The sequence below is a fragment of the Hyperoodon ampullatus genome, assembly GCF_949752795.1.
Source record: "Hyperoodon ampullatus genome assembly, chromosome: 10".
In the NCBI taxonomy this organism is placed as follows: Eukaryota; Metazoa; Chordata; class Mammalia; order Artiodactyla; family Ziphiidae; genus Hyperoodon; species Hyperoodon ampullatus.
This window is the reverse complement of record NC_136923.1, coordinates 36829453-37117146: the sequence shown is the minus strand read 5'-3', so window position 1 is coordinate 37117146 and position 287694 is coordinate 36829453. Positions and strand designations below refer to the sequence as shown.

The window sequence follows — 287694 nt, the reverse complement described above, 5'->3', positions numbered from 1 at the left end:
CAGACCCACCGTCCCCTTGAAGGCCTGGGCTGAAAGTATGTGGGTCCTCTCCTGGGTCCCCACCACCTCCTCGGGGTGACCTTGCACCCCATCCCGAGCTGAATGAGCCCCCAGTGGGCCAACCCACCCCAGCCCTGCCCAGACCCATCCCTCACCGCAGCCTTGTAGATGTCATCCATACTGGCGGCTCACAGGGCAGGCTGCTGGGGTTGCCAGCAGCCCTGGGCTTAAATAGCCCTGCCCCATCTCATTCCCCGCCCAGCCCACCCCTGCCTGCAGTATCCTCCACTCCCTCCCCCCCGGCTCTGGTGATCTCACACTGGCCTGAGTCCTGTGTCCTCTGCCCAGGGCAAGGAGCCGATGAAGGGCTACAAGGACCAGGTCTCTTTTCCTCTGTCCCCCATTCCCCCAGGGGACTCTCTGGAAAGGTTTTAATGAGTGAAAACGTGAGCCCAGGACAGGACAGGAGCTGCAATGTAGTGGGCCTCAGGTCAGGCCCCTATACACATTAGCTCAACTCCTATCCAACCAGGGAGGTGGGTGAGGCTCCTGGGGGGTTGGCGACTTGCTCAAGGTCTGTCTGACTTGGTAGCTCCTGCCTTAAGTTAAACCTCTCTGGAGTAGGGGCAGCAGTATGCAAGAAGAGGCTGGGAGTGTAGGACCGTTCCAAGAGAAGCCTCGAATGCCAAGCTCAGAGTATGGTGCTGTGGAACTGGTGGAGAAGGAAGGCACTGACTTACCTCAGAAGAGTGTGGTCTGGAGCCCTTCTGCCAAGGGTGCCAGAGGAGCCATGCCCAAGACCTCTCATCTCCCCAGGGAGAAAAGTACTAGCTCTAGGCTTGACTGCACTCAATCAGTCATTCAACAAATACTGATACACTAACAGATGCTCCATCTGTGTAAGACTCTCCCCCTCCAGTTCCATTACCACCTCTCTTTTCTAGACCTGGGTCTTCCCCTGAGTTAGGGCTGCTTCTCTGTGCTTCCTCTTTCCAGTGCTGTAGTTCCTGGGTCCAGGACCAGGCTGTTGCCCCCTCATTTTGAGCTCTGGTAGGACACCATCTGGGGGTCTTGTGCCAGATGGCCAGCACATATCCCTTCCTTCCACCTAACCCTTCACCTCCTTCACACAGAGCCTACACCAGTTCCCTGCCCTGCCTGACAGGCATTGCATGGATTAACCCACTCAATTCTCTAGAAACCCATGTGACAGAGATCTCCGAGTCTCGGAGAGGTTAAGAAATAGCCCAGAGTTCTTCTGTCCTGCTCGGGCTCCAGGCACAGATCCGATCTTCCTTCTCTCTCAACCCTCTCGTGGTCTCCAGGGAATGAGCCCAAGAGCCAGGTGAGATGTGGTTACTGTTTCTTATCTGGAGAGGGAAACTGAGGCCAGGTGTGGCAATGACTTGCTTCGGGTAGCCTGGAAGGTGCGGGGCCATCGCACCTCCCTTCCTGGGCACCTAGCGGCAGTGCCCAGAGCAGTCCCCGTATAGGCCCTCAGTTTCTCCCACGCTGCAAAGAGCGCGGCAGGCGGTGCCACGCAGGTACCGGTTACGCAAGAGGACAGTCCCCGGCGTCCTGCGCACGCGCGCCGCTGGCAGCTGCTGTCAATTACGCGCGAAGGGGGGAGTGGGGCGGGGGCGCGAGAAGGCGGCGGGGCCAAGATGGCTGCACGGCGCGCGGCGGGGGCGGGGGGCGGCGGGGGCCTGGGGGCGGTGGGACGCTGACCCCGCCCCCTGCTGCTGCCAGTCTGCGCCGGGCGGCGGCGGCGACCGAACCCGGAACATGGCGGCGGCGGCGGCGCGCAGCTTTGGTCCCGAGCGGGAGGCCGAGCCGGCCAAGGAGGCGCGCGTCGTGGGCTCTGAGCTCGTGGACACGTATACGGTGTGCTGGGGGCTCGGGCGCCCGAACTGGGGGTGGCGGCTGGAACCCGGAGTCTGAGTCGGGGGTGTTGGGGAGGGCGTCTGAGCCCCGCAACTGGGGAGCTGGGGGTAGGCGGGCTGCGATTTTGAGGAGGGGGCCTGGGATGGCGGAATCTGGGGAAGGCCTGGGCCGCGCAGCTCCGGAAAGAGGGTCTTGGGGTGGGGCCCAGGGAGGGGGCTTGGGAAGGGTACGCGTTTAGAAAAGGAGGCTAGGGTTGAGGAGAATCAGGGGATAAAGGGGGTCTGCGGAAGAGGGGAGTCAGGTTGAGGCGGAGGCCCCTCTAGATTCTCTAGGCTTGGAGGGGCGCCGGCCTGGGAGGACGTGACAGGGTGTCCTGGAGGAGGGGGATTAAGGAGTGGGGGCTTTGATGGATGGAATCAGGGGAAAGGGTCAGGGCGCTGCAGGTTGTGAAGAAGGAGAGGGGGCGGGGCCTTGATTTGGGGGGGCCTAGGGGTTGCAGTTGAGATTTGCTCAAAAAGTGAAGGAGGGATCTGGGGCCTTCGCGCTGAGGCAGAGACAAGAATGGGGGAGGGGTGGGGCGCAGACACCGGGAACTGAGGTGGGGTGGCTCAGGCCTGAAAAGCAGAGACCCAGGAACCTTAGGGCTCTTCGTGGCTTTAGAGTGTGCGGGAGAGTTGGGGCAGCGTACCGCCCACGCCCGCTTCAAGGCTGTGGGGGAGATGGACAGAAAAGGGGGGCAGTTGCGGACTGTGAAGGAGTTGGAGGCCCTCCGGGGTCTGGATGGGGTTGGGCACCAGGCCTGTGGGCCTCGGAGGCTGCCTAGCAGGGACTGGCCCCAAGGTGCGGGCATCCTGAGCACCTCCCAGCCTCCTGTCCTTTGTTCTCGGAGGGTGGGGGGGGTGGGGGCTTTGGCCCTGCCTTCACCCCACCCCCTTGGCCCTCATCCTAACCCTCCTCCTGAGGGTCATTTTTCTGGCTCTTTCTCTTTTCCTGGGCGGGAAGAGGGGGAGGGAAGCTGCCCGGCTGTGGAGAGGGGCTGGGGGCGGATCCTGGAGCAACAGGCCGGCCCTGGAGAAATGGCTGCTCCTCCTGGGAGGCTTCAGCAGAGTTGATTATTTTCTCCTCCCCCTTCCCTGCGTCCTGCAGAGAGGGGCGGGACCTTAGGACCAGGGGGCCTCATCCAGGTGAGGGTTGAGGTCTCTGAGCTGTTGGGTGGTTGGCCGTCACGCGTGCACTGCATGCAGCTGGAGGGTTAGCTCCAAAAAGCCTCCTCATTGCACAGGACTGAGTCCCTCCTCTGAATGGGTTTCGGGGGAGGTGGTGATCCAGGCGGACTGGACAGTACCGTTTCGTGTCCTTTTGTCCGGGTATGCTGATTTGAGTATTATCAACACACCTACCTTTGGTTGAACGCTTGCTACATGTCAGGCCCTTTACAAGGCATTTTGCGTGCATTACCTTTGATTCTTAAACCTAGCAGATTTTAAGCTGGAGGAACTGAGGCTCAGACAACTTAAGGCTCCCAGTCACTTATATAAGTGACATAAATAACCCATAGCCAGGAAATGGCAGAACCAGATTTTGAACACAGGTCTTCCTTGACTCTACGGCCTGTTCCGTTCTGATAGGGCTTAATTGTCCATCACTGCTTCCCCCTGCCCCCCCATCAGCTTCTTAGTGCCTTGACTCCTGGCTCAGCAGCAGAAATCACAGCCCTGAAGCAGCTGAAAGCATTGGAAAAGGACTTGATTCTAGGATACAGTCAGGGCACCTGGGAAAGAATTACAGCAGAAAAGCTGGTCCTGCCAAACCTGACCCTGTTTTGCCTCTCTTAGAAGGAATGGCCTTCCTTTCCTGCAGCTCAGGTTGGATTGGGCTTTGACTTACATGAGGCTGGAGTTAAAAAACTAAAGAGATGGCTTGATATGATAGCCACCTTTTCTGTTTCTCACTGTTGGATAGAGCTCAGACTTATCCCATGTGCCTGCCAGGTCCAGTGCTAGGGCCATGGAGGAGAGAGGGCCTTGCTGCTCGTAAGGGTCAGATGCAGAAGCTGGTGGGCAAGAGCAGCTTAACTTTGGCTTGGGGGTGGGGGGTGGGGTCTGGGTGTGCTACAGCTATCGTTAAGGGTAGGATGACACTTTCCTTACTGCCGGCTGGGCAAGGGCTATCGGTTTTTCCTTTTAGGTTTACATCATCCAGGTTACTGATGGCAGCCATGAGTGGACAGTCAAGCACCGCTACAGCGATTTCCATGACCTACATGAAAAGGTAACCCTTGAGAGCTGGGCTCCTGTGTCTCAGGGCTTGGGGGCTTTTAGGCCAAGCTCCCATTGTGCCTGTTTTAGGGCAAAACAGGCTCTGTGCCAGTTACATTAATAAACTGGTTTATTAATGTAACTGGCAAAAAAACTGGTGGATTCTGGGAGTTCAACCAGAATAAGATAGTGTGCAAGGAGCATATCTGAACTTTAGTTTTAAGATTGTCAGTTGTAGCTTGGATGTGAGATGCTGGGACAGTTTCCCGCGGAGGGAACAGGCTTGAACTTGTTCCATCTGACTATACCTATTCCAGAACCTATGCTTTAATATCTGACTGTGATTCCATTTCTTCCTTTGCGTTTGGAGAGAGCTGCCTTTCTCTGGGTCATTTGCAGCACATGTATTTTGTTCTGGTTTGGAGAAGATGGTGGTTTTAGGGGCCTTGAGGTATTATTTTCCTAAATGTCTCCAAAGCCTCCAGATGGAACTCCTCATCTGGAATTGTATTGGTATTTCTCGTGCTAATTAAACTTGAGGCCAAATCCCAGGTGCAGCAGTTTGATCATTAATTCTGGTACTACTGCCAGGAGGGGCTGTGGAAGTCATAATAAGCACCTGCCCTCAGGCTGGTTGCCTTGGCCTTGCACATTTACAGAACCTCTTGGTCTGTGGTTGACATTATGTTTGCTTACAGCTCGTCACAGAGAGGAAGATCGATAAAAGTTTGCTTCCGCCCAAAAAGATAATTGGGAAAAACTCCAGGAGCTTGGTGGAAAAGAGGGAGAAGGATCTGGAGGTCTACCTGCAGACACTCCTGGCCACCTTCCCTGACGTGGCCCCCAGAGTGCTGGCCCACTTCTTGAATTTTCACTTCTACGTAAGTTTCTCTTGGGTTTTCTCCTTTGCCTACAAACCCACAGCCACCAAAACTCCAGGCAGCAAACCCTTGTAAACCTCAGCTTTGAGGAGAGGTGGGCTGGAGCTGGAGCCTGAGGTTAGAAGATGGAGGAGCGTCCTGGTGGGGTTGGGGTACGGACAGAAGCATGTTCATCAACGGATTTGCCTTAAATTAGACTATTGGCTGTGGAGCCGTTTTCCTCCACCACAAGGTGTTCTGTTTAGCATAAATGGCCTTTGGGTTTTTGAGCTACGTTCCATCCAAATGGATGGGGTTAGATCAGAAACAGCTGACACTCGGCATCGACTGTTGTTGAGTTGTTGGTTCCCAGCTCAAAACTAATTAAGGGATCAGTCTGTGTTGGCAGAATATTGCCATCTTAGGGCATCGTCAGGGTCCAGGGTGCCGAGTGAGAGTAGATGGCTTCCTCCAGTGGGACTGTATGTCTCAGAGCAGCTCTGTACCCCCTTCTGGATGGAGGAACAACTGTCATGGGCTGCTGGTGACAGGATGAGTTGTCAAAATTCAAGGAGGGAAGTTTGGTGCAGTATGAAAACAAAATGTTAAAAAGCCAGCAATTTCATTTCTGAGAATTTATTCTAAGGGAAAAAACTGGGTGACTGAGAAAAGGATATGGGTACAAAGGTAGTCATTCCGGGATTATAAGGAGATATTGAAGACAGTCAAAAGTCCAACAGAAGGCTACTTAAAAAAAAAAAAATTAAAGGGTACAACCATGTAATTGGATATTATGCTGCTAGAAAAATGACGGTGTAGCTGTGGATTTGTAGGAAAACAAATATATTACTGTATGAAAAGAGGCCAGAAAACAGTATTAGGGTATGGTCCCATTTTCATTAAAAAAAAAAAAAAAAAAAAGCTTGTATGAATATATTTGTCTAGGAAAATTCTAGAAGGTTATATATCAAAATACTAAGAGTCTTTGGGTGATAGATATTTGGATAATTTACATTTAATTGTTTTCTCTTTGTGTTATGAAGATAGGGGGAAAAAAACTCCCTTTTCCTTTTCAGGCTTGCCTTTTAGGAAGGGACCTGTGGGTTGTGGTCTTAAAGGCCCAAACTTATTTAAACAATAACTGTCTTGAGCTATTTTCAGAGTAAGACAGCTGAACCTTTCTTGAAGTGTTAGATAGAGCTTGGGAATTTGGTGATAGCACTGGCAATGGGCCTCTCAGCTTGGAGGGGCCATGTGGAAAAAAGGGTGGCATTTATAGATGGGAGATATATATGTATATATATCTTTGGATTTTGTTTGGCATATACCAGTAATGTATGTGGTTAGCAGTAGTTTCCTGTTGTAGCCTTTTTTTTTTTTTTTGGCATTTTCTTTCCTTATGTGAAAAGAAATGTCCATTCCTTATGCGAGTCTTTCACATAAACTTAACTGGTTATTATTTTAAGAAATGCTGTAATTTAAGAAAGCTTTGTTTGGCTATTTAGGTTTAAAACTTAATCAGCCGCCTTTGAAAGTATAATTCATTGCTTAAGACCTGGGCCTTTGAGGAGGTCTCCTGGATACCTCTGACCATGGAAAGGCCTGGACTGCTCTTTTGAGATAGGTTTGCCTGAGATAGGCCTGGGACCTGCCCTACATCTGTGGTTCTGGTTTGAGGCATGCTCTACTGCTTGGAGCAGTTCGAACATATTTGAAATAACTGTTATCAAAAGGGCCACTTGGTTATATAAACCCAAGGTTTTAAAAAGTGATTGACCCATCATTAAACTGAATCAAGGTTTCTCAGCTGTGGCACTGTTGACATTTTGGGCTGGACGATTGTTGTGGCAGCTCCTCTGTGCATTGTTGAGCAGCATCTCTGGCCTCTGCCCACTAGATGCCAGTAGCGTCCCCTCCCCCCACCCACCAAGTTGTAACAACCAAAAATGTCTCCACTGGTTGCCAAATACTGCCTGAGGGGCAAATTGCACCTGATTGAGAATCACTAGATTAGATCTTCAAATGACTTTGAACAAACAGGGTCCAAAAGATTTGTCAGCCTTTTTTACAGGCTGGAAGCCCTTAGGGAGTGTTTCTGATAATCTTTGCCCCATCAGTGTCCTCTCTGAAATTGTTCCCAATGTGCTCCACCTCTTGTGGGGCTGACAGTGGACAGGGTGGACCCAGGGAACCCTGTTTGGCTGAGGTGTGGATTTAAAAATTTGAGATATAATTCACATACCATAAAATTCACTCTTTTAAAGTGTTCAAGTCCCTGGTTCTTAGTATATTAACAAAGTTGTGCATCTATCACTACTATCTAATTGCAGAACATTGATCACCCCAAAAAGAAACCATGTACCCATCAGCAATCACTAATGTACTTTCGTAATGTATGGATTTGCATATTCTGGACGTTTCATATAAATGGAATCATACAATATGTGACTTTGTGACTGGCTTCTTTCACTTAGCATAGTGTTCTCAAGGTCCATTCATATTGTAGCATAAATCAGTACATCAGTCCTTTTATGGCTGAGTAATATTCTGTTGCTTGGAGACACCACATTTTGTCCATTTATCAGTTAATGGACATTTAGCTGGTTTCCACTTTTTACCTTTTGTGAATCAGGCTGCTATGAACATTCATATATGCTTTTGTATAGACCTATATTTTTATTTTTCTTGGGTATATACTAGGAGTAGAATTGTTGGGTTATATGGTAACTGTTTAACTGTTTGAGGAACTGCCAAATTTTCTTCCATAGGGGCTGCACCATTTTACATTTCCACCAGCAATGTGTACGTTCTTATGTCCCCACACCCCTGCCAACACTTGTTACTGTCCACTTTTTTGGTAGCCATCCTCATGGGTGTAAAGTGGTATCTCATGGTGGTTTTGATTTGCATTTGGCTAATAACTAATAATATTGAGCTTCTTTTCATATGCTTTTTGGTTATTTGCATATCTCCTTTGGAGAAATGTATTTAAATTCTTTGCACTTCAAAAAATTAGGTTATTTTTGTTGTTGAGTTGTAGGAATTCTTTTTTTTTTTTTTTTTTTTTTGCGGTACGCAGGCCTCTCACTGTGTGGCCTCTCCCGTTGCGGAGCACAGGCTCCGGACGCGCAGGCTCAGTGGCCATGGCTCACGGGCCTAGCCGCTCTGCGGCATGTGAGATCTTCCCGGACCGGGGTACGAACCTGTGTCCCCTGCATCGGCAGGTGGACTCTCAACCACTGCGCCACCAGGGAAGCCCGAGTTGTAGGAATTCTTTACGTATTCTGGGTGGATATTAGACCCTTATCAGAAATATGATATGCAAATATTTCCTCTCATTGTGTGGTTTGTCTTCATTTTCCTGATAGTATTCTTTGAAACACAAAAGTCTTAGATTTTGATGAAGTTTATCCATTTTTCCCCTCTGGTCGCTTGTGTTTTTGGAATCATTCCAAAGAAACCATTGCCTAATCCAAGGTCACAAAGAGTTACAACTGTGTTTTTCTTCTAAGAGTTTTATCGTTTTAGCTCTTGTATTTAGGTCTTTTAACCATTTTGAGTGAATTTTTGTACATGCTGTGAGGTTGGGGTGTGGTGTGAGGTTGGTATTGTGAATTTTAATGTCAAGGAAGGAAAGCACCACTTCTCTCCCCAGCCAACTGAGATGGGGTGTCCAGAGGCCAGTGTAGCCCTGTGTTGCAGTGAGAGGGCACACCTCAGCCCTGGCCTACTGCTGGGCTCTCTCCCTCCAGATAACTCTGCCCTAGTGTTCCTGCACGCTCAGGGACGGACCTCATCCCAGAGCCCCTAGAGCAGAGGGCTTCAGATTCAGTAAAGTGGAATCCCACGGAGAATTTCAGCACACACCGCTTTGGGGCAGGATGTCTGACAGGCAGGCAGAGTTGAGTTTGTCTCCCAGCCCTGCTGCTTCCTGACAGTTTATTCCAAGGCAGTCATTTTAACCCCTGTGTCCCAGTTCCTCTTGTGAGCTGGAGAGTGATGATCCCGGGCTCTTGAGGATTGCAGGAGACCATGAGGTGAAGGTGAATGACCGAGAAGAGTGATGGGCCCGTGGCAGGGGCTCACCGGGTCCCAGCCAGTGCCAGCTCTCCTAGTTAGGAAAGGCACTCACTTCTTGTCAACGGTGGTATTTATATCATTTTCTTACTTTAAAACCAGTTGGCTAGAACAAAGCCACTTTTTGAAATTTGAAATCAGGAGATAGGGTAGAACTGTTACCATCTTAAAGGCAGCCTTTGGTGACAAAACACAGAGGCTGTAAGTGATAACAGATATCTTTGCAACTTAGTTACAGTCTTGGAACTCTCCTCAGCCAAAGCTTAGGCTTGAATCTATCCATCAGGAATTTTTACGCACCTAATATACCTGACTTTTGCTAGCGTGCCTCACAGGCGTGAAATAAATTATAAAAGGACTCCCAGCCCTTAGTGTGTGTGTGTAAACCACACAGTGATGTGTAATTGAGTCCCCTGTTAATGTCCCACTGACACGCACTCTGTGCTCCAGCCTGTGTCAGGTAGGAGTGTCGGGCTGGACTGGGGTTATTCATTGAGTAGGGTCTGCGCTTCGGGGGGCAGTGGGTCGCGGGGTTCCGCGTGCACAGACATGCTCAGTCAGAGCGGTAGTCGCCGAGTAGCAGCCTAATAGTCCATGGTGCGTTTGTGTGCAGCTCACACCGTTGCCCAAGGCTGCAAACCAGCACGTGACCTGGCAGGTGGCTGATTAATTGGTCTGTAACACGTTTGGAGGTGGGTATTATAGTTTTTAAACATAGCTAATTTTTTTTAATTGAAAAAAAATTTGAAGTATAAAGAATGTCCTGGGGCTTCCCTGGTGGCGCAGTGGTTGAGAGTCCGCCTGCTGATGCAGGGGACGCGGGTTCGTGCCCCGGTCTGGGAAGATCCCACATGCCGCGGAGCGGCTGGGCCCGTGAGCCATGGCCGCTGAGCCTGCGCGTCCGGAGCCTGTGCTCTGCAACGGGAGAGGCCACGGCAGTGGGAAGTCCGCGTACCGCAAAAAAAAAAAAAAAAAAAAGAATGTCCTTTTTTTTTAAAAATGCATTTCAGTTCAGACATTTGTGGGACCCTGAAACACTTCGTCCCTTCAGCAGGATTGGGTGGGGTGTGGGTGGGGTTACCTGTTCCCACAGGTGACCTCTGAGCAGAATCTACAGGAGCTTAGACTGGGGCCCACTGTCCCCCCCCGCATTTCCTCCTGGCAAGGGGCTGCTCGCCTTTGCACAGAAGGCCACAGTTCAGCCAGAGCACCCTGAGGAGACAGAGAACATGCTTCTCTGAAGAGACCTGTGCTCTAGATTTGTGGGCTGAGGCATTTCTTTGTTCCTCTTTGATTAAGGGTCTCCCAAGGTGAAGAAGATCGGCCTGGGAAACTAAGTAGATAGTGTTGCCACAGGGCACACTTCCTGTGGCCCAAGAGCAGGGAAAGAAATTGTTACATAGTCTGCTTTTTAGATTGTTCAGAAGTGGAAACATTCTCTTTGCTTAGCATGAGCCCTTGGCTCTCACTGTCTCTCGGCTTTCTGTGTCTTCTGGAAATCCCAGCCCTGTCTCCTTAGCAGGGCTGGTGTTGACGGCAGCTGCCTGGAGAAGTGTAACTTTGAGGATGAGGGTTGTTGGGCACTAAGGGTGGACGGGGAACCCTTTTCCCATGGGAGACCTTCTAGGAGCCCAGTGTCAATAAGGGTCTGGAGAGGCTGGGCAGCTGCTCTTGGGGATTGGAGGTGGGTGCGGATCAGGCCTCTGGGAGCCGCTCAGGAATCTGTATCTTTTTTTTTTTTTTTTTGCGGTACACAGGCCTCTCACTGTTGTGGCCTCTCCCGTTGCGGAGCACAGGCTCCGGGCGCTCAGGCTCAGTGGCCATGGCTCACGGGCCCAGCCGCTCCGCGGCATGTGGGATCTTCCCGGACCAGGGCACGAACCCATGTCCCCTGCATCAGCAGGCGGACTCTCAACCACTGCGCCACCAGGGAGGCCCAGGAATCTGTATCTTTTAAGGCTGTCCAGGCGTTCTGACTACAGGCAGGATGGGGAGGTGCTGATCTGAAGACAGGGCTTGGTTCTCAAAGGTAGAAGTAGAGAAATGAGCCTTTGGGTTGTTCGTAGGTCTTACTGATCTTCGGTTCTTCACAGCAGCCAAGGAAAAGGTAACTGAGTTGTTGAGAGAGAGTGAAGTTGAACTTCGGAGTGCACTGATGCCCCCTCCTCTCACTGGCTGGAGCCTCTCCTGCTCAGAGCCTACTCTGCCCCTCTGGTGGCCATTTTACATTTGACCCTGTGTCTTGCCAGACTCTGAGCCCCTTAACGCTGGAGCTGTGTTTGCTCATTTTTCTCCCTTTGGCTTTTTGTTTATGTGTGAGAATAAGGGGAAGTTATTCTCATATTATATATAAATTAAATTTCAAGCAGATGAAATAAACACATTTTATTTTTAACAAATACCTTAAAATACTAAAAGGAGAAATTAGGGGAATGTTTTATAATCTTGAGGTGGGGGGAGAGGTTCCAGAAATGACAAAGGAAAAGAAGCACAGGTTTAAAAACATGAACTTGACAAACCTCTCTCTGTCAGGAGAAACAGGGTGAGTATAGGTAAAAGGCATACACAGACAGGAAGAAGATATTTGCAGCACATAAACAACATGTAAAGTATCCCATATGTATAAAAGGAAAGGAAGAGATGAGCAACCAAGAGAAAAACAGGAAAAGGACACCGTGTCTCCTGCAACCTGGTACCTTTTGAGTCCGGTAAACACGTGAATTGCTTGTCCTGGTGGCAGAGGTGTTCCTGTGAGTTACAAAGGCGATTGTGCAGCCTCCATCTGGACCTGTTTATGAAAGTCTGTTTGGCTGCCATCTGTCAATTAGTTACAGTTCTTACCTGCAGGATGTGGGGCTGCGGGCCCCAGGGCCCTGCCAACCCCACGGCTACACCATTGAAATGCTGAGGCAATTGGTTGTGAACAGAGAGGATTCAAGACCAAGTGCTTGGGAGTGGGGCTTTGCTAGTTTCTAGCCATGTAAAATTGAGAACTACAGCACCTGTCCATCTCAGTTTGCTTACCTTATTTTGAAACAGGATTCAAAATAAGGGCCTCCTGGCCTAGGGCATTGGGAGGACTGAGGAAACCGCTGGGTGGGGAGTGCTCAGGCCATCGTCCGGTGTGAATTAGGACCCCAGCATGTTAGCTGTTTACTATGACTGAAGGCTTGTCCTTGTCGTGCCTCCTCTATCCCATCACTCTAAAAGGAAATCCTTCCATGCCTCTTTCTCATGACCCTGGGCTGAGTGGTGCTGTTGCAGGGCTTGAAGGGATGGGCACAGGAAGAGAGCGGGCACTTGCTCTTTCCTAAGGTACCTGTGGGACATGAATGTCAGTAGAAATGGTCCCTCTCAGGTAGGGTTAGCTCTGGGAGGCCCTTTTTCCCAGCAGGGTGATGGGAGCCTCTCTTCGAAAAGAAACAGGACTGTCTCTCTACCATGCGTCTCCTAAGAATCTCCCAGGGCCAGTCTGGGGAGCTGCTGGCTTCCCAGGCAGCTCTTGACATGGCCAAGCTTTGCAGCCTCCCGGGCCTGGTGTTCTCAGCCAGTGCCTGAGTGGCCTTGGAGTTGCAGTGTTAGTCTATTTGGTTCTCCTTTGGAGGAGACATTTCAAATGTCCCTTTAGCTGGAAATATTGTTTACCTTTCTGAGCTCCTTGATTCATTTTAGTTTATTCTCTCCATTTTTTTTTTTTTTTTTTTTTCTTTTTCTTTTTTTCTTTTTTTTCTTTTTTTTTTTCTTTTTTTTTCTTTTTTTTTTTCTTTTTTTTTTCTTTTTTTTTTTCTTTTTTTTTTTTTTCTTTTTTTTTTCTTTTTTTTTTTTTCTTTTTTTTTTTTTTTTCAGAAATATCTACTATTATTATTTCAATCACACTGGCACCATCATTTTAAAAGCAGCTGAAAGTATTTTAGCTCGATCATTTTCCCAGAGCAAGTGGAGTTAAAATGTTCCAATTATCAGGGCACTGCAGGGCTGAGTGACCAGCCAGGGAAGAGAGGTACTCAGTTTGCTTTCTGTCCAGTCACCATTACATCTTGAGCAAGCATGAGGTTCCCTCCGTCTCAAAGCGACTGGTCCTTAGCCTTCCATGACAATGGAGATTTGTTGCTGGGGCCCGTGTCTTGTCTCCACCACCTAAAACAATGCCCAGATTCTGGCAGAGGTGTCGCGACATCAGACGCTAGCTTTTCTGCTTCCCCAAAACAATTCTTAGGAGTAGGAAGTCCAGAGCGGTCCATGCAGGAGGAAGAGAGGAAGGTCCTCAAGGCAAAAAGGGCCTCGGCAGTTGCTAGGGTGGTCCCTCTTCCTCTGTCTATTCCCACCTCAGAGTTCCAGCTACCAGGATGGCAGATGGGGTATGACTGGGGGTTTGGCCTCCAGGCAAGGGTCCCAGGTGATCTGGCCTCTAGGGACAGCCACCCCCCACCGGACCGTCCCCGAGGTGGTCCCTTGCTGATCACCAAAATTGTTACCGAAAGCTTGGCCTCTCTGTACACCGGTGCCAAATCTAATCTCAGGAGACAGAGTTTTGGGTGAAGTAGAAAAGGATAGCTCTATTACTTTGCCAGGCAAAGGAGGAGACAGTGGGCTCCTGCCCTCAAAAACTGTCCCTATTCTCTCCATTTTGGTTTACCTTCTGGAGAGCTGTCATTGCAACAGCAGAGGGGGTCAATAGCAGGGAATGTGCAAGTCCCAGTGACTGGGAGCAGGTGGATTTCCTGACTGTGGGTTTTGTTTTCTCTGCAGGAGATTAATGGCATCACTGCAGCACTGGCCGAGGAGCTCTTTGAAAAAGGTATATGGCCAGGGGTCCTTGAAATACTGGTGCAACTTGCCCAGCCCTGTTAGGCAGCCAGGGGCCCTGGGTGGCACAGAACTCCATCAGTTGCTCTGTGCCAAGTGAGTCCTAACCAGGGCCCACCTCCCTGGGGTTGCCCAAATCCCTGGACCTCGTCCTCAGCCAGGCCTGCCCACCTACCTGTTCTGCAGGTCTGAGGAGCTGTATTCTTCACCTTAGGGCCCCCGGGTCCCTGTGTCGGGGGCCAATCCCAGGCTCAGGATCTATTCCAGGGCCTTATGGTGGAGTTCTGGAAGGTGGGTGGCCTGCTGCCCTTTGCACCGGGTCTGTCCTTACCTAAAAATATTCCGATGGCAAACAGAAGCTGACTTAAGGTCGTGGCCCTGCCAGAGAGCACAGTAACGGTAGCTAAGATGTAAAGAGTGCTTGTGGTCTAGCCTTGTGTTTGTATCTTACTGCCTCCCCCCAGGAGGGCCAGAGAAGGACATTGAGGATAAGAGGCCCAGTTACCTGCCTGAAGGCAGGTAACATGGTTGGAAGGTACATGGTTGGAAGGAGCAAGACGAGGACCAAATGCCAGTCTGTCTGGCTTGGCTCAGAACCCCCTCCTGCTCTCAGGCCCTGTACTGTGCTGGCACCTTAGGCCTCACCTAACCTTAAGACGTCTGCATCTTGGAGGTTGCAGCGTGGACCCGATGCCCACAATGCTACCTGCATCAGCTTTCTCCTGGTCCAGTGCCTCAGATTTTTAACTCATCCTCACCTCAGGGAGGTTCCCCAGCTGCAAATTCCCGTGGCTCTTCCCTTCTTTGTAATCACATGTCCTGGGTCTCCCCTGCGTGCAGTCAGCTCAGGAGGGGGGCCACTTCTGCATTCTCAGGACCATGGCTTCCTCCTGACTTGGTGCATCTAATGGGTGCTGGCCAAGTGCTTGTCCACTGTTGGCCAGGTGTGCCAGTGCCTTGGCCGCACAATGGGGATGGGACTGGGGCTCAGTGCTCACCCCACGGGCTATGGCTGTTGCAGGAGAACAGCTCCTGGGGGCCGGCGAGGTCTTTGCCATCAGGCCCCTACAGCTGTACGCAGTCACCGAGCAGCTGCAGCAGGGAAAGCCCACGTGCGCCAGCAGGGATGCCAAGACTGACCTGGGGCACATCCTGGACTTCACCTGTCGCCTTAAGTACCTTAAGGTAAAGATGGGGCAGCTTGGTCGGGGAGAGCTACTCAGTCGTGGGCACGCACCTCCTAGCCTGGCAGTATGTGTGTGTGGAGACTCCGCGGGCCCTGAGGGAAGAAGGCTGCATTTGGTGATCTTGGCACTGTGCTTTCAGCTGTGAGCACCAGGGGGCAGTCGTGAACCAATGGCCCCTCACTTTAACCCTCGGCTTTAGCCTGCTTTGTTGACCGTGGAAGTGGTGAGTGGGAGTACATGCCCAGCCTGCCTCTCACAGCCAGGCGAAGCTTCGAGTGCGGTTTGGTAGTTGCTGTAGCACCGCCCTGTGAACATGGATGGGAAGTGGTTGTTACAGCAGCATCTCTAATTCAAGCCATTTATTTGGCTGTAGGTTTCTGGCACAGAAGGACCTTTTGGGACCAGCAACATTCAGGAGCAGCTCCTGCCTTTTGATCTGTCAATATTCAAGTCTCTTCATCAGGTGGAGGTAAGGCTCAGGGCCCCTGGAACGCAGGCGGGGCTGAGCCCTGTGCAGGATGGTCTTGCACTCTGACCATCCTATCTTTGGCTAGGGAGTGTTCCCAATGTTGGGTGTCTGGATTTAATTGTAAGGCACTGTTGCTTTTGTGTTTGTCAGTATGTGGCAGATTCCATTTAGTTAAGTTAGGCCCATCTGAAGGCAGAGAAAGAGGGGCTTCTGCTACTCTTGGCTGGTCTGCATGTCCCCACCCCTGCAGCATTTGGACAGGATGGAGCACCAGTGCCCAGCTCCTCTGGGCTTCCTCATTGTGCGAGTTGAGGTGCTGGGAAGCCATCCTGAGGGTCAGGCAGAGCCAGTTCCAAGTCTTTGTCTCCCAAGGCAGATCAGCAGAGGGTTTGGAGGGTCCTCTGCTCTCTGGCATGCCTACACCTAACAAGAAATACTTTGCATTACTCACTGCTAAACTCCTGGGTTCACAATGCCAATTTTGTTACCACTTTTTAAATAAATGAGAGGGGACTCAGTAATGAATAATAAAAAATTTCTCATCTCGGCAATGAGAAATCAATGCTTTTGTGTTCTGCCCCATGTCTGATGTTCACTCCTTGATGGAATCTTCTCAACCATGTGAAGTGGGCACTTGTCTTCCCATTTTACAGTTGAGGAGACTGAGGCTTAGGGAGGTAAGGAAGTTTGGCCAGGATCACACAGTTAACGAGGGGGAAGCTGGGATCTGAGTTCAGCTGAGTCTGACTCTGCAATGTGCTGGAATTGTCTCAGAGACCTTGAGGGACATTCCCTTGATGGACATTTGTGCCTCGATCAGCACAGGTGAGTGGGGCTGGGAAGTGAGAGGAGTGCCTGGCTGGGCAGGCTGAGGCTCCGCCGGGCGGGGTGTGTAGCACTTGGGCAGGTGGCTTGAGGGAGGGTGCTTTGGCCTGTACCCCTCCCTTCTCCTGCAGGGCCGCTGAGGCCAGTGAAGTGAGGCCAGTGAAGTCATCGGCTCTCCAGCTCTGGTGTCCCTGGCCCTCACTTTGTGTCCAGTTGCCAAGCCCCAAGCGCCCTTCAGAGAAAATGGAGTTCATGGTTCATTGTCTCATAAGCTACTTCAGAGAATGTTTAGTTAGCACTAAAAATTGGGGAAAGGAGAGACTTAGGGTTTAAGTCACCGCCTGTCTTGAAGGATTCGGGGTCACTGATGGTTGTGCTCCTTTTGTGTGTGGGTGATGAACACCCACTTCCCGGGACTTCTGGTGGAGCAGTGATGCCGTTTCTGAGATGTAGCTGTTCTTGTTCCAGATAAGTCACTGTGATGCCAAGTGCATCCGGGGGCTGGTCGCGTCCAAGCCCACCTTGGCCACGATGAGTGTCCGCTTCTCAGCAACTTCGATGAAGGTAAGCGCAACCTGTTACCGCCCAGGGTGCTGTCTGAGGGGCAGAGGGTCCTGCGCTGCGGTCTCCCCACGGAGGATCATGCCGACTTTGCTGCCATCTGTCAGGAACCAGAAGCCAGACTTCCTCTGGGCAGCCGCACACTCATGTGGGACCTCCCAGTGCTCGACAGTCCCTGGGACGCTTCAGTCCAAAATCAACACTGTTAAACGAGAGATTTTAAGGAACTGCGTAACCCCTCCCCATGGAAAAAGCCACTGTTTTTTTAAATAACCAAATTGTTTAGCAGCGGCAAGTGTCACAACATTTATTAGGTAGACTGATAGAAATGTTTCTCTAAACATAAAAAGCCTTGGTGTGGCACTCGTTCATATCTTGTTCTCAGTGGACTTGAGTAGACAGGCTAAGTTGTGTATGCTGGGCCCTGTTGTTTGTATGTGAGTGACACAGATACGCAAACTGAGAGTGTAAGAGACCTCTTCTCTCTCTTTATGGGTTGCATCTTAGTAATGTTAGAATTTTTCTAGCAAGAAACATTGTGGCACTTTTAGAACTTAGAGTGTCTGATCAAGATTTGGCTTTGGTGAAAAGTCTTTGTTTTGAGGCTACTGGCTGAAAGGAGGAGGCTTGTGTTAGTCAGCCTTGCCCTTCTGGGAGGCACTCCCTGCTGCCTGGCTCAAGGAGCCCAAGATGATCCATTGAAAGAGGAGGGGTCTTATCAAAGGGCATCAGAAATCGAAACGAGGAGGCCTGCCTGCCTCCCTCCCTCCCCTTGGATGGTGCCCCTGTGCTCTGTGCTGCTCCCCTGTCTCAGGACTGCTGGATTTTACCTTGTGAAGTAATGGTTAAAGGGCCTACTGTCCACCATGGGGACCACAGTGCCAGCTTGTAAAGCACAGTTGCCTGGGAACACTGCAAATTCTGACATTCAGTCTCTGAGATTTAAGCCAGAAAAGGCATCACCGTATAACGAGGCTCTTGGGAGCTGGAAAAGCATTTGCTCAGGTAGGGCCAGAACATATTCCAAGTGGCTGTTATGTTTCTGAACTCTTCAGTTATTTCACAATCATTTCAAGGCATATGAACCAAAAGCCCCATTTTAATGCAAGTTCACTTCCACATACTAAATATGCTCCAGCCCTTCCTGAAATTTTGCAATGATTGTGTTCCCAGTCAGTGTTGCATGAGGGCCCACGTGTGGTGCTCACCAGATGTTCTTACACAGGAAGTCCTCGTTCCTGAAGCCTCAGAATTTGATGAGTGGGAGCCAGCAGGCGCAGCCCTGGAGGGCACTGTGACTGCCGTCATCCCCACGTGGCAGGCGCTGACCACTCTGGACTTGAGTCACAACAGCATTTCTGAGATCGATGAGTCTGTGGTAAGCTCTCCACGGCCTGACCAGACACTGGGGTTGGGTATTCAACCTGGCTTTTTCTAGAAGGACCTGTACCCAGTGCTCTGTACATTGCCTGTAATTTTTAAGTTAATTTCAAAATGAGGTTATTTAAACGAGGTGAGGAATGCTTAGAACCAAATGAAGTGTATTAATTGCATGTACATTTGATAGAACAGAAACACAGTAAGTAGTGAAATTTATTCCCAAGGAGTGTAGCAGAAAAATCAGTCTATAGGTTCCAGGGACTTCCCTGGTGGTCCAGTGGTTAAGACTCTGCACTTCCACTGCAGGGAGCACGGGTTTGATCCCTGGTCGGGGAACTAAGATCCCGCATGCCACATGGCACGGCCAAAAAAAAGAAAGGTTCTAGATGTGCCCATGTAAGAGTGACATCCAGATGGTACTTGGGCAGTAGGACCGTGATTCCTGTACTTGTGCCTCTCAGTGGGTGTGGGTAGAGTTGAAGGACACACCTCCTTCTGTCTGCAGCCCTGCCATTTGTCTTTTTTGTGTGTGTGTGTGTGTGTGTGGTATGCGGGCCTCTCACTGTTGTGGCCTCTCCCGTTGCGGAGCACAGGCTCCGGATGCACAGGCTCAGCGGCCATGGCTCACAGACCCAGCTGCTCCGCGGCATGTGGGATCTTCCCGGACCAGGGCACGAACCCGTGTCCCCTGCATCAGCAGGCAGACTCTCAACCACTGCGCCAGCAGGGAAGCCCCATTTGTCATTTTTACAAGCCAAGTGTTCCGTAAAAACAGTGGGTCATGCTCAGCACTGGAGTCCCTGTGTTATGTGTTCCTGAGGACGTGCTTCTGGGTGGGCACTGGGAGGTGTCACGTCAGGGGCCCTGCACAGATGGCTAGCCCAGGAGTCTGTGGTCAGGAGGAAGCCTCCCAGGTTGTCTGTCCACCATGTCCAGGGGCCATGTGGGGTCCAGCTACCTAGGATAACGTCATGTGTTATCTTTTCTTTCACAAGAAACTGATTCCAAAGATTGAGTTCCTGGACCTGAGTCACAATGGAGTGCTGGTCGTGGACAATCTGCAGGTAATTTGTGTCTTTGGAGACCATCATTGCCTGCAGGCTTCTCACAAGGTCCCATTCTCCTGAGATGCAGCCTTGGGAGTTTGGCCGTACTCTGGGGTTTCTCTCATGGGCACTCGAAAGGTGTCTGCGTGCACCAGAGGTTTGTAAAGGCAGGGGCTGCTGCCCTTCCCTTTGGGTCCCAATGATGCACACTGAGCATTTGTTGCTCTCGTTCCCCCAAATTAGAAAAGATGTGTAAATACAAATCGAGCATGATGAAGATGATGTGCCTCCGTTGTGAAGATGGACAGCCTCATTTTCAAAGCCCGTGCCTACCCTGTGGGCCATGCTGCCCCTGCGGGGGATGCAGCTGGGCTGTAACCTGTGCAGGGAAGAGGGATTTCCCTTCGGAATAACTGTCAGAGGAACTGGTCATTTTAGGTTGGAAGGCCCATCACACCTTTAATGTCAGTCCCCTTTCTTTGGAGCCTTGACCTTAACCACTTTACTCTGTTCTCAATGCTGCCGCAGCACCTGTACAACCTCGTGCACCTGGACCTTTCCTACAACAAGCTCTCCTTCCTGGAAGGGGTTCACACCAAATTGGGGAACATCAAGACCCTGAACCTGGCAGGCAACCTCCTGGGGAGTCTGAGTGGCCTGCACAAGCTCTACTCCCTGGTCAACCTGGATCTCAGCGACAACAGAATCGAACAGGTGAGCCATGCCCCAGGAGGGTCTTGGGGTTCTGGAGTGGCTGTGCCTTGGCGTTGATCACTTTAGCGAGAATGGTGGGCTTCCTTTCTTTGACTGTCAAGTGTGTGGTCACCTTGCTGAAGTGTTAAAGAAGGGACACGGGAATGCCTTGCAGATGGAGGAGGTCAGGAGCATCGGCAGCCTCCCGTGTCTGGAGCATGTGACTCTGCTCAACAACCCTCTGAGCATCATCCCTGACTACCGGACCAAGGTGCTGGCTCAGTTCGGAGAGCGGGCCTCGGAGGTAAGCTGCTCGGGGAGGGGTCAGCTGGAGGTGACATCCGCTTACGTATACTTGCCTGATTCAGAAGGACGTCCTGACCCTGAGGGGCCTTTCATATCTGGGAAGTCCGCTGCCTCCCCAGGAAAAGGTTCCCTCATGCATCTCTTCTTGAGGGCCACCGGCTGCCGTGCTTCTTCAGTGGGCTTCCCCTCACCTCTATCAGAGCTTCAGGTCGGGGTGCTCCCCAGGAATCAGTAGGCACAGCCTGAGTGTGGAGGGACTGCTTCAATTTGTTAAAAAGTAATGTTTATTGTAGACAAGGGTCAGGAATAAGATATCTGAAATAATTATATTTCCTGGACAACCTCTGGCCATAAAGTCTGACCATAAACCTGAAGGGTTTGCCCACCTTGGCCAGTGTCACCCAGCCCAGTATCTGCTGTCTGCCCAGTGGCCGCCTGCTGCCCCGCCAGCCCAACAGGTCCGCCTCCAGGTTCACCTGTCTCCTCAGCCTCAAGCAGGCTCCCTCCACTCTCCCCAAATCCCAGGCTGGAAGATACCTGGGAGTCTGTTTGCATCCTCCCCCCAACCCCTCCCATCTCTTTTCAGCCCCAAGTGCACCTTTCTCCACACTGTCACCAAGACAACATTCACAAGATGTCACCTCCTCCCCTCCCTGGCCCTTGCGACCTTCCCTCATTTGACCACACTGCTGCTCCCCAGTGCCTGCCGGCCCACAGCTCCCTCCTGCACTTGCAGGTGGCGTCCCTGCCCTTCTCCCTGCTTCCCATGCCTTTGCCCTCCCAGTTCCCCAGCCCAGAAGGCCCTCCCCTTGCTCTTTGCAGATCTGAGTTCCGCCATAATTGGAGGCTTAGTTCAAGGCACCAGCTTCCCCCCTCTCCCAGCCACCCCAGAGGCCTTCGCAGTGGCCCCTGCAGCCCTTCCTTCCCTTCCTGGAGAGGGACTCCCAGAACTGGGCTAGGCAGTGTGGGACCTCCCTGGGCCACTCCAAGGAGCTCCCAGGTCGCTTCCACGGGTGGCGAGGAGCTCACCTCCCAGCAGGCTGAGCCTCCGCAGCCTCCTGTGTCCTCACGGGGCCTGGCTCACCCCTCGGTGGGACCCTGCCATTCTGCTCCCTCCATGCTTGCCAGCACCTATGCTGATAGCTATTTTCTGGACACTGTAGGTCTGTCTGGACAACACAGTGACCACAGAGAAGGAGTTGGACACGGTGGAAGTGCTAAAAGCGATTCAGAAAGCCAAGGAGGTCAAGTCCAAATTAAGCAACCCTGAGAAGAAGGTGGGTCTTTGTGTGGGAGGTGGGAGGAGGGGTGGTGAGGAGCCAGCCGGGGAAGGAGCTGGCTGGCAGTGGAACTGGGCCAGGGAGCATTCCGGGCCATGGAGTCCTGGCTGCACCCCCTCCCCCCAGGCTGCATGACCCTGGGCTTTCACGGCCCCTCTGTTCTTGTCTGTGAGACGGGGGTCGCGATAGGACTTGCCGCATGGGGCTGCTGAGGGTTAGTTAAGATCTCTTTCCCTGTCACTGATGTTTCTCAGAGCCATGAGCTTCTCACATCTCAGGCTCTGCCAGGTTCTGTTCTCTTCTGCATCTGTCTCCTCTCCTCGACTGACTCAGCACTTCTCCTCAGGTCAGTGAGGATTCTAGGCTCTCTGCTGCCCCGTGCGTCAGGCCCAGCAGCTCCCCTCCCACCGTGGCTCCCACCTCTGCCTCCCTGCCCCAGCCCATCCTCTCCAACCAAGGTAATCGCGTGTGTATCTTTCTCCCTGGCAGAGCTGCACGTGCCCTGCCTGGGCCCCCAGCTGGGCTGGCGTTGGGGGAGAGATGCCGGCACCTGTTCCCTACACGGTTCAGATGCAGGGAGGGCGTGGTGCTGTCTCCACACCAGCCCCTCTCGGGGTGGCGCATGGCTGGGGGGGTGCCTGGCTGAGGTTTGCTTAGTGAGGACTCCCAATTGCTCTGACACACACATCCAGATCCTCTAGGGTACCACGGGGTGTGCTCTTTGAACTGGCTGCTGGCCCATAAGGACCCCACTGGCCCATAGGCAGTGGAGGCAGAGTGGCTCCTTGTTCATGGGAACCCAGGCCTGCTTACTTCCCTAAGTCGGGCACCCCAATACCTGCGTGGGGAGCGTGCCTCACTGCCATGGCCCTGGTGGTATGACCCAGCCCCAAACGCTGTGTTGGTGGGGCCAAGATGGGCTGTCTGTGAACCCATGGAAGACCAATCCCTTTCATCCACCCACTGTCTTAGCGTTTTCAAAGGGCTTTCACCTCTGAACCCAGGCATCCTCGGAGATGAGTGAGTGAAGCAGGTCCCATGAGTGTCTGCTGGCCCGGCCCCCACGGAAGAGGGGAGGGTGTGCCGTCCCGAGTGGAGCCGAGGCTCGGGACACACAGGAAAGAACGCCGCCCACCCGGGCTCCTGGAGACGGAGAACTTGGTGTGAGGTCTTGGGAAAACAGTTTGACCCTATGTTTCAAGAGCCAGAAAAACGTTCCCACCCCTTGACCTGGTAACCCCGCTGGTGGGGATTTTATCTTAGCGGGATAAGATAACAGGGAAGTGGGAGGTGAGATGCTCACCGAAGCACTGTTTATGCTAGCTAAACATGGGCCGTGATGGACGTCAGAGAGTGAGAGGGAGATTAAGCTGTGGTCCAGAATACCCTGCAGCCATCACAGCCGAGAGGGGAAGGCTGGATAAGAAAGGAGAAGTGCTGGGTTGAGTCAGAGAGCCTGCGCAGGGCAGCGCACCGAGGTCACAGCCGTGGACGTGAGCCAGAGAGTGTATGGGGACGTTGGTGCTGGAGCAGTCGTCTGTTTGCTTTTGTAACACTCTTGACTGAGAAATTTCGGTTTTATTTTTTTACGTAAAAGGGGAAGGGGTTTGTATCACTGTGAAGATGCTTCCCTGACCGTGTCTCCTGCCAAGGGGCCAGAGCCCTCCTCAGGCCCCCCGCCCTGCGCTGCCTGTCACAGCCCTGGGTGCCTGTGGGGGGACTGCCTGGCTAGGCTCTGGGGCCAGGGGCCAGGGCCCAGCCTGTTCTCAGTCAGCGTTGGTTGAGTCGGGGAATGAGTGAGCCGCAGGCGGGCGAGGAAGGCGTCTGCCCCTACAGCCGTAGCTGTGGGCAGCGCCCCCTTTGGTGGCAAAGCCTCTGCACCAGCCAGGCCCAGGCCTCAGCCCCTTTCTTCGCTGCCCCCGCTCCTGGGGACACGCCATGCAGTGGCTCACTGTAGTCTTCCCCCTTCCCACTACTGGACCTTTAGACGTTGTCTCCAGATCTGCACCTCTTATAAATAAAACTGCAGTGGATGTCTCTGTGTGCACATCTCTTTCCTTTTGGTGAGAAACAACAAAGGTTGGGCCCCGTCTAAGCATTCTAATGTCCCCTGTCCCATTCTCTGAGTGGCCCTTTCTGACCACTTGTTTGTACAGACCACAGTCCAGGAAGGAAGCAGAAAGACTGTCCCTATCCACATTTCCTCAGTTCCAAACAGGGCTTGGGTGGGTAGTGACAGGAAAATGTTCTTTTTCTTGCTAACGTGGAGGAATCTGCAGAAGTTTGTGTTCAGCCACGTGCTATTGGACTTTGCCTGCATGGGTGAGGATTTCTCCCTAGGTGGGGGAGCAGCTTTGTTCCCAGCCCAGTTCTGTAGAAGTGAACATACTTGTGAATCAACTGGGCCCCCGGGGGCCTGCCTGGAGGGGCGCTGTCCAGTAAACACCAGGCCTCTGGTCATCTCAGGAGCTGTTAGCCAGCTTGTTGGAGCCATGGAGGGTTGTGGCCACAGGGACTGATGTGCAAAATGACCGAGTTGATTCTCCAGCCAGGTCCAGGGGCTGAGAGGAGGCCGCAGAGAAGGGGTTAGGAGCAGACACCTGGGCTGGGTCACCTGAGTTTGCATCCCAGCTTTCTGGCTGTGGTCCCTCAAGCAACTTGTTGCCTCCTGAAGCTCTGTTTTCTCTACCCTACTTCATCGATTCTAAGATGCACACATTTCCACCTTGTGACTTCTCTGAAATTGAGATGCATCTTTCAGTCAGTGGCGTCTCATAGTTGCTGTCAGCCAGCTGGTATTCGTGATGGAGTTGTGTGAAAACCTTCCGTGGACACCTGCTGAGACCAAGATGGCGCCACATCTACGCATCTTAGATTTGATGAGCTGTGGTAAATAACGGGAGGTGTGCGTGAGCTAATGCTGGGGAAACACTTAGCACTGCTTCTGGTCCATCAGAAGGGGTCAGTAAGGGCTTCCTGCCTGCATCCTTTTTGGAGGGTTTCAAGATGACCAGGACAATGCCCCTGAGGAACTTGGAGCCTCTTGGGAAGATGAGCTGTACCCCCAAGGGAGAACAGGGCAGAGTGATTTGGGTCATTTGTGGAAGACAGAAGTCTGTCTAGAGCAGAGAGGACTTTGCAGTGGAGTTGTATGTGAGGTGAATGTCAAAGGATGGTAGGATCTGAGCATGTGAGGGAGGAGGGGGTGGATTCTAGGAGAGAACAGCTTCATGCCTGGCTGTGTGCCTGCTGCCCTTCCTGCCTGTGCACAGCCCCTGCTGCTTTGCCCTGGGGGGTGTCTGGGCTTGGGCCATCTGCCTGCCTAGCCCATGGCCAGAGGACCTGGGCCATTGGGAGTTGTCCTGAGCCCAGCCAGCAGCTGAGCTGGACGAGGGCCTGTGACCTCTGGGGCTCTTGAGTTCTCTGAGGCATTTTGTTGGGCCGTGGTGACTGGTGGTAAACCCGGGCTATGGAGGCAAGCCCTGGGCTCCTCCAGGTTTCTGCAAAACTTGGAGTTGATGCCCAGCATTCATCCAATCAGCTGCATTTAGGAGGAAGTTAAAAAAGATTTTACCCTCAACCAATGTGGAAAATGTCTGGAGTGAAGTAATGGGCCCAGACAAGCTGTAATAATAATACAACAGCGTCAGCAGGCTTCAGAAGCAGCCCAAGTGAGTCAGAGCGTGCTGCTGTCCACGGGCGGTGGCCCAGGGGAGGATCAGTGGGATGTGTCCTGTGGGAAGGTGGGCATCGGTTGTCCTTGCCAGCCCTGGAGGAAACCTGAGCCTGCAAGAACGCCTGGCCTTCTGATGAGGGGTCTTGTGCCCCTGTGTCTGCAAAACTCCGCAGGGATGCTGGAGTGGCGGGTAGGGGGACTTGAACCATTTCCCCAAGAAGACGCTCTAGGAGCAAACACGTTTAAGGCTCTTGGTGGACATATTGCCAAACTGCTCTCCACATGGGTGGGGCAGCTTGCACCCCAGTGCCTGCCTCTGCCAGTTAGGCCAAACAGCCTGACCTTTTGCCAAAGTGAGAGGCCAAACTTGCCCTTCTTTGATGGCTCGCAAGGGTGAGCTTGTATCTTGTGTTACGCCTGTTGGCCGTTGTTTTGTGGAATGTCTGTTCATTCTTTGCAGTCTCCTAATGGGATTTCTAATTTTCTCCCCCCATTTTTTGTTATCTGTAAGAGCGTTTTATAGATTAAAGATACAAGCCTTTGACAAATGTTGTGAGCACTTTTTTCTCGTTTCGTTTAGGTTTCTTTTTTTACTTACAGAAGTTTAGCTTTTATGCAGTCACGCCTCAATTTCTTCCTTTGGATTTAGGCTCAGAAAGTCTCTCCCTACCGTGAGATTAGATAAGCAGTCATTTGTTCTTCTAGTTATTTTAAGATTTCAGTTTCAACATTTTCTTCTATAATCCATGTGGCTAGGTTTGGGGTCTGATTAGCCCCCAGCCATGCCAGTAGCCCGAGGGTCCAGCCCCATTTGTTGAATGGCTGCTCTCCCTGCCCCGCCTGCCCCACCCGCCTGCCCCTGGTCTCTCCAGGAATCATGTTTGTGCAAGAAGAGGCCCTGGCCAGCAGCCTGTCATCCACCGACAGTCTGACTCCTGAGGACCGGCCCATTGCGCGGGGATGCTCTGATTCCTTGGAGTCCATCCCTGCAGGACAGGTAACATCCTCCTCCTGCTTCTGGGGGTTGGTTACCTCTGCGGCCAGCTCTTCTGCCTGAAGCTGTCTGGAAGTAGGAGGTGGCCTGGCTGGAGTTGTAGCAGATGCTGCCAGTGCTTGGTGTGCTCTGCTTTGTGGTTAAGGGTCTGTTCAGTTAGCGTCTGTCGTCTGTCTGTCTTTTTCTTTGGACTGATGGGAATAGACAGTTTTCTCTTACTGGACCCTGGGGGGCAAAGCCACATAACCCTTACAGCATGTGAGCAGACTCCCTGGGGAAAGTTCAGAAGGCCCTGATCAGGGGTGGCTTGTTTGGGCTCCACACCCATCAGGAAGTTTCTCCCCCTGCTGTCTGGCACCCCTGGGCCATTTTGCCTGTTTCTGCACATCACCCACCCTGGTAATCTGGGACACGCTGTGACTCTGTTACTTCTTCCGTGGCTGCTCCTGAGGGTCTCTGAGCTGCTTCCTGTGTCTTGGAAAGAAAGAGGACGGCAGGTGTGGTGCGAGGGGCTCGTTTGCTGTGTGCGTGGGGAGTGTGCTTGGTAACTGGACCTGCCCAGCCCTGTCTCTTTTCACCAACACAGTGTCACGGCCATGTGGCACTGGGGCAGTGGGCAGAGTCCTCGCTCCGTCCCGGCACTCCACTGCATTCTCCCTTCACCCTCCCCAGGGTCACAGCAGGAGGCTCCTGAGCCCTAGGTCTTCCCCGCTTCCCAGAGACCACTGGGAGGGTCTTGCCAGGCACTGCACAGCCTCTGCTCACCATGTTCTCTGCTGGCCCGGTACCAAGTTGCTAGATGGTCCACATGGACCCTGTGGGATGGCACAGGGAACATTCAGATGCCAGACCCAGAGGCACAATCTGAGCTTGCGGAAGGCAAGAGGCTTTGGCCCAGGGGTTGGGAGTGTGGGCTGGGGTCAGACTGACACGGTTGGGAATCTTAGCTCTGCTGTGCACTGGCAGGATGACTGAGTGAGGCCCTCTGCCTCTCTGGGCCCCAGGATCCACCGTAGGGTGGAGTGTGGGGATAGCAAGGAGCCTCCTGCTGCGCCACGAAGGAGTGCTCGGGGCCTGGCGCCCGGTGAATGCCAGGGCATGGCTGCGGCAGGTGGGGGCTGACTGCGTTTCCTTTCCTGGCAGGCACCTTCTGATGATTTAAGAGACGTGCCGGGAGCTGTTGGCGGTGCAAGGTAAGAAAGAGGCTATCGTGGAAGGCATTCTGGGCCTTCTGCACACGCTCTGTGGGCCAGTAGTAACCAAGATTTTCTTAAAAGTCTGTTTGCACAAGTCGTATAGGACTATTTCTTCCTTTAAATATATAAACACAGCTGAAATGGGCTCTGATCTGTTTCCAAGTTCTAATCCCTAAACTTTGCATTGACACATGTTATCCTACGCTAGGGGTCAGCAGGTCAAAGGCAATTTAGTACACTGCCTGTTTTGTACAGTCTGTGAGCTAAAAATGATTGTTCCATTCTTAAGGAGCTGTTTTTTAAAAAAAACGATGTGGGTGTTTACTGTCTTTACAGAAGAGGCTCCCCAACCCCATTCTACATACCCTTTTTCACCAGGGCCAGTAGAGGCCAAGAGGCGCTTGAATTTATTTTTTTAAATTTTTATTGGAGTATAGTTGATTTCAATGTTGTGTTAGTTTCAGGTGTACAGCAAAGTGAATCAGTTATGCATATATCCACTCTTTTTAAGGTCTTTTCCCATATAGATCATTACAGAGTGTTGTGTAGAGTTCCCTGTGCTATACAGTAGGTCCTTATTAGTTATCTATTTTATATATAGTAGTGTATACATACGAATCACAATCTCCCATTTTATTCCTCCTCCACTTCCCCCCAGTAACCATAAGCTTGTTTTCTACATCTGTGAATCTATTTCTGTTTTGTAAATAAGTTTATTTGTACCACTTTTTTTGGATTCTACATATAAGCAATATCATATGATATTTGTCTTTGTCTAACTTCACTCAGTATGACAATTCCTAGGTCCATCCATGTTGCTGCAAATGACATTATTTCATTCTTTTTTATGGCTGAGTAGTATTCCATTGTATATGTGTACCAGATCTTCTTTATTCATTCATCTGTTGATGGACATTTAGGTTGCTTCCATGTCTTGGCTATTGTAAACAGTGCTGCAGTGAACATTGGGGTGTATGTAGCTTTTCGAATTACGGTTTTCTCCAGATATATGGCCAGGAGTGGGATTGCTAGATCATATGGTAGTTCTATATTTAGTTTTTTAAGGAACCTCCATACCGTTCTCCATAATGGTTGTACCGATTTACATTCCCACCAGCAGTGCAAGAGGGTTCCTTTTTCTCCACACCGTCTCCAGCATTTACTATTTGTAGATTTTTTGATGATGGCCATTCTGACCAGTGTGAGGTGAAACCTCAGTGTAGTTTTGATTTGCTTTTCTCTAATAATTAATGATGTTGAGCATCTTTTCATGTGCTTTTTGGCCATCTACATGCCTTCTTTGGAGAAATGTCTATTTAGATCTTCCACTCATTTTTTGACTGGGATGTTTGTTTTTTTGATATTGAGCTGCATGAACTGTTTGTGTATTTTGGAGATTAATCCCTTGTTGGTCGCTTCGTTTGCAAATACTTCCTTCCATTCTGTGGGTTGTCTTCATTTTTTTTTTTTAACATCTTTATTGGAGTATAATTGCTTTACACTGGTGTGTTAGTTTCTGTAGGTTCTTATTAGTTATCTGTTTTATACATATTGGTGTATATACGTCAATCCCAATCTCGCAATTCATCCCACCACCACCACCACCCCCCGTTGCTTTCCCCCCTTGGTGTCCATACGTTTGTTCTCTACATCTGTGTTTCTATTTCTGCCCTGAAGACCGGTTCACCTGTACCATTTTTCTAGGTCCCACATATATGCGTTAATATATGGTATTTGTTTTTCTCTTTCTGACTTCACCCTGTAGGACAGTCTCTAGATCCATCTCCATCTCTACAAATGACCCAATTTCGTTCTTTTTTTATGGCTGAGTAATATTCCATTTTATATACGTGACACATCTTCTTTATCCATTTGTCTGTCGATGGGCATTTAGGTTGCTTCCATGACGTGGCTATTGTAAATAGTGCTGCAATGAACATTGGGGTGCATGTGTCTTTCTGAGTTATGGTTTTCTCTGGGTATATGCCCAGTAGTGGGATTGCTGGGTTATACGGTAATTCTATTTTTAGTTTTTTAAGGAACCTCCATACTGTTCTCCATAGTGGCTGTATCAATTTACATTCCCACCAACAGTGCAAGAGGGTTCCCTTTTCTCCACATGTGGGTTGTCTTTTCATTTTGTTTATGGTTTCCTTTGCTGTGCAAAACCTTTTAAGTTAAGTTAGGTCCCATTTGTTTATTTTTGTTTTTATTTTCATTACTCTAGGAGGTGGATCAAAAAAGATATTGCTGCGAGTTATGTCAGCAATATATGTATATATGTATACATATATTTATATACATATGCAGTGTATATGTATACAGTGTATACATATACAATATGTATATTTATATGCATATACAATATATATACATATACAATATATGTATATATATACATATATTTTAGTTTGCTTGTTTTTCCTTTAATTGAAGTATAGTTGATGTGCAATATTATACAGGTGTACAATATAGTGATTCAATTTTTAAAGGTTATAATCCAGTTATAGTTATTATAAAATATTGACTGTATTCCCTGTGTTGTACTATATATCCTTGTAGCGTTTTTTATACATAATAGTTCATACTTTTTTTTTTTTTTTTGCGGTACGTGGGCCTCTCACTGTTGTGGCCTCTCCCGTTGCGGAGCACAGGCTCCGGACGCGCAGGCTCAGTGGCCATAGCTCACGGGCCCAGCCGCTCTGCGGCACGTGGGATCTTCCTGGACTGGGGCACGAACCCGTGTCCCCTGCATCGGCAGGCGGACTCTCAACCACTGCTGCACCACCAGGGAAGCCTTAGTTCATACTTCTTAATCCTGTACCCCTATCTGGCCCATTCTTCCTTCCCTCTCCCCATTGATAAACACTAGTTCTCTATATCTTTTTTGTTATAGTCACCAGTTTGTTTTATTTTTTAGATTCCACATAAAAGTGATATCATACAATATTTGTCTGTTTGACTTATTTCACTTATCATAATACCCTCCAAGTCCATCCATGTTGTTTCAAATGGCAAAATTTCATTATTTTTATGGCTGAGTGGTATTCCATTGTACATATGTACCACATCTTCTTTATCCAGTCATCTGTTGATGGACACTTAGGTTGCTTCTATATCTTGGCAATTGTAAATAATGCTGCTATGAACATTGGGGCATATCTGTCTATTTGAATTAGTGTTTTGGTTTTCTTGGGGTATATACCCAGGAATGGAATTGCTGGGTCATATGGTAGTTCTATTTTTTTTTTTTTTTTTTTTTTGCGGTACACGGGCCTCTCACTGTTGTGGCTTCTCCCGTCGTGGAGCACAGGCTCTGGACATGCAGGCTCAGCGGCCATGGCTCACGGGCCCAGCCGCTCCGCGGCACGTGGGATCTTCCCGGACCGGAGCACGAACCCGTGTCCCCTGCATCGGCAGGCGGACTCTCAACCACTGCGCCACCAGGGAAGCCCTATTTTTAGCTTTTTGAGAAACCTCCATGCTGTTTTCCACAGTGGCTGCACCAAGTTATATTGCCACCAACAGTATATAAGAATTCCCTTTTCTCCACATCCTTGCCAACATTATTTGCATTCTTTTTGGTGATAGCCGTTCTGACATGTGTGAGGTGATAGCTCATTGTGGTTTTGGTTTGCATTTCCCTGATGATTAGTGATATTGAGCATCTTTTTATGTGCCTGTTGAGTGCTGCCTATATTTTCCTCTAAGAGTTGTATAGTATCCAGCCTTACATTTAGGTCTTTAATCCATTTTGAGCTTATTTTTGTGTATGGTGTTAGGGAGTGTTCTAATTTCACTTTTTCACATGTAGCTGTCCAGTTTTCCCAGCACCACTTATTGAAGAGACTGTCTTGTCTGCATTGTATATTCTTGCCTCTTTTGTCATAGATTAGTTGACCATAGACGTGTGGGTTTATCTCTGGGCTTTCTCTCCTGTTCCATTGATCTATATTTCTGTTTTTATGCCATTACCAACCTGTTTTGATTACTGTAGCTTTGTAGTATAGTCTGAAGTCAGGGAGGCTGATGCCTCCAGCTCCGTTTTTCTTTCTCAAAATTGCTTTGGCTATTCAAAGCAATTTGTCTTTTGTGTTACCATACAAATTGTAAAAGTTTTTGTTGTAATTCTGTGAAAAATGCAATTAGTGGGACTTCCCTGGTGGTGCAGTGGTTGAGAGTCCTCCTGCCAATGCAGGGGACACGGGTTTGAGCCCTGGTCCGGGAAGATCCCACATGCCGTGGAGCAAATAAGCCCGTGTGCCACAACTACTAAGCCTGCGCTCTAGAGCCAGTGAGCCACAACTACTGAGCCCGTGTGCTGCAACTACTGAAGCCCTCGCGCCTAAAGCCTGTGCTCCCCAACAAGAGATGCCACCGCAACGAGAAGCCCACGTACCACAAGGAAGAGGAGCCCCCACTCGCCACAAATAGAGAAAGCCCAGGCACAGCAACAAAGACCCAACGCAGCCAAAAAAAAAAAAAAAAAATGCAATTAGTAATTTGATAGGGATTGCATTGCATCTGTAGATTGCTTTGGGTAGTATAGTCATTTTGACAATATTGATTCTTCCAATCCAGGAACATAGTACATCTCTCCATCTGTTTGTGTCATCTTTGATTTCTTTCATCAGCATCTTATAGTTTTCTGAGTACAGGTCTTTTGCCTCCTTAGGTAGGTTTATTCCTAGGTATTTTATTCTTTTTTTTTTTTTTTTTTTTTTTTTGCGATACGCGGGCCTCTCACTGTTGTGGCCTCTCCCGTTGCGGAGCGCAGGCTCTGGACGTGCAGGCTCAGCGGCCATGGCTTATGGGCCCAGCTGCTCCGCAGCATGTGGGATCTTCCCGGACCAGGGCACGAACCCGTGTCCCCTGCATCGGCAGGCGGACTCTCAACCACTGCGCCACCAGGGAAGCCTGGTATTTTATTCTTTTTGTTGCAGTGGTAAATGGGAGTGTTTCCTTAATTTCTCTTTCTGATCTTTTGTTGTTAGTATATAGGAATGCAAGAGATTTCTGTGTATTAATTTTGTATCCTGCAAATTCACTGATGAGCTCTAGTAGTTTTCTGATAGTGTCTTTAGGATTCTCTGTGTATAGTATCATGTCATCTGCAAACAGTGACAGTTTTACTTCTTCTTTTCCAATTCGGATTCTTTTTATTTCTTCTCTGATTGCCGTGGCTAGAAATTCCAAAACTGTGTTGAATAAAAGTGGCAAGAGTGGACATCCTTGTCTTGTTCCTGATCTTAGAGGAAATGCTTTCAGTTTTTCACCATTGAGAATGATGTTGGCTGTGGGTTTGTTGTATATGGCCTTTATTATGTTGAGGTAGGTTCCTTCTGTGCCTGCTCTCTAGAGAGTTTTTATCATAAATGGGTGTTGGATTTTGTCAAAAGCTTTTTCTGCATCTATTGAGATGATCATATATTTTTTATTCTTCAGTTTGTTAATGTGGTGTATCACGTTGACTGATTTGCATATATTGAAGAATCCTTGCATCCCTGGGATAAATTCCACTTGATCATGGTGTATGATCCTTTTAAGGTGTTGTTAGATTCTGGTTGCTAGTATTTTTTTTTTAACGTCTTTATTAGAGTATAATTGCTTTACGATGGTGTGTTAGTTTCTGCTTTATAACAAAATGAATCCGCTATACATATATCCCCATATCTCCTCCCTCTTGTGTCTCCCTCCCACTCTCCCTATCCCACCCCTCTAGGTGGTCACAAAGCACCGAGCTGATCTCCCTGCGCTATGCAGCTGCTTCCCACTAGCTATCTATTTTACATTTGGTAGTGTATATATGTCCATGCCACTCTCTCACTTCGTCCCAGCTTACCCTTCCTCCTCCCTGTGTCCTCAAGTCCATTCTCTACATCTGCATCTTTATTCCTGTCCTGCCCCTAGGTTCTTCAGAACCTTTTTTTTTTTTTTTTTAGATTCCATATATATGTTAGCGTATGGTATTTGTTTTTCTCTTTCTGACTTACTTCACTCTGTATGACAGACTCTAGTTCCATCCACCTCACTACAGATAACTCAATTTTGTTTCTTTTTATGGCCGAGTAATATTCCATTGTATATATTTGCCACATTTTCTTTATCATATTCCATTGTATATATGTGCCACATCTTCTTTATCCATTCATCTGTCGATGGACACGTAGGTTGCTTCCATGTCCTGGCTATTGTAAATAAGCTGCAATGAACATTGGGGTACATGACTCTTTCTGAATTACAGTTTTCTCAGGGTATATGCCCAGTAGTGGGATTGCTGGGTTGTATGGTAGTTCTTTTTTTAGTTTTTTAAGGAACCTCCATACTGTTCTCTATAGTGGCTGTATCAAGTTACATTCCACCAACAGTGCAAGAGGGTTCCCTTTTCTCCACACCCTCTCCAGCATTTATTGTGTGTAGATTTTTTGATGATGGTCATTCTGACTGGTGTGAGGTGATACCTCATTGTAGTTTTGATTTGCATTTCTCTAATGATTAATGATGTTGAGCATCCTTTCACGTGTTTGTTGGCAATCTGTATATCATCTCTGGAGAAATGTCTGTTTAGATCTTCTGCCCATTTTTGGATTGTTTGTTTTTTTGATAATGAGCTGCATGAGCTGCTTGTAAATTTTGGAGATTAATCCTCTGTCAGTTGCTTCGTTTACAAATATTTTCTCCCATTCTGAGGGTCGTCTTTTCGTCTTGTTTATGTTTTCCTTTGCTGTGTAAAAGCTTTTGAGTTTCATTAGGTCCCATTTGTTTATTTTTGTCTTTATTTCCATTTGTCTAGGAGGTGGGTCAAAAAAGATCTTGCTGTGATTTATGTCATGGAGTGTTCTGCCTGTGTTTTCCTATAAAAGTTTTATAGTGTCTGGTCTTACATTTAGGTCTTTAATCCATTTTGAATTTACTTTGTGTATGGTGTTAGGGAGTGTTCTAATTTCATTCTTTTACATGTAGCTGTCCAGTTTTCCCAGCACCACTTATTGAAGAGGCTGTCTTTTCTCCATTGTATATTATTGCCCCCTTTATCAAAAAAAATGGTGACCATATGTGAGTGGGGTTATCTCTCGGCATTCTGTCCTGTTCCATTGATCTATATTTCTGTTTTTGTGCTGGTACAATACTATCTTGATTACTGTAGCTTTGTAGTGTAGTCTGAAGTTGGGGAGCCTGATTCCTCCAGCTCCGTTTTTCTTTCTCAAGATTGCTTTGGCTATTTGGGGTCTTTTGTGTTTCCATACAAATTGTGAAATTTTTTGTTCTACTTCTGTGAAAAATGCCATTGGTAGTTTGATAAGGATTGCATTGGATCTGTAGATTGCTTTGGGTAGTATAGTCATTTTCACAGTGTTGATTCTTCCAATCCAAGAACATGGTATATCTCTCCATCTGTTTGTGTCACCTTTGATTTATTTCATCAGTGTCTTATAGTTTTCTGCATACAGGTCTTTGTCTCCCTAGGTAGGTTTATTCCTAGGTATTTTATTCTTTTTGTTGCAGTGGTAAATGGGAGTGTTTCCTTAATTTCTCTTTCAGATTTTTCATCATTAATGTATAGGAATGCAAGAGATTTCTGTGCATTAATTTTGTATCCTGCTACTTTACCAAATTAATTGATGAGCTCTAGTAGTTTTCTGGTAGGATCTTTAGGATTCTCTATGTATAGTATCATGTCATCTGCAAACAGTCACAGCTTTACTTCTTCTTTCCACTTTGGATTCCTTTTATTTCTTTTTCTTCTCTGATTGCTGTGGCTAAAACTTCCATAACTATGTTGAATAATAGTGGTGAGAGTGGACAACCTTGTCTTCTTCCTGATCTTAGAGGAAATGGTTTCAGTTTTTCACCATTAAGAACGATGTTGGCTGTGGGTTTTTCATATATGGCCTTTATTATGTTGAGGTAAGTTTCCTCTATGCCTACTTTCTGGAGGGTTTTTATCATAAATGGGTGTTGAATTTTATCGAAAGCTTTTTCTGCATCTATTGAGATGATCATATGGTTTTCCTCCTTCAGTTTGTTAATATGGTTTATCACATTGATTTGCATATATTGAAGAATCCTTGCATTCCTGGGATAAACCCCACTTGATCATGGTGTATGATCCTTTTAATGTGCTGTTGGATTGTGTTTGCTAGTATTTTGGTGAGAATTTTTGTGTCTGTGTTCATCAGTGATATTGGCCTATAATTTTCTTTTTGTGTGGTATCTTTGTCTGGTTTTGGTATCCGGGTGACAGTGGCCTCATAGAATGAGCTTGGGAGTGTTCCTTCCTCTGCAACTTTTTGGGAGAGTTTGAGAAGGAGAGGTGTTAACTCTTCTCTAAATGTTTGGTAGAATTCACCTGTGAAGTCATCTGGTCCTGGACTTTTGTTTGTTGAAAGTTTTTAAATCACAGTTTCAATTTCAGTACTTGTGATTGGTCTGTTCCTATTTTCTATTTCTTCCTAGTTCAGCCTTGGAAGGTTGTACCTTTCTAAGAATTTGTCCATTTCTTCCAGGTTGTCCATTTTATTGGTGTAGAGTTGCTTGTAATAGTCTCTTATTATCCTTCGTACTTCTGTGGTGTCATTTGTTACTTACCTTTTTCATGTCTAATTTCATTGATTTGAGTCCTCTCCCTTTTTTTCCTGATGAATCTCTAGCTAAAGGTTTATCAGTTTTGTTTATCTTTTCAAAGAACCAGCTTTTCGTTTCATTGATCTTTTTTTATTGTTTTCTTTGTCTCTATTTCATTTATTTCTGCTCTGATCTTTATGATTTCTTCTACTCACTTCGGGTTTTGTTTGTTCTTCTTTCTCTAGTTCCTTTAGGTCTAAGGTTAGGTTGTTTATTTGAGATTTTTCTTGTTTCCTGAGGTAAGATTGTATTGCTGTAAACTTCCCTCTTAGAACTGCCTTTGCTGCATCCCATGGGTTTTGGATCGTCATGTTTTTGTCATTTGTCTCTAGGTATTTTTTGATTTCCTCTTTGATTTCTTCAGTGATGCATTGGTTGTTTAGTAATATATTGTTTAGCCTCCATGTGTTTGTGTTTTTTTTCCTGTAATTGATTTCTAATCTCATAGCATTGTGGTCGGAAAGGATGCTTGATATGATTTCAGTTTTCTTAAATTTACCAAGGCTTGATTTGTGTCCCAAGATGTGATCTGTCCTGGAGAATGTTCAGTGTGCACTTGTGAAGAAAGTATATTCTGCTGTTTTCGGATGGAATGCCCTATAAATATCAGTTAAATCCATCTGCTCTGATGTATTATTTAAAGCTTGTGTTTCCCTATTGATCTTCTGTCTGGATGATCTGTCCATTGGTGTAAGTGGGGTGTTAAAGTCCCCCACTGTTACTGTGTTACCGTCGATTTCCCCTTTTATGGCTGTTGGCATTTGCTTTATATATTGAGGTGCTACTATGTTGGGTGCATATATATTTACAATTGTTATATCTTCTTGGATTGATCCCTTGATCATTATGTAGTGTCCTTATCTCTTGTAACAGTCTATTTTGTCTGATACAAGTATTGCTGCTCCAGCTTTCTTTTGATTTCCATCGCTTGGAATCTCTTTTTCCATCCCCTCACTTTCAGCCTATATATGTCCCTAGGTCTGAAGTGGGTCTCCTGTAGACAGCATATATACTGGTCTTGTTTTTGTATCCATTCAGCCAGTCTGCGTCTTTTGGTTGGAGCATTTAATCCATTTACATTTAAGGTAATTATCGATATGTTTGTTCCTATTGCCATTTTTTTAATTGTTTTGGATTTGTTTTTGTTGTTCTTCTTGCTTCCCTTTTTCTTTTGTTCTCTTCTCTTATGGTTTGATGACTATCTTTAGTGTTGTGTTTGGGTTGCTTTTTCTTTTTTGTGTGTGTATCTATTTTAGTTTTTTGGTTTGCAGTTCCCATGAGGTTTTGATATAGCAGTCTACATACAAGGTTGTTTTTAAGTTGCTGGTCTCTTGATTTCAAATGCAGTTCCCATATTCTGCATTTGTAGTCTCCTCATGGTTGCTGGTTTTGACATCATATTTGTGTATGGGTGATTTCCTACTTAATTACTTTATGTTTGCATTTACCAGTGAGCTTTCCCATTTGTGATTTTCTTATTTCTAGTTGTGGCCTCTTTTTTTACCCCCCTTCCTAGAGAAGTTCCTTTAGCATTTGTTGTAAGGCTAATTTGGTGATGCTGAATTCTCTTAGCTTTTGCTTGTCTGTAAAGCTTTTGATTTCTCCGTTGAATCTGAATGAGAGCCTTGCTTGTTAGAGTATTCTTGGTTGTAGGTTTTTCCCTTTCATCACCTATACTCCAATAAAGATGTTTAAAAGACATACATATATATATATATATATGTATATCTTGTGCCACTCTCTTTTGGCCTTCAAGAGTTTCTGCTGAAAAATCAGCTGATGACCTTATAGGGATTCCCTTGTATGTTATTTGTTGCTTTTCCCTTATTGCTTTTAATATTTTTTCTTTGTATTTAATTTTTGTCAGTTTGATTAATATGTGTCTCGGTGTGTTCCTCCTTGGGTTTATCCTGTATGGGACTCTGTGCTTTCTGGACTTGGGTGACTATTTCCTTTCCCATGTTAGGGAACTTTTCAGCTATAATCTCTTCAAATACTTTCTCAGGCCCTTTCCCTTTCTCTTCTTCTTCTGGGACCCCTATAATGTGAATGTTGGTGCATTTAATGTCCCAGAAGTCTCTGAGACTGTCCTCATTTCTTTTCATTCTTTTTTCTTTATTCTATTCTGTGGCAGTGATTTCCACCACTCTGTCTTCCAGCTCACTTATTCGTTCTTCTGCCTCAGTTATTCTGCTACTGATTCCTTATGGTGTGTTTTTCATTTCACTTACTGTGTTGTTCATCTCTGTTCTTTAAATCTTTCGTCTCTTTGTTAAACATTTCTTGTATCTTCTTGGTCTGTGCCTACATTCTTTTTCTGAGGTTTTGAGTCATCATTACTCTGAATTCTTTTTCAGGTAGATTACCTATCTCTAAAGGAGCTTGAATTTAAATGTGAAGGTTCTAAGACCCTCAGCCCACTCCCCACGCCTCTCACCTGTGAAGGCGACTGGGTGCCCCTGCAGGGGACTGTTGTCAAGTTAGTCCATGCCCATGAGCACTCATTGCTCTTGGGGCTTGTGGCCAGCGTCTGAAGGACTGAGAAGTCTTCATGATGTGCGCAGGATTGTGTTGGATGCCTGTGGTCTGGGCCCTGGGAGTGTGGTGGCCCCAGCCTTCCAGCACCTCGGCTCCCCGCCAGGGTGCTTGCTAGGACCAAGCTCAGCTGTTTAGGAGGCTTGGGAGACCCATGTGTTACTTCTTCAGGGCCAGGGGACAGCAGCAGGACTGGACGTGGGAGGTGGGGGCATCCCAGCCCAGCATGTCACTGACCTGGTTTCTCCCCACACAGCCCAGAGCACGCGGAGCCAGAGGTCCAGGTGGTGCCCGGGTCCGGCCAGATCATCTTCCTGCCCTTCACCTGCATTGGCTACACCGCCACCAACCAGGACTTCATCCAGCGCCTGAGCACGCTCATCCGGCAGGCCATTGAGCGGCAGCTACCTGCTTGGATCGAGGCTGCCAACCAGCGAGAGGAGGGCCAGGGCGAGCAGGGCGAGGATGATGATGAGGAGGAGGAGGATGTTACTGAGAACCGCTACTTTGAAATGGGGCCCCCGGATGTGGAGGAAGAGGAAGAGGGTGGGCCAGGAGAGGAAGAGGAAGAAGAGGAGGAAGAAGAGGAGGAGGAGGAGGGCGAGGAGGAGCGCCTGGCTCTGGAGTGGGCCCTGGGTGCAGATGAGGACTTCCTGCTGGAGCACATCCGCATCCTCAAGGTGCTCTGGTGCTTCTTGATCCACGTGCAGGGCAGCATCCGCCAGTTCGCTGCCTGCCTCGTGCTCACAGACTTCGGCATTGCCGTTTTTGAGATCCCGCACCAGGAGTCGCGGGGCAGCAGCCAGCACATCCTCTCCTCCCTGCGCTTTGTGTTCTGCTTCCCGCACGGCGACCTCACCGAGTTTGGCTTCCTCATGCCGGAGCTGTGCCTGGTGCTCAAGGTGCGGCACAGTGAGAACACGCTCTTCATCATCTCAGACGCCGCCAACCTGCACGAGTTCCACGCTGACCTGCGCTCTTGCTTCGCCCCGCAGCACATGGCCATGCTGTGCAGCCCCGTGCTCTACGGCAGCCACACCAGCCTGCAGGAGTTCCTGCGCCAGCTGCTCACCTTCTACAAGGTGGCGGGCGGCTGCCAGGAGCGCAGCCAGGGCTGCTTCCCCGTGTACCTGGTCTACAGTGACAAACGCATGGTGCAGACAGCCGCCGGGGACTACTCGGGCAACATCGAGTGGGCCAGCTGCACGCTGTGCTCCGCTGTGCGGCGCTCCTGCTGTGCACCCTCCGAGGCTGTCAAGTCTGCTGCCATCCCCTACTGGCTGCTGCTCACACCCCAGCACCTCAATGTCATCAAGGCCGACTTCAACCCCATGCCCAATCGTGGCACCCACAACTGCCGCAACCGCAACAGCTTCAAGCTTAGCCGTGTGCCGCTCTCCACTGTGCTTCTGGACCCCACACGCAGCTGCACTCAGCCGAGGGGCGCCTTCGCAGACGGCCACGTGCTTGAGCTGCTTGTGGGCTACCGCTTTGTCACCGCCATCTTCGTGCTGCCCCATGAGAAGTTCCACTTCCTGCGCATCTACAACCAGCTGCGGGCCTCACTGCAGGACCTGAAGACTGTAGTCATTGCCAAGACCCCTGCAACCGGGGACAGGCCTCAGAGCCCTCCTGTGGATGGCCAGCCTGCCGAGGACGGAGCCCGGTAAGACCAAGCATGGGCTTTTTGGGGCCAGGGGGCGGGAGGCCGGCTGAGACCACTCACCTCACCCAGATCTCCAGCACCCCCTCAGCATTGCCTTTGGCTCTCTCGGGCTTGGTGCTGGGCTGCTCCTTATCTCCCAAGGCTTCAGAAGAGGCCCAGGAAAGCTGTCCTTCCACAAAGCCAGGCTGGCCCAGTTCTCTGCCACGTAGAGTCCTGTGTGGCTGGGTCCCCAGGCTCCTGCTCCCACCTTGCCTGGCCCTCTCCACTGGGTCCAAGCATGGCCTCTAGGCATCACCCACGCCTCCTCGCCTCCAGGCTCACAGTCCCGTGGCTGGCTCTGTGAGCTAGGGGGCTGCTTCAGGCACCACCTGCCTCTGACCCCCAGCTCCAAGCCCGTACCCTTTGGTGAGCCACACATGCCTTCTCAGGAAGACCTGGGTTGCTCAGGGGCCCTCTCTGTGTGTAATTTTGTGAGTCTGTTCCAAAGGAGGCTGTTGGCTGAGAGCAGCAAGGTCTGAGTGTGTGAGCTGGGTGGTCACTTTGTGCAAAGCTCCTTTTCTTCTGGGGGGAGAGTGAAGTGCAGAGAGGGGAGGAGTTGGCAGCCCTGTCCTCTTCTTTTTTTTCTTTTTTAATTTCTTTTTGGCTGCATTGGGTCTTCGTTGTTGCGTGTGGGCTTTTTCTAGTTGCGGTGAGTGGGGGCTACTCCTCATTGCGGTGCGCAGGCTTCTCATTGTGGTGGCTTCTCTTGTTGCGGAGCACGGGCTCTAGGCGCGCGGGCTTCAGTAGTTGTGGCACGCGGGCTTCAGTAGTTGTGGCTCGTGGGCTCTAGAGCGCAGGCTCAGTAGTTGTGGCTCACAGGCTTAGTTGCTCTGCGGCATGTGGGATCTTCCCAGACCAGGGCTCAAACCCGTGTCCCCTGCATTGGCAGGCGGATTCTTAACCACTGCGCCACCAGGGAAGCCCAGCCCTGTCCTCTTCTTCCTTACTCTCCTTCCCCTGCTCCTGCCCCCGAGCCTGGCTTCTCTCAGGGCCACTTGGGGTTGGCATATAATGGCTTGTGGGGGGCCATGGTCACACCCACAGGTTCACCTGTGCCTGGGGCTCAAGAGGCGCCCTGTGCCCTTCAGGGTGCCCCTTTCTCCTATTACTGCTCCCAACTTCATGTATGCTGGGGCTTCCCTACCTGGGCAAGAAAGCCCTTTGTTTGTTGGCCTTCCTCTCCCATGAGACATGGTGTAGCTCACTTTCTCTTCCATCCTGGTGGACAGTGGAGACCCTGCCCTCACCCCAGCATCTCACAGGGCATGCCTTCTCTCTCCAACCCAGCCCCTCAACTGATGCTCCCAAAGATCATCCAGCATCTTCCTGGCTGAATCAGGGACCCCTCTTATGCCCAGCTCAAGTCCTATGCTCTCCATAGAGACCCTTGATGCCTCCAGGTACTGGAGAGCCCCTTAGGCCAGAGGCAGCCTTGCATGGCCATCTCTCCGTCTCCCTGCCCCTATGATGAAGCTTCAGATGGTGACACTTTGTCTCAGTTTCCCTGCCACCCCCAAGCCTGGCTGGACCCTGCCCACAGTAGGGACTGCATGCAGAAAGCAGGCGTTCTGCTTCACCCCAGCAGATGCATCTCTGCCCCAAGACAGCAGGAGGACAGCCCAGAGGGCTTGGGGGCATTTGGCCCAGTGCAAGATCAGGGCCCCAGGGATCTCTTTCAACAGCTGGACTGTCCAGTTGAGAGGATGACATCCAGGACTCCCCACCAACATGAGCTTGGGCATGCAGGCTGGTGGCAGGGAGCTCCAAACCTCTGTGAGTGTTCTTTCTGAGCATTGTTTGATCTCATGCTTGGAACAGACTAGAGAAAACCCAGTGTGGCCACATGCAGTGGTGGCCGAGTGGGGTGAGATCCCGGGCCACCTGAGGAGGCCTCAAAGGCAAACTGAGGAGCAGTTTGAGTATTTGGTTCTCAACTCCATGTTCCCCAAGGTCCCAGCCCTGGGCACCTTGGTCCGTGCTCTGGACTCTGTAGTGGCATTTCTGACACCTTTACCACCTTCTCAAAATGATTTTTCAGCCCACGAGCCACATCTGTCTTTCTCAGCCCTGCCCTATCTTCCCATCTCCCCCCGAAGAGAAAGGGCCCAGACACTTTCTCTCTCCTCTTTGGTCTTCCCATAAGGAACCAAGATGAAATCCCCAGATGACCCCAGAGGTGGTGTGTGGTACATGCGTTTCCCTCACACTGAGGTTTCACGTGGGATGTGAATCTGCATTTGGGACTCACGTGTTAATATGGTTTTTCTTGGGGAATTGGGAGATGCAGCAATGAGCAGCATCTCCAGGAGGTCCCAGCAGAGGCTCCAGCCCCAGCCCCAGCGGAGGTCCCAGCTCTAACCCCGGCAAAGACCCCAGCTCCAGCAGAGCCCTCAGTGCCAGCTTTGGTCCCAGCGGAGGCCCCAGCCTCAGCAGAGACCCCTTCAGAGGCCTCAGTGGGGGCCTCGGCCCTGGCAGCAGAGGCCCCCGCACAAGTGGAGGCCCCTGCCCAGTACCCAAGCGAGCGCTTGCTCCGGTCCACGTCAGAGGAGAACCAGATCCCCTCGCACCTGCCCGCCTGCCCGTCGCTCCGGCACGTCGCCAGCCTGCGGGGGAGCGCCATCGTTGAATTCTTCCACAGCAGCGTTGCCGAGGTAGGGCCAGCGCGCCTGTGGAGGAAGGTGGCACTGTTGTCCTGGGGCCCCGGCAGGCTCGCCTTGGGGTCAGCCTCAGGTTCCCAGACTTATGTGTGCTGGCTTTTCCCCCAGCTTCAGCTTTTCACAGCTTTGAGGACCTGAGTAGGGAGAACCTGGGGTGCCCTCCCCTGGCCAGTTGTTCCCTCCATCACCGCCTCCTCCTATGGCCATTCCTAGCCTCGGGCCCCGGGCAGGCCCCGCGGCACACCATCTCCCATCCCTCACCTCCTCTGCTTCGGAGTTTGTAAATACGTTGACGAGACACAGTAGAGGTCCCATGCCTCCCCATCCAAGGCTGTGGGCCCGTCCCTGGGACGGCAGGTCACTGGGTAGTGGGACTGGCAGAGGCCACCCTCCACAGAGGCCTGGAGGAAGAGCTGTGTGCCCTGGCCGCCCTGCTCTCCTGCAGGCCCCAACCCGGCCCCTCTGTGTCCAGGTGGAAAATGAGGAGCTGCGGCACCTCCTGTGGTCGTCGGTGGTGTTCTACCAGACGCCGGGGCTAGAGGTGACCGCCTGCGTGCTGCTCTCCACCAAGGCTGTGTACTTTGTGCTGCATGATGGCCTCCGCCGCTACTTCTCGGAGCCGCTACAGGGTGGGCACTGGGGCCTGAGGGGATGGGCGGGGTCCTGTCTCTAGAGCCCCTGTGCCACGTCAGGCAGACATGATTTGGCTGCACTGGGCCGAGAATCTCTTTTCTGAGGAAGGGGGGTGATGACAGCACTTTCCTCCTGGAGCTGTCACGTGGGATGCGAGGCCAGGCGTGAAAGCGCCCAGTAAGGCCCCGTGAGTGCCCGGGACCCAGGTGTGCTGGGGGGGTGTTGGGCAGCCTCTGCCCCTTGGGACCTTGGTGGGCGCCTTAGCCAGTGCCCTGTCCTAGGGCTCCTGGTGTCTCCAGCGCACCAGGCAAGGCTCAGACTGTAGAACACGTTTCCCCGAGGCCATGTGTGCTCAGAGGTGGCGGGGGCTCCTCGCCAGGCCTCAGTGGGCCAGGCCATCGTGGGGGCCCGTTTCTGCTCCAGGCAGCTGCACACCTGGGAACCTTGTGCTCACCCAGCACGGTCACCACCACGTTCGCTCCCTTTCTGTCTACCACAGACTTCTGGCATCAGAAAAACGCCGACTACAACAACAGTCCCTTCCACATCTCTCAGTGCTTTGTTTTAAAACTCAGCGACCTGCATGTAGTCAATGTTGGACTCTTTGACCAGTATTTCCGGCTGACGGGTGAGTGGCCACTGTGCTTTTGTCCTATTTTGGGTGAAGGCCAGTGTCACCAGTGGGCTCCCACCTTCATATGTGGGTGCATTATCGCAGGCAGAGTTTATCTGCTCACAAGCCAGTTCACCGGAGCGGGAGGAAGCAGCTTCAGGAACTGCTGAGAGGGCAGAACTCACCCCCCAGGACTTGGAGCGAGAGGCTGGGGACAGAGGCGGCAAAGTGCTGGGTGGGCGGGCAGAGTGGGCCCTGGGCTCACGGGCAGGATGTTTCTGACTCATACTTCCTGAAGAGAGAAAGCTAAGCTCTTTCCCTAATGCCTCTGTATCCCCTTCCAGAAAAATGTTACAGCCCTTCCGGCCTGAGAAATGGCCGTCTCCCCCAGGCCCCGTGATGCTTCCTCAAGTGGGTCCTCCTGGCCCTGGCTCTGTGGTCCTCAGGTCCAGGCTAACCTGCTAGAGACTAGAGATGGCTCCAGGGGTGGGGCTGGGGCTGGGGGTAGTAGCGGCCTGCAACCGTGCCCGGCCCCTTCTCCCGCAGGCTCCTCTCCGGCGCAGGTGGTTACATGCTTGACACGGGACAGCTACCTGACACACTGCTTCCTCCAACACCTCATGGCCGTGCTCTCCTTGCTGGAACGCACGCCCTCACCTGAGCCTGTCGACAAAGACTTCTACTCCGAGTTTGGAAACAAGACCACAGGTATCCCCACCCAGCTCGGGTCTCCTCGCCAACCCCAAGGGCTGCAGCAGGCCCCGGAGCAACCCCTCTGCTTCTAGCTCTCGCTCACTCGCGCGCGCTCTCTCTCTGTCCCTCTTTCTCTTTCTCTCTTTTCCTGCTTAGTCAGCTAGGGTTTTCCATGGCAGAGTTTCTGGCTCGGCAAATCCACAACCGTTCAGCATCTCAGTGTTTGCTCTTCTCTGAGCTGCTGGCCTGAGGGTCTCTGCCTGAGGGTGGGGGCTTGGAGCGCTCTCTCCCACTTCTGACAGACACGTGACTCATGCTGCCGTCTCTGGGTGGCTTGGGGCTGCTGGTGAACCACCACAGGCCAGTTCCAGGCTGCAGCCCTGGTGGCATCTCTCTCTGCAGGGAAGATGGAGAATTATGAGTTGATCCACTCAAGCCGTGTCAAGTTCACCTACCCCAGTGAGGAGGAGGTCGGGGACCTGACATTCACTGTGGCCCAGAAGGTGGCTGACCCAGAGAAGGCGCCATCCCTCAGCATCCTGCTGTACGTGCAGGCCTTCCAGGTGGGCACACCACTATCTGGGCGCTGCAGGGGCATGTTGCGCCCCAAAACGCTCCTGCTCACCAGCGCCGAGATCTTCCTCCTGGACGAGGACTTCGTCCACTACCCGCTGCCTGAGTTCGCCAAAGAGCCGCCACAGAGGGACCGGTACCGGCTGGACGACGGCCGCCGCATCCGGGACCTGGACCGCGTGCTCATGGGCTACCAGACATACCCACAGGCCCTCACCCTGGTCTTTGACGATGTGCAGGGCCACGACCTCATGGGCAGCGTCACCCTGGACCACTTTGGGGAGGTGCCAGGTGGCCCGGCTAGAGGCGGCCAGGGCCGTGAGGTCCAGTGGCAGGTGTTTGTCCCCAGTGCTGAGAGCCGAGAGAAGCTTATCTCGCTGTTGGCCCGCCAGTGGGAGGCCCTCTGTGGCCGGGAGCTGCCCGTGGAGCTCACTGGCTAGCCCGGGTTGTAGCTGGCCCTTGCTACCCGCCGTGTCTGGCCTGGTGTCCCCTCAGGGCCGCTAAGCAGGCTTTCTTTGCTTTTTTAAAATGTTTTCTCTTTTCGGTACCTTTGTTTGATTGTCCTCCCAGAGAATGTGAACATGTGTGTTCAGTTGGTTCTCAGCCTCCCGCAGATCTGCTGCCTGCCCCTGGTGCCGCGTGGCCAGGCACACCAGTTTCGTGTCTTCTTTCGTGGGACCGTTGTTAACATGTGGCGCCGTGGGTCTGGTTTACTCTTTTACGCGTCCTTTCCCGAGATGTTAAGTTCAGTCTTGTTGCTGTTGCTGTCATTGTGGGCACTTGCTGCTAATTATGAAGCTGGCAGAGAAATGCACATTGAAAGCTCCCGCCCCATGCAGTTTTCCAAAGGGGAGGCCTCTCCTGGTCCAGGCAAGTGGGAGAGCCCCATGGGGGCAGGAGTCCCCCAGGCCTTGGGGCTGAGAGGGCTGGGAGCAGGGGACCTAGAGCTGCCAGCACCAAGTGTGATTCCTGTCGCCTATTTTCTCTATTCCAGTAAAGCCAAGTTTGACACAGTCTGGGTCTTTTATTTCAAGGGCCACTGGGGTCCCAGCAGGGCATTGGTCCAGGGTGTGATTGGCCTGAGGGGGAGAGGGTGCCTAGAGATGCAAGAAGGTCTTGGGGGAAAGGAAGAGGGGAGGAGCCTGTGAAGGGCAAAGGGAGCTGCTCTCCCAGGGCCAGATGCTGGATAGGTGTCTGTGGAGCCTGGGACAGGGGAGGTGTGAGGGGATCTTTGGACAGTGCCGTGCTGGGCTGTGGCTCAACCAGCAGCCTCAGGGCAAATGAGAGGAATGAAGCTCCTCAGGTGCCCCTGGCATACCGGCTGCTGCCCTGCCACCCTCAGATCAGCAATGTCACACCCGACCTGTTGTGAGGGTTAGGCCTGGAGTCTGGGACGGCTTACTCTGTGGGGTCTAGGGGTCTCACCAGCATGGCCTGCAGAGGAGGTGGCCCCAGCGGTGGATAGTGGGGAGGAGGGCTCTGTGCCGTCCGTGTCTGGGTTCATGTCCTGAGAGATGGTTGCTTCAGGGAGCTCTGCTGAGGTAGGATGTGGGATTTCTTTGGGAGCCAGCCCCTGTGCCCAGTCCCTCCTCAACCCATTTCTACCCCATAGCAGGGCCCCTGAGGCCCACTTACTTTCTCTCATCCTGGCCAGTCAGGAGCCTTCGGCCCTAAGGTGCAGGACCGTTTCAGCCCAGCAGTATTGGGGATGGGGGAGGGGGCAGCCGGGTTCCCAGGGTTGCTTCTCCTCATTTTTCCCTTCGTGCCAGCAGAGTGGGGATCCTCGCCTGGAGGACCCATCACCATCAGGAAGGCTGTGGTGGATGGGAGGAGCCACCAAGGGGAGGGGAGGGTCTCCGCATTCACCTCCCCCAGGCTGGATCTCAAAGACCAGCCCCATGGCCCCTCAGCTGACGGGGGAGGGGCTGCCCCCGACCAGACCTTTATCGAAGGACCATACAAATGGCCACCTGCCTGTCTCCATCTGTTATGTCATACATAAATGGGGATTTATAGACCAGAGGCAGGGTTCACCACGCATAGGCCTTACCGCCTGGACTGCTGTTCCCAGGTCCCACAGCCCAACAGTTAGCAGCCGACCCCAGCCTGGGTCCGTGAGGACAGGACCTAATGGGGGGAGTCCGTGCAATGTAGTGGGGGGAAGGGTGCCCCGCAGGCAGCAGACCTGGGGTTGGATCTTCACCCTGGTTAGCTGAGTGATCTTAAACAAAGTCCCTAGCCCCTTTGAGCGTCCGTTTCCCCACCAGTAACAGGATAATGAAAGTGCCTGCATTCATTCAGCCCACAAATCTGAAGTGAGCATCCATGCGTGAACCAGCCCGGCCCCTTCCCTGCTCTCCCATAGCTGACATTCCAGCGGGGGACAGAAAATAAACAAACTAGTGTCAGCTGGTGGCCAGTGCTACGAGGAGGTGAAGGCTGGAGACCTTTGACCTGAGGCTGAACGTTGTGGTGAGTCTGTGAGGATCTGGGGTAACGGCAGCACCCAGGGAGCTCGCTCTGTGGTTATGGAGTAGAAAAGCCTGTGGTGGAACAGAGTGGGGGGTGTGGAGAGCAGGCAGCCAGGTCAGAGAGGCCGGCCTGGTGTGGAGAGGGATCCGGGGCACAGGGGGCAAGCCTCAGGGCTGAGTGGAGAATGGATTGGGAAGGGAGGGCTACTGGCAGCAGGGAGGCCCCTCCGGGCGAGAAGGGCGGCGCAGGGACACATAGGGGATGGGGATCCTGGGCGGTGGAGGCCGAGCAGGGCAGGTGAGGGGGAGCAGCCTGATGACTGTCCACTTAGCAGGGAGTCGGAGGCCTGCACGTGCCCTCAGCAGCTGGAAAGGTAGAGGCAGACAGACCTGATTCAGAGGCTGCCCTCTCCCCCAAGCACCAGAACCCCCAGAGCTTCCGAATGCAACATGCTGGGCTTTCAGGCACGCGGGGTGGGGAGTTGTTGCAGCTGCTCCTGCATGTGCTTCACAGCCTCTGAAACACCCCAGGCTTGTGGCTAATGGTGGGCTTGGAGGCTGACGCCAGGAGGAGGGTCCCGGGCCAGGAAGCCCCAAGCTGGGCCCAGGCGTCCATGCAGGGGTCAGTGGCCAGCACCTTCCCTTCCGCCTGCAGGCTGCTGATACGCAGGAGGAAATCCTGGCGGGTTCCTGTGGGGGTGAGCTGGCGGGGCCTCCCGGCTGCTTTTAAAGCGCCCGCCCGCCCGCCCTGTCCTGCCTGCCTGCCCGCCCTGTGCCTGCCTCCTAGAGCTCGTTCTCCACGCTGGCTGCCCCAGTTCTGTCCTGGACAGCGTGCCCGCCAGCCACCACCAGCCATGGCAGGGCCCCGGGACCACCTCCTGCTCTGCCTCCTGGCCCTCTGCCTGGCAGGCTTCAGCTTCATCGGGGGGCAGAAGGTGAGTGAGCCGGTCGCGGGGGACATGACATCCAGGCCCTCCCAGCCAGTGTTAGGAGCAGGGAGGGAACGCTCACGGATCAGGCACGGGGCTGGGGACTCACAGGGCAGCTGGTTCTTGTCTGACCTTCTCTGACCTTCTCTGAGCTGGACAGAGGACTGGGCTCTTGTGCCCACCTCCCCAGGCTGAGGTCTGTGTCTCGCTGCTTGGGGTGGCAGGGATGTGTCAGCCTGCCCTCCTCTGTGTCCGGCTAGCCAGCCGGGGGGTGTGGGCAGCCGTCCCAGGTCTCCTCAGCCTGAGGGTGGGGTATACAGAGCCAGGCCCATCCCCCTGCCCGGACTGAGGCCCGCTGTCTCTGTGGCCCTGGCTTGGGGATGGGAGATGTGATCACCCCCAACCCTCGCAGGGCTGACAAACTGAGAGGCTTATGTGGACCATGTGTAGGAGTGCTGGGTGTGTGTGCATGTGTGTGTGCCCAGAGGCAGAATGAGGTCTACTCACCCCCAGTCCCCCTGGGCAAACAGCAGCCAACAATAACGCCCTCAAGCCTAAGAGCTGCTGTTCAGGTGCACAGCCCTGGGCACACCCAGCATCATCCCTTCAAGCCACCCCAGCCCCTGAGAAGTGGGCCCTGTTGTTCTGCACTTGAGGAAGCCAAAACCCAAGGATGATAGAGACAGGTTGGTCCAACTCCAGAGCCACGCTCCAGACCGCCATCTGCGGTTCCCCATCCGGCCACGAGGGAGGAGCCGACGGTCCCAGTGTGTGGCTGTCAGGTCCACATGCGCAAGCCCCCTTTGGGATGCCTGTCTGCAGATCCACCCAAGCCCCATAGTAGGGACATTGTCCCAACTGGAGTTTCTGTAAGAGCCTTCCACCCTAGGCATGGAGACAGAGTCAACCTGGCTGGGGCCTGCCTCCAGGTGAAGGACCCTCTCCTGTGAGGCCAAGTTCTCTTGGGGCAGCTGCTAGTGTCCCCAAATCACTAACAGGCAGACAGGTCCTGAGAGGAAAAGGACTTGCCCAGGATCCCACTGCCAGGCAGATCCAGGACAGGGACCCAGGCCCTGTGCTGCCCTGGGGCTCGCTCTCGGCCTTGTGGTCTGGTGAGAGGCCTCACCAGCTTCAGGACCAAGTCAGGGTTGGGGATGGGCAGATCTGAGGTTGAAAAAGTGACAGTGATGGTGGAAGAGCCAAGGGTTTCAGGCTGTGCTGAGCCCTGCAGGTGGTTCCTGCTCCCTCCCTGCCTCGGTTTCCCCATGTGTACAATGCAAGGGAATTTCGAAGGCCACCTCATGTTCTTGTGACAGGGGTCAATGAGGGGCCTCAGCCTGGGAGTTTTTCCTTGTCACAGACCACCTCTAAGTCTGCCTTCTGGGGCTGGGGCTCAGACATCCTGGCCCAGGGAAGAGGGCCCTGGGGGTTCTTGTCAGGGACGCAGCAACGCTGGCCTCTCACGCGCCCTCAGTCCCTCAGCACTACCGACTACCAGCACCTTGTATAGCATGAGATCCACTGTAAACCTTAGGAAACCGAGGCTGTGAGGGCAAGGGATGACTTCTGGGTCACACAGCTAGTGAGGAGCAGAACTCAAACACAGGAAGGTTCAGGCAGTAGAGGCAGAGAAGTCTTCCTGGAGGAGGGGGCTTAGCACCTGTCTATTCAAGTCTTTCACCAAGTGCCTCCTCTGCTAGGTGTATGCTGGTGCAGGTGAAGCCTGTGGTCTCAAGCTGGGGTTTGAAGGGAGAGGAGCATTGATCTTGGGCAAGGGGAAGTGGTTTGAGAGGTCCCTTCCCACCTGAGGGAGTTTGGGTTCTGGGCCCTGGACCCCAGCTTGCGGGAATTTCTTCCACCTTCTCACAACAGGCTAACACCTCGTGTCTCCTCAACTTGCCCAGCAGTGTCTCTATGGGATGCAGACATTGCAAAATCAATTCTGGATTAGGACAGGGAGGGGAGCAGCACCCGCCCGGCTCAGACGGGTCCCGAGGTGCCCTAGGGAAGAAGGGAATCTGATTCAGCACTCGGCTGGAATCCAGCCTCACTCCTCCCAACGGGACCAGTGGCGAGATTGTCGGCTGGGGCTGATGCTCCTTCCACGCCACCAGGCAGAGGGGGCCTGAATGCCCACTTCCGGTGGGGTCCCAGTGAGAAGTGTGACTTGTCCGCTGGTTTATCCATCCATCACACATTTACAGATGCAACATCTCGTGAATGAGTGTCCACCCCACCACCGGCCACAAGGCTCCAGCTTCCTCCTGTGCTGGTGACTCACCCCCCACTTGACAGGACCGCCCCCTCTGCCCAAGAGTGAGGACAGTGCTCTCTCACTGCCCCTGAGCCCTTATCCAGGGCTGCTCTGAAAACTGGTCCCTGGGCCATTGGCGCTGACGCTGGCAGCTGTGTCTGGCTGGCCAGGTGGCCCTCAGGGGAGCCCACCACCTGCAGAGCGTTTGCCCTGAGCCAGCAGCTGCCTGGCCCTGAAATTACCCAACTTCCTAGTCGCTCCCTGGCTCAGCAAAGACCGAGCCTCAGGGTGGGGAATGAGACCACAACATCCAGCCCCACAGCTCGGGCTGAGGCCGCCCGCAGCAACTTCCCTCTTCGCAGACCACAGAGGCAGGAGCGGAAAAAACCAAATCACAGCAGCTGGGAGAGGCCCTGGGACCTTCATGTACACCAGAAAGTATTGAGGCACTATTTCTCCTTTTCTCTGGCTTTGAGAGCCACACATCTGTGATGTGTTCTAGGAAAGAGATGTTCTGGGTTTACTCCCTTTTGAAGCACAGTGTGTTCAGCACTTTTTAAGATGAGAACTTCTCAGCTTCTCCAGGCCATGCCCCAAGCCCCTGAAAACTCTCCTCATCAAAATGCACCTTGCTGTGGTCTTTTCTCCCACTGACAACCAAGAGTTTAGCTTCCATTCCTCCAGGGTCAGTGCTGTAGGTTATTGGGACTTTGTTGCCGTAATGGTAGCCCCATTGATGGTGGACTTGGGGGAGCTTTGACAGGCTAGCGAGTGGACTGCAGGCTTAGGGCTTTCTTGGCTCTCAGGTGACCATCTCTTCTCCTGCCCCCACCTCTGTTCTCCATGCAGCAGCCAGAGGGCCCATTTAAAACATAAACGAGTCCTGGGTCTGCTCCGGACTCCACCTCCCCTCGCTGGCCTGGTCTGGCCCCAGCCCCTCTCCAGCCTCCTCTCTGCCTGTCTCTGCATGTCTCTGCCTCATCACACGTGGCCGTTTGCTTGTTCCTACTTCGTGACTTTTGCCTCTCCTGTCCCCTCTGCTAGGAGCAATGACCCTGACCAATTTTCATGCATCCTTCAGGTCCCAACTCAATTGTCACCTCCCCAGGAAGCCACCTGGGCCTCCAGCCTGGGTCTTCTCAGCTCTCTCACTCCCAGCACTGCCCATCCAGTGATGGGCAGTGGACCCCTGGGTCCCAGCTGGCGTGTGGGGCTGTGGGCCAGGCCTGGACCAGGGCTCAGGGAATGTGACTGCTTGGCCCAAACTCAGACCCCCTCCCACACGCCTGCTCACATGGGCTGGCCTCGGGCATGGGGCTGGCTGCTGGGTCTCTGACTGCGGGGCACCAGAGAGGGCCCTGGGCTGGCCGAGGGGGTCATTTGGGAGCAAGGTGGGGATGTGCTCAGAGCAGAGTGACAACTGGAGGGCCAGCCCCATGGTGCGTGGCTGAAGCTCTCATCCTGCCTGTGCCCAAGGGATGGAGGATGGCGTCACCGTGTTCTCCTCCCGAACAGTGTCAGCCTTCCACTTAGTGTTTATGTTTAAATGAAAGGGGTGAATGAGCACTAGCTTGAGAGTCTAGGTCAAAGTCCCTGGGTGGCTACAGGCGAGGGCCACCCTCCTAGGGTTCAGTTGCCTCCTTTGAATCACCCAGGGTGGAACGAGAGGGCCAGATGCTCTGTGTCAGAAGGCAGAGATTCTGAGGCTTCTGGGCATGCCTCCAGGCCCCCAGGCAGAGGTGTGTGGCTGTGGACATAGAGACACACTGTGGCAGGGACAGCCTGTGACAGGCCAGTTTCCCCAGACTCAGGGCCTTCCCTGTTCTCACTGCCTCCCCAATGAACAGATGGGCCTGGAGAGGGGTGCTAGGCCTCGCTGCGATCAAAGGTCAGGGCTGTGTGCAGGGTTCAGGTCCCTCACTCCAAACCCTGTCCATGCCCAGGTACAGTCCAGACGCTGCGACATGAAGACCAAGTTTGTCACTCACATACCCTGCACCCCGTGCCCTGCCATCAAGAAGCGGGTGTGTCCCTCGGGCTGGCTTCGGGAGTTCCCGGAGAAGATCTCACAGGACTGCCGGTGCGGACCCCCACTCCACCCTTGCTTGCTTCCAGGGGTATCTCATGGGATGGCAGGGGACCAGGAGGGCCTGGCAGGCCTGGGGAGCGAGGGCAGGGACTCACTCATCCACATGTCTGTTGGCCCCTCCAGTGGGACAGAGATAGGCAGGGAGGAAGGAGTAAGAATGCAGGGCAAGTGCTGTTTATTGAGCATCTACTATGGACCAGGCCCTGTGTTCAGCTCAGGGCCAGGCGGGAAGGGGTCGGGGGACCAAGAGTAACAGAACCCAGAGTGGGGAAGCTGGGCTGGAGGCTGCTAGGGGAGCTCCTCCCATCACCCTGCCCATCCTTGGTCCCCAGATACGAGGTCCAGCTGGGGGACTCTTTGTTGTCTGTGAGCGGCTGCAGCCTGGAGTGCTGGAAGGACGTGGTGCAGAAGGCCTGCTGCCCTGGCTACTGGGGGTCCCAGTGCTATGGTATGGGGGAGGGTCCCAGCCTTGCTCCTCATGCCTCAACCCGCCTGCATTCCCCTTCAACTGGCTCATTTAATGGGCAGCTGGGCCTCTTGGCTCTGGCTGCCCCAGGGGAGGGACCAAGCCTGGGGCTGCCCAGAGCTGTTGGGGTCAGGTAAATTGAGAGTTCTTGGGGCAGAGCTGAGTTCTAGGCGGGGGGGTCCACAGAGTGCCCTGGGGGTGCTGAGACCCCATGCAACAGCCACGGGACCTGCCTGGATGGCATAGACAGGAACGGGACCTGCGTGTGCCAGGTAAGGGCCCGGTGGGGCTGGGGTCGGGGGCAGTGGAGGGGCTGCACTGACTTGGGGCATCCCTCTGCCAGGAAAACTTCAGTGGCTCAGCCTGCCAGGAGTGTAGAGACCCCAACCGGTTCGGCCCTGACTGCCAGTCAGGTGAGTGCTGGCCAGGCAGGAGGGCGGGGCCGATGTCCACTTGGGGGCCAGTGGGGACCTAGTCCCTACAGCCAGTCCCTACCAGACTCCCTCCCGGCTGCTCAGCCTTACACATCCCTTCTAGGGACATGAGCTTTGCTTTATCACACCTCTAGCCCCTGCACATGCTGTTCTTGGAGGCCTCCTCCAGGAAGCCTTCCTTGAATCTCCTGGCTAGCGCAGGTGCCTGCCCTGGGCTCCCACCACCTCTCTGGTCCTGCACCACAATTCTGTATTCTTGAGGTTGTGCCTGCTGGAGCTGAGTTCTGGAGATGCAGAGGGCAGGGACTCGACGTCCCTGTGTGCCCCTGGTGAGGCTGGGGTCCCACCTGTCCCTGCGTGTCCCTCCCAGTCTGCAGCTGTGTGCATGGCGTGTGCCGCCATGGGCCACTCGGGGATGGAAGCTGCCTGTGCTTTGCTGGATTCACTGGACCCCACTGTGACCAAGGTGAGCAGCTGCTGGGGTAGCCAGTCTTTAGTGGCCAGAGCAGGAAGGCTGACTGGGTGAAGGATGGGGCCTGAGCCTCAGCAGGACCTCTGCCTGCAGCCTCCCTTGGGGGAGGGGGTGTCATCTGAAACCTTCACTGCCCAGAGGCCCAGAGAGGATGGGGCCCTGGCCAGGGTCACACGGCAAATTAGGCATAGCATCTTCGCTCCTGTGTTCCTTCCCAGCCTGGGACTTGGAGCTGCCGTGATACTCTTCTTTCTCCACTCAGAGCTCCCCACCTGCCAGGCCCTGAACTGTCCTCAGAACTCCCAGTGCTCTGCAGAGGCCCCTACCTGCCGCTGCCTGCCTGGCCACACCCAGCAGGGCAGCGAATGCCTAGGTAAGTCTGGGATCTAGAGGCCAGGAGCCCCAGCTCAGGGTGAGCATCCTTTTAAACCAGCAAGTATGATCTGGCCTTTTACAGGGAGGGAGAAGTGTCCCTGAGGGAGGGAAATAGGGTCTGTCCCCAAGGTCTAGATCAGCCTGTTCACCCCATCCCTGGGCCAACCTGGATAGAGGCTGTGGAGGAGATGGGCCTCCTGCGTGCTCGTCTCACTTGGGCTCTTTCCACTGCCCCGGCAGCCCCTGACCCCTGCCAGCTGTCACCCTGCTCCCCAGTTGCCCAGTGCTCCGTGAGCCCCAGGGGGCAGGCACAGTGTCGCTGCCCTGAGAACTACCATGGGGACGGAACGGTGTGTCTGCCCCAGGACCCATGCACCATCAACAACGGCGGCTGCCCCAGCAACTCCACCTTATGTCTGTACAAGAGGCCAGGCCAGGTGAGCTGGGGCCCTGGGCTGGGCCTGCCCTGCGGTCCCCCAGCTCACATGGGCTGTGGGACAATCGCGGGCCTCCTAGGAGCCTAAGCTGCCCCATTTGTTAAATGGGAAGAGAATGACAGCCTGCTTCTGGGCGGGTGGCTGTGAGGACCCAGCAGAGCTCTGTGGGTGTGGCAGATGCCACGGTTCTCACGGACGTGGTGTCATCCTCCCTCTCCTCCCGGGTGGGCCAGGCCTCCTGCTCATGTAAGCCAGGCCTGGTCAGCACCAACCACAATGCCTCCGCGGGCTGCTTCGCCTACTGCTTCCCCCACTCCTGTGACCGGTCAGCCACCTGCCAGGTGACCCCTGATGGAAAGACCAGGTGAGCACAGGTGCCTTGGGCTGGGCACCAGGGGCAGAGCAGAGCGGGTGGGCTTGGCAGGGACAAGTTAGTGCCCATGTGCACCTCAAGGGCCCTGTGGGGATGGGGGCTGAGGGCCAGGAGGGGGACCTGGCCACGCCCCCGCCCTGACCAGTTCTACCCACACCCCCAGCTGTGTGTGCAAGGACGGCGAGGTGGGAGATGGGCGTGCCTGCTACGGACACCTGCTCCATGAGGTGCAGAAGGCCAGCCAGACGAACATGTTACTGCGGCTGAGAGTCGCCTTTGCCATGCTGGGTGTGTGACCCCCGCCACTCGCCTGAGACCCCGCCCCTCGCACCCAGCATCCTTGGCAGACTCTCCAGAGATGCCTTATTTCTCTGCCCAAGAGCTGTGGAAGCAGAGAATGGACTGTGGTGGGGTGCATGATGGAGGTGGGAGCTACTCCCCCAGATCCTGATGTCCCCATTTACCCTAGATCTTGACCCAACGCCACCCCCCCCGCCACCTCAACTCTCCAAAACCCAGGACTGATGGCTGACGGCCTCCCAGACCCATTCTGATACACCCTCTCCTGTCCCCAGACCAGGGCTGCCGGGAGATCCTCAGCACGTCAGGCCCATTCACCGTGCTGGCACCGTCCATATCCTCCAGGACCATGAACGTGAGCCCCTGCCTATCGAGGAGTGGGCCTCCTCCCTGGACCCTCCCCTAGGCTTCAGGGCCCTGGGAGGCCTCCTGTCCCCTCCGTTGCTTGGGCAACGGTCCCTGAAGAGGACTGCCTGCCCTGGGCCCACTCGGCACCCCCGTCCCCTTGTGCCCACAGGCATCCCTTGCCCAGCAGCTCTGCAGACAGCACATCATCGCAGGGCAGCACATGCTGGAGGAGTCAGGGACCCAGCCTACACACAGGTGGTGGACGCTGGCTGGACAGGAGGTCACCGTCACTTTCAGCCGCTTCAGGGTAAGCAGGGACCTCAGCCTGGGGACTAGAGGAGTCATAGGTGGGAAACACAGCCCAGAAAAAGGTGTGGAGGTGGGACAGAGCCTCAGGACAAGGGGTGGGTGTTTGGAGTCTGAGCCAGAGGTCTCATGTCCCAGCAGAAATACACCTACAAGTACAAAGACCAGCCCCAGCAGACATTCACCATCCACAAGGCCAACTACCCAGCAGCCAATGGCATCTTCCACGTGGTCACTGCCCTGCGGTGGCAGCTCCCACCAGAGCTCCCTGAGGACCCCAAGGTAAGCTAGTGCCTTCCCCTCCCCCCACCCTGTGCCCCTGCGTGGCCTCTGACCCGCACTGAGTTCGGAGAGGGGGGCGGGGCAGTTCTGGGCAGGGCTGGAGCAGAGCTCCTTCCCCTCTGGGGCCCTCATGCTCAGCCCTTCCTACAGAGGACCATCGGCCAGATCCTTGCCTCCACCGAGGCCTTCACCCGGTTTGAAACCATCCTGGAGGTGAGTCTGGGCAAAAGGTCCTAGCCCATTTGATCTTTTGTCCCAGGACCCCTCACTACCCAGAATCTGCCCCACAGTGATCTGGGCTTCTGGAGTAGGACGGGCCTTTGCCCACACCCCCATCCTGGAACCTGCCCATTAGAATCCCGAGGCTCTGTGGTAGCATGAACCCATTGCCAATGTCACCCGCTTACTTTTGGTGGGCGTTTCCTGCAGACCAAGGGCAGCAGGGCCCAGGCAGGACTTAGAGGTAAGGGTTGGCCACGGAACCACCTGAGCCTCCTTCTCACCACCACAGAACTGTGGGCTGCCCTCCTTCCTGGATGGCCCTGGGCCCTTCACAGTCTTTGCCCCCAGCAATGAGGCAGTGGATGGCTTGCGGGACGGCCGCCTGGTCTACCTCTTCACAGCGGTAAGCTTGTCGGGGAGAAGGGGCCAGAGATACAGGCTCAGAGCCTCTAGCAGCCAAGCCCTCTCTCTCCTGCCAGGGTCTCTCCAAACTGCAGGAGCTGGTGAGGTACCATGTCTATAGCCACGGCCAGGTGAGAGGTCCTCTGGGAGGTTGGCTGGCTTACACCTGCCAATGGGCTGTCAGAGGGTTTGTCTGCAGATTCCAGTCTTCCAGGGGGCCCCTTCTCCTCTCCCCACCCATCTGGACTCTACAGGACAGAGGAGAGCCTGGGGACCAAGGTGGTAGCTGCGAGTCACCTGGGCAGGACTGGGTGTGGCCCCAAGGTGTGGCTAGTGCCCGGCCTAAGGCCACTCTCTTCTCCACCCCAGCTGACTGTTGAGAAGCTCATCTCCAAGGGCCGGGTCCTCACCATGGCAAACCAGGTCCTGGCTGTGAATATCTCGGAGGAGGTGAGCTCCATGAGCACCAGGGATGGACTAGTGGAGGGGCTGGTGATGACCAGCCAGGTGTCAAGCGTCTTTCGGACCCGGCTTCGTGCTCCGAGCCCTGCAGAGGGCATGCCCTGGTGGAGGGTCATGTGGGAGCAGGCACAGATCAAATCCCTCTCCTGGGGCCCAACAAGCTGGGAGGGCTCCAAAGAGGAGGAGGGTGAGCACGTGGGCAGGGGGAGGGGCTCCACATGACAGAAACCATGTGGGTCAGGGTGCAGAGGCTGGAGCGGTTCTGCCAGAGCAAGAGATGTTGCCAGGGAGTGGGTGAAGAGGTGGCTGGCAGGCTGGGCCTCTGACAGTGTGCTGAGCGCAGGGGCGGGGACTGGGCCGAGGATGCATGCTGGGCTCTGCCACAGGGGCGCATCCTGCTGGGACCTGAGGGGGTCCCCCTACGGAGAGTGGACGTGCTGGCTGCCAACGGCGTCATCCACATGCTGGAGGGCATCCTGCTGCCCCCGACCATCCTGCCCATCCTGCCCAAGCTCTGCAACGAAGAGCAGCACAAGGTCGTGGCGGTAAGCGCACGGGACCCCAGCGCTGCTTGTGTCGGGGTCATCTTCCCAGGGAGAGGTGCCGTTTTCTAGTTCTCCTCAAATGAGTGGGTGGCTCTGGGGCTCGGGCGCAGGCCCCAGTTTCACCTGGACGCCCCACACCCAGCCCTCAGCAGTCCTCCTGATGGTCCCTTTGCCATCACTCATGCATCTACAGCCCTGTTCCCAGCCTCCCTGCCCAGACCTGTGATGCTCTCACACTGAGCTCTCCCACCGCGGGGCCTTTGCCCTTGCTCTTCCCTCTGCCTGGAACACCGTCCTCTGGCCCTCCTGTGGTGACTCTTTCTCATACCTCAGGCCTTGGCTGAGTGCCTCTTTCTTAGGGTTTGCTAAATAAATAAACCATGACTAACCCTTCTCCCTTCCTCCCCCTACCCTGCCCAGGGCTCCTGTGTGGACTGCCAAGCCCTGAACACCAGCGTGTGCCCCCCCAACAGCGTGAAACTGGTGAGCATCCCTTGGCCCAGCTCTCAGGGCTGACTTCTGACTGCCCTGCAAGGTTTCTGCCCTGGGTCAGGGTGGGGAAGTGAGGCTGGGAGGCTCAGCTGGACCTGGAGGCTCAGCCCCACTGACAGGGGAGGTGCCAGGCCCAGGGGGCCAAGGTCCCTTGACCAGGGCTGCCTGGTGAAGGGGGCCGGCCCAAGACCCCTGCCTGCTGACCAGCCTGGCACGGCCCACCCAGGACATCTTCCCTGAGGAGTGTGTCTACATCCATGACCCTACTGGGCTGAACGTCCTGAAGAAGGGCTGCGCCCACTACTGCAACCAGACCATCCTGGTGAGCCTGGGCATGGGGCACTTGCTCCCTAGGGATCTGGGGCACTTGCTTCTCCTCTGGAGCCCCCAGGCTGGGGCTGGGTGGGCTGCCATCCTCAGAGAGCTGTGCTGCATCCTAATGGTGGAAAAGGTGTCACAGAGGAGCCTCGCCCACCCCCTTGCTCTAGACATGGCACCAGGGAGCAGAAGCAACCTGGGCTGGGGGGTCGACATGGCTCCCGACGGACCCTCAGATGTGTTCTTTCTTACAGAAACCTGGCTGCTGCAAAGGGTTTTTTGGGCCTGACTGTGTGCAGTGTCCTGGGGGCTTCTCCAACCCCTGCTATGGCAAAGGCAACGTGAGTCCCCTCCTGCCCTGGAGTGAGGGATGGGGGAGATAGGGGCTCCTTTCTGAGTTGGCCGGTGACTGGCTGTATGTCTGAGCAAAGCCTGCCTCTCTCTGGTATTGGGTTCTTCACATCGAGGCAGTGGAAGTTGGACCAAATTATGTTTATTTTAATTAGAATCAATTAATTAGATTGTTACATCTATTTTCATAAGGGCTATTTGTCAATAGTTTTTTTGTGTGTGTTGTATTTTTGCCATTTTGTAATATCGCAGTTGCTTTAGCACCTGGCTATGGAGGAGCACAGGAGTCGTGTGTTTCTAGATTAAGCAGAAGTCACCCATGAAGCTACCAGGGCCAGGTGCCTTTTAGGGGCTAGTTCTTTGGCAGCATCAGTGAGTTGGAAGGTCTCTTCCAGCAGGAGGTCTTCTAGGGGGAGCAGGAGCTCACAGCCTGTGGAGAGAAGGGATGTTAGGGAAGAGAATGTGGATAATCCCCTCCCCGTGACTGCTCTTGCCTCCTGCCCACCCCCAGTGCAGTGATGGGGTCCAGGGCAGTGGGGCCTGCCTCTGCTTCCCAGACTACAAGGGCATCGCCTGCCACATCTGCTCCAACCCAAACAAGCATGGAGACCAGTGCCAGGAAGGTGGGTGATCCTGGCCTAGGCCACCTGCCAGGGAGAAAAAGGGTCGCTTGGAAGTGGGGCTGGGGACTCCCAAGAAGGGAAATAGAACCCCAGGAAGAAGGGTTCAGTCCAGAGGTTATGGAGAAGGTTTTGGAAACACAAGAGTAGATGTCTCTTTTATCCATGCAGGGAAGAGAGCCACAGTTTAACCTAAAGCACGCAGGATTTAGGTCAGACATACAGAAGAACTTTCCGATGGTGGTGTTGGGAGCAGGGCAGCTAGAATAGGGTGACTGAAAGCAATGAGTGCCCCCCTCTCATTTCTTCCTCCCTCCCGAGTCTGGGATGACCTGATTTTGACCCTGCAGTCAAATCTATTCTGGCTGTCCCATTCCCAGCATTGCCCAAGCATCCTGGCTCCCAGCCAGCCCTGCCTCAGCCTCAGTTTCCCTGCTCCGTCTCCTCCCTGCAGACTGCGGCTGTGTCCACGGTCTGTGTGACAACCGTCCGGGCAGTGGGGGTGTGTGCCAGCGTGGCACATGTGCCCCAGGCTTCAGTGGCCGCTTCTGCAACGAGTCCACAGGGAACTGTGGGCCCACAGAACAGGCCCAGCAGTGCCACCCGCATGCCCGCTGCATTAACCAGGGGGATATTGCCAGGTGAGGACGTGCACTTCCTCTCTGCTGCGTCTGTGACTGCACTTGTCAGTTTGCTCACAGCTTCCAGAGGCTTACTGGAGGCTCCTCATTCACCACCCCCCACCCCCAGGTGTCTCTGTCTCGATGGCTTTGAGGGTGACGGCTTCTCCTGCACACCCAGCAACCCCTGCTCTCGCCCAGACCGTGGCGGATGCTCAGAGAATGTGAGTCTGGCCCCTTCCTTGAAGTCCTGACCCACGAGCTCGAGGTGGGACTCCCTTGCCCTCAGCCTGCCGCCCTGCAGCCCTGAGTCATTTATCCGTGGCTCTCACAGGCTGAGTGTGTCCCTGGGGCCCCAGGCACCCACCACTGCACGTGCCACAAGGGCTGGAGCGGGGACGGTCGTGTCTGTGTGGCCATCGACGAGTGTGAGCTGGATGTACGAGGCGGCTGCCACGCTGACGCCCTCTGCAGCTATGTGGGACCCGGGCAGGTGAGGCTCGGCCGGCCTCGAGAGAGCACGTGGGGGTCTCCATCCTGGGGGACTCTTCCCCCTAGCCCATCTGACTCTAGCAACGTCTAAGAACTCAAGCTCAGGGTCTCAAACCTCAGACACAAATGAGAATCCAGTTCTGAAATGTTGAGTCGTACAATCTGGAAGCAGTAGATGGGTGCTGGAAGCAATGCGAAGGTTGCAGTAGTTTTAAAGGAAGGTGTGTTGGAGTGCCAGTCTAAGGCAGCATTTTTTCCAAGTCAGAAGACTGTGACTCCTGTGTCTCAGGGATGAGGACTCTCATAACCGAGAATCAATGAGTTCTCTGCTCTTACGGGCCACTGGGGCCATTGCCTTCTGACAATTAGCTCATTCACCCACTCACTGGTTTCCCACATGTCACCAGGCACTTGTTACATGCTAGTTGCTGTTCTAGATTTAGGAATTCAGTATTGAGCAAAGCAAGAAGAGACACCTGCCCATGGAGAGTGACATCCCCAAATTTTTAGACTCATGGAAATCCAGCTCTTGGAATTTTGGAGTCTCAGACTCCAGTCACAGGATCTCAGAATCTGGAACCTTCCACATGAAGCACGTCAGGCCTGGTGAGCCCGAGGACTGGCTGGCATTGAAGAATCTAATATGCAAGTTGGGAAGCCAGGTCTGGCTGCTTCAGGGTCAGCCTCTGTGTGGCCCAGGCTTATGCAGGGATCCCTGGGGCTCCCTGCCTCCTGCCCCATGATTGTCTGGACCACCAGCCGTGGGACCTCAGCAGTGACACTCAGATGGGCCTGAGAGCTGGAGCTGCGAACTCCATCAGGAGCTTTAAAGTTCAGAACTGGGGGTGGAATAAGCAGTTGCAGATGCCCCCATCGTGCAAAGAAGGGCAACTGAGATCCGGGGAGTCTCACTAGTCACTCACCTGAGGTGTGGATAACCCCAGCAAGGACACTGGCATTTAGCAGGAAGGATCAGAGCAGCCAAGCAGAGTGGCGGGGTTGGAGGGGGGGATCCGAGCAGCCATCCCTGGGGCTGGTCTTGGCAAAACCTGCCCACTCATCACACAGTGCAGACCTCAACAGCCTGGCTGGGCCCAGGCCTGAGAGCAAAGAGGCCCCGAGGCTCCTGGATGCCCCCCTGCCAATGCCATCACTTCCTCAGACTCTTCCTGAGAGCCAGTCTCCCCTCAGGGCCTCAACCTCTGCATCTAGAACATGGAACTCCAAGGGTGGGGCTGGGAAAAGCTCCTCTGGGGTCTGAGCAGACCACCCCAAGGGAGAGTGCCCGTCGGGAGCTGAACTGTGGAGGAGGAAAGGGTTTCATGCTTCTGGTGAGATGAGGCTCTCTGCTCCCCAACCTCTCCAGAGCCAGTGCACCTGCAAGCTGGGATTCGCAGGGGACGGCTACGTGTGCAGTCCCATTGACCCCTGCCGGGCAGGCAACGGTGGCTGCCATGATCTGGTGAGGGGGTGAGAGGGCTCCAGGCCCAGGGGAGGCTTCAGGGGTAGGCCTTGGCCGCAGCAGTGTCCCTGTCTCTGGTCAGGATTGGGATCTTTCTCAACCTGAAATCCAAACCCTGTCACCTGCTTGCCCACAGGACAGAGCTTTCACCCTCCTTATAAAGATCCCAGCCCCTGCCCTTGTTCCGTGCTCCCAGTGCCACACCTTCGGCCTGGCTAGCTCCTCCTGCCCTCAGCTCAGGCCTCGCCTGGAGGTCCGGGGCCTCCTGGATGCTCCCACAGCCCTGGACTTCCCTGACCCATCTGCCAGGTTGGGTTGGGGTAGCTCACGTCACATGCTCACTGGTCTTGGAGAGCAGGCCCAAGACCTGCACACCAAAGGAGCAGCTTGAATACAGACTGGATAGAGGGAGAGACAGATGGTAGGGATGGGTAGCTGGACAGGAGGACAGCAGGAGGATGGGCCAGAGTGAACGGAGAGATGGAGGATGGGTGCTGTCCAGCTTGCCCTGTGGGTGCTGAACGGAGGCCATGTCTCTCTGCCCCGCAACCCCAGGCCACCTGCCGGGCAGTGGGAGGAGGTCAGCGGGTCTGCACATGCCCTCCTGGCTATGGGGGTGATGGCTTCAGCTGCTACGGAGACATCTTCCAGGTGAGTGGTTTCCTGTGCTCGGGGAGGAGTCCTCTTGTGGAATCCGGGGGTGGGGCCACACTCAGGGTCATGGAGGGAGGGGGCTCAAGTCTGTCCCTAGACTGGTGACTTCAGCTTTTTCCCTCCCCTCAGGAGCTGGAGGCAAATGCCCACTTCTCCATCTTCTACCAGTGGATCAAGGTAGGATCGGATAGAATGCTGGGCTTGGGGACTCAGATCCAGGAGGCCACATAACAGCTCTAAGAGCTGGAGGTGGGGGGCAGGCCTGGAGGCTGGGGGAAGTGATCTCAAGGTGGTGGCTGCCTTCATCACTCCTCCTGTCCTCCCCCACACCATGTGCACAGGGGGCCGGCATCACTCTTCCTGCTGACAGCCGAGTCACAGCCCTGGTGCCCTCGGAGTCTGCCATCCGTAGGCTGAGCCCTGAGGACCAGGCCTTCTGGCTGCAGCCGAGGATGCTACCGCAACTGGTCAGGTGGGCTGCCACGGCTGGGCTCTGGGAGGGGGCTTTTGTGGGAGACCCAGCCCCTCCCCAGAGGTCCTCAACCTGGCATGTGTCCACCCTTTGGGGTGGAGCCCAGTTCCAGGGGTCTCTGTAGGTTACACTAACCCGGTTCCATGGCCCCCCTAAACTGTGTCCTCTCAGGGCCCATTTTCTCCAGGGCGCCCTGTCTGAGGAGGAGCTGGCCCGGCTGGACGGGCAGAGTGTAGCCACCCTGAGCCCCACTGCACGCTGGGAGATTCACAACATCAGTGGGGTACGTGGTGAACTTTGGGCAGAAGAGGGGACCATACAGGGAAGGGGGGGCTCTAGTGGCTATAGGCTTCCCAGCCCAGGGTCCCCAGTGATGTGATGGGGTCCCCCTGCCCGGCCCAGGGCTGAGCTCAGAGGATGTGCTCAGAACACATTTGCTGCTGGGCGGTGTCTTTGGGCCAGAGTGACTGTCCTGCCAGGGCTTGTCTGTCCATCTTTGTCTGCATGTGCACACCTGGCCCCCTCATGCATGGGCCCTAGTGAGGGTCTGTGTGCCCATCTGGTAGGTCCTGAGTCTGAGGATGTCCAGGCCAGGTTGTCTGTCCATCTTTGTCTGCATGTGCACACCTGGCCCCCTCATGCATGGGCCCTAGTGAGGGTCTGTGTGCCCATCTGGTAGGTCCTGAGTCTGAGGGTGTCCAGGCCAGGTTGGGTGCCTTGTGCCCAGCAGCCTCTCTGTTGGTGCCACACGCACTCTTAAGTGTCTACCTGTGTCTCCCTGAGCTCTGTCTGCTGCCTTCCAGAGGGTCTGGGTGCAGAATGCTAGTGTGGACGTGGCTGACCTCCTTGCCACCAATGGTGTCCTACATGTCCTCAGTCAGGTATGGCTGGAGGGGTGTGTGTGCAGGGAACCTTCTAGGCAGGCCAATAGGCAAGGATGTACTGACCAGCCCCCATGCTCCGTGCCAGGTCTTACTGCCTCCGAGAGGGGATGTGCTGCGGGGGCAGGGGTTGCTGCAGCAGCTGGACTCAGTGCCTGCCTTCCGACTCTTCCGGGAGCTGCTGCAGGTAAGGGCAGGAGGAGGGAGGAGTCCTGGATGGGGGCGCCCTCCCCCAGGTGCAGGCAGAGCTGCTGGCTCCCAGGGTCAGGACTGAGGGCAAGAAAGCCCACCCCTGACGCTTGCGCCCGCCCCTAGCGCCACAGGCTGGTACCCCAGATTGAGGCTGCCACCGCCTACACCATCTTCGTGCCAACCAACCACTCTCTGGAGGCCCAGGCCAACAGCAGCGGCCTGGTGAGATCAGCGGGATGGGCCACTGAGGGGGGTGGGTGAGCCTCCCATCCCACAACAAGGACACAGCGGGCGGGACGCGCCGTCCCAGGCACTCGGGAGTCCTGGAGCCCCTGAGCCTCTCCTTCCCTCTCCAGGACTTGGACGTAGTGCGACACCATGTGATCCTGGGGGAGGCGCTTTCCACAGAGGCCCTGCGCAGGGGCGGACACCGCAACTCCCTCCTGGGCCCCGCACACTGGCTTGTCTTCTACAACCATAGCGGCCAGGTTGGTGGTGGGGTGGGGGAGCACAGGCGGCCCTGCCCCTGGCACCCTGCTCTTGGACACCCCTTTTCTTTGGCGTTCCCCCACCTGGGCACCTCAGCCTCTGGTCCAGAGACTTCCCATCCTGGGAGACCCCTAGTCCACAGAGATACCCCAGCCCTGGAGTGCCTCCCTGGCCTGCAGCCCCTGAGGGGAGGGTGGGGATGGGGTGGGGGGTGTTCAGCCTCCTGCCCTAACCCCCAGCCCGAGGTGAACCATGTGCCGCTGGAAGGCCCTGTGCTGGAGGCCCCTGGCCGCTCACTGTTTGGCCTGTCCGGGGTCCTGACGGTGGGCTCAAGCCGCTGCCTGCACAGCCACGCAGAGGCCCTGCGGGTAAGAGGCTGGGGCCTGGGGAGCGCAGAGGGGCGGTCAAGAGCCGGAGGCTCTGGCTGGCCTGGCCGGCGGGAGGGACACTTGGTCAGGGGTGGGAGAGCTGTTAGCCCGCCCCAGAGGAGGGAAGGTGGGTTTGGAGCCCCCGCCTCGGGACTGCCTGACACTCTGCCCTCCTTCCCTTCAGGAGAAATGTGTAAATTGCACCCGGAAATTCCGCTGCACTCAAGGCTACCAGCTGGAGGTGAGGCAGGGCCCAGCACATCCCGTCCCTGCTTCACCTGCTCTTACTGTGCTCAAGGTGTCCGAGCTCCCCGGGCCCAGCTCTGCTCACCCAGGCATGGGAACCTGGAGCAGCGTGGGCCGCTTGGCTCTCCTGCCAGAGGCCAGGAGGCCTGGGTCCAGGTCTGCCCAGAGGAGGCCTCACTCAGACTGGCGACCTGAGGCCAGTGACCCTCGGGCTGCTAGTCCTGCCTACCTTCTCCTCCTCAGGTCTTCTGTCGTGGTCCTTCCTTGACCCTTTTGCTATCCTGCTTACCTGTCTCACCCACTGACACCTGTAATCTGTCTGTCTGTCTCCCCATTCACTGCCTTGCCCCTACCTAAGCCACTGGCTGAGTCCTCCTGCCTGTCCCCATTTCCAGGACACCCCCAAGAAGAGCTGTGTCTACCGGTCTGGCTACTCCTTCTCCTGGGGCTGTTCTTACACGTGTGCCAAGAAGATCCAGGTTTGCCCTGAAGCAACCCCCAGCCCCAAGCCTTTGACCAGAGAGGAGGAGGTGGGAGTGGGGGCCCAGGGCAGGAGCCGGGATTAGGCTTCAAAGGCAGAGGCAGGGCTAGGACTCTGACGAAGCCAGGGAAGCAAAGGCCTGGCGGAAGGGGAAGGGAGAGAGGTCTGAGGTCAGAGGGGCCATTGTTTGTCCCTGTGGCCGTGCCTCCAGGGAGTGGGGATGGGGAGAGAGAGAAAGGGGCTCAGCCTGGAACTGACACCAGCAACCAAGCCCTGGGGCCAGCGCGAGTTCTGCCCCTCTCCATGGAGTCCTGTATGGCCTTTCCCTCCTTGAGTCCGTTTCCTCACCCCTGCCATGGAGAGGCTTGTAGAAGGCAGTCTCCATTTCTCTGGGTCTGACTTGCTTTGTTCTATGGCTCTGTGGCCCCAAGATGCCCTTCCCCCGCCCCCCGCCGTTTCCCTGCCCCCTGACCTCTGTCCTGGCCTGTGCCGGGCCTCTCCTTGTGCCCCATCCCGCAGGTGCCTGACTGCTGCCCTGGCTTCTTCGGCACACTGTGTGAGCCGTGCCCGGGGGGTCTGGGTGGTGTGTGCTCGGGCCACGGGCAGTGTCAGGACAGGCTCCTGGGCAGTGGGGAGTGCCGCTGCCACGAGGGCTTCCACGGAACGGCCTGTGAGATGTGTGAGCTGGGCCGCTACGGGCCCAACTGCACTGGAGGTGAGGCCCTGGGGGCGGGCAGGAATGGTGGGAAAGCTGGCCAAGGACAGCGGTCATGGAGACACTGCAGCAGGGACAGAACAGGCACTGGGTAACTTCTGTCCTACCTCGTTCCGCTCCCAGTGTGTGACTGTGCCCACGGGCTGTGCCAGGAGGGGCTCCGAGGGGACGGAAGCTGTGTCTGTAACGTGGGTTGGCAGGGCCTCCGCTGTGACCAGAGTGAGGAGTGGCCCCAAGGGGGAGAGGCGGGTTACTCCTGGGGAGGCGGTTCCTGGGTCAGCATGATCAGAACCATCCTCCTACCCCCCAGAAATCACTGGCCCTCAGTGCCCACAGAAGTGTGACCCCAATGCCAAGTGAGTGAGCTCAGCCTGGGGCAGGTGGGCAAGTGGGGGGGTGGCTAGGGTCAGGGCAGGGGCTGGGCAGACATAGACTAAGCTGTTGCTGTCCCTCCCAGCTGCGTCCAGGACTCGGCTGCAGCCCCTGCCTGCGTCTGTGCCGCGGGGTACTCGGGCGACGGCATCTACTGTGCAGGTCCAGGCACACCAATGCCCCGAGGCCCCTGAAATTGGGGGGTGGATTTCCCCACAGAGCCCTTTCCTTGCCCTTTAGGTCCAGTCTCTATCCCTGTCACCTCTTGGGTCTGACCCCTCCCTCCGACCTTTTCCTTTCTCTCATGCCCTCCTCCCCTGTCCCCACTCTGTCCCATGCCCACTGCTCACAACTCTCTGGGATCATCTACCCCTAGTGGTGGACCCTTGTGCCCATGACCACGGGGGCTGCTCCCCCCACGCCAACTGCACCAATGTGGCACCTGGTCAGCGGACATGCACCTGCCTGGATGGCTACACGGGTGATGGGGAGCTGTGCCAGGGTGAGGCTGGGGTCCGCCACCAGGGGTCTGGCTTCAGTGGCATGAGTGAGACTAGGAAGGGCTGAGGGGCACACAGGGGTGTGAGCCTGAGGGTGCTGAGAGAGTAGGGGATGAGCACCTCAACAGGCAGATGAATGGAGGGGCTGCCTAGGGCCAGCCCTCATCCCAATGTCTTTTCCCCCAGAAGTTAACAGCTGTCTCATCCACCACGGGGGCTGCCACATGCACGCCGAATGTATCCCCACAGGCCCCCAGCAGGTCAGCACAACAGAGCTGGACACTGGGGCTGTGCCATTCCCTCATAGGGTGTGGCCCTCCTCAGACCAGGCCCAGGGAGGGGTGCTCCTTCTGTCCAGGGCGCTGGCCCACTCTAGGGTACCAGCAGCCCCACTGATTGGGACTTGGGACAGGTCTCCTGCAGCTGCCGCGAGGGTTACAGTGGGGACGGCATCCGGACTTGTGTGCTCTTGGACCCCTGCTCCCAGGTCAGGCCCCCAAGTCGCACCCAGTTCCACAGGGGGAAGGGACTGGGGTGGGAACCAGACTTCCTTACAACCCCAGCAGGGTCCTGAGTGCTTCTGAAGGGTGAGCCACCTGTGCCACAAGGTCAAGTCTGACTGATTAGTAGGAAACAGGGCTTTGAGTGTTGGCCAGGGAACTTCATGGCCCCTTCCCCAGAGCTGGTTGGGGCAGCAGTCCTGGGAGTCACTGATGCCTCTCTTTCCTGTCCCTGCCTCAGAACAATGGAGGCTGCAGCCCCTATGCTGTGTGCAAAAGCACAGGGGATGGCCAGAGGATGTGTACCTGCGATGCAGTCCACACTGTGGGTGATGGCTTCACCTGCCGTGCCCGAGTCGGCCTGGTAATGATGCCCAAGTAGGACCCCTGACCGAGCCTTGGCAATGCCCCCCATGGGCCTGACCCGTGATACTGGTTAAGACCCCAGATTTGATCCTGATCCTGGCCCTGACCAGGACTTGAGCCTGACCCCTGACTCCACCTAGGCCTGACCCAGTTACGATCCATGAAACCAATCCTGATCCCAGCACAGACCACCCTGGCTTTCCTTTCCTCATCTCTACCTTGGCCAGACCTTGGGCTCTAGGTGCTGGGACAGGCACCAGCCCTGAATGGAGGCCAACCACAATCTGAGCTGATCCTTGTCTCCCCTGATCCAGGAGCTCCTTCGGGACAAGCATGCTTCATTCTTCAGCCTCCATCTCCTGGTGAGTAACCAGCTGGCCTGCACATCCTTGGTCCAGCCTGGGTCTCTCTGACCTGCAAGTCCCACCTGTCTCTGGGCCATGATATTCTCATTTGGTCAGAGGGCTGGCTGGTTTGGTTTCTGAGTCTGTGTCTCTCCCAGAAAATCAGTGGAAACCTCGAGTTGGTCCCAGGTCACCCTTCTTCCACCCAACCTATTTCCCTCTCCCCCCAGGAATACAAGGAGCTCAAGGGGGATGGGCCTTTCACAATCTTTGTGCCACATGCAGATCTAATGACCAACCTGTCGCAGGTAACTCAGCCCCTGGAGCAAGGCTGGGGATTCTGGGGGGTGGGCACTGCCTGGGCAGAGGCGAAAGTCAGGGCACCCTTGTGCCCTCGTGACTCCCACTCCAGGATGAGCTGGCCCGGATTCGTGCCAATCGCCAGCTTGTGTTCCGCTATCACGTGGCTGGTTGCCGGCAGCTGCGAAGCCAGGAGCTGCTAGAGGAGGGCTATGCCACCACACTCTCTGGGCACCCGCTGCGCTTCAGTGAGAGGGAGGTGAGCCCAGGCCCTGGTCCCCGACGTGGACTGTCCACAGACCAAGGACTCAGCTGCTTTCAAGGCCTGCACCTATGCCCTGTCCCCATGCCTTTAAGACCCTCTCACCTTCCCAGGGCCAGGGAGGCTTTAATGAGAGAGAGATGAGTCTGTCCCCGGACCCCACCCACTACCAGGGGCCAGTCCTGGGCTCAGGACTTCTGAGCTTGGCCCTGTGTCTGTACCGCTCCCACCAGCCAAGTCCGGTGGCTGTTTCCCTGGGTGGCTGTTTCCCTGGGCTGGAGGCAAGACCCACCCTCTGCCTTGACCCCGCCCACTTCCTGCCCCAAGACTCACCCAACCCAGGCTCTGCTCCCACCTCAGGCCCCACCCACAGCTCCCTGAGCACCCCACTAATTGGCTTTATTCAATCCCGGCCCCACCCCCAGGGCAGCATATACATCAATGACTTTGCGCGCATGGTGAGCAGCGACCATGAGGCTGTGAACGGTGTCTTGCATTTCATCGACCGTGTCCTGCTGCCACCTGAAGTGCTGCACTGGGAGCCTGACGCTGCCCCAGTTCCGCGGGTATGACCTGGGTGTGGGCGGGGAGCTGGAAAGCAGGCGGCTAGGGTCCTGGGATCCTCCCTCCCCTCTTGACCTCACTGTTCACTGAGCGCCTGTCCCCAGAGAAACTTCACCGCCGCCGCGGAGAGCTTCGGTTACAAGATCTTCAGTGGCCTTGTGACGGTACTGCTCCTGTGTGTGAGCCTTTCAGTGTGTGCATATGTGCACGTTTAAGTGTGTATATGCAGGTGACTGTCAACGTGTGTGTTCACCTTTCTGTGCACAGGCCATATTTGTGGGCATGAGTGTCCCAGTGAGCACAAGGGTGTGCTTATTTGTGCCCACATACCTGACAACTTGCATGTATGTCCATGTCTACTGGCCTGGGATGGCTATAGAGGAATGTGGCTGGTGGGAAGGTCACCTGGGTCCCTGGAGCCCCTCCACCTGCCCACCATCCTCTGACGGGACCGACTGTCACACCTCTATCCTACTAGATGGCTGGCCTGCTGCCCCTGCTTCGAGATTCATTCCATAGGCCCTTCACAATGCTGTGGCCCACAGACTCCGCCCTGCAAGCCTTGCCTCCCGATCGCCAGGTCTGGCTATACCATAAAGACCACCGTGACAAGCTGGCAGCCATTGTGCGGGGCCACGTGATCCGCAACGTCGAGGTGGGTGCACTCCCAGACCTTGGTCCCCACTGCCTGCCACTGAGCCTGCCCTCCCAGCTCCAACTGTGGCTCCATCTGCTCAGGCCTTGGCATCTGACCTGCCCAACCTGGGCCCACTGCGCACCATGCATGGGACCCCCATCTCCTTCTCTTGCAGCCGTGCCCGGCCGGTGAGTCTGGGGAGAAAGTTTGAACGAGGGAAGCAGGAGGCAGGGGCCCTGGCACTGGGGGGGCTGCAGTACACCTGTGACCCCCCACATACTACACATCCTCCACCTGCAGGGTGAGCTCACGGTGGGAGAGGAGGATGCCCGGATTGTGCAGCGACACCTGCCCTTTGAGGGGGGCCTGGCCTACGGCATTGACCAGCTGCTGGAGCCACCTGGCCTTGGTGCCCGGTGTGACCGCTTTGAGACTCGGCCTCTGTGGCTGGTGAGGGAGGCCACAGGCCAGAGGTGGATAGGCAGGGGCCTAAGCCCACCTGTCCTGTCCACTCACTTGAGCTTGCTGTTGGCCTCCCTTCCTTGCAGAAGGTTTGCAGCATTTGTGGGCTGGAACCACCCTGTCCTGAGGGCTCACAGGAGCAGGTAAGGGGTTGGGAGCCGGGTGGGGGTGGGGGTGGGGGCAGGGCCCAGGGCCTACCAAGGTAAGGTTTGCAGCCTGATTCCTCTTGGCCCAGGGCAGCCCTGAGGCCTGCTGGCGCTACTTCTCAAAGTTCTGGACGTCTCCTCCGCTGCACTCCTTGGCACTGCGCAGTGTTTGGGCCCGGCCCAGCCACTGGGGTCAGCCCCAAGGCCTGGGCAGGGGCTGCTACCGCAACTGTGTCACCACCACCTGGAAGCCCAGCTGCTGCCCTGGTCACTATGGCAGTGAGTGCCGAGGTGAGTGTCCTAAGGCTGTGGATGCTGCTGGCTGGCTCCTCCAGCTCCCAAGGTGGCCAAGGACATAGTTCTGGCCGTTGTGCCTCAGGGTGTCAGGGTGGTCGGGCTGGGGGCGGGGAGTGGATCTTACCAGGTGAGAATGCTCTAAGAGCTAGGGTGGGTGTGTAGATGGTACAGGACCTGGTGGGGTGTACTGGGGTCTGGGTGTTCTCCAGGGCGTGGGGACTTGGGTGGATTGCTGCTTCTGCAAGAGCCTCTGCTGCCACTGGGTGGCGGATGGACCGTGTGGCTAGGCTAGGCTGGGGATGCGTGTGTGCGGTTCCTGATGAGCGTCCCTGGCCCCACCTCTCTTCTCCCACCCTAACCCCTAGCTTGCCCTGGGGGTGCCAGCAGCCCCTGTAATGGCCATGGCACGTGCATGGACGGCATGAGCGGCAGCGGGAACTGTAGGTGCCGTTCGAGGTTTGCCGGGACGGCGTGTGAACTCTGTGCCCCGGGTGCCTTTGGGCCCCTTTGCCAAGGTAGGCTGTCCTGCCCGACCCTGCTTTATCCTGCTCCCTAATCCCCATGGCCCATGTGCCAACACCATCCTGCCTGTCCCTCTCCCCAGCCTGCAACTGTACCTCCCATGGCCACTGCGATGAGGGCCTGGGGGGCTCTGGCTCCTGCTTCTGTGATGAGGGTTGGACTGGGCCACACTGTGAGGTGCAGCTGGGTGAGTGGGCCCTGTGCTTGTGCCCACCCTGCACACTTGTATACACCTGCACACACCAGTGCATGCCCCAACTGCACACTGAGGTGGAAGGGGGTCTAGGAGGGCAGCCACTAACCTGGATGTGTGGGGTGGGCCCCGGGGGACAGAGCTGCAGCCTGTGTGTGCTCCACCCTGCGCACCCCAGGCCGTGTGCCGCGCTGGCCACAGCTGTGAGTGCAGCCTGGGCTACGAAGGGGATGGCCGCACGTGCACAGGTGAGCAGGAATGTGAGGTGGGAGGCCCCACTCCCCTCCCCTCCTGTCGCCTGGTCCAACCACCCTCTCGCTGCCTCCAGTGGTAGACCTGTGCCAGGATGGGCGTGGCGGCTGCAGTGAATATGCCAACTGCAGCCAGGTAGGCACAGTGGTCACCTGCACCTGCCTGCCCGACTACGAGGGTGACGGCTGGAGCTGCCGGGCCCGCAACCCCTGTGAGGATGGCCACCGCGGGGGCTGCAGCGAGCACGCTGACTGCCTGAACACTGGACCGGTGAGCAGGCGGGCAGCCAAGCAGCTGGGCGGGGGTGCCCCAATGAGCGGCTGCCCCAGTCCCTGAAGGGCGCCTACCTGCTCTGCTGTCCAGAACACACGGCGCTGTGCGTGCCACGCCGGCTACGTGGGCGATGGACTGCAGTGTCTGGAGGAGCCTGAGCCGCCCGTGGACCGCTGCCTGGACCAGCCACCACCCTGTCACGTGGACGCTGTGTGCACTGACCTGCACTTCCAGGGTGTGCTTCCCTGCCCTCTCCCAGCACCCCGGCTTTACCTTGGTGCCGGCCCTCTGACCATGCATCCCTGCCTTCCACAGAAAAACGAGCCGGTGTCTTCCACCTGCAGGCCCCCAGTGGCCCCTACAGCCTGAATTTCTCACAGGCCGAGGCAGCCTGTGGGGCCCAAGGAGCTGTGCTTGCTTCTCTCCCTCAGCTCTCTGCTGCTCAGCAGGTGCGCGGGGCCCAGGAGTCTGGAGCCAAGCCTGTGGGGGCCCCCTGAGTTGGGCCTTGGGTCTCAGCATCTGTTTGTGCCCCTACAGCTGGGCCTCCACCTCTGCCTTGTGGGCTGGCTGGCCAATGGCTCGGCTGCCCATCCCGTCGTTTTCCCGGCAGCAGACTGTGGCGATGGTCAGGTGGGCGTGGTCAGTCTGGGTGCGCGGGAGAACCTGTCGGAGCGCTGGGATGCCTACTGCTACCGCATGCAAGGTACAGTCACCCACCACACCCCATTCTCTGCCCTGCCTTTTCCCACTGACCCACTAACTCACTGCCTCTCCTGCAGACGTGGCCTGCCAATGCCGCGATGGCTTCGTGGGTGATGGGGCCAGCGTGTGCAATGGGAAGCTGCTTGATGTACTGGCCACCACTGCCAACTTCTCCACCTTCTACGGGGTGTGCAGGGGCCCAGGCTCAGGACCAGGGGGGTGGTACACCTGGGATCCCTGTGGAGAGAGCCTACCCACAACCCTGTCCCCACCATCTCAGATGCTACTGGGCTATGCCAATGCCACCCCGAGGGGTCTCGACTTCCTGGACTTCCTGGACGACGAGCTCACCTACAAGACACTCTTCGTCCCCGTCAACGAAGGCTTTATGGACAACCTGGTAAGTAGCAGGGGATGTGGGGAGAGCAGGGCCCAACTCTGCCCCCTCTAGCTGGCCCAAGCCAACAGGCCCTGCTTTGCCCACAGACACTGAGCGGCCCAGACCTGGAGCTACACGCCTCCAATACCACCTTCCTGAGCACCAACGCCAGCCAGGGCACCTTGCTTCCCGCCCACTCGGGCCTCAGCCTCATCATCAGTGACATGGGCCCTGACAACAGTTCTCGGGCCCCTGTGGTGAGTCTGGAGGCTGCCCCTCCCCTGCTGGCCCCAGCCCTCACTCACCCACTGGGCCTGACCCTGGTCTCCCTACAGGTCCCAGGGGCAGTTGTGGTTAGCCACGTCATCGTGTGGGACATCGTGGCCTTCAACGGCATCATCCACACTCTGGCCAGCCCCCTCCTCGCACCCCTGCGGCCCGTGAGTTGGCCAGGGGCGGGCAGAGTGGCAAGGGGTGGGGGGACCGCTCTCTGGCCAGGTCTCTGATGCTCTCCTCGTTGGCAGCGGGCAGTGGTGGCCCCAGAGGCCCCACCTGTGGCAGCAGGCGCGGGGGCGGTGGTAGCTGCTGGAGCGCTCCTTGGCCTCGCGGCCGGAGCCCTCTACCTTCGTGCCCGAAGCAGGTCCGCAGGCTTTGGCTTCTCTGCCTTCCAGGTAGGCTGGGCTGGAGACGGATGGGGTTGGTGGGGTCTGGGCTCACTGAGCTTGCTTGAGGCCTCTCACTACTCGCGTCCCTTCCCAGGCGGAAGATGACGCTGCTGATGACTTCTCCCCATGGCAGGAAGGGACGAGCCCAACCCTGGTCTCTGTCCCCAACCCGGTCTTTGGTAGCCATGATGCCTTTTGTGAGCCCTTTGACGTGAGTGCAGGGGCTGGAGGCTTGGGAAAGGGGACCCAGGGCCTGGTCTCAGCCCAGCCACTAACAAACAAACAGTCCTCCCCGCAGGACTCACTCCTGGAAGACGACTTCCCTGACACCCAGAGGATCCTCGAGGTCAAGTGACGCAGCGGGTGCTGAAGCAGAGGCATGAGCAGGAGGGAGGCAGCTTTTATTGCCCAGAGTGGGTGGGACAGCAGGGGCTGGACCTGGTCCAGACAATAAAGGTACCCTCAGCGGATGTGGGCCATATCACCAAGGAAGGGTGTCTTCATGCATCCGGTGCAGAGCTGGTCCATCCAGAGCGGTGCCTCGTGCTGCAGGGGCGTGCGGCGGGGGTAGAAGGTGAAGTCCACGCGGTAGTTGAGCAGACAGCTGAGGGAGGCCATGTAGAGGTCGGAGAAGCGCACCAGGCGCCGCGAGAAGTAGGTGGGGTTGTGGAAGGTGCGAAAGATGCTCCCGAACTGCGCGTTGAACAGGGCCTTGGTGATGCACCTGGGGAGGGAGATGTGGGCACTCACGGGGGGGGGCTCCTGAGGGGGCTGGGCTGGGGCTCCTGCCCAGGCCCCACCACTCACCTCAGCTCCTGCCGCTCCTTCATCCAGGCGGCCAGCACCTGCCGAGACTCGGCATCCTGGTAGGTCTGGGGGAGACAGACAAGGGGTGCTCTGGGTGTGTGCGGCCAGGCAGCAGCCCCCCACCTCCCCGCAGACGTCCAGCTGCCCCCGCACCTGCATACGCTCCAGCAGCCCCGTGAGTGCCTGCTGCCATGTCAGCGAGTGCATGTACTGCTCCGTGTTGATGATGCGGATCTCTCGCTCCAGCTCAGGGATAATGGCACCTGTGCGCCAGCCGTGACGTAGCATGAGATCCTGGGGGGCAGGGCAGGCAGGGCTCAGCGCCGGCCAGGAGGTCCCCCTCCCCTCCCCACTGCGACCCATCCCTGCCTCCCGCCCTCACCGCCAGGTCACTGTAGAGGTGGTCTCCGAAGTAGAGCACACGGGGGCCTCGCCATTCCGTCAGACGCAGGAAGTCAAACAGGTTTCCCTGGGAAGAGATGGGGGGGCGGGGCTAAGCCCAGTGTGCTGAGGGGGCTCCCCCAGGGCTATTCTCCACCAGTCTTCCCAAATCCCCAGAGGCAGCAAGGCCCCTCTAGCCGGATGCTGGGCTGCCCTTTCCCGTGGCCTCGCTGTTCCCTCCAGGCTCCGGAAGGGGGTCTGCCTGGGGCAGGAAGGTCTCCTATAGGCCTGGCCTGGTGCCCTGGGCCTCCCCTCCCTGTGCCCTCACACCCACCCAAGCTAGAGTCCACTCTTTGTGGGAAACAAACTGCAGCAGTGACCCCCTGGCCCTGAAGCAAGCAGGCCACCTCAGCCTGAGCCCAGAGGGACCCAGCAGACCAATGGCAGTCCTCACTGTGAGGCCGCCTGCCCCTCCTGCGCCAAAGCTGGAAAGAAGATGAAGAGCCAGGCTCAAGCACAGCAGAGGAAGCTGGCAGGGGAGCAGGAACGGGGGCAGGGGTTGCGGCGGGGGCGGGCCACAGAGCAGGAGGTACAGCAGCCTCCACAGGGCAGGCGCCCACAGCCCAGAAGTGAGAAGACTATACACCCAGCAAAACGGAGTTACTAGAAGCAGTCTGTGGGTGTGAGAGGCCTAGGGGAGGTGACAGCCATGAGGGAAACAGGTAGCTGCGAAGGGCTTAATGGTTAAATAAGCTCAAGCAGAGAAGGTGAGGAGCAGGGGGCCCGGAGCAAGAGGGAAGTACGAGCGGGTGGGGTGCTGAGGATGTGCCAAGTCGGGCAGGAGGGAACCTGAGGTCCAGCAACAGGAGACGGGGAGAGCAAAGACGACGAGAACCACGCACACAATGAAATTTCAGAACATCAGGCATACAGAAGTCTAAAGCCTGCCAGAGAAGAAAAATCACTGCTCCCCACAAAGATGCATGACCCTCCTCAGGCTCAGCCAGGATGCCATGACAACAGGGAGCATCAGCCTCAGAGCCGAGGGGTAAAGCTGGTGCCCAAGGGGGCCACCGACAGTTGGGGGCCAGCAGGGTGGAAGGCTGACCAGTCGGCAGGGGTGAAGGGCTGGCACCTTGGCACCGGGCGGCCCGAGGCTGCTCCCTGTGGCTGTCACTGGCCCGACTGCTGGATTCCTCCCTGCCCCCAGCTTCTGGAACCTCCATCTCCAAGAAACCCAGCTCAGCCAGGATTTCTGCATTCCATCCAGAGCCAAATGCCTTAATCACCTCCTGCTCACAGCCACCTGACACTTCCCCACCAAGCACAAGGCCCCTCCCCATCTTCCTAGCCAGCCAGGAAAGGGGTCTCCTCACCCCCAGCCCAGCTCAGGGGCCCCAACCAGGCTCATCTGGCTGCAGCAGAGTGCTCAGCCCCAAGCGAAACCAGGGCCGTTTATTGGGCACTTGGCGAATGCCCGGACACCTGAGAGCTTTACACCACCACTCAAGTAGAGTATTCTATACCTCTTTTACAGACGAGGAAAGCACAGCACACAGAGGCCGAGCAATTGGGCCAGGCCCTGGGAGCCACTTCCTGTGAGGGGACAGAGCCACAACAGAGGTGTGGTGGCTGGTCAGGGCCCGAGAGGCCACGCGGCAGCCCCGCCACAGCCTGGGGCCGTGGCTGGGCCCTGGGGTCCCTACCAGGTGCAACTCCCACCTAGATGCCCCTCACCTGCCGATAGATCTTGCCCTTTTCCAGGCGGGTGATACGGTCCCAATGCAGTGAGCCCTTCTCATCAAGTTTTCTGAAAGGCCTAGGGTGGGGTGAAAGGCCTAGAGTGGGGTTAAAGGGCCTGATTTCCAGTCTGTGGCAGGACCACAGGCTGGACACCTCCCACTCTGCAAAGGCCCACCTGCTCACCTGCCCATCAGCAAGGGGGTGCCCCCACCCCAGGCACACAGGGTGGCAAGCAGAGGCCAGTCCCCGCTCCCTGGGCCCATCGCCCCTGCCAGGCCCATACTTGCGCCGGTCGGTGAAGAAGCTGGGCTTGTCTGCCTGGACGATGACCACGTCGAAGAGTTGGCGCCAGTCGGCACCCACCATGTGCCGCATCCCCTTGTCCCTGGGCAAGGGTGGGACAGAGTGGGACAGGTGGCAGGTGTCTGAGGGAGGCTCCAGGCCTGCCCACCCCAACTCAGGCCCCTGCCCTGCTCCCTCCTCTCACGGGTTGGGGGGCACGGGGGTGCTCACACGAAGCTGAAAGGACTGTTGGTGATGAGGAACAGCTGTTTCCCGTGCGCCACCAGGCGGCTCAGGACGGCGAATGTCTCATCCCCTCGCAGGATGTACTTCTCTAAGGGGGGGAGATGGGAGCTTGTGAGGGCCAGCCCTGCACCCTGCCCAGGCAGGCCGCAGCAGGGCAACCATCCCCCCTTACCCATGTCCCGCTCGATCCACTGGTACATAAGGCCCTTCACGTGCACATCTCGGATGGCGTCCTGGGGGCAGTGGAGGACAGTGAGGCCACAGTGGAGCCCAGGAGGACCTGCCCTGCTGTGGCTGGACTTCACCTTCCCTGCCACACTGGGAGGCAGGCCTAGCGCCCTCACCGTCACATCCTTATAGAGGTGTGCTTGGTCAAACTCCAGGCCATGGCCCAGGAAGTGGTCCACCACGCAGGAGAGCAGTGCCATCTCTGGCAGCGAGAAGATGTCCATGAACTGCTTGATGGAAGGACCCTGAGGAAAGACCACTGACTCAGCAAGCCCCAGCTCCGGAGACCCAAGAGCTCCAAATCTGTCTTGGGACACTGGTGGAGGGGCACAGCCTGTGGGTCAGGGCTGGCCCACCAGGGTGTGGGCACTGCCTCCCAGGGAGCCAGCACCCACCGTGAGGTCATGGAGCTGGCTGCCCTGGGCAGTGGCAGACAGAGTGAGTACCTTGCCATAGAAGCCACTCATCTGGTACAGTGGGATGTGCTGGGTGCCCCCATATAGGTTGATCACCTCTTCGTCTGGTACAGGCTGAAGGCCCCTGGGTGGATGCAGAGATCACCAGTTTGAAGTGGTCCTGAGCCCGGGCCACGGTGTAGGGTGGGGGACAGTGGGGTGATGCAGGACAGTGTGGACCTGGAGCAGCAGGCTGGGGTGGGGTCAGGGCAAGGTCAGCACTGACCTGTAGGCTGTCCCCAGTTGCACATAATGGAAGGCATCAATCTTCATCAGAAGACTCTGAGGGCACCAAGGGAGTAAGATGGGCAATGAAGGAGTTTGCCATTAGCTCTGAGCCAGCCTTTGCTAGCCCCCATGCCGAAGCCCCAGATGGATGGTACCAAGGGTATCATGTGCACGCCAAGAGGAAGCTACAGCTTTGAGGCCAACGAGTAGAAAGATGAGCACCGCCCCTGCCCGCATAGCACACGGGAGGCTAAGGAAGTAGTTCTGATATACATCCAGTCAGAAGGGGCCAGGGAGTCAGTGGTCTAGCCACTCACCTTCTGAATATCATAGTGGAGGCCACGGATGGCAAAGCTGGGGTTGTAGTCATACTTTCGAATCCCCTCCGGGTACTGTCAGGGGAAATCAGGTCAGGCCTGAGCCAGCAGTACTGACAGACCTGCTGGCTGGGCAGCTGCCTCAGGGGATCAATTCAGCCACCCATCCAGGGGCGCCCCATGATCCGGCCTGGGACCCCTACCTGTTTGACCTCACCTTGTAGTGCTCAATCAGAATGTCACGGGCGGCAGTGAAGATCTCTGGGTGCAGTGTGTCCGCATACTGGGCCAGTGTGTAGTCATAGTCGAAGCCGTAGACCTCGACATCGCGCAGGCTGATCTCGTTGTTGGCATAGATGGCCGCTGGGTTCAGGAGACTGCAGACCTCAGGAGGCAGGAGGTCTAGAGGAAGGAGGTGTAAGTATAATGAGAATAATCAGGAAACACCCTAAAATGGTACTCTTAGCTCAATGCAGCATTAGGTCAAACTGAGGCTCAGAGAAAAGTCACTCACCCAGGGTCACATGGGTGGGGTAAGGACCCTATGGGTCCTGGATTATACCACCCCCTGCTGCCTACCAGTTGCTCTGAGCCATGCCTCGTCCAGATTCTCATAAGCCCCATGGGACACTTGGCTATGCTCTGACACTTTCCACCTTGCCTGAAGCTGGGGTTGGGACTTAGGAACATTATCAAGGTGAGGGGTACTGGGTAGCTCCGCTGCTGCTCAGGGCCCCAGCTCTGTGCACCTGCCGCAGGTCTCACAGTGAGGCCCCTCTAATCGGATTTCAGCTGCCCACCGGCCCACGTAATGACATTCACTGCCCCTGGGACTGAGCAGGACCCTGTGGGGCTCCTGGGTACAGAAGCCTTTCTGTTCCCTGTTTCTTGTTTATAGGGAACAGACTACAGCCTCCATGACCTTCCCCTGGTTCCAAAGGGCAGATTTGAACAGCTGCTAGTAGGGAAGGGAAAGGATGGGGAGACAAGTGAGGAGCAGCCAAGAAACAACCTGAGGCAAGGTTTGAGGAACCAGAGAAGCTCATCAAGATTAGGAGACCAGGGCTTCCCTGGTGGCGCAGTGGTTAAGAATCCACCTGCCATGCAGGGGATATGGGTTTGAGCCCTGGTCCAGGAAGATCCCACATGCCACGGAGCAACTAAGCCCGTGTGCCACAACTACTGAGCCCGCATGCTGCAACTACTGAAGCCCATGTGCCTAGAGCCTGTGCTCCACAACAAGAGAAGCCACTGCAACGAGAAGCCTGCGCACCACAACGAAGAGCAGCCCCTGCTCACCGCAACTAAAGAAAGCCCGTGCGCAGCAATGAAGACCCAGTGCAGCCAAAAATAAATAAATTAAAATAAATTAAAAAAAGAAAAAAAAAGATTAGGAGACCACCTGAGACAAGATTAAAGGAGTGCAGACCCTGCACACACCCTCATCTTATCAGCAACCCCACCCTTGAACGATTGCTATAAAAACTCCTCACCAATTCCTCCCCGGCTGGGAGATAGTTTTTTGGCACAGGAGCCTGCTGTGTCCCCCTTTGCCCGCCAAAGCAATAAAGCTATCCTCTTCTACTTCACCCAAAACTCTGTCTCTGAGATTCGATTCGGCACTGGTGCAGGGAGGCTGAGTTTTTAGCATCAAATTTGGCACCCAACATGGCGCTGACTCGCAGACAGTCCTGGTGGGGGGGGATTCCCTTGCTTGACTGGACGCTCCAAGATTTTCTCCATGACAGCCTCATTCAAGAGTGGCTGAAGAATTCCTTTAGAGGCCAGATCACCTGAGACCCTTGCCTGGGAAGGCTGAGCCCCAGTCATACCCCATCGGCCATCCTGGCAGCTGAAACTCGAGGCAAGACTAGACAGTGGAAGAGTGGTCCCGCTAGGGACCACCCTAGCGGCTGCCAAGGCCATCTTTGCCTTGAGGACGTTCCTCTCTTCCTCCTGCCTGGACCACCCTGGACTTCCAACTCCAAGGAATTATTTTGGGGAAGCATAAAAGTAGCATTTGGGATGTCACGACACCTCGGCTAGCATTTGGGGAAGTCCCCCAGGGTGTACTCCGTGGGCACTTTGACCCTGTCTGTTTGGGGGAACCTTGGTTTCCATTTGGGGGATTCTCCATTCCAGGAAATCCCATCTGGGAGGCGTGCCGCTTGGGCAGAGGTCACGGGCTAAGTGGGACTAGGAAGCCCATTTGGTTTTGGTTTCTGTTTGGGTTTTTGGTTTCTTTGGTTTGAGGCTTCTGTTGCTGGCTAGGATTTTGGTTTGTTCTTGGTCTGAGCGCGAGTGTTCTTTCAATCAAACATGGGAAGTGCTTCTTCTTCAATTCCATCTGATAGTCCCCTGGGGAAAATTCTGGCAGACTGGTCAACCTATAGCTATCAACCTATGACTAAAAAGAATGAGATTCTAGTGTAATTCTGTTTGGCCAATGAACATTCTTAAAAGTAATGAGAGGTGGCCTTTGTGTGGTAGCCTAAGTTATTATTCTATTCTTCAGCTAGAATCGTTTTGTCACAGGAACGGAAAGGCTGGGAATTCTCTCCACTCCATCTGGGCTAGCCACTCCGGGCTCTCCAAGAGCCAACTCTGGGTTGGTTCTTTTTCAACAACTGAGCCAATCTGTTTGGAAACCTTTGTCTGGGAGTTCAGGCAGAATTTTTAAACTACACCTCCTCTAATTTTCTGTGTGGCCATAGCTTATCTGTCGTTTGTGCTTTTGTGTGTATTGTTTTGGGGTGAGCCACTCTGGCTTGCGCAGGGTGGGAAAATTCTACCTGCTCATTGTGAGCCACTTTGAATTCTGTCTGGGAGTGGAAATGGAATCTTTGGGCTACACCATGTCTGATCTTTTGTTTGTGGGACCATGTTTGTTGTTTGTATGTGTGTGTGTCAGTACTTGCACTGACCGGTTGAGACATCTTTCGTGAATAACAGAGCTCACGTGTGACAACATCAGTGTATCCTTCCCTATTGCGTGGGGCTTTGCCTGTGGAGGAATGTTGGTTGGGATTTTCCCTTTTGGACTAGCCTTGTTATAGGTGACCAGAGCTCTGTTCAATCTCTGTACACCCCCTAGGGTATTTTTACAAAACTGGGAGCTCTTCAGCTATGCTCCCATGAAAAGGAATTGGTATTTCTTTCCCCCTGTGCCTAGGTTCTCAGGAACACATGTTATCTAGACCATCTCTAGTTCCTGAGACGGAAGAAAAAGGGCAGGGGAAAGAAGGCCTTATTAAACTCAAGTGGAAAAACTGAGAGATCTCTGGTTCTGTCTTTATGTAGAAGTTAACTTGTAAATGAGCTCTGTTTAATTGACTTAAAAGTAAGAGCTTACAAGTTAAATCTAAATGTCTAAAAAATTGGCCAATATAAATTCTGGACCACACGATCTGGGAAATATTCAATACTGAATTGATATCTGTTACTGAAGGTAGCTTAAGCTTGTTGGTTTAATTAATATAGACATGTCTATTCTTAGAATCATCAGTGTTAAATAAAGCAAACGAGGTTAAGAGTTTTTGGGTAGACTTCCGGGGAAGATGGCGGAAGAGTAAGACGCAGAGATCACCTTCCTCCCCACAGATACACCAGAAATACAGCTACACATGGAACAACTCCTACAGAACACCTACTGAACGCTGGCAGAAGACCTCAGACCTCCCAAAAGACATCCTCTGGCGACCTACACGCAGAGGTGGGGCCAAATCCAAAGCTGAGACCCGGGAGCTGTGAGAACAAAGAAGAGAAAGGGAAATCTCTCCCAGCAGCCTCAGAAGCAGCGGATTAAAGCTCCACAATCAACTTGATGTACCCTGCATCTGTGGAATACATGAATAGACAACGAATCATCCCAAATTGAGGAGCCGTGTGGATGAAAGGTTCTTGGTGCTGCAGCCAGGAGTCAGTGCTGTGCCTCTGAGGTGGGAGAGCCAACTTCAGGACACTGGTCCACAAGAGACCTCCCAGCTCCACATAATATCAAATGGCGAAAATCTTCCAGAGATCTCCATCTCAACACCAGCACCCAGCTTCACTCAATGACCAGCAAGCTACAGTGCTGCACACCCTATGCCAAACAACTAGCAAGACAGGAACACAATGCCACCCATTAGCAGAGAGGGTGCCTAAAATCATAAAAAGTCCACAGACACCCCAAAACACACCACCAGACGTGGACCTGCCCACCAGAAAGACAAGATCCAGCCTCATCCACCAGAACACAGGCACTAGTCCCCTCCACCAGGAAGCCTACACAACCCACTGAACCAACCTTAGCCACTGGGGACAGACACCAAAAACAACAGGAACTACGAACCTGCAGCCTGCAAAAAGGAGACCCCAAACACAGTAAGATAAGCAAAATGAGAAGACAGAAAAACACACAGCAGGAGAAGGAGCAAGATAAAACCCCACCAGACCTAACAAATGAAGAGGAAATAGGCAGTCTCCCTGAAAAAGAATTCAGAATAATGATAGTAAAGATGATCCAAAATCTTGGAAATAGAATAGACAAAATGCAAGAAACAGTTAACAAGGACCTAGAAGAACTAAAGATGAATCAAGCAACGATTAGAAACACAATAAATAAAATTAAAAATACTCTAGATGGGATCAATAGCAGAATAACTGAGGCAGAACAACAAATAAGTGACGTGGAAGATAAAACAGTGGAAATAACTACTGCAGAGCAGAAGAAAGAAAAAAGAATGAAAAAGAACTGAGGACAGTCTCAGAGACCTCTGGGACAACATTAAACGCACCAACATTTGAATTATAGGGGTTCCAGAAGAAGAAGAGAAAAAGAAAGGGACTGAGAAAATATTTGAAGAGATTATAGTTGAAAACTTCCCTAATATGGGAAAGGAAATAGTTAATCAAGTCCAGGAGGCACAGAGAGTCCCATACAGGATAAATCCAAGGAGAAATACGCGAAGACACATATTAATCAAACTGTCAAAAATTAAATACAAAGAAAACATATTAAAAGCAGCAAGGGAAAAACAACAAATAACACACAAGGGAATCCCCATAAGGTTAACAGCTGATCTTTCAGCAGAAACTCTGCAAGCCAGAAGGAACTGGCAGGACATATTTAAAGTGATGAAGGAGAAAAACCTGCAACCAAGATTACTCTACCCAGCAAGGATCTCATTCAGATTTGATGGAGAAATTAAAACGTTTACAGACAAGCAAAAGCTGAGAGAGTTCAGCACCACCAAACCAGCTTTACAACAAATGCTAAAGGAACTTCTCTAGGCAAGAAACACAAGAGAAGGAAAAGACCTACAATAACAAACCCAAAACAATTAAGAAAATGGGAATAGGAACATACATATCGATAATTACCTTAAATGTAAATGGACTAAATGCTCCCACCAAAAGACACAGATTGGCTGAATGGATACAAAAACAAGACCCATATATATGCTGTCTACCAGAGACCCACTTCAGACCTAGAGACACATACAGACTGAAAGTGAGGGGATGGAAAAAGATATTCCATGCAAATGGAAAGCAAAAGAAAGCTGGAGTAGCAATTCTCATATCAGACAAAATAGACTTTAAAATAAAGACTACTAGAAGAGACAAAGAAGGACACTATATAATGATCAAGGGATCGATCCAAGAAGAAGATATAACAATTGTAAATATTTATGCACCCAACATAGGAGCACCTCAATACATAAGGCAAATACTAACAGCCATAAAAGGGGAAATCGACAGTAACACATTCGTAGTAGGGGACTTTAACACCCCACTTTCACCAATGGACAGATCATCCAAAATGAAAATAAATAAGGAAACACAAGCTTTAAATGATACATTAAACAAGATGGATTTAATTGAAATTTATAGGACACTCCATCCCAAAACAACAGAATACACATTTTTCTCAAGTGCTCATGGAACATTCTCCAGCATAGATCATATCTTGGGTCACAAATCAAGCCTTGGTAAATTTAAGAAAATTGAAATTGTATCAAGTATCTTTTCCAATCACAATGCTATGAGACTAGATATCAATTACAGGAAAAGATCTGTAAAAAATACAAACACATGGGGCTTCCCTGGTGGCACAGTGGTTGAGAGTCTGCTTGCCGATGCAGGGGACACGGGTTCGTGTCCCGGTCCGGGAAGATCCCGCATGCCGCAGAGCGGCTGGGCCCGTGAGCCATGGCCGCTGAGCCTGCGCGTCTGTGCTCCGCAGCGGGAGGGGCCACAACAGTAAGGGGCCCGCGTACCGCAAAAAAAACAAACAAACAAAAAAACAAACACATGGAGGCTAAACAATACACTACTTAATAATGAAGTGATCATTGAAGAAATCAAAGAGGAAATCAAAAAATACCTAGAAACAAATGACAATGGAGACACGACAACCCAAAACCTATGGGATGCAGCAAAAGCAGTTCTAAGAGGGAAGTTTATAGCAATACAATCCCACCTTAAGAAACAGGAAACATCTCGAATAAACAACCTGACCTTGCACCTAAAGCAATTAGAGAAAGAAGAATAAAAACACCCCAAAGTTAGCAGAAGGAAAGAAATCATAAAAATCAGATCAGAAATAAATGAAAAAGAAATGAAGGAAACGATAGCAAAGATCAATAAAACTAAAAGCTGGTTCTTTGAGAAGATAAAATTGATAAACCATTAGCCAGACTCATCAAGAAAAAAGGGGAGAAGACTCAAATCAATAGAATTAGAAATGAAAAAGGAGAAGTAACTGACACTGCAGAAATACAAAAGATCATGAGAGATTACTACAAGCAACTCTATGCCAATAAAATGGACAACCTGGAAGAAATGGACAAAGTCTTAGAAATGCATAACCTGCCAAGACTGAATCAGGAAGAAATAGAAAATATGAACAGACCAATCACAAGCACTGAAATTGAAACTGTGATAAAAAAATCTTCCAACAAACAAAAGCCCAGGACCAGATGGCTTCACAGGCAAATTCTATCAAACATTTAGAGAAGAGCTAACACCTATCCTTCTCAAGCTCTTCCAAAATATAGCAGAGGGAGGAACACTCCCAAACTCATTCTACGAGGCCACCATCACTCTGATGCCAAAACCAGACAACGATGTCACAAAGAGAGAAAACTAGAGGCCAATATTGCTGATGAACATAGATGCAAAAATCCTCAACAAAATACTAGCAAACAGAATCCAACAGCACATTAAAAGGATCATACAGCATGATCAAGTGGGGTTTATTCCAGGAATGCAAGGATTCTTCAATATACACAAATCAATCAACGTGATACACCATATTAACAAATTGAAGGAGAAAAACCATATGATCATCTCAATAGATGCAGACAATGCTTTTGACATAATTCAACACCCATTTATGATAAAAACCCTGCAGAAAGTAGGCATAGAGGGAACTTTCCTCAACATAATAAAGGCCATATATGAAAAACCCACAGCCAACATCGTCCTCAATGGTGAAAAACTGAAACCATTTCCTCTAAGATCAGGAACAAGACAAGGTTGCCCACTCTCACCACTCTTATTCAACATAGTTTTGGAAGTTTTAGCCACAGCAATCAGAAGAAAAGGAAATAAAAGGAATCCAAATCGGAAAAGAAGAAGTAAAGCTGTCACTGTTTGCAGATGACGTGATACTATACATAGAGAATCCTAAAGATTCTACCAGAAAACTACTAGAGCTAATCAATGAATTTGGTAAAGTAGCAGGATACAAAATTAATGCACAGAAATCTCTGGCATTCCTATATACTAATGATGAAAAATCTGAAAGTGAAATCAAGAAAACACTCCCATTTACCACTGCAACAAAAAGAATAAAATATCTAGGAATAAACCTGCCTAAGGAGACAAAAGACCTGTATGCAGAAAATTATAAGACATTGATGAAAGAAATTAAAGATGATACAAATAGATGGAGAGATATACCATGTTCTTGGATTGGAAGAATCAACATTGTGAAAATGACTCTAATACCCAAAGCAATCTACAGATTCAATGCAATCCCTATCAAACTACCACTGGCATTTTTCACAGAACTAGAACAAAAAATTTCACAATTTGTATGGAAACACAAAAGACCCCGAATAGCCAAAGCAATCTTGAGAACAAGAAACGGAGCTGGAGGAATCAGGCTCCCTGACTTCAGACTATACTACAAAGCTACAGTAATCAAGACAGTATGGTACTGGCACAAAAACAGAAAGATAGATCAATGGAACAGGATAGAAAGCCCAGAGATAAACCCACGCACATATGGTCACCTTATCTTTGATAAAGGAGGCAGGAATGTACAGTGGAGAAAGGACAGCCTCTTCAATAAGTGGTGCTGGGAAAACTGGACAGGGACATGTAAAAGTATGAGATTAGATCACTCCCTAACACCATACACAAAAATAAGCTCAAAATGGATTAAAGACCTAAATGTAAGGCCAGACACTATCAAACTCTTAGAGGAAAACATAGGCAGAACACTCTATGACATAAATCACAGCAAGATCCTTTTTGACCCACCTCCTAGAGAAATGGAAATAAAGACAAAAATAAACACATGGGACCTAATGAAACTTAAAAGCTTTTGCACAGCAAAGGAAACCATAAACAAGACCAAAAGACAACCCTCAGAATGAGAGAAAATATTTGCAAATGAAGAAACTGACAAAGGATTAATCTCCAGAATTTATAAGCAGCTCATGCAGCTCAATAACAAAAAAACAAACAACCCAATCCAAAAATGGGCAGAAGGCCTAAATAGACATTTCTCCACAGAAGATATACAGACTGCCAACAAACACATGAAAGAATGCTCAACATCTTTAATCATTAGAGAAATGCAAATCAAAACTACAATGAGATATCATCTCACACCAGTCAGAATGGCTATCATCAAAAAATCTAGAAACAATAAATGCTGGAGAGGGTGTGGAAAAAAGGGAACACTCTTGCACTGCTGGTGGGAATGTGAATTGGTACAGCCACTATGGAGAACAGTATGGAGGTTCCTTAAAAAAGTACAAATAGAACTACCATATGACCCAGCAATCCCACTACTGGGCATATACCCTGAGAAAACCATAATTCAAAAAGAGTCATGTACCAAAATGTTCATTGCAGCTCTATTTACAATAGCCAGGAGATGGAAACAACCTAAGTGTTCATCATCGGATGAATGGATAAAGAAGATGTGGCACATATATACAATGGAATATTACTCAGCCATAAAAAGAAACGAAATTGAGCTATTTGTAATGAGGTGGATGGACTTAGAGTCTGTCATACAGAGTGAAGTAAGTCAGAAAGAGAAAGACAAATACCGTATGCTAACACATATATATGGAATTTAAGAAGAAAAAAGAATGTCATGAAGAACCTAGGGGTAAGACAGGAATAAAGATGCAGACCTAGTAGAGAATGGACTTGAGGATATGGGGAGGGGGAAGGGTAAGCTGTGACAAAGTGGAAGACCGCACGGACATATATACACTACCAAACGTAAGGTAGATAGCTAGTGGGAAGCAGCCGCATAGCACAGGGAGATCAGCTCAGTGCTTTGTGACCGCCTGGAGGGGTGGGATAGGGAGGGTGGGAGGGAGACGCAAGAGGGAGGGGATATGGGAACATATGTATATGTATAACTGATTCATTTTGTTATAAAGCAGAAACTAACACACCATTGTTAAGCAATTATACTCCAATAAAGATGTAAAAAAAAAAAGAGTTTTTGGGTAAACTCTTTATGAATAAGTATTTTAGGAATGTCTACTTAAGAATAATCTCTCCTGATGCTTGGTAACTTAAAATTGTAGAGTTGTGCTAAATTAAGTTAAATGATGGAAGTTTATTGAATAGGTAGGCCATTTCCAAGTAAAATAAGGTACTGAAACATTAATTACTGAATACTGGCTTCCTTTGCAGAGAGACTAAAGGTATTTAGGAACTAAAGGTATTTGGTGTCACCCTGTGATTCTGTAGAAGAAAGCACATGTCTGGGACTTCCCTGGTGGTCCAGTGGTTAAGAGTCTACCTTCCAATGCAGGAGATGCGGGTTTGATCCCTGGTTGGGGAACTAAGATCCCACATGCTGTGGGGCAACCAAATAAGCCCACACGCTCTGGAGCCTGCGTGCCACAACTAGAGAGAAGCCCCGCACGCCACAAAGAAGAGCACGCATGCCACAACTAAGACCCGACACAGCCATAAATAAATAAATAAATATTAAAAAAAAAAGAAAGCACGTGTCTTTAGACATTATTGGTATTTATGTTTATAAATCTACAGAGTGCTGAAGACAATTCACGGTTGCTTAAGGAAAGTAGGTTGTGTGTTTTGAACAAAAGATGGTATGAGGAATGGCACTGCATTTTCCTAAGGAAAAAAAAAAGTGATTTTTGCCCTAGAGCTGGTTGATTTTGAATGGAAAAGGGGCAAAATGTTTACAGAAAGTTGTAGAAGATCTGCGGAAAAGGAAAAGGAAATTTAGTTGGGTAAATGAATTTTGTTGGGAGTGGGCTGGGACAAGACGATTTGGTTTCTTCCTCTAAAGTTTTCTTGAAATACTGCTTTTGATAACAGCTGTGAGTTCCTTTGCCTTTAAGTGATCTGTATTCACCTTTAAGATCTTTTCACTTTGGTTAAGTAAATAGCATTGTTTGGCAGTTTCTAAAAGTTCTCTTGACCTCCAGCTAACTTTGAGATGCTTCAGAGGGCCCCTGAGGCATCTCAGAGAGAGACATTTAATTAAGATTTGGTACAAATCAAATGTAATCAGTTGTAATTCTGGTTATTGTAACCAAGTTTCTTTATCGATTACATTGTAATCAGATGTTTAACTGCATCCTTTAAGTCCTTCTGTCATTTATAGACAGTTATTGTACTCTGATGCTTTTGCAGAAGTGCTTCATCTTCAAGATTTATGTGAAGGACCTTCTGACAAATATTAAGTCTCTCATAAATTTCATATCATACCACTGAGCTGGGTCTACTGCTTAAGGCACATGTACAATGCTTGTGTGACAATTGGGTATAAATGATAAAATGTATGTCCTATAAAATGTTTCCTCATTAACATACCTCTGAGCTTGTTCAGGATACCTGATCAGTTTTCCCCCAGTGTGGATTAACTAGGCAAATATAAAGGAGGCCTAGTATGGAGGGACATGATCTACAACCAGGTCAAACAGCTGTTATCACCCCGGCATTGGGGGACAGCTATTTTGATTATCAATGCTTTCTACTGAAAGATTTGCAATCAGAGGGAAAATGATGAAAAAAATCTGCATGTATTGAGGTGTGGGGAAGTCACTGGCTTATACATGGTTTAACTTTAAAAAAAGGCCTGTTTTGTGGCCTTTCAGACACGCATTGTACATCTGCTTTGACAATGAGGAGGGGAGTGCATTTGAAAGTCAAAATGGAGTAACTATGGTAAAACTAATTGACCATTGTATATGTGATTTCGGACATATTCCTGTATTGCTGCGAACTTGAATTTTCTGAGCTACATCAGACTTGGGATGCCACAGGGATTTAAAAATTCCCCCACCCTCTTCAACGAGATTTTGGCTAAAGATTTACAAGGACTGCACGTGGATCAAGGTTGAGTAGAGGCCTTCCCAGCCAGAACAGAAAAAGTATCAGAAGTGACAAAAGCTCTTCTTAAGGACATTATTCCTAGGTACAGCCTTCCCTCTACTATTCAGAGTGACCATGGATCTGCTTTCATAGCAGAAATAACACAACCAGTAAACAAAGCTTTAGGTATATAATGGAAACTTCACTCAGCATGGAGACGCCAATCTATGAGAAAGGCTAAGAAGATGAATCACACCCTGAAGAACTTTTGCTAAGCTATGCCAGGAAACTCATCTAAAATAGAACAAGGGCTTGCCAGTTGCTCTCCTCCATATGTGGGTGGCCCCTAGAAGCAGGCGAGGATTGAGCCCTTAAGAAATTATGTACAGGAGACCATTCTTGGCTCCTAAGAGTAAAGAAAGAAAAACAGTTCATGGTGCTGGGAAAGTTGGACAGCTGCATGTAAATCAATGAAGTCAGAACACACCCTCATACCATGCACAAAAATAAACTAAAAATGGCTTAAAGACTGAAACGTTAAGACATGACACCATAAAACTCCTAGAAGAGAGCACAGGCAAAACATTCTCTGACATAAATCATACCAATGTTTTCTTAGGTCAGTCTCCCAAAACAAAAATAAACAAATGGGACCTAATGAAACTTACAAGTTTTTGCACAGCAAAGGAAACCACTCAAAAAATAAAAAGACAACCTACGGAATGGGAGAAAATATTTGCAAATGATGCGACAGACAAGAGTTAATCTCCAAAATATACAAACAGCTCATACAACAACAAAAAAACAAACAACCCAGGGAATTCCCTGGAGGTCTAGTGGTTAGGACTCTGCACTTTCACTGCTGAGGGTGCAGATTTCATCCCTGGTTGAGGAACTAAGATCCTGCAAGCTGCACAGTGCGGCCAAAAAACAAAAAACCAAAAAAAAGAAAAAAAAAAAACACCAATCAAAAAACAGGCAGAAGACCATAATAGACATTTCTCCAAAGAAAACATTTAGATGGCCAGTAGGCACATGAAAAGATGCTCAACATCACTAATTATTAGAGAAATGCAAATCAAAACTACAATGAGGTACCACTTCACACCGGTCAGAATCCCCATCATTAAAAAGTCTACAAATAACAAATGCTGGAGAGGGTGTGGAGAAAAGGGAATTCCACTCTTGGTGGGAATGCAAGTTGGTGCAGCCACTATGGAAAACAGTGTGGAGGTTCCTCAGAAAACTAAAAATACAACTACTATATGATCCAGGAATCCCGATCCTGGGCATATACCCAGACAAAACTATAATTCAAAAAGATACATGGGGCTTCCCTGGTGGCGCAGTGGATGAGAGACCGCCTGCCAATGCAGGGGACACGGGTTCGTGCCCCAGTCTGGGAAGATCCCACATGCCGCGGAGCGGCTGGGTCTGTGGGCCATGGCTGCTGGGCCTGCACGTCCGGAGCCTGTGCTCCACAACGGGAGAGGCCACAGCAGTGAGAGGCCCGTGTACCGCCAAAAAAAAAAAAAAAAAAAAAAACCCAAAAAACAACAACAACAAAAAAGATACATGCACCCCTATGTTCACAGCAGGACTATTCACAATAGCCAAGACATGGAAACAACCTAAATGTTCAACAGATGAATGGATAAAGAAGATGTGGTACACATATACAATGGAATACTACTCAGCCATAAAAAAAGAATGAAATAATGCCATTTGCAGCAAACATGGATGCAACTAGAGATTATCATACTAAGTGAACTAAGTCCGAAAGACAAATACCATATATATCACTTATATGTGGAATCTAAAATAGGGCACAAATGAACCTATCTACAAAACAGATTCGCAGACATAGAGAACAGACTTTTGGTTGCCAGGGGGGAGGTGGGGAGGTGGGGAGGCAGAGGGATGGACCAGGAGTTTGGGGTTACTGGATGCAACTGTTACATTTAGAATGGATGAACAGGGACTTCCCTGGCAGTCCAGTGGTTAAGACTTTGTCTTTCAGTGCAGAGGGTGTGGGTTTGATCCCTGGTCAGGGAGCTAAGATCCCACATGCCTCGTGGCCAAAAACCAAAACATAAAACAGAAGCAATACTGTAACAAATTCAATAAAGACTTAAAAAAAGAAATGGTCCATTATAAAAAAAAAATCTTAAAAAAAAAAGAATGGATAAACAACAAGGTCCTACTATATAGCACAAGGAACTATATCCAATCTCCTGGGATAAACCATAATGGAAAAGACTATAAAAAAATAATGTAGGGCTTCCCTGGTGGCGCCGTGGTTAAGAATCCGCCTGCCAATGCAGGGGACACGGGTTTGAGCCCTGGTCCAGAAAGATCCCACATGCCACGGAGCAACTAAGCCCGTGCACCACAACTACTGAGCCTGCACTCTAGAGCCCATGAGCCACAACTACTGAAGCGCACACGCCTAGAGCCCGTGCTCCGCAACAAGAGAAGTCACCACAATGAGAAGCCTGCGTGCCACAACAAAGAGTAGCCCCCGCTCGCTGCAACTAGAGAAAGACCGCGCACAGCAGCGAAGACCCAAAGCAGCTTAAAAAAAAAAAGTATGTATGTGTATAACTGAGTCACTTTGCTGTATAACAGAAATTAGCACATTGTAAATCAACTATACTTCAAATAAATAAATTAAGCAGGATGTACAACAGATTGGTCAATTGTTAACCGCTATGCATGAGTTTGTGTCTCACAGGTCTCCCCCTCGCCTGGAAGCTCCCTTTCATCCCTTCAAAGCAGGAGACAGGGTGCTGCTGAAAGTGTGGAAAGAACAAGAACCTGAGCAGCAGCTTGCAGAGAAATGGAAGGGAGCCTGTAATGTTCTTACCACTCATACTTCTCTGAAATTGGATGGAGTAAAACCGTGGGTACATCACACTAGAGAGTAAGATGATCACCAGAGACTGACCAGCCACGCCTGCCTACAGCCAGCGAACAAGACCCCTAAGAAGTGGACATCTCACCCTTTGGGAAAACCTTAAGTGTTTGTTCCGACAAGTGGAATGAAGTTTTGTTTTCTTATTCTTTCTCATACCTTTTACTTTTCCCCACAAAACTATAGATTCATATGCTGATTCTCTTGATAATTCTTAACTGCTGGATATGTGGTGAGCTTCCTATTTCCGGGTCTTCAGGATTGACTTGGTGAGTTTTCTCCCTTACAGGGAATTGTTTGGAAACAACTAGCTACAACAGCCCAGTTCCAGACTGGGTTTCTGATTTATTCTCCTGAATTTCTAAGGAAGTGAGATCTACACCATCTACTAAAGATCCAGTTGTCACTCGTTTTACCTTTAACTTGGGTCTGTTGCACCAAAATGGCGGACTAAGGGATTGAGATCTTAATCATACAGGACTCCTCGGATCCAGGACTAGGAATTCAAGTATTTCTAATATTTCTTTCTTTTTCTTTAATAAATGTATTTATTTATTTTTGGCTGTGTTGGGTCTTCGTTGCTGTGTGCGGGCGTTCTCTCCTTGCAGCGAGCGGGGGCTACTCTTCATTGCAATGCACAGGCTTCTCATTGTGTTGGCTTCTCTTGTTGCGGAGCATGGGCTCTAGGCGTATGGGCTTCAGTAGTTGTGGCATGCAGGCTCAGTAGTTGTGGTGCATGGGCTTAGTTGCTCTGTGGCATCTTCCCGGACCAGGGCTTGAACCTGTGTCCCCTGCATTGGCAGGCGGATTCTTAACCACTGCACCATCAGGGAAACCCTCTAATATTTCTAATTTGGTATCTATGACCCGTTTCAGCAGGAAATAGCCTGAGTGGCCATCACCCTGTTCCCTGAAAGATTTGGGGAAAGATAAAATTGAAGTGGGATTACAACCGAGTCCCTCTGCCAAGTTTATGATTAACATTTCTATCCAAAACGATTATTCCTTATCTTGTCCAACATCTGTTTTCCTCAAGACTGAGGAGTATCAAAGAAAAGGGGGGAGTGAAACCAAGCAGGACCCTGTGGGGCTCCTGGGCACAGAAGCCTTTCTGTCCCTCATTTCTTGTTTGTAGGGAACAGACTCCAGCCTCCATGACCTTCCCTGGGTTCCAAAGGGCAGATTTGAACAGTTGTTAGTCGGGAAGGGAAAGGATGCAGAGGCAAGGGAGGAGCAGCCAAGAAACCACCTGAGGCAAGGTTTGAGGAACCAGAGAAGCTCATCAAGACTAGGAGACCACCTGAGATGAGATTAAAGGAGTGCAGACCCTGCTCACACCCTAATCTTCTCAGCAACCCCACCCTTGAACCATTGCTGGAAAAACTTACCAACTCCTCCTGGGTTGGGAGATAGTGTTTTGGGGCAGGAGCCTGCTGCGTCCCCCTTTGCCTGGCAAAGCAGTAAAGCTATTCTCTTCTACTTCACCTAAAACTCTGTCTCCGAGACTTGATTCAGCACTGGTGCACAGAGGCCGAGTTTTCAGCATCACCTCTAGGCAGGGAACATTGCTAATTATGACAGGTGGGACATGTGGTGGGTTCTGGGTCATTACCCAGGCTGCTCTCCTCTGAGGATACAGTCATAGCCACCCCCAATCCCCTGGCTGCTCCCTAGGGGGCTGAGGGTTCCCAGGCTTATCTGCCTTGGTTTCCCCATCTGTGCAGTGGGGGAGGTGGATGGGGAAAGGGCACGGGCTTTGAGGTCAGAGAGAGCAGACTGAGCCCTCCCTCGCATGGCTGTGACCTCAGGAAAATTACCACACCTTACCTTTTGGGGCTCAGTTTCCTTGTCTCTAAAGGGGGAATAAAAATTGTACCAACCTACAAAATTAAAAAGAGGGTCATACAGAACGTGCTCTGGGCAGCATTCCCACCTGGACCCGTGGCAAATGTAGGACTAAATGGGCAATGCACCTCTGGAGCCCATGTTTCCCTGTCCCCCGTTTCCCTCAAGGAAACGGGTTGCAGGGAATCAGAGGGGAGCAGGCAGGACCAGGTGCACACACAGCACACTGCCTTGCAGGGGCTCCAGGTAGCCCCGTTCTTGAGACCTCTAGCCTGTGGCTGAGGCCCAAACAGCCCAAGCCTCCAGGGAATTAATTTTTGTCTCAGACACAAGTTGTGGTCTTGAAGCAGAAGCCCTTGGCCATGGAGCAGACATTTGCCTCAGAGGTCCCTTTGGGACACAGGCTCCACACCCATCCCCTTTCCTTTGGAGACAAGTACAGAGTGTGGGTGGGGGAACAGGTGTAGCTGGTTCCTCTGGTGGCCCTTAGGCCTGGAAGAGCAGCTGCTTCAGATTCATGGGTGCAGATGGAACACTCCTCACCTGGGTGCACATGAAACACAGCTGACATCAGCTATGAAGCTGCTTCTGAGATGTCCCTTCCCACGGTCCTGAGTTCCTGGGTGCCATCTGTGACTCTCAGCACAAAGCCCAGTAGTTCCCCAGGAGGGCAGGGGTCTGCTTGGCTGTGCAGCCCCTTCCTGGCACTGAGTTCTGGCCAAATCCAGGCTTTCGCCTCTGCCCTTGAGGATATTCCCAGGGATGGACCACCCTCCCAGGAACAAAGCAGGATCGGGAAGCAGCCCACAGGTCTGGCCTCCTGACCCAGCTTCTAGACTGAGAAAACCATAGCTCTGGGGAACAGAAGGCCCCGGTTTCTTCCATAGGGCTGTGGTGGTGCATGGGGCCAGGTGAGGAGATACGCCCCCCACCTGCAACAGTCTCCCAGATTCACTGGTCTCACTGTCCAGCCCCCACCTTCCAGGCCAACTCCTCTCAATGGCAGCCATGAGACTCACTTGTGGGGGCCATCCTCCCAGCTGCTGCTGGTGCCTTAGAGCTCACTCCAGTCCCATGAGGTGATCACACTTATTCCTCCATCATCCAGAGGAAGAAACTGGAGTGCAGCGAGGTAAAGTCACTTGCTTCAAACCATCTAGCAATAGGCCATGGAGCCGAGATTTGAATTCAGGTCACCCTACCTGCCTCAATCACTTTGCCCCTCCACCTAGCCTTCCAGTGTCACCACACTGAGGCTGGGGGGGAGGGGCTGGCCTGGGGCCTGGCTCCCCAGCAAATTTTGCCCACAGGCATCAGCATGCCTCAATGTCCAGAATCTCCCCCAAGAAAACCCAGCCAGAAGGGGATAGTTAGGACCCAGGGGTGCAAGGCTGGTCCATCCCGGCACTCATTATGGCATCTTGGAAATGACCTTGCCCTTATCACATCAAGAGGAATTTGGGGGGGTCTCTGTGAAGATCTGAAGATCCAAGTGGGCCCTGAGTGATAAAGCCCACTAGACTTCCCTATGTCTCTCCCCCACACCTACAATGCAGGCTTCTCAGGCTGCTCTACAGAGGGTCTGCTCGAGGCCCAGAGCAAAGACAGCTCCTTAAACGGCACCCCATGTATGCCCTGTCCACTGGGTGGCGGGGGGAGGCAGGGATGGTCCTGATAGAGGCCCAAGGGCTTCAAAACCACCATTCCTCAGGGCTTATTCTGCCTTCAGCTCCTCAAAATGTGAGTCCTGTCCACCCACACTACTCCCAGGTCTCTCTCTACTCAGCTGGAGTGGAAGCCCTCGTTCAGGCAGATGGAATCTTCCAGACAGGACCACTTTGTCTTATCAGATGACAAAAGCTATGCCACTCGCGGAGGGGCTCCTCCTGAAGTTGCCCCGTCCATTCCTGGACTCTTTCCGAGTCAGCACCACAACCCTGTGACAGAGGCCCCAGGACTGTTTTCCGATGTAAGACACTGAGGGTCCGAAAGGAAGAGGCTTGCTGAGTGCCACCCAGCTGGTCAGTGATAGGGCCAAGCCCCAACCACATCTGTCTGCTAAAGAGGCAGGGCCCCAGAGACCAGAACAAATATCCAGCCCTCTGGCCTCACCAGGGTGCCCTGGGGCCTCATCTGCCCGTTTTGCAGAGGGAGAGAGGATAGAGGAGTAAGTGCCCTGGCCAAGGAAGCAGCAGCCCTTCTGGATTCCAGGGGACTTGGGCGACTTGGTGTCGTTTCTCCAAACAACGCCTTCCCCTCCTGGGCTGAGAGCGCGAGACTCCAGGGCGGAATCTAGAAGCGTCCGAAAAGTCTAGTCGGCATCTTTTGAGTCGGGAGTCTCTAGGAGCCCGCTCCGGCCAGCGCCGCCGGCTGGCTGGCTTTGTCCCCAGTACTCCCGCCCCAACTAAAGGCCCCGAAGAGAACAAGGGGTTGGGGGCGTTTCCGCTTCGGCCTCCCAACAGGCGGGACCCTGAGGAAAGACGGCGGGGCCCGCCTTCCAGCGGCCGCTACAGGAACCCCGAGCTCCTGAACACTGAGCGGAGGAACAAACCGCGCACCCGCCCGCCTCCGGGCGTCCCCAGAAGCCCCCAGGACCCTCCGCCGGAGTCCCTCCCGAAGGGCTGCCCGGCCTTAGGGCTCTGGGGCCCTGGCGAGCCCCACCACGGTGCTCCCCGCGAGGAGCGGCGCCCGGGACGACTCGGGAGTGGTGCCCTGGAACTCGGTCCGTCGGTCCGTCGCCCAGGCTCGCGTGTGCCGCCGAGAGGGCTACACGCCCGGCGCTCCTCCCGCTCGGGCTAACCTACCGTGCACCAGTCTCCGCATGTCCTGGTATCGAGCCCACAGGTGTGCGCTGGGCTCGGCGCCGCCGGCGGGCGCCGAGCGCGGGGCGCCGGGGCAGTGGGCGCCGGGACCCGGGGGGCCGCAACCAGGGCAGGAGGGCGAGGACGAGGCGGCTCGCGGCCCGCCGTGGTCTCGGCGCGGCAGGCAGCGCCGAGCGGCCGCCCGCAGCCCCACACCCGACATGCCCGCTGCGCGCCGCCCGCGCTGCCCTCAGCCCTCCGGCCCGTTCGCCGTCCTCCTACTGCGCGCCCGCCACCGTGGCCGCGTGCTCCTCACAGCGGCCGGCCAATGGGCGCGGCGCGCGGAGCCCGACCGCCAATGGGAGCGTCCCTATGCCCGGGGGGCGGGAGGTCCCGGACGGGGCGGGGCGGGGCGGGATCCCCGACCCCCTCCCCCTGTCTCCGGAGCGGCCCAGGAGGACTCTGCGCCCCCCTTCGGAATCTACGGCGGCGATGGCGGCTCCTTCTTTCCTCCCCTAGGGAGGCTGGCGGGCCTAAGAAAGGCCGTCCCCGCGAGGCGCCGGACGGCCAGGGCTCGGAGGGGAGAGGGCCAGAGCGCGGCGGGTCCACCCCGGCCCCCCGGTCCTCTGTCTCCCCCTCTGCTCCCGGGTCCTCCCGCCCCTTCCCCCACCTCCTGTCCTTCTGACCTCAGATCCTCTGCCCCTCCCCCCAGTCCTGCAGCGGGGGTACTCTTCCCCGCCCCTCGCCCCTGACGGTTCTGCCCGCGGACCAGAGACCGGTCCGTTTCACTCACGTCTCTGGCGGATAAAGAGTCCTTCCCGCGCGCTCCCCGCTGCCAGCCCCACGCTGGGTGAGACCGCGGGACTGTAGCGCAGCCGACGTCCGCTGAAGCAGACGTCGCTCCCTCTCTGTGCCTTACACAGATGACCTCTGTTAACTTGGAGCGAGGCGTTGGGCCAGGGGTCACTGTGCTTGCCTGGTTCCTACCTCAGCAAATGGCCGCACCGAACCGCTCCATTCCTCGCTTCCCCACGCAGGACTCTCTAGCTCTTCTAGCAATATCACCAGGATTTCCAACGAAATTCCTCTTTCCTGCTGGGAACCACTCTGCACCCGCGTGTATTCCACACAGATCCGTTTTCTGAGTCCACATGCGCATGTGCCCTGGGCCTTGAGCAGGCCGACCCTGCACCCGTGGGCCTTGTCGGTGGAGAGCTGGCTAGTTAGACACTGTTTCCGTGGGATGCTCCCCGCGGTGTCCTCGCCGGGTCTAAGGGTGTACATTCCAATATTCACTGCACCTTGGCTGAGGACCTACAGTGTGCCAGCCCTTGGGCCAAGTGCTGGCGCAGGATGGAGGCCATAGGTGGGCCCGTGGGTGGGCGGCTGCCCTTCCCACTCCCAGGGCCCCAGTGAGCTAAGTGTGCGCTGGGGGCTTGGCCATATGTAAGCCTCGTCTGGGCGGGAGATGGGTGCTCCGTGGTGTCCAGCCCGCAGAGCCACCAAGAGAAACCAGAGTGAGCACCAAGCCAGTTGTGTGTGCGTGGTTGGGTGGGGTTGGCTCCGGGAGAAGACAGGTTATCCAGGCAGCAGCTTGGGCCTGGCAGCTCAGTGGCGGACCCTACTACCCTTTTCAGAGGCGCTGCTTGATCTCTCTTCTCTCTTTTTGTACATTTTGTGTCCACGTTACCAAACTCTCTTATTGGTTCTAAGTTTTCATTTGACTTTCTTAGGTTGTCTGATAGTCCGGGAATAATGGAAAGTGCCCCATACAGGATAGCTTTTCTTAATTTTATGGTTGTTTGTCTCAGATGCTTACTTAGACTTCTCTTGTGATAATGATAGTTAGCTTTCAACAATGCACCTCAAATCCTGTTATTTTTAGAAGCCTAGGCATCAGTCTCGATCTAGAAATAAATGAAAGGCGTTGTGTAATTGCATTTTAGAGCATCGTGCACCACCCGTTTAGTAGTCCATCATAGAGGGTCATCACTTCTACTAGGACTTTAAGAAAAAAGATGGCGGTGGCAGAGTAGGGGGCGCGGCAGCCAACTCCGAATACCAGCTTGCACAGGGGAGGCCGGGAGGCGGGGCCGGACCAACGCCACGTGGGAGGCCCCGCCCCTTGGTCAGCCCTGCCCCTGGAGCGGAGGAGTCTGCGCCAGCTAGTCTAGGCCTCACAGAGCACGCGCACTCCGCCGCATTCTGATTGGCGGACCCACGCAACCCACATTCTGGGTCCCGAGCTCAGCGCTGCTCCTTACCAGTTCCACTCCTCACCTCCTTGAAGGTGGCCCAGGGCCGGGATCGTACGGCCACCTGGCCGCCGGACTCAGCAAGGACGGGCAGGACGGCTTCGGCTTCATCCGGGAGCTCCAGTCCAGGGGCTGGGACAGCTCCCGTCGCTCTTCGTTCCGCCGTACCCTTCTCCACGACAGCGGTCCGGCATGTTTTCCAGGGCCCAGGTGAGGCGGGTTCTGCAGCGGGTGCCCGGGAAGCAGCGACTCGGCGTCTACAGGTTCCTGCCCTTCTTTTTTGTCCTGGGAGGAACGATGGAGTGGATCATGATTAAAGTGCGCGTGGGCCAGGAGACCTTCTGTAAGTGGGGGGCAGCAGCCTCTGTTTCATTTCAGGCAGGCGGGAGGCGGCGAGGGAGCCGTTTTCCTGGGGGCTATTCTCAGCTTGTAGACCTCTCATTCCGCTCAGCGCTGAGCTGCTTTTACCCTGGTCAGAAGGGCGAGTGCGGTTCCCTTCGTTGGGCGGTGGAGATCCGCCTGGGCTCTCCTGTAAGCGGGGCGACAAAGGCACATTGGTATCCAATCTTGAGACCTTCCCTGCACTTTGAGAGGAGGGCACGTGACTCCACTCAGGACGCCCTCCTTTCAAGCCTGCCCTTCGGCCATGCCGGTGACACTGTTCGGGCCTGAGGAAGACTTCTCACAGCACCTAGAAGCGGGTGGGATCCTCAGGATTCATGGAAGTTCCTAACTGGCCAGTCCAAACCCTAGAGGGAACTGGTTGGCCCGGCTTAGCTAAATACTACTGTCTTTACTGGCCAGAGTCATTGGTACCAATGCCCAGCGCTACAAAAAGTGTATCTGGCATTGCTTTGCTGAGCACTAGCCTGGACAGGCTAGTTCCTCTTCCAGGAAGACTTCCCTAACCCCTAGGCCCTTTCTGCTTTCTCCCTCTCCAGAAACACAATCACTTGTGAATCACCAACCCTCATTTAAAAAAAAAAAAAAAAAGTGCTTTCTAAAGATATTTAATCCTTCTGTGTTCACCCATTCCTTCATATTTAATGAGCACTGATGAGAGGATATAAGGCGGAGGGCCCCCACACCAGAAGAGCACTAATGGGAGAGACAGGTCATACAGTTACTATTAAGTGTGATCACTGCTGTGGGGGGAAAAGTTGGGGGAGCATGGGAGTCCTGGGTGGGGCACCTGAATTGGACTAGGTGGTGCAGGGAAGACTTCCTGGAGGAGTTACCATATCAGGTAGGATCCGAAGATTGAGTAGGTGTCAGCCAGATGAGGGAAACGTTTATGGACTTGAAAGTGTCTTCTGCCAGTGGTAAGAGCAAACCTTGGGGCCTTGGTGTGGAAGTATGCTGCTGTGTTTGAGGGACTGAAGCAGGTGAGCAGAGTGAGGGATGACGTGGTTAGAAAGGTGCCTGGGCAGGGCCACAAAGGGACTGGAGAACCAACAGTGTATCCCAAAGGGCTGAAGAGTTTTAAGCAGCAGCTGGTGAATGCTTTCTTGTGGAGGGCGGATTGACAGGAGCACTTAGGCTGTGTGGTTGTCCAGGTTTGAGATGGTGGCCTGGACTAGGGTGAGATGCCAAGAAGTGGGTGGAGTTGAGAGACACCCCAGAGGTAGTACTGACAAGGGCTTGGTGATTGAGTGGACTCAGGAAATGAGGAGTGGAGGCTTCTGGTAGGGCAGCTGGGGCTGGGGGAACACAGGCAGGACACTCCTGGGCTCCACTTTGGACATGATGAAGGGGGAGATGGTTATACAGAACTGAAGCTCAGAAGGCAGATCTGGGCCTCAGATCTAGGTTTGTGGGTCATTCACAAGCTGATTGTGATGAAAGTCAGAGTTTAAACCCCAACATTTTAAGGGTGACTGAGAGTGACCAGAGAGGCAAGAAGGGAAACAAGAAGGGCTTGTTATCACAGAAGACAGGAGGTTCAGGAAGTTCAACTAAGTGAATGGGAGCTAAGCCCCCTCTCCCCTACCAGGAGAGACTTGAAATATGCAAATACTGATCAGGAAGGAGAGGGTGGAGAGAGGCTGGAGATACCTTGGCCCTTGAGAAGGTGGGAGAGGATGGGACCAGAGCAGGGCAAGGAGTAGCCCTTGGAAGTCAGCTGGAAGAGTTCTTTACTGATGACTTTTCTCTGCGAAAAAAGAGTTCTTGGCCATTTCGGGGTAGGTGAAGTAGGGTCAGGGCCGCGGCTGAAGAAACAGGACTGCCAGGCATCACAGTGGGCCCAGTTAGATGCAACATTTGGGCCCACAGTGCAAAGCAAGCAGAGTGAGGCATGGAGAAGGAAGTAAGTTGGATTAATCTGTAGTTTGGGTTTTTTTTTTTTTTTTTTTTTTGTGGTACGCGGGCCTCTCACTGCTGTGGCCTCTCCCGTTGCGGAGCACAGGCTCCGGATGCGCAGGCTCAGCAGCCATGGCTCACGGGCCCAGCCGCTCCGCGGCATATGGGATCCTCCCAGACCGGGGCACGAACCCGTATCCCCTGCATCGGCAGGCGGACTCTCAACCACCGCGCCACCAGGGAGGCCCTGTAGTTTGGGTTTTGAAGGTATATCAAGAAGTTGATATTGATGAGAGGGAATTTCAGCTGATCTGGGCAGGAAGAGAGAACAAGGGCCCGAGGAAGCTGGTGGAGGTCCAAGGACAGAAAGGTAGTAGAGGTTGTGGTCAGAGCAGAATGAACTTATTGCTTCAGAGGAACACTGCAAGCAGATAGCAGAAGTTGAGAAGGAAGGAAGATGAAGGGGGCTGGTGCTTCATCTCTGTTGGGGGTGGTGTTGCCTGGGAAGATGGCACAGGACAGGGTCAAGGAACCTGAGCTAGTTGCCAGCATTTTCAGAGACTGAAGGGGAGTGATGGACAGCAGATGCCAGTGCAGAGAAGATGGTGGCAAATGGCACAGGCCCCAGAGGAAGAAGGTGGAGAATCAGGAGTAGTCTGGAAAAGCAGCAGCTGAGAACAAGGAGACTGCCCTCATCTCCCAGCCCTCAGTTCCTGGGTGTGGCAGAGGGAGCAGCAGAGAGCTATAGGGCCAGAAGTGCCTGTGCGGGGCCAGTTAAGAAGGATGATTTCAGAGAGAAGTGAAATTGCTAAGGGCTGTGCTGGGACATGACACTATCTTTGAAGACACTGACTCTGACCCTGCTATTGATATTGAGAGCTCCTTTAACATAGTGCTCATTTAAATCAAATCTCGTTTTAAGTTTATTCTGGCATTGAGTTAAGCCTTAATGTTGAGATTCAGGTGACAGAACTAGACTATTGGTTAAATTACTCAGATATGTATTTCTAAGTCCTTAGTCTCTTGAAAATCTAAATAAAATCTTTGTTTGATACAGACGATGTCTACCGTAGAAAAGCCTCAGAAAGGCAGTATCAGAGAAGGCTGGAAGATGCATCAGAGACTGAACTTCAGCAGTCAATAAAGTGAATATGAAACTTTACTACTGGTTTCAACTCCTTTAAAAATGTACTTTTCAGGTCTCTTGTTCTTACATAGAACTGCCTTTACAAAGAATTTTTATAGTTTTCCTGTCTATGCTTGAATACTTCCCAAGTCACTGATGGACAGCACTTGTGGGAAAATTATTTCCTACTAAAACACACCTACCCATTGAATCTAGTCCATGAAATATTTCTAAACAATTCAAGGATCAATCAGGATGCTTTTCAGGGTAGCCTGAATTGTTTGTGAAGTCCTTTTTTTTAGGCAACAAGGGATAACCTTATTTAGTTTTTTTGCAGAATTCAGACTTACTATGAATAAAAGTTAGTTATCTACTGTAGGATCATTTAAACGAGGATTATTATGCAGACTGCATTTCTGCTAGCTACCAATTTGTAAACATTTTGTTAGAATGTGACCATACGTCGTTAGTCATGTTAAGTGCTCTTGTGAACAGAGACAACCCCCTTTCCTTGCTTGGCTCCACTAACATACAAGGGCTGGACCTCCATGAAGACTGAGGAGCAACACGTTTCACTCCCCTCTGAGATGAAGATGTTGCTTTCATCCAGCTGCTAAAGATAAAGACACTGCTCCTTCCCAAAGAAAGTGAATCTTCACAGCATAAAGCAACCGTAGACTTGAGCTAAATCAGAGGCTGTCTATAGGGAGAGATTTTCCAATCTGACCCAGAATAAGTTTGGATCAGTTGGTAGAAAAAGCAAAGGCATCTTTCCATGTTTGGATAACCATATCCAACATCTTTTCAAACAAGAAAATATATACATATTAAGACTAAGTTTCAAAATAGTTTCTAACTATTGCTCGTGAATAAAGAAGCAGATGCTTAAGGCCACAGGTTATCCTCAAGTTAATGATATCTGCCACAAATAAATTGTTCTAAGGGATTTTTTTTTTCTAATTTAAGTCAGTCCATTTACGTTAGAACCAATCCAGTATAAATAAGGAGCCACTACTTAGATCTCATTAAAGCACTAATGAGTCACTGCTCAGAGGTGGCTTGAGTATAAAGACCAGTGATGACCAACAGCACCAGGGAGAGGAAGGTAGTTCTCATGTGCGCTTTTGTTACCTCAAGCATTCCCGATGACCCTAAACCTCATAGTTACTTTTAGTGACTAGACTGCTGCATAATGAATTTAAATTGTGGCCTTAATTCCCACTTGTTCCCCCAACCCCAGTTTTAGAAATTTAATATTTTGTACATATGTAAAGACCTTTTACAAAGAATAATTGTAAATGCTAATAAAACCATCAGCTAACTTCTGTGTCTGCTGTGGTTTCCTTCCCTGGCCTATCCCGCTGTCTCCATCCCAGGGAGAATCTCTAGTCTAATATTTGTGCTAAACTTCCCTAGAGTTTTCTTCATCTTTCTAAAATATATGTATTGGAGTGCCAATTTATTTAAGACAACGAAGCTTTGAATACGACAACAATGTCTGACTTCAAGGCAAGTAGACTAGCAAAGCAATTGTATTAAATTGAAGATACTTTCAAAGCATATTAATTTGGATGCTACAGAACTAATTTTTGTTAACCAAGGTGCAAGCTTTTTAACTTTGCCTCAATTTTTTTTTTTTTTTTTGGCGGTACGCGGGCCTCTCACTGTTGTGGCCTCTCCCGTTGCGGAGCAAAGGCTCCGGACGCGCAGGCTCAGTGGCCATGGCCCACAGGCCCAGCTGCTCTGCAGCACGTGGGATCCTCCCGGACCGGGGCACAAACCCGTGTCCCCTGCATCGGCAGGCGGGCTCCCAACCACTGCGCCACCAGGGAAGCCCTGCCTCAAGGTTTTAGCAGTTCTACTAAGGAATATGGCTCTATCCCACTTATCAGACACTAGGATTATTTAAGGGAACTTCAATAATTTAAAGAGCAACGCTCTCATATGCTGCTTACAGAACTGCAGTGCCCCCTACTCTGAACTACAAGGCAAACAATGACTTGCATTTCAAAACCCACAATACTTCAGAATGACAAAAATCTAATTAGCATTTATTGCTAGAAGTCTACCTCCACTGGGGTGTTAGACAAAGAACGTGGGCTTTGGAGCTTCATTTTATCATCTGAATGGATAGGGAAAGTGTCGGGTTGACCAAAAAGTTCATTCGGTTTTTCCCGTAAGATGGCTCTAGTAGTGCTTAGCTGTCTTTAACTTCATTCGAAACAATTTTGTTAGACTGTATTGTGGCAGGTCTCATATCAGCGTGCATTAAAAAAAAATCAAAATTGGTGAATTTTTGTGCAGCCATTTTAATATTGAAGATGGAAGCAACATTTTCCACGTATTATGCTTTATTATTTTTTATATAAATTTTATTTATTTTTGGCTGCGTTGGGTCTTTGTTGCTGCGCATGGGCTTTCTCTAGCTGTGGACAGTGGGGGCTACTCTTCGTTGCGATGTGAGGGCTTCTCCTTGCAGTGGCTTCTCGTTGCAGAGCACAGGCTCTAGGCGCGTGGACTTCAGTTAGTTGTGGCTCATGGGCTGTAGAGCGCAGTCTCAGTAGTTGTGGTGCATGGGCTTAGTTGCCCCGAGGCATGTGGGATCTTCCCGGAGCAGGGATAGAACCCGTGTCCCCTGCATTGGCAGGTGGATTCCCAACCACTGCGCCACCAGGGAAGTCCCTGTGCTTTATTATTTCAAGAAAGGTAAAAACGCAACTGAAACACATAAAAAGATTTGTGCAGTGTATGGAGAAGGTGCTGTGACTGATCGAACATGTCAAAAGAGGTTAGTGAAGTTTTGTGCTGGAGATTTCCCGCTGGACAATGCTCCACGGCCAGGTAGACCTACTGAAGTTGATAGTGATCAAATCGAGACACTGAGAACAATCAACATTATACCATGCGTGAGAGAGCCGTTATGTTAATTGCTTTGATGTTTGGGTTCCATAATTTAAGTGAAAAAAGCCTTCTTGACTGTATTTCCGCATGCAGTTCTCTACTTAAACGTAACGAGAACGTTCTATTTTTAAAACAAATTGTGACAGGCGATGAAAAGTGGATACTGTACAATAATGTGGAACGGAAGAGATCGTGGGGCAAGATAAATGAACCATCACTAACCAACCAAAGGCCGGTCTTCATCCAAAGAAGGTGATGTTGTATATATGGTGGGATTGGGAGGGAGTCCTCTATTATGAGCTCCTTCCAGAAAACAAAACGATTAATTCCAACAAGTACTGCCCCCAGTTAGACCAACTGAAAGCAGCACTCGACGAAAAGCATCCGGAATTAGTCAACAGAAAACGCATAATCTTCCATCAGGATAACGCAAGACCGCACGTTTCAATGACCAGGCAAAAAACTGTTACAGCTTGGCTGGGAAATTCTAATTCATCCGTTGTATTCACCAGATATTGCACCTGCGTATTTCCATTTATTTCGGTCTTTACAAAATTCTCTTCATGGAAATAATGTTAATTCTCTGGAAGACTGTAAAAGGCACCTGGAACAGTTCTTTGCTCAAAAAGATAAAAAGTTTTGGGAAGATGGAATTATGAAGTTGCCTGAAAAATGGCAGAATGTGAATATGTTGTTCAATAAAGTTCTTGGTGAAAATGAAAAATGTCTTTTATTTTTACTTAAAAACTCAAGGAACTTTTTGGCCAACCCAATACCTAAGCACAGAGTAAATACTCAATAAGGGAGGGCTATCTTTGTTCATCTAGTAGTCCTCTTTTGGAAATCTTGCCTACATCTCTGAAGTTATAACTCAGTCAAATTAATCTCTTTTAGAAGTTTGGCTCTTTTACACTGAGTTACTTCTCTTACAAAAAAATATACACTTGGACCATGGTGTTTTCCAAAACAACTTCTCTCCTAGTAAAGCAGCATCAGTTCTTAGTTTTCACACACGATTAAATTTGGAATTTCTTGCCACATTTATATGTATAATCCACAAGATGTGCATTCCACATCTATTTGGGGGATAGAAATAGTCTATTAATTTGTTCAGGTATGAACTTTCATTCAGCTGACCTCACACACTTCCAAATGCAAAAGGAACAGAGTAATACTTAGCACTATTGCTCAGAGTGTTCAGCTGGAATGTTTAACTATACATCAACGATCATTCAAAATATGTTTATGAGCAGAGATGGCAGTACAGCCCTAAACTCTTAGGAGAACAGAACCACAGGGATTTGCAAAGTGATATTAGAGGAAAACAGTTGGTTGATTTTACCAACACCTTCTATTAAAAGTGTAGTCATGTTTTAAGAGATTATAAGCATGATAAAAACATACCCGGGCCACTTCTCTCTTCTGGCCACACACAGCTATTTGAAATGGATTACACTGATTTATGATATAGGACATGCTTGCCTTACCTTCCACCATCAGTAACAACTCCCTCTGCAATTTTAACTTCAACCTGCATTTCTGCCCATGCTGAGGACATGTTAGGAATCCCTGACTGCCAGTCTGAGAGGCTTGGCATGGGCATGTCAGGCTGCAGTGTGACTACATTCGGCTTCTGTGTTAATGCAGCCTAAGCCTTGGATCAGTGTCTGGACACTGACTTTTGCCTCTGCCCAAGGAGCTCTCTTCCTTTAAATTGGCAGCCATATCGCTGTCAACATAAAATCAAGGCTTGCAGGAATTAAACCTACTTGAAACTAACATCTGACACAAGCTTTAACAAAACAACCAAAACTGGTTAATCCAAATCACTTTGCAAACTCCATTTTTATTTGGATTAAAAAGCTTTAGATGAACAAACATATGATACATACATATTATAAGACTAGTTATCACTTAAACCTCTTTTGATACAGAAATTAGAATAAACCAAGTTTTAATCAAGTCTGAAAATGTTTAAGTTCAAAAATCAACAACACCAATTTGGAGATTTTACACAAAGAAGAGTCCCCTCTTAATTCTTCCTCATAGGAAGAAAAGGGTGGGTTCAAAAACAAAGTAATTCAAGGCCTTTTAAATCAGTTGGCTGACATACTATTTTAAACCTATAGGTCTTTTTCCGCACATAAACAAAACTCTTTTCCACATGAACTTACATTTTGAAAACATTTAGGCCATTATACTTTCTAAGCCATATCACTACAGTTCCTAAAGCTCATGAAAAAAAAGATGTATAGTTCACATGTACCTTTTAAAGTCAGGGCTTTTTTTTTTTTTTTCTTTTTCTTTTCTTTTTTGGAAGATGGCTGACCTCAAATCTTATATCCTAAAATATTGACATTCTCCAAGTTAATATACAGAAAGACATGATTCTAAAATAAATACATAGAGCTTTTTTTTTTTTAAACTTAATTGGGGCCTGCCTAATGGCCCCCTGGCCCGGCTCTGCACTGCCTTAGGGAAGCCCCTGGCTGGATCTATGGTTCCTACAGCACCTCCAGACACTGAGAAGGAGCCTGGAGGAGGAGTGCTCTGGCTTCTAATGCCCCACATAGACCACAGTGAAGAGTTTTTAGAGTCTTCCCAAAGAAGTCTCTTCCAGACCTTAAAAAGGGAAATAAGACGGGTGCATGAAATAAATAAATAACTTAACCAAAATTAAATTTCAGGTTCTTTGGTGTAATTCAAGGATGTCTAGAAATAAAATAATCTGATTGTATTATACAGTCCATGATGATTCAATGGCCCAAATAACCAAGAACTGAAGATTTCTTTATCTGGTTCAGTTTAACAATAAGGTACTGACATACTACTGCAAAACATTTTTTAAAATTCAGAACTGTTTAAAATACTTGATGCAAATTGAGATCCAGTGGTTGACTTATAGGCAATTAAGTTATAAGGACCTCCTGTAATTAAAGTATCTAGATACAAGAGGCTTTTTTCCATTCTAAACTCTTCTGTCCCCATAATTTAGTAAGAATGGTAATTAAATATCCAGGTATTGATTCATACCAGATTAAAAGAAAAAAAGTATCCTCTGAGAGTCACTCTCAATTTACAAACAGCAGTGGAAGCTCCACCACAATGGCAACCACCTCGTTACAATAAAGCAGGTTTCAAAAACGCTGAGTGAAATACTGTTCCATGTTTGATGCTTTCCACCTGTCTGAGCATTATATACTGCCTCCAAATGTTTTTTTCCAGAGTCATATAAGAGAGACAGGGTCATCAAACCTAAGTGTTTGGGATCTGTAATGGTCTTTTTAGTGAGCATTTTCTTAAATTATGATTTCCTTCTCCTGAAATTCAAAAGCACAAGCTGAATTTTAAAATTATTTTATAAAGTCTTAAATTTCTGGTTGAGAATTACAACCCTGAAACTTAGGAGAAAAAGAAAAAAAAAAGCCAGATCTGATGAGGAAATAAAGAATACTAAAACATACTTGCATATGCAGGCAATCCAGCCTTTTACAATTATGCTTCTGACACAGCCCATATCTGGTTAATGCACTCCCTTCCCTAAGTTAGGTTAGGTGTTATGTTTAAAAATAAATCACCTCCAGCACACCTCAATACTTTCTTCAAGATGAACTTCAATAATTTGCAATGTAAGAGATTTAAAGTTTTAAATCACTTAACATGTATAGGCATAAATTGTGAATTCATTACAAAAAGATCAAAAGTACCCTTAAACTTACCTGCCAAGACTAAATATAATTCAGGGTTGTGCACATGTTCTGCAAAAATAACTGACACCATAGATGTCTAACTCAGCACAAGAAAAAGTGCTTTCTCCTTCCAGGTGTCCGGGAGCTGCATTAGCTGCAGAAGAGTGCACAGTGCTGACTTCAGATTTCTGAGTTACTAGAGCAAATGTGCCATGTCTGCCAAACATCTACAATCCAACTAACAACCTTTCACTCTACCTGGAAGAAACAGTTCTTGCAAAAGTGGCTTAAGATATTTAGGCACGTGAAACAGACACAAGTACACTCCCCTCTCTAAGATGTAAACTAGGGCCAACTTCACATTTCATTGACAACTTAAACTAATCTGTAAACTCTTTTGTGGTTTTTTTTTGTTTTTTTGTTATTTAAAAAAAACAAAAACAAAAAACCAACCAAAAAAAACAAGGAACAAAAACCCCAAGCCAAGACAAAAAACCTTTGATGGTTTCAGCTCTATGGCAACAAGTAAAAAGATAAAACTCCAAGTCTAAATACAACCAATTATGAAACTGGTTTTAAACGAAGGAAACATATGCAAAAAAAAAATCTTTGTGTATTTGATAAAGTCAACTTAATATAACAAAAACAAATTGAAATAGCTTATTAAAAGTGTCCTTATATAAAAATGGCCTTGTGATGTACAATAAAATGCAATAAAAATTATCATCCTTTGTTCCTCCCCCCACCCCCAGTAACTAAAATGGCTACTGTTCCACAAAACTCTTTATGCTTCTATAAAAGAATCGTAATTGATGTGATTAAAGGTTTTCTAGATTGTATGCTTGGCGAATATTGAGGGTGTCTCGGAGCATCAGATCCCGAAGGCGCCAGAGGGCGTCTGCCATGGTGGTGTGGGCCCCTTTACTTTTCAGCCAGTGAGAGGGGAGTCGGCTCTCCTGTTCTTTTGACAAATGGACATCGCGTCTTCGAGCTGAAAATTAAAGTGCAGACAGAGAAATACAAATATCAGTCCTAAGGTCTGACAGATTTATTAAAACATGAAACATTATTTATTGAATATTATGAATTTTAACTCTGCAGAATACTTCAAGCAAATTTCTTATATTGTTTTATTAGGCATCTTGGTTTTTAGAAAACTATTTTACTTAGGTATGAGACTACCTAGCCAAGGATGTCTCGTTTTACACGATGAAGTTTAGAAATTAGGTAATGTCTTTTTAAAAATTAATTAATTAATGTATTTATTTTTGGCTGCATTGGGTCTTCGTTGCTGTGTGTGGGCTTTCTCTAGTTGCGGTGAGCGGGGGCTACTCTTCGTTGCGGTGCGCGTGCTTCTCATTGCGGTGGCTTCTCTTGTTGTGGAGCATGGGCTCTAGGCACACGGGCTTCGGTAGTTGTGGCTCGCAGGCTCAGTAGTTGTGGCTCGCGGGCTCAGTAGTTGTGGCTCACGGACTCTGGAGCACAGGCTCAGTAGTTGTGGCGCGTGGGCTTAGCTGCTCTGCGGCATGTGGGATCTTCCCAGATCAGCGCTCGAACCCATGTTCCCTGCATTGGCAGGCGGATTCTTAACCACTGTGCCACCAGGGAAGTCCTAGAAATTATCTAATTTCTAACAATTACTTCACAAAACAGCTGCACAAGATAACATAATTACTAGAATGGGAATATAAAAGTTGTACGAACACCTAAAAGATCTGATCATTAATATTTAATAGTTACTCCAATATTAACAAAAATTCCTAAAAAGGTAAATGTGAAGAAAGGGAAAACCACCCACTACTCTTAAAGGAATCAAATGATCAAATTTGGCTTAGAAATGAAAAATGAACAGAAACTTGCAAAGTTCTTTCCAGAAACTAGGCAAGTTATTTTAGTAAGTACTGGAAATATGCTGAGCCTGCTGAACTAAATGAATAAACTTGATAGATTAATAGAAACATGTCTTCCAATATTATTTTTCTTTCTTAAAAATTGAGGTGAAATTTTTTTTTTTTTTTTTTTTTTTTGCGGTACACGGGCCTCTCACTGCTGTGGCGTCTCCCGTTGCAGAGCACAGGCTCCGGACGCGCAGGCCCAGCGGCCATGGCTCACCGGCCCAGCCGCTCCGCGGCATGTGGGATCTTCCCAGACCGGGGCACGAACCCGTGTCCCCTGCATCGGCAGGCGGATTCTCAACCACTGTGCCACCAGGGAAGCCCTGAAATAATTTTTAATTTACCCAAATCCATCTATGCTATGCCCAAATGCCTGAAAAATAACTGAAAAAAATCAGAATATACTTAAGAAGATGGCATAGATATTTCTGACAAAACTAAGCTTTGAAACTCAGCAAAAAAACATTTTCAGTATGTAATGTCAATATACAAAGAAGCTCCAAACACTTCTAAATATACAATTTATTTTACTTATAAAGGCATACTTCAGGTTTGGTTCCAGATCACCACAATAAAGTGAGTTGCATGAATTTTTTGGTTATGTTTACACTATATTGTAGTCTATTAAGTATGCAATATAGCATCATGTCTAAAAGAACAATGTAAGTACCTTAATTAAAAAAGACTACACTGCTAAAAAAATATTAACCATCATCTGAACCCTCAGCAAGTCGTAATCTTTTTATAATGGTAATATCAAAGACTGTTGATCACAGATCACCAAAACAAATATAATAATAATGAAAAAGTTGGAAATATTGTGAAAATTACCAAAATGTGACACGGAAACACGAAGTGAGCACATACTATTGTAAAAACGGTGCTGAAAGACTTGCTCGACACATTGCCACAAACCTTCAATTTATAAAAAGTGCTGTATCTGAGAAGAGTAACAAAGCGAAATGCAATAAAACAAGGTATGCCTGTATAAGAATAATGGATATTTATCCTATGATATAATAGGTCAATAGCAGCGAGAGGACTTTGATAAAAGCATGGATTTCAAAAAAGCTTCTTGAGAAGGACTCTCCTTACCTGCTAGGGTCTGGTCCCACTTGCTAATGCTGTTGGACTCAGCACTGAGTCCTTCAATATATTTTAGGTAGGCCTCTGAGTGGAGAAGCCGTTGAGTCTTCGGTGGGGGAGCCACAAACATGGGTGTTGTTGGCTGCTGTATGACAGGGGGGCCAGGTGGATGTGGGCCAGGATATGGAGGTGGTGCCTGCTGCCCTGGAGGCCCCAAAACACCTACCTGAAAGAGCACAGACACATGGTGAGGGAAAAAAAATACTCAGCGCATGCTCTGAGAAAGAGGGTAACTTGAATTCTGTTGAGTCCTAGAAGATCCAACTTGGAGGCTCACCTGCTGTCCATATGGACTTCCACCTGGTGCTGGAGTCCCTACCATAGGGGCCACTCCTTGGTTCATCACACCTATAATTCAGAATTACAGGCACAATTAGAGGCTCTGGGTTGAGAAGACTGAAAAACTACTGTCTGATAAGAAAGGCCATTTATAATGCAAGCCTATGATCTCTGCCCTGAGTCTTTGTGGATAGGAACCCTAAGCACCCAAAACAGGATGTAGCATTCATATAGAAAATGCATGTTCTTTTGTTTTCTAGGTACTTTAAATACAAAGCTAGGACAATTTGTCAGATGTACATTAATTATTCATGGCTTAGAAATAATTTGAACCCTGCATAAAATTCTAGTATTTCCCTTGGTAAGCTACAGTCAGAATACAACTATATTTTCAAGGTATTTTTCTTTTGACAGCACAGTTTCCTGCAACTGAAGCCTGTGTTTAATTTCAGCAGTAATGGCATTGCAACCAGGCTCAGCTGTATGCAATGTGTTAGGACAGCAGAGACTTAAGGGAAGAGGTTTGTGCAAGTGCACATTAAATGACCTTTGTGGAGGCTGGAGGCACATTCTTGCTGTCCTCTCACAGGCCACCAGCACCTCTGGTTCTAACTGGAGTCACTAATGTTGGCAGAGAGGGGACACTGCCATTTGATAGACCAGCACTCTGAAAAGGAATCATCTGGAAACAGAGCAGCCTTGGTGCTATCACTTCAAATGCAAAATGACAAAGGGAAAGAGAAAGATTCCATGGTCCTACTATATTTGGACTTTGTATAAACTTCCCTTGGTGACTCCTCACAAGCAATTTCTGTCACACAAGCAAGTTCTGTCTCATAAGTCCTAGTTGATAATAACATGTCTTAAATTTAGCATCTGGGGCTATTTTAATCTCAGGACCATCCATTTCCTAGTCTCATAAAACAGAGCAATAGGTAAGGGACCCAGTTCATTAAAAACTAACAAACTACAATCAAAACCCTGGTGAGCTACTGCTTAAACCTTAAACAAGTCCAGCTGGCTGCACAGAAGGATCAACAGGAGCTAACTTCATATTCTATAGTTTCTCTGCATTCAAAATGTTGGTATTTTAACCAGGCAGAACCAACCCACTATTCTAAGGTTCAGAATTGCTAAATACCACTTCCAAGAAGTATTAGACGTTTGTAAGAGAGAACACACTAAGTGAAAACAAGCTTTCTGTTTACAAAGCAGGGATTTTTATATTCCAAGAACCCAGAAGGGTACCTGAATCACAAGAATAGGATCTTAGTGATTATTTGTGAGTGAGTGAAGAGGTTGCAGTGGGTAAGTTGCTGCTCCGGCAACATATTATTAACCCCTGTCCCCCTAGGTCACTCACCCACCTTAGATTTCACAACACAGTGGGCCTCCCTGAGCTGCCTGTATTAATCTCTGCAGGGCAGCACAAAAACATCAGCAACCAACCCCTTATGTGCCCTCTGTTTACAAATGTCATGCCAGGGGGCAGCTGGTGAGAATGCGGGCTGAGTCACCAGAGGAGCTCACTGAATCTCCCTCTCCTCAAAGCCTGATCAGATGTGCGTGTGTAGACACTGAGGGGTTCTTCCCTGTCTCCTTATCATCAGGTGTGTTGTGCTTCCTTCAAATGCATTTAGAATCTGAAAAAGGGGCAAAGGGAGACATCTGCCCCTCAATACCCACCAAAAGACCAGCTACCTAGACCGTACTGGCCTTCGGTGTGACTCCCGCTGAGTAGCACACGCACCTGGGAGTTAACTCCAGCTTAGTCTCACTTCTCAGTCAGATACTCTTGCCAAGGGGAGAGGGCACAGAATTAAGGACAACTCCACCTGCCACAGGAACACACCCATTTTATGACTGACACTTGCTGCAACAGCAACTCACACATAGTCCACCACTTCAATAATGAAGCACCCACGCCCACGAACATTTCCTCCTCTGGGTATGTCTGGATCAAACACTTCTGTGGAGGTATGGCCATTCTCTAAGCAACACTCACATCACAAAGAGTGCTACTGAAGGCTCTAGGCCAAGCCACCAGGTTAGCTCAACCTACACACTGCTGGGCACACCCTCTGAAGCTTTGTTTGGAACTCGTTATAGCCACGGAATCGGTAGATCCAATGCTGTTGTAAGCAAATCTAAGGGTTTCTACATTTTGTCATCTGGGCCAGGCCTTTAGCTAATATTTTGGATAATGGATCAAATACTATTCCAAGTCATCTTAAGGTCACATTCCCTCCAAATAGATACCTAAGGGTCAGTTTTTTTGCATATGATGGCAATTAATACGGGAACTTGTGATTTTCCTTTCATAATAATCTTTCAAATTTGCTAATTGTAGAGGAAAACTGTACCTATTTCTGGGCTCCATTTATATGTTTCTATATGACATAACTTCTGAGCTTCTGTTGACAGACAAACCAGTGTCTCCAGGTAGCAGGGTGGGCTATGCTGTTCTTTAAATGTTATGTCATGCTTCTTCAGGGACTCAGATATAGAAAACTTGTTCAGGGCAAATTCGTTCTCTCCCTCTTTTCTGTTCCCAAAAGGACTGACTGAAGGATTTCTAAAGAGTTCTACATTAGCGACTCTGTAATTCCCTTAGAGGGGAGGGGCTGTTTGAAAGGCAAAAGATGGAGCAGGGACTCTACACAGAAGACCCTTTGAGATAAGAATTGAACCAGAAGAAGAAATGTACTCAGGAGCAAAAAATGCTTTTTATATCAACTGGCAATTAGGGAAACCTCATTCACTGATAAAGAGAGCACAGCATGACCTCCTAGGCTGTGTTTGGCTTTCTGAGCACATGTCAAATTGTTTGAGTGATTTTAGAGTACGCCTCCTGCCCCTTGATCTAGTTTCTGTCATGTGTCCTGTGCTGCTGCTAGGCAGCCAGGTGCTCAAGGGCACAGGTGCTGAGCCACCTGCTCAACACACAGGACAGGTCCTGCTGCTGATATCCCTGGGATTCTCAGTGAGGGAAGGCCTGCCCACATGGACAGCAGGTACCTCCTGGAACAAATGGCTGAAGGAGGAAAAAGAGAATATGAAGATGAGATTAATGAGTGAATGAGGATGAAGTTCTTACCCGGTGGTGGTATGCCCGGGAGGCCGGGCACACCTGGCGGAAGATGGTGGGGTGGAGGCCCCCCGGGGTGAAGTGGCTGCATGCTGCCCATGCTAACAAGGCCATCAACTGGGCCCTGCAAAGGTGGAAGGCCTGGCGGATAGCCACCCATCATGCCTTGAAGGACACAACAAATTTCAGACATGCATCATTAACATGCAACATGAACTAAGTAATAACAACCCCCCCCCATGCACTACTAATGAATAAAGCACCCTTAGTATTGCATGATATAACAGCAATTAGTGCAATTATTTTGTTGCAATAATGAACAAAATATAAAGTTACAAATATGAAATATATTTCTGGATGAATTAGTACTTAGTACATTATTATTTGTAGTTATTTTCCCTGTGATAAATACGCTGCATGTTTTCAGTTAAATAATAATAAAGAGGAGTTCCAGTAACAGCCTTCCCAAGGTCATGATTATTGCAAGGTGTTCAGACACCCGTTCTGCCTATTGCGATTCTACTGAAGAGTATAAACCCCATCATTCCACTATGCCCACACTCATATGCCTATCACGGGTACACATGAGGGGAAACTGGAATGGAGGAAAATGAGGCGCACAGCCCTGATCACAAAGCATGGTTCTCCAGCATGGGGGAGGTGGCAAGACTTTTTTAAGACTTCTATGTCCATTCCTCCTCCCTTGTAGCCCCACCACTGCTGGTAAGAATGGATCATGCTTGAGCTTGAGCTGGGGAACAGCTAAGAGTCATCACAATGAATGATGTTTCATCTTTAGATCTCAAAACATGATAAAATAAAGATAAAACCTAACTCCCCAACCCCACCCCGGCCGCCAGCCAACCTAAGCCCAGGTCACTCAGTAGCCTGCACGCAGATCTTAGGAGGAATGGCTGGAGAATCAGGCTCTGTTGACATGAGAAAAGGCCAATTGTCATCATTGTCCCCAAGCACACAAATGTCCTCACAAAGACCTTCAGTTAACAGGGAATATTTTAAATGAGGTAGAGAATTTCTGTGAACAGAGGTTTTTATTCCTTTATTTTCAAAGTGCATCTTCACAACAGAAAATACTTCCTGCTGGCTAGGGAAGAATTTCAAAAAACAAGTATTTTTGGCAAAAAGAGTGAAAGGAAGAAGATAATTTCAGAATGTCAAAGACTCATCTATCAAAAGAACTTTAAAGCCATATAACATTTTTTTAAGCAAGGAAAACAACTTGATTTTTCTGGGGTTTGAAATGATCACAATGAACAAAACACAAGGCTCCCCAAGAAATGCAATCACCTTTGGTCACAGCTTCTTGCACAAAGGGAGGGGTTGAGGAATTGGTGCAAAACCTCATTTTTATATAATACTCTTTGTAGAGGGGTTCTGGAAACAGTGGAAGACTCCCGGTTCTAAGAATTTTACTCTTTGACTTTCCCTGAAGAATTGTTTGAAAGGTATTTATTTATAGAAGTTTAGTCTTTTGAAGCTATAAAATTACTGAAAGTTCTGAGATTGATTCAGCTTGCCTCACTGGTCATATCTAAGCTGACTAAGAAACTTACAATTACACAAACCAATAAAACAAATTTTAAATAATAATCACCTCTGTACATAAAATAGGATTATCAGTTTCATTTTCTTAAAATGAGAGTTCAGAGATAAAAACTACTTTTGAACAGACACCATCATCTTAAACATGAGGAGATCCAATGCTACCAAACTGTCTTTTAACCATACCACCAGACAGAGCTTTTAGGGATAAGTAGGTGGGAATTCAAGAATGTTAGGAGGCTTTGCTTTCAATTACAAAAGCCCATCTGAACGCAGCCTGCACGGGCTGTGGTTGAAGAAATTATTAAGAATCGAAAGACATGACACTTGTCTTCATTAAACTGTACTTTGGCATTTATTATCCCAGTCACATGTGTTCAAATGAGCTTCAATGCTTGTAAGCAAAGCTGGTCTCAGACAGCAACAAGGCTAAGACTTAGGCCCTATGCAACCTGTAAACCCGTAAGAAATCACCCTCTTAAGCTGCAAAGTCCCCATTGTGGACCAAAGACTGGTTACTGTAGAGAATGCTTGCCCTGCACTCCCACAGCCCAGAAGTCTGGGCAGCAAAAGGTTTAATAATGGAGCAGGGGCTTTCTGGAAGGGGGCCACCCTCCTCACCCATCAGAGCTCTGTGATGTTATTCCCCAACAGGGAGCTAAAATGCTGCAGCTGCTGTTTTTCAACGTTTTTAGCTGTTTGAATTCGTTTTGTTAATGTGTCCCTGGGCTTTTTAGTCAAGGGCACAGTGCTATAATATCACACATCAAATAGAACAAAAGAGAATGTCAATGAGGGAATTCTAACTTTCAAAGTCCCCATGTTCAAGGTCTGATTTCTAAAAACCTCTGGCACCCCATTAACCAAAATGGGCCATGGAATAGAGCAGGCGATTATGAGATTTGTTAGATCAACATCAGTTACACTGAAAGTACTGAAAGCCATGATTCAGATGTGCTTTGGCGAGTGCAACTGCTGAGTTCAGCGATAGTGCATTTGAGAACTTGCCATCACAAAAGGTAGGAGCAACAATGGAAAAGTTATCCTATGCTACTCTGCCTTAAAAAGCAAAAAAAAAAAAAAAAAAAAAGCGAAAACAAAAACAGCATCCCAATGAGCCTGTCTTGAGCAACACTATCTTGGACTCCCTGAAAAAAGAGGTCAGACTGCTTGCTTAAGAAGAAACACAGCTTGAATGGACCTCACCAGGCTTAGAAAGATCACGAAGGAGGGACCCGAGAAGTGGTCTGCAGGCTTCTCATTTGAGACACATCAGACAAGAATATTCAAGAATAGCCAAATTTGCTATGGCTACCAGAACCAGAGACAACACACACAAGCAAACCACATTCATCTTTTCTTTTCTTTTTTTAAAAATATGTGACTGGGATACTAACAGAAAATGCAGTTTAATGTAATTAAATAGAAAAGCATTACAGAGTGGGCACAATGAATTGATTAAGGACTTTGTATTCTACTTAGCAGTCATGCACATTGGTGACCAAGAAAGGATTTACAATTCATTGTCAAAAATCCTTTTAAATGGTCAGTCTTTTAAGGATGGCTGCAGCAGAACAAGGCAAACTGAATACTGGAATGAGATGGGAGAATCATCACCACCTAAAGACTAGTTTTGTGTTTTCTCTTGGGAGTCCCTCCAGAACAGAATTCAGGGTCTGTTTATATTTTCTGCTGTAGAACTCTATCAAGAGCAGTCTGCAGTGGAGAATATCGCCAGACCATGCCCACAGCCAGGGAAGAGCTGCTCCCTACCAATTCCCAGGATTGGGTCCAGGGCCCATTTCTGGGGCAGAGGGGAGGCATTGCCCATAAGGGAAAGGCGATATAAGGACAACATGGATGACTTCAAACTTTGAATCTGTCATGAGAAAAGCCTAGAGACTGTGGCTTACTCCTTGTTGGAGGAAAAAAAAAAATGAAGGAATTTCTTAAAGTGGAAAAAAATGGTCTTAGCTCCTGTTTTTACCTGCAACAGGTGTCAACTGCTGATTGAGCATCCCCATTGGTGTTGGTGGTGGCACCACCCCCATGAGAGCCCCCACAGGGGTGCCTGCTCGGGGAGAAGCACTCGGCTGCTGTTGCTGTGCTGCTCGCTCTCTCTCCTGCTGCTCAGCAACTTTAGCTGCCCGCTCTGTAAAGGCATTTCAGATTTTCAATTCTGTTTTTAACCCAGGAATTCAAAATACCATCCATTGCATTCAACAGGACTAGTAAAAACACAGGCAACAGTTCTGTCTCAATGGAAGGAACAGTAGATGACTAGTCTCAACACAGGAGGAGTCGGGCCGATTTCACTTGGTAACCTAGAGTCCAGCTTTCCTATCCCATCTTGAGAACTGGTCTGCAAAGATTTCAAGAATGTTAAGACTGCAACACACATTCAGAAAGCACAGATTTATTTAAAAACGTCACCAGCATAACCAACGTGGTTAATCTCACAAGGCACCCTGAAGATGAGAAGCGCTACCATTATTCTAGTATTAATAGCATTACAAATTATTTATAATTTCAACATGAAGCAATTCCATGGCCCATTGTAATTTTTGGCACAACTGTTACTTACTATATTTTCCTGATTCCTGGCACCCAATTTTACTAAGATTTGAGGACTCTTGTCATTAGTCTCATGAGGTTTAGCAGCTGAAGAAAATTAACTCTGTAAGGGAAAAGTAGCTTACTGCCTCCTCCACAAGGTTTTAGGGAAAATAAACGCTAATTTGTACATTCTAATGAAGCAAAGAGGTCATGTTTAATAAACCCCAAGGGAAAAAAATGCATGATACTCCAGGCTACAGTCATCAGAAGCAGGGAATAATATATATACACATATGAAGCACTGGACAATGTACTGACAGAACCAGGTTTCCTGAAGCTGAGTTCAATACTGACCATAAATCATACTAAATCAGCAAAAGTTCCAGAATTCATACTTATTTCATCCAAAATGCAAGAGGAGCATTAGCTTGTGCCAGTTCTGGGCTGTGGAACATCCCTGCTACACCCCTCACTCCTTTGAGCTACTCTTTCTGCTTTTCCATAGCCAGTGGCCCCAACAATCACATTCCCAGTCTTTTTGGGAGCTAGCAGGCTGGACCCTTACTAGAGAACTCTAGAAATGTGCATTCCCAAAGCTCCCACAATACAGGGTTTATTTTGCTTCACCGTTCATAAATAGGAACTCCTCTCCACTCTTCACATGGGCAAACTGAGACTGGAGACAGGTAGTGACTTGTCCAAGGATACAGAGAGAACCAGCAATCTGCGGCCCTGATTCCTGGTATCAAACTCCAACTGCCACACATTAACCCTCCAACAAGGAATTCAAAAGGCTACTGCTGGCTGATCTAAGGAAGGGGAAAACAGCTCAAGGTCACATGGCTTTAAAGAGCATCGAGAAGCAACGGCTCCAGTCCTCCTTTGTGTGAGAATGTGAAAGTCAACCAAGTCAAAGCTTCCTCGGCTGCGACAGTGTTACCTGCAGAGACTTGTCATCACTCACTACACTGTCCCAGTTTACAGATCCTCTGTACAATGAGCGTGAGGGACAAAGGCCATTTTAACAACCTATTTCCTTGAACTAGCAGTAAAAAAAAACCACTGATGACCTAGACCCCCACATTAAGTTCTCATATTTTCATTACACAAATGACACAGTAAAATGGGAGAGCAAAAAAATGAAGTTGAAAAAAGAAAATTTCAGGCCTGTGGATGGAATACTGGACTGGCTACCTGTTGGTTCTTTGTGGGCTGTCTTAGAAAAGAGAATTATTAAATGAAGTCAGCCAAACTCCAAACTTTGGGTTTTGAATTCAATGGGTCTGAACACCAAAAGTTCAGATTTTGCGTCTCAGGGAGACACTGCTGAGTCATATAGCTCCTCTAAGTTCTCACTGAAATTTCAGATTCCCCTTTGAATTTGGAAGAATTTCTCAGAAGCCATCATTTCTCCTTCTCTTCAGTTCTGCTCCAGCATTTTTACTTTTACATCATCTCCAGACACATTTCTCGCTCTTGTTCACACTCTGAATAACCAGCCATGCAGTACTGGCTTCATTTGTCCTGGACCAGGCTTTACAGCCATGTGAGCTTCATTTCTAACACTTCTCCAAGTGAGTGATATAGCTGGTCTTAACTTCCACTAAGGTTAGAAATACCAAAGCTCTCCAAAGTTCTAGCTCCTTATAGAACTGACTATGGTTTCTCAAAGAATGTTCTGTGAAATATTAGTTCTTTGGGATACTGGCAGGTATTACATGAATACCTGATCAAGTTTCAGAAAACGCCAGGTGAAAAAAGTAGGTTATTTACTATAGGTTTAAAGACTTTCATATGGCAATATGCACTGTTAAGTTTCTAAGAGAGAAAGTTTTTGGAGTGCTTCTTAAACTGGTTTTGCCACAAATGTTTTCTGAATGAACATCTTGTAGGACTAGGGTTCTGCAGAAGATCCTTGAGGAAGCCTGTCAGATAATTTTATAATAATAAATCAACTATAATAAATGAAAGGAATAAACTATTTTTTTAAAAAAAGGAGTTTCTTTGGAAACTCCATAAACTGTAATAAAGGAGGCAGCCTTGATAACTAATTTGTTTATGCTTGCTGGATTTGGACCTGGCCAAGAAGAGTAATGGTGATCACTATGGTCAATCAAGAGAGGGCTTTAAACTGGCAAAGTGAAGCATTATATACAATTCCAAATGGAAAAAAATACAGCTCTAAGGGCAACAGTCCTGCCTAATCTAATGTTTATTACTCATTTCTTTATTAAAGTCATGCCTGATATTAAAAAACCAAAAACCAAAAATCTCTCTTAAGTATTTGTCCTTAATGGCTAAGAACCACCAAATCCTTGAATGATAGCTCATAGCCCCAAATGATTTAATTATGGAGTAAAAGGAAAATGAAGGCAGTTGAGCTTTATCAAAGAGAACCCAAGTACCTTAAAAGTAGCTATGAATGCAGCACAGGCCAGGACTGGCCTAGGAAACCAAGCGCTTCAGCCAAGCCTCAGCCTGGAGTTTATACACATGGCTTATCGAGAGCCGTAATAGAAGATCACTGATTTTGAAAGCCCCATTTCAGACGAATTTTAACCAAAATTATATTTAACATCCTTGTACAATCATTCCCCAGCTGAACACATGTGTGCTTACAGGACTTAATGAAAGAAAAAAAATCATGCAATTTTTAATAGCTAAATATTTGTTTGAGAAATTTGGGGGAAAAAAAAAACCACACCAGGATCAGAGGCCAAGTCAGAGGCAGCATTTCCTCAGTCAGGACAAGGCTGACACTTAAACTGCTGGATGGGAGCCATTTGAGACAGTCCCCAACACAAAGTTCACGTGCAAGTGGTAAGAACAAGAGATTCAACCTGTCTATGCACGTGCATTGCTGAAAACACCCACTTGCTTAGAAAGCTCAGACAGTTGTGCCTACGCTCTATTTACCTTCATATTCTGCTTTCTTGGCTGTCTCAAGGTTTCTCCATTCTGTCCCCACCAGTCGGCTGAGCTCCCCAAAAGAGTAGTCTGGGTGCTGGGCCTTAATCACAGCTCTCATCTCACTGCTGAACAGGATGTAGCCACTCATGTTGATTTTCCGTTTGGAGCCTTCCTTCTTTGCACTGCCTTTGGCAGACTTTGGGGTAGACTGTAAGACAGAAAGCTCTTATAGTGCATCAGAACATTGCATCTGGTCAATTGATAAAGGTTTCTGGAAGCCAGAAACATGCGACTCAACAGCTACTGTTTTATAGACATGTTCAGTTTATAGCTGGCCATTTTCGTGTTCAAAACACAGCTCTTCCTTGCCTCTTACCATATAAGAAAAATCAAAGTTTCACTGAATTCCATGACTGCAGTCTATAATAGTGACCTCACAATCAAGTCTTCAGAAAATTCTAAATGAAAAAAAAATACCAATAGGGATCACCTTAACCGAAAGATGAGGTCCTAAAGAAAGAGAGACTAAAAAGGTATAAGCAATAAAAGATAGAGTAACAGACTGATGCAGTTCCTCATTGCTTTCCTTCAATACAAGGCAAGAAGAGCTTTCTAACTAAACCTGCCACTAAAACCAGCTGTCTATGAAATTTAAAAAAAAGTTATTAAATTTTAAGTTATTAGTGGCATCGAGAAAAAAAAAAACAACCTGTTCCTTCCTGTAGCATTCTAGGTTGAAGCTCCCAAAATATAGGGGCTGGATGTCTCCTCCCTTTTGGGTTTGAATTTGCTGCAAACCAGACCTGGAAATAAGACAAGTAACAGGAACTTGTCACCTTCACCTGTGGGGGTGTGTAGGGCATGAGATCCAGCTCACTGGCCAGGGGAGTCTGAAGTTGAGGTAGAGAAGGAGGCTCAATGACCTCACTATCCTCTTCTCCCATCTCTTCAATATCATCATCTCCACCTTCTAACTCAGCAAATTTAGCTTCTAGCAACTGGATCTTCTTTTCCAATAAAGGTGAGGGCTCCTTCTGAGGAACAGTCGGTTTTCTAAAAGAAGTGACATAAAAACAAATAAATAAAATGAAATCACCTAACACTACTCCAGGATTGATCAGAAAGCAATGTTCTGCCTTAGTATCTAGAAGCAACGTCCTGCAATCTGCAATGTCTATTCTAAGTCAGCAAGGGAAAGAATTAAAACATATATTTATAGTCACACCTACTTACAGATGCTTGTTTTTAAGGGATTCTGCTGAATACCCACAAAAGCACTAGGTGCAAAGTTGAGATCTAGTTGCCAATATATAGTGAAAAGAATTTTCGTAGTCTACAGAACTGTGCAACCTCTTAATAGACAGGCTATGAACCAGAACCAAAGATTTCTGCCTCCATATTATAATTACTGAAGTCTACGCCAAGAGGACTGTTATGCCAGTTATCACATCTCAGCAGATTATGAGGATTTTCCTTTAATTGAATGAATTAATATTTTCTATTTGAAATGTCGACTGCTCTGGTTTTAGACCTAATAAAAAACACAACCAAAAAACCCACCCTGGACTATGCTATTATGATATCAGTTTTACTATTAGGAGCTGAAGTGATCTTTCTTCCTTAGTTTTTCAAGTTTACCTGAAGTAATAAATTTCATCATCTACCACTTTAGCAGAGAGTGAAAACCTCTTCAGTCCCTTGAATTTCTTCATCTGCTTGTCACTTTCATTGTAGCGGCTCTCACAAAGCAGAATGTCATTTTCTGGAATTTCAGTTGGCCTGCAGGAGAGGAAGTCCTTGAATGACAATACAGCACACTTTCCTGAAAGAGAAAATTGGAGAGAAATTAAAGGACTAAACTGTGGTCATAGCTAACAGTTATTTTAACTTTGTATTATTTTTGAATTAATATATCCACATGATTCAAGTTAGAAGATTTAAAGGGTATACACAGGTGTAAGAATAGATATGTAGGTCAATGGAACAGAATTAAAAGTCTAAAAATAAACCCATACAACTGAGTTTTTACGGGTAACTGATTTTCGACAAGGGTGCCAAGACAATTCAATGGGGAAAGAATAGTCTCTTTAACAAGTAGTGCTGGAACAACTGGATTTCCACATGCAAAAGAATGGAGCTGGAAGCCTACCATATACCATATACACAAATTAATTCAAAATGGATCAAAGACCTTAATGTAAGAGCTACAACTATAAAACTCTTAGAGGAAAAACATAGGTGTAAATCTTTGTGACCCTCTATTAGGCGATGGTCTCATAAATGTGACAACAAAATCACAAACAACCAAAGAAAATAAAGATAAACTGGACTTCACCAAATTTAAAAACTTCTGTTTTTCAAAGGACACAAAGTGGAAGGACAACACATAGAACAGCAGAATATATTTGCAAATTATATCTCTGGTAAGAATCTAATATCCAGAATATATAAAGAACTCCTACAACTCAGCAATAACAAGACAACTCAAAAAATAGGCAAAGGATCTGAACAGACATTTCCCCAAAGAAGATACACAGATGGCCAATAAGCTCATGAAAAGATGCTCACATCATTACTCACTAGGGAAATACAAATCAAAACTGAAATGAAATACCACTTCACATTCATTGGGATGGCTATTATAAAGGGAAAAAAGCCAAACAAACTAACAAAACCTCCAGAAAGTAACAAGTGTTGGTAAAGATGTGGAGAAATTGGAATCCTTGTATATCACTGGTGGTAATGTAAAATGGTACAGCTGCTGTGGAAAACAGTTTGGCAGTTTCTCAAAAAGTTAAACAGAGTTGATCCAGCAATTCTACTTCTAGGTAAATATCCAAAAGAACTGAAAGCAGGGACTCAAACAGATACTCATACACCAATGTTCATAGCAGCATTATACACAATTGGCCAAAAGGTAGAAACCACCCGAATGTCCATCAACAGATGAATGAATAAATAAAATGTTATATATACATATAATAAAATACTATTCAGCCTTAAAAAGGAATAAAATTCTGATACATGCTACACTATGGATGAAACTTGAGAATTTTTTACTTATGCTAAGTAATATAAGTCAGACACAAAAGGACAAATTTTGCATGATTCCACTTATACAAGGTACCCAGAATAGGCAAAATTCATAGAGAAATAAAGTAAAACAGTGCTTACCAGGGGCTGGGAGAGGCGGAAATGGGTAGTTATTGCTTAATGGGTACACAGTTTCTATTTGGGGTGATGAAAAGTTCTAGATGTGTTCTAGTGATGGTTGTACAATACTGTCAATGGATTTAATGTCACTGAATTGTCCAGTTAAAAATGGTTAAAATGTTGCACGTTATGTTACGTATATTTTACCACACATACAAACTTACAAATGGTAGCATATCACTTATATTGTTTTACACCTAAATTTTGCTCCAAAATAATATATCTTGAGGATCACTGCTGGTATTAATATATTTATTCAACTAGCTCCCTACTGATGGATATTTAGGTTGTTTCCAAATTTTTGCTCTCCTACTGAAGCAAAACAATGTTGACATAAATAATTTAAGACATATATCGGACTTCCCTGGTGGTGCAGTGGTTAGGAATCTGCCTGCCAATGCTGGGGACACGGGTTCGAGCCCTGGTCCAGGAAGATCCCACGTACCGCAGAGGAATTAAGCCTGTGTGCCACAACTACTGAGCCTGTGCTCTAGAGCCCACGAGCCACAACTACTGATCCTGCGTGCCACAACTACTGAAGCCCACGCGCCTAGAGCCTGTACTCCGCAACAAGAGAAGCCACTGCAATGAGAAGCCCGCGCACCACAACGAAGAGTAGCCCCCACCCGATGCAACTCGAGAAAGACCACACGCAGCAACGAAGACCCAACGCAGCCTCCCCCCCAAAAAAAGACACATATCAATTTGCACATGGATGAATACATTTGAGGAATAAATTTCTAGAAGTACAAAACCTGGGTCAAAGGGTATGTACACTTTAATTTTTATAGGTATTACCAAATTACCTTCCACAGAGGTTATGCTAATTCATAAACCCACCACAAAGTGGGCAAATGCCACTTCCCTGTATTCTTGTTTGTTTGTTTGTTTTTGCGGTATGTGGGCCTCTCACTGTTGTGGCCTCTCCCGTTGTGGAGCACAGGCTCCAGACACACAGGCTCAGCGGCCATGGTTCACGGGCCCAGCCGCTCCGCAGCACGTGGGATCTTCCCAGACCGGGGCACGAACCCGTGTCCCCTGCACTGGCAGGCGGACTCTCAACCACTGCGCCACCAGGGAAGCCCCACTTCTCTGTATTCTTATCAACTAGTAAACATATGAATTCTTGACAATTTGATAGGTAATTTAAAAAAAAAAGCAGCATCTGGGTAATTTTAATTTGCATTTCTCTACTGGCTTAAGTTCGTATTTTTTTTTAAGAACCACTGATAAACTTCTCTCTGCTCTCTCTTAATCTTTGCCCATTTTCCTATTGGATACTGATCTTTTTTTCTAATTGTTTATAGGAACTCTTCATATATGAGGGAAATTTGACCTTTTTCTATGATATACATTGCAAACATCTTCCCAAAGTTGTCATCTGTCTTTACTTCTGCCAAACATTTTAAACTTTTATATAGTTGGATTTATCCATCTTTCTTATATGAGTTCTGGGTTTTATGTCAAAGGTTATAAAAATTTCTTTCCCATCACTTCTGTTGGTATCTTTGCTACTTCATTTTAGGTTCATTTAAGCCTGTGATTTATCTGGGAATTTATTCTGAAGTTGACATGGGAGATGGATACAATTTTACTTTTTCCAAATAGCTACCTAATTTCCAAATATTACTTAGAGAAAAATCCATCTTTTCCCACTTACCTGGGATGTCACTTTTATCACAAATTAAATTATATTTGAGTCTACTGCTAAAGTTTCTATTCTGTTCAAATAATGTTTATTCATATAAATAATTTAAATTATTATAGTGTTATGATGTTTTAGTATCTGTAAGGATAGACACTCTCCCCTTCACCATGCTTTTCAGAATTTTCCTGATTTTTGTTTCTTTTTTGACATGATGTTAAAAAATCAGTTTTTTTAGTCCCAACTTTCTCACAGAAAATTCCCATTGGTATGTCTTTTGGGATCACATTAAAGATTAATTCAGGGAGAATGAACATCTCTATGATGTTGAAAATTCTTATTCAAGCACATGTTATGCTCTGAAATTTGTTCAAGCATTCCACTGATTGACTGATTGATTGATTGATTGGGTGTGTTGGGTCTTTGATGCTGCGCGCGGGCTTCCTCTAGTTGCGGTGAGCAGGGGCTACTCTTCGTTGCAGTGTGCAGGCTTCTCATTGCGGTGGCTTCTCTTATTGTGGAGCACAGGATCTAGGTGCACAGGCTTCAGTAGTTGTGGCTCACGGGCTCTAGAACGCAGGCTCAGTATTTGTGGTGCATGGCTTTAGTTGCTCTGCGGCATGTGGGATCTCCCTGGACCAGGGCTCGAACCCGTGTCCCCTGCATTGGCAGGCGGATTCTTAACCACTGTGTCACCAGGGAAGCCCAAGCATTCCCTTTTAAATGCATTAAAAGTAGCACTAAAAAACTTTCTTTATACAACTGTGGCAATACCTTGTTAAATTTATCCTAAGGTAATTCTATCTTTTTTTTTTTTTTTTTTTTTGCGTTACGCGGGCCTCTCACTGTTGTGGCCTCTCCCGTTGCGGAGCACAGGCTCTGGACGTGCAGGCTCAGCGGCCATGGCTCACGGGCCCAGCCGCTCCGCGGCATGTGGGATCCTCCCAGACCGGGGCACGAACTGGCGTCCCCTGCATCGGCAGGCGGACTCTCAACCACTGCGCCACCAGGGAGGCCCAATTCTATCTTTTTGTTATTATTTAATCTTCTTTTTTACAGTGCATTTTAAAAAATTAATTAATTAATATTTTGGCTGCCTTGGGTCTTTGTTGCTGCGCGCGGGCTTTCTCTAGTTGCAGCAAGTGGGGGCTACTCTTTGTTGCGGTGCACGGGCTTCTCATTGAGGTGGCTTCTCTTGTTAAAGAGCACGGGTTCTAGGCACGTGGGTTTCAGTAGTTGTGGCACGTGGGCTCAGTAGCTGTGGCTCACGGGCTCTAGAGCACAGGCTCAGTAGTTGTGTCATACGGGCTTAGCTGCTCTGCGGCATGTGGGATCTTCCTGGACCAGAGCTCGAACCCGTGTCCCCTGCATTGGCAGGCGGATTCCTAACCACTGCACCACTAGGGAAGTCCTATTATTTAATCTTTTAAGGCAATTAGTTTGTTATTAATTTTATATTCAACCATCTTACTTCTCTTATTATGTGCCATGGCTTCTTGGTTGAGTCTCTTGAATTTTCATCTCCTTAATTTCCTTATTTGAAATGTCTGTTTCTTATTTCTATCTGCACTGGCTAGTACCTTCAGAACAACGTTAAACATGAGTGACAAGAACATTCCTATTTTGCTCTTGACCTTAACAGGAGTGTTCATAGCTAACAACTTACTAAACATTTACAAGCAAAACATGTAAAAACAGGTCAGAAACACTTTATAACTCTTTTTTTTTTTTTTTTTTTGTGGTACGCGGGCCTCTCACTGTTGTGGCCTCTCCCGTTGCGGAGCACAGGCTCCGGACGCGCAGGCTCAGCGGCCATGGCTCACGGGCCCAGCCGCTCCGCAGCATGTGGGATCTTCCTGGACCAGGGCACAAACCCGCATCCCTTGCATTGGCAGGCGGACTCTCAACCACTGCGCCACCAGGGAAGCCCATAACTCTTTTTTTTTTGGCCGCACTGTGGCTTACAGGATCTTAGTTCCCTGACCAGGGATCAAACCAGTGCCCCTGTAGTAGAAGCGTGGCGTCTTAACCGCTGAAGCACCAGGGAAGTCCCCATATTACAAGCTTAAAATAGTTATAATTATTATCACTGCCTTGGATTTACACAGCACTTTACTTACATAATCCAAAGGCTTTTCAATTCGGAGAAGGTACAGTTAGTATTTTCCATACTTCAGAGAGTAAAAATAGAGATTTGGAAAAGGTAAAAATTCTGCTCACAGCTAAAGAGTAAAAATGACTGGTGGCCTTGGAATGGATATGTTGTCCCTGTCCTGACTTGGGGTTCCCACCAGGCCCTCAAAAGATAGGGAAAAGACAAGAGTTTAGGAAGTTTCATTTACTAATGGATAAAAAATCTGTAAAAACCTGCTGGATTTCGACTGGAACTGCAATGAATCTATACATCAATTTGGGAAGAACTGACATCTTTATAATACTGAGTCCTTCAGCTATAAACATGACGGATCACTTCATTTATTTAGGTCTTCTTTAATTTCTCTTGATAATTTCCTGACGGTTTTTTTTTTTAGCATGTGTATGTGTGAGTCTTATATATCTTTTAAAAGATTTATTCCTAGATATTTAATGTAAATTGAATATTTAAAAATTTTAGTTTTCTAACTGCTCAGTGACGGTAAATAGAAATAGAGATGATGTTGATATTTTCACTAATTCTAACAACTTATCTGAACATTTCTTGGATTTTCTTTGTACCTTTGGAAAAATTGATAATTTTATTTTTCCTTTCTAATTTTTAAAACCTTTTTATTTTTTTTGCCTTACTAAGAATAGTTTTTCAATTAAGGAATCATTAAAAAAAATCTACTCTGAAGAAAACAGAACTTGCAATAAATTAGGAACTGGCATGTTTGAGGAGCTGAGGTTCCTGGAGATTTTATCACTCAAGTGGCCTAAGGGTAAAGGTACTCTCTGCCAGGTGAGGCCATGTTCATTCCCAAAAGCAACTTCTTGGTGGCCATTTGATTACCATTCAAGTTAGTGAGGACAACTCTTAACAGAAACTGAACAAATAACATATATATAATAGTTAGGAAAACAGTACTATTTCCTAAGTGAAATAGGCCCACTAGGTCTATATCGTAGAAGATGAAAAAATTACACCTAATTATCCTTAAAACTTTTGTTTCAGAGAGACAAAAATGAGATTTACATTCAACAGTGTGTATACTAAACACAATGAAATTATAAATCCTCTAGGCTTAAGTTTAAACACTTTAAATTATTAGTCTACAAAAACAAATTAATTTAAAAAAAGATCTGCCTCCTTGCATTTAAGTCAATATAAAATATAATGAAGAAACACTTTTCTCCCATGCGGAGGGTGGATACTGAAATCCACAAGCTGGGATGAAAAGCCAGTTTGTGACCACTAGATGCATTTTCTTTAGGGGTTTATCTCAAGATGAACATCTCACTGTTGTCCTGTTGTCCTGCCTAGTATTATTGGCACCCCCTTTCACTCTCAAAAGTGTCCCAGTTGGCTGTAAACCAACCAACAATCCAAACACCAGTACAGAAGTATAAACGAGAAGACCTAAGTTTCAGTTCTGGTCCATTTCTTGGACAGTAACATGACCTTTCTGAGAATATCAGCATCTTTTACACAGGGTTATGGTTTGAAATAAATGAAATCCTAGATTTTTAAAAAAACTAGTTTATAAACTACAGAATGCAACACATTCTAACAGGCAACTGTAAAAAGGAATTACTTCAAGTGATGTCAGTGAAAATGGCAGTTGGGGAATCCACGTGTTCCTTCACAGAAACACTAAGAAAAGCTAGCAAAAACTGTGAGAATCAACATTATTGGAATCCTGGAAAACAGCTAAAAGTTTACAGCAACCAAATGAATCCTTACTTAAGGAAAAAAGTGACTGAAAGCCAGCAGGAGAGCGTTGTGGCATTTTAATCTACCTCATCCATCCCCCCCACCCCCCCAACTCTTATTCTTTGGGGAATAAGAGTTTTGAAAAGCTTCCACATAGTCCTGAAAATCTAGAAAGCCATGCACATGCCATGGGCAGGGTGCATGCTCAGCAAAGACCTGAGAAGGCCCTAAGCTCTCACCTTTAGCTGACTATCAAGCCCTGCACGAGCAGGTAGTAAAGGCAAAGGCAGAGTTGTACACTTTTGCACTGAGTTTTGTGCTCCAACAAAGATGCAGTATGCTTGCAAAGACAAACTTTTGTGCTCCAACAAAGATGCAGTATGCAATTGCAAAGACTGGGAATTTTTTGGGTTTTTTTTTTTTTTTTTTTTTTTGCGGTACGCGGGCCTCTCACTGTTGCGGCCTCTCCCGTTGCGGAGCACAGGCTCCGGACGCACAGGCCCAGCGGCCATGGCTCACGGGCCCAGCCACTCCGCGGCATGTGGGATCTTCCTGGACCGGGGCACGAACCCGCATCCCCTGCATCGGCAGGCGGACTCTCAACCACTGCGCCACCAGGGAAGCCCTTTTGGGTTTTTTTGATCCAAACATTTAAGAAAATCCTGTTAAGTCACTAGCTGACCACAAAGCTAGCAGAACAGAGACTTCAGTGATAGCATAAAGAACACAGTCTTTAAACTAGCTTAGAAAAGTCACTAAACAAGCAACGACAACCCACAATAAGCAATAACAACAAAACTTGAGGAGGGGGGAGAATGTGATTTCTAGAGTTATCACATCATAGTATTCAAAATATAGTTTCAACATCCAGTTTTCAACAAAAAAATTATGAGGCATGCATGAGACAAGTAAGCGTGGCTTATTCACAGGATTAGAAAGAAATGAACAGAAACTGTCCCTGAGGAAGCTCAGACACTGAACTTACTAGACAAAGAATTTAAATCAACTGTCTTCAATATACCCAAAGAGCTAAAGGAAACCATGGACAAAGAACTAAAAGAAACCAGAATGATGTCTCACCAAATAGAGAATATCAATAGACAGAAAATGTAAACACTAAATAGATATTCTGAAGCTGAAAAGTATAATAACTGAATTGAAAAATTCATTAGAGGAACTTCCCCAGTGGTCCAGTGGCTACGACTCTGTGCTCCCAATGCAGAGGGCCCGGGCTCAATCTCTAGTCAGGGAACTGGATCCCACCTGCTGCAACTAGGAGTTCACATGCCACAACTAAGAGTTTGCATGCCACAACTAAAGATCCTGCATGCTGCAACTAAGGATCCTGCAGGCCTCAACTGAAGATCCCACATGCTGCAACTAAGACCCATCACAGACAAATAAATAAATAAATATGGAAAAAAAAGAAAAATTCATTAGAAGGGTTCAACAGATGATCTGAACACACAGAAGAATCAATGAACTTGAAGACAGGTCGATTAAAATGAAAAGGCTGAGGAAAAGAAAGAAAAAAGAATACAGAAAAATGAACAATATCTTAGAGACCTGTGGCACACCATTAAGCATAACCAACATAGGCATAATAGGAGTCCTGGAAGGAGAAGAGAAAGAGAAAGGGGCAGAAAAAATATGTGAAGAAACAGTGGCCAAAAACTTCCCAAATTTGATGAAAGACATGAAAGAAAAAACTGCCAATGGAGGATTCTATATCCAGCAAAAGTAGCCTTCAAAAATGGAGGAATCAAGACATTTCCAGATAAACAAAAGATGAGGGAGATTGTTGCTACCCGACCTGTCCTACAAGAAATGCTAAAGGTTCTTTAGGCTGAAATGAAAGGACATTAGACAATAACTTGAAGTCATACAAAGAAATAAAAACCACTAGTAAAGGTAACTACATAGGTAAATATAAAAGACAATATTATATTTTTGGTTTGTAAATCCTCTTTTTCACCTATATGATTTTAAAGACAAATACACAAAGCAATAATTATCAATCTATGATAATGGGCACACAAAGTATAAAGAGGTAATTTCTTACAATAATACAAAGGGGGAGGGATAGAGCTATAGAGGAACAGAGTTTTTTTGTATAGCATATGAAACCAGATGGTCATAAATTTAAGATGTAATCCCCAGGGTAACCACGAAGAAAATAACTAAAAAAGAATCAATGATACAGTTTTCCTAACCAAAGAAGACTTCAGTCTCACTTTTGTTATGTTCCCTTTGAGTCTCTCAACTAGGTTTACACTAGGGAGTAAAGCTCTAGGGCACAAGTTAAAAGGAAGACTTTCTCTGCTGCAGAAACTCAAGAAGGATTTAGTAACTTCACTAGATTTTGTTGCCTCTCCCTAGAGGGAAAGAGGAAAATGTACTGAATTATTGGCCATTCAGACATTTTTACCATATCCAATTCTGAAAAAATTCAAAGCACCAAAAACAATGTAGGTAAACCGTAAAGTGACCAAAGTCTAAGTGTAAAATACTTTTTAATCTGCAAATTTCCTTTTGGTCGTAAGCATGGTGGCTCCTTCAACTTTATAACCATATGTAATCAATATAAAGCTTGTGACTAGTAACCTTTTGGAAAACCACTCCAAAAGATGTAAACAGTAGTTGGTGTAAGTAAGCTAATGAGTTAATTCAGGGCCAGAATAAATACAACAGCTGAAAACAATAACAGTATATGGTGCATATAACTAGATCTGAGAAGCAGAATGCCCCTGTGAACACTCAGTAGGATGACACAACAGAAACCAAAACAAGAGTCCTTCACATTTTTGGAATGGGAACGATAACACTACTAGGGTTAATCCAACAGTGACTGTAAAAGTTTTTTAATTGCTCTCCCTGCTTCCTACCTTATTCTTACAACACATCCTCCAAACTGCAGCCACAGTGATTCCTCTAATGCATATACATCGGCTCACATGGCCTCTCTGCTCAGACTCCTCACAGGACCTCTCATCTGTTCCAGATCAATCCGTGCACTGTCTGTAAGACCTACCATGACCGAGTGCCCAGCCACCTAGAGGGCTCATTCCCTACCACACCCCCTGGCTGATCCAGCCACCTGGCTTTCTTATTGTGACTCAAACATGCCCAGATACTCTGCCTCAAGGTCTTTGAGTTTGGTGTTTGCTGTGCCTATAAGGAGTAAAATCTCAGTTTTCAATGGTTTTCTTCCTCACTTCCTTCAGGGCTCTACTCTCATGTCACCTATCAGAGGGGCTTTTGTTGACCACATTACCTGAAATAGGACCTCCCCTCAACATTACTCTCTATCCTCTTCCTCTGCTTTATTCTCATTCATAGCCCTAATTACTACCTGATGTTCTATATATTTAATTTTAATTTATTTACTGACTCCCCAGCCTCTGCCCCACTGTAAGTCTCTGAGACAGCTGAGATTTTGGTTTTTTTATTGCTGTATACCTAGCACCTAGAAGAGTACCCAGGACAGAAGAACTATTCAACCAACTGTGGAATGAATAAGATTAAATTAAAAGCATGAATACCTACAATTAAAAGCATGAATACCTACCTAGAATACATGTCATGGGGCAGGTTTCTTCCAGATTACTCAGAAACACTTCTTTCTTGTAGAACATTTTTGTGGGCTCGTGTTCCGTCTCTTCTGGGTGAATGAAGATGGGGCCGTAAAAATATGCAGCTCCATCTCGGACCCATACCTTTTCAATTCTTGGGAGAAAAAAATGGAGAAATTCCATTAAAATAGAGTTCTTACAGGTTTCATTCCTAAAGCCTTAGTCTAACAAAACTTCTGTTAACCAAAAACTTAATGATATGCACTATTTAGAGGAGTTTCATTGGCTGTTTTGATAATAAGACAATTTCCTTGATTTTTTTCCCCTTTAAGCATGTGAAAAGATACTTGGAAAAAAGAGAAGTGAACATTTGGCTACTCATCTCAGGGGGAAAATTTTTTTTTAACATAATACTAAGGCATACAACTTAATAGTTTAAGCTGCCTCTCAGGTTTTCTTCCTGAGATGCTAAGCATCTATCATTGGATTTGTGAGCTGAATAAACACACAGATCATCAATATTTGGGGTCAGATCACATTAGTGGCACATATTCCTTTAAGGCCATGGTTCATGACCTTTTTGAAGGTCAAGATCTAATACCCCTTTACCGCATGAGAATCTGATGAAAGTCACAGGCCATCTCCCTAGAAAAAAATAAAAATTAACATCTGACTGTTCAGTGCAGATACTGTACCATTCCTCACAACCACACCATAAAGTTGCTATTATTATTATTGTCCCAATAGCCTCACGGTTCCAGACATGAAGCAGCATCCTCATTGCAGTTAATGGTAACTCTACCCTTCCAGTTCCTCAGGCCAAAATGCAGGGGTCACCCTTGATCCTCTCTCGGACACTACATTCTCTTAACTCAATCTTTCAAAACAGGATCTGACTAATTTACAGAATTGGATCTGACTAATGGCCTGAACCACCCTCATTCTTGCCTGGATTATTGCAATAGCCTCCTAGCAGATCTCACTGTTCTACCTTTGACTCTTTACAGTCTATTCTTAACAATCAGTAGACAGAGCAATCCTGCTAAGACCTAAGTCAGATGTCAGTTCTGGGGACTTCCCTGGTGGTCCAGTGGTTAAGACTCTGTGCTTCCACTGCAGGGGACGCGGGTTCGATCCCTGGTCGGGGAACTAAGATCCTGCATGCCTCGCAGTGTCGCCCCAAAAAAAGTCACTTTTGTGCTGAAAATAATCTGTGATATTTCATTTAATTCAGTAAAGGCCCAAGTCCCTACAATGGTTTCTGAGTCCCACAAGATTTGCACTATATCCCTTGGCTCTCATATCTCCTATCTAACTTATGTACAGCTCACTCCGCCTGTAACAAACTCTGATGATTTGAACAGGCCAGGAATGCCTCTCTTCCAGTCTTTACACAGGCTGTTCTCTGTCCCTGGAAAGCTTTCTCCCTGGATATTCACATTACTCACTTCCTTGGTTTCTTCAAGTGTTGGCTCAACTGTCAGCTCTCAGTGAGGCTTTACGTACCATCCTATTTAAAGTTTTGAACACCCTAACTTTGACCATCGCACTCCTGATTCCCCATACCCAGCTCTATTTTTGTCCACAGCACATATCATAATGTAATGCACTATACACTTTACTTATTCATGATGTTTCTAGTTTGTCTTCCCACTAGAAAAAAGATCCGCGGGACTAAGGATACTTGTTTGTTTTATTCACTAATGTATCTACAGAGCCTGGCAAATAGTAGGTGTATAATAAACAACTACCGAATGATGAACAAATACAATGAGGAAACAAGCTCAGAGAGTTAAGTCATTTGCCTATGGACATTAAACTAGCAGGGCTGGGACTTAAACCAAGATCTCTTGGAACCAGCTACTTTCCTTAACTACTATCCTCTACTGCCCAGCCCTGCACCCTGACTCCTTTAATGCTATTCTATGCCACCCAACCATACTTCCATCCATTTACTTGTTCATCAAATATCTGAGCCTCATGCACTATGCTTGGAGCAGGGGATATAAAGGTATATATATCGCTTTTTTGCTCAAAAAGAGAGGGTCTCTAACTCTCAGGGCATTTGCAGTCTGGTATGGAAGCCTGATATAAATGATATGTGCTCTGAGAAGAAGAAAATAAACGGTGCTCTGAGAATGTGTAATAGGGAGACCTAACCTAATCTGGAGGAGACAGGAAAGGCTTCCTTAAGGAAGAGCCATTTCAAATTTAAGCTAAAGGAGTTCACCATATGAAGCTGGCAGGGAGATTTCTGGGTTGAGAGTTCAGTAAACGGTAGGAGAAGAAAAAGCAAAAAAAAAAAAAAGGGATTCATGGAAGCAATTTAAAGAAGGAAGTGTGGCTAGAGGCGTAAACAGGGAGAGTGTGGTGTGAGAGGAAGCTGGAAAAGTTGCCAAGGGAGGGACTTTAGCCTTCATCCTAAGCAGTGATGAATTTCTACTGGCTCCGAATCTCTCAAACCAAACCTCGTCCTCTCTACCTCAAAAATGCTCACCTGCCCACACGAGGGCGCACCAGGCCATGGGACTTGATGAAGACACAGTCGCCAACCTTCAGCCACATGTCATTATACCGGAGCTGCTCAAAGTAGTGGCAACCTGGTTCACCGTTAGACATTTCCACAGGGACATCTTCTTTCTCCTGTGGTAAAGGAAACTGGTTGAAGACAGGCCGCTGACAATCAAGGAGTTGGCAGAGAAGGTAAGAAGGGAAAGCAGATTTCCTTCATTTTAACTTAAAAGAAAAAATAACCATAAACAGAAGCTCTGATAAAGATAGGAAACCAAAGGAATAGGTTGCTGAAATCAAACTAAGTCTTACCAAATATTGTATCTATTTTAAATTTCTAGTTAATTTTCATAAAATAATGTTACTCCAAGACTGTTTTATTCCCCTCTCCTTTCTTCCCCCATTCTCACAGACTTCAGCAAAAAAAAGCAATGGAGAAGACTTATCAGCATACAGAAAACAGCTTCACGCAACTGTTAAAAAGGAGCAAATTCTACACAAGCTTCCTCTTCACCACATTTCTTCATATTAACAATTGACTGATTTAAAAATTTTATCATTTTGGGGGCTTCCCTGGTGGCGCGGTGGTTGGGAGTCCGCCTGCCGGTGCAGGGGAGACGGGTTCGTGCCCCGGTCGGGGAGGATCCCACGTGCCGCGGAGCGGCTGGGCCGGTGAGCCATGGCCGCTGGGCCTGCACGTCCGGAGCCTGTGCTCCGCAACGGGAGAGGCCGCGGCAGTGAGAGGCCCGCGTACCGCAAAAAAAAAAAAAAAAAAAAAAAAAAAATTTTATCATTTTGATTTATTCCAACATGGAAAGGAACAGCATAGCCTCTGTGACATAAATACACATACTCTGTTTTTGAATAAATTACAGGGTCTGTCACCTACTGGCTGCTGTGACATGGGTAAATTACTTGACCTCTTATGCCTTAGGTTCATCATCTGTAAAGTGAAGATACTGTGCCCATCAGGTGGGGCTGTTAGGAAGCTTAAATGACACAATTCACGTTACGTACACAAAATAATGCCTGACTCAGAAGAAAAATAAAAGATAATTCTGACTAATGAAAATAAGAAACATAATTTACTGAGAACCTAGCAGATACTAGCACAGCACTAGGTGTTTTAAATATAAAAGCTCTAAAACACATAAAAGCTGAGGAAACTGCAGAACATCCCCCAAATTTTCTACTGCATCTCCCTGAGAATGTCTGAAACTTCAAACTTAAGGAAAAAAAAATCTCCTTTAGACTGTCCAAAATAATTTAATGTTTTGATCTTCATGATTTCAAATGTGGTACTGAAATGGACTTCCTGGAAAATCCTTAAGAATGAGAAAGGTCCCACATATATGCTGGGTGAGGGGCACCTGAAGGAATGGAAGCTATGAAAAAGAAGGCCTTGAGGTTAAGAATACATTTTTATTTCAGGAGTGGGTTCTGTTCTAGTTATTCATCTAAAAAGTTCTTAGCAGGACATGTTTTGGCCATGCAATATTAAAATAAATATATGAGACTAAAAAAAGTAACTCATACATAGAGAGGACACTGGGGACTTATGAATTCTAATGACAATAATAATAACAAATTTAAGTTACTTCCCACATTGACTTCCACTGACATTTCTTCTTTTAAAATTAATGTCTCTATGATTCCCAGACATACTGGTAAAATGTAAAAAATATCATGTTTTTTCCCAAGCTCCTTTCTTTTCTCTTTCACTGTAAGGACACTAAAATGGATATTTTTTCCAGGACACTAAAAATTCATTTTTTTCAGTTTTTACATTAACAATTTAAAATCTTTATTTTTCTTCTTTATATAAAAAGTATATTTGTTGGAAATAATTCAAACATTAGAGTATGTAAAATTTAAAAAACAAGTCTTGGGGCTTCCCTGGTGGCGCAGTGGTTGAGAATCTGCCTGCTAATGCAGGGGACACGGGTTCGAGCCCTGGTCTGGGAAGATCCCACATGCCACGGAGCAACTAGGCCCGTGAGCCACAGCTACTGAGCCTGCGCGTCTGGAGCCTGTGCTCCGCAACAAGAGAGGCCGCGATAGTGAGAGGCCCGCGCACCGCGATGAAGAGTGGCCCCCGCTTGCCACAACTAGAGAAAGCCCTCGCACAGAAACGAAGACCCAACACAGCAAAAATAAATTACTAAACTCCTACCCCCAACATCATCTTTAAAAAAACAAAAAAAAACCAAAAAAAAACCAAGTCTTTTGTGATCTAACCCTAGAGATAATCATCCAGTTTAGTTTATAGTTTACCATGTTGTTTACACATACGTATATGTAAACATACATTTTGACTTTTCTGAGTAATGATGGAACCACATCCCATTGTGCTACCTGTTAATTCCTTTTGCTGGCTGCACAGTTTGCATTATATGAATGGATGTATAACAACTTAATTCCCATTCACAGGCATTTGGGTTTGGCCTAGGGTTTTGCTTTTACAAACAACACTTATGTCACCCTTTGGCGTACCTAGCTGAGTACTATGTTGGAACACATTCCCTGCCATCAAACAGCAGGGCCAAAGGGAATGCCACTGATGGGAGATGAGAGTGTGTTACCCCACACCGACACCAGGCTGCATGTATTATCAGGCTTCAGATCTCTTGCCAATTTGCTGGGCATTTTAAAAGCTATTAGATTAATACGTTTTCTTTTTTTTTTTTTTTTTTTTTTTTTTTTTTTTGTGGTATGCGGGCCTCTCACTGTTGTGGCCTCTCCCGTTGCGGAGCACAGGCTCCGGATGCGCAGGCTCAGCAGCCATGGCTCACGGGCCCAGCCGCTCCGCGGCATATGGGATCCTCCCAGACCGGGGCACGAACCCGTATCCCCTGCATCGGCAGGCGGACTCTCAACCACTGCGCCACCAGGGAGGCCCTAATACGTTTTCTTACATTTTTGAATGACCTTCTATAAATGATCTGTTTGGTCCTTTGCCCATTTTTCCAGTATTATTTTTTCCCTAGACTTCAAAGAGCTCTTTGTACATTAGAAACAGCAGTCCTTAGACTGTTTCATTAAACTAACTGATATTGTCAATTGCATCAAGAAAATGATCTTTTTTTTTCTTTTATGGCTACTGGGTTTTATATCATGTATATAAAAGGATCCATTCCAAGCTTATAAATGAATAAAAGATTACAGGTAAATAATAGTAAATGTACTTACGTTAGCAACTTATGTTTCTTTTTTAATGTTTATATCTTATTTTAGAATATGAAATGAGGTAGAGTTCAGGTGGGGTTTTTTTTTCTTCTTTTTTTCAAATGGCTACCAGTTTTTCCAGTATCATTTGATTCCATCCTCTCTTGCTGATTTGAAATACTACCTTTATACAAACTTTCAGTTATAAAATAAATGAATCACAGGTATGAAATGTACAGCGTGAGGAATAAGTACGTAATATCTTTGTATGGTGACAAATGATGACTAGACTCACCATGGTGATCATTTTGAAATGTATAGAAATACTGAATCAGGAACTAACATAGTATTGTAGGTCAATTATACTTCAAAAACACAAACTCAGAAAACGAGATCAGATTTGTGGTTACCAGAGGCAGGGGATAGGGGGAGAGGGGGATTGGATGAAGGTGGTCAAAAAGTACAAACTTCCAGTTATAAGATAAATAAGTATTAAGGATGTAATGTACAACATGATAAATATAATTAACACTGCTGTACGTTATATACGAAAGATGTTAAGAGAGTAAATTCTAACAGTACTCATCACAAGGAAAAAAAATTTTTTTTTCTATTTCTTTTATGTTGTATCTATATTGAGATGATGGATGTTCACTAAACTTACTGTGGTAATCATTTCATGATATATGTAAGTCAAATCATTATGCTGTACACCTTAAACTTATACAGTGCTATATGTCAATTATATCTCAATAAAACTAGAAGGAAAAAAGGCGACTGTGGGACAAAAGGGAAAGTATGAATCAAGTCTCTAGATTAGTAAATAGTATTAAAGTTAATTTTCTGGTTTAGATCCTTGTACCATGCTTTACAAGGTGTTAACATTAGCAGAAGCTGAATGAAGAGTATAAGGAATGTCTTTCTACTATCTTTGTTAAGCACTTGGCACATTTGTTAAGTCTAAAATCACTTCAAAATAAAAGTTAAAATATATAAAATATATAAAACTAGGGACTTCCCTGGTGGCGCAGTGGTTAAGAACCTGCCTGCCAATGCAGGGGACACGGGTTCAATCCCTGGTCCAGGAAGATCCCACATGCCAGAGAGCAACTAAACCCATGCGCCACAACTACTGAGCCTGCGCTCTAGAGCCCACAAGCCACAACTACTGAGCCCGTGTGCCAACTACTGAAGCCCACATGCCTAGAGCCTGTGCTCTTTAACAAGAAAAGCCACCGCAACGAGAAGCCTGCTCACCACAACGAAGGGTAGCCCCCGCTTGCCGCAACTAGAGAGAAAGCCTACGTGCAGCAACAAAGACCTGACAGAGCCAAAAAATAAATTACTTAAAAATATATATATATATATAAACTAAAATGAATGAATGAATATCTTTATATTCTGGATTTAATTGTGAAAAGCCTATTCCCTCCACTGACCAACCTTGAGCTAATATCTTAATATTTTTTTAATGTATTTTTGTAAAATGTAATATTTGGCAGGGTAAAGCACTCTTGACTACTCTTTCAGTTTTCCTTTTTCTGGTGACTGTCATGTATTTATTCTTTCCTAAGAATGCTAGAATTAAAAAAAAAAAAAAAAAAAAGGATGCTTGAATAATTTTGTCAAGTTCCAAAACAACCTATTCAAGTCTTTAATGTCCTGCAGTAGACTATTTTTCTTCCCATAGGTTCCATATACTCCTTTTAAGATAATTTCTTAATGTATGTTTTTTGTTCATATGAATTGGATATTTTCTTCCATATGATTTTTCTAACAGTTGTTAAAGTGTATTCAACATTTTCATTTTACTTTCAAAAGTCTTATGAATTATTGTTCTGTTTATATAAGAAAGCTAATGACTTGTATATAGATTTTGAAATTTCTACTTGTTGAATTGTTTTCAAAAACTTTTCAGTTAATTCCTCCCCATTATCTGCAAAAAAATAATTTTGCCTCTTATTGTCAATATTTTTACTACTTTTGTTTGTCTTACTACATTGGCTACTCTCAGAAAAATATAGATAATGGTACAGAAAGCACCTCTGTCACGTGTATAACTTTAAAAGGAATTTCTTTTACTCTAGGCTTGAGATACGAAGACAATTTTTAAAAATCACTTTGAGGAAATATCCATCTGAAGAATTCAATCAAGATGGGTACTATACCTTATCAGATAATTTCTCCTTTTATCTACTAATTATAATGACATATATTACTGAATTTTCCTAATTTTGAACAATCCTTGCATTCCTAGAATGAACTCCCGCCTACTTGGTCATGTTGTTCTCAAACAACTAACTTGATTTCACTTGTAACAATACTTTTTTCCCAAGTATTGTTTGTATCAATATTCATAAAGTAAGACTGAACTGCAGTTTTCTGTTTTTACTTTGTCAGACTTTGGAATCAAGATTATTCCGGCTTGGTAAAACAAACTGGGAAGTTTTCTTTGCTCTCCATGCTCTGCAATAATTTTTTTTCATTTGGCCGCCCCGCACGGCATGCGGGATCTTAGTTCCCCAACGAGGGATCAAACCCATGCCCCCTGCAGTAGAAGCGCAGTCTTAACCACTGGACCACCAGGGAAGTCCTTCAATAATTTAAAGGGTTAAAAGAATTTACCTATGGAATTATCTGACCTGAGTACTCTTTGAAGTGAGCTCTTTGACATTAAAAAAATTTCTTCACATTGTTGTCCACTTACATGTGTTATCTCTTCTTGATTCCACTTTACTAATTGGTATTACCCTAGAAAATTATTCACTTCATTCAGGTTTTTAAAATTATTTTTTGTTTTGTTTTATTTATTTATTTTTTGGCCACACCATGCGGCTTGTGGGATCTTAGTTCCCTGACCAGGGATCTAACCCAGGCCCTTGGCAGTGAAAGCGTGGAGTCCTAACCACTGGACTGCCAGGGAATTCCCTGATTCAGGTTTTCAAATTTATTAACAGAAATGTACAAGTCTTTAAACTTCCTCTACATTTTGTATGTTGAGTTTAATTCCCTTCTTTTTCCTTTATTAGGATAGTTGGTAGTTTATCTCATTGAACTTGTCGAAGTCTCCTTTTTAATTCTGCTGCTATTTATTTATTCATTTATTCATTTATTTATTTATTTATTTATGGCTGTGTTGGGTCTTCGTTGCTGCACGCGGGCTTTCTCTAGTTGCAGTGAGCGGGGGCTACTTTTCGTTGCAGTGCACATGCTCCTCACTGCGATGGCTTCTCCTGTTGCAGAGCACGGGTTCTAGGCGTGCGGGCCTCAGTAGTTGTGGCACACGGGCTCAGTAGTTGTGGCTCGCAGGATCTAGAGCACAGGCTCAGTAGTTGTGGCGCATGGGCTTAGTTGCTCTGCGGCATGTGGGATCTTCCCGGACCAGGGCTCAAACCCGTGTCCCCTGCATTGGCAGGCAGATTCTTAACCACTGCGCCACCAGGGAAGCCCTGCTGCTCTGTTTCTTAAGTATTAATTTCTTTCTTTCCTTTATAGTTCCTTCTTTCTATTAGGCTGTTTTTTTTTTTTAATTTAATTTAATTTTTTTTTTTGGCTGCGTTTGGTCTTTGTTGCTGCATGTGGGCTTTAGTTGCGGTCAGCAGGGGTTACTCTTCGTTGCGGTGCACAGGCTCTAGGCACGCAGGCTTCAGTAGCTGTGGCACACAGGCTCAGTAGTTGTGGCTCACAGGCTTAGCTGCTCCGCAGCATGTGGGATCTTCCTGGACCAGGGATCGAACCCATGTCCCCTGCAATGGCAGGCAGATTCTTAACCACTGCGCCACCAGGGAAGTCCCTAGGCTAAGGTTTTATATTGTTGCTCTTTTTCTAATTCTGAATTTGAGTACTTTATTCATTTATTTTTGAGACTAGGTATTCTGAAATGTAAAATTCTTTTCTATGTGGCTATTATCTACATACCTTTTCCAAGTTAAAACTGTCTTCAGTTCGACTGTCCTCTGAGATGTCTGTGTTCTTCTCATCATCCCCTTTATCTGCATTTGCAAATACAGAGGCCACTCGGACCACAGGCAAGGGCACATCTCGAGGGACAAATCTAACTGAGCTGATGGGCATGGTCCATAGTTTAATTTTCTTAAAAGATTTGGTTTTGGCAGAATACCGTGATTCACAGACAAAAACATCCTCATCTCGAAAGTTTTCTGGGCATAATTTAAAGTATTCCTGGTGGATATAAGAATAAAATCAATTAGGTGAATTTTCTGAAAACCAATCAACCAAAAAACAAATAGAATCACCAAACAAGCAAAGAAATAAAAGCTAAAGTATTAAGACTTTTTGACAGTGAACAACAAATGGTAAATGGCTAGAGATCTAGGAATATTTCCTTATACTGAATGGCCTTACTCACCACATACTGTTTAGCTTATTTAGCTTACCAACTGCTCCTCTGACAGTATATTAGTATTTCATACAGCTATTATATTCCTTAAAGCTGTGGGCATGTGCCTATACTACACAGACAAACAAAAAGTGCACCTTATTACCTAAAACCACACTAACAATTTATAATGATCCTTCAGAAAATGTCACTCTTAAAAATTTGTCTGCTGATATAAAAAAATTTAAGCTAACTGCATATAGCTATATAGTGTAGGCAGCAAATAGTCTTTCACCATCATGTTCAGGTTAATTTCTCCCCAAATCTTTACAGAAGCTAGAGACACAGCTTAAAAAAATTCAACAGTTTAAAACAGAGCTATCAATTTTGTAAAGATCAATTTTTTGTGTTTGTGAATTTTATTCCCATGGAATAATTTATTGTTTGGGGACTAATGAGTTTCTTACCTTAACAAACATGACCACACATTTTCCTAGAATTTTACTAACAGGAACTTTATTGTAATAGTCACTCTTAAAAACTTCTTTTTCTAGAAATTTTCGTGTAGCCAAATGGAATGTTTCATTTGGCCGATAAAACCAACAGCCATACAACCATTTTTCACCTCAAAAACAAAGAGAGAGAGAAAGAAAGAGAATTACCATTAACAAAAATAGCATATTCTTTGTAAAATGAGCAACTACTCCATCCATTCTGCCATGGCCTAAACCTAGCAATGTGCTTTTAGGCCACGGTTCCTTAATACAATTATCTTAGAAGAAACAATACTTTAAAATAGTGAAATGTAATGAGGCCGAAAAAATGCTACTTTCCCCCTCCTATTAAAAGATGTATAATAAATAGAATAAGGAAGGTGATAAGACCTACTCTACTCTGCTGGGTCAGGACACACCTAAAGCTGTGTGCTTTTATAAGGATGTAACATATACTAAAAGACATATTTAGCTCTTGGGTGAAGGAATACAAAGGTATTTTACATGATGAACAGCTGAAAGAATTGGATTGCCTGGATCACACTTCTGCTTGCTCTTGGTTTCATTAACTCCTATTCATTCTCTATGTCTCAAGTTAAAGGCAATTGTTCTAGGAAGCCTTTTTGAAATCAAATTCTAAGCTAAGGCACATGTCTGTCTATAACAATTTCTTCTTTATTTGTGATTTGTACCAGAGTGGTTTTGCCAGGGGCAAAACACAGGCCTTTTGTTCTTCTGAATCTCTGCCATCCTACAGAGTTTGGCTCACGGTATGTTTTTAATAAATGTCAGTTGAATGAATGAATCTAGACTTCAGAAAGTTGTATTTCTTTCGACTCAGCTGTGCCACTGCCCAACAGTGCTTGATCCTATGTTTCTCATATAGTGGGTACTTAACTGCATTTACTGACAGTGTAGAACTATTGTTGGAACACATAAAATGTCTGAGTTACAATTTCCTTCCTTGAGAACCAAGGAGGAGTACAATAGTCACATCTCACCAATCTGCCCTCCAATTTAAAACGAACTTACCAGCAGAATCTTCCCACAGTCTCTCAATACAGACTATATGAGGTTGTAGATTGGCCTCTGCAGGCTCCACATAGACATAATCTCCAACATGGTACATACTGTTCTTAAAGCTGCAGTCCTGGCTGTATGTGCGATGTAAGCCTGAGAGGCCTGCAGCTCCAGAGGAATCTTCACTCTTTTCAGCTTCTTAGGTAAAAAAGAGAAAAATGTTTTCATGAAAGGGATGTTGGAACAGAGGCAGGATTCAAACAACACATACTAATACATTTACTTCTTTTCTAGATACTCAAAGGCAGGATTCAGGACAAATAGTATGACATCCACATTCCCAATAGCCTCTACTCAAAATTGTCTTTTTGAATTACAACCAATTGCCATTAATTTAAATAAATACATAAATAAAGCATCTACAGAATAAAAATAATCACCTTAATAATATATGCTCACTAGAGTCATTCTGGATGATACAGAAACATATAAAGAAGAAAACAGGTCACTTGTAAATCATGTAATCCTAGAGATAATCTCATTATGTACTTTCTCTCCATCTTAACACACCTGAAATTTTTTCCTCTGACAGTTATTACATGGTTATGTCACAATGAATGGAATCTTAGAATCGAGGAGATATGGAATATGTATTTCATACAATATACTGTAAATATATATGCATACACTTAATATATCATGAACATTTCCCTTGAGATTAAATGCTTTTCAACAAGATTTTTATTTTTGTCAAACAAAACTTTTAAAAATTATTTATTTATTTGGCTGTGTTGGGTCTTAGTTGCGGCACGTGGGATCTTTAGTTGCAGCAAAAGTTGCAGCATGTGGGACCCTTTAGTTGCAGCATGCAGAACCGTTAGTTGGGGCATCCTTTTAGTTGCAGCATGTGGGATCTTTTAGTTGCGGCATGCGAACTCTTAGTTGTGGCATGTGGGATCTAGTTCTCTGACTAGGGAACCCAGGCTCCCTGCATTCGGAGTGCAGAGTCTTAGCCACTGGACCTGGACCAGGGAAGTCTCTAAACAAAACTTTTTAATGGCTCCCATATAAGCCATTATTTGCAAACACCGTAGGTTTTTTTCAGGAAAAAGCTTTGCCCACTTCTTTGATTACTTCCTTAGGATAATTTTCCATAAATGGAAGAGGTGGAAATAAGCATGTTAAACGTTTTTAAAATGCATATTCCAAACTGACCCCCAAAAGTCTATACCAACTTAAGTCCTTCACTCTTTGGCTACAAGGCGGGGGGTCTGTTTCTCCATTCCCTCTCCAATACTGGTATTATATATATTTTTTTTAAGTTTTGCCATTTTTGGTGGAAAATGTTATCTAGCAGTTGATTAATCAAATGAATCCCAGTGACATAGGAAGCATATTCACAAGGTTCTTGAGAATTTTATACCAGTAGGAACACTGTCAACAGGCCTGAAACGGAGAAAGAGTACAAAATGAAAGAAGGCTGTTAAACCCCCCAAATTCTAGAGACAGGAAACAGGCTGATAAAACAACTCAGCTGCAAACATGTGTTACCTTGCATGAAAAAAGATGATTCAGAGGGCAAAGTGTGGAGCCACAGAGAACTAATTCCATGCCCTGAAGCCTAATGCAGTCTGCTTGCCCGGATCTTGAAACTGCTTGGAATTGATGACTCTTTTTTTCTTTCCATTTCTCCCTTTTTGAATGAGAATGTCCCTGACATCCTATGCATGTTCCATCACTATACTGTAGGAGCAGAGAACTTGTTTTTCACTTTCACAGATGAAGAGAAATTGTGTCTCAGGATGGATCATACCCAGAGCCTCACCCATACACCTAGTTTAGACTATTTAAATAATGAGATTTGGGACTTTCGAGACTGGAAGAATTTTGAGGAACAAGACAGAAGAAGCCTAGGTTACCTTGAATAGACTGTTAGTAGAGAAATGGACATTAAAGACTTGGCATTGAAGGCTCAGAAGAAAATGAAGAAAATGTTATTAGAAAGTGGAGGAAAGAGGTCCCTGTTATATAGTGGAAGAAAGCCTAGCAGAACTGTGTTCTGCAGTTATGTGGATTCTAGGCCACCAGAGCTGATCTTTTAGATATCTTTTTCTTTGTTTATTTGTTGTTCTATTTCCTTGGAGATTTCTTCAACTTTATCTTCTAATCCTTCTGTTTCCCTTCTGCTATTTTTAAAACAATTTTTAAGTGAATAAATTTGATATATAACTGTGTAAATTTTAAAATTAATTAATTAATTTATTTATTTATTTAGGCTGTGCTGGGTCTTAGTTGAGGAACGTGGATCTTCGTTGCGGCATGTGGACTTCTTAGTTGTGGCATGCATGCAGGTTCTAGTTCCCTGACCAGGGATTGAACCCGGGCCCCCTGCATTGGGGGCGCGGAGTCTTACCCACTGGACCACCAGGGAAGTCCCACATTGTGTAAATTTAAGGTGTACAACATGTTACTTTGATCTATTTATATACTGTTGCCATTGCAGTTTACCACACTACATAACTATAGGACAATATTGTTGTATCTGTATCTACTGTACTCTGCATTAGATCTCTATAGCTTATTTACTACTCTTTGCAAGTTTGTTCTGTTAAACAACATCAATCTTATCCCCCAACCCCACTCTGCTATCATTTTTTTTAAAAGCTTGAGATATAATTAATACACCATACAATTCACCTATTTAAAGTGCACAGTTCGGGCTTCCTTGGTGGTGCAGTGGTTGAGGGTCCGCCTGCTGATGCAGGGGACACGGGTTCGTGCCCAGGTCCGGGAAGATCCCACATGCCGTGGAGCGGCTGGGCCCGTGAGCCATGGCCGCTGAGCCTGCGCGTCGGGAGCCTGTGCTCCGCAATGGGAGAGGCCACAACAGTGAGAGGACTGCGTACCGCAAAATAAATAAATAAATAAATAAATAAATAAATAAAGTGCACAGTTCGGCACTTCCATAGTGGTGCAATGGTTAAGAACGCGCCTGCCAATGCAGGGGACACAGGTTCAATCCCTGGTCCGGGAAGATCCCACATGCCATGGAGCAACTAAGCCCGTGCGCCACAACTACTGAGCCCATGGGCTACAACTACTGAAGCCCGTGTGCCTAGAGCCTGTGCTCCACAACAGAATCCCCCACAATGAGAAGCCCGCACACCACAACGAAGAGCAGCCTTCGCTCGCCGCAATCAGAGAAAGCCCGCGTGCAGCAACAAAGACCCAACACAGCCAAAAATTAATTAATTATTTATTTTAAAAAGTGCACAATTCAATGGTTTTTGGTATACTACATTAATTTTTAAAAATTGTGGTAAGATATATATCACATAAAATTCACCATTTTTGGACGATTTTTTAAAAATGAATTTATTTTTATTTTTATTTATTTTTGGCTGCGTTAGGTCTTTGTTGCTGCACATGGGCTTTCTCTAGTTGCGGTGATCAGGGGCTGCTCTTCGTTGCGGTGTGCAGGCTTCTCAGTGTGGTGGCTTCTCTTGTTGTGGAGCATGGGCTCTAGGCACGTGGGCTTCAGTAGTTGTGGCTCATGGGCTCTAGAGCACAGGCTCAGTAGTTGTGGCACACGGGCTTAGCTGCTCCGTGGCATGTGGGATCTTCACTGACCAGGGCTCAAACCCGTGTCCCCTGCACTGGCAGGTGGATTCTTAACCACTGTGCCATCAGGGAAGCCCTGGATGATCTTTAAGTGTATAATTCAGTGGCTTTAATTATACTCACACTGTTGTGTAACCATAACCACTATTTCCAAAACTTTTTCTTTAGTCCAAACAGAAACTTTGTAACCATTAAATAATAATAACTCCTTATCTTTCTTCCCCACAGCCTGGTAACCTTTAATCTATTTTGTCTCTCCATGAATTTGGTATTCTACGTAACTCATATAAGTGAAATCACACAGCATCTGTCCTTTTGTGTCTGGCTTATTTCAGATAGCATAATATTTTCAAGGTTCATCCACCTTGTAGTATGTGTCAGAACTTCTTTACTTTTTATGGCTGAATAATATTCCACTGTATGTAAATACTGCATTTTGTTTATCCATTCATCTGTGATGGATACTTGGGTTATTTCTGTCTTTTGGCTATTATGAATAATGCTACTATGAACATTGGTATACAAGTATCTGCTTGAGTCCCTGGTTTCAGTTCTTTTGGATACATACCTAGGAGCAGAACTAATTGATCATATAGTAATGAAATGTTTAGCTTTGAAACAAATTGCCAAACTGTTTTCTGTAGTGGCTGCACCACTTTACATTCCCACCAGCAATTTATGAGGGTTCCAATTTCTCCACATGTTCACCAACACTTGTATCTTTTTTTTTTTCATAACAGTTATCCTAAAGGGTGTGAAGTGGTATCTCACGGTAATTTTCATTTTCATTCCCCTAATGACTAATGACATTGAACATTAATTTTCATGTGCTTATGGCCATTTCTATAATTTCTTTGAGGATATATCTATTCAAATCTTTTGCCCACTTTTGAATTGTGTTGTTTGGTTGTTGTTGAATTGTAGGAGTCCTTTGTATATTCTGGATACTAGACCATTATCAGATATAATGATTTGTGAGTATTTTCTTTAACTCTGTGGGTTTGCCCTATTTTTAATTTCCAAGAAATTTTCTGTTCTGCAAATGTTCACTTTTTATGGCTTTCTGTTCTTGTTTTATGGATGCAGTAGCTTGTCATCTCTCTGAAGGTCCAGTTAGTTGGTTTTTTTTTTTTTTTTTTTTTTGCGGTAGGCGGGCCTCTCACTGTTGTGGCCTCTCCCCTTGCGGAGCACAGGCTCCAGATGCGCAGGCTCAGCGCCATGGCTCACGGGCCTAGCCGCTCTGCAGCATGTGGGATCTTCCCAGACCGGGGCACGAACCCTTGTCCCCTGCATCGGCAGGCGGACTCTTAACCACTGCGCCACCAGGGAAGCCCAGTTAGTTGGTTTTTTAAAAAAATTTTCTCCTGCTGCCTTCAATTTTTTTGCTTCCTCCAAGTTCCATTTTTCTTTTTGTTTTGCTCTCTATCTTAACATCTTAGAGAGTTTTCCCTTAAATATTTGGTCCAATTTAAATAAATATCTGCTTCTATTTAAAAGTAAAACACTTTAGGGACTTCCCTGGTGGTCTAGTGGTTAAGATGCTGTGCTTCCAGTGCAGGGGGTGTAGGTCTGACCCTAGTCTGGGAACTAAGATCCCACATGCTGTGTGGTGCAGCCAAGAAAAAAAGCCAAGTAAAACACTTTAAAAAGCTGACTGGAAGCTCTCCATGCATACATAGAGCTGGATGGATTTCACTGAGGACCAGATGTTATCTTTAGATCCCCACTGCCTGGTCCATTTCTCAAGAGAAGAATCTTCTGTCTCAAAATTAAAAACCTGGGACTTTTCTGGTGGCATAGTGGTTAAGAATCCGCCTGTCAATGCAGGGGACACGGGTTCGAGCCCTGGTCTGGGAAGATCCCACATGCCGTGGAGCAACTAAGCCCGTGTGCCACAGCTACTGAACCTGCACTCTACAGCCTGCAAGCCACAGCTACTGAGCCCACGTGCCGCAACTACTGAAGGCTGCACACCTAGAGCTCGTGCTCTGCAACAAGAAAAGCCACCGCAATGAGAAGCCCATGCACAGCAACAAAGAGTAGCCCCCGCTTGCCACAACTAGAGAAAGGCCGTGCGCAACAAGACCCAACACAGCCAAAAATAAAAAAAGAACAAACTTGGTATGATTTCAATCCTTTAAAATTTTTTAAACTTTTATGACCCAGCACATGGTCCATTCTAGACAACGCTCCATGTACACTCTACAAGAATGTGTATTCTGCAGTCAGTGGGTATAGTGTTTTACACGTCAGTCAAGTCAAGCTGGTTGACAGTCCTTGTCCTAGAGCTCAGGTTGCTGTAAGAACACCCACCATAAATGGGGTGGCTTAAACAACAAACATCCATTTCTCACAGTTCTGGAGGCAGATTTGGTGTCTGGTGAGGGTCCACTTCCTGGTTCATAAACAGTTGTCTTCTCACTCTTCATCCCCTTACAATGGCACCAATTCCACTGTAGTGGCTCCACTCCCATGACTGCATCCAAACCTAATTACATCCTAAAGGCCCCATCTCCAAATACCAACATACTGGAGGCTACAACATACGAATTTTGGTGGGAGACACAACATTCAGTCTATAGCAATCTTATTTAAGTCATACTTTTGCCAATTTTTGGTCTAGTTAGTCTGTTATTTGCAGAGAAAGGTGTATTGAGACTATAACTGTTAACTATTTTTCTTCAATTCTGTCAGTTTTTGCTTCATGTATTTTGGGGCTCCACTGTTAGGTGCATACACATTTAAAAGTATTATACGTTCTTACCCTTTTAACATTATAAAATATCCCCCTTCAACTCTAGTAATATTTCTTAAAGTCTATTTGTCTGATTAATATAGTCACTCCGACCCACTATGGTTACTATTTGCATGGTATATCTTTTCCCTTCATTTCCTTTCAATCTATTTGTGTCCAAATCTAAATGAGTCTCTTATAGACAGTACACAGTTGGATCTTACTTTTTAAATTCAGTCTGATAACCAATGTTTTTTTTTTTTTTTTTTGCGGTAAGTGGGCCTCTCACAGTTGTGGCCTCTCCCGTTGCGGAGCACAGGCTCCGGATGCGCAGGCTCAGCGGCCATGGCTCACGGGCCCAGCAGCTCCGCGGCATGTGGGATCTTCCCAGAATGGGACATGAACCCGTGTCCCCTGCATCAGCAGGCAGACTCTCAACCACTGTGCCACCAGGGAAGCCCACCAATGCATTTTAAATGGAGTGTTTAGTCTAGTTGCAGTATGTAATTACTGATATGATTGAATTCAAGCCTGCCATTTTGCTATTTTTTTAATTTTTTTTGTTCCTTTTTTCCTCCTTTACTGCCCTCTTTTGTGTTAAGCAAGTATTTCTGGCGTATCATTTTAATTCCTGTATTGACTTTTTCTCTTTGTTATTACAATATGCATCTTTAACTTGTCACCATCTATTTCAGGTTAACAGTGATTTAGTTTCATTCAATATTGCAACTTTGCTCCAATACGGACGGCTCCATTCCTTTGTGCTAGCTGTGTCACATATATACTTCCATAAACGTTATAAAGTTAACAATAGTGTTATTATTCCTTTAATCAATCTAATGTTTTTAAAGAAATTAAGTGAAAAAGATACAGACATAGTCTTTTGTATTTACCCGCATATTTACCATTTCCAATACTCTTCAGTCCTTCTTACAGATCTGAGTTACTACCTGGTGGTATTTTCTTTTGGCCTGAAGCTCGTTCTTCAGTATTTCTTATAGGGAAGATCTACCAGCACTGAACTCTCTCAATTTTTGTTAATCTGGGAATGACTTATTTCAGCTTCACTCTTGAAAGACAGGTTCGTTCACTGGATACACAATTCTCAGTTCAGTTTTCTTCCCCTTTTAGCATTTTGAATATCATTCTACTGCTTTCTGGCCTCCATTATTTCTTATGAGTCATTATCATATTGTTTTTTTGGACATGATGAGTTATTTTTCTGCTTTTAAGACTTTCTTTCAGCAGTTTGATTATGACATACCTAGATGTGATTCCCTTTGTGTTTTCTTACATGTTCTTGGAGCTGTAGGTTAATATTTTACATCAAATTTGAGAAGTTTTCAGCCATTATTTCTTCAAATATTTTTCTTCCCCTTTCTCTCCTCTGAGATTCCCATTATAAGTATACTAGGACACATGGCATGAGGGGTGGCTGTAAGTCTGCATAGCTAAAGCTCAGCCAATGATTTAGGTGAAGACTGTATTCAAGCACCTCAAACCTGTAAGGATCCACCCTCTGCTGAACGATCTACATGTGGCTTGGGGGATGCATTCAAAGTTGTGACCTACTTTCAAGAATCCCTCATTTTGCTTTTCATCAGTATCTCGCATCTCCCCTGTACATGTGTAGTTTTCCAGTCAGCCAAGAATGTGTGGAGAGCTTATCTTAGCCCTTCTATGGTAATCTTCAGGATATTCCTCAACCCCAACTGTTACCTGGGGCAAGCGAAGCTACAGGTTTACCCTGTTCATTCCCGCATCAACTGCTTTCGTTGGAAAAGACACAGGACCCCCCTCCCCCTTTCCCGGTCACTCACACACACACACACTCACCCTCCTAAATGAGTACATTCCTTCTGGCAAAAAGCTGCTGGTTTCTGCAGCTAACCCTGTACTGGTAAAATCACTATTCTCACCAACCAGGTTCTTTTCTCTTCTTTTTTGCATATGCCATTGCTTATGAGAATTTGCTTCAAATCAACTTATTTTGTTCTCTTGCCTAAGGAAAAAAGACTCTAAGGAGGAGATTTGATGCTAAAGACTAATTTGACTCTTGGAAAGTTATATATTCTAGGTATTTATGTGAATTCTAACATTTTCAGAAATGATTAAATTTCTAATAAAAGTTCCTTCCTACTTTCAAATATTTCTAAATTCTGGCAAGTGACTCAAGGTAACATTTTTAGGTTGATATAATTAAAATAAAAATGTCCTCCTAGTTATGTGGTTCAACCAAAATATCATCTACTTGGGGACTTCCCTGGTGGTCCAGTGGTTAAGAATCCGCCTTCCAATGCAGGGGACACAGGTTCGATCTCTGGTCGGGTAACTAAGATCGCACATGCTGTGGGGCAACTAAGCTTGCATGCGGCAGCTACAGAGCCCACGTGCTCTGGAGCCTGTGTACCCCAACTAGAGAAAAGTCTGCGCACCACAACAAAAGATCCTGCGTGCCGCAACTAAGACCTGATGCAGCAATCAATCAATCAATCAATCAATCAATCAATAAATAAATAAATAAAATTTAAAACAAAAACTAAATATAATCTACTTACCTGGCTGAGTCCATATGAGGACAGCCATGCTGTTGAACAATGGGGCAGAAACTTTATGCACTGCTGAGAATGCTCTCTAGCCCCAGCTGGGCCCCTTAGGTTTTTATCTACCAATAGTATTAAGAGGTATTTAGCTTCCACACTTGTGAATTAATTGACTCTGTTCTTGAAATACTAGAATAACAGCTGTGTCACGTATAACTTCCAACCTTTTCCAGTCTGATGACCAAACTGATAATGACAAAAACATTTCCCATCTTACCATGTCTGTTTTGAAAGAGCCAACATCCTGAGTCTTCATTTACACAAACAGGACTCTGCTCCACAGGTAATTATAAGACCAGCTAGGACAGAGCATAATAATGTTTCTTCATATTTAATAAAATGAAAGAAACTAACCTCTTTTTTCTTCTTCTCGTTTTAGTTTATCTTCCTCTATTTCTTTCGGTAGTTTTTCCTTTTTCTCTTTCTCCACATCATTATGTAAATGTTTTGTGGTATAGCTGAGTGCTGGTGAAAGAAGGATCTCTCCATTTTTGCAGAGTTCATCACGAATTTTAATAAAAAACTGCTGAAGTTCTACCGCATCCTCATATATTTCAGAATCTGTCCTATAATAGCATTAAAAGTATTCACTGACACACAAGCTGCTTCTTTTAAACACCCTGCTTATATGTTAAAGCATTCTATGAAATGCTTCTTTAATGCATTAATTGATATAATGGTAACTTCTGTGCAGTTCTAATAAGGCTATCTCCTTATAATTTGTTAGAACAGAATCTGAAGTGTAATTTTACCTTGGTGAGCCTCATGCTCACCAGTTGCCTTTTCCTTAAGGCTCACTCCTTGTACAGCTCATGTAAAAGGAAAGGCCTCATACAGCTTCCTGGGGAGAAACATAGCATGTTCATTAGCTGATTTTGGCAACAGAAGGGGGTTGCCACAGTCAGGGACTATACTAAGGCTCCACACCATGCGCAACACTTACTTGCATCTAATCTTTGAATTAATTTTTACTTTCTCTTAGTTAAGGGACCAACACACTGTATAAGGTATTAATAAAAGATTTAGCCCATTTTCTTCTTTTTGGATCTATATCATGGTTGCCTAGGCTGGTACAACTCCGTGAATATTTGAACCTCAACTGCAAAGTCCTAAGGGCATCGTAAAATGGTTACAGGCCTCAGAGTCAGTGTTCATGTTAGTTTCCCAGAAATAACTACATAATTCTGGGGAATCACCAGAAGCAACACAGTGAAAGATAGAAAAAAAATTATCTGTGTCATACTGAAAACTTTTAAAAGATTCTTTCACCATTTATAAAATGAGAGGATTGGGAAAAATGAACTTCAGAATTTAGACTCAAAGAAATTCTATTACTATTTCTAATCCACTGTTGGTCTGAGGAAGGAAGATAATTCTATTAACTAAGAATATCAGGGTCTAAAAAATTATCCACAAAGGTAACCAGAGACAAAGACTTATTAGAAGCAGTCATGGAGACATTCTGGTGAGGCTAGTGTGGATGGTGTAGCAAGCCCAGTCAGCTGTTTGCTGATACGGATCACTAGAGCATCAAACTTGAACGAAGCCTCCAGAATGCTTCTCACCAGCAAAGGTGAACTGGCAATCTACAACGCTGCCAATAACAACCTAAATGGATGTTTCAAGAAAGATTCTAAAATCTTTTCAGGTTATAGAAATGCTAACACTTGTAGGAAAGCAATAAAAATAAAACTGGCCAAGGGAAAAAAACTCCTACAACACTATTTTGATGCCTATTTTCTGAAAAGAGACTTCTGAAGACTGTTCGCTTGAAATTAATTTTACAAGAGCTTACAATTTTAAGTATAAAATTAAAACTGAAAACACACTTTTGATAATCCACATTACAATGAAAGGGCAGATTCATAATTCCATCATGTGCTCAGAACAGTGTGTAATTTATAAAACTTACAAATTGTTTAGTTCTGGGTTTTTCCATTTAATATTTTCAGACCTTGGTTGACCCTGAGTAACAAACTGCAGAAAGTGAAACCATGGATAAAAAGGGGAATACTGTAAAGTCACCTTGGACTCTACCTCCTAGGCCTCAAAAGCAAAAACCATGTCAACAATGGGAGAAGCAAAAGAGCTCATTTCCTAGAGATACAAATCTGCTTAATTCTTAAAATAATCATGTCATCTATACAAGAAACAAAGTGGCTAGTCATCTCTCTAAGAAACAAAGTTGCTAATAATCTAAGAGACAAGTCTATTTTGGAGGACTCACAGACTAACCCCAAGATATACTGGGGGTAAGGTAGGGGGGCAGGGAGGAGAGGAGTGACTTTAGACTTAAGGACTATTTAAGTAAACTGTGAATAAGAATGGAACTCTATGCTCCATGAGAGCAGGGTTTGTCTGTTTTGTCCACTGGTATATACCAAGTATCCAGAACATTCTCATAACTGGTAGTCACTCAATAAACATTTGTTGAATAAATGAAAACTAACGAATAAATGAATGCAGATTTTGACTACAATATGTCCCCCCATATTTCTCTTTATTTCTATCTGCACTGTTGAAGAATAAGGATCATTTACTAAATGTGTCACTCAAGGGCCTCTCCAATCTGACCCCAACTCCACGTGTCTCTTGAACACACCATATTCATTTCCTAACCCTATGCCTTTACTCATACCACTTACCTTATCTGAATCCCACCCATTTTCCCATTCTTCTCTGACATCTCATGCCTTTTTAGAACTCTAACGCAGTTCCTTTACTCCACCATCTTTTACTAAATATCAAGTTGTTAAACGTTATCTCATGCCTGGAATTATTTTTCCCTAAGCACAGGCGCTATCCCAATTGCCAGACTTCAAGCTCTTAGAGCACACAGCTCAAGTCTTATCATCCCTGGCTGTGCTCCATGACTGGCGTCTTGGTGACTGGCTCAGCAGTGGCTCTCTACAGTGGGGAACAAGATGAGCCAAGCCACTTACTTACTAGTTGTGTGACTTTGGCAATGTATTTCTCTCTGTCGTGTACATCTTCGTATACAAATTAGGAAGATTATCACCTACCTAGAAGGCTATTATAAGGGTTAGAGATTATGTACATGAAGTACTTAGCGTGGTGCTTTACAAAGGGCAGGCGCTCAATAGGAACATCAAACATTACTTTTAATTTTTCTTTCAAGATCCAGAGCAAACCCAGGTTTCACAGATTCCCCAGCTGGAATCACCCCATGCCCAGTGACTAAAGGTCTAGCTCTCAGCATGATAGACTGTAAGCTCCAGGAAGGTAGGGTTTGTATTTTTAACTTTTTATATTCCCCCCAAGTGACCTCAAGAGCATATAGAAGACACACTGTAATTGCTGAACTGAAACTGTTTTCACAGCTGAGTATGTACTATTGTTGTGTGGCAAATATACAGCACAGATCAAAATTAGAAGGGAATTTAAGTTTGATGGAAATTTAAATTTGATTTCTTCTTTTAGAACATTTAATGTCTACAGAATGAACTTAAAAGTGACGAATCTGAGATTAAAAAGAAGTCCTTTTAGATATCTGAAATGACAATCAAATCAGTCTAACCTCAGATCAGTATCTTAGAGCTATTTTAATTTATTTAAAGCATGCTTGCATTGAACTCAAACTTTAAAAGAAAATCATATTACTATTTCTAATTGAAAGCATTTTATCCATTAAAAATACATGTTCTACGAAAGGCTATATTTTAAAAGTTTATGTTTTTCAACAGATCTTCAATTTTGTCTCATTCCTTCCCCTCATTGGCCCTAGACAATTTAGTAGTGTGCCTTCTCTCCTCCACAGACTACACTTGCTCTCTATAAGTTTTGGCTAATTAAAATTCAAAATAGCACCCCATCAACTGTAATCATGTACCTATGCTGAAATAGCACATCAAAGCAAAATTCTTTCTTCTGTTTTACATTAAATGTCACACCTTCTCAAAAAGAAATGGTTTTGAAAACATACCGATTCATCCTCCTTGCCCTCTCCAATACTTCAAACATATGTTCTTGAAATAAATCAAGCCGCCGGTAGCGATTATTTTCAACATTCTTCCTAATTATGTCAAAAGTAAGAGGAGGTTTGTTTGGAAAGCTGGGATCCACAGCAGGAATTTCTGCTAGGGAATCACTGTAGCATCTTCCTTCATCATCCTGATGACTCATGACTGACACAAAAAGATTATGGATAAGCTCCTGAATCAGCAAGGTTACATTTGGGACATGAGAGTCCTCATCTCCTTCTAGGTCTCTCCGAGTTTCAAGCAGGACTTTGTGTAGGACAAGGGCATCTTTGTAGATCAAAGACTCGGGCTCATTGTATGTACAGGCATTGTTAAACATCATGACGAAGTCCTCAACCATGGAGTCTATATCTTGGTATTTGTTGGCCATCATGTGACTTCGAATTTTTTCCATGTCCATGGGTTTTTTAATGGTCAAATAGTAGTCAGGCAGCTCGGATCTGGAGGGAAGCCTCAGAAATATGGCACTGAGGCGGCGACCCCTCTTATCAGTATAGTTCTTTACAGCTTCATAGACTTCATTTAGTTTCTGCTGCATTGGAGTCATATATTTTGATTTTTTAGGAGAAATACCGCTCTTCCTACCTAAAGAAAGATTTATGTTAAATGGATAAAATAAAATATATGAACCTAAATTTGTAAAAAGTTGGTAGCATAACCACAAGGAAGGGACTATTCCAAGTGATTTATAAAACACAGTAATTAATATGTTTCTAGTGAAACATACCTTATCAACAAAGAAAGAACTAGAAAAACTGTTTGCACTACTCATATTTTTGGTGGGAGAGTAAGTACTATTATGTTGAGATAGTTGTGAATAAGGTAGAATAAAGGAAATGAGTAGCTATGTGACACTCTAACTCCATCTCCTATGGTATCCTTGAGAACTGAGATTTTCATCAAGGGAGAAAAAGAGATCAAGATGTTAAAACAGAGGACACTGAATAAAAACCTTGTAGCCTTGAATCTCAACTGCGAGTAACAGTATGAACTTAAGATGTATTTTCTCTTTAAATATAAAATACACACACACAAAATTTCTTAGCTCTGTCCACTGAAAATTCTAGAAACAGTGACCAACCCAGTTGTAGTATACCCCTATATAATTTTGACTATAAAGACTATAGCGCTGGAATACTGATTTCAAATACTAATGTTAGTAACTCTTTGGCAAATGGCTAATTCCTAGTCTATACAAGATGAGCCTGGTATAGCTTGAAACACTAGACAGTAAAGAATCTACCAATGACTTCTTTCCATGGTCAGGTCAAAAGACCATAGCAGCCAGTCTGGGACAACTTAAGTATCAACAAGAACCATAATTGTAATGGGTTATAAAACTCAGCAATATGTTTAAATCTAGTAGTTCTTAATGATAAATAAAAACAAACAAACAAACAATGGGGTAGATGTTGCAAGACTTTAGTAAACCAATGCATTATTTTCTTTGTATTTCATTATTTTGAAAACTGGTAAATAAAAGGGAAAAAAATCTAGCTTTTATCCTTTCAAAAACCAAACAATATACACAAACAAACAAAAAAACCATACCACTGGGTAACCAAACACTGGATGAGGCAAAGTTTATTTATATAGAAGTATTCCAGTTAGTAAATGAGCGAGCAATGGTAAAATTAAACTATCACTATCTAACAGCTCTTCAATGAATTAAGCATCAATAGCTATTAACATAATTTAAAGAAACAACCAGATATTACGTGCCACCTGATGGAAGACACTATATCACCTCTGAAGTCAGTTTCTGTGTCAAAGGGAGGGGAGAATCAAATTTAAATCTAAATCTGATCGACTACCAATTTATAGGAACTAAAAAGGACAAAAGAACATGTGAAACTACAGCAAAGGGAAACAATTAGCAAAACCTAGACTGTGGGAAGCTATAGTACAAACCCAGTTTCTTCAACAAACTGCAAGGGAAAAAAAGAGAGATGGAGGGGAATTTATAGATTAAAAGAACTATCAATCAAATGCAATGTGTGGACCTTATTTGCCAAGTTGAAACTGAATCTAATCAAGCCTTTAAAGTTAACTTCCATTTATGAGAAATAAGGGAAATAAAGGAAAAAGTTAACTGACATCACAAAGAAGTGAACTAACTAATCCAGAACTTTGGACTGCACAAGAAAGTGACCAGGTTTCTAGAGTTAATGGCATGAGGATAAAAAAAGGAGGGGGACTGCTCTAAACTATGAGTTTAAGGACAAAATAATCAAATGTAATATATAGAACTTAATTAGATCCTGATTTGAAGAAACCAACTATAAATATACATTTGTGAGACAATCAGTAAAATTTGAAAATTTGTCAGGTATTAGATGAAACCAAGAAACTCCTAATTTTGTTAGGTGTGACAATGACTTCATGGCTATTTAAGAAAATATCTGCGTATTTTAGAGATGCATATTGAACTGCGTAGAAATAAAATGACATGATTGGATTTGGCTTAAAATAATTCAGAACAAAGAAAAAAGAAGGAAAAAAGGGAAGATAGGAAATAGGTATGGCAGAATCTTGATAAATGCTGAGTAACAGGTACACACAGAGATTCACTGTACTATTCTTTATACTTATATATGTTTTGAATTTTTCATAAAATTGAGAAATGAAAAAATTAACATTGATGTTAAAATTTCCTTTCCCTGAACTTAAAAAAAATGTATTTATATATATTTAGATAGTTATTTGTTAAAGTATCTATCTGTCATTAGTTTCCTAACTCAACTTGTATAATGAATTCTAGTTTTAAAAGGCATTATATCCCTATAAATTAGAAGGTTTTCGTTTCTGCAAACCTTCTGTGTGCTTTTACAATTCCATGAAGAGATAAATGAATGGCTTGACAAAAAGGAATGATCACTTAGCAATAAATCATACCCAAAGCTATTGTAAATTCAGTTTACAGTTATTTCATATAAAAAATCAGGGTCTGTTAGTTTTTTCCCTTTTCAGCAAATATGACTCTAAAGAGTATTTGACAACACCACTGTCATTTGCTTGGTATTTATTTTACTTACATATTTTAAATAAGGCAGAAACCTCTTCTTTAGCCCAATGGTACTAATTGTTTTTGCTGTCTCTCTTCTCTCTCACAGTTTTCAACCAAACAACCATCCACAGACTACACTCAAAAGACAGCCAAGTTAACTTACAGTACAGTGGCTAGACATCTCTAACCTCTCAAATTCTGTCTAGGAGGAACTACTGGGACTCATTTTTAATTCTAGTAATCAGCAAACAAACATACAAAAAATAAAATAAAATAAAATCTGCCACTATACTCTTCCAGGCATCACATGTAGAAAAAATATCTATTCTTACTATTTAACATTTACAAAATGTCCACTGCATTCAAGAAAGCAAAACCTTTGACATTGTATTCTATTCCTCACATGCTTTTATGTTTACTTAAAATACGGAAGACAGTGCTTGAGAGGAAGTAAGAAACTCCATGCTGTAGTGCAAGTTCAATTATATTCACCAATTAATTAAATATTATTTCAGTAAATCAGCAATCTATCCTTGATGGACTGAACTGAACAATGAAGTGTGAAGCTGCCTTACTCAGTTTGAGTTTGGGAGAAGCCATGTCATCATCATCAGGCAGTGGGCCCAGCTCTTTCCTTTTATCCTTGAGTAACTTCTCCAGGATGTGCGCATCATTGTACACCTATATTTAATTACAAATATAATTAAAATTATTTTTCTAAGAAGCTTTCTACTGAAGTATAATATACATCCATAAAGAAGTTTTAAAAACATAAGTTAGGATAGTTGAGAACTAAAGAAATAAAGCCTGAGATCACTACAGAGCAACAAAATCACTCCTCCATGGGGTGGGCCTCAGCCTCAACTGGTTTGTTGTTTAAAGTTTTCCAGGTGACTCTAATGTGCACCCATGCAGGCTAAAGTTTGAGAACTACTGTACTAGAATCGTTGCAAGTTTTTGCAGAAGTTCTGAAATATATTTACATGTGTTGTTTCTTCATAAATCTCTCTTGCACTGGACCCTCAAGGTAGCAGACTTAGCTCAATGGAAATTAAAAACAACTGATAGTTGGAGAGAAACATCTCAAACATTAGAAGGGATTTAACACCAGTGTGCGTTCACAGCCTGGAATCTGATCTGTGAAAAGCAACAATCCCTGCTGAGGCTCTATCTCTATGAAGACTGGGCCAAAGGTGGTAACACAGAGCCAAGGACAAGGTTACGCATCCAATTGTTTCACCCCCACAGCTGCCTCCTCCCACTCCCCCAACAAAGGCTCTCCTCCCTGACTGCCCCCAGAGCAGAGGGGCTGAGGGAATAACTGACCTCTCTTCTTTGGCAACCTCTCTTAAGGGTGGCTTTTTTCTTTATCAGTGGCAGACAAGTGGCACATTGGCCAATGACACTGAGGACAGTGTAAACTCCTATGACAGAAAGAACCATTTCTTTGATCACAAGCACCCTCAGTGCCTACTTTATTTTATATTGAAATGTAATAGTATAAGAAAGGAAATAAACAATTTGAAAATGTACTTTTATTTCTGGGAGATTTAAAGTAGATAAAGAAAACTCAGAAAAGATCTATGTACCCCCAATACATGCTCACTGCAGCATTATTTACAATAGCCAAGGTAAGGAAACAATCTAAGCATCCATCAATGGATGAATAGATAAAGAAAATGTCACACGCACACAGGAATATTATTCAGCCATAAAAAATGAAATCTTGCCATCTGAGACAACATGGATGAATCTTGAGGGCATTATGCTAAGTGAAATAAGTTAAGATGGAGAAAGACAAATACTGTATGATCTCACTTATATGGAATCTAAAAACAGCCCCCCCAAAAAAAAACCCAAGCTCATAGATATGGAGAACAGATTGGTGGCTGCCTGAGGTGGGGGTAGGGGACGGGCAAAATGAATGAAGGAGATCAAAGGTACAAGCTTCCAGTTATAAAATAAATAAGTCATGGGGATGTAATATATGGTGACTATAGTTAATAATACTGTATTGCATATTTGAAAGTTCCTAAGAGAATAGATCTCAAAAGTTCTTATCACAAGAAAAAAAATCTGTAACTACATATGGTGATGGAGGTTAACTAGACTTACTGCAGTGATCATTTTGCAATATATATAAATATCAAATCTCTATGTTGTATACTTGAAACATGTCACTTATACCTCAATTAAAAAAATTAAGTAAAGGACATAAAATAGAAAAAAATATGAAAGGAAGAATGTATCTTAGCTTTACTGACAAAGAACTAAAAATCAAGATGCTTCATAACAAAATCAATTATTCAAAGGTGCATTACTGGGAATATCCTGATATTTATATAATTATACAATTTTCCGGACTATCCTTAGAGAAGTATGGCTACTGAGGATAGTAACAATAAAATGATGATGAAAGATTTTATTGTCCTTGGCTTTCATTTGAGTGTTTGAATACCAGGCACTGTGCTACATGCTCTGTAAATATTATCTAATTTAAATCCTATAATAACCCTGATGCAAGTACTGCTATTATCTCCACTTTACAGATGAGGCTCAGAAAAGATAAGTTACTTACACAGGGATTGGCAGAGTAGGACTCAAATCTAGGACGTCAGATTACACTTGATGCTCTGGATCCATGGATATGGAACCCATGGGATTCGCAGGGTCGACTGTACTATGCCATTTTATATAAGAGACTTGAGCATCTGTGGATTTTGGTATCCACAGGGGTCCCGGAACCAACTCCCCACCCCCAATACAGAGGGACAGCTGTACAGAGTATAAACTCTTAACATTTACAGTGTCCTGCCTCCCATTTTAAATAATTAAGAAAAGACAAAATATTAAGCTAGTCACTGAGAAGAGCAACCTAAGTTAGGCCTCTAGACCTGGTCTCTCAAGATCAAAAGAAAATGTACCTACTCCAGGATTCCCACACGTCCTCACCTGGGAGCCCTCCTCGTTGTAGTGCCTGGCATTCCGGAACATCAGCTTCATGTCTTCTATCATTCCCTCTTCCCCTGCATATTTGTCATTGCGGATGTTATGTTCAATTATTTTCAAGTCCATTGGCTCCAAGATGATTTTATAATAATCAGGATAGTCCTTTTTGGATGGTTTAACCATAAATAGATCACAAAGTCTTCTGCCTGAACCTGGCTCACGAGCTTCAAGAACAACATTGAACAAGATTTTCATTCGCTGCTTTCTAATGTTCTTTTTACTGTTGAGGGGGGAGGGAGAAAAGGGGGAAAATGAGAACAGGTTCAGTTTTCTTGATATAAGGATGAACACGAAATAAAACAAATTAATCTTGTGGGCAGGTGCTTCATAATGATTATAATGTGTTGATTATGTATGGCACAAACACAGTAAACATGCTGGAAGCTATAAGCAAATATTAGGAAATTTTTCAAAATAGTTAAAACATAGTGACTCTGGCAGGAGCACCCCCCAAGAACACCAGACAAACGTGTTTACAATATTTATGAAATGCAATGCTTGAAAAAAGATCTTGTCTAATGTCAAAGAAAATGAAATTCTGTTATCAATTGAAATATATTTTTTAAGAACAGAGCAAAAGTGGAATAAAACTGCTGATTCCCTACTAACAGTTCTCCCTTAAACAAACACAAAGAGAAGTGTCCCATCTCCTATGACAACCACTCCTGAACACCTGCATATCCTGAGGGGATGATGAGAGAGGAAGAAGTCTCTCAGTCCAGGACTTTAGCAAGTGAATAATAAAAGGGGAATGCAGGACAAAGCTCCAACATCACAGAGCTCCACATCTGAGCAGAGATTAGAACACAGATGACTTCAGCCTTCAAGAAGCCTCTAAAGAAAAATTTCAGAACCTGAATTTGATATCACAGAATTTGGTAACTGGTCTAATAACTGAAATTTACTGCTTTAGGACTTGTAACACTTATAGTATCCTTTCTCCATTTGTATCACTCACTTCAAGAGAGTGATATGTAACTGGTTTCCATCCTCAAAGGCAAGCAGAACTTTTGTCATTAGGGACAAACAATCTTCTCTGAACTAATCCAGTTTTGTTATTTTGTTTTTCCAGATCCTTATATTGCCTTTGAGACCGAGACCCACAGGCCCATTACTTTTAATCTGACTGCCAGAAAAAACTCAGAGCTAAACTTCATGTTCTTTTATAACTGTATTAGCTTGGGTGGCTGGTATATTTACTTTATCCTTTTCCAATATGATGTTGAACCTTATTATATCCACACTTTTGAAAGTAACTTTGAAAGACAGCTACCATATTTCCCTATGTGATACTTTCTGGTTACTGTTTTCAATGTCACTTTGATTTTTAGATTCTTCTTTAAACCCCTCTATTCATCCTCTCTTCCTCCCTCAGACTAGGAACTATAAACAGCTTGTTCACTCTTCCCTATTTTGGGAAAGGTGCATAAAATTAAATCCCAGACCTTGTAACTGGCATACTCATTCTTTTTCAATCAGCACCTGTGAAGATACTTCGACAAAATACATCTTAAGGGGGTTCAAAACCAAGGTTGTTTGTCATTATGCACTTAAGGGTGCCATACTTAAGGGGATGTCAATTCAGGTCACAGACACATAATAAATATACAGTTTTAGAAGTTTACAGGAGATGGGCCATAATTGGTTCTGTGCTAACAAAATCAGTATATTACAGCAATTTTCCAATAAATGAAAGTCAAGAGAAATGGGTGCCTTTTCTAATTTGCACGAAGACTATGAGCTAGTAGGGGCTTCACTCTGAATCCCTGATTTTCCAGGACCACCATCTGACCCCTAAACCCAGCCTAAAACACTGAAATCAATGTCACTTTTTGCTTCTCTTAGTTTATCACCAAGTCCTAGAGGACCTCCATAGCGCTTCTAGATCTGATCTTTCCTTTTAATTTTTCATGCCATGGTGTTAGTCCTAACCTTCATAGTTTGTGGCTGACCACTTTCTCAAATGTCCTTATCATTATTCTTCCTATGAAGCTATTATTTATTACGTATTTGTATTTGGATATACACACAAGATTCCTATTTATAGTTACAGCTAACACTTCTACCACATGCCAGGGACTGTGCTAAGCACTATCATTTAATCTTCAAACTCTGAGAACCAGGTACAATTATTATCCCAACTTTGCAGATATAAAAACAGAGGCTTAGAGACTCAAGTGAATACCTAAGGCCATAAAGTGACTAATCAGAACTGAGACTTGAATCAGCTGATAATCACCAGACTGCTTTTATCATGCAAATGGATGATAAAAAGTTAGCTCTTACCAAGGGCCTCTCTAATCAAAGTCAACCCTGCTCACAGGCTTCAAAGTCTCCCAGCATTTAATTTAACTCCCTGGCCCTAGACCTTCAGTGGTGCCTGCTGTGAAGCTAAGTAAACCCAAAGGTTGTTTCTTTTACAAGGCTTTCTATATTTCATCTTCAAGTCTTCAAGGACTTTTTTACTCACCTTTTTAAGGAGTTTCCCAGACTAGTAACATCTGACTAAAAACAAAATGAAATCTACCATGTCTTGATGCCAGCAGGAAATACTGCTAGAAAATAATCAGAGTGAGTACATTTAGTGAGTACTCACTGCATCCAGGCCCAGTTCCATGGGCTTTAACCATACTAAGCAATCAGGTCTTCACAACAATCCTATGCAGGTAATGTCATCAACTCCTTTTTCAGATGAGGAAATTGAGATGAGGCTCAGAACACAGCTGATAAGAACAACTGGGATTTGAACTTGGGCAGTAAGGCTCTAGAGCTCAGGGTTGTAACACTACTCCACGATGTCCCACATTTCTATTTCTTCTACTACTACCCAGAACCAGTGCCATATACTATGAATGATATAAAAGAAATACAATCCATTGTCTTTTCCTTAAATTTACTATCTAAGAAAACTTTTCTTAAGGAAAATATTAGGAAGAAGATAATAATACAGTAATTTTGTAGAGTAGACTACATATGGTAGCAACATAAAGATAACTTTAGAACATCTAACTTTTAAGAAAAAGCATGATAGGGAAATCACATTTCCTAAAGCTATTTGGGCAATCACACAACACTTCCATACAATTATACAACTGTGTACCTTAAACAATTATTTTACTACAGCGTTCACACATAAGTTCATTTGTTTTTAACCTGCCTCTTTTCCTGGCCAATAAATTCCTGGAAGAGGTAGAGGTGATGACTAAACGTTCTCCTTTATGACCTGTGAGCAGAGTCTGGTGTTCTGCAAACAACTGACACTCCATGAATGCCAGATGGCAAAGGTGAAAATAAAAGCACCACACAATGATTACTAGGACCATAACATGGCAACTTATGGGCTGTTTTTAAAAATCATAAGTAACATGCAAAAGAATGGATGCTTTTAAAGAAATAAAACATGGACAAGATCAGAGACTGAAGAATGTATTTATGCTCAAGAAGCAGTAACCCAATGCATAGGTGCCAACATAGACTGACATCACTAGGATTGTCAACACTGATTATGATCCCTCCACCATCCCCCAATCTATAAAAGACAATCAGCACCCGCCAGCCCCTGGACACTGGCAATGCTACCATATTCTCAGCCTCTCTACCTCTGCTGCAGAAGCACAGCCACAATGACTGCTGTGGGGGCTTACTGCCCCTGGCAAAGCTGGCAACAAATTACAGCTCCTGAATATACCTAGGCTAATTCTCATTTTACTAACTATACTTCTAAACTGTACTGCTTTCTTTACTCATAAAATAAACTGGCATCCAAATAAAAACCATTATTCACATGCTTAAGGCTGCACTTTTCACCTAATCAGTACTGACCATGCCATAAAAGTTACACTTTAAAAAATATGTTTATGCATAAAAAAGGACTGCACACCTGGATAGCCTCCTGAGACCCAACATCTCACTGTCAAGAGTGTTCCTGGGAAAGCAGAAACAAACATTACATGTGAAGAGAAACAAAACAAGCAACATTGGAGGTCATGTACAAACCAAATATGGTTGAGAAAAAAGAGGATTATTCAATCCAAAGGATAAAAGGTTTTAAGAATACTTGGAACATTTCAACATGGAAGATAGCAGGTGGATTTTTGGGTAGAGGGTTTGGGGAGAAGAATACATTCCCAGAATGAAGAGAACATACCCGCAGTAATTTTTCTCACAATCTTTGATATGAAAAAAATAACGCAAAGACAGAATCATACACAACACTTAGGAGTCAAGTCAAGTGGTACTTGAAAACTTGGCCCTGACTTCTCTGGATAAGCTTAACTTAACCTACTAGGCTGTCATGTTTGCCTGAATTCTGGAGAAGTCTGTTTCTTATTACCAAAACCTCTTAACATAACTACCTTCTAAAAGGCTGGTTATGTTATTTCCTTTGTCACAGTCCAAAGTATAGGACTTGCTTCTGTCAACCTCTTAATGTGTGCTCATGCCTGTATTTCAAACCCAGATATGTTATTTTATTGCTTTAGCTATGATTTATATTTGTTCTTCTCTTACTTGTATTTTTCACTTCATTAAACAAAACACTTCCTAAGAAACCTGTGCACAAAAAGACTTTTTGTCTAAAGTGGGATTTTATTATTTCAAGAACATAACGCTTTTCTTTTTATGGGAGGTTTTAGAATAATAACTTTCATTTAATCTATTTGGGTTGTCCCACAAAGTACAAGCCACAGATATTTTTTTAAGGCTCTGGCCTGGGCTAATGAGTCCTTGGAACTGTTTTCTTAACACTCAACTAGTTTAAGATCTCTCTTTTCATTCAGTGTTGGCACTAACTGTACCATCACTTTTGCCTCCATTACCTTCTTTTGCCTGAGAAGTTTTTATCTTTGATTGGTGACTGATCTGGAAAACACAGGTGATGCTGTAGTAGTTATATAATTACACTCAAAGATGTTCTTGATTTGATGCCTCTGATCTGGTTTCACATTTTTCCTCCGTTGTCCCTGGTATAACAAGGAATTAAGAACTTGGAAGGATGAAATTCATAGGCCAGTAATGGAGGAGACTCACATCTCAGGGCACACCAATCAATTTAGTTACCTTGGCATAGCATAGCAAAGTTATTTTCAAAGCTAAAAAAAATTTCCCAAATGCTATTTATAGGGAAAGACAAGACAGCTTGTCTTTTCTAAACCACTTTTTAAAATCCTCAGGTCTCAGTGGATCTACTACTAATACATGAACAGAACTGTATCAATAGTTACTAATGATTTCTTCACTCAATTTTGAATCTGTTGAGCCCTGCTATTAGTGATGGAGCTTATTCCTTGTTTAAGGTATCCTCCCTGCTGTTACAAAGATGGTGAGACAGTTAAGGCTGAGGAAGAATATGGTGTTCCACAAAGATCAGGCCAGAGAAACTCCATGTGGGAGGCACAGACAAAAGAGATGGTCTTGCATGATTCTTTACAGGAGTCCAGCTTCAGAATCTCACAGTAAGGCCCCCCCTCCACAAAACCCATGAGAAAAAGGAAGGGTTAGGGAAGTTGACAGAAAGGTTAGAAAGAAAAGAAAACCAAATATCTAGCTTAACCTTTTATGAACTACAAGAAGTTATGACTTTGTATCTTACAATCTGACATCCTTAGAATGGCAAATAAAGATCAGATTAACAAGGAAAAACAAACGGGTAAGAATAATGACTTACTTCACTACAGTGGTAGTACTGATTTTTTTTTTTTTGTAATTCACCATGTAGAAATTACCTAAATTAGATTTAAGGGGCATTCTTAAATGCCACATTAAAACAAAATAACCTGGACAGCAAAAAGAATAACATGTTTTGCCAAGCTACATAAGTAGTTATTTTTATCTATGTTATCTAAAGCCAATACGGTACAAAAAAAGCACTAATCATACAATTTACAAATGAATTTTTAAATGTTATAAAACAGTTAAAGCTTATAAGATAATTCATACTTGACAGCTTAAAGAAACATTTTTCTGCACTTAAATCTAAAACAAAATTAAAAGAAACAGAGAAGATGTCTCCAGCTATAAGAAGAGTATCTACCTTTTTCTTTTGGCACTACCAGTATCAGAGGTTGCTGAAGAAATCATGCTGTCTCCATCCTCAATGTCATCTCTCCTGGCAAGCTCCTTCTTCTTTGCCTAAAACAGAGCAGACCCTGGGAGTCAAGCTCACTCTGCCGAACACTTCTAGAATATACAAATATTAAAAGACCCATGGCCTCAGATGCGCTCCAAGGTGTGCTCTCAGAAAGGATTCAATAAACTCATGGACACTGTACAATGATTAATTAGCCTTAAGATGTCCCTTCTCCGAGGACCAACCCTACCTTAACAGAAACAGAGTCTAGAACCAAAGAAATAAAACCTAAATGACAGAATATCATCTGTGATTAGAGGGAAACTTCCTAACATCCCTAACATTACTCCCCAGGGACAAATCCCTGCTTCTTCCACTCACAAAGCTAAACCAGTCTAAACTATTATTTCTACTCTACATGGTCCTGAAAACTCTTAAAAACATATTCAGCAGTACTTGTGGCTGAAATGAATGACGTGATATTGCTGGAGGGAAATCACGTATCTTAAAAGAACATGCTCAAAATGTGTAAAATTATTTCAATTATATATACAACAACTTAGCAAAACCAAGAAATCATACCTGCATGACTTGCTGCAGTTTTAGAACTCGTTTGTAGATGGCTGAGTTGGGAACATTATAGCGTTTGGCATTTTCAAACATTAAATTCAGATCACACTCCAAATGATCTAAAGTTTCATATTCTTGATTCTTTAGCTTTGTTCTGTGAAAGACAAACACATGGCTAGAATCTTCCATTATGAAAATTATGAAACACACTTCCTGAAACTCCAGTGCGAAAATCCTGACAATCACTACAAGGTATCTTTACCAGTGATACTGATTAGAGGCCTAGAAGTGACAATTTCAATATACAGAGTGAAGAGGCAAAAGCACCATTTAGACAATATGACAATTTAACTGAAAATCCAAAAGAATAAAACACTACAAGAAGTAATAAGAGAACCTAGTAAGGTGGTCAATTACAAAGCAAACATATTAGCAAAAATCCTAAGAGAAAAATCCTGTTAGTGGCTAACATGCAAACCCTAGGAAGAGATAAAAATCAGGGAAGTTTTAAGCTACCTTAATGAAGAATCATGGTGATCTACACATTTTAGAAAATAAGAGGCCATTCCACTTGATGAGCATTAAAGAAAAGAGAAAGTACTGGCAACTCCATGAAGGAGCGTTTAGAATAATACACATTTAACTTCCAGGCGAGTTGCATATGGGCAATGAAGAGCGGTCCTTTTTGTTTTTTGGCTGTGCTGCTCAGCTTGCGGGATCTTAGTTCCCCAACCAGGGACTGAACCCGGTCCCGGCAGTGAAAGCGCTGAGTCCTAACCACTGGACCACTGAGGAATTCCCTGAAGAGCAGTCTTTTTTTTTTTTTTTTTTTTTTTGCGGTACGCGGGCCTCTCACTGTTGTGGCCTCTCCCGTTGCGGAGCATAGGTTCCGGACACGCAGGCTCAGTGGCCATGGCTCACGGGCCCAGCCGCTCCGCGGCATGTGGGATCTTCCCGGACCGGGGCACGAACCCGTGTCCCCTGCATCGGCAGGCGGACTCTCCACCACTGCGCCACCAGGGAAGCCCAAGAGTAGTCTTAAGATGATAAATGAGAGACAGGTATGTCAGAGTCCCTTCACTACTCCTCCTCCAATACAAACATTTGTAATTAATTATGATGGCTTAATATTGAGGTTTTTACTTACCCTAAGTCTTAAGAATTCCAATAGCTGTCTCAGACACTAAGGCTATTACTAACACCAACTCTCATAAAGTCCCTATACAAAGTAAGGCTTATGTTAGAAAAGTCTAACTTGGAAGAAGGTTGCAGGCAGGTGACTGGGCTGGCTGAGGATTTGCCTTCTTTTGAACTAATCTACTTAATTAGATTGAATTTTAAAAGACTGAGGGAGAAAAGAAACTAAGGACAAAAATCAATCAATTAAAAAGGAACCTCTTAACATCTACGAGACTGTCACCATCCTTTCCAAGGCAAAGAGTACAAAAAACAAATTTCTAGTCCATTTTCTTAACGAAACGCAGCCTTAATTTCCATGTTATTGTTCATTTTTATTTTATTTTTTGGTCATGCCACACGGCATGTGGGATCTTTAGTTCCCCGACCAGGGATCGAACCCATGCCCCTGCAATGGAAGTGCCAACTCTTAATCACTGGACCGCCAGGGAAGTCCCTCCATGTTATTTTTAAGAAGGCCAAATAAACTAATTTTCTATAACCTACTCGTGTCCCAAACCTCCAAAGTTTGGGTTAAATAAAAACACCATAAACTTTACTGATCAAATAAGGAAAACAGACGTTACAAATGCAAAACCACAAAACGTTAGGCAACCTTATTCCTAGAATCCAGCAAGTACAAGGATTTTAATTCCTACTGTATGGAAAGCTAGCTATCTGCCATGAAAACACCATTTAAACATCAGCTGACTCTGACCTTGCCCATTTAAGGTAATTTTACTTGCGTCTTGCCTCTATCTGGGTATACCACAAAACCTAACCCACGCTGTAAGAGTCACAAAACAGCATATTTTATAACATTATTTATTTCCTACTATTGTTAATGATATTGTGGTGGTTCAAGTATTTTGCCTGGCTGAATTCCCAATGATCATTTTAACATTTTCTAAACAGAAAAGGGAAACCATGATGAACCACCTCAGGTATTATTTCAGCTAATGAGTTCTCTAAGAGCTGACAATGCTTATTCTGGAGATTTAACTACAGATACAAAATTTAAATGCAGATAAACTGTTGTAATTAAAATATTGATAAAAGGTATAAGAAGAGAAATTCTTGCACAATTATAAGAAAATGAACAGTTAAATTCTGAGCTGCATGACTTTTTTTTGTGTGTGTGTGGTACACGGGCCTCTCACTGTTGTGGCCTCTCCCGTTGTGGAGCACAGGCTCTAGACGCGCAGGCTCAGCGGCCATGGCTCACGGGCCCAGCCACTCCGCGGCATGCGGGATCTTCCCAGACCGGGGCACAAACCCATGTCCCCTGCCATTGGCAGGCGGACTCTCAACCACTGCGCCACCAGGGAAGCCCTGCATGACTTTTTATAATTCATAATCTGACACAAAAATGCCTAGCTGGGACATCTTTTATTTGCCTCTTGACTCTACTGCAGTACAAAGAACATCATTTGTAGTTAATCAAATTTATTTCTCACTTTTATATAGGAGTGATATTTAAGTACACTTTAGACATGTGAAAAACATTTTTACCTTTATTACCTTTATCCATTTTAGAAAGGAAGATACATGTGCAGGCTCAATCACAAGAAAACAGATTTATACTGAGTAATGTAGAAGATATCTTACCTGATCTGTTGTAGTGATATGGGCATTTTAATTTGCTGATAATAATCAGGGTATTTTTTCTTTGAAGGCAAATGGAAAAAAGGTTCAGCTATTAGCTGCCCTTGGTTATTCCGACAGCTCCTAACTGTGTCGTAAAGCTGATAAAAAGGATTTGAAACATCCATAAATGAAGTAATGCTCTCTGCTTCCGACTCTCCTTCTTCATAACGTGCAGCTACAAAGACATAAAAGATATTTATAGGGGACAGCAGAAACTAACACAACACTGTAAAGCAATTATACTCCAATAAAGATGTTAAAAATATATATATTTATAAGGGGAAGAAACAAACATTTTTTTAAGTTCGTTTAACAACCTTCCAGATTATGCTATGTATGTTTGAGAATACTGTGTTTTGTATGTTTGAGAATACTTGTTTTAAAAGAATAGTCTCTAGGCTTCATAAAGATGCTGTTAGTAATGCTTAGTAAAATTGTATGTTTACTCAGAGAAATGTTACACAGAAATAGAATAGAATGTTACATGGTAAAAGTTATACCATCTTTAAAAGGTTACAAAATAGTTTCTCTGCCATCTTCTGAGACTCCTTGCTTATGTGTGCTTGGACAAGAAAAGGAGCAAGTAGCCATTCTCAGATCTCAGAACTAAAGTGACAGCATGTAGCTTAGGATAGTATAAATGTAGACGGGGCTGATACCAACAGATTTGATTTAGCTTTAAGTCTCTGACTTTGCCCCACTGATCTATAGCATCCCTTAGGAATGATGTTTTCCTTTACTGAGAAAATTTTCAGGTAGAAGCTAATCATAAGAACACCAAAACAAAACATGTAATCACTTCTACAGAAATACAAAATATATTGCTCATTTCTCTGAACTCTTAAACAGTATATATATAACGACCTGATTTAAATTTTTTCTTAAGGGATGAGGATAACCAAAATCACTATGTGCTCCCATGTAAGTATGATAATCACTTATTAAGTACTTAGTTATTAAGAGCTTGATAAGCACCACCCTCAGGTAATCCTAACATCACCACACAGAACAGGTATTGTCATTTCTTTTCCAAATGAGAAAACTGGGCATGAGGAGCTGATGACTGGCCAAAGTCAGCTAGCCTATAGAGCAGTTGAGAAGGGGTTTGGATTTAGTCATGGAGCTAGAAAGAAAGACAGAATTTGAAACTACGTAGTCTTTTCTAACTCCACTACCTCGAATCTTTTCATAAAGCTCTTGCACGTCTTTTACTGAATTTAAACCTAGGTATATGTTTTATTGCTACTGTAAACTGTATCTTTTTAAAAAATTACATTTTCTTTTTATGGCTGATTCCGGAAATGAAGGAGATTGTTTTTCTTTTCTCTCTTTTTTTTTGGGCTGTGCTGGGTCTTCGTTGCTGCGCATGGGCTTTTCTCTAGTAGCGACGAGCTGGAGCTACTCTTCATTGCGATGCGCGGGCTTCTCATTGCGGTGGCTTCTCTTGTGGAGCAGGGCTCTAGGCGCGCGAGCTTCAGTTGCAGCACGCGGGTTCAGTAGCTGCGGCACGCAGGCCCCAGAGCACGTGGGCTTCAGTAGTTGTGGCGCGCAGGCTTAGTAGTTGTGTCGTGTGGGCTCTAGAGCACGCGGGCTAGGTAGTTATGGCGTGCGGGCTCAGTAGTTGTGGCGCACAGGCTTAGTTGCCCTGCAGCATGTGGGATCTTCCTGGACCAGGGATTGAACCCGTGTCGCCTACATTGGGAGACGGATTCTAAACCACTGGACCACCAGGGAAGTCTGAAGTAGATTTTTGTATAATAATCTTACATTAGCATTTTATTATTCTTATTAATTCTAATAATCTGTCTGTAGTTTTTTAAAATTATTTATTTATTTATTTATTATTTTTGGCTGTGTTGGGTCTTTGTTTCTGTGCGAGGGCTTTCTCTAGTTGCGGCGAGCGGGGGCCGCTCTTCATCGCGGTGCACGGGTCTCTCACTGTTGCGGCCTCTCTTGTTGTGGAGCACAGGCTCCAGACACGCAGGCTCAGTAGTTGTGGCTCACGGGTCTAGTTGCTCTGCAGCACGTGGGATCATCCCAGACCAGGGCTCGAACCCATGTCCCCTGCATTGGCAGGCAGATTCTCAACCACTGCGCCACCAGGGAAGCCCCGTCTGTAGTTTTTTAACTAGGAACTCAAAAAATAATCTATCAACTGCAATCCTTATAAATCCTTCTTTTCTGATCCTTATAACTTCACTGTTATCAGTGTATGCTGGCTAGTACTTTGACCAAGAGGTAACAACGTTCTTAACTTTGTTTCTTATGGTGGGGGGAATGCTACAAATACTTCTCCAATGAAAATGGAGATGCCCTGTATCAAGTTAGGAAAGATCCCCTTCTATTCTTAGTTTGCTAAGCTTTTATCATGAATGGGAACTGAAGCATTAATCAAATGCATTTGCTAAGCCAACAGTATTGTTTTCCTCCTTTAATCTACCAATGTAATGAATAATACTTCTTTCTAATGTTGAACTAACCTAGTATTCCTGGAATAAACCCAATTGTGTTATCATGTATTATCTTTCATATATACTGCTAGATACAGTGTTTATATTTTGTTTAGTTTTGGTTTTATATCAGATTCAAAGAATGAACTGGGGAGCTCTTTTTTATTCACTGCTGGGGTTTATGTATAATTCTGTTCCTTGAATGTTTGGCCTGGTGTTTTCTATGCAGGAATATTTGTAAATAGTAATTTAATTTCTTTAATGGTGATATAACTAATCAGCCTTTTTATTCTTGAATCAGTTTTTAGACTTTTATCATTTTCTAGGAATTTATCCATTTCATCTAAATTTTCAAATTTATTTGCATTATGCTGTTCTTACATTCTTTTTTTATTCTCTGTATGCTCCCCCTTTCCCCTAATATTTTCTGTTTGTGCCTTCTGTTTCTTTCTTGATAATCTCACTACAGACTTATCTATTTTATTAACCGCTGTAACAGAAAAACTTGGACTTTACTGATCTTTTCCATTATAGATTTCCTTTCTAGTGAATTAACCTCTGCTCTTTATCTTCTTTTTTCTAACATCTCTGCTCTTCTTATTATTTACTTATGTTGGATGCTTATTAGTTCACTGACTGACTTTCAGCTGCTTTTCTTTCTAAACAGAAGCAGTCAGACCTGTAAATTTCCTTCTGAAGTATCACTGTAACTGCACCTCCACTGTTTTGATATGTATTATTTTCATTATTGTTATTGTTCAGTTTCAAGTAATTAAACTTCTATTATAATTACTCCTTTTAAAAATTGTATCTTTGGGACTTCCCTGGTGGTCCAATCGGTAAGACTCTGTGCTTCCAATGCAGGGGCCTGGGTTCGACCCCTGGTCGGGGAACTAGCATGCATGCATGCCACAACTAAGAGCCTGCATCCCACAACTAAGAGCCTGAATGCTGTAGCGAAAATCCGTGTGCTGCAACTAAGACCCAGAGCAGCCAAAATAAATAAATAAATAAATATTTTTTAAAAATTAATATCTTTTCATTATTAGTTGCTATCATAGCTGCATTGTTCTCAGAAACATGGCCTGTATAATACCCGATCTTTCAAATTTGTTGAAATTTGTTTCATGGCTAAGTACATGGTCAATTTTTGTAATATTCCATGTGAACCAGGGAAGAACATGTATTCTCTAATTGTAGAATACTTGTCTGTTATAAACATCTTGTTGTGGTAGGCTGAATGATAGGTCCCCACATACAACCATGTCCTAATCCACAGAACCTGTGAATATTACCTTATATGGCAAAAGAAACTTTGCAGATATGATTGAGAGGAATTTTGAGTGTGGGAGATTATCCTGGATTAATCTCTGGGCACTAAACATAATCACAGGTTATTTATGAAAGGCAGGCAAGAAGGTCAAAGGAGGAAGGAGACGGGGTGACAGATGCAGACTGGAGTGCTGCGTTCTGAATGGAGAGGAAAGGGCCATGGAATACAGGTAGCTCTAGAAACTGGAAAAGGCAAGGAAGTGTATTATCCCCTAAAGCCTCCAGAAGGAACACTAGCCTGACAACAACCTGATTTTAGACTTCTGACATCCAGAACTGAAGAGAATAAATTTGTGTGGTCTTAAGCCAGTTAGTTTGTGGTAATTTGTTTTGTTTTAGCAGCAATAGGGAACAAATACACTTGTGAGGAAGTGTATTCATGTCTTCTCTGTCTTCACTGTTTTGGCTGTTTATCTAGCAATTGACAGAAGCAGGCTCCCACTCTAAGGGCAATGTTTTCACTTTCTCCAAGAAGTTCCATCTGTTTGTTTCATGTATTTTGAGCCCTTTTATAATTTATCTTCCTCATGCAATAAACCTTTTATCATTATGAGGTGAACCCATTTTATCTTTGGGAATGCATTGTTTGAAAGTCCATTTTAAGAGAAGTCGACGTAACTACGCTTTGGTTATTATTTGCCAGGTATATCTTTTTCCATCCTTTGACATTCAACTTTCAAGTACACAGTTTTATATTGAAGATGTATCTCTTGTAACTAGCATATAACCTGATTTTTAAAATATACAATCTGGAACTGTCTTAATTGGAAATTTTAGGCCACTAACACTGATTTCTGATATAATTTTTGGAGTTGTTTCTATTTATCCCACGTTTTCTATGTTTACTTTTGCCTTCTTGCCTTATCTTGTGTTGGTGGGAGAAGACTGCAAGCTGTACCTGTTTTTCTCTTTTCCTATTGCTGACTTCGTTCCTCTTCTTATAGTGACTGGATGGGTGCTCTTCTCCACCTCCTTCTCCACCCCCTGAGGGACACGCAGTGTGGTTTGCCTCTAAAACAAATCACCTCAAGAGGCCAGGCCACACTTCGAATTCTTATGCCTTCTTTCCATCAGCTCTTTCTTGTTGCTCCAAGATCATGAGTTATCCTTTCTTTTCTATTTCCACTGTACCTACCCCTAAGTTGTTTCCAGGAGCAGGAAGTAGAAAACCAAATATATTAAAACTTCAACTAAATTAAGGATAAACAGGTTCTGAATAACAGCCTGAAGGATCTACTACATACAAAGTTGGTTGGTATCTACTTTGTTTTCTTAATACCTGAGATTACTAAATTAAGAATCCTCTTGTGACAAAGGTACTATTTATTAGAAAAAAAAAACAATAAATGCTTTTTAAGAATTTTGTGAGTGGTATGGTCTTCCTTAAATTTGTTATACTACTATAAGGTTAATGAAGTAACCAAATGTTAGAAGGAAACCTAAACATAACATGTGTGTCACTTTTACAGTTAGCACAAAACAAAGATAATGAAGAGATAAATTTTCTTTCAATTTTTGATAAGGCCCGATTTAAGTTAAAAAAAATTAATTCTGTAGATGAGTGTCAAAAAATTAAATTCATACTCCAGCAGTCTAGAGTAATTATGAAATTCTATAGACTTGGGACTTCCCTGGTGGCACAGTGGTTAAGAATCCACCTGCCAGTGCAGAGGACACGAGTTCGAGCCCTGGTCCAGGAAGATCTCACATGCCATGGAGCAACTAAGCCCGTGCGCCACAACTACTGAGGCTGCGCTCTACAGCCTGCAAGCCACAACTACTGAGCCCCCGCGCGCCTAGAGCCCGTGCTCCACAAGAGAAGCCACCGCAATGAGAAGTCCGAGCACTGCAATGAAGAGTATCCCCCGCTCGCCACAACTAGAGAAAGCCCACACGCAGCAACAAAGACCCAACGCAGCCAAAAATAAATAAATAAATAAATAAATAAATTTTTTTTTAAAAGGAAATTCCATAGACTTAGTAGAAAATAAGACATAGCTAGAAAAATCTCTTGTGTCACACCTGATTATAAAATCAAAAGAGTAATTTCATAAAATGAATTGTATATCTACATATAAAAAATATGTACAGTAAAATAAAAAAATATTATATCACACTTAGGAGAAAGACAATGAAATCAAATATACCTCTACAGCTGTTCTTTATTACTATTTTACGAACTGTGTACTTCTACACGGATTCCTAGCGCCCAATGCCCTTTGTTTCACTTGTTTAAATGAGAATGCTGCTCTGATCATAATTTACAGCTATCTTTAAATCATAAGCTCTAGGTGAGAAAAAATTATAGTCTACTGAAAATATAAGTCTGGAAATCTAAGATGATGTGAATGTCTCCCTGGGATTTCCTGATGGTGTCACTAGCACTCACTATCATCATAGGTTTGAAACCAGAATCTGCTAAGGCTATCAAACTAATTGATTTTGCACAAGTATTTATTTACTTTGATACATGCTTTTAACACGAAATAAAGTAGTAATAAGCTCTTGATAAGTTTGCCAACCAAGAGTGCAATTAAAAATGTAACAAAACAGGTATGTACTCCAGAAACAGACAAACTCCCAGCCAGACCAAAATAACTATAATTTTCCTTAACCAGAAGGATCCACTGAGACGCCACTTAACTAGTCACAACTTAATGCCTACCAGCTAAAGCAGCATCCTCTTCACTTTCTGAGCCATACTGAAGTGCCATGGTAATTGCTGATAAACGACCCCCTTGGACTGCTCTTTTATTACTACAAAGAAAAACAAGCAATTAGAAGGCAGGGAAAGATGTTATAATAATTTGGTTACTTTACAGGAAGTAGGAACTGTTAACAAGGCATTCACATCAAAGAAAGAGTTTATTCAACTGCCTCCTCAATCTACTTTGTACTTTTTATATTCCCCACAATCAATCTTAACCAAGATGACTAATTTTTTTCTCTTAGAAAAGAGGGAGTGGTGGTAGAAAGCCTAAAGCAGGCTACTTGCAATTTGTTTTTTACTTAAATGCAGCACTACTCCTTTTTAAATGAAAAATAAAGATTCATTCATAATTGCTCATTAATTCTAAATATGCTCAGATTTTATAATGAAAACAAATTCTACTATGAACACAAAATCTTTCAGCATTTTACCTCACGTTTTACTGGTAATATTAAACTCTACCTGACAAACAACTTCTGCTTAAGTGTTTTCTCAAAGGTGAGGTAAGGCCTACTATACCTTTTAAGTAAGATATTTGACAACAAATTCTCATAATAACCCAACTACACCCACAACTATTACTTCAAGATAGTCATCAAGAAAATGCTAGCATGCTTATCCTCATAAACATGGGTCAGCTCTCAGACTAAACACACTCTCTCTCACCGGTAGTACTTGTTAGTGGGATTTCTCTCTTCACCAAGGCTGCCTTTACTGTGCGAAGGACCTGTCAGCCTGGCTGCAGCCAAATTTGATGGAGTCCTATCCAGAGACAAGGTCAAAAAAAACTCAGAAAACTGACAGCTGAAATCAGAATGCTGAATAACAAAAAGAAAACAACCATTTTCTTTTTCTTTTCTTAAAAAGAAACACTCAGGGACTTCCCTGGTGGTCCAGTGGTTAATACTTCACGCTTCCACTGCAGGGACCCCGGGTTCCATCCCTGGTCAGGGAACTAAGATCTCACATGCTACACGGCGCGGCAGAAAAGACAAACAAAACAACACAAATATTTCTGAGCCTCTACTGTGCAGGAGGCTTTGCTCCAAAATCTGGGACTCTTGTGCAAAAGGATAAACCAGGGCTGATCCCAGACAGCTTATGTTCACCACAGTAACCATAGGATTTAGTAACACAGCAAATGTCTGGGTCAGAAGAAAGCTTCAAAAGTAGCCACTCAATCTTTCCATTTCAGGTAGGAGGAAATGGAATCCCAGAAGTAAAAGACTTGTTCAAAGTCACAGTCCTAGCACAAGGTAAGCTAGGGTGAGACTTCAGACGTCCTGATACCTGGCTAAATATTCTTACTGCAAATATAAATATATACTACTATACACCATATACAAATGTAATATTACAGGCATACATTGTTTTATCTCGCTTTGCTTTATTAAACTTCACAGATACTGCATTTTTTACAAATTAAAGGTTTGTGGCAACTCTGAATCAAGCAAGTCTTTCGGCACCATTTTTACAACAGCATTTGCTCACTTCGCGTCTCTGTGTCACATTTTGGTAATTCTTGCAATATCTCAAACCTTTCCATTATTATTATATTTGTTGTGGTGATCTGTGATCAGTGATCTCTGTTGTTACTATTGTAATTATTTGGGGGTACCATGAACCACACCCATATGAGACAGCAAACTTAATAAATGTTGTGTGTGTTCTGACTGCTCCACCAACCAGCTATTCCCTCATCTTTCTCCCTCTCCTCAGGCCTCCCTATTTCCTGGGACACAACAATGCTGAAATTAGGCCAATTAATAACCCTACACTGGCCTCTAAGCATTCAAGGGAAAGTAAGAGTTGCATGTTTCTCGGTTTCAATCAAAAGCTACAAATGATTAAGCTCAGTGAGGAAGGCATGTTGAAAGTTGAGATAGGCTGGAAACTAGGCCTCTTGCACCAGTTAGCCAAGTTACGAAAGCAAAGGAAAAGTTCTTGAAGGAAATTAAAAGTGCTACTCCAGTGAACACAGGAATGATAACACAGTATAACAGCCTTATTGCTGATATAAAGAAACTGTTAGATAGAAGGTCAAACCATCTACAACATTCCCTTAAGCCAATGCCTAATCCAGAGCAAGGCCCTAACTCTCTTCAATTTTATGAAGGCTGAGAGAGGTGAGGAAGCTGCAGAATCAAAGTCTGAAGCTAGCACAGTTTGGTTCATGAGGTTTAAGGAAAGAAGTCATCTCTATAAAAGTGCAAGGTGAAGCAGCAAGTACTGATATAGAAGCTGCAGCAAGTTATCCAGAAGATTTAGCTAAGATTATTAATAAAAGTAGCTGTAACTAAACAACAGATTTTCAGTGAAGACGAAACATACTTATCATGGAAGAAGATGCCATCCAAGGCTTTCACAACTAGAGAGGAGAAGTCAATGTCTGGTTTCAAAGTTTCAAAGGACAGGCTGACTCTCTTGTTAGGGCTAATGTAGCTGATGACTTTAAGCTGAAGCCAGTGCTCATTTACTATTCTGAAAAATCCTGGGGCCCTTAAGAATTATGCTAAAACTACTCTGCCTGTGCTCAACAAATGGAACAACAAAGCCTGGATGACAGCACATCTGTTTACAACATGGTTTACTGAATATTTTAAGCCTGCTGTTGAGACCTACTGCTCAGAAAGAAAGATCTGGAAAATAGTACTGCTCACTGAAAATGTACCCGGTCACCCAAGAGCCCTAATGGAGATACACGAGATTTGTGTTGTTTTCATGTCTGCTGATACAACATCCATTCTGAAGCTCGGGGACCAAGGAGTAATTTCAACTTTCAAGTCTTATTATTTAAGAAATACATTTCATAAGGCTACAGCTGCCACAGACAGTGATTCCTCTGATGGATCTGGGCAAATTCAACTGAAAACTTTCTGCAAAGGATTCATTATTCCAGATGCCATTAAGTATATTTGTGATTCATGGAAAGAACATGAACATTAACAAAAGTTTAGAAGAAGTGGGTTCCAACCCTCATGGGTGACTCTGAGGGGTTTAAGACTTTAAACTACAGATGTGGTGGAAACAGCAAGAGAACTAGAATTAGAAGTAGAGCCTGAAGATGTGACTGAACTGCTACAATCTCATGATAAAACTTCAACAGTTGAGGACATTGCTTCGTATGGATGAGTAGAGAAAGTAGTTTCTTTAGACAGAATCTACTCCTGGTGAAGATGCTATGAAGATTGTTGAAACAACAACAAAGGATTTAGAATATTACATAAACTTAGTTGATAAAGCAGCGTCAGGATTTGAGAGGACTGACTCCAATTTTCAAAGAAGTTCTGTGGGTAAAACGCTATCAAACAGCATCGCATGCTACAGAGAAATCATTAGTGAAAAGAAGAGAGAACTGATGGGGCAAACGTTACTGTCTTGTTCTAGGAAACTGCCATGGCCACCCCAGCCTTCAGCAACCACCACCCTGACCAGTCAGCAGCATTAAGAGAGGCAAGACCCTCCACCAGCACAAAGACTACAACTTGCTGAAGGCTCAGATGATGGTTAGCATTTTTAAGCAATAAAGTCTTTTTAAATTAAGGCATATACACTGTTTTTTTAGACCTAATGCTACTGCACATTTAGGTATCGTATACTGTGCATATAACTTTTATATGCACTGGGAAACCAAAAAATTGTGTGACTCACTTTAGTGTGATATTCACTTTATTGCAGTAGTCTGGAAATGAACCTGCAGTATCTCCAAGGTATGCCTGTACATATATTTATATAGTACACGTTATATCTTTAATATACATTACACACAATATGATATACAATATATATGTATTTGTATAAGGCAATAAAAGTATACAGCAGTGTTAAGTCTTAAAAATTGTTTCTTTTTAAATAAAGCCCTTCAGCTGCAATGAAGGGACTGGGTAAGAGTTAACACTACTCTCTTCAGAATTATATTATCAACTGTAAATATAATCTTGAAATGCAACATGCATCTTATTTTCTACTATACTGAGAAAATTTGCCAAATAATAAAGGTACAAGGATTTTAGACATTTTTTTAACCTACCTCATCCGAAGGCTTGACTTAGTCATTTCATGATGTTCAATTTCTGCCTTTTTCATATAAAATATTTTCTTAATAGAATTTGCATCCTGTTAAGATAAAATTACTTGGCTTAGAAAAAGTATAGAGAAAACAGACAGTTTAAAATGCCTGCAATCATGTACTGGACACTTTCTATGGCACTCCTTCCATCTGGAGTAGACTTCCATTCGATATCCAGAAAGCTGCATCCTCTAACCTTTCCACAAGCCTCCAAAACATCTCCATAATTAAATACAAGTTGAAAAGCCACCTAGCTCTTTCACAATTATTCAGGTAAGAGACAAAGACCTAATGCTGAACAGGGAAAAACAGGGGTGAAAATACAATGAACTCTACCTGTGTACACTAAGCTTAAAACTGAAACAAAGGTACACTTCTAAGATTAAAGATTAGGCATGTAAATTTAGGATGAACATACTTGTTTAAATTAACAGCATATATCAAATCCAAGTTTCCCTTCTCTCCAAAATTTAGTTTAGGAAAATTAATCAGACCACGAAGTAAAATTCTTAACTGCATCAACAAACAATTAGTACTACACTATTAAAATGTCCTATCGAGGATTAAGAATACGAGGATTTCATTTCTGATTTCCACTCAGTTTCTTAAAAAGATGCAAGATAAAAGTTAAAATTAACTACCAAAAGAAACTGAATCAGCATTCTGTAAATCTAAATGATTTTACTCCCAAAAGATTTTCTGACCATCCTTTGCTAAGTTCCCAATGATATATTATTAATTCTAGAAATTGCTACAAGCAACTGTCATTACAGTTCATTATGCAGAAGGACTACAAAACTTCTAGGAGAGAACTGCAAAGCAATGAAATAGTCATTTTACATTGTGTACTATACTACATAGATTGATTTTTATATCAGTGAGGTTTAAATGCAGGGACTACATCAATATTTAACTACAAAGTGGATCAAAAATAAACCTTGTCTGGCACAGAGAAAGGCATACAGATGAATGGGTTAGAACCAAGAATCCAGAAATACACCCATACATCTAGAGTCAACTGATTTTCAACAGGGTTGCCAAGACAATTCAATGGGGAAAGAATAGTCTTTTCAACATAAGGCGCTGGGACAAATGAATACCCCATGGCAAAAGAATGTGGACTCCTACCTCACGCCTACCTCATGTACATAAAAATTAATTCAAAATGGCTCAAAGATCTAAATGTAAGAGCTGAACTATAAAATTCTTAGAAGAAAACGTAGGTGTAAATCTTCACAGCCTTGGATTAGGTAATGGTTTCTTAGACAAGACACTAAAAGTACAAGCAACCTAAGAAAAAACAGACAAATTGGACTGAACCAAAATTAAATACTTTATTAAAATTAAAGACTTTTTTTTTTTTTTTTTTGATGCACCACTCAGCATGAGGGATCTTAGTTTCCCGACTAGGGATGAAAACTGTGCCCCCTGCAGTGGAAGCGCAGTGTCCTAACCACTGGACTGCCAGGGAATTCCCAAAATTAAAAACTTTTGTGCAGCAAAGGATACTATCATGAAAATGAAAAGACAATCCATAGAATGGGAGAAAATACTTGTAAATCATATGTCTAGTCTAATGTCCAGACTATGTAAAGTACTCTAACAACTCAACTTTTTATTAAAAGACGGATAACCCAATTAAAAAATGGGCTGAAGATCTGAACAGACTTTTTTTTATTTTTTTAAAGAAGACATATGAATGGCCAATATGCACATGAAAAGATGTTCAACATCACTAATCATTAGAAAATGCTAATCAGGGAGTTCCCTGGTGGCCTAGTGGTTAGGATTCTTTTACTGCCATGGCCTGAGTTCAATCCCTGGTGGAGGAACTGAGGTCACACAAGCTGCACAGCATGGCCAAAAAAAAAAAAAAGCTAATTAAAACTATAATGAGGGCTTCCCTGGTGGCGCAGTGGTTGAGAATCCGCCTGCCAATGCAGGGTACACGGGTTCGAGCCCTGGTCCGGGAAGATCCCACATGCTGCAGAGCAGCTAAGCCCATGTGCCACGACTACTGAGCCTGCGCTCTAGAGCCCGTGAGCCACAACTACTGTGCCCACGTGCCACAACTACTAAGTTTGCACTCTAGAGACTGCAAGCCACAACTACTGAAGACTGTGCACCTAGAGTCTGTGCTCCGCGACAAGAGAAGCTGCCCAGGGCATGGCAAGGAAGAGTAGTCCCCTCTCACTGCAATTAGAGAAAGCCCCGCATGGAGCAATGAAGACCCAATGCAGCCAAAAATAAAATAAGATAAATAAATTTAAAAAAAAACAAACAAAAAAAAACCATAATGAGGGGGCTTCCCTGGTGGCGCAGTGGTTGAGAGTCCGCCTGCCGATGCAGGGGACACAGGTTCGTGGCCCGGTCCGGGAGAATCCCACATGCCGTGGAGCAGCTGGGCCCGTGAGCCATGACCGCTGAGCCTGCACATCCAGAGCCTGTGCTCCACAATGGGAGAGGCCACAACAGTGAGAGGCCCGCGTACCGCGAAAAAAAAAGAAAAAAAAACCCATAATGAGATAGTACTTCATACCCACTAGAATGGCTATAATAAAAACAAAACCAAAAATAGAAACAAGCATTGGTGAGGATGTAGAGAAATTACACTTGCACATGCCTAGTGGGAATGCTGGTGCAGTGGCTTGAAAAACAATTTGGTGGGGACTTCCCTGGTGGTGCAGTGGTTAAGGATCCACCTGCCAATGCAGGGGACATGGGTTTGAGCCCTGGTCTGGGAAGATCCCACATGCCGCGGAGCAACTAAGCCTGTGTGCCACAACTACTGAGCCTGCGCACTAGACCCCAGGAGCCACAACTACTGAGCCCACGCACCCTAGAGCCCACGTGCCGCAACTACTGAGCCTGCATGCCTCAACTACTGAAGCCCACGTGCCTAGAGCCCGTGCTCCACAACAAGAGAAGCCCACACACCGCAATGAAGAGTAGCCCCTGCTTGCCACAACTGGAGAAAGCCTGAGTGCAGCAACGAAGACCCAAAGCAGCCAAAAAAAACCAAAACAACAACAACAACAACAAAAAAAAAACACAACAATTTGGTGGTTCCTCAAAAAAATTAAAAATATAGTTACCATGTGGCCCAGCAATTCCATTCCCAGGTATGTATTCAATAAAAATAAAAATATATGTCTACATAAAAACTTATACATGGGGCTTCCCTGGTGGCGCAGTGGTGGAGAATCCACCTGCTAACGCAGGGGACACGGGTTCAAGCCCTGGTCCGGGAAGATCCCACATGCCGCGGAGCAACTAAGCCCATGTGCCACAACCACCGAGCCTGTGCTCTAGAGCCTGCGAGCCACAACTACTGAAGCCCGCGTGCCTAGAGCCCGTGCTCCGCAACAAGAGAAGCCACCACAATGAGAAGCCCGTGCACCACAACGAAGAGTAGCCCCTGCTCGCCGCAATTAGAGAAAGCCCATGCGCAGCAACGAAGACCCAACACAGCCAAAAATAAATAAATAAATAAATTTATTAAAAAAAAAAAAACTTATACATGAATGCTCATAGCAGCATTATTTATAATAGCCCAAAAGTGGAAGCAACCCAATGCCTAGCAACTGATGAACGGGTAAATGAAACATGATATATACATTTAATTGAATACTATTTGGGAATAAAAAGAAATACATGCTACAAAATGAATACCTTGAAAACATGATGCTAAGTGAAAGAAGCCAGTCACAAAGGACCACAAATTGAATAATTCCATTTATATGAAATGTTGAGAATAGGCAAATTCACAGAGACAGAAAGTAGACTGGTGGTTGCCTAGGGTTAGGGAGGTTGGGAGGAAATGGAGAGTGACTGCTAATTCATTGTGGTGATGGCTACACAACTTGGTGAATATACTAAAAGCCATTAAATTATACACTTTGGGTAAAATGTATGGTATGTGAATTTTGTCTCAATAAAGTTGTTATATAAAAATATTGTTCTCTACTCTTATCAATGAAAGCAACAACAATAAAACTAACCTTGAATACTTGAGAACCAGGCTCATTATAAGTTTTGGCATTTTTTGCTAGGAGATCTATATCTTTGGCCATTGCATGAACACTCTTGTAGCTTCCATTCTATAGTAAACAACAAAATATAGCAGTTCCTCTTAAGCAACATGACCTTAAAAAAAAAAACCTCTACGTAATTTTAAACTGTCACCATATTTTAAGACTTCATTGGAAAGTATACGTGTGTCATCTTCTCTTTTATAAATTATTACTATGGTCCATTTACAAAACAGTTTTTGAGATAGGTAACAAAACCAGAGCTACACTATTCTCATAAAAACAACTTACACTTTTTAAAAAATCAAAAAAGGTAAAAGTTATTTTATTTAGCAAACATGTAGTGTTTACTGTGCCAACCACTGTTCTAAATGCTTCATGAATACTAATTCATTAAAGAGTATAGACTTTGGAGCCAGACTGTCTGGATTCAAATCCTAACTTTTCTCATTAGTTGATGACTCAGGCAAGTGACTTACCATCTCTGTGCTTCAGTTTTCTTATCTGTAAAATGGGAATAATAACAGTATCTACCTCATAGAGGTGTTTTAAGAATTAATTAGCTAACACATAGGAATTCTATCTAGGTGAGTGTTACTTGCTGCTATTACTGCTGAGGACACAGGGAGGGGGGCACTCAAAGAGAACAAAGTCTCTATTTTCACTAACCTTACACTCTTAATGTCTGTTGTAGGTAACTTTTACTCTGAGATATCCTAAAACTATTTGGAAGCAAATAAAAATAAACAACAAAGCTTTTGTTCCCAATGTACCTTTCACAATCAGAAATGGCGATGACCAATGCACTTTAATTTTTGTCCTAAGGTCAAGATTTACTATGCCAATGAAAATTTTCCTTTCCTTCCACAGAAAAAAATGCAAAAGGGACGCGGTGTTTACTCCTCCAACACTATACTCAGTAACATCTCTAATTTGTTTACATTATATTGCTAGTAACTCCTTACAGAGATACCTGCTTCTCTGTTTTTCTAAAAGGCCCTAAAAAATGACCACAGGCCAATCTACCCTAAATGATGTTATTTTTACATATGGTCACCTTCATACCTGTATCCTCTGGGCAATGGTCTTGAGGTCTATAGGCTCCTTAATTATTGCATAATAGTCTGGATATTGCTGGAAGACAAAACCCAAGCATGCTTAATAAGTAAAAGTATCCAGCTAATGAGAAAACAAGGAAGTATACTGACTATCTGTTAATCAATTGAGCAGCTTTGTGAGATTAAGGCTGAAGACACAGTTATTCAGCATATTGTTTGTTATATTTGAAGCAGAAAGCATTTGATTTTTACAAGCTTTATGAGATACCCAACAGCATGTTGTAGGACTTTACAGTTAGTATTTGGTAATTATCATTATATAACTAATACACCACAATTTAATGTTTTTAAATTTTCTAAATTCACAGATCACACAATTTTAAATTTAAGATGCCAAGATATCTATGCCAGGAAATGAAGCAAAAGAACGTTTTTGAAGGGCTTATTATAAGCTCTTTTAATTTAGCAATCTAAATAGCACAATTATATCCTATTTCATATAAAATACTAAGGATCTACAAGAAGTCAGGTTGCAAGATTTGTTAGCTTCATGTCTAACTTAATGCTTCTACTTATCTCAAAATATTTCTTTTCAAAATAAAACACATTTTCAATGAAAATACATTAAAGAATCAAAGCAAAATTATAAACAATTTCTGATTTCGTATCAAATATTAGCTCAACAAAAGAAAAAGAGTTAAACATTTAGAAGAATATACTCGAAGGGTTTCACAAAGCCTGGAGTTCATTCACTGCCCTGAGTCTCTCCTACAGGTTTTATTCCTTGAAGAAAATAATTGAAGTCAACCAAAACTCAAAAGTTGGTCTCTTCAGTGGGGGACAAGTGTCGAGGAAAGTCAGACTGTGCTCTCCAGGCTCTTCCTACCTGTTCAAATCCTTGGAGCCCAAAAAACAAAAATAACAACAACGAGAGACCACAGCGTTCACTCGATTACTGGGCTAAAGGGATGACCTCATTTCATCTGATCCCTCAGCTTACCCCTCTCTATTTTCTTAACCCTACTCCTTTCCTTCCTTAGATCAAACCCCTTGCCTGCCCCTTCTCTTCAACAATTCTACTTCTGAGAAACAATTCAGAAGACAAATTATGGCAGAGATGCCCAGGCTAGGGTACAGCATAAAGCAAGTTGTTGGCCCAGGTATTCCCAATCTACCTCTCCCACTTAGCCAGTCTCACTCAGGAAAGATTTATAAAGGAAAGGAAAGGAAAGACCTTCCAGGTCTCAGTCCTTGTTGTCTTTCAAACTGTCACACCCCAAGGGACCAATGGGAATCTGCTTTCCCATATCAACTCCTGCTGCATGGTGTCCCTGAAAACCCTCCCAGAATAGGGGAACTGGGTAGTAATGTTTTAGTCATCCAACTCACCCTTGATGGCTTGATCACTACTGATTGTATCATGCAGAGTAAGAATAAATCCTGAGTAAAGACTATACTCTTTTCTTATTTCTTTATTGTGATAAAAAATACATAAAATGTACCATTTAACCTTTTTAAGTATACAGTTCAGTGGCTTTAAATACATTCACATTATTGTGCAACCATCACCATCATCCATCTCCAGAACTTTTCACCTTCCCAAACTGAAACTCCATACCCATTAAACTACAGTTATCCACCTTCCCCTCCTGTCATCCCCTGGAAATCACAATTTTACTTTTTCTCTCTATGAATTTGGCTACTCTAACTACCTCCTAAAACAGGAATCATACAATATTTGTTCTTTTGTGACAGGCTTATTTCACTTAGCATAATGTTTTCAGGGTTCATTCTTACTGCAGCATGGGTCAGAATTTCACTCTTCTTAAAGGTTGAATAATACTCCATTGTCTGTATATACTACATTTTATTTATTCATTCACATGTAGAGGAACACCTGGGTTGTTTCCATGTTTCAGCTATTGTGAATAATACTGCTATGATCATGGTTGTACAAATACCTCTTTGAGACCTTGCTTACACTCTTTTGGTATATATCCAAAGTAGAACTGCTGGATCATATGATAATTCTATGTTTCATTTTTGAAGAACTGTCTTACTGTTTTTTCTTTCCTTGAAATTTTAAATGTATGACCAATATAATCATTATATTTTTCTAATCAGATCCATGCTTAGGACAGCAGTGGTCAGATATGCTTTATTTCTAATGTTGTAATTGTCCTACAACTAGTCACATTGTAAATAACTAGTCTTGTTGATGACTGATGGGTAAAGCTGCATGCTACCCATCAGTCAACAAGCACTTCTTGCAAGCCTCTGACATGCTGGGTTCCAATTACGTGGCAGGGACACAAAAGAAAATATGTCAGCCCTTGTCCTTAAGAGTTAGATAAAAAAACGAAAATGGTCACAATGGAGTTAAGCATTATAGCAGAGTACTTCTAAAAGTATATCTTTATCTAGAAATATAAGAATGCAGAGGCCACAGAAATTTTTGTAGTTCCAAAGGCTAAAGTGGAACTTTAGCTATGTTAATCTCTTCTTGGATGTGAAGCCACAAGGGGTTCTAACACTTTTAAAGGGTTTCATTGGTCTAGAAACCCTCTTCCTCTTTGGGGTAGAACAGTACTTATTAGGTCTCTCTCTCTTCTTTATCACCAGACGATCAAAGAGAACTAAGAGAGGAAGAACTCATTTATCTTCCTCTCATTCTGTCTCCTGAGTAGAGAATGTGGCTTCTCTTTTATAAATAAAAGGCTTAGTTTAGCTGCTTATTTTATCTTTTTCTCCCCCCTCCCCTATTTGATCATTTAAGAATTACTAATCTTAGAAACAACCCAAATGTCCATCAACAAATGAATGGATAAACAAAAAGTAGTAATATGTGGTATATACATACAATGGATTCAGCCTTAAAGAGGAAGGAAATCTTGACACATACTACAACGTGGATAAACCGTGAATATACTACGCTAAGTGAAATAAGCCAGACACAAAAGAACAAATGCTGTATGATTCCTCTTAAATGAGGTATTTAGAGTAGTCAAATTCATAAAAGCAGGACTGTGGTTTCCAGGGACTAGCAGGAGAGAAAAGTGGAGAGTTATTGTTTAATGGGTAGGAAAATGAAAAAGTTCTGGAGATGGATGGTACTGATAGTTGCACAATAATATGAATGTACTTAATGCCACTGAACTGTACACTTAAAATGGTTAAAAGGTAAATCTTATGTTATTGTATATTTTACGACCATAGAAACAAAAAACAAAAAGAATTACTAATCAAAAAAACAAAAACACAACTTAAAAAAAATCCACAATCTTTTGCTGAAGTAAAATGACAGAACATATCCTATGTGCTTACTGCTGAGACCATGAGGAGGATCTCTTGGCTATCTCCAATGCCTTGCATTAGCCTTACTTTATTTACTAAGAACTAACAGAATTTCTGAAGTACTTAAAAAAATAAACCCAAAAAACACTTTAATCCACCTGTCTTCAACTGCATCACTTACCACTTTAGAAGGCAGTTTCTGAAAAAGTTCGCTAATGAGACGCCCTGATGGATTTGTGGCTACAACTATGGCTTCAAGAAGCTGCTCCAGGATCTCCTTCAAGTAACTTGGAGAAGACTGGGAAGAGGCGATTGTTAAGGAATGAGAGAGGGAAGAAATAAGTACCTTGGTGAGAGAAATCCAAAAATAAATGCTGATATTAAATAGCTTCTAAAATTTTACAGCTAATTCAAAAGAGCAACTTCTAAACAATACTTATTTTAAGTACAATTTTCAAGAATACCACAGAAATTCTCTGATGCTGGTCATGAGGGGTTATACTCCCACGACGGCATATTTGAAACTAATGAGGCCACTCATATTATTTCAGTAACTAAATCCTTTGAATCAGGTCCTTTTACTGAACTCTATTCACAGCAAACACTCCACAGTGAAGTTAAAGTGCCATATGTGTGAAATGATGGAAATGCATACCTTTCAAGGGTCTGAGTAACTGAGATGGAGAAAACGTGCCCCATGATACCGGCCCATTTCTGTATCTGCTGTTCACGTCTACTGAAATCTTGGTATTCTGGTGGAACAACTACATACTTCTGGAACTACATACTTTTAACTATGGGGTGCTCTGCCAGATCTAACAACCGAATTCAAGTTATATCAAAATTGAGTGGAGGGCTTCCCTGGTGGCGCAGTGGTTGAGAGTCCGCCTGCCGATGCAGGGGACGTGGGTTCGTGCCCCGGTCCAGGAAGATCCCACACGCCGCGGAGCGGCTGGGCCCGTGAGCCATGGCCGCTGAGCCTGCGCGTCCGGAGCCTGTGCTCCGCAGCAGGAGAGGCCACAACAGTGAGAGGCCCGCGTACCGCAAAAAAAGAAAAAAAAATTTTGAATGGAGATTAAGCCAACTGATGCAATCACTTCTGCTCTCCACACTGGCTGGCTTACTCCTACCTTAGTCACTGTTTCAATATGGGAAAAGATATGCCCCAAAGAGTAGGTGGCCAGGGAGGGTCTAAGTCTGAAGCCAGTTTCTACAGCAGCAGTCCCCAAGCTTTTTGGCCCCAGGGACTGGTTTCGTGGAAGAAAATTTTTCCACAGATTGGGGGGGGTGGGTGGTCAGGCGGTAATGCGAGCAATGCAGAGGATGGTTCAGGTGGTAACGAGAGCAATGGGGAGCGGCAGATGGAAGCGTCGCTCGCTCGCCTGCCGCTCACCTCCTGCTGTGCAGCCCGGTTCCTAACAGGCCATGGACCCCTGTTCTACAGTCAGAAATGGGATGTCTCAGTCAAGGTTTATATTAAATAGTACTTTAAGTCCAAACCATGTTTTGGGCATATAAAGATTAATGGTTAATTCTGGTTTAAATCATAAAAGCACTAGTATTTTTGTCCTAATCCAACAGAAGTCTTATTTAGTAAAGTCTCAATTTTAAAGTCCAACATTAAGCCCAGAGAGAGGGTACTGACATCTCTTGAGCCTACCAGCACAGCACCTGGCAAACAGACACGCAATAAATATTTAACATATAAGATATGTGATTAGCTGAGACTCCCCAACCACCTAAGCTTAGAGAAGAACCAAGATAACACTGATGAAAGCAGACGAAAATACTCGTATTTAAGTCATTTACTTACTAGTTAAAACATGACACCACAGAGTAAGCTTCAAAGAGGTGAGTTATGTCCTGCAGCCAAGATTCCTCTTCTCCCAACCCAACCAGCTACTTTGGAAAAATGTTGCAGGTGACAAAGGGAGCAGGGAGTATGAATGCATTCACATAACTTATTCTTTGGGTGTCTTACTATTTAGTTGCAGAAGAGAGATGCAATTCCTTTTACTGTTCTTTTTCCTCTTTTTAAACATGTGTGTTCATTCAGCAAGTATTTTTCAGTACCTACGTGTCGCGCAGAGTCTAGATGCCAGAATAGGTGAACAAGGTAGTATCTTTTGTGGAGCTATCATTTTACTTGAGGAAGACAGAAAGTAAACACATAAACTAATTCTAAATACGTTATTTCACATATAGTGATAAAAACTATAGATCACAGAACAGAGTGGTGTGATGATGGGAAAGGAGGAGCACAGAGCAAACAATTTGACAGAGTGGTTAGGAAAGTCTTCTCCCAGTTTACATTATTTTAAGTGATGTTAGAATAATGCAGAAGACATAGTCACAGGCAGAGTCAAAGGAAGCGGAAGTAAGAGCAACTGCAAAATTCCAGAGGCAGGAACACACCTGGCATGTTCTAGGAACCAGCCTAACCCACAAAAATATTCCTAACTAAAGTGACTCCATCAACTTTCCAACTTTCAATCACAACACTGCCTACCCTTACAGAATATCTCAATATAGCAATACTGGACCAGTCCTTGATAATATGAAGATTCTCTTTAAAACTGAGCAGGAAATATGCATTAATGTAAGAGCAATTCATGAAAGCAACCATGCATGTTACATGTAGTGCAGGATGTCCTAGGATCCCTTGTAACTGGAGTGGGGCTCGCTGGCTGCGTGTCCCTTTACCCTCCCACTTACCAACACAACTGCACAGAAAGCCCACCTGCCCACTGGGGCCAAGAGAAATCACAGGCAGGGGCCTCATCCACCTCCCAGTAGTCTATCTATCACTTATTCCAGTGGCACACTTACTCCTTCGGTCACTGTGCCTTGATTGTCTTGCCCATCTTCATCATCATCTTCATCATCTGCTTCTCCTTTCTGAACAAACTCATTTCTTGTTCGAAGGTACAAATCCCAGAGTTTGCAAGCAGCTTTATATTCAGGAGAATCTGGCTGTACATTAGCAAAGAGAAGAGAAAAAAAATATCACTTTAGTATTTTATTGTAAATCAATTACTACTTTTAAAGCATCCTGTTCCAGCAGATTGGTATTCTAAGACATAACTTTGAAAACTCTATTACAAATTAAAAAATTCTTACGAGTAAAAGATACATGGGCCTCAATTCCTCTTCTGAAGAACTAAGTGTATGTTTTTTGTTTTTTGTTTTTTGTTTTTTTTTTTCCGGTACGCGGGCCTCTCACTGTTGTGGCCTCTCCCGCTGCGGAGCACAGGCTCCGGACGCGCAGGCTCCGGATGCGCAGGCTCAGCGGCCATGGCCCACGGGCCCAGCCGCCCCGCGGCATATGGGATCCTCCCGGACCGGGGCACGAACCCGTATCCCCCGCATTGGCAGGCGGACTCCCAACCACTGCGCCACCAGGGAGGCCCTAAGTGTATGTTTTAAAGGCATTCTGGAATCAAATTATTTTATTTATTTATGCCCTATCTCATTACAGAAAGACTTGAAGAAAAAAATAAATGATTTGCTAAATAAAGGCTAATTATTACTAATACACTAAGAAAGGCAATTTAAAGGATAAGGCCCAACTTAAGGGATACAAGACTAAAGGACAGAAGCTAATGATTGTCCTGATTATCACTTCTATTTTTAAACTATTTAACACCTTATTTGAATATTTTCTTTTCCTGAAGTACGGTGGGGATAAACTAACTAAAACTTTCCAGTAAGAACAATGCTGGGGGACTTCCCTGGTGGTCCAGTGGCTAAGACTCTGTGCTCCCAATGCAGGGGACCTGGGTTTGATCCCTGGTCAGGGAACTAGATCCCACATGCCACAATTAAAGATCCCGCGTGCTGCAACAAAGACCCCCCACGCCACAACTAAGACCCGGTGCAGCCAAATAAATATTAAAAAAAAAAAAGAAAATGAATAATGCTGGATGCAATGTTAAACAAACAGTAAAGCTTTAAAAATGTATCCATGTGCTGCCAATAAGGAGTAAGCAATGTTCATAAAAGCAAGAATAGAGTAAAAGCAGGAACCCGGATGAGCAAGAACACTGCCCTCACCTGAGGGCACCTATAAGACAAGATAACCTAACCTTTAGTTGTCAAGCCTCCTTGAGGCTGCAAGGACAAGAGATAAAGGCCAGGGCCTGCCCAAAGCTGGGAATCCAAAGGCCATGGATGCAGTGTAACTGGGAATTCAAAACAATTCAGTTTCTCTGCTGCCAGGGAAAAGGAAGACTACCCACCTCAACCTCCACCCAGCTAAACTCATGGCACTGTGGAGAGAAGAGAGGCATGAGAGGAATCTCCTCTGAGAACTCTTCACCATAAGCTAGCCCTAACGAAGAGAGGCCAGGTGCCTGGGATAAGCAACAAATCTTCTCTAGATGAACCCAACTTCAATCTAAGTCTAAGTCTCCCTATAGATAAAGTTCCAAGAAATGTAAGCTCATAGTCAAAATTCATGAAACACACAAGAATAAGAATCACAAGAGGACTTCCCTGGTGGTGCAGTGGTTGAGAATCTGTCTGCTAATGCAAGGGACATGGGTTCGATCCCTGGTCTGGGAAGATCCCACATGCCAAGGAGCAACTAAGCCCACCCACCACAACTACTGAGCCTGCGCTCTAGAGCCTGTGCGCCACGACTACAGAGCCCACGTGCTGCAGCTACTGAAGCCTGCGCGCTTAGAGCCCGTGCTCCACAATAAGAGAAGCCACCGCAATGAGAAGCCCACGCACCGCAACAAAGAGTAGCCCCCGCTTGCCACAACCAGAGAAAGCCCATGCGCAGCAACGAAGACCCAGTGCAGCCAAATATCAAAGGGAAAAAATAAGAGTCACAAGAGAAAGCTAGCAGAAATGACAGCAAAGACACATGCAAATAATTCAGATATTGAATTATCTGCTACACAATAAAAAATATGTTGAAAACGTTTAAAGAAATAATAGGACTGAAGACATAAGCAATCCCCCAAATAAAAACTACTTCGAAGACATAAGCAATCCCTAAAATAGAAACTACTTCGAAAATAAGAAAAATATAAACATTAAAATGTAAGAACTCAATAGATTGGTTTAAGAGCAAATTTCAAAGAAAAATGTAAGAACTAGGGGCTTCCCTGGCTGCACAGCGGTTAAGAATCCGCCTGCTAATGCAGGGGACATGGGTTCAAGCCTGGGTCCGGGAAGATCCCACATGCCGCTGAGCAACTAAGCCCGTGCGCCACAACTACTGAGCCTGTGCTCTAGAGCCCGTGAGCCACAACTACTGAAGCCCGTGCACCACAACTACTGAAGCACGTGTGCCTATAGCCCGTGCTCTGCAACAAGAGAAGCCACTGCAATGAGAAGCCCGTGTACCGCAACGAAGATCCAATGCAGCCAAAAATAAATAAATAAAACAAATAAATTAAAAATATATATTAAAAAAAAGAAAAATATAAGAACTAAATATATTACCTAAAAAGCAATACTGACACAAAAAAGGGGACTACAAAAAGTTAAGAGAAATGGAAACCTAAGAGAGTTCTAATATAACATCCAGTCAGAGTTCTACAAGAAGAGAGAATGGGGAAAGGGCAATATACAAAGACATAATGGCTGAAAACTTTCCACAACTGATGAAAAATACCAACCCAAAGATTTAGAAAGATCTACAACTCCCAAATTCTATAATAATAAGATATTCGTAACTAGACATATCACAGTGAAACTGTAGAATATAAAAGACATAAAGAAGATACTAAAGATAGTTAGAAAGAAGACAGGTAACCTTCAAAGGAAATAGTTATACTGACAGATGATTTCTCAACAGCAATACAAGAATGAAGAATAAAGACAGTAATATGTTTGTAAGTAAAAAAACTGACTATATAAAACAGTAACATTATTTTATAGGATTAAAAATTTATCACAATAGAAATAAAATACAAAACATCAATAGCATAAATAAAAAGATCAGAGTTACATTATTCTAAGGTTTTGCATTATTTAGAAGGGCATTTAAGATACCGATATTTATTTATTTATTTATTTATTTATTTGGCTGCATTGGGTCCTCGTTGCTGCACGCAGGCTTTCTCTAGTTGCAGCAAGTGGGGGCTATTCTTCATTGTGGTGTGTGGGCTTCTCATTGCGGTGGCTTCTCTTGTTGTGAAGCATGGGCACTAGGCGCACGGGCTTTAGTAGTTGTGGCATGCAGGCTCAGTAGTTGTGGCTTGCGGGTTAGAGCACAGGCTAAGTAGTTGTGGCACATGGGCTTAGTTGCTCTGTGGCATGTGGGATCTTCCCAGGCCAGGGCTCGAACCTGTGTCCCCTGCATTGGTAGGCAGATTCTTAACCACTGCGCTACCAAGGAAGCCCCAAACTCTACACTTTAAAAGAGTGTGTGAATTATATCTTAATTAAAGAAAAAATATATACACACAGCATTAAGAATAAATCTAACATTTTTGCAGAATATTGATGGAAAAAACATTTAAAGCTTTGCTAAAAAGACAAATAAATGAAGACATACCAAATTCACAGACTGGAATAATCAACATCACAATTATGTCAATTCTCCAAAATACAATCTACAGAGCCAATGCAATTCCAATACAAATTCAAACAATCTTTTTGGTGTTTGTTGACTTAACACACTAATATTAAAACATATAAAAATAACCAAAACAGTTTCTTTGCCAGATAAAGAATTATAAAGCCATAGAAATTAAGGTAGAAATAGAATAGCCCAGTTTTACATAAGCTGGCCAGAACAAAAGGAACAGAATAAAAGGCCACAAAGAGACCCATGAGCACATGGAATCAATGCCAGCACTAACACCACAGACAAATGTGAAGCAGATGACCATTTCAAGGTGCTGCTTATACCCGTGGAAAAAAAAATAGATCCCTACCTCAGAGAAGACAGAACAATCAATCCCAGCTGCACTAAAGGCTTATATACAAAAGACAAGACTATTAAACTTTTAGAAGAAAATAAGAGAATATCTTTATAATCTTTGGGCAGGAGAGATTTCTGAAACAAGATACAAAGGATAAACCACAAAGTTAAAGACTAATAAATCTAACTATATTAAAATAAAAAACCTTCTGTTCATCAAAAGACACCACAGGGACTTCCCTGGTGGTCCAGTGGGTGGGACTCCACGCTCCCAATGCAGGGGGCCGGGGTTCGATCCCTGGTTGGGGAACTAGATCCCACATGCATGCCGCAACTAAGAAGTCCACATGCCACAACTAAAGATCCTGCATGCTGCAACCAAACATGCCGCAACTAAGACCTGGTGCAGCCAAAATAAATACATAAATATTAAAAAAAAAAAGACACCACAAAGAGTGAAAAAATAGCCAAACGGTGGGAGAAGATATTTGCAACACCCATAACCAAAAAAAGGATTAATATCTAGAACAAAAAAATTTCTGAAAATAAATATGAAAATGACAAACAACCCAAAAAAGAAACAGGCAAAAGATTTGAGCAGACACAGAAGAAACAAGAATGGGTCATAATCATATTAATCTTCAGTTTTCTTTACTAACAAGAGAAATGCAAACTCAAACTACCAAATGAAAAACCACTACTTATCTACCAGCCTGATAAATATTAAAAAGCCACACAATTATCAAATTGGATGTCTTCCAAATTTAATGCTTTCTTACCTTATAATAGGCCTTTGCATTGTTAAAAAGCAACTGGAAGTCAGCAGTCAGCAGATTAACATCATCATACTCTTCCATTTTTAGTTTCTGTTGGATTTTCATCAAGTCAATGGGCTGAGAAACCACTTCATAATAGTCTGGTTGATTTCTGTCAATAATTTAATGTTTTTTAAAAAGATATTTATTAATCAAAAGCCCATAAAAAGTTATGTCTCAAAACTCTGTGGTAATGTCCAATACTCCAAGTGACAGAACATACTAGATGTACTCTCATTACTGGAACTGAGAGGGAATAACAAAAGCAAGATGAATATGCATGCCCTTTTCAAAATACATATTGGTGATACAGAAACCTAAATTAACATCTGTGATAGTCTTTTATATGCTAAATATTTAAGATTTATGGCACCAACACTAAAACGATGTCAATGGTATCTCCTGCAAATGAAAATGACTTACCTTTCATGGGGTTCAATAATGGCTGAAAACAGGTATGTTCCAAAGCTCTTTATAAAATTACGAAATGGATTATCTTTCTTCAGGTAGTGACCACAGAACTTTCTCTGCCAAGTGCTATCAAGTGCCTAGTATATATGCTGCTCTAACATCAAGTACTAAAGTTACAAAAGAGAAAGATGAGGCCCTTGGCACAAGGAGCTTACCAAAGATAAAAGGGCATAAGACATGAACAAACATGACAAAACAAAAAAGGCATGGGAATGATAAACAGAAAATTAAGGATAGTGGTTATCTCTTGGAGAGGAGGGGACCTTTAAAGGTAGTTACAATAATTTCTTAAGTTGGGTTTTGGTTCATGGATGTTTATTATTATTCCTTCTGGCTTTTTTTCAAACGGAGTTCCATGAGACAAGTAAACCTTCTGCAAAATTATCTAAGCAACTATTTTTCACAATTCTCCCTCAGGGGTAGATAAAACTCATCCTAGATGTGTAAAAGGGTAAGTTACTACATATGAAGAATGTTGTCATTAAGGTTTTAATCTCTCCTGGGACACTGGCTGACATGTTTTAGCCATGTATGTATGATATATTTAATTTTTTAAAACTTTTTGCTTTAACATAAAAATTGTAAGAATAGTACACAGAATGTTTTTTCTGAACCATCTGAGAGTAAGCTGCTGAAGAGTTGTGTGTTTTTCCTACAAAAAAGGACCACAGTTCAATCATCAAAATCAGAAAATTCACTTTGATACAGTCTCACCATCTAATCCTCAGAACCCATTTATATTTTGCCAACTGTTCCAAAATTGCCCTTTATAGCAAAAGGATCAATGTGAATCATGCTGCATTCAGTTATGTTTCCTCAGTTTCCTTCACTCTGAAACAGTTCCTTAGTCTTTCCTTGACTTTCATGATCTTAATACTTTTTTTTTTTTTTTTTTGCGGTACGTGGGCCTCTCACTGTTGTGGCCTCTCTGGTTGCGGAGCACAGGCTCCAGACGCGCAGGCTCAGCGGCCATGGCTCACGGGCCCAGCCGCTCTGCAGCATGTGGGATCTTCCCGGACTGGGGCACGAACCCGCATCCCCTGCATCGGCAGGCAGACTCTCAACCACTGTGCCACCAGGGAAGCCCCAGATCTTAATACTTTTGAAAATTATACGCCAGTTATTTTGTAGAGTGTCCCTTAATCTGGGGTTGTCTCTTCTCCTGATGAATAAATTCTGATGATGCTATATTCATCTCACTGTATTCTATCAGGTGGCGCTTGATTTCAACTCATGCCACTACTTAGATGAGGTTGATTTTGGTCACTTGATTATGGTCTGCCAAGTTCTCAACTGACCAAGTTACTCTTTTACTCCTTGTACTTTATGAAAAGGTAACTCCAGGCTATGTAAAAGCCTGTGACACGGCTACTGTCCAAAACCCCTACCCCATACCCCCACCGCTTGTCTCCCTTGCAGATTCCTATCTTGCTCAGCTTCACCTAATGACTGTGAATTCTCCAGGAGGGGAAAGGAAGAAGAATAAATTAAGTTTTTAAACCCTTATCAACTACTTACGATTTTAGTGAACTATAAAAAGTACAAGGGGATAAAAGGAGTATTCAATCTGCTATTCAAAGAAAGTGTAAGAACATAAAGGTCTCAGTGAGTAACAACAAAGGCCCACCCAGGCCTAATATCAATGTTGTCAGTGGTACCAAGGGACTTTCTCAGAGTGAGCATTAGGGCTTTGTTAACTTGCTATCCTAGATGGCTCTCTCCGCCTGGGCCTGATGGGCCATAGTCCACTGCTCCTTGCTAAAGCTGGGCCTCAGCAGCCTCTCAGGCTTGGGGGATTATCTGTAGAAAATTGACAACGCAATGAGGACACATACCTAGAAAGGACATTATCTCCCAGAAGCTCTGCTAGGGGGTTGCTCACAAACATTTTCAGAATTGCCATATAGAAAAAAAGGTCAGGATCCTAACATTCCACTCTATCTAATGTGGTCAAAACAAGGTCCCCCCACTTTGAAAATGAAATAGCTCTAACTGATTTTTCCCACTTAAATCAACATACAGAAAAGCATAGAAAAGTAAAAACTGTCCCTATTCATCCAGAGTTAAAAGCACTATTAATATTCTTCCAGGGCTTCCCTGGTGGCGCAGTGGTTGAGAGCCCGCCTGCTGATGCAGGGGACACGGGTTCGTGCCCCGGTCCAGGAAGATCCCACATGCCGCGGAGTGGCTGGGCCCGTGAGCCATGGCCACTGAGCCTGCGCATCCGGAGCCTGTGCTCCGCAACGGGAGAGGCCACAACAGTAAGAGGCCCGTGTACAGCAAAGAAAAAAAAAAAAAATATATATATATATATATATATTTCTTCCAGACTCTGTGCACACATACACACACACATAGGATTGTGAAGTATATGTCTTAAGAGCTTTTCTCTTTCAACAATAGGTGAGGGCACCCTGCCATAATATGGCCACAGAATAGTCAAAGCATAACTAAGAGTTTTAACCAGAAAAGTGAGAAACACTCTGCCGGATGTGCAGAGCCTGCTGGCTACCCCTAAACCTATTTTGCCTCCTTCCCAAGATGACAGCATTTTAAGCTCCTGCCTGGGTACTAAAGGCCAAATTCTTAGCCACGTTGCAGCTAAGTTCTGACCAATGCAAGAGCTGAAATGTACCATGTCCAGGTCACATCCTAATATGTTTCTTTTTTCCTATGGGCCAGAAGGTAGTTATGGTGGTGAGCCATCTCAGACCATGCAGACAAGGGCGATACCCCAAGCACAGCAGAATAAAAAGACAGACAGTATCTCAGCCCTGAAGACCTCACAGAATAGGACCTGTACATGAGAGAAAGCAATTGTTCTTGTTTCAGCCATTGTTAATTTGGATGTCCTAGTACAAGCAGCCTAACATATTAATCAAAAGAAAGTCTCAAAAAGAGATTCACAATTGCATGGCTCTGAGTAGTACTTCTTCCCACAAGCTCTTGAGAAAACATGCATTCCACAGAGGAGGAGCAGAGATGCAGGCAGGCACAGCACTGGAGGGAAGGCAGCAGTGTTCCTGAAGTACTGCGTCATGGAGGCTAGAAGACAGTGTTCCAGCACCAAAGGCCTGTATTTTCTGCCCCTCAGCTGGTGGAAAGCAGGCAGCAGAGGGGCAGTTCTTTTCCATGAGGTGCTTGTGTACTACAATATGATGCTGCTTCTCTATACAACATACTGGTTAAGAGCACAGGCTTTAGAATCAGAAAAACCTGAGTCTGAATTCTGGTTATCCTCAATAGTTCTGAGAACTTGTACAAGTTGTCATCTATAAACTGTGATAACAATACTGCTCAGGTTTAAACAAGATGAGGCCTGGAAAGCACTTAGTACTGTGTCTAGCATGTAGTAAGCAATAAACATGGGCTTTTATTAACATATGCTAATTAAATGACAACCTTCAAAAGATTGTTACTGATAAACTAACTGAAATCTGGAGAGGGATTTCATTAAAAAAAAAAAAAAACTCTTATTTTTTTGCATGACTAATTACAGAGCTCTCCTCATTCAGGATGATGACACTACATCCTTGGTGGCTCTGCTCTTTGGAGTGAGAGGTTTGCCTTCAGATCAACCTAGAGCTTGTTGGCTTCCCATTAAGGCATCAACATTCATGAATGGATCTAAATCTTTAATTAACTCATTGTATTAGTTTCCAATTGTTGCTCTAACAAATTACCACAAAATTAATGGCTTAAAACAACACAAATTTATTTTAGATAGGTAGGTAGATAGATAGATCCTAGTGGTTCTGATTCTCTGGAGAACCCTGACTAATATGGTCTTCCAATTTCATTCTTCTTTTTCAGGATGGGTTTTTTTGTTTCTGCAAAAAATTCTGTTGGGATTTTGTTAGGTTTTGCATTGACTCTGTGGATTGCTTTGGGTAGTATTGGTATCTTAACAATATTAAGTTTTCCAATCCAAGAACGTGGGATATCTTTCCATTTATTTGTGTTTTAATTTCTTACAGAAGTGTGTAGTTTTCAGTGTAAAGTCTGTCACCTCGTTGGTTAGGTTTATTCTTTAATCTCCTTTTTGGATTGTTCACTGTTAGTGTATAGAAATGCAACTGATTTTTGTGTACGTTGGTTTTGTATCTTGCAACTTTGCTGAATTCACCTATTACTTCTAAAAGTTTTTTAAAAACAATCAAGACTGTAAATTTCATGTTGTATGTTTTTTACAACTAAAATTTTTTTCTTTAATTAAGACAAATTTTTTTTTTAAATGCGCTTCGCTACACCTAGACAACTGAAACTAAAATCTAGACCCCAGTATCACCTAAGCCATTCCTTCCAAAGGAAAACTCAATTATTAAACACTTTCAACTTGGATCTGGGACCAAACCCCTCCCACTCACCTTCGCTTTGGTGCCCTAATGAAGAGCTCACAGAGAAGCCTGCCCTGCTCATCCTTATAGTCTCGGATGGTGTTGTAGAGTTCATGGCACACGGCAATCTACACATAGGAAAAGGAGAAAAATCACCAGAAGAGTGAACAGAAAGTCAGTGTAGGGATTCTTAAAAAAAAAACAAAAACAAAACATAAAAGGCCAGTAGAGAATGATGAATCCCCAAATTCCCACATGGGAACCCAAGTCTAAAGTATGCTGACAGTATCTCTCCTTATTTAAAATCATTTAAATGATTAAATCTTTCATCAGAATATGTTACTGTTGATTTTCTTTTCCTTTAAACAAAATTAGTTCATATCACTCTTGTTTAAAAATCATCCAATAGAGGGCTTCTTACCAGTCAGAGAATAAAATCTAAACTCCTAACACAGAGTACGTAGGGTATACTCTGGCTGGGCAGACTTTGCCAGTTTCCTTCTCCCTCTTGACCATCTCTCTGTAATCATAACCCATCAAATCCACTCCTGATCCAGCCCCTCTGCCTGGAACACCCTTTCCCAGTGCTCTGCAGGGCAGCAGCCTTCTGATCACAGAGAAATCTTTCCTGAAGGTATGGGCCAAAACAGCCCATATCATCCAAACTTTTCTTCTTAGCACTCATCACTAGCTGAGGATACTTTATTATTTATTTGTTCATCTGTTTACATTCTGCTTCCCCAACAGAAGCATCTAAGCTCCATGTGAAAAACTAGCTTGTCTTACACATAGCTTTATCCCAATCACCACAACAGTGCTTGGCACATGACAAGCACACATTTACTCGAATGACTATATAATGTAACAAAAATGATATTCTTTATTATTTCATAATATTAAATTACACTATTACTGTAAGACTTCCGGCTAAGTGTATACTTTTCATGTTAAGAATATCAAGCCAGAGGAAAAAGAAGCTGAGAGGCCTTGCATCTTAACTGCTTATCATTAAAGGAAAGGTAGGGAATTGTGCAGAAGGCAGAAACTGTGATCTGAGTTACTTACAGGGTCTACAGTCGGAAGATTGGAAAGTCTCCTCCTTTTCCTGCTTGGGCCTGGCGTGGACACAGAATGGTGCCCATCATCAAAGTCTCCGCTGACACTACTGGAAGGGGAGGTAGCTCTTCTTCTCTTGGAACCCATGGAATCCAACTTCTTCTATAAGAAATAATTAGCCATGTTCTTACACTGAATTTTATACTCTGCCACCAAGCCCTCAGCTGGCCACTTGCCACAAAGCTTCTGGTTCACTTAGGAGAATATTTTCACTGTTTCAAAGAAGCTTAACTATGTTTTTTTCAATGCAAGTCCTGGACCTTGCTTTAGCCCCTTCACTTACCAGAATGCTACACTTTCAACTTGGATGGGACAAATTCAGCAACAGTATACTCATCTGTATTTACCAATTTTGAATGACTCAACCACTTCTGGCCCCAAATTCACCCTGGACTGGAATTTGGAAACCCACATATAACGGTACACCCACATATAATGGTGTGTTGGAGGTACTGATCCCTCAGCCCCTGAGGCAGTCAGGCAGGCCTCAGGGACAGAGTCCCTAAGGTGGTCACCTCTGGAGTCAGCAGCCTCATCTGTTTTCCCCAGTGTTTCTTATGATTATGATCACTTTCCAGGTGGGCCAGGATGTTGGAAAAAAACAAAAACCAAAAAACAGGAAGCAGACCCTGAGGCAAATTAGTGCAAAAGGGTAAGGGGACAGAGGATTAACCTTCTAGCATTTTAGATGTACCCTAAAATTAACACACTGAAAATGAATTTTCTCCATTCATTAAAGAAAGATCCACAAGACATACTCCAGAAAACACTCAACATACTTGCCATACCTATGCTAAAGTAGCAAAATTGCATTTTGAAACTTTTCTGTCAATCCAGACTAACCTCCTTTTCAGTTATGAGGTACTCTATCCCCATGAATCCACAGCTTTACATTTCAGTAGATGATCTTGAAGAGCACCCCAGAAGTGAGGTTTTAGGCCCTCCTTGGCCTCCCAGAAACATGTAAATATTTGCTCTAAGTTTTAGGCAGGCTGCTAAGTAATCTTAACACAGCTTTGCAAATATATATATATTTGACTATAACACAAGAAATGCAACCACTGAAATGATCTGCTACAGCTAGAGGGTAAGGGTGCATACCTGAGAAAGTCCTACAATGCTTATACAATTTAAAAACAGTATCAAATAGCATATTGTGATTTCACAGGCCTTTCTCTAAAGCAAAAAGAAAAAACTGATCCCAGTGTCACTCATCAACATTCAATTTCAGGAAACTAAGACACCAGTAGCTGAAAGAATGGGTTGTCACTAGTATGGAGAGAAAAATTGGGGATCTCCAGGAAACAGAAAGCAGGAGCAAAACAAACCAATAAATAAAAAATTCTGGTAATCAACTAACAAACAAACTAAGTCTCTTATCTCTTCCTCTGAATTACAGTCCACATGGTGTTTAAAAACAGAGCCTAATATGATGATGTTCCTTCCTCTAGGACTTGGTTTGTTATACAGTGTATTAGTTTGCCATCGGCCACAACTGGCTAAAGCTTCAAAGGGCTTAGGCCAAGGCCAGCCAACTTTTGTTGATTTTTGTTTGTTTTATAAAAGGCTGATAAACTGGTGTCAATTCATTAAAATGAAGAAACTAAGGACCAAGCTTTTGTAAACAATCTATGACAAGGACACAAGTGAATCTGATGAACATAAGGCAGGAATCTTTACGAAAAGGATAACAAAATTTAAGAAAGGTGGACGGGAAAAGGCAAGGAAGGACAGAAAAGGGAAAGGGTGTAGATGATCAGTAATTTACCAGCTTTACCAGAGCACAACCAGCTCCTCGAAAAGCCAGTCTCCTCATTATGTCTGAAGGCCAAGTGAAGCCAGTGGGAGAAGGCAGGGCTTTAGAAGTGCTGATTCAGTGTTAATATATTCAAAACTGAAAGAGAAGAACAAGGCAGAGACAGGGGAAATAAAAAGAAGGGTCAAAGGAGTAAAAATGAGTACGAATAGACAGAAAACATTCAAGCAGAACTGCTAAAGATAAGAGATCTGGAGAAAATAGGCATATCAGTTTTCTTGCGCCAATCAAACAGCTGCAAAGGCTCAGGCACTAACAGTATCTGACATTTCTTCCATTTTAAAACCAAATGCTTTTCACATGCATAAAGATGCCTCACTGAGGTTCCCCTTTACTCACACGGAATGACTGTCAATTCCAGGAACGAAGCATGCCTGCCCAACTGCCCCCTAGTCAATAAGAGCAGAGTTCAATCACAGAGCTGGAATGTAGAGTGAACACATGTGGAAGGCTCACATGTGACAGCAAGTGTTACCAAGCTGGAACAAACCAAGAATGGCTCATGTGAGCAAAGAGTATGGAAAACTCCTCCCCACCAAAAAAATTCAGAGAAAGACATTTCTCTCCAAAAGTCCTATCAGCACTGAAAAGATATCACATACAACTTTAGAAAGGTTACAAAAAAAAAAAAAAAAAAAAAGCCTTCGACCATTTGGCAGGAGGTCAAAATTACTTTTATAAATAATCCGCTGAAAATCAAATGACAAAAAATGTAAATCATTAATTTACTTTGATAAGAAAAAAAAGATTCAACTTAAGGATAATTTTCGAATATTTTCTCATCCAAGGAACACATTTTAACATGTATTTTGGAAGTTTGGCTAGAAAGGCAATGTGGCCAGGTGGGTGGGAGGAGCAATAGGACCTGAGTTTAGAAGACCAGGATAAGAGACCCAGGTCTTCCATCTCTATCTGTTTGATGTTGCTTGAGTCACAACCTCTCAGATCTGTTTCTTCATTTCTAAAATGAGAACAGTAGTGTACATATCCCCCCTGGATTGTTATGACAGTGAAAAATGTATGTGAAATCACTTTGAAATGTCAAAACACAACAAAAATGTTAAGTTTTCACTCTAGGATTGCACGCTGTCTTGGGCACAGGAACAGCACTTTATCCATTTTTGTAGCCTGACTTATAGCATAGTTTCAGTGATCAACTTATCTATTTAATAAAACATATTAAAAGTGCACTTAAGTGAGACATTAAAAAAAAGTTTGCAGTTTCAAAGGCCTGTGAGCATCCATTCAGTAATTCTTTTTCTATAAAGAGAAAAGATTCTGAAACTTAGTTACAAGTTTTTAAATGGCACTGATTACAGTCAGATGTCCAAAACTCTAACAACCAATGATAAATTACAGTAGACAGTAAAGAATAACTTTACAATGTGCAACTGGGAAAATATTTACTCAGTATAGCCAAATAGTACATATATATATATATATATACTGTTTTTTTTTTGCGGTACGCGGGCCTCTCACTGCTGTGGCCTCTCCCTTTGCGGAGCACAGGCTCCGGACGCACAGGCTCCGCGGCACGTGGGATCTTCCCGGACCGGGGCACGAACCCGTGTCCCCTGCATCGGCAGGCGGACTCTCAACCACTGCGCCACCAGGGAAGCCCCAAATAGTATATTTTGACAGTTTACAGACTTTTAGTACTCTCCTGTATTTCTAGTATTTCTTAGTACTGTAATACACGTTTAAAACAAAAATTTTGGAAAACAGAAGATTCAAAAGGGGAAAAAATCTCTTATAATCCAACTTCCCAGAGAAAAAGCACCCTTAACGTTGGCGTTCACAGCTTTCAGTATTTATTCTATGCCTTGGTTGCCTTTCTTTTAAAAAAAAAAAAAAAAAAAAGCATGAACAAACCACATGTATTATGTTGCAGCCTGTGTTTTAACTTAGGGAATATTCTCCCAATTCAGTGTTCTCTCACATGATGCTGGATGCCTTGAGAGTAGTCTATCATACAGATAGCAATTTACTAATCTTGGCGATCTGCATAGAATATGAATATTTAAGATATTCTGTACACTCCCAAAGCCAAAGAAAGTGGTCAAAGCCCTTCTATTTATCCACACATATTTATTGCTGATTTGACATACTTCTTCAAAAGATACCTTCCAATCTTCCTTTGGATCTAAAATATGGGCAATCTGTTAACAGGTGATATGGCAGAAATTATACTACTCTTTTGTATTGAGTCCAATTTGCTTTTGAATTATACTTGGGAAAAGAGCTCACGACTAACTTGAAAAAAATACCTTGAAATCATTTTTGAGGAGTCTTAGTTTGTTGGAAAATAAGTTAATAAAAATGCTTTACTTCAACATATGTTTCTATAATTGTAGTAATAATTTCTATATCCACTATACCGTGTATTTGTCATTTGCTTTTCAGGAATTCTTCTACATTTTTGCCAATCTTTCTTCCTCTTTAAGTCACCAATTTCTACCCTGCAATAACAAAACTATGCTTCTTTCTCAGTAAAAAAATTTTGAGACGAAAAAATATTAAAAACCAGAAACACACAATTTGAAAACCTCGATTCTTTGTGGTGTTGCATATAAGAAACTATACCTGGGCTCCACGATAAATACAAGTCCCATTGATAAAAATACTCAGTCTGAACAGAGTCATCCAGAAAGTATTAAAAAAAAATTTACTAGGAGAGTTTGTGTCTGAACCGTCAAGAAACGACAACAAAAAAAGGAGGCCCTGAGCTGCGAAGGAAATGAAAGACTTTCCCAACCTGTCACCGGTACTGGGAACTAAGAAAAACGTTGACAGTTTTGAACCTGCCCGCGACGAGAGCTCGGCCAGCCGCGGGGGGCGGGAAAGCGGGGCGCGGGGAGTTTCCGGGCCGCTGCGCGCCTTTGTCCCGGCCGGCAGGTGCGGCAAGGCTGCCAGGCGCTTCCCGAAGCCCGCCGCCTTGCCCCGCCCCGCGCGCCCGGCCCGACCGGCGCATCCCGACGGCCGGGGCGGGGCCTCCGCCGCTGCTCCCGCCCGCCCGGGCCCACACAAAGGCCCGGCAGCCGGCCGAGAGGAAGCGGCCCCGCCCGCCCCGGTCCCGGCCTTACCCAGCCGCTCCGCCGCCTGCAGCCCCGGCCGCGGTCACCGACCGCCGCGCCCCGCCCCGTAGCCGCCACGGCTGCTGCTATTGCTCCTCCGGCCGCTACCGTCGCTCCAGCACCCGCCGCCCTCACCGCCCTCACCCCTCCCGGTGCCGCCGCAAAACCAGCCCCGCGGCCGCCAAGCGAACCTGGCTCCGCGCGACACTGCGTGCGCGCGCACGCGGGCAGGCGGCGGCGCGCTTTACGGCGGCAGCGTGAGTGCGTGAGGTTCGCCCGTGGTCTCAGTTCGCACGTGGCGCCTGCGGAGGCACTTTGTGGCTGTGAGCGCTGGTGCAACTGCGGGCGCAGCCCTTCCGACTTGCAGTATGAAGCGGCCGAGTGAGTGTGGTCAGAGGGCGGGCTTGGAGGGGCCTCTGTGTCTGATGGTCGACGAACCCACCAGGGCGCTCCTCTGCGGCTTGGTCTCTGGTGAATGGAGGGCCGGCGGGGAGGCCGTAGCCCTGATCCCGCCTAGAACTGAGGATTGGAAGGCTCCACGTGAATCGCGGGCCTGTGGTACAGAAAGAAGGCTGGGCCCCAAGGTTGAAGGTCGGGCCAGAGTCTCGTGAGGACCCAGTCAATGTCTGAGCCAGGTTTCAGGCGCAGCGTTTTCCCTTGTGCGGCCACGTTTGATCCGGCCCTGGTGAGATCTGAGAGCCGCCTCTCAAACCCACTGTTAGCTCCTCCTTTGTGATTTGTGCTATTTGACAAGAAGTGGCTGTATTTTTGGATCTTATACGCTCCTGTGTGCTATCCCAGTATAATCTGGGAAGAGTGGGAGCGGGGAAGTTGGGCTCTACAACGGATCTGTTGAATCAGAGTCTTTGGGACTTGAGTGGTCTGTGTTTATTTTTACCACACACCCCACAAGATTTTTTTTAAATTCATTTATTTTTATTTTTGGCTGCGTTGGGTCTTCGTTGCTGCGCGCGGGCTTTCTCTAGTTGTGGCGAGTGGGGGCTACTCTTCATTGCTGTGCGCGGGCTTCTCATTGCGGCGGCTTCTCGTTGCGGAGCACGGGCTCTAGGCATGCGGGCTTCAGTAATTGTGGCTCGCGGGCTCTAGAGCGCGTGCTCAGCAGTTGTGGCCCACGGGCTTAGTTGCTCTGCGGCATGTGGGATCTTCCCGGACCAGGGCTCGAACCCATGTCCCCTGCAGTGGCAGGCGGATTCTTAACCACTGTGCCATCAGGGAACTTCCCCGCAAGATTTTTAAATTAGGTTTCAGAGCCAGTTAATTACTTAACGCAAACATGGATGTGACCCTAGAGCGCAGTCATCAGAAACTAAAACTGATCATTTGTGGATAAAGTGGATTTAAAAAAACCGTAAATAGGGCTTCCCTGGTGGCTCAACAGAAGCCTCCGGAATGAGAAGCCCGCGCAACACAACGAAGAGTAGCCCCCGCTCACCGCAACTAGAGAAAGCCCATGCGCAGCAATGAGGACCCAACACAGCCAAAAATAAATAAAATTAATTAAAAAGAAAACAGTAAATAAATGAACCCTTTTGTGATATGTTGCTTTGCAGAGTTAAAGAAAGCAAGTAAACGCATGACCTGCCATAAGCGGTATAAAATCCAAAAAAAGGTAAGTCTTGTTCTTGGAAGAGTTATACCAAGTATAATGCTAAACTGATTTCTGCCCCACCCCTCCTGCACAAAGAGGTCTGGATTAATATTAGTATGATTTCACCTCAAGAAACGGAGATTGGATAGACTATGACACAAGCTCTTAAGCATCAGAAGTAATTCAGTGATAAGAGTCTAAATTTTGATCAGTATGGTAACAATTGCTGCAAAAAGAATCTCGTGACTTTTTCTTGCTGTTTCATACATAAGTATGTGTGTTCTCTGCATTGTTACAGTTCAAGTTGTATGTTTCTAGGTCATTTTACAGATATAAGTAAACTGTAGCCAGATTGGTTACTCACATGAATTTTGTTTAGTATTTTTGTTAACTAATAAAATTTTATTATGATAGGTTCGAGAGCACCATCGAAAATTGAGGAAAGAGGCTAAAAAACGGGGTCGAAAGAAGCCTAGGAAAGACCTGGGAGTTCCAAACAGTGCTCCTTTTAAGGAGGCTCTTCTTCGGGAAGCTGAGTTAAGGAAACAGCGGGTAAAATGCATTAGCTAAAATGTGCAACAAGTGATGTGTGGGTGTGTGTATTTTTTTCAAAGTAAAGTTACAATATCAGGTCACTTTGGCTCTCCCATTTCTCTTGTGGCTTGAACACAGCTTGAAGAACTGAAACAGCAGCAGAAACTTGACAGGCAGAAGGAACAGGACAAGAAAAGAAGACTTGAAACTGACCCTGCTGTTGAGCTATCTAACATGGAACCTGTGAAAGAGGTAATGATTACAGTCATGAAAAATGGAGAAATAGGTTACATCTACTGACCTACTAATTTTGTGTCCTTTCCCCTTGTCTTTATCACCTAGGAATTTGGGCAATACAAAGCTAAGAAAGCCAAGTCAAGCAAACAGAATCCGAAGAGGCTGTATTGTCAGGAACTTAAAAAGGTATCATAGTCTAGGTTAGTGTCTGAAAGTGGTAATGAGGTTTAAAAGACTAGAATTTTTTTTTTTTCTTTCTCTCCTGACACCAACCTTGTAGAGGTGGAAGTAGAGTTCTCTTGAGCAGGAAGAATTCTTCAGCAAGTTGGCTTACTCTGATATGTTTAACTGAAGGAAATATTCTTGTGGTTTTAATTTTTTTGCATGGGAACAGTTCCCCGTAAGCATGATTTACAGAAGTGGCATTTTGTGATAAAATATTATGACACAGTGGCTTTTTAAATAGAAGGAAATACTTTAGAGGAGCAGTACAAAAGAGTCTCTAAAGTTCTTTGCTGAAACCTAAGTGAAGGAGGCCAAGGGGATGTCTTGGTGTAGGATAGTTGGGAATGTTTCCACTCTTGAAATCCACTTTGATCAGAGGCCACTGAACAAACCTATGTCTTACTGTCATGTAAGAAATAAATATGTGAACATCATTCACACCAAAGTGAAGATATGAGATTCAACTCTGGGGCTTCCCTGGTGGTGCAGTGGTTAGGAATCTGCCTGCCAATGCAGAGGATATGGGTTTGAGCCCTGGTCCTGGAAGATCCCACATGCCAGGGAGCATCTAAGTCCGTGAGCCACAAATACTGAGCCCGTGTGCCACAAATACTGAAGCCCGTGTGCCTACAGCCCATGCTCCGCAACTAGAGAAGCCACCACAGTGAAGAGTAGCCCCTGCTCACTGCAACTAGAGAAAGCCCACGTGCAGCAACGAAGACCCAATGCAGCCCCAAAAAAAAAGAATTAAAAAAAAAAATTTTTTTAAGAGAGTCAACTCTGAGCTCACCCTGTTGCAAAGTAGACAACACCAGTGTACTTATGTGGAGGGTGGTGCCAGAGCAAGGGATGGTGTTCTGATAGCTTCTGCTTTGACAGGTGATTGAAGCCTCAGATGTTGTGCTGGAGGTGTTGGATGCCAGAGATCCTCTTGGTTGCAGGTGTCCCCAGGTAGAAGAAGCCATTGTCAAGGGTGGACAGAAAAAGCTGGTACTTGTATTAAATAAGTCAGGTAAGCGAAAACATTGCTCCTTATGTTCCATATGCACTAGTGAGGTATGAGGAAAACATCTGAACGTCTGATTGTCTCTGAAGACTGATAAGATCCAACTCTGACCTCAACAAAACCAATGCATATGCATGAGCTCTTGTTGCCAAAGACAGTGCTGGGCAGTGGGGTGGAAAAAAATTTTTCCCCCTTAATTACTATATTATACTTTTACTTATTTATTCATTTATTGTTACGTTGGGTCTTCGTTGCTGTGTGTGGGCTTTTTCTAGTTGTGGCGAGCGGGGGCTGCTCTTCATTGCAGTGTGCAGGCTTCTCATTGCGTGGCTTCTCTTGTTGCGGAGCACGGGCTCTAGGCATGTGGGCTTCAGTAGTTGTGGCACGTGGGCTTAGTAGTTGTGGTGCACGGGCTCAGTTGCTCTGCGGCACGTGGGATCTTCCCAGACCAGGGCTCAAACCCGTGTCCCCTGCATTGGCAGGCGGATTCTTAACCACTGCACCACCAAGGAGGTCCTGGAGATGTTTTCTAGAAGCGAATTAACTGGTTTGTACTGTTCTTTTGCTATTCAGTACTTAACCACCTTGTCTTATTTAAGAGTGTAAGCTTTTATACTCAGCTTACTGTGTAGTATATTTCACGTAGGAAATGATGACAGAGTGCCACATTCTGCACACCTGCACAATGTCGACATGTGGCACTATTTAGATGAGACATGATTATGTATCTGGGTTTGAGCAGGGGGGACAAACACCCAGAAACCGAAACCTGTGAAACAGAAAGTAAGGATGGGATCTAAAATTACAGTTGGGGTCAGTAAACATGGCTGCTACCTGATAGTAAATTCTGGAAACATAGCCCTAAGGTTATACGGTAATATTCTAGAGGTTGACTTAATCCTTAAAGGATGAGCAGTGCAGAGGGGAATTAAAGAAATACAGAGGTGTACATACTGAATGAACCCTGTTAACCAGAAGCATGGTAGGCAGCTGACCCTCTCCCCATCTTCTAGTTTAGATACTTTTGAAAAAACTGGGAAAAGGCAAACCTGAATGAAATCCATAGTTTACTAGACTTTGCAAATTTATCTCAACAAAATGACCAAATTGGAACAGTGTTTTATTCCTAATCCCTATCAGATTTGGTACCAAAGGAGAATTTGGAGAACTGGCTAAGTTATTTGACGAAGGAATTGCCAACAGTGGTGTTCAAAGCCTCAGCAAATCTGAAGGACAAAGGGAAGAGAATCAAGGTACCCTTAATTTAGTGGTGGGAAATGTGGTTCTTTCATCTTTCAGATGGGTGAAATATGATGAGTGTACAAAATCTTGATTAAAAAATGAAAACTTGTAAGATCCAACTCTGATTTCATCCAGGGATAATCTGAAAGGTAATGGAATGTGGTGATTTTAATAGATGGGCTCTGGAGCCAGATTGCTTGGGTTTTGTCTGGTGGGTTGTCAGAAGTAGTTAAACTAATTATTTAGAATTTTAACTTATGAAGGTAAAGAAGAAAGCTGCTGCATTCAAAAGTGAAGTCTGTGTTGGAAAAGAAGGCCTTTGGAAGCTTCTTGGAGGTTTTCAGGAGACTTATGGCAAAGCCATTCACGTTGGGGTAATTGGTGAGTTTCAGTTCAACATATTTTATGTCTTATAAGTCGGTACTGTAGGTAATGTTAGCTTCTAAGAGCTCTGGTTTATTTGAATTAATAATCTTTTCCTGCTCTTTCATTACCTGTACAAGAAATGAAGATGCTAAGAGTAGTTTTAATGTTGAAGTGAAGATGCTCAGACCCAACTCTGATCTTGCTGTAAACAGGCAGGCATAAAATAAGGGAGTGGAGATTTTATAATTACCAGCACATAATGCCTTTTGTATCTGTGGATTTCCCATTTGTAGGTTTCCCAAATGTGGGGAAAAGCAGCATCATCAATAGCTTAAAACAAGAACGGATATGCAATGTTGGTGTATCCATGGGACTTACAAGGTAAATTGAGTTCCATAATTGCAATATTTCATTATAGGTAAGTATGATTTTGTTTATTTTAAGGGAGACAGTTTTCTATTTCTATTTACTCAACTTTCTATTTAGTGAAAGGAACAGGGTTAAGCAAGTGTTAGGCTTGGAAAGAACTGATTAGAGTAGAATGGCTGCCCACAATCTAGTTTGAAAGACAAATAGATTCATAGAAGGAAAAGCTGCCTTAGAGTAAGTGATGTTTGAACCTGAACTTGACATGAATAGAAGTCTGCCAGGTAGAAGAGGGGAGATACGACAGAGGAAACAGCATGTGTTTAGGTCAATATGTATGTAAGCTATAACACGTAGTGTTTTGTCTTTAGAAGAGGAGGGTGTGCTGTTAAGTTTTAGATAAACATGAAGCAAATGATGATAAAGTGGATCTGACAGACTGTGCTGAGTTTGTTCAATCCAACCCTGAGCTTCGTTGTGTCTCTTGGCCTTTAGGAAAACCAGTGCCTGTCAGTTACCATCTTTCTTGTTTCAGGAGCATGCAGGTTGTCCCCTTGGACAAACAAATCACAGTCATAGATAGTCCAAGTTTCATCGTGTCTCCACTTAACTCTGCTATTGCACTCGCTCTGAGAAGTCTAGCAAGTATTGAGGTAGTAAAACCAATGGAGGCTGCTAGCACCATCCTGTCCCATGCTGATGCTCGACAGGTAAAAAGAATCCCCTTCCCTTGAGCTCCATCTTGTCTTTCATTATAAGCATTTTTTTTTAACATCTGTACTATATCAGATAGATGACAGTTTGTTTTTCTTATTTTAATAAGGTGGTACTGAAATTTACTGTCCCAGACTTTAAGAATTCTCTGGAATTTTTTACTTCATTTGCTCAGAGAAGAGGACTGCACCAAAAAGGTGGAACCCCAAATGTAGAAGGTGCTGCCAAACTGCTGTGGTCTGAGTGGACAGGGTAAGGCTTCTTTCTGTTGGCTTTTTGATGACCACATAGAATAAAGGAACTGATTTTTGACAAACTTTATTTTTAATACCAGTGCCTTCTTAAGTTACTTTTGCCATCCCCCTACATCCTGGACTCCTCCACATTTTAATGAGAGCATTGTGACAGACATGAAATGGGGCTTTAATCTGGAAGAACTGGAAAAGAGCAATGCACACAGCATACAAGGTAAGCACGGCTTGTGTTTAACTACTGTCTTCATAAGCTTACAGGCCAATAAAGGTCTCATCTATTTACACGGGCTGTTTACCTTTCCTAGCCATCAGGGGCCCTCGTTTAGCCAGTAGCATCCTTTTCCAGTCATCGGGTCTGACAAATGGAGTGATAGAGGAAAAGGACATACCTGAAGAATTGCCGAAACAGAAAGAACCGAAGCAGGAGGCGGCGGGGGACTATGAAGATGTCAACACTGACCAGGAATGTGTTGACGAAGAAGGTGATGTAAGTATGTTGTGCGTGAGATGTTTAAGCTGAAGTAAGCTTTCTGGCATTACAGTGTACAACAGAGGGGAAGGGGCTGAAGGAAGAAATAGAAATTAAATATTTCAGGACTTTAAAAAGCCTCGTACAATTTAGAAGTTTAAGGCTTGCAATCATTAGTCTTGATTTTGTGCATCCATTAATGTGTACCTCCAGAGACTTTTTTCTGGGTATGTAATTAACTTGGATTAATGAGCACACAAGGGCTTACTAACACTGTTTCTCTGTCCCACAGGAAAAGAGCTCAGACATGTCCCCTGCAGAAGAGGCCTGCGAGGCACTGCCTGAGGACTCTGAAGCAGGTGAGTTGGGTGGAGGGATCTTCTAACAAAGCAGTACAGTAGCTTTTGATTTTTGTTTTTAAACACCTCTTTTTTCTTTCCAATATAGATAAGCAGTCTGCACCATCTTTCATCTTGGATAAAATGACTGAAGAGGAAGATGATGCTTATGATTTCAGTACAGATTATGTATAATAGAACTTTGTCCTTCTATAATGGTGTTTTGTTGTTGGTTTTTAACATTGTGAGCAGACTGCTAAGCTGTTCTCTGCGTGTGATGTACCAGTTTGTTACAGTATGACATAAGCTGTGTAAATTTTGTGAATGTGTATATAATGATATATTCATTAAAAAAAATCAGGCAACTTAGAAAGTGTCTAAATTCTGTAAAAAGATAACTCATCTCTTAAACAGTGAGTGGGTAGAAGTAAAGTTAAAACATACCTTATTGAAAAATGTAGTTTTTACTTTATTTACAGATTTGGCCACAGGTCACAAAATTAAAACCAAGCAGCAGTGTTGAACTAGCTGTACCAGCTGTATCTAAGTACATTCACCTCTGGTCGTTCAGCACTGTCAGTAAGCAAACTCTTGGTAAGGCAGATGGAGGCATATTTATAGTCTGTCTGGGAAGCTGACTGCCAGATGGGGCAGTTTGTCCTCTTTACCCAGCTGAAATGTCCCTTGTCCCTTTGTTGCTGTAAACAGGCATTGAAGCCTAGCAAGTGTTACTTCCCACACATACTGTCTTCCAGGATTTCCTGAGAAATGCTTATAGCATACTTATTTACTTTATATTTGAGATCTCCACATGTCTTCGGATTAGGCTGAATTTGCCTGTTGGGTCCGGAATGTACCATTTTTCCCAGACATCAGTATATGAAGCAGTTCTTCCCCATGGCTTAAAGTGCCCATTCCAGTGGAGTAGCTTGGCAGCCTTAACAAACTGGGGTGAATATCGTTTTCCAGCACTGGAACCTTACATTTAGGAAAAAAGAGCCAAATGACTGTACTAGTCAGACATAAGACTGCAGGAAACTTAAGGGAAACAATATATTCCATCCCTGAGGGTGGTCCTTTAGACACTTTATTAGCTTAGGCCCTTGGTTAATTATCTACTTACCAAGGTGGCGAACATTCCACATAGGGTCGATGGTGGAGTGCTGTTGATAAAATACGATCAGCAGAGGTGGTGTTGTGATGCTGCCAGCCAGTGTTCTACTGTACAGCCCTTCTCTTGGTGGGACAGATAACAAATGAAAGCTGTTAGTAAAGAATCCTGACTAATTCCTGTTAGTGAAAACCACCAGCATTGAAATAACAAGAGTTTTCACAGCTAGGCCAGTTACATACTTACTCTACATTGAGTTTCATCCATTTTTCCAGCTGGTTAGTTATATTCTGTCTTTTCCATTCTGTCAGGTTTGCAACAAAAACTCCAGGATTAAATGAGCAGGTGCTGGCTTTCATGGAAAGCTTACGAATTCTTTCCTTTTTATAGTCAAGATAGCCAATGTAATTGTACTAAAAACACAATTGGGATATACAGTATGTTTAGTGCTTCAAAGAATAATTTGATAACTGTTCTGCTTACTTATGACTTCTCAGATTATTAACAAAGGGCTCTACATAAAGCAAATAAAAGTGACACTTGGGATTGCAAGTTAGACAACAGGAACCTAAACATTAAGCCAGATGTTCAAGGAGAATTAGGTTGTCTAATCCTTGAACCAATCTAGGAAAGCAGCCTTGAGTTTTGGGATGAAATAATTGGTGAATAAAATGTAGCTAAAGGGGCCTCCCTGGTGGCGCAGTGGTTGAGAGTCCGCCTGCCGATGCAGGGGATACGGGTTCGTGCCCCGGTCTGGGAGGATCCCATATGCCGCGGAGCGGCTGGGCCCGTGAGCCATGGCTGCTGAGCCTGCGCATCCGGAGCCTGTGCTCCGCAACGGGAGAGGCCACAACAGTGAGAGGCCCGCGTACCACAAAAAAAAAAAAAAAAATGTAGCTAAAGATTTAGAATTCCCTGATTTTGCTTTCTCTCCCCATTGACATGAATTATAGGGAGTGGAGTGTCTATTCACGAGGTCTAATAAGTAATTTACCTGGTTCCCTGCTCCACGGATGACAACTTTAGTAGAGGATGAATCACAGTCTTCTGAAAATGCAGCTGCATGTCCTGGCTTCAGTGGTGTATTGTACAGGGCAAGAATATCACCTGAAACAGATAAGGTTTAAGATTTACACTGGAAGTTGCCCCAAGATTCCCTATTCCTCCCACTTCTTAGGATGGCCTTTTATAGGATATCATAAATAAGACAACCGCTATCGCCCACACTGGACAGAGCAGCACTGATGATGACATTCTTTAGTACCTTGCACAATTACATCATCGTCCATATATATGGCCTTCTTTGCGCTGGGAACCAGAATTGGCAAGTAGAACCTTGCAAAGGTTAACTGGAAAAGGAAAGAGGCATTGGCACAAAATTTGTCAGTGGCTGTGCTTTTGTTTATTAGAAACTCCCAGAATGCTCTCAGTATCCATGCAGGAGAAGACAGCCAAAGGTCTCAGAACTTCCAGGTTTGGTCCCCAGGGAAGTACTAGTACTGTACCCACAGTTACCCAGGTATTCCAATCATTTCATAATACTACGAAGTACAAACAAGGATGCATGGAACTCACTGGTTTCATGGATTCCCCCTGGTCAGGATCCTCCTTTACTTTTCCTTCCAAAAGTTTAGTGTCAAAATTCAGAATTTTGTACCTGATGCTTTTCAGGGTACTGCTGCTGAGCCAGGACCTGATGAAAATAAACCACTAAATATCAGTTTTAAGTAATCATGTCCCAAACCACAGCCATATCTCTGCTTTCCAATAAGACCATAATGCAAGAGAAATCCTGAGGACAAAATAGGTGTCTTCAAGCCCCTTCACCGCTGAGCTTTGGTTTCCTCATCTGCAGTGAGTTTACCCACTAAAGACCCTTCCTGAACCAAGATTCCATGGTGATAGTGCACCCAAAGGCTCATACTTCTGATCACTCTTCTGACACTAAAACTGCTGTAAAAAAAATTCATTGTGGAATTGAGAAGATCCTTTCACCACATGGATCATTCAACATTTGTCCCTCCAAATACATCAGTGAAGAAAACGAGTCAAAGTATGATGGTAGTGAAAGCTAAGTTATCAACAAAGCTGGTAAATCAGCCTGTTAATCTACACACTCATTAATTCACTGTTGGCTGAGTAATTCTACCTGAGTCTAAGGTACTGCCTGTAAGAAAAGTCAGTGTTCCCTAAAGAGGTGCTACACATTTTTCCTAGGCCCATTCCACATCAGCGTTTTGTGGATATAATGTTATTTCTGTATTCTATTTTAATGCAATATTTCTACATTATTTTAGATGATTTCTTGAGTTTTTAAATATGGAAAAATAATTCGTTAACAACTTTGATGAACAACCATGGAGAAAGGCATAAGAACAGATATGTTTTAGAACTTTGACCACTATTAACCTTTTAGATAAAATGTTTCTTGGAATAAACTTTGTAAATCTTAATTCAAAGCATCTTTCAAAACACAGTTAAGACTATCCATCAGATTGAATTTCTATTAATCACAACAATTACAATAGTAAGGACCATTTACTGAGCAATTATTATGTGGTAGGTGTTTTCATATATTTTTTCATTTACTTAACACAACAATCCTCTAATCTGGATATTTATACCCCGTACTTACAGATGAGTAAATGGGTTCCAAAGAGGTAATGTTCCCCACTATGGGCTAAAATTTGGATCAGTGTCTATGCTCACTTCACCATACTACCTTGCCATTGCTCCCATGTCCCTTCCCACTCTAGACCAGAACTACTCAAGAGCATGTTCTTGAAATAAGGAACTTGTAAGCGAATGTAAATCAACACCTTGCTTCCTTCATTGAGAAAGTCTTATTACCAAAAAAATATCCACTTAACTATGCATAGTAACGCAGTTGATTTACATCTTGGCACAGTTTTCTTACATGTTTTTGCGATCATGGAGACATGTTTATGATACAATCACATGGAAAAACAACGTGCAGTTTACATGTGATATAATAATTATATAGGAAAAATGTAAACATTGAAAAAATATTATTGGATTGGCAGCTGGCCTGCTCTTAGAGCATCCCCTAGAAGCAGAATCATCAGGCAAGCCGAGCTCACCGGAGATGGTCTGCTGTACCGTTGAGTGTAACAATGTAGAAAATCACATTGGAGCGAGTGTTGTGCTGAATGCTGTTTATGGCTGCAATGGCCCCCCCAAGCCTATCTTCAGATGCAGCAATGACCACAGGAATCTCCTCTTGTCTCCCGTCTACCGCATGTTGGGGAGCATTTGGGACAAAGTCTACAGGCTGAAGCCCCACAATTCCTGAATCTGCAAAGAACACACACAAAGAAGGTACTGTGATACAAACACAATCTCAAGAGCTTTTGACACAGAGCCCAAGACATGAAAAGAAGTAAGCTGAGAATTATGATACACCTCATTTTGCCTCATTGTAATGTGAAGCATATAGCCCAGAAATTGTGTTTTCCTGTATGTAACCAGGCCTTTGGAAAAGCATTTTTAAAAAAATAGGCAGACAATTCTGATACATTACTGGTAGGAATATAACAGAATCTTTTTAGATTGTATTTGGGCAATTTGTATCAAGAGCATTACAGGTACATGGCCTTTGACCCAATAATTCCCCTTGTGTCTCTTAAGGACGACATATGAGGTAACCAAAAGTCACAATTTTATTTACAATTGTGAAAAACCTAGAAACAGACTAAAACACAGTTGATTTTCAAACTGAATTGTATCCCACAAGTAGGCATGAAATCAATATAAGTGGATCGCAATCAGAACATGAGTAGGAAAACAGTTCCTGAATTGGAATAGAACAGTGACTTAGAAAATATCAGAATGCATCACATACAGCAACTGCAAGTATTGTTTTGTAAACCTTCTTGCTTTTAATAATACGTTCATTCATTTACTCATTCATCATGCATTGAACACTGAGCGCCTACTATGTGCCAAGCAATATCTAGGCCACCGGGGTTACAGCCATGAATAAGATGGTCAAATCTTTACCATTGTGTAGGGCAGATAGACAATAAATACATGTATGTGTCTGCTGTATGTAACACATTCATTATTGTGGAGTTGCCATCAAAAAAATCTGAAAGTCACTGTACCAAAAGACTTTTTCCTATGGCAAAAAGTAAACTATGTGACATTAAATTTACATATGAAGAGTTTTGTCATGGTGACGTGCTTAGGATATAACCATGTGAAAAACCATGTCATGTGTAGTTTATATATAGTATAATCTCAACTGTATAGAAAAAAAATACAGAGAAAAAAAACCTGGAAGGTACTAACACAAAATTTTAATAATTATCTCTAGGCAGTGAAATCATTTATTTAATGAATATTTAGTAAGCACCTCCTATGTACCAGCCACAACTGTCCTCATGGAGCTTGAATGCTATTTTCTTTTTTATATATGTTCCCACCAGAAGCATGCATTACTTTATGTAAATATATATGTATATATAAAAATACACCCACATATATACACTATTATAAAAACATGCTATCAGAGCACTCAGTGAAAGTTAAGGGAAAGCTATTAGTCTTTTCTTGCTCTGGTCAATACGGTGGGTGACAATCCAAAAATGATTTGACAAACACTCTGAAGCCTCAAACGTCCCTCAATACCAAGGCAGAGCAGTATGAACAACTAATCTAAAATAACTGGCAGCGAATTATACAATAGTGGTCTTTTAAATCAGTTGACAAGGCTTTGTGGTTTTGTTTTACTACTAAAGAGCTGCTGATATGGTTTCATGTGTTAAAGCAGAGTAACAGGTAAAGGAAAGTAACCAGACTGATACTCTAGTGAACAGAGGAGGCATCAAACACCAGCAATGCTCACCTGTCCCCACGTTCTGAAGCCCTGCCCTACTGAAATGTCTGTAGATAACAGCCCACAGTGGCTCCTTTCTCCAAGGCCTCTGATTTGGTAAAAAGGAATCTTCTGTAAGATCAAACCCTCAGCAAACAACTGCCCAGCAAGGAGAAGGGGACAGGCTGCAAGAGCACAATGAGTGCCACCTGCCTTTCTCAAAGTCTTTAGTAGCTTCTATAAGACCAAGAAGAAAGCCTTCTTTTCCTTGAATCTAGTGATGTAACTCAGAATGTGGGACACAGGGAATTCCAGGTCCTCAATACATGCCAACGCACTAGTCAGGGTTCCCATACCTGAAACCTCATTCCTCAGCAAACTGCTCAGGCCGAGGAAGTTATGGTGCAAAACCAGTAAGAAGAGAGCAACAGCCAGGACCAGGATGATAATGTTTACTGAAACAGAGGAGAATGCCCATGTTACATCTCTTCACCTTTTGACCTGGTATAAAACAACAGAACTGTAGAAAGGACATACCTTTACGGAATGACATCTTTCTCTTCTGTCTTATATAAATATTAGTTATTAACCCTACAAAACAAAAACAAGCCCCCAAAGTCAGTAGGTACATTACAATGGCCATCAAAATGCCTACATGCTTTTTTTTTTTTTTTTTTTTTTTTTTTTTCTGGCTGCGTGCGGGCTTTCTCTAGCTGTGGCGAGCCGGGCTACTCCTCCTTGCGGTGCGCAGGTTTCTCATTGCGGTGGCTTGTCTTGTTGCGGAGCATGGGCTCTAGGCACGTGGGCTTTAGAGCACAGGCTCAGTAGTTTTGGCGCACAGGCTTAGTTGCTCTGCAGAATGGGGAATCTTCCTGGACCAGGGCTCGAACCCGTGTCCCCTGAATCAGCAGGCGGATTCTTAACCACTGTGCCGCCAGAGAAGTCCTGCCTACATACTTTTATTCACGTAGAAACAAGAAATGCATACGGTATTTTCTGCAAGAAACTCGTTTTGAATTAACAGTTTCCAAGGACCCAATTTGGGATCTGATTTTTTTACGGTAGTCATAATAATAAAATACTTCCAGTAACTTATAGCCTTGTATACCATATGCCACTAGATGAAAAGCAAAAGAAATTCTACCAGGAGGAATACCTGGAGTCTAACCACTATGGAAATGTTTTCTGAATGAATTTCTACTTAAAATTCCTAATTAGACATGGACTTCAGTTGTCTATGATCAAGTAAACCAAGGTCAGCCTCGCTGGTACAAACATCCCTGTTCCAAGCTGTATTCCATTCATCTTTAACTGGAATTAAAGAAAAGAGAAAAAAGAACAGTTCCCAAATTCATTTAAAATTATAGCAGAGGGACTTCCCTGGTGGCGCAGTTGTTAAGAATCTGCCTGCCAATGCAGGGGACACGGGTTCGAGCCCTGGTCCAGGAAGATCCCACATGCCACTGAGCAACTAAGCCCGTGCGCCGCAACTACTGAGCCTGCACTCTAGAGCCCGTGAGCCACAACTACTGAAGACCTCACGCCTAGTCCCTGTGCTCCGCGACAAGAGAAGCCACCGCAATGAGAAGCCTGCGCACCGCAACAAAGAGTAACCCCCGCTCGCCGCAATTAGAGAAAGCCCACGCGCAGCAACAAAGACCCAATGCAGCCAAAAATAAATTTATAAAAAAGAAAAAGAAACCTACAGCAGAGAAACAGAATTACAAAAATTCACAAAATCCAATCTTGCTATCAAAAGTTTAGAGCTCTTGGGCTTCCCTGGTGGTGCAGTGGTTGAGTCCGCCTGCCGATGCAGGGGACACGGGTTCGTGCCCCGGTCCGGGAAGATCCCACATGCCTTGGAGTGGCTAGGCCCGTGAGCCATGGCCGCTGAGCCTGCGCGTCCAGAGCCTGTGCTCCGCAATGGGAGAGGCCACAACAGTGAGATGCCCGCGTACCGCAAAAAAAAAGAAAAAGTTTAGAGCTCTAGTCTCAAAAATTAAAAATCTGCGAAAAGAAAATATTAGTTTCTTCTGGGGGCTTCCTATCTGTTGGTTAACTACCCATCTCTTATGAAAGTGGTGTCTAATACTGTCACTCTGCTGGTCGTTTGTGCTCCCCAACTCATCTGAAGCCTTCACTTTTTCAAAACAAATAATTCAATGGAAACAAGACTGTAAGTGGGGCTAAATTAAACAATTAGGTTTCTACAACAATCTCTGGGTAATGTTTCATTAAAAACATTTTATACAACCTGGATATTGTGATCCTACATTTGAGAACTTTACCCTTTTCTACTTCATCTTCCCCCATGGGAGTACCTAACATTTACATAAAGGCTATTAATTTTACAAAGCACTTTCAAATATAGCATATTTCTAAAATCAAAGTTAGTTTGAATTAATTTCATCTTCAGTGAAGTGCATGCCTATCAGGCACTTGATTTCTCAAGGCTTTTGAAAAGAAGAGAAATATATTGAAGTGCTGTTTAAAAAACTGGGATCACAGGCCAGATTACAAATTTGGGAGAACATAATTCAGACTCCCAAAGAACAATCTAAAATACACACACACACATTCTTTCTCGCTCACTCTCATTTCTTTCTAGAACAGTATATGTAAAATATATTATACCAACAAGCTTACTCTCTAAAGACTACACATCGTTATATACCCTGAGCCATGTGTCTCTATCTCCTCTTGAGGACTGAGCCTTACCTATAGAAGGTGGCTGACTGGGGGCTGCTCAGAGTTCTAACATCTGCCTGCTTGGAGCCAACTTCCACCAAGACTGGAGAAAACTATCTCACTTTAATAAATCTCATTTAGTTAATGGTATAAGGGCCAATGGAGAAGACTGGAGAAAGACTGGAGAAAACTATCTCACTTTAACAAATCTCATTTAGTTAATGGTATAAGGGCCAATGGAGAAGACTGGAGAAAGACTGGAGAAAACTATCTCACTTTAATAAATCCCATTTAGTTAATGGTATAAGGGCCAATGGTTTAGCTCAACAATGTCCACTAACAATTACTTACAGGTGGTATGTTAATTGAGAAGCACAAGTATTTGTGCTATTCCAGCTAGCTAGACAGAAGAAAAACACAATCCCAGCAGGTATTTGATGTACTTAAGTAGATTCGCATGGCAGAAACCACCTACTCCTAAAACTCTTCCACAGTTATCTACATGCAAAATGCCGATTATTATGGAGTGTGTCTGATCCATATTTCCTTTCCTGGTGCAATTCCTGGTAAAGGAATTCACTGATCTGGTTAGAAAGAATTCTCAAAACTGTATGTACATCCCGGATGTGCAATATTGGCTGTATTTTTCCAAGAGTACACAACTGTGTACAATTTCATCAGTAATATTCAGTTGTTCACTATGAAAAGTAGTATTTTGTTTAGAAATTATAGGACCTTCACATTCCCAAATCATTCACAATACACACACATAAGCAGGCATTCCCAGAAATATGGGTGAAGAAACCTTACGGGGCAAGAACACTTTATGTTTTTAACTTGCTAGCTACCTGCAATAGTACCCACATCTCAGTGGCCTTTTCTGCTTTTCTTTCTACTGCTATATATTCCCAAGGAAGGCCATTCCACTCATGCTCTGCAACCTATCCTATAATTGTTTCCTTGGTGCAGCATCAGCAAACTCTTTCCCTCTCTGCTGGATCACCCACTTAGCAGCATTAATTATCATACTCTGGTATCTTCCAGTTAATTAAAAAATAAAAATAAAAAAGAGACCACTTCCCATATCCCAGCAGACCCACAGACCCATTTCTCTGTTCACTCTCGCTCTAAAAGCTTGAAAGGATTTAAAGTTCCCAGCTCCACTTTCTCTCCTCTTGTCCTCTATCCTACTTCAACCAGACTTCTGGCCCTACTTCTCCATTCAAAGTGGCTTTGTCGAGGCCACAAAAGACCAAGGTCATCTTTCTGTCCTCTGACCCATCCCCTCAGAGGCCATCAAGAAAGTTCACCGCTCCCCCTCTTCAATTATGAAATTATCTCATTTATTTGATTGGTTTCTTATTTGTGTCTTGTGCTCTATGAGAACAGTGACCCCAGTGAAAAGTGTTTACTCGTGTATCCTTGCCATCTATAAACCATGTCTGGTAAATGGTAATAGGTATGTGATATTTGTTGAATGGTCTTGTTAATCCAGGAGCAAGGCTGGTTCTCAGCTCTGAAAGGGAACACGATCTTTGATAATAATCATGAAAACAAACTCAAACACAAGAAAAGACATGGATTCCAATGGAGATCTCTCTGAAATTGAACCTGACACGCAATCTCCTTTTCCCATGATTATCTTTATAGCTCAAATACCATAAAGGCTCTGCAGCAACTGCCACCCTGTTAAGTGCATTTAAAGAGGGATAACACAGAGGGATACATCTATTTCTGCGTACAAGGGAAAGTCTGTTTAGTCTCTGCCAGACTGAAAGGTGGAAAAGGCACTAAGGATATACATCCACTTTCTCTACCCCTTCTCTGTCTAGCTCCTACTTGGCTTTCAGGAGTCAAGGGAGCCTCCCCCAAACCTCACATTCAGCTGCATCTCCCCTGAGCTCTCACATCTCCCGGGCTTCGCTACCCCAGAGTACATCCGGCTTATATTTGTGGGGTTACATGGCTGTCTCCCTTGACACACTCTGGGCTCTAGGAAGGCAAGGGCCTGGTGTTGGTCACGGCCATGTCCTTGGCCCAATTCATGGCACAAAAAAAGCTGCCAGAAATGTTTGCTGACTGCATGAGGGCGGCAGCCGCACACCGCCTGCCCTGGAGTGCCTAGAATCCCACCGCCTGTGACCCTGAGGCGCAACACAGCACAGAGGCCACAGAGCCAGTTGGGACCCACAGGCCCAGGTTTCCCAGAACAGTTTCTCTTCGGAACGTGGGTCTTCCACCTTGCTCAGGGTAACGGGGCAGGGCCTAAGCTTCTGAGATAGACGCCGGCCTTGAGAGGCAGGGCGAATCCTTTGCTGGCCTCTTTCGGGACGCCTGAGTCTGTGAATACGCCAGTGAAGCCGCCAAGCAGCCTGGAGGGACAAACTGGAGACTCCCCGGGTGGGAGCTCTCTCCAACTCGTGCGAAGGGGCGGGCCAGGACCCGTCCTTCTCCGAGGGCATTCCCTTTCTCTGGATGATGGGTTCTGCGAAACTCCCCTCTAAATTCTGGGGATCAATAACGTTTAGGGGTGTTTCTCAATAGGTGACGCTCGGGGGGTTCCCCCCACCCCCGCGGCCTCGAGGTCAGCCGTTTCCCTCGGACGCTCCCCACAGCCTCCCTTACCTGCAGCCCGAGGAGGAGGGGCCGCTGCCCACGCCCCGGCCCGCCCCGCCAGCTCAGCGCCCCCGCCGCAGGCCCCGGGGCCCAGCCCGTCGCCGGGCCGTCCGCGTCCCCTGCACTCCGGACCGAGCCCGCCTGCCCGGTAGCTCCGCGGCCGCCGCGCAGTTCCGCAGCCCCCCGCCGTTAGCCGCTCGGTCCGCAAGACAGTCACACAGAGCAGGCGCCGCCGGGCAGCCCCACCGGTGGGGTCCTCGCGGAGAAATGTCCGTCGCCATGGAGACGGGGCGCGCGCAGGCCGCCGTTAAGCCGCGAAGGCACAGCCAAGCACAGTTTGGGGGACCTGGACCGCGACCCTCGGCACTCAACGGCACTGACGGCGGACCCTTCATGGGCGCGTGATGCCTCGGCTCGGCCGCCACCGTCAGCATCTCGGCCTTTGCGGAGAGGGCGCCGGCCTACAGCCAGCTCCGAAAGCGCGGGTCGCCTAGCGAGGGCACGGGGAGGGGCCTCGGGCCGACCGGATTTGTGGGAGACATCTGCTTCCGGGGCCGCGGCCATCGCGACACTTCGGCTCGACAGGCCCGCAGAGCTGTACGCAGGAGCTGACCCCGGCCCCTACTGTCCCTGAGTCCCGGCCGCCTTCGCTCCGCCGCCCGCCTCCTGAGCCAGTCATGTTGGAGTATCTGAGCTCCCTGCCCACGCAAATGGTGAGGGCGCTGTCCGCCTCGGCCCCAAGATTCCTACACGCCGCTCGCGAGCCTGGCAGCTCCGCAACCCTTGTCCGAGACCCACCCGGTGCAGCGCGGTTCCTACCCCGGATGGCTACTTTCTTCCCCGAAATGAATCTCCTGGGTCCCCTTCTGTCTTCCCCCGCGAGGATACCCCAGCCCGGGTTCCGTGAGTTTTTTTTAATTCCCCCGGGAAACCCAGAATGTCATTCCTTGCTTAAGTTCTTGGGGAAGTCCCATATATTGGGATCGCCTTGTGCCAAAGCTGTGAGGCTGGGGCAGGAATGTACCTCTTCGGTGGTGGAACCAATTCCTGCTTTGCTCTCCTTCACCTCTAGGATTACAAGGGCCAGAAGCTAGCTGAACAGATGTTTCAGGGAATTATTCTTTTTTCTGCAGTAAGTATTGGTTTTGCATAGTCTTCTCTCCCCACCCCCAGCTTGACTGTATTTAATATACTTTCTTTGTCTCTAGATAGTTGGATTTATCTACGGGTACGTGGCTGAACAGTTCGGGTGGACTGTCTATATAGTTATGGCGGGATTTGCTTTTTCGTGTTTGGTAAGAAATTTATGGGTGCTTGGATGTTAGTGGCAACTTAGGTTTTCAGAATTGGGTTGTTTTGGTTGGCCCTAGTAGTGAGAACCGGCACCATCGTTTCCCTCATCCTTCTCTTGCTATCATTGGAAAAGTAAATGACAAATAGCATCAGATGAGGTTAAGTTACATTTCTTTTGGCAGGTGATCCAAGCAGTAATCTTAAAGTCAAACTAGAACTTAAGACCTTACGGTCTTCATAGTGCTCCCTCCTCACCTTTCTTTTAGCTCTTAAAGCCATGTGTAAACAATGAGCCTTGTTCTCACAGTATCTTGTCTGGGTGGTGGCACACAGTTTTCATAGGAATGTCAGTTTCCTTTTTTTTACCTTTAGCATAGGAGTCATTTGGGAAACGGACATTATACATAATGCTCTTTTAAACTTTTAATGGCCATAAATGATGCATTTTCTCTGCTCTGACCCAGCTGACACTTCCTCCATGGCCCATTTATCGCCGGCACCCCCTCAAATGGTTACCTGTTCAAGACTCAGGCACAGAAGACAAGAAACCAGGGGAAAGAAAAGTTAAAAGGCATGCTAAAAATAATTGATTGGGGCTTTCATGATTGAGCTTTACTACTGCATCTGCTTTTGTTTCGTGTGACATGAGCTAAATTGTTTTCATATCCAAAACATGAGCTAAAACACCTGTGCTCAGCTGTGTACAGATTTTGTTCTCTCTGTATTTCACTTCTCTGTTGGGTTTTGATTTATAAATACTTTAGACCTTCTCTTCACAATCTTCTCCTGAAATGGAGAACAGAAAACACAAGTATGCAAAGTTTCTTTCAGGTCTACAAAATAATGAAGAATAAAAGCCTCATAAATGATAGTACAATTTAACTATCAAAGTTTTATAATTCATTATGACTCGTCAGGCTGTTTTAATGTTTTCAAATAAAACTCACAGTGCAACTCAATGTCTGAAGAGTCTTTCGTTTATTGTTCTGCAAGCATGACTACTAGTAAAAGCCAAAGTTACAAGTTCGTGGTTCTGAAAGTTTAAGAATCATTTCTATTTTCTGAAGCTACAAGTTCCTAACATACTTTTTTTTTCTTTAACAACAGCAAGCACCTATAAAAAAAAAAACTTTTGCTTTATACATTTAACATCTTATTCAATGCATGATTCGTATGTGATATCTTACAGCTATGAAATTTACCACAAATTAAATTTGTGGTAAAGTAGTATCTTGGTACCACTAAAATAAGGCTACTGCCAAGAAGAAAACATTTAATCCAGGCTTTACCTAAGGTGGTTCAAAGTGGAAACCCATAAAACTGTAAATTCCTTTAAAATTTTCCAGAGGGCCGAAGAGAAAAATGTTCTAAAGGCCTTGTGGGAGGGATGGGAGTGGAAGGGTTATTACAGGTAATATTCTGTTTCTCAATACCAGGATACAGGACTTCCAAACTATGAGTTGAAAAAAAAAGGGAGCAAAGACCTTAATATAGCAAAAGTCAGGAAAGGATTCTTAAAAAGGGGAAGAAAAATAAAAGATGGCAGAAACAAGAACAAGCATATCAATAAGTATAATAAATGTGATTATAAAGTTAAGAGCTCTCAATAGGGTTAAAAATCACATCACCTCATGTTCTCCAAATGACACCCCACGGTTGAAAACAGGAGCAAGGATATATTAGGCAGATGCAACCAAAAATGAGTGGTAATAGTGAAAAAGAAATATTTAATATCAGAAAGCATTAAATGGGGCAAAGAGGGACATTTCATAGCTGTAAGATGTCACTTATGAATCATGCATTGAATAAGATGTTAAATGTATAAAGCAAAGATTCTTACATATACCGGAATTTGGCAAAGCTACACTCCTGGTAGGAGACCAACACTCTACCTTTCAGATTTTGATAGATCAAGGCAATTAATATGAAGACTTTTGCACTTGTTCCACATACCTGGAACATCTTCCCTCAGATATACATGACTTGTCTTCTCCTTTCAGGTTAGGTGACATTCAGATGTCACTGTAAAGAAGCATTTCCTACTACCCTGTCGAAGTATGGGTATGCCCCATCATTCTGTGTCTACTTCCATGGCATTTAATATATCTCAGTATATATTTGATAATTGTCCTCCCTAGAATATAAGCTCCATGGGAACAGGAACCTCGTTTTGCTCAGTGCCATTTGCCTAGTACCTACAACAGTACATGACACATTATAGGCACTCAGTATTGACTGAATGAATGATAACAGAGCTGTGCTGCCCAATATGGTGCTACTAGTCATGTGTGTCTTAAGTTTAATTAAAAATTGAGTTCCATTGCAAGGGCTCATCAGTGCAAGTGTAGAACATTTCCAATATTTAGTAGAGAAGTGATTCTGCCTATGCATGAGAATTCACCTTTACTGAATGCACAAAGGGCCATCCCAATGATGGATCATGTACTGAACTACAGGGGAAAACGACTCCAAGAAATACGGGTTGTACAGGTCATATTCAGTAACAACACTGCAGTGTAGCTGGAGCAAGGAGACAGAATTTCCTTGGCCTTCTAAATATATGGAAATATAGAAACTTTTAAAAGAAAAAATCATGGAATCAAAAAAAAAGGTTCTGAAAAACCGAGGGGCAGGACAGGAATAAAGATGCAGACGTAGAGAATGGACTTGAGGACACGGGGAGGGGGAAGGGTAAGCTGGCACGAAGTGAGAGAGTGGCATGGACATATATACACTACCGAATGTAAAATAGATAGCTAGTGGGAAGTAGCCACAGCACAGGGAGATTCAGTGCTTTGTGACCACCTAGAGGGGTGGGAGAGGGAGGATGGGAGGGAGACTCAAGAGGGAGGAGATACAGGGATGTATGTATATGTATAGCTGATTCACTGTTATAAAGCAGAAACTAACACACCATTGTAAAGCAATTATACTCCAATAAATATGTTAAAAAAAATAAGAATATTCAGTAAATGAAAAAAATAAAGAGAAAATCAAAACCAGAATTACTATTTAGAAACTAACCTCAAAAAAAAAAAAAGTCTCAAATGTGGCCAAAGATATGTTGAGAGGGAAATTTATAGTCTTAAAAATGTGTTTTGTAATTAAATAAGAAAGATGAAAAATGATTAAGCACCCAAGAAAAAAGCACCACAAAATAACCAAAGAACAGTAGGATAAAAACTGAATGAATGTTTAAACAAAAATATACAGAATGGGGCTTCCCTGGTGGCGCAGTTGTTGAGAGTCCGCCTGCCGATGCAGGGGACACGGGTTCGTGCCCCGGTCTGGGAAGATCCCACATGCCGCGGAGCGGCTGAGCCCGTGAGCCATGGCCGCTGAGCCTGTGCGTCTGGAGCCTGTGCTCCGCCACGGGAGAGGCCACAACAGGGAGAGGCCCGTGTACCAAAAAAAAAAAACCAAAAAAAAAAAAACACAGAATGGTAATAAAAAAGGTATGGAGGAGATCTTTTTTATTCTAAGAAAATAATATGTATAACTTTATACCAATAAGTTAGAAAACTTTAGTAGAACTGATGACTTTGCAGAAAGATGTGGATTTCTAAAACATGCAAGAAATGGTAAATAGCTCAGGAAGACCAACGGTTTGCCAAAAATTTGTCCTCAGCTGAGCACTAGGACTAGATGGTCTTAGAGTTGAGTTGTTAAAAACCCTTCAAAATAAAGAAATTTCAGAAATTAGGTCATGAACCCGGGCCTAGCACCTGGCACATAGTAAAAACTAAATAAAAGTCTTTTATGTGGACTAGAAAGGGAACATTTTATTATTTTGTGTGTGTGTATAATTTTCATAAAAGGTAAGACATTTTTAACTGTAAAAAATGAAAATATTTCTGGAGTCATATTCATGTTTAGAGTCCCTCAAAATGCAGAAGTTAAAATTTACTAATCAAAACTTTTATAAAAACTATTTCCTAGATGGGTATTGCCCCTTATTAAACAACTAATAAAATATGTGATATACAATTATACATTTAAAACATGGGAAGACAATATTTTGATGTATAAGAAGACAAATTTCAGGAGACAAATATGTCCAACATAACTAAAAGGATCTGGACTTTACTTAAAACCTGCTGAATTAGAAAAGGAATTAGCGTTTAAGGAATGTTTTTGCTGATGGAAAAATAAATCTTAAAAAGAAAAAAAAAATCCAGTATGTAAAAACATATTGATTTACTAGCCCAAAATAACTCCTAGTTTCAATTCTTGTATACCCTGAATGAGGTCCATATTAAATGGAAATAAAATGTTAAACATCCATCAATATGCAAAAAAAGGAATTCAATGCTCAAGTACTATATATAATGCCATATCTTTAAATCTACTCCCAGAATTATAAAAAAAATAATTTATCAACTTCTAAAGGTTATTAACAGTAAAAAGTAGTATCACTGGATATATGTCATTTATTTCTCCTATTGCTTTCGTCACTCTAGTATAATATAAAACTTCCAATCCAGTATGTTATATCCCTGTATTCAAGCTAATAAGTACCTTAAAAAAAATAGTTCTAGATATCAAGTTGGTTTAAGGCTCAGTAAACAGTAACCAAATAAACGTCGTACAACAGATTTTCCCTCATAAAAGAATAAGATAGCCAAAGGGTTTTTTCTTTTGTAATAAGCTTGCTTCATATTACTCTGTCCAATTTTTTTCTAGTAAAAAAAGGCCCAACAAAATATAAGGATGGTGAATGGCCTCCAGTCATTATTATAGGTTTGTTTGCTTTTGTTTAAGCCAAAAACGTTTGAAAATAGTTTCATTCTGGCAGCAGATTAGGTAAATTCTCAAAATCTTACATTATCTTCAAAAAATTTTAACTGGCGAGCTTTCACATTGTAAGTCACATACTTTTCACCCATGTGCTCCCGCAAACGTACCTATTTGGGAAACATAAAAAAAAAAATCAGTATATAGTAGAAAAAAATATTTCTGTAACCTTAAAAGGGCTATTCTAAGCATGATACCAAGAGCAGAAACCTTATGGGATAATACTAATAGTTCTGTTTACATAAAAATTTTAAATGTCAAGATACCAAAAAATAGTCATAAGAAATTAAAGAGCAAACAATAAACTAAGGAAAATATTTGCTACATGCCAAAGAATTAATATCATTAATGTATAAAGAGCTCTTAAAATCAATAAAACACAGCAATATTAGAATATTAGATTGTAAAGCAACTATACTCTAACAAAAAGTAATTTAAAAAAAACAGCCACCAAACACCTGTTATCCTTATCAGAAACCTAGATATTCCATTTCATATCACACACATGAAATGGAGAAAATAAATTAATTGAAGGGAAAAAAAATAGAATATTAGAATTGATAAAACAAAATCAATCCCATATATAACTCAGTACAGGCATTTACAAAATAATACAACCAGGGCTTCCCTGGTGGGGCAAGTGGTTGAGAGTCCACCTGCCGATGCAGGGGACGCGGGTTCGTGCCCCAGTCCAGGAAGATCCCACATGCCGCGGAGCAGCTGGGCCTGTGAGCCATGGCCGCTGAGCCTGCGCGTCCGGAGCCTGTGCTCCGCAACGGGAGAGGCCACAACAGTGAGAGACCCACGTACCGCAAAAAAAAAAAATAATAATAATAATACAACCAATTAACATAAAATTCAAACTGACTAGTAATCAAAAAAAAAAAGGACTATTTGATACTCAAAGTATGTCTGTTGAAAGAAATGCCTGAAATTGAAATAACATTTAATAATATGTTAAACAGATGTAATGCACTTCCTGATACAATGAACTGAGAAGGACACAACATCACCTCTGTGGTATTCCTACCAAAAATGCATAATCTGGATCTATTCATGAGGAAACATCAAACACACCCAATCTGAGGGGCATTTTATAAAACACATGGCAAAAACGTCAAGGTCATGAAAAACAAAGACTCAGTAACTGTTCCAGATTAAAGGAGACATAACAACTAAATCTAAGATGTAATCCTGGAGCTTCCCTGGTGGCACAGTGGTTAAGAATCCGCTTGCCAATACAGGGGACACAGGTTCGAGCCCTGGTCTGGGAAGATCCCACATGCCGTGGAGCAACTAAGCCCATGCGCCACAACTACTGAACCTGCACTCTAGAGCCTGCGAGCCACAACTACTGAAGACTGTGCACCTAGAGCCCGTGCTCCGGAACAAGAGAAGCCACCACAATGAGAAGCCCACGCACCACAACAAAGAATAGCCCCCACTCACTGCAACTAGAGAAAGCCCGTGCACAGCAATGAAGACCCCATGCAGCCAAAAATAAATAAATTTTAAAATAATAATAATAATAAAATAAAAATAAAATGTAATCCTAATTGGTTCCACATCCAGCATGACAGCGTGAGAAGCTCTGCAGACCCCTCTTCAGTGAAACTGTTGAAAATATTTAAAAAACCAACTATTTAAAGTCTCTGGAAATGGTCATAAGGGCATACAGCAAATAGGGACCCTTTTTTTTTTTTTCAAGAAAATCTACTAAAACTCAGTTAAAAACAGTAAAGCTACTAAGAACAATGAGAGTCAGTGAACTGAATTAAAATGAAATGTCTCCCTCCCCACTCCAGCTCAGTGAGACAAAAACTTCACTACACTGGTGAAGTCAAGAAACTTCTTTCCCCCTAACTCCTAGTTGGAAGGCAATCTTCCTGGGAGGGGCAGGACATCGGCATATTTCATCCTGCCCCCAATACCTAATGGAGACAGTAAGCTTTGGGAGAGTGCAGCCAAGAGGTGGGAGCTTCTTTTTTATGCCCAGCTCAGACATGTAGGATAGAGGCTCTATCTTGGGTACAGGGCCACTGAAAATACGGGGACCCCAATCACCTTTGCCCCAGACCATAAAGTGAAGTTTCCATGCCGGGTGAAGCATGCCAAGAAGACCAGATGCTACTGCCTCTCACCCCCTTTGAGCTTCCAAAGTGGGGGTATCACTCAGAGACAAGCAAGCTACTGTTCCCACTCCCAGCTCCCGAGCTGTGCTCCCAGATTTTGCCTGGGGGTAGAAGCAAGACATAGAATAAGCACCAAGTCTTTAATGAACTGACTTCATTTGGAACAGAGTGTGGAGAATTCAAGCCTAAGGGTGCTCTCAAAAACTGGAGGTAGTGGTGAAAGGCAACTGGGAGGAGATTAGTACTAGGTACGTAGGATATAGGCTAAACTGTACGCCAGCTACTTTAAAAGAACCAAGAAGCTGGAGGGGCCCTGGGTTCAGAACAAATCTCAAACACTAAGCTTGCGACTACCTCTTCAAAGGAGCTCAGCTTTGATTGGATCAGCCTATGGAGCAATGTAGCCCCAGGGCATTACTGACAACAATAAAAGCGATCAGCTGGCAACCAAAAAACATCTGGGTGGGGCTTCCCTGGTGGCACAGTGGTTGAGAGTCCGCCTGCCGATGCAGGGGACACGGGTTCGTGCCCCGGTCCGGGAAGATCCCACATGCCGCGGAGCGGCTGGGCCCGTGAGCCATGGCCGCTGAGCCTGCGCATCCGGAGCCTGTGCTCTGCAACAGGAGAGGCCACAACAGTGAGAGGCCCGTGTACCGCCAAAAAAAAAACCAAAAAAAACCCAAAAAAAACACATCTGGGTGAAGTCTGGGAAAGGGAGCATCAAGAGAGCTCTGCTAGGGACTTCCTTGATGGTCCGGTGGGTAAGACTCCATGCTCCCAAGGCAGGGGGTCTGGGTTTGATCCCCAGGGTCAGGAACTAGATCCTGCATGCGTGCCGCAACTAAGAATTCGCATGCTGCAACTAAGAAGTCCACATGTCGCAACTAAAAGATCCCGCATGCTGCAACTAAGACCCAGTGCAGCCAAAATAAATAACTAAATAAATAAAGAGAGCTCTTGCCAAACCCACTGTCATTCCAAGGTAGCTGTGAACATACCCAAGGCTGTACCCTAGGGGCAACATCAGAGACTTTACATTGTGGGGACTAGGGTAAGGGGTTCATAGACTTTACTAATATAATCCAGCCAATCACTAAACAAATAAGCAAATAACAATAACAACCCCCCACCACTGGAGGCCAATACTCAGACTTGTAACCATTTATTATCTAAAATGTCTAGTTTCCAACAAAAAGTTATGAGACATGCAAAGAAATAGAACAGTATGACACATACACTAGAATAAAAGCAGGCAAGAGAAACTGCCTGTGAGAGCAGCCAGATGTTGGATTTAACAGACAAAAACATCAAAGTAGGTATTATGAGCATGTTCACAGAACTAAAGGAAACCATGATTACAGAAGTAAAGAAAGGTATGATGACAATGTCACATCAAACAGAGAATACTGAGATGAGAAGAGAAAGAAGGAATTAAAAAAACCAACTGGAAATTCTGGAGTTGAAAAGTGCAATAACAAATGAAAAAATTCACCTGGGAGGCTAAACAGTATATTTGAACTGGCAGAGAGAATAAGTGAGCTTGGAGATAGATCAACAGAGATTATGCAATCCAAAGAACAGAGAGAAAAGAAAATGAAGAAAAATGAACAGTTTCAGAGAAATGTAAGACACCATTAAGCACAACAGCACATGTATAATGGGAGTACCAGAGGAAGAGGAGAGAGAAAAGGAGCAGAAAAAATATTTGAAGAATATTGGCTGAAAATTTCCCAAATTAAAAAAAAAACAATCTACACATCCAGGAATCTCAATGAACTCTAAGCAGGATCATCTCAAAGAGATCCACACATGGACTCACTAAAGTAAAAGTCCTGATGCCGTAATGTATACAGAAGTCAAAATGTAAGGTTGTACACATGCAACTTATATAATGTTATAAACCAATGTTATCTCAATGAGAAAAAATAAATCTAAAAAAATAATAAAAAGCAATATTCCAACAACAACAACAAAGTAAAAGTGCTGAAAGCCAAAGGCAAGGAGAAAACCTTGAAAGCAGCAAGAGAAAAATGACTCAGTACTTACAAGAGAACCCCAATAACATTAACAGCTGACTTATCATAAACAATGAAGGCCAGAAGGCAGTGGGATAACATATTCAAAGTACTCAAAGAAAAAACTGTCAACTAAGAATCGCATATCCAGTAAGGCTATCTTTCAAAAATGAAGGCAAAATAAAGATATTCCCAGATAAACAAAAACAGAATTTGTGACTAGCAGACTTGTCTTGCAAGAACTACCAAAGGAATCTCATCAGGCTGAAAGCAAGAGACCCCAGGCAATAATTCCAATTTACATGAAAACAGGAAAAGCACTGATGAAGGTAATTATGTAAATAAAAACAATATAAATACAAATTGCTTCTCCTTTTCTTCTCTGAACTGATTTTAAAAGCAATTGTATAATACAATATGTATAGAAGATGGTGGAGGAGGAAGAAGCACCAGGAATCTATCTCCTCACATGGACAAAAATTGCACTGGCAGAATCTGCCAGATGTAACTATTTTGGAACTCTGGAGTCTATTAAAGGCTTGAAACATTCAGGGGAAGGCTTGGATGGTAAATTTTGGTTAATTCCAGTCAATTTCAGCTCTTAGCACCCCCCTACCTAGAGGCAGGTAGCTGTCCAACATTCCTGGAGCAGCCTGTAGATAGCTTGTAGGAGCCAGGGTAGGCAATAAGAATCTTGTCTTCCAAGTACTAGGGATCTCTGTACTGACAGCTGATTGCTGCTTCTCATCACAGAGGGGCAGACACAGAGGCAGGCAACCACTGCTGCAATGCTCATTGACATTGTTATAAACACCATAGCCTTCAGCTGAAGCAACTTCCAAGGGATTTAAAGGGACTAACATAGGTATTGTGGGAGTCCCAGAAGAAGACAGAAAGAGGACGTGAAATTATTTAAAGAAATAATAGCCAGAAACTTCCCAAGTTTGATGAAAGACATGAATATAAACATCAAAGAATCTCAACAAACTCCAAGTAGGATGAACACAAAGAGTTCACATTCAGACACATTATAATCAAACTGTCAAATGCCAAAGACAATCTTGAAAGCAAAAAGAAAGGAGCAACTCTTCACATGCAAGGGATTCCTCAGTAAGATAATAAGCAGATTTCTTATCAGAAACTTTGGAAGCCAAAAGGCAGTGGGATGATATTTTCAAAGTGAAAAAAACCTGTCAACCAAGAATCCTGTATCTGGCAAAAATGTCCTGCAAAAGTGAAAGAAAAAAGAAGGAAATCTTGCCATCTGCAACAACATGGATGGACCTTGAAGGTATTATGCTAAGTGAAGTAAGTCAGAAAGAGAAAGCCAAATACTGTATGAGCTCAGTTACATGCAGAATCTGAAAAAAACCAAACTCATAGAAAGAGACAACAGACTGGTGGTTGCCAGAGGCGGGGAGTGGGGGTGAAGGAAATGGGTAACGGTGGTCAAAACGTAGAAACTTCTGGTGAGTTTTGGGGATATAATATACAGCATGGTAACTATAGTTCATTGTACTCTATTGTACATTTGGAAGTTGCTAATAGTAGATCTTAAAAGTTCTCATCACAAGAAAAAAAATTTTATGACAGATGATAGATGCTAACTAAACTTATTGTGGTAATCATTTCAAAGTATATACATATATCAAATCATTATGTTGTATACCTTAAACTAACACAGTGTTACATATCAATTATTTCTCAATAAAACTGGGTGGGGGAGAACTTAAGACATTCCTAGATAAATGATGAAGAAGTTTATTACCACTAGACCTGCCCTGCAAGAAATACCAAAGGAAGTCATGCAGGTAGATATGAAAGCATACTAGACAGTAACTGAAAGCTGTATGAAGAAATAAAGATCTCAGTAAAGGTAAATATATGGGCAATTATCAAAGCTAGTATTATAACAATGGTTTGTAATTCCATTTTTTATTTTCTAAATAAAATGATTTAAGACACTAATACACTAAAAAAAATTATTAGTCTAAAAAGTTATTAGTCTAGTACTAATATAACTTTGGTTTGTTCCATATTTTGTTTTCTTCAAAATTTAACAGACTATTGCATTAAAAAAAAAAAAACCAGCAGCTTCCCTGGTGGTGCAGTGGTTGGGGGTCCGCATGCCGATGCGGGGGACGTGGGTTTGTGCCCTGGTCCAGGAGGATCCCACATGCCGCGGAGCGGCTGGGCCTGTGAGCCATGGCCGCTGAGCCTGCGCGTCCGGAGCCTGTGCTCCGCAATGGGAGAAGCCACAACAGTGAGAGGCCCGTGTACCACAAAAACAAAACAAAACAAAACAAAACAAAAACCAATTACTAGTTTATGTTTTTGGTTACACAATACATAAAGATGTAATTCTGTGACATCAATAACCAAAAGGGGTGAAGACAGAGCTTTAAAGCAGCAGATTTTTAAAGTTAAGCTGGTATAAATTCAGATTTGAGTATTAAAACTAGGATGTTAAATGTAATTTCCATGGTAACCTCAAAGAAACTAGTTATAGAATATACACTAAAGGAAATGAAAAGGGAATTAAAGTGTTTCACTACAAAAAAAAAAGAAGTACTAAACATAAAAGAAGGCAGTAATACAGGGTATTAGGGACAGAAAAAGCTATAAAGCATATAGAAAACAAACAGCAAAATAATGGAAGTTCCTCCTTATCAGTAATTGCTTAAGTGTAAATGAATTAAACTCTCCAATCACAAAGATGGAAATTGGCAGAATTGTTAACAAAACTATATGCTTTCTGGGGCTTCCCTGGTGGTGCAGTGGTTAAGAATCCGCCTGCCAATGCAGGGGACACGATTCGAGCCCTGGTCCGGGCAGATCCCACATGCTGTGGAGCAACAAAGCCCGTGTGCCACAACTACTGAGCCGGGGCTCTAGAGCCTGTGAGCTGCAACTACTGAGCCTGTGTGCCACAACTACTGAAGCCCATGCGCCTAAAGCCTGTGCTCCACAACAAGAGAAGCCACCGCAATGAGAAGCCCACGCACTGCAACGAAGAGCAGCCCCCACTTGTTGCAACTAGAGAAAGCCCGCGCATAGCAATGAAGACCTAATGCAGCCAAAAATATAATTAATTAATTAATTAAGTTTTTAAAGAACTATATGCTTTCTACAAGAGACTTTAGATCCAAAACAGATTGAAAATGAAAGGACTGAAAAAGATATCCCATGCAAATAGTAACCAAAAGAGAGCAGGGGTGACTATACTAATATCAGACAAAACAGACTTGAAGACACAAAAGGTTACAAGACACAATGACATTATACATTAACAAAAGGATCAATACGGCAGGAAGATATAATACTTATAAATGTTTATGCACCTAATAACAGACCATCAAAATATTTGATGCCAAATTTGACAGAATTAAAGGAAAAAAGACAGTTCTACACATAATAGTTGGAAACTTCACACTCTCAATAATGGATAGGACAACCAGACAGAAGATATGAAAACAGAGGAGTTGAACAATGCAAAAACTAACTAGATCTAACAGACATATAGGGAATACTCTACCCAACAATGATAGGATACACATCCTTCTCAAGTGCACATGAAACATTTTCCATAAGAGATATATATATTAGGCCACAAACTACTAAGTCTCAATAGATTAAAAAAGAACATACAAAGTATCTTCTCTGACCACAACAGGATGAAGTTAGAAATCAATGACAGAAGGAAACTAGAATATTCACACATATATGGAAATTAAATAACACACTCCAATGCACCAAAGAAGAAATCACAAGGGAAATTTAAGATATTGAGAGACAAATGAAAATGAGAACAATATACCAAAACTTATGAGATGCAGCAAAAGCAGTGCTAAGGGGGTAATTTATAGCTGTAAATGCTTATCTTAAAAAAGAAAAAAGATTTTGGGACTTCCCTAGTAGTCCAGTGGCTAAGACTCCGCGTTCCCAATGCAGGGGGCCTGGGTTCAATCCCTGGTCAGGGAACTAGATCTCACATGTTGCAACTAAGAGTTCACATGCTGCAACTAAAGATCCCGTATGCCACAAGGAAGATCCCACATGTGGCAGTGAATATCCCACCGTGCCGCAACTAAGACCTGACACAACCAAATAAATAAATAAATATTTTAAAAAAAAAGATTTCAAGTCAACAACCTAACTTTGCAGCCTAAAGAAATAGAAAAAAGAACAAATTAAACCTAAAACTAGCAGAAGGAAGGAAATAGTAAGATTAGAGCTGAGATGAATATAATTGAGAACAGAAAAATAGCAAAAAATCAATAAAAGCAAAAGTTGGTTCTTCAGAAAGATGAACAAAATTGACAAACCTTTAGCTATACTAAGAAAAAAAAAAGACTCAAATTACTAAAATCTGAAATGGATTTGGGACGCTAACTACCACTCTAATAAAAAGAGATAAAAAGGATTCTAAGAAAGTACTATGAACAACTGTACACCAACAAGTTGCATAACCTTGACAAAATGGACAAATTCCAAGAAACATAAAACCTACCAAAACTGAATCATGAAGAAATAGAAAATCTGAATATCCCCATAACTAGCAAGGAGACTGAATCAGTAATCTAAACCTCCTAACAAGGAAAGGCCCTGGACCTTTGCTGGTGAATTCTGCCAAACATTTGGACAGGAACTGATACCAATCCTTCTCAAACTCTTCAGAGAGTTAATGAGGAAGGAGCACTTCCTGGCTCATTTATGAGGCCAGCATTGCCCTGGTGCTAGGGCCAAACAGGGACACTGTAGGAAAAGAAAGATATAGACTAATATCCCTTATGACCACTGATGCAAAAATCTTCAGCAAAATACTAGATGATTAAGATGTTCATGAGAGATTCTGGTCTCATGTTTTTTTCATGTAGTGTCCTTGTTGGGTTTTGGTATCACGGTTGTTCTGGGCTTATGGGGAGAAATGGGAAATGTCCCTTCTTTTTCTGTTTTCTAAAGAATTTGTGTTATTTCTTCCTTAGATGATTGGAAGAATTCACCAGCAAAGCCATCTGGGCCTGAAGTTTTCTTTACAGGCGAGTTTTACTTTTTCTAGATGCTGTGTTCAGGCATTGTATCAAGGCTTAGAGCAGTTAAATTCATAGACACAGAAATTAGAATGGTGGTTGCCAGGAGCTGGTAGGAGGGTTAAGTGGGGAGTTTTTGTTTAATTGGTACAGAGTTTCAGTTTTGAAAAATGCAAAAAGTTCTGGAGGTGGATGGTGGTGATGTTTGGACAATAATGTAAGCATACTTAAGGCCACTGAACCAAATACTTAAAAATGGTTAAAATGCTAAATTTGAAGTTATGTGTATTTTACTATAATTTTAAAAACCAGCATGTATATAATACACTGTTGAACCTATAAAATAGAAAAATGTAATATATTTGTGCAAGTATATGTGGAAATTAAACAATACACTCCTAAACAACCAACCTTACAGAAATAAAAAATATTAAAAAGAATTTCTAATAGTAATTGTATGCCGGTGTGTGGGCCCTGAACCAAGATGGCAGAGTAGAAGGCCGTGCTCTCACTCCCTCTTCTGAGAACACCAGAATCACAACTAGCTGCTGGACAATCATCGACAGGAAGACACTGGAACTCACCAAAAAAGATACCGCACACCAAAAGACAAAGGAGAAGCCACAGTGAGATGGTAGGAGGGGCGCAATCACAGCAAAATCAAATCCCATAACTGCTGGGTGGGTGACTCACAGACTGGAGAACACTTATACCACAGAAGTCCACCCACTGGAGTGAAGGTTCTGAACCCCACGTCAGGTTTCCTAACCTGGGGGTCAGGCAACAGGAGGAGGAATTCCTAGAGAATCAGAATTTGAAGGCTAGCGGGATTTGATTGCAGGACTTTTACAGGACTGGGGGAAACAGAGACTCCACTCTTGGAGGGCACACACAAAGTAGTGTGTGCATCGGGACACAGGGGAAAGAGCAGTGACCCCATAGGAGACTGAACCAGACCTACCTGCTAGTGTTGGAGGGTCTCCTGCAGAGGCAGGGGGTGGCTGTGTCTCACCGTGAGGACAAGGACACTGACAGCAGAAGTTCTGGGAAGTACTCCTTGGTGTGAGCCCTCCCAGAGTCTGCCATTAGCCCCACCAAAGAGCCCGGGTAGGCTCCAGTGTTGGGTCGTCTCAGGCCAAACAACCAACAGGGAGGGAACCCAGCCCCACCCATCAGCAGACAAGTGGATTAAAGTTTTACTGACCTCTGCCCACAAAAGCAACAGCCAGCTCTACCCAGCACCAGTCCCTCCCATCACGAAACTTTCACAAGCCTCTTAGATAGCCTCATCCACCAGAGGGCATACAGCAGAAGCAAGAAGAACTACAATCCTGCAGCCTGTGGAACAAAAACCACATTCACAGAAAAACAGACAAGATGAAAAGGCAGAGGGCTATGTACCAGATGAAGGAACAAGAAAAAACCCCAGAAAAACAACTAAATGAAGTGGAGATAGGCAACCTTCCAGAAAAAGAATTCAGAATAATGATAGTGAAGATGATCCAGGACCTCGGAAACAGAATGGAGGCAAAGATCGAGAAGATGCAAGAAATGTTTAACAAAGACCTAGAAGAATTAAAGAACAAACAGAGATGAACAACACAATATCTGAAATGAAAAATACACTAGAAGGAATCAATAGCAGAATAACTGAGGCAGAACACATAAGTGACCTGGAAGACAGAATGGTGGAATTCACTGCTGCAGAACTGAATAAAGAAAAAAGAATGAAAAGAAATGAAGACAGCCAAAGAGACCTCTGGGACAACATTAAACGCAACATTTGCATTATAGGGGTCCCAGAAGGAGAAGAGAGAGAGAAAGGACCTGAGAAAATATTTGAAGAGATTATAGTCTAAAACTTCCCTAACATGGGAAAGGAAATAGCCACCCAAGTCCAGGAAGTGCAGAGAGTCCCATACAGGATAAACACAAGGAGAAACACTGAGACACATAGTAATCAAACCGGCAAAAATTAAAGACAAAGAAAAATTATTGAAAGCAACCAGGGAAAAATGACAAATAACATACAAGGGAACTCCCATAAGGTTAACAGCTGATTTCTCAGCAGAAACTCTACAAGCCAGAAGTGAGTGGCATGATATATTTAAAGTGATGAAAGGAAAGAAACTACAACCAAGATTACTCTACCCGACAAGGATCTCATTCAGATTCGATGGAGAAATCAAAAGTTTTACAGACAAGCAAAAGCTAAGAGAATTCCTCACCACCAAACCAGCTCTACAACAAATGCTAAAGGAACTTCTCTAAGTGGGAAACACAAGAGAAGGAAACAACCTACGAAAACAAACCCAGAACAATTAAGAAAATGGTCAGAGGAACATACATATCGATAATTACCTTAAACATGAATGGATTAAATGCTCCAACCAAAAGACACAGGCTTGGGCTTCCAGGTGGCCCAGTGGTTGACAGTCCACCTGCCGATGCAGGGGACGTGGGTTCGTGCCCTGGTCCGGGAGGATCCCACATGCTGCGGAGTGGCTAGGCCCGTGAGCCATGGCCGCTGAGCCTGCACGTCCGGAGCCTGTGCTCCACAATGGGAGAGGCCACAACAGTGAGAGGCCCGCGTACCGCAAAAAAAGAAAAAAAAAAAAAAAAAAGACACAGGCTTGCTGAATGGATACAAAAACAAGACCCATATATATGCTGTCTACAAGAGACCCACTTCAGACCTAGGGACACATACAGACTGATAGTGAGGGGATGGAAAAAGATATTCCATGCAAATGGAAATCAAAAGAAAGCTGGAGTAGCAATCCTCATATCAGATAAAATAGACTTTCAAATAAAGAATGTTACAAGAGACAAGGAAGGACACTACATAATGACCAAGGGATCAATCCAAGAAGAAGATATAACAATTATAAATATATATGCACCCAACATAGGAGCACCTTAATACATAAGGCAACTGCTAACAGCTCTAAAAGAGGAAATCGACAGTAACTCAATAACAGTGGGGGACTTTAACACCTCACTTACACCAATGGACAGATCATCCAAAATGAAAATAAATAAGGAAACACAAGCTTTAAATGACACAATAGACCAGATAGATCTAATTGATATTTATAGGACATTCCATCCAAAAACAGCAGATTACACTTTCTTCTCAAGTGCACACAGAACATTCTCCAGGATAGATCACCTCTTGGGTCACACATAAAGCCTCAGTAAACTTAAGAAAACTGAAATCGTATCAAGCATCTTTTCTGACCACAATGCTATGAGATTAGAAATGAATTACAGGGAAAAAACCGTAAAAAACACAAACATGGAGGCTGAACAATACGTTACTAAATAACCAAGAGATCACTGAAGAAATCAAAAAGGAAATCAAAAAATACCTAGAGACAAATGATAATGAAAACACAACGATCCAAAACCTATGGGATGCAGCAAAAGCAGTTCTAAGAGGGAAGTTTATAGCTATACAAGCCTACCTCAAGAAACAAGAAAAATCTCAAATAAACAATCTAACCTTACACCTAAAGAAACTAGAGAAAGAAGAACAAACAAAACCCAAAGTTAGCAGAAAGAAAGAAATCATAAAGTTAAGAGCAGAAATAAATGAAATAGAAACAAAGAAAACAATAGCAAAGATCAATATAACTAAAAGCTGGTTCTTTGAGAAGATAAACAAAATTGATAAACCATTAGGCAGACTCAGCAAGAAAAAGAGGGAGAGGACTCAAATCAATAAAATTAGAAATGAAAAAGGAGAAGTTACAACAGACACCACAGAAATACAAAGCATCCTAAGAGACTACTACAAGCAATTCTATGCCAATAAAATGGACAATCTGGAAGAAATGGACAAATTCTTAGAAAGGTATAACCTTCCAAGACTGAACCAAGAAGAAATAGAAAATATGAACAGACCAATCACAAGTGATGAAATTGAAACTGTGATTTAAAATCTTCTAACAAGGGCTTCCCTGGTGGCGCAGTGGTTGAGAGTCCGCCTGCCGATGCAGGGGACACGGGTTTGTGCCCCGGTCCGGGAAGATCCCACACGCTGCGGAGCGGCCAGGCCCGTGAGCCATGGCCACAGAGCCTGCGCGTCTGGAGCCTGTGCTCTGCAACGGGAGAGGCCACAACAGTGAGAGGCCTGCGTACCACACACAAAAAAAATCTTCCAACAAGCAAAAGTCCAGGACCAGATGGCTTCACAGGTGAATTCTATCAAACATTTAGAGAACAACTAACACCCATCCTTCTCAAACTCTTCCAAAAAATTGCGGAGGAAGGAACACTCCCAAATTCATTCTATGAGGCCACCAATACCCTGATACCACAACCAGACAAAGATACTACAAAAAAAAGAAAATTACAGACCAATATCACTAATGAATATAGATGCAAAAATCCTGAACAAAATACCAGCAAACAGAATCCAACAACACATTAAAAGGATCATACACCATGATCAAGTGGGATTTATCCCAGGGATGCAAGGATTCTTCAATATACGTAAATCAATCAATGTGATACACCATATTAACAAATTGAAGAATAAAAACCATATGATCATCTCAATAGATACAGAAAAAGCTTTTGACAAAATTCAACACCCGTTTATGATAAAAACTCTCCAGAAAATGGGCATAGAAGGAACCTACTTCAACATAATAAAGGCCATATACGACAAACCCACAGCAAACATCATTCTCAATGGTGAAAAACTGAAAGCATTTCCTCTAAGATCAGGAACAAGACAAGGACGTCCACTCTCACCGCTATTATTCAACATAGTTTTGGAAGTCCTAGTGTCGGCAATCAGAGAAGAAAAAGAAATAAAAGGAATACAAATTGGAAAAGAAGAAGTAAAACTGTTACTCTTTGCAGATGACATGATACTATACACAGAGAATCCTAAAGATGCCACCAGAAAACTACTAGAGCTAATCAATGGATTTGGTAAAGTTGCAGGATACAAAATTAATGCACAGAAATCTCTTGCATTCCTATACACTAATGATGAAAAATCTGGAAGAGAAATTAAGGAAACACTCCCATTTACCACTGCAACAAAAAGAATAAAATACCTAGGAATAAACCTACCTAGGGAGACAAAGACCTGTATGCAGAAAACTATAAGATACTGATGAAAGAAATTAAAGATGATACCAAGAGATGGAGAGATACACCACGTTCTTGGATTGGAAGAATCCACATTGTGAAAATGACTATACTACCCAAAGCAATCTACAGATTCAATGCAAGCCCTATCAAATTACCAATGGCATTTTTTACGGAACTAGAACAAAAAAATCTTAAAATTTGTATGGAGACACAAAAGACTCCAAATAGCCAAAGCAGTCTTGAGGGAAAAAAACGGAGCTGGAGGAATCAGACTCCCTGACTTCACACTATACTACAAAGCTACAGTAATCAAGACAATATGGTACTGGCACAAAAACAGAAATACAGATCAATGGAACAAGATAGAAAGCCCAGAGATAAACCCACACACCTATGGTCAACTAATCTATGACAAAGGAGGCAAGGATATACAATGGAGGAAAGACAGTCTCTTCAATAAGTGGTGCTGGGAAAACTGGACAGCTACATGTAAAAGAATGAAATTAGAACAGTCCCTAACACCATACACAAAAATAAACTCAAAATGGATTAGAGACCTAAATGTAAGACCGGACACTATAAAACTCTCAGAGGAAAACATAGGAAGAACACTCTTTGACGTAAATCACAGCAAGATCATTTTGATCCACCTCCTAGAGTAATGGAAATAAAAACAAAAATAAACAAATGGGACCTAATGATACTTCAAAGCTTTTGCACAGCAAAGGAAACCATAAACAAGACGAAAAGACAACCCTCAGAATGGGAGAAAATATTTGTAAATGAATCAACGGACAAAGGATTAATCTCCAAAATATATAAACAGGGCTTCCCTGGTGGTGCAGTGGTTGAGAGTCAGCCTGCCGATGCAGGGGACACGGGTTCGTGCCCCGGTCCGGGAAAATCCCACAGGCCACGGAGCGGCTAGGCCCGTGAGCCATGGCCGCTGAGCCTGCGCGTCCAGAGCCTGTGCTCTGCAACAGGAGAGGCCACAACAGTGAGAGGCCCGCGTACCACACACACACACACACACACACACACACACACAAATATATATATATAAACAGCTCATGTAGCTCAATATTAAAAAAACAAACAACCCAATCCAAAAATGGGCAGAAGACCTAAATAGACATTTCTCCAAAGAAGACATACAGGTGGCCAAGAGGCACATGAAAAGCTGCTCAACACCACTAATTATTAGAGAAATGCAAATCAAAACTACAATGAGGTATCACGTCACCCCAGTTAGAATGGGCATCATCAGAAAATCTACAAACAACAAATGCTGCAGAGGGTGTGGAGAAAAGGGAACCCTCTTGCACTGTTGGTGGGAATGTAAATTGATACAGCCACTATGGAGAACGGTATGGAGGTTCCTTAAAAAACTTAAAATAGAATTACCATATGATCCAGCAATCCCACTACTGGGCATACCCAGAGAAAACCATAATTCAAAATTTCCCCCCCCAATGTTCATTGCAGCACTATTTACAATAGCCAGGTCATGGAAGCAACCTAAATGCCCATGACAGACGAATGGATAAAGAAGATGTGGTACATATACACAATGGAATATTACTCAGCCATAAAAACAATGAAATTGGGTCATTTGTTGAGTCGTGGATGGATCTAGAGACTGTCATACAGAGTGAAGTAAGTCAGAAAGAGAAAAACAAATATCGTATATTAACGCATATATGTGGAACCTAGAAAAATGGTACAGATGAACCGGTTTGCAGGGCAGAAATTGAGACACAGATGTAGAGAACAAACGTATGGACACCAAGGGGGGATAGCGGCAGGGTGGTGGTGGTGGTGGTGTGATGAATTGGGCGATTGGGATTGACATGTATACTCTGATGTGTATAAAACTGATGACTAATAAGAACCTGCTGTATAAAAAAATAAAATAAAACTCAAAAAAATGGTACGCCAATTAGATAACTTAGTTGAAAAGGACAAATTCCTAGAAAGATACAAATTTTAGAAAGAGAAGAATAATCTGAATATAGTAAGTAAAGACACGGAATTTATTATCAAAAAACTACCCACAAAGAAAAACTCAGGCCGACCCAGATGCCTTCATTGGTGAATTCTAGCAAACATTTCAAGAAGAATTAATACCAGTTCTTCACTAATTCTTCCCAAGAAAGATGAGGGAAACTCCCCAACTCATTCTGAGGCCAGTATTACCCTGATAACAAAACCAATAAAAATATCACAAGTAAAGAAAACTGAAGGCCAATATCTCATGTGAACAGAGACACAAAAATGCTCAACAAAATACTAGAAACATGACTCTAGCAACATATAAGAAGCAGTATACACCATGACCAAGTGGGATTTATCTCAGGAATACAAGGACAATTTAACATCCAAAAACCAATTAATGCAACACACCATATCAACAGAAGAAAAAACAAAAACCACATGATCATCTAAATACAAAGCATTTGACAAACCCAACACCTTTTCATGATAAAAAACACTTAGCAGGGCTTCCCTGCTGGTGCAGTGCTTAAGAATCCGCCTGTCAATGCAGGGGACACAGGTTCGAGCCCTGATCCAGGAAGATCCCACATGCCACAGAGCAACTAAGCCTGTGCACCCCAACTACTGAGCCTGCGCTCTAGAGCCCGCGAGCCACAACTACTGAGTCCACACACCACACCTACTGAAGCCCACGCACGTAGAGCCCATGCTCCACAATAAGAGAAGCCACCGCAATGAGAAGCCTGTGCATCGCAACGAATAGTAGCCCCCGCTCTCCACAACTAGAGAAAGCCCGCGCACAGCAATGAACACCCAACGCAGCCATAAATAAATAAATAAATAAATAAATAAATTTTTTAAAAAGTGGAAACAACCTGTCTATCACCTGGTGAATAGATAAACAAAATGTGGTATAGCCATACAATGGAATACTATTCAGCCATATAAAAGAATGAAGTACATGACGTGCCCTACAACATGGATAAATCTTGAAAACATATGCTAAATGAAAGATAGCAGTCACAAAAGACCACATAATTTTGTACATCTCTATTTAAATGAAATGTCCAGAATAGGCAGATATAGAGACAGAAATATTAGTGGTTGCTTACGGGTGAAAGGCCTATAGGACAATGGGGAGTGACAGTGGGTACAGGGTTTCTTTTGGGGATAATTAAATGTTCTAACATTTTTGTGGTGATGGTTGTACAACTCTGTGAACATATTAAAAACCACTGAATTGTAAACTTTAAATGGGTAAAATGTATGGTATGTTAATTATATTTCAAAAGGCCATTAAAAAAATTCCGTAGCATAAGCAGCTGACACAGCTAATAGGACACTCACCTCTCTTTCCAATTCATCCTCCTCTTCCAAAATATCATACACCTGCTCTAAAAGCTGAATCCCCAGGCCCCGAATTACATCAGCTCTCAAGACTTCAACTATTCTTCTGATTTTTTCAGAACCTGGCACGATAGCTAAAAAGCAATAACAACAACAGGGAAAAAGTAAACACTTTCACCACTGCAGCAAGAAGAACACAATTTTTTTTTCTTTTTTTTTTCCTGGTAATCTTGTCATGTTAAGATTCTTTTCACTTTGACAAGAGTTTAGTTTAAGAGTTCATGTTTTTTTGTTTTTGTTTTTTTTGCGGTACGCGGGCCTCTCACTGCTGTGGCGTCTCCCATTGCAGAGCACAGGCTCCAGACGCGCAGGCTCAGCAGCCATGGCTCACGGGCCCAGCCACTCCGTGACATGTGGGATCTTCCTGGACCGGAACACGAACCCATGTCCCCTGCATCGGCAGGCGGACTCTCAACCACTGTGCCATCAGGGAAGCCCAAGAGTTCATGTATTTTTAATGACTAAAACGTATATATGAACTTACGCTTCATGTCTCATCACCATCTCCTAAATCTAAAAACTACAAATTGTCTAATTTGAAGAAAGTCCACATGAAAAATTCCAAACATGTATTTATTTACATTTATTTTTAACCAATTTTTAAAACCAATTTTCATTCAACTTTTCAGGAATACAACTGTTACATAAAATAAGATATATTTTTTTATGAAGATATCCAAATGAAATAATGAAAAAAACCAAAAAATTTTGCAAGCATTAAGCTCCTTAGTTTGATACATTTTTCCAGTAAACATATGCTCTCCTGCTTGGTGTAAAACAATAAACTGACCACCTGAAGGTAGCTCTTTAAAACGGAGTTCCTCCGCCCCCTCTGCAACTCTCCCATGAAGTATCAGCGTGTCCCGATACTTCCGATGAAGTTTAAATTCTGACACTGGCTCTGGTACCGGGAGATCTTCATAGCTCTCTTTAGAGTCCAACTTCAGGGTCTGTGTCATCAATTGTACCAAGTCACTCATTTCATTTGTATGACCTTTCCTGGAAAAGAAAAAATTCTCTTGTTATTAATTGGCTTCATGAGAATTTTTCATTAGAAATTATACACAAAACAACCTTTAGGAAGTTCTGCTTTCTAATGAGCAAGTAAGTTCCTACAGACAGAACCCTTCCACAAATAAGTATAAACTCTGGACAAAATACAAAAATCAACTATGTGAGGACAATGAAGAATGTACAAACTTTGCAAGCAGATTCTGGAGGAGAGTCAACACCTTTAGCCTAAAGGCAAGCCATAGGCAGCTAAAGTACAACAGAAAATCCACAGTCTTTCTTGCCTGCAAAACCAAAGGACAGAGTTTGAGACCACCACTGTCACTAGAAAGTAAGAGAAGAATCTTGGAAAGGAGAGAGTGAGAAAGACAAGGTCCCAGATTTTGCATATAAATTCCGCCCAACTATTTCTAAGTAATTTAACTATATCCAAGTACAAAGTTCAAGAATATTTAAAGAAATATAAAAATATCATCAATTAATGGGATAAAATTGACAATGTCTGGCATCACGTCAAAAATACCAGACATGAGGGCTTCCCTGGTGGCGCAGTGGTTGAGAGTCCGCCTGCCAACGCAGGGGACGCAGGTTCATGCCCCGGTCCGGGAGGATCCCACATGCCACGGTGTGGCTGGGCCCGTGAGCCATGGCCGCTGGGCCTGCACGTCTGGAGCCTGTGCTCCGCAACGGGAGAGGCCACAGCAGTGAGAGGCCCACGTACCGCAAAAAAAAATATATATATATATATATATATTCCATATGACCAAGGTAGAGGAAACACCAACATGTTAAGGAGAGGCAATGAAGATATAAAAAGGATCCAAATTGAACTACAAATGATAAGTACAATGTGTTGAATATGTGGGATGGGATTAACAAATTAGATACTGCAGAAGAAAAAATTAGTGAACTCAAAGATACAGCAATAGAATCTACAAAAAATGGAAAAGATGGGAATTCCCTGGCAGTCCTGTGGTTAGGACTCCACGCTTTCACTGCCGAGGGCATGGGTTCAATCCCTGGTTGGGGAACTAAGATCCCACAAGCCATGCGGTGCGGCCAGAAAAAAAAAAGGAACAGAGGAAAAATGACTAAAAAAAAAAAAAAGAATACAATTAGTGACCTGTGGGATAACTTTAAGCAATCTAATATACATGTATTCAGAATCCTTAGGAGGGCAGGAGGGGGTCCAAAAAAATACTTGAAGAAATAATGGCGAAACTGTTTCCACTAATGAAAACTATAAACCCACAGCTCTAAGAAGACATTTTATAAGAATTCTGAATGAAAATCAGATGTGTTCATTAAAAGAGAATTTTAGCTCTTGCATATACCAAAAACCAATTACAACATTATCAATGACAGTACTACAGGTCTGAATGCTACTATAAATGTACATTTAAAATTAATTCATAAACAAATGGGACCTAATCAAGCTTATAAGCTTTTGCACAGCAACGGAAACCATAAAAAAAAAAAAGAAAAGATAACCTACAGACTGGGAGAAAATATTTGCAAACAATGCAACTGACAAGGGATTAATTTCCAAAATATATAAACAGCTCATACAATTCAATAACAACAACAACAAAAAACAACCCAATCAAAAAATGGGTAGAAGACCTAAATAGACATTTCTCCAAAGAAGACATAAAGATGGCCAATAGGCACATGAAAAGATGTTCAACATCACTAATTATTAGAGAAATGCAAATCAAAACTACAATGAGGTACCACCTCACACGGGTCAGAATGGCCATCATTAAAAAGTCTACAAATAATAAATGCTGGAGAGGATGTGGAGAAAAGGGAACCCTCTTACACTGTTGGTGGGAATGTAAATTGGTGCAGCCATTATGGAAAACAGTATGGAGGTTCCTCAGAAAATAAAAACAGAGTTGCCATGCAACATCCAGCAATTCCACTCCTAGGCATATACCCAGACAAAACTAAAATTCGAAAACATACATGCACCCCTATGTTCATAGCAGCACTATCTACAATAACTAAGACATGGAAACAACCTAAATGTCCATTGACAGATGAATGGATCAAGATGTGAGACAGACAGATAGATAGATACACATACACACACATACATTTATATACACATACATACAGTGGACTATTACTCAGCCACTAAAAAGAATGAAATCTTGTCATTCACAGCAACATGGATGGACCTAGAGGTTATCACACTAAGCGAAGTAAGTCAGAAAGAGAAAGAGAAATACCATATGATATCACTTATTTGTGAAATCTAAAGTATGACACAAACAAACATATCTGTGAAACAGAAACAGACTCAAAGACATGGGAACAGACTTGTGGTTTCCAAGGGGGTTGGGGGTGGGGGAGGGAAGTATTGGGAGTGTGGGATCAGCAGATGCAAACTATTATTTATAGGACGGATAAACAGCAAGGTCCTACTGTATAGCACAGGGAACTCTATTCAATATCCTGTGATAAAAAAATAAAGTTCAGAGAAAGCACACACACACAAAAAATATCCTGTGATAAACCATAATGGAAAAGAATATGAAAAAGAATATATGTATAACTGAGTCACTTTGCTGTACAGCAGAAATTAATACAACATTGTAAATCAACTATACTTCAATAAAAAATTTTTTAAGTAAAAAAATTAAATTAGAATAAAATTAATACAAACAGAAATAGCTTATGAAAGGAGATAGAAAAATAAGAACTTACCCTCCCTTGGAATCCCCATTTGATTTATCAGTTGAACTTGTAGAAGAACTTAACTCAACCTCAGAGAGACAATGGGTGAGTTTCCTTTCCTATTAATGTTTGGAAAAACAAAATTCCACATGACAACACAACCAGAATGTAATACATGAAACAGTCTTAGATGCAACGCCTAGACACAATGTACACCTAGGTCCAATTTAACAGGAGAACTATGGATATAAAAATTGAAGTTACTTTACCAAATAATGTCCCAGTTCACCCATGAAGTTCATAAGTGAAGCCTGAGGAACATCAAGGTGAAGTTTTATAAGGTCCTGGAAAGTCTCAGCTATGAAGAAATTTCCTTTCCAGAGGAGAGCAGACAAACAGTTCTGGTGTTTGAACTTCTAAGCAGAGGGCTGGTACCATAAGGAATGTTGGCATTTTAAACTAGACAGAATGCCATCTAAATAAAAAGTAACCTCAGTTTGCTCACCCATGATACTCATTTTTAAAGGATTACCTGATATAATTACACACAAATGTTACAACTTTGGAAAATAAAGAGGATCATTTTAATTAGTGAAACAATTAAATCATTACACACTATTGTTAAAGGAAAAAATCTTCATTACTTTCAAGGGCAGGAAGTTTCTTTTTTTAAAAAAGTAATTATATGCTCCTAGAAATGATGTCAAAAACTGGAATACAGAAAACTGAATAATTATTCCCAGGGTATTATTACACAAAAAAGTGAACGTGGTTAAAACCTTGCAATTATCCATTTAGCCACCAAATGGTGCCCCTACATTATCCCTGGGTCGAAAGGTAAGGTACTTTGACACAAACAGGAAACAAAGGAAGGATCAGCAGGTGAGACTAAAATCTGGCCAGGTCGTTTGGTATATTATTAACACAGCAGAATAAGCAAAGTGTTGCCTAGTGGAAGCCCTTTGGAAGTCTTGTTTAAAAGACTGCCTAAGAAAGATATTAACTAGGCTGCCAGTTGTTTATAAGAGTGTCTGAAAAGTCCATTCCCTTAATGAAGGAAAGAAAATCCTTTTAATTATTATTGACCAGTTCTTTTTCTTATCAGAGGAAGTGTGAAAAGTGTAACTTAAGTCAGCACTGTCCCAGGAATAAATAGAGCTGGCATTTATGAGGTTTACTGTTATTAGGCTTGCCAGATGTAGACATGTGTACATTTTAACTTAGGACTATGTAATGTACCTGAGCAACGCTGTAGTCAGAAGACAACCATTTAGCAGGGGTAGGGTGGCCTTCCTCTTGTGGTTTCCCTGGCCCCGCTGGACTCAGAGAAACTCTCCTCACTGAAGGGCCTGAAAAAGTGACAACCCCCAGCAGTTGTTTATGGTGGGCTGGCCTCAATAGAAGAGGGCTTTGCACTGTTTATGGAAGATACCCCAGCAAGGGCCAGCCTAGAAGGAACTCAGACAGCATATTCATCATCACTCTGGTGTCTGACACCTCAGTTCAAATCTCAGGTCTAGGTCTACCAGTCCTGTGACCTTGAGCAAGTTACTTAACCCCTCTGACCCTCAGTCTCCTCCGCTGCAAAATATGAAATGAGATAATGCCCTTAAAATACTTAGCATAATGTTTGAGACATTGTCAGCATTCAATAAATGGAAACTGCTAGAATATGTTGTCTTTAGATAATAGTAATAGGAATGATCACAGCCCTCAGCCCAGGGCAGTACCATTCTCCTGGCTTCCTCTCTCTGTTCCTGAGAGGACAGCACTTCTCTGACCAACAGACTCTGAACATGGAAACAAACTAAACAGTCGCCTGCTTTCCTGTCTGAAATCTCCCAGGAGTTACTGTCACTCAAAGCTCTCTTGCTCTCTTTTTAGAGTCCTCTTTCTCTAATAACACAAGTTCCAGATCCAATACTATGCCAATTTTTTAAAAGGCTTGACTAGGAAATTTCAAAAATTCTTCTAAATTGGTTTCCCAAATGGATTACTGATGCTGGAAATTCTTAACACCTCACAATCAGTACCAATGCTATGTCCATGAGCCATACCAATAACCTCCAATAGATGAAGGAAAAAGAAAACTTTACCTGAGGGGAAGATTTCTTCCTGTGACTGCTTTAGTCGCCTCCTCTCTCTTGCTGATAATGGTCGGTCCTTTTAAAGAAAGTCAGTTACTTCCATTCCTATTCACTGTTCTTATAATACCTACAATGCATGACATATCATCCAGCACTACAGGAAAGGTCCTGCACAGGTCTTTAAGGGAGTGTCCATTTGAAACCAGTTCACATCAGGCTTACAACTGCTACCTAGGATGATCACAGCCCTCATTTCTAGGAAGAGCTCATCTTTGGAAGGGCAAATAGGGAATTCTGCATTTCCTACATTCAGAATCCACTTGGTCTCCTTAATTAACTGGAAGTGACCAGCCCTGAAACAACAGAATCTGTCCATTTCAATCAAAGCTTCTGTTGAGAATCACAAATTTGCGCTTTCCAGTGTTTGGCAAAAAGCAGGGCTAAGATGTTTTAATACAAAACTTCACAATATATGCAGGATTTACAACCAAAAAGCTTTATAATAAAGCTTAAAAAAATCCAACATAGACTCCTACAAACCTTTGATGATGATATCTCACTGTTCCTCGAACTGCTCACAGACCCAGTGACCACTCTACTTTGGTTTTCAGGAACTTTTTGTGTTGATGTGACATCCACTTTTCCAACAGGAGAAAGAGAAGGCAAAAGACGAGGAGGAGTCTCGTGGAACTTCAAAAATTAACAAAGAGAGAGAGATTATCAGTGTCATATACATCTACCTCCAAAGGTCCCCCATCAGTAAATCTATGTATTTGTCAGTGATTCCCTCTCAAAAACTTTAAAACATTGCAGTTGGCGGGGGGCGGGGGGCGGAGGGGAAGAAACTCTGCCAAAAGTGAATGACCATTTAAGAAGCTTATAGAGAGGGTGCCTGTGAAAGTTACTTCCAGAAATGAGGGGTTGCCATGATCTTATGCAGAAGTTGAGGGAGAAACTGTTCATTAATATGACATAAGAGGAATCAGAGATTTACCTTTTTTGGCCTGTTCCTTTAACTCTCAAAATGAGCTGTCCATCCTTGCTGGAGAAGATAAAATCCTTACTCTGCTTCCAACTCACTGACATTTGATAACTAACATTTAGCATTTCTACCCTTCTTTATATGTTCCTTGCATTATGTATGTGCCTTTTTAGCACATCATTCTAAATAGAAATGAAGCTTCCTAAAGTCTGTTTCCCAAGCAGCAGCACAATGACTTATTCCAAAGAGATCTCTGCTGACCTGTCTCTTTTCCCCACTATGCTCAGTATGTTCTCTTTTCTTCTGCCAGCGCTGTTGAGACAGGAAAGGTTCAGACCCAGAGCTGTGTGGCTGTAAAGCTGGGTGGATTCTGTCCTGTTTTTCTATAACACATTCACCAGCAACTTGATCCTTAAAAATAATAAAATGAAACAAACAAAAAAACAAAATAGAATAATGAAACAGTCTTTTGAACTTCCAAATGGCCAAACCTGCCATATCTACTTTTAAAATTATAAATGAAAGAAGGAGGAGCTGTCTTTCTCAAAATGAATGCTTATTTTCAGTGTTGACAGGCAAAGACAAAATGCTGGCATCAGTTATCTACATATTCTGGGTTTTCCTCTCTTTTCCCAAATAAAAATAATTATTTTAATTAAATTACTCAGATTGTTATTAACCTGAAACTACCAATGTTCATTTAGTTTTTTAAAAATCTTTTTATAACTTTTAATAGGTTTGCAATTCAGAAAACTAACAAATGTTTTAAATGAAATCCAATTTAATATACACATACTTCCCAAGTAAACATTAGTTATTTGGATGCCCTCTAAAAAGCACCATGAAAAGATCACGAGCTTGGATTCAGATGGAGTCATATCTCCCTGAACCTCTGTTTCCTTATCTATAAATGGGTATAATGCATCACACACATCATGTGACTACTGGAGGATTAGAGGAGATTGTGCACTATAGTACTTAAGACCACATCTAGCACATATTAGACGCTCAGAAACCAGGAGCTATTACTAGCAGTAGTAAAGATAAAATAAGTTAACTTTTAAATTATGAAGATCACCAAGGACTTAGTGTTTTATTTGGATAGCTGGTTTTAGAAACTAATGCACACCAAACATTAAAATAAAATAGCTTCTTACATTAATTTTTTTTTTTTTGCAGTACACGGGCCTCTCACTGTTGTGGTCTCTCCCAATGCGGAGCACAGGCTCCAGACGCGTAGGCTCAGTGGCCATGGCTCACAGGCCTAGCCGCTCCGCGGCATGTGGGATCTTCCCAGACCGGGGCACGAACCTGTGTCCCCTGCATCAGCAGGCAGACTCTCAACCACTGCGCCACCAGGGAAGCCCTTACATTAATTTTTAAAGAAATTTTTAACTATCAGAATATCTAAGTTTTCAAGTAGATGGACACTGGAAATAGAATGTCATTCAATCAACACATTTTTTTTTTTTTTTTTTTTTTTGCGGTACACGGGCCTCTCACTGTTGTGGCCTCTCCCGTTGCGGAGCACAGGCTCCGGACACGCAGGCTCAGCGGCCATGGCTCACAGGCCCAGCCACTCCACGGCTTGTGGGACCCTCCCGGACTGGGGCACGAACCCGTGTACCCTGCGCCGGCAGGCGGACTCTCAACCACTGCGCCACCAGGGAAGCCCAATCAACACATTTTTATCAAGAGCCCACTATGTGGTACATTTTAGAAAGAAAAAGGAACAGTGTGATATGCTAGCTATGCAAGGATACCCAGATAATAAACAGTAACTGATTTAATTCTGAAGAGTGAAATAAATGTTTCTCTGCTGGTATTAAGTATAGAATATTCAAAATAAAGCTTATACATATAAGAGTACCTGAACAAATGACTTAAGGAGTTTCTCCATGAAATCCAATTGGTTCTAAAAAAAGTTCTTCCACTTTTATCAACAACAAAATAACAACAACAACAAAGAAATGCTGGACATGAAATTCTATCAAACAAAACAAAAAACCCTATTCTAAAAGCCTGATGTAAGAAACATATTTGATCAGGAACAAGACAGGGATGTCCATTCTTATCACTCCTATTCAACACTGTAACTCCTATTCAACACTGTACTAGAGGTTCTAGCCAGGGCAATCAGACAAGAAAAAATAAATAAATAAAAGAAATACAGATTGAAAAGGAAAAATCTCTATTTGCAGATGATGTGATACTGTATTCAGAAAATTCTAAGGAGTCCATTATTAAAAAGTTAGTAGAATCAATAAATGAGTTAAGTAAGGCTGTAGGATATAAAGTCAATATATAAAAATTAATTGTATTTCTATATACAAGCAATGAACACTATGAAAATGAAATTATGAAAACCATTCCATTTACAATAGTATCAGAAGGAACAAAATACTTAAATTTATTTATTTATTTATTTACTTTTGGCTGCGTTGGGTCTTCGTTGCTGCGCGCACTTTCTCTAGTTGTGGCAAGCAGGGGCTACTCTTTGTTGCAGTGTGCAGGCTTCTCATTGCAGTGGCTTCTCTTGTTGTGGAGCATGGGTTCTAGGCACGCAGGCTTCCGTAGCTGTGGCGCACGGGCCTAGTTGCTCCACAGCATGTGGGACCTTCCCCGCCCAGGGCTCAAACCCGTGTCCCCTGCACTGGTAAGCGGATTCTTAACCACTGCGCCACAAGGGAAGCCAATGGAACAAAATACTTAGAAATTAATTTAACAAAAGAAGTGCAAGACTTATACACTTAAAACAACAAAACATCATTGTAAGAAACTGAAGAAGACCTAAAGAAAATAAAAAGATATCCTATGTTCATGAGTTGGAAGATACATATTGAGACAGCAATAATCTGCAAATAATCTACAGATTCAATAAAATCCCTGTCAAAATCCCAGGCTTTTTTGCAGAAATTGACAAGCTAATCTTAAAATTCATATGGAAATGCAAAGGACCCCATATAGCCAAAACAGTATTGAAAAATAAGAATAAAGTTGGAAGACTTAACCTTCCCAATTTCAAAACTTACTACAGTGAATTCCCTGGTGGCTTAGTGGTTAGGATTTCGGATTTTCACTGCTGTGGCCCGGATGCAATCTCTAGTCAGGGAACTGAGATCCTGTAAGCCGCACAGCATGGCCAAAAAAAAAAAAACCACTTACTATAAACCTACAGTAATTGTGTTACTGACATACAGATAGAAAAATCAGTGGTACAGAATTGAGAGTATAAAAATAATCATATTTAGGGTCTACTGATTTTCAATGAGGGTCCCAAGAAAATTCAATGGGAAAAGAATAATCTTTTAACAAATGGTACTGGGACAAGTGGATATCTGCCTACAAAAGAATGAAGTAGAGCCCTTTCTTCACATCACACACAAAAATTAACTCAAAATAGATCTCAGAACTGAACATAAGAGTTAAAATTATGAACTCTTAGAAGAAATTATGGGAGAAATCTTCATGACACTGAAAGCAGAAGCAACAAAAGAAAAAATAGACAAAACTAGATTTCATCAAATTTTAAAACTTTTATGCTCCAAAGGACACCATCAAGAAAGTGAAGATGAGGGCTTCCCTGGTGGCGCAGTGGTTGAGAGTCCGCCTGCCGATGCAGGGGACACGGGTTCGTGCCCCGGTCTGGGAAGATCCCACATGCCGCGGAGCGGCTGGGCCCGTGAGCCATGGCCGCTGGGCCTGTGCGTCCGGAGCCTGTGCTCCGCAACGGGAGAGGCCACAACAGTGAGAGGCCCACATAACGCAAAAAAAAAAAAAAAAAAAAAAAGAAAGTGAAGATGAGGGACTCCCCTGGGGGTCCAGTGGTAAAGAATCTGCCTTCCAATGCAGGGGACGCAGGTTCGATCCCTGGTTGGGGAAATAAGATTCCACATGCCGTGGGGCAACTACGCCTGCGTGCCACAACTACTGAGCTTGCGCGCCTCAACGCGAGAGCCCACGTGCTGCAAACTACAGAGCCCACGCATTTTGGAGCCCACACGCCCTGGAGCCCATGTGCCACAACTAGAGAGAAGACTGCGCCCCACAACGAAAGATGCCGCATGCCTCAACGAAGGCCCCGCATGCTGCAACTAAGACCCAACGCAGCCAAAGAAGTAATAAAGAACAAATAAATAAATAATAAAAAAACAAAAGTGAAGATGGGACTTCCCTGGTGGTCCAGTGGTTAAGACTCCACACTTCCACTGCAGGGGGCACAGGTTCGATCCCTGGTCAGGGAACTAAGATCCCACATGCTGCATGGTGCAGTCAAAATAAAATAAAATAAAATATACTTTAAAAAGAAAGTGAAGACAATCCACAGAACGGGAGACAATATTTTTGAATCTTATATCTGATAAGGGACTGACATTTGTAATTGATAAAGAACTCCTACTACTCAACGATAAAAAGATAAATAAACCAATTTAAAAATGGGCAAAGGATTTGAATAGATATTTCTCCAAAGTAGGTATAAAAATGGCCAATAAGCACATGAAAAGATGCTCAACAACATTAGTCATTAGGGAGGTGCAAATCAAAACCACAATAAGATACCACTTCCAGGATGGCTAGAATCAAAAACAAAACAAAACAAAACAAAACAACACAAAAAACACAGAAAATAAGTGTTGGTGAGGATGTGGAGAAATTATAACTCTCATACATTGCTGATGGGAAGTAAAATGATATAGTTGCTTTGGAAAACAGTTCTGCAGTTCCTCAAAAAGTTAAACATAGAGTCACCATATGATCCAGCAACTCCACTCCTAGGTATATATCCAAGAGAACTGAAAACATATGTCCACACAAAAACTTGTACATGAATGTTCAAAGCAACTTTATCCACAGTGAAAGGTGAAAACAACCCAAATGTTCATCAACTGATGAACAGATAAATAAAATATGAAATATACATACAGTAGAATTTATTTGGCAATAAAAAGAAATGAAATACTGGTACAGGCTACAACATGGATATAACCTTGAAAGCATTATGCTAAATAAAAGCCAGACACAAAAGACCGTATCTGTATGATTCCATTTATATGAAATATTGAGAATAGGCAAATTCATACAGACAATGTTGCCAAGGGCTAGAGACAAGGAGGAATGGAGAGTGACTAGTATTGAGTATGGGGTTTCTTTTTGAGGTGATGGAAATGTTCTGGAAACAGATAATGGCAGTGAATGTACAACTTTATAAATATACTAAAACCCACTGAATTGGCACTTTAAAATTTTTTTAAATAATTATGGAAAAAAATAAAAGAAGCGACCTTGAATATAATTTGACAGTCAAGCAGAACAAGCAGGACATATATAATTTTATCTATAAAGTACTAAGGATTCCAGTGTCCAGAGAAAGCTTAAGATTAAATTTTGGTTTCAATTCAATGAGTTTAAATGAAAAGAGCATCATACTTGTACTTTTCTATAAAAACAAAACCTTATTAAAAACATTCGAGGGACTTCCCTGGTGGCACAGTGGTTAAGAATCTACCTGCCAATGCAGGGGACACAGGTTCGAGCCCTGGTCTGGGAAGATCCCACAGGCTGTGGAGCAACTAAGCCCGTGCGCCACAGCTACTGAGCCTGTGCACTAGAGCCCACGAGCCACAACTACTGAGCCCACGTACCACAACTACTGAAACCTGCGTGCCTAGAGCCCGTGCTCCGGAACAAGAGAAGCCACCACAATGAGAAGCCTGTGCACCGCAACGAAGAGTAGCCCCCGCTCACTGCAACTAGAGAAAGCCCACACGCAGCAACAAAGACCCAAACAGCCATAAATAAAACAAATAAATAAAAACATTTGACTATAGATGTATAAAATAGTTATATATATTTATATAAAAGTGTTAAATATGAAAATGTATGTAATATATACAGTTTAAATATATATAATAAAAATATAGTCAATATATAAATATATTCTTTAAATATTTTACAAATAAAAATGTAAAGTTAATCAAATGTTCTGGCTTTCTTTCTAATCCTTAGCTATTACCATGCTTCATCTAATTTAAGCTTCTTTCCATGTTCAAGTAGAAGATACCCTTTAAATTTACTCAGAATAGTCTCTCAGTATCAAAATCCTTTTGTTCCGTTCCTTTTCTTCTCTTCTTCCTTCTCCTTTGGTTCCAACACATAAAATATGTTTTTTTAATTCCTTAACTTAAAAAATCAGACAATCCACTAACTTTTAAAAGCAAGAAGGAGGGCTTCCCTGGTGGCGCAGTGGTTGAGAGTCCGCCTGCCGATGCAGGGGACACGGGTTCGTGCCCCGGTCTGGGAAGATCCCACATGCCGCAGAGCGGCTAGGCCCGTGAGCCATGGCCACTGAGCCTGTGCTCCGGAGCCTGTGCTCCGCAAGGGGAGAGGCCACAACAGTGAGAGGCCCGCCTACCGCAAAAAAAAAAAAAAAAAAAAAAAAAAAAAAAGCAAGAAGGAATGTGATATTACCTAATTGTTGGAACTGTCCATCCACTTGGAGGACTTACAAAAGAATGATGTAGAAATAAGAAAAAACACACTAATGGCAAATGGCAAGTACCCTACACCAGGGCACACAAGGGATCTAAGAATTCCTTGGGTCCTATCCTTTGGTTCTGTCATGTTTAAACTGTTATATGGGAACAACTGATTTTCCTAAAACCACAACTAAAAGCACAACCAAAGAACACAACCCACACCTTTGTAACCACACTTTCCAGTCTTCTTTCTGAAACCAATACCTTGTGCATGTCACTCACCTGGTCCTTTGATAAATTTTGGTCTTTGTTTAGAGGCTGCAGAGGCTTCACTGGGTCATTCCCTTCTCCAGCGACATAGTCAATGGACCATGTGGAAATTTGGTATCCAGGTTGAGCACTGGATTTAGTGTTATCCTGCAGCCTCTCTTTCACTTGAGAAATAATACATTTACCTTCTAACTCATTAGAGGCATCTAAGTGTCTTTGTTGATTCTCTTGAACTAAGCTGTTGTTCACTGAGCTCCTCCTTTCTGCAGGTAAGATGTCAATATTCACCCTACTGATCGTGGCTAGCGATTCTGTGGTATTGCTTATGTCTGGTTTGTAGGTGTAGCCTTTCAGACGTGGGGGTGTCTTCAAGGGGCCAATGACTATGGGTTTCTCCTGGGACAAATATTTGTCTTCACCCAGAATGAAAACATGCTTCCAAGTTATTATAGCACTCCTCACACCATATTAAAAAATTAACTCGAGGGGCTTCCCTGGTGGCGCAGTGGTTGGGAGTCCGCCTGCCGATGCAGGGGACACAGGTTCGTGCCCCAGTCCGGGAAGATCCCACGTGCCGCGAAACGGCTAGGCCCGTGAGCCATGGCTGCTGAGCCTGCGCGTCCGGAGCCTGTGCTCCACAACGGGAGAGGCCACAGCAGTGAGAGGCCCGCGTACCGCAAAAAAAAAAAAAAAAAAAAAAAATTAACTCAAAATGGAATAGGTTCCTCAGAAAGTTAAACATGGAATAATCATAAGACCCAACAATTCCACTCCCAGGTATTTGTCCCAAGAACTAAAAATAGGGACTCAGATATTTGTACACTAATGTTTATAGCAGCATTATTCACAATGGCCAGAAGATGGAAACAACCCAAATGTCCATCAACAGATGAATGGATAAACAAAATGTGGTATATACATACAGAGGAATATTATAAAGCCACAGAAAGGAATGAAATTCTGATACATGCTAAAATATGGATAATGTTTGAAAACTTGCTAAGTGAGATAAGCTAGACACAAAAGAACAAATGTTGTATGATTCCATTTATATGAGGTACCTAGAACAGGCAAATTCAGAGAAAGTAGATCAGAGGTTACCAGGGTCTGGGAGTAGAGGCAATGGGGAGTTAGACCTTAATGGGTACAGAGTTTCTGTTTGGAATGATGAAAAGGCTTTGGAAGATATGGTGATGGCTGCACAACATTGTGAATGTAATTAAGACCACTGAATTGTATGCTTAAAAATGGTACAAAATGAAAATAATTAATTAATTAATTTAAAAATGGTACAAAATGGCAAATTTTATATTACTTATATTTTACCATAATAAAAATTTTTTTAATGGATCAATAACCTAAATATAAGAGCTAAAACTATAAAAATCCTAGGAGAAAACATAGGCGTACATCTTCATGACCTTGGATTTGGCAAGGGATTCTTAGATATGAGCATGGGCAACAAAAGTAAAAAACAAATAAATTACACTTCACCAAAATTAAAAACATTTGTGCATAAAAGGACATTATCAAGAAAGTGAAAGGACAACCTAAAGAACGGGAGGAAATATTTGTAAATCATATATCTGATGAGGGTCTAGTATCTATAATATAGAAAGAACTCTTAGAACTCAATAATAAAAAACAAAAAACCCAATTAAAAAATGGGCAACAGGCTTAATAGATATTTCTCCAAAGAAGGCATTCAAATGGCCAACAAGTTCTATGTCATTAGTCAAATGCAAATTAGAACTACAATAACATACCACTCCACATCCACTAGGATGGCTAGAATCAGAAAAACAGAAAATAACAAGAGTTGGTGAAGTTGTAGAGAAACTGGAATTCTCAGGGATTGCTGATAAAAACATGAAATGGTGCAACCACAAAGGAAAAACAATGTGGTCATTCCTCAAAAAGTTAAACATAGAATTACCATATGACTCAGCAATTACCCTCCTAGATATTATACCCAAGAGAATTGAAAACAGATATTCAAACGTTGTACATAAATGTTCATAGCAAAAGCCAAAAGGTGAACACAACCCAATATCTACCAATGAATGAATAGATAAACAAACTGTGGTATATACATACAATGGAGTATTATTTAGACATAAAAATAAATGAAGTATTGATATATGCTACCTGGATGAACCTCAAAAACATGCTAAGTGAAAGAAGCCAGACACAAAAGGTTACATATTGTATGATTCCGTTTATATCAAATATTCAGAATAGGCAAACCCATACAAACAGAGAACACTGGTGTTTTACAGGGGCTGGATGGAGGAGGAGTGACAACCTAATGGGTATGAGGTTTCCTTTTGGGGTGATGAAAATGTTTTGGAATGAGATAGAGGTGATGGTCGCACAATACTGTGAATATACTAAATGCAATTAATTGTTCACTTTAAAATGGTTAACTTTATGTTATATAAATTCCACCTCAATTAAAAAAAACTTCTTAAAGTTATTACAGCACTGACTTCATGAACATTTTAATAGGCACTTTGAATACTTCACCAGTATTCCTTCTTTACAATACAAAATTACTTACACAACAGAAATCTAATGAAGCTTAGTCATTTCACATAGAATAACTAGCTTAGGTAACCTATCATTTTAATACAGTTTCTAGAACACATATCCTTTAGAATGAGACGTACCATTACATATGTCTTGGAGCCCTCTGAAGAGTGTGGTTGAGGGGGAACGGCTTCATGACTTAATTCAGCCTTTCCAGAAACCACTGTAGCCACAGGCTTGGATTTAGAGTCACCATTTTTAATATTATTTTTGGAGGTTTTTCTTTATGAGGAAGAAAAGAAGAAAAAGTTATTATCAATACAGTGAAGGTTAAAGGTTTCTATATATATGAGGAAATGTGCATACATGTTACACTCCCGCTTAGAACGGCTCGTTTTCTTTCTTTCTTTCTTTTCTTTTTTTTTCCTTTTTGGCCGTGCCATGTGGCTTGTGGGATCTTAGTTCCCTGACCAGGGATTGAACCTGGGTCCCCTGCAGTGGAAGCGTGGAGTCCTAACCAGTGGACTGCCAGGGAATTCCCATAGAACTGCTCCTTTTATAGAGAGGAGTCTTCTAAAAACCAGTGGGTGTTCTACAAAACACTTGACCAGTAATCTCCAAAAACAATCAAGGTCATGAAAAACAAAGAAAGTGAGAAACTGTCAGAGACCCAAGTTGACTAAGGAGAAATGAGGAGTAATATGGTATGCTGGACTGGATCCTGAAGCAGAAAAATGACACTAGTAGAAAAACTGGAGTAAGCCAAGTGAAGTCTGGATTTACTCAACATAAGATACTGATGTTGGGCTTCCCTGGTGGTGCAGTGGTTGAGAGTCCACCTGCCGATGCAGGGGACACAGGTTCGTGCCCCGGTCCAGGAAGATCCCACATGCTGCGGAGCGGCTGGGCCTGTGAGCCATGGGCGCTGAGCCTGCGCGTCCGGAGCCTGTGATCCGCAAGGGGAGAGGCCACAACAGTGAGAAGCCCGCGTACCGCAAAAAAAAAAAAAAAAAAAAAAAAAAAAGATACTGATGTTGTTTTCTTAGTTCTGACAAATGTACCATGGTAACATAAGATGCTGATAGGAGAAACTGGGTGAGGGTTATACAGAAACTCTGTTCTGTCTCTGCAACTTTTCTGTAAATACAATATTATTCTAAAATTTAAAACCTATGAAAACTTGCCTCACAATTAGAAGTACCAGGATAATTTTCATCTTCAAGTTCCACATTTGTAATAATACCACAACTACTTTGCCAAGTTTGAAAGTAAAAATGATTGGTATACTCAGCCTTGACTTGCAGAATAAATGTATACAGGAATAATATCCCCAACTGTTTAAGTGTGACATTTTCCAATGGAGCTAAACCTCTGGAGAATTCAAGGGGAGCATGAAGATCAGAGCTGCAGAAGGCCAAAGGTCTCTTGGTAGGAAATTATAGGCAATGTAAACAAAAATATGATCCTTCTTTATCCCCCAGGGCCTCTCTAGCATTGCCTCCCAAATTTAACACGTCAAAAGACAAGGACTGTGAAGGTCTTGTCTAGCTCTAAGTCTCAGGTCCTAGAACAGCTATTTAGTGAAGGTAGGACCTGAAAGTCAAAGAAGGAATTCTATCCCCTTGAGAAGTTATGAGTAAAGAGGGAACCTTACAAAAGCCCTCTGAGATTTGAGTATTATTTTTTAAATGTGACTATTATCTTACATAGTACATAATGTAATAATAGGCTTTTTAGATGATCTCTCATTTTAATATGATTTCTAAAACATACATCCTTGGGCTTCCCTGGTGGCGCAGTGGTTGAGAGTCCGCCTACCGATGCAGGGGACATGGGTTTCTGCCCCAGTCTGGGAAGATTCCACATGCTGCAGAGCGGCTAGGCCTGTGAGCCATGGCTGCTGAGCCTGCGCATCCGGAGCCTGTGCTCCGCAACGGGAGAGGCCACAGCAGTGAGAGGCCCGCGTACCGCAAAAAAATAAAAAAATAAAAAATAAATAAAACATACATCCTTTTAAAAAAACCGTACTCAATATGTCTTGGAACTCTCAGAGGAATGTGAAAGTGATATCTCCAATGGTTCTCTAGATTTCTGATTTTAGCAATTAAGCAAATCTTAACACTTGCTCTAATCATGCAATTCTACTTCATGTTTTTAAAAAACTCACCATAAACTCTCACACATGAAAATTATAAAAGCCACCCTCTTTTATTCCATCTATTTAGCTGACCTATTTGCAAGGGAAATATCTTACGCCTTCGTGGCCTCCAAAAACAAGGATATTTGGCGCTTTACATAAGGCTGCCTTAGGATGCTCCTCACAGAAGGTCTTTCTTCAGGCCTTTTGCTCAGCATGGTTCTTATTATTTCTGCCAGCTCTGGGCTGTAATCTTTCGGCATTGGTGGCAGCTACAAAGAGAAATAATACCATAAGTATGACTAATAGTCTTGTGAAAAGTAAAAGTAGGTAGAGGTTTCCCAAGATATATTTTTTAAATCATTATCCACAGCAGAAAATAACCAGCATATTAGTCTACAGTCTATTAGTCTATCTGGCATCCTGGTTATAATAGCAAGTTGTAAAATTATAAAATATATCCTTCAAACCAGCAGTCCCATTTGAGGACCCTCTCCTTCATAAATAAGAGCATGAGTTCCTAAAGATTTATGTACCAGGATATTCACTGCAGTATTGTTCTTGTAATAGTGAACAACTGGAAACAATGTAAATGGCCATTCATAGGGTACTTATGGAATAGAGTATGGTATACCCTTCTAATAAAATACCAGGCAGCCTTTAAAAAAATACAAGACTTACAGGTACTGACCTGGAAAGATGTCCCTCATTTATTAAGTCAAAAAAGCAGGTTGTGTACCAGTGTGTATAGCCTGATTCCATTTCAGTTACTTTTTTAACATACACACCCAGAGTTATAAAGACAGGGAAAAGCCAGGAAGGCTATGCACCAAACCATTACCAATGGTTATCTCCAAGGGATGGAAATGGATGGAAACAGGGGAATTTCACCCCTTTCTTGTTTGATTCTTTAAGAAGTGGAATTATGAGCAAATTTTACTCTTTCTGTGTTTTTCGATATTTTTTCAAATTAAAAAAATAAATGAGTCTTGGTATAATGTTAAAATCAGTAGGTGATTTACAGCCTTAAAACTTAACGGTGTGAGGATGCCTGACACTGCAGGGGGCAACTAGCCTCATGAAATTGACACATAAAGTTGGTTACTCTAGCATCTATCATACACAATGCTTTCTGCAAGTTTTAACTGGTTACTAGTGATTGTGATGATTATCAAAGGAGCAACAAGTTCAAACAGAGTAGACTTTTTTTTCTTTTTTGGCAGTGCGTGGGCCTCTCACTGTTGTGGCCTCTCCCGTTGCGGAGCACAGGCTCTGGACACGCAGGCTCAGCGGCCATGGCTCACGGGCCTAGCCACTCGGCGGCATGTGGGATCTTCCCGGACCAGGGCACGAACCCGTGTCCCCTGCATCGGCAGGCGGACTCTCAACCACTGCGCCACCAGGGAAGCCCTAGACTCTTTTTTAAAAAATAAATCTTTTATTTATTTTATTTATTTATTTTTGGCTGTGTTGGGTCTTCGTTGCTGCATGCGGGCCTTCTCTAGTTGCAGTGAGCGGGGGCTACTCTTCGTTGTGGTGCGCGGGCTTCTCATTGTGGTGGCTTCTCTTATTGCAGAGCACGGGCTCTAGGTGCACGGGCCTCAGTAGTTGTGGCTCATGGGCTCTAGAGCACAGGCTCAGTAGTTGTGGCGTACGGGCTTAGTTGCTCTGCGGCATGTGGGATCTTCCCGGACCGGGGCTCGAACCCGTATCCCTTACATTGACAGGTGGATTCTTAACCACTGCGCCACCAGGGAAGTCCAAACAGAGTAGACTCCTTTTAAGCCACTCATTTAACCACTTAGGAGAAGCTACCAGTAGCCTCAGGGCACCTGCACATCCTGTGTCTATAAGGTACTGGTTTTCAAGAAGCCAATTCTTCAGAGCCATTAAGCCACCTTTATAAATTAATATTAAGAAAGGATCAATCCCTTCTCCTCCAGTTCAACCCTCCCCACAGACAGGACCCACCATTCTTAACTATCCACCCAACATGATTACGCCATTTTCTCAGTAGCTACTTTCAAAGTTGCACTAAATTAACGTTGCTCCAAATATTAAAAACAATTAATTCCAGAATATTCTTTACCTTTCCTTCAATAATCCGATAAACTAAAGAATTCATGTCTTTTGCATTGAAAGCATGCTTCAGGGTGGCTATTTCATAAACACAGCATCCCAGAGCCCAAACATCAGACTAGGAAAAAAAAATAGTAAATGGTTAAATGTCAGAATGCCTTATTTACATTTTTCCTCTTAAAAAAAAAAAAAGACATTTTCCTTAAACCAATTCACAGAGAATTCTTCTAACTTACTATTCTGATGGGTTCTAAAATTATACTACTGTAGAGACAAGGTGAGCTGGCAAACACAGCCGAATCCTACCTTATAGTTGTAGGGTTTGTTTGAGAACAATTCAGGGCTCATGTAGTAGGGTGTGCCAATGAGGGTGCTAGCCATGTCACAGTGGTTCTCAAGCACTCGGGCAATTCCTAGGTCACCCACTTTGATGATGTTTGCTCTTGTTAGGAAGACATTTTGAGTTTTTAGATCTCGGTGAAGGATGTGTTTTTCATGTAAATACTGAAGAAAAATAAAATTTTATTAAATATAAATATTTAATACCTGACTTATTTATACCTGACTTCTTATATACCATCAACAACTGTATAAGTTATAGAGCCTTATACTCTTAGATGAGCCTTACCTACACATCAAAACACTATTGTTTTATAATCTCTAAATAAAAAGTCTAATTTACAACTTTCCAAAGTAAGAAATTAAGTTCCATGCATTAATTTGCCCAGCTTCCTTCACAATTGTTCCCTGGTGACTTGACAATCATACCATCTAGCGTTATATGGACCCAGTTAAAAAATGTGCTTACAAACTTTCACTGAAGGTAGAAAGACAACTTATACAAGGTCAGATGCACATTCCTCTCAGACTCATGAAATCTTCAGCTTAATAATATTTTGAACTATAACAATATCACTTTTATTGTTTAAATCCTAAGATACATTCTCTAATATCAGAGTGATATTCCATAAAGTCTCACTTTTGACTATGTGTATATTAAAACACAAACATGTTTCACATTTCTACTCACTCTGCCACAGCAGGGTTAAAGCCCAAAGCCCCACAGTTTAGGCAGATTAGCCCAACCACCTTTCAGTATGATGCAGCTGACCAACTGATAACAAACATGGTCATTCTTTGCTCTTTGTCAATTCAGGGCCCTTAAAATGGATTTTGCTATAAATATTAAATGAACAGAGAATTGTCTTTCCCAGCAATCAGACAAAATCCATGTCTGCTTCAATACAGATATCACTCATTCAGAAACACTTCAGTGCTACAGCAAGAGGAACTAGGTCCACTTCATAAATGGATTTTTTAAAGAATTTTTTTTTTCATTAAGCATTTGGGGAAGCATTTTCCTAAAATCCACCAGGCATCTCTCTGTCACCTTGGAGCAAGTGGGATGCTATGAGTCCTGACAGTACCTGCAGAGCCATAGCGATCTGAACAAACCACTCCACCACCTGACTCTCGGACAGAAGCCTCCCCTTCTGCTCTTTGAGCTTTCGGTACAGATCACCTCCTTCGCAGAAGCCCATGACGATGTACAGCAGACCATCCCCTCCCTCCCACGACTCCTTGTAGGTGACAATATTGGGATGCTTCAACTGAGATAAGAGCTGAGCTTCCTGTTCAGCAGCTCGCCGCTCTCGGCTGGAGGCATTTTGGAGGTTCAGCTTTTTGATGACATACTACAAAAAAAACACATGTTTTTATAATATGCAAACAAACATACAGTATTATAGATTCAAAAGTATTTAAGGATTATCTTGAGTGTCCTCAAAACCAACCTTTTGGAGACTGCCACATAACCTATTCATTTTGTTATTCACAAAGCACAAAACTGGGAAAAAGACTTGTTACCACTAATGATACTTTTTACAAGTTAGATTTATAGCAGGGTAGGGGGGTCACAAAAAAATTATACTTTCCATCTGCATTTTACAATTTCATTAATGGCTAAAAATGAGTCAATGTTAACATACCACTGAATTAACCAAAAAATCTGTGGTAGAGATTCTTTAACCTCTAAGTTCCCCCTACAAAGGTGCATACAATATGACTTGAATATACATCTGCAGACAGAATGGGTCTGTGGATTCCATTACATACTCAAAGGGATCCAAGGCCCAGTAAGGCTAAACATCACCTATCCTCAACATCCAAAATTATTCTCACTTAAAAAAAAAAAAACAACATCCTCCAACACCTAATACATCGCCCTCAACCAATGACACACCAAATAATTCATTATTCAACAAACACAATCATAAGTGTGTTTTGTAACAAAGCATAAATGTGCTTTGTAAAATGTAAACAAACTACTGCTGAAATGTGAGGGACTATTATTACAGCTAGTACCCCATCCTCAGCTCAAAAAAATCCCCCCTCCCCATTGACCACTGAACAAATCTCTTATGCCTGAGCTTGTGTTCCAGGCAGTGACCAGCACCTGAGACAAGGCAGAAGAGGCGAGAGGACCTTATACTTATGGGGCCACCTCCTCTCAGTTTGTCTGGGGCAGTCCCATTGTCCTGGTGTAATTATAAATAGTGTCTCCTTTCAGTTTCGAAACTGTCCCAGTTTGTACAATACATTATATGGTCACCTGTTTATAAACCACATTTACGAATTGGTTCATTATCCTGAGGCTAATGGGATAAAGTTCAACATTAGAGGCACGTTTTAGAAAGATCACTGAGACTGCAATGAAAGTGATGAATTGGAGAAGGGCAAGTCATGTGGCAGGGAGGACAAGGGGGAGGCCATGGCCACAGCTTAGCTAGAGACAATGATGTCCTGGATGGGGGAGGTACCCGTGGAGATGAAGAAGAGGCCAGTTGGCTTAGTGGACAGACGAATAAGGGGGTGGGAGTGGGGGAAGGTAAGGGGGGATCCCAGAACGACTCCCAGGTGTCCAGCTTGGGCAACTGGCTGGTTGGTGGTGCTACTCCCTGAAATGGGGACCGTGAGAGGAGGTTTGGAGGGAAGGTGATGAGCTGAGTTTTGAGCGAGTCCAGAGGTCTCCAGATCAGACGGGGTATGGGGCCCTTCACTGAAGGAGGAATACTTGCCAGGCGCCGCCGTTACGTCCTGGGAGTGTACGCTCTCATGGAACTGTCGAGGGTTGGGGGAAAGTGTGCAGATTAAGCACACCGATTACGACTACAAAGACGCCAGGGAGTTCGGGGCGCATATGAGAGGAAGGCCTGGCCTAGTCTTGATGGTCTGGGACGATTTCCCTGAAGAAGTGCCATCTGAGGCGCGTCCCCTTCAGAATATCTGGGCCCAGCCTTTGGACGGCGCCCTCGGCGAACCCCTGCCTGCCCCCATCCCCTACCGGGCCCCAGCCCCGCCGACCTGCCTGCCGTCCCGTCGGTGCCTCACGAGCGTCACCTCCCCGTAGCTGCCCCTGCCCACGACACGCAGGTAGCAGTAGGCGGTCAGGGGCATGATCCCGGAGCGGGCCCACAGTCGGGATGCGGCGGCAGCGGCGGGGCTCGCGGCGAGCGGCGGCGGGAGGCCCCGCTCATTCCAGAGAGGAAGTGGCGCCGGCGGCGGCTGAGGCGGCCCTGCCAGGGCGCCAGCGCAGAGGCCCTACCCACCGCGACGCCACTGCCATAGCGATCCCCGCAGGCGCTGCCCTGCGCATGCTCCGCGGCCCGGAGGACCCACCACAGAGCCGGGGCGACAGGCGGCCAGAGCGACCACGCCGGGCCTGCGCGCGCACCGTCGGCCTCACTTCCAAGGCCGGAACTTGCGGGTTTCCCGCAACAATAGACTCACGAACGCTTCCGCTTACTGAGCGCTTACTTGTTCTTAGTGCTTTGCACGTATTCGCTCCACAAATATTTACTGACTGCTTACCCTGTGCCTGGCCGAAAAAGTCCCTGCCCTCTGGGAGCTCACATTCTAATGGGGGACTGGGGACAGACTAGATTCTACAAGGAACATTTGTTATATTTACTTTATCATATGGTGGTTAATGTATGCATGCAGCAATCCATTTTATTTTTCATGCATTGCAAGATAAATTGAAGATATCAGTGCACTTCACCCCTAAACAATTCAGCTTGCATACTGAGAACTGCAAAAACTCTCAGAAGTACTCCATTCAAACCCCTGCACTAAGTGACGACCAAATTTTGGCATGGTTTTTAACAGCTTAAGGCAGTATCCCCAGAGTACCTGCCCACCTTAAATGGCCTGCCTGTGAAAGCTCAAAACTGCCAAATATTTATCGTTTGATCCAGCCAACACCTCCCTTTCCTAGGACATATACCTAAAAAGCTTAAAATTATAAATCCAATGGGGCGGGGGGAGGGTGTATTCCTACAACCCCAGAATGTCTTTCTTAAGGTCATGAAATCCATCCCATCGAAATGTAAGGTTTCTTGGCCTATATCCAAGAACCAATTTTTGCCCAGTTTGGGGGGGTGGAGTTGATATTGCCCCTGTTGAGAATGCACAGTATAGAGCATACTATTGGGGTTTTTTAAAATATAAATTTATTTTTTTAAATTTATTTTTGGCTGCATTGGGTCTTTGTTGCTGCACGGGCTTTCTCTAGTTATGGCAAGCGGGGGCTTCTCATTGCGGTAGCTTCTCTTGTTGCGGAGCATGGGCTCTAGGCGCGTGGGCTTCAGTAGTTGTGGCGCACGGGCTCAGTCTCTGTGGCTCACGGCGTCTAGAGCGCAGGCTCAGTAGCTGTGGCGCATGGGTTTAGTTGCTCTGCGGCATGTGGGATCTTCCCAGACCAGGGATTGAACCTGTGTACCCTGCAGTGGCAGGTGGATTCTTAACCACTGCACCACCAGGGAAGTCCATCTACTTTCTTTACCTACTTTTCATACACAGTTGTTTCCTTTCACCCTTATTATTTCTAAGTAGTTTCAATTACATATGTTAATTAGAATTCTTAACCCTTAGAATCCTTAATTTCTAGTGAAAACTGAGAAGTGAATAATGGTGGACAGTCTCTTACACTAGCATTCTGTGGATTGGCAGAGATAAATACATTCCAGAATTTCTAGGAGTACATTCTTCCTCATAGTAAATTTTCCAATGTAGCAGAAAAGATTTTTACTAATAGACCTAAATATATTAAGGGTCTTTTTTTTTTTTGTAAAAGGAAACCAAAAGTGGATTAACTTATGTTCAGTGATTAATGTTTCAGTATTTTATTTTATTTGAAAATGATCTAAATATTTAATAAATGTCTATTATTTAACTTATCTCAGTATAACTTTAAGGTTTCAAGTAACCAGAAAGATTCTGGAAACTATTTAAGTAGACATGCCATAAAATAAAATAATTGCTGAAGTGTTTACCTAAAGACTCTTATCCCATTTACGTCTATTTAATTCACTTGTTCTTTTAAAAAGTTATTTATTTATTTATTTATTTATTTTTGGCTGCGTTGGATGTTAGTTGAGGCAAACGGGATCTTTCATTGTGGGGTGCAGGCTTCTCTCTACTTGTGGCGCACAGGCTCCAGAGCACACAGGCTCTGTAGTTGCGGCATGCGGGCTTAGTTGCCCCGTGGCATGTGGGATCTTAGTTCTCCAACCAGGGATTGAACCAGCATCCCCTGCATTGCAAGACAGATTCTTAACCACTGGACCACCAGGGAAGTCCCAATTCACTTGTTCTTAACATGAAAATTTCATCATACCAAGTTGTTTTTCTTGCTAACAAATTTGGTAACAGAAACAACATGAACTTATTTAGCTAGTGTACTCAGGTGTAATAAAAGTTGTATATCTTGGGCTTCCCTGGTGGCACAGTGGTTGAGAGTCCGCCTGCCGATGCGGGGGACGCGGGTTCGTGCCCCGGTCTGGGAGGATCCCACATGCCGCGGAGTAGCTGGGCCCGTGGGCCATGGCCGCTAAGCCTGCGTGTCCAGAGCCTGTGCTCCGCAACAGGAGAGGCCACAACAGTGAGAGGCCCGCGTACTGCAAAGGAAAAAAAAAAAAAGGGAGGGGGCACCACCCCATAGTAGATGATGTTGTTACTGAGTCCAAGCTCGCTCTGCTCACCGCACAACAGGCCAATAAATCGGGATATGAGGTGTTGAGGCAAGGAATAGTGACTTTATTCGGAAAGCTGGAGGGCTGAGAAGATGGCAGACAAGTGTATCCAAAAAAACCGTCTTATCCAGGTCTGGATGCCAGGTTCTTTTATAGAACAGAGAAGGGGAAGAAGTGAGGAAGTAAAGTAACAAAAAGCAAAGGTTAAAGTAAAAGAAACAGATGCAACATGGAGTCAGGATTTGCTCTTCCCTGTTACAATGTCAACCTACCCATAGGCCTCTTCACTAGACTCCATCTTGGCTAAGAGACGTGAACGCACACAGGGGAGGATCCTGAGATAAACCAAATATGGACTCAGAGCGGGGCAAAGCAAGATGATTGACCAGAGGAAACCCGGAAGAAATGCCCCATACCATGGGGGCACGGCTCTCCCTCTCTGAGCCTGCCCATGTGTGTCTATTCACATGTGCTCTTTTTCCTCCTAATAAACACTACTTGTTTCACTACTTTCCATCTCTTTGTGGAAATTCATTTCTACAAAGTCAGTGGGCCAGGGCCTTGTCACTGGCCACTGGCCCTCATGGTCTAGTGGCTAGGATTCAGCTCTTTCACTGCCGTGGCCTGACTTCAATCTCTGGCTGGGGAACCAAGATCCTGCTTCAAGCTGCTGCTGGCCGAGGCCACCAGAGATCAGTTCGACTACATGTCTTTTTTCCAGCAGAAAATGTCAATGTATCCTGGCTCCTCCCTTACCTCTTCAGAACAGTTCCTCAGAGCTGAGAGGCTGTCTCCCAGGCTATGGTCCTCAGTAAGATTCCTCAAATAAATCTTAAACCAAAGCACTTCCCTGCTGGCGCAGTGGTTAAGAATCCGCCTGCCAATGCGGAACATGGGGACATGGGTTCGACCCCTAGTCTGAGAAGATCCCAGATGCCACGGAGCAACTTAAGCCCGCAAGCCACACTACTGAGCCTGCATGCCACAACTACTGAAGCCTGCATGCCTAGAGCCCGTGCTCCTCAACAAGAGAAGCCACCGCAATGAGAAGCCCTCACACCACAACAAAGAGTAGCCCCTGCTCGCTGCAACTAGAGAAAGCCTGCAGTGAAGGTCCAGGTTGTGCATTTTTCTTCAATGTGCTTAATTTTCTTTAAGCCAATTAAATAGAATTTTTTTACAAATTAATTTTGGCAATACCTTATTAAAGTAGAAAAATACCACATATCTACAACATATGTACATAGACACATATAAACATACAGACTGATGCAAACAGAGAGCTCATAGCTATATATATATATATATTTTTTTTGGTTGCATTGGGTCTTCGTTGCTGTGTGTGGGCTTTCTCGGTGAGCGGGTGCTACTCTTTGTTGTGGTGCGTGGGTTTCTCACTGCGGTGGCTTTTCTCGTTGCGGAGCATGGGCTCTAGGCACGCGGGCTTCAGTAGTTGTGACATGTGAGCTCAGTAGTTGTGGCTCGCAGGCTCTAGAGCACAGGCTCAGTAGTTGTGGTACACAGGCTTAGTTGCTCCGTGGCATGTGGGATCTTCCCGGAGCAGGGCTCGAACCTGTGTCCCCTGCATTGGCAGGCGGATTCTTAACCACTTCGCCACCAGGGAAGTCCCAAGAGCTCATAGCTTTTGTTCTAAAATTTTAGCCATGAATTGGGTACAAAATTACAAAATTCACTAGTTGTAGAATAAGCTGTATCGAAATGGTTCTGGCAGATGGAATAAGTTAAGATTACCTGCTCAGATGGCTAAAACCTTTTACTAATATTTGTGGAGAAGACACTTAAGACTTTTACTTGCCTAAGTTCCAAACAACCTTTCCCCCTTTTGTTTTCCTTCGGATAAGAATGGTCTCTCTGAAGTTTGCATTTCAAAGAGATGACCTAGATAAGAATTCTGGAGAAGACCAAGTAAGAATATTTACATCTCAAAGGCACAGGGAAAAAATGCAAATTCCTCCAAGGACTTTTGTTTTCTAAGGCCAGAATTTTTACAATACTCACAAGCCTTTTAAGATAAATAGGGGAGGTTTAGGGGTTGGTAAAAAGGACAGGTGGGGCTTCCCTGGTGGCGCAGTGGTTGGGAGTCTGCCTGCTGATGCAGGGGACGCGGGTTCATGCCCCGGTCCGGGAAGATCCCACATGCTCCCACATGCCGTGGAGCGGCTGGGCCCGTGAGCTGCTGGGCCTGTGCGTCGGGAGCCTGTGCTCCACAACAGGAGAGGCCACAACAGTGAGAGGCCTGCGTACCGCAAAAAAAAGGACAGGTGGACTTTGAATTGTTTCTGGAGCTGCATTTCTGGTTTTGCAAAGATTTGTAAGGTAAGGACAGTTGCTTTTAATTCCTCAGGGGATTAAGTTGCAACTTAAATGACATTATAGATTGATCCACTCATCCAACTACATTTTTCTCAATTTGCTTCTTTGTATCAGGAAGAAGATCTTCAACTAAGATGGAAATCTAAAAGAGTCCTATGTTCTAGATTTAGAGCTATATGTCTTTGAAATGTTTTAGTAAATCCTTCCACAAAGGCTTCAGAAGGTTTTTTTGCTTGTTTGTTTTTTTCTTTCCCTCTGGGTACATTTAGCTTAGAGAAGGCCTAAAAAAAAATTCTTACCAGGCTCTGAATATCAGCTTCCAATTTGGCCAATTTCTGGCCAAAGAGCTACCTTGGGGCGGGGTGCGGGGGGAGTCCTTTCAAAAAAATCTTGTTAATTTTCAGCCAGGACAAACAGTAAATGTAGGTACACTATCAAGTTTTGTTCTCCTCTTGACTGGGCACTACAGACAGAGATTCAGGAGAGCTGAAGCTGGTTAGAATTCTCACTCTTCACTGGCTTTATCAGTTTTCCCAGGATCCCATATTCAGGCTCCAATATCTACCAGAATTTCTCAAGGTTATCCATTAATTTTAACTTTAATTTCCCTAGGGTGCTTAAGGAAATAAAACAGCTATTTACCAGAAAATCCCTCAGGAGGCCCGTCAACACTGGGAGGGGCGCATACCACGGCCCTCCTTTGAGGGTAGATATGGGGACATCTGTAAGGCCACTAACTTGGTAGACTTTTGTTTATGGTCTTGTAGTCTCTTCAGAGTGGAAAGACAATTCAGACAGAGGATTACTAAAATGAGCACTCAAGTAAAGGAGGATAGAGGGGAGCAACAGGAGTTGCATCAGTCTCATATAGTCTTTTCTTTTAGATGCCTGTGTGTCTTTAATTTTTCATTAGCCTTTTGCAATGAATCGCTCAGTGAAGCTATTACGGAATTCTGAAGGCTTTTGGAGGTTTCTGCATGCCAATTAAAATAGGTGTCCCATTCTGTGTGTTTGATTTGGGAACCCTTGCTTTCAAATGCACTTCTTAAATAAATGCTCTTGTCTAACTGGAACCTTTCTCATAACAGCTATTGTAAGTCTAGATTGTCTTTGTAAGATTTTGCCATTTTTGTAGATATTTACAGCTTCCAGGACCACAGTTCTTGGATATAAAATAAGCAGTTGTGCCAGAAGGCGACGCACTCAATTATTTGCAACTCAGTCCCATTTCTTTAGCTGTCTTGGGTCTCTTGGAGCCAAATTAATACCTGAGAGGGATGTGCTGCCAGGTTGGAGTTTGTGTGGTGTTTTACAGTGGATCTTGTTGCACAGAAATTTTCTTGCGGTTGGCAGGTGACCTAGTGTCAACCTAACCCTTTCCGAGACCAGTTTATTATAATTACTAGGGTCTTAGAGTTAGGTGGTGAGTGCTCGGACAGCTTTTAAGTGCTCCACCTGTGCCCACCAGTTTTGTGGCTTTTGGCTTCCAAGATTCCTATTAGCAACAGCCTTGACCTCATGTGCACATTAACAGAAACTAACAGTAACCTGACCAAGAGAAGGCCTTGTGTGCACCACCAGCAATTCCCAATGTGGAACTGGGGACTAGGGAAAGGACTGAACCAGAAGACCCCCAACAAAGGGGACTATGGACTGGGATTCCAATCAAATAAAGAACAGTGGATGAAACCAAGGGCTAAAGGCTTGGGTTCTGGGTGGAACCATCTGCTAGCTCAAGCTGACCTGCCCCGGACTGGAAAGCCAATTAAATCAGAAGTTTGACCTAAAGAGAATGGAGCTCAGAACCAGGAGGAACTTACCCGTGGCCTTTCGAAGTGGCGAGAAAGAGAACTCAAAGGATTTGAGGGTACCAGTGCTTGTGTTTCTTGTCCTCAAAGCCCTCAGAAGTTTCCTCTGGATCCCACCACTGCCACCAAATCTGTTAAAAAACAAATTTCAACTGAGTAAATTTTAAAGATCTTACTGGCTTCATTCAATGATTCACCAATTGGGCAACATATCCCATCTAGCTGACAGAAAGGAGTCCAAGGAGCTGTACAAAATGAAAGATTTTTATAGGCTGAAGGGAGCAGAACAAGGAAGTTATACTAGCAAAAAGTGGATTGGTTGTGGCATGGATCAGGAAACAGTATCTATA

At 44.8% G+C, this 287694-nt stretch overlaps 10 protein-coding genes across 17 annotated transcripts in view; 5 read left to right on the top strand and 5 right to left on the bottom strand.

The window, feature by feature from the left end:
- TNNC1 (troponin C1, slow skeletal and cardiac type) overlaps positions 1–188 on the bottom strand; it is a 2972-nt gene extending 2784 nt beyond the window's left edge. Inside the window, exon 1 of the mRNA XM_079712173.1 lies at positions 156–188. Within this exon, the coding sequence (XP_079568299.1) occupies positions 156–179 (24 nt within the window). The 5' untranslated portion in view covers positions 180–188. The remainder of the gene's footprint in view (positions 1–155) is intronic.
- A 1597-nt stretch (positions 189–1785) lies between these two features.
- Positions 1786–46546, top strand: NISCH (nischarin; the record flags this gene model as incomplete). The annotated part of the gene is given in 23 exon segments (XM_079713012.1): positions 1786–1884; positions 4072–4155; positions 4841–5023; positions 13829–13877; positions 14907–15070; positions 15446–15541; positions 16835–16930; positions 18153–18305; positions 19303–19371; positions 19882–20067; positions 20222–20350; positions 21516–21629; positions 21979–22090; positions 26181–26305; positions 27446–27495; positions 38915–40324; positions 41651–41706; positions 41709–41763; positions 42645–43014; positions 43493–43649; positions 44153–44281; positions 44813–44974; positions 45362–46546. Coding segments are annotated over 23 exon segments (4659 nt in total). The 3' UTR covers positions 45973–46546.
- A 2311-nt stretch (positions 46547–48857) lies between these two features.
- On the top strand, positions 48858–75721 carry STAB1 (stabilin 1; the record flags this gene model as incomplete). 2 transcript variants are annotated; one of them, XM_079712085.1, is made up of 69 exons in its annotated part: positions 48858–48935; positions 53130–53266; positions 53608–53723; positions 53928–54013; positions 54085–54154; positions 54546–54641; positions 54910–55020; positions 55263–55459; positions 55693–55823; positions 55996–56120; positions 56408–56487; positions 56650–56787; positions 56928–57068; positions 57219–57281; positions 57580–57693; positions 57770–57823; positions 58062–58142; positions 58541–58699; positions 59120–59182; positions 59418–59513; positions 59764–59850; positions 60372–60483; positions 60935–61121; positions 61231–61324; positions 61435–61593; positions 62959–63054; positions 63610–63705; positions 63838–63885; positions 64050–64180; positions 64352–64463; positions 64984–65061; positions 65150–65248; positions 65377–65475; positions 65610–65741; positions 65982–66110; positions 66295–66351; positions 66752–66835; positions 67357–67552; positions 67676–67771; positions 67863–67908; positions 68010–68086; positions 68301–68426; positions 68611–68684; positions 68837–68911; positions 69166–69288; positions 69605–69652; positions 69865–69942; positions 70047–70193; positions 70622–70762; positions 70865–70924; positions 71239–71415; positions 71499–71585; positions 71698–71847; positions 71946–72002; positions 72095–72296; positions 72668–72817; positions 72907–73011; positions 73158–73265; positions 73346–73539; positions 73633–73777; positions 73858–73991; positions 74080–74245; positions 74322–74431; positions 74525–74644; positions 74731–74880; positions 74959–75063; positions 75148–75294; positions 75383–75499; positions 75587–75721. In XM_079712085.1, the coding sequence occupies 69 exons, from the start codon at positions 48858–48860 to the stop codon at positions 75641–75643; spliced, it is 7704 nt and encodes a 2567-aa protein (XP_079568211.1). In that variant the 3' UTR covers positions 75644–75721. The 2 variants fall into 2 exon arrangements, with proteins under 2 accessions (XP_079568211.1, XP_079568210.1); XM_079712084.1 differs by having other exon boundaries at positions 48858–48938; positions 56931–57068.
- Positions 75673–99362, bottom strand: NT5DC2 (5'-nucleotidase domain containing 2). The gene is made up of 14 exons (XM_079712086.1): positions 99128–99362; positions 80193–80377; positions 79976–80050; positions 79657–79712; positions 79422–79515; positions 79092–79220; positions 78920–78980; positions 78733–78835; positions 78503–78604; positions 78214–78295; positions 76478–76564; positions 76249–76389; positions 76096–76160; positions 75673–76012 (listed from the first exon to the last, which is right to left on the bottom strand). Exons 1-14 carry the CDS (start codon positions 99345–99347, stop codon positions 75751–75753), a joined length of 1662 nt encoding a protein of 553 aa, XP_079568212.1. The 5' UTR covers positions 99348–99362; the 3' UTR covers positions 75673–75750.
- Positions 99363–101333: 1971 nt separating this feature from the next.
- UQCC5 (ubiquinol-cytochrome c reductase complex assembly factor 5) lies at positions 101334–104842 on the top strand. Its single transcript, XM_079713557.1, has 2 exons — positions 101334–101722; positions 104738–104842. Exons 1-2 carry the CDS (start codon positions 101572–101574, stop codon positions 104827–104829), a joined length of 243 nt encoding a protein of 80 aa, XP_079569683.1. The 5' UTR covers positions 101334–101571; the 3' UTR covers positions 104830–104842.
- A 7372-nt stretch (positions 104843–112214) lies between these two features.
- On the bottom strand, positions 112215–211456 carry PBRM1 (polybromo 1; the record flags this gene model as incomplete). 4 transcript variants are annotated; one of them, XM_079713335.1, is made up of 32 exons in its annotated part: positions 112215–112387; positions 114387–114603; positions 114715–114785; positions 117814–117969; positions 121355–121519; positions 124840–125041; positions 125676–125886; positions 126472–126655; positions 137110–137267; positions 139611–139756; positions 146708–146971; positions 147596–147753; positions 148655–148840; positions 157955–158166; positions 161544–162186; positions 165184–165289; positions 167561–167837; positions 171498–171542; positions 173649–173746; positions 174267–174408; positions 177039–177252; positions 183525–183616; positions 184236–184331; positions 187600–187685; positions 191640–191738; positions 192735–192803; positions 196203–196319; positions 198851–198994; positions 203681–203828; positions 208555–208652; positions 209590–209742; positions 211409–211456. In XM_079713335.1, 32 exons carry the CDS (start codon positions 211454–211456, stop codon positions 112215–112217), a joined length of 5178 nt encoding a protein of 1725 aa, XP_079569461.1. The 4 variants fall into 4 exon arrangements, with proteins under 4 accessions (XP_079569461.1, XP_079569458.1, XP_079569459.1 ...); XM_079713332.1 differs by lacking the exons at positions 112215–112387; positions 114387–114603; positions 114715–114785; ... (2 more) ...; positions 184236–184331; positions 211409–211456 and having other exon boundaries at positions 121338–121519; positions 209590–209727; XM_079713333.1 differs by lacking the exons at positions 112215–112387; positions 114387–114603; positions 114715–114785; ... (2 more) ...; positions 171498–171542; positions 211409–211456 and having other exon boundaries at positions 124832–125041; positions 209590–209727.
- A 3442-nt stretch (positions 211457–214898) lies between these two features.
- GNL3 (G protein nucleolar 3) lies at positions 214899–222263 on the top strand (the record flags this gene model as incomplete). 2 transcript variants are annotated; one of them, XM_079713366.1, is made up of 15 exons in its annotated part: positions 214899–214911; positions 216102–216160; positions 216554–216691; positions 216812–216925; positions 217016–217096; positions 218015–218147; positions 219282–219394; positions 219647–219764; positions 220043–220130; positions 220651–220825; positions 220939–221081; positions 221164–221297; positions 221389–221570; positions 221851–221911; positions 222000–222263. In XM_079713366.1, the coding sequence occupies 15 exons, from the start codon at positions 214899–214901 to the stop codon at positions 222083–222085; spliced, it is 1638 nt and encodes a 545-aa protein (XP_079569492.1). In that variant the 3' UTR covers positions 222086–222263. The 2 variants fall into 2 exon arrangements, with proteins under 2 accessions (XP_079569492.1, XP_079569491.1); XM_079713365.1 differs by having other exon boundaries at positions 221845–221911.
- A 241-nt stretch (positions 222264–222504) lies between these two features.
- On the bottom strand, positions 222505–234841 carry GLT8D1 (glycosyltransferase 8 domain containing 1; the record flags this gene model as incomplete). 2 transcript variants are annotated; one of them, XM_079712389.1, is made up of 10 exons in its annotated part: positions 222505–222868; positions 223014–223126; positions 223248–223414; positions 223996–224108; positions 224266–224350; positions 224577–224694; positions 226103–226316; positions 228195–228293; positions 228376–228429; positions 234802–234841. In XM_079712389.1, 10 exons carry the CDS (start codon positions 234839–234841, stop codon positions 222678–222680), a joined length of 1194 nt encoding a protein of 397 aa, XP_079568515.1. In that variant the 3' UTR covers positions 222505–222677. The 2 variants fall into 2 exon arrangements, with proteins under 2 accessions (XP_079568515.1, XP_079568514.1); XM_079712388.1 differs by lacking the exon at positions 234802–234841 and having other exon boundaries at positions 228376–228792.
- Positions 233737–235394, top strand: SPCS1 (signal peptidase complex subunit 1). The gene is made up of 4 exons (XM_079712390.1): positions 233737–233855; positions 234215–234274; positions 234351–234437; positions 234900–235394. The coding sequence occupies exons 1-4, from the start codon at positions 233820–233822 to the stop codon at positions 235023–235025; spliced, it is 309 nt and encodes a 102-aa protein (XP_079568516.1). The 5' UTR covers positions 233737–233819; the 3' UTR covers positions 235026–235394.
- Positions 235395–239006: 3612 nt separating this feature from the next.
- NEK4 (NIMA related kinase 4) lies at positions 239007–280626 on the bottom strand (the record flags this gene model as incomplete). Of its 2 annotated transcripts, none has more annotated exons than XM_079712387.1 (15): positions 239007–239339; positions 256858–256991; positions 257711–257916; positions 260641–260729; positions 261850–261959; positions 262707–262773; positions 263238–263387; positions 263941–264090; positions 270438–270845; positions 273095–273236; positions 275209–275363; positions 277181–277288; positions 277477–277674; positions 278598–278864; positions 280534–280626. In XM_079712387.1, 15 exons carry the CDS (start codon positions 280624–280626, stop codon positions 239247–239249), a joined length of 2370 nt encoding a protein of 789 aa, XP_079568513.1. In that variant the 3' UTR covers positions 239007–239246. The 2 variants fall into 2 exon arrangements, with proteins under 2 accessions (XP_079568513.1, XP_079568512.1); XM_079712386.1 differs by having other exon boundaries at positions 263920–264090; positions 270438–270851; positions 273101–273236.
- Positions 280627–287694: the final 7068 nt, after the last annotated feature.

Excerpts from the sequence above, each read along its gene's own strand:
- NT5DC2 (XM_079712086.1), bottom strand. The coding sequence starts at position 99,347 with ATGTCGGGTGTGGGGCTGCGGGCGGCCGCTCGGCGCTGCCTGCCGCGC. Across the intron at positions 78,296-78,502 it reads TTCTTCACCGACCGGCGCAA|GCCTTTCAGAAAACTTGATG; the intron begins GTATGGGCCTGG and ends ACCCCACCCTAG. Across the intron at positions 76,161-76,248 it reads GGCTGCTGGAGCGTATGCAG|ACCTACCAGGATGCCGAGTC; the intron begins GTGCGGGGGCAG and ends TGTCTCCCCCAG.
- UQCC5 (XM_079713557.1), top strand. The coding sequence starts at position 101,572 with ATGTTTTCCAGGGCCCAGGTGAGGCGGGTTCTGCAGCGGGTGCCCGGG. Across the intron at positions 101,723-104,737 it reads CGTGGGCCAGGAGACCTTCT|ACGATGTCTACCGTAGAAAA; the intron begins GTAAGTGGGGGG and ends TGTTTGATACAG.
- SPCS1 (XM_079712390.1), top strand. The coding sequence starts at position 233,820 with ATGTTGGAGTATCTGAGCTCCCTGCCCACGCAAATG. Across the intron at positions 234,275-234,350 it reads GAATTATTCTTTTTTCTGCA|ATAGTTGGATTTATCTACGG; the intron begins GTAAGTATTGGT and ends CTTTGTCTCTAG. Across the intron at positions 234,438-234,899 it reads GATTTGCTTTTTCGTGTTTG|CTGACACTTCCTCCATGGCC; the intron begins GTAAGAAATTTA and ends GCTCTGACCCAG.